General features: G+C 45.3%; 9 protein-coding genes and 2 non-coding genes across 25 annotated transcripts; 3 read left to right on the top strand and 8 right to left on the bottom strand.

The window, feature by feature from the left end:
• Nucleotides 1–7,231: 7,231 nt before the first annotated feature.
• trnac-gca (transfer RNA cysteine (anticodon GCA)) lies at nt 7,232–7,303 on the top strand. Its single transcript has one exon. It is a non-coding gene; the product is annotated as a tRNA-Cys (tRNA).
• Nucleotides 7,304–13,364: 6,061 nt separating this feature from the next.
• On the bottom strand, nt 13,365–13,436 carry trnac-gca (transfer RNA cysteine (anticodon GCA)). The gene has a single exon. It is a non-coding gene; the product is annotated as a tRNA-Cys (tRNA).
• Nucleotides 13,437–23,128: 9,692 nt separating this feature from the next.
• Nucleotides 23,129–29,368, top strand: LOC135555771 (transmembrane protein 98-like). 4 transcript variants are annotated; one of them, XM_064988493.1, is made up of 9 exons: nt 23,205–23,295; nt 23,662–23,709; nt 25,382–25,619; nt 26,011–26,082; nt 26,327–26,458; nt 26,667–26,700; nt 26,791–26,906; nt 27,004–27,063; nt 27,237–29,368. In XM_064988493.1, exons 3-9 carry the CDS (start codon nt 25,489–25,491, stop codon nt 27,436–27,438), a joined length of 747 nt encoding a protein of 248 aa, XP_064844565.1. In that variant the 5' UTR covers nt 23,205–23,295; nt 23,662–23,709; nt 25,382–25,488; the 3' UTR covers nt 27,439–29,368. The 4 variants fall into 4 exon arrangements, with proteins under 4 accessions (XP_064844568.1, XP_064844569.1, XP_064844565.1 ...); XM_064988496.1 differs by lacking the exon at nt 23,662–23,709 and having other exon boundaries at nt 23,129–23,295; XM_064988494.1 differs by lacking the exon at nt 26,011–26,082.
• LOC135555770 (supervillin-like) lies at nt 29,162–72,143 on the bottom strand. 3 transcript variants are annotated; one of them, XM_064988490.1, is made up of 31 exons: nt 58,047–58,584; nt 57,041–57,733; nt 55,163–55,197; nt 51,930–51,991; nt 50,441–50,589; nt 48,492–48,723; nt 47,445–47,992; nt 46,997–47,105; nt 44,376–44,426; nt 44,119–44,181; nt 43,858–43,932; nt 43,616–43,772; nt 43,381–43,476; nt 43,207–43,287; nt 42,852–43,053; nt 42,461–42,633; nt 42,141–42,260; nt 41,882–42,018; nt 41,484–41,631; nt 40,604–40,749; nt 39,923–40,098; nt 39,686–39,824; nt 38,863–39,315; nt 38,552–38,654; nt 38,229–38,436; nt 37,985–38,118; nt 34,060–34,215; nt 33,433–33,576; nt 30,655–30,767; nt 30,264–30,419; nt 29,162–29,845 (listed from the first exon to the last, which is right to left on the bottom strand). In XM_064988490.1, exons 2-31 carry the CDS (start codon nt 57,373–57,375, stop codon nt 29,750–29,752), a joined length of 4,797 nt encoding a protein of 1,598 aa, XP_064844562.1. In that variant the 5' UTR covers nt 57,376–57,733; nt 58,047–58,584; the 3' UTR covers nt 29,162–29,749. The 3 variants fall into 3 exon arrangements, with proteins under 3 accessions (XP_064844562.1, XP_064844563.1, XP_064844564.1); XM_064988491.1 differs by lacking the exons at nt 44,119–44,181; nt 58,047–58,584 and adding an exon at nt 72,026–72,143; XM_064988492.1 differs by lacking the exons at nt 44,119–44,181; nt 44,376–44,426; nt 58,047–58,584 and adding an exon at nt 72,026–72,143.
• A 2,759-nt stretch (nt 72,144–74,902) lies between these two features.
• On the bottom strand, nt 74,903–76,882 carry cdk21 (cyclin-dependent kinase 21). Its single transcript, XM_064987386.1, has 6 exons — nt 76,569–76,882; nt 76,249–76,381; nt 75,882–76,049; nt 75,536–75,696; nt 75,315–75,447; nt 74,903–75,200 (listed from the first exon to the last, which is right to left on the bottom strand). The coding sequence occupies exons 1-6, from the start codon at nt 76,799–76,801 to the stop codon at nt 75,123–75,125; spliced, it is 906 nt and encodes a 301-aa protein (XP_064843458.1). The 5' UTR covers nt 76,802–76,882; the 3' UTR covers nt 74,903–75,122.
• Nucleotides 76,883–77,660: 778 nt separating this feature from the next.
• On the bottom strand, nt 77,661–96,802 carry LOC135555769 (all-trans-retinol 13,14-reductase-like). Its single transcript, XM_064988489.1, has 11 exons — nt 96,509–96,802; nt 95,451–95,633; nt 94,803–95,044; nt 90,314–90,515; nt 89,911–90,108; nt 89,710–89,829; nt 85,398–85,536; nt 83,212–83,321; nt 82,449–82,618; nt 82,102–82,261; nt 77,661–81,920 (listed from the first exon to the last, which is right to left on the bottom strand). Exons 1-11 carry the CDS (start codon nt 96,663–96,665, stop codon nt 81,775–81,777), a joined length of 1,827 nt encoding a protein of 608 aa, XP_064844561.1. The 5' UTR covers nt 96,666–96,802; the 3' UTR covers nt 77,661–81,774.
• A 2,660-nt stretch (nt 96,803–99,462) lies between these two features.
• On the bottom strand, nt 99,463–106,121 carry LOC135555768 (uncharacterized). Its single transcript, XM_064988488.1, has 8 exons — nt 104,889–106,121; nt 104,439–104,635; nt 104,115–104,314; nt 103,887–103,986; nt 103,432–103,794; nt 101,249–101,405; nt 100,183–100,310; nt 99,463–99,999 (listed from the first exon to the last, which is right to left on the bottom strand). Exons 1-8 carry the CDS (start codon nt 105,439–105,441, stop codon nt 99,628–99,630), a joined length of 2,070 nt encoding a protein of 689 aa, XP_064844560.1. The 5' UTR covers nt 105,442–106,121; the 3' UTR covers nt 99,463–99,627.
• A 9,877-nt stretch (nt 106,122–115,998) lies between these two features.
• LOC135555767 (glycylpeptide N-tetradecanoyltransferase 1-like) lies at nt 115,999–130,067 on the bottom strand. 2 transcript variants are annotated; one of them, XM_064988485.1, is made up of 12 exons: nt 129,744–130,067; nt 127,447–127,561; nt 127,044–127,188; nt 119,829–119,947; nt 119,550–119,641; nt 119,239–119,355; nt 118,879–119,049; nt 118,660–118,768; nt 118,332–118,502; nt 117,908–118,075; nt 117,086–117,223; nt 115,999–116,710 (listed from the first exon to the last, which is right to left on the bottom strand). In XM_064988485.1, the coding sequence occupies exons 1-12, from the start codon at nt 129,959–129,961 to the stop codon at nt 116,690–116,692; spliced, it is 1,584 nt and encodes a 527-aa protein (XP_064844557.1). In that variant the 5' UTR covers nt 129,962–130,067; the 3' UTR covers nt 115,999–116,689. The 2 variants fall into 2 exon arrangements, with proteins under 2 accessions (XP_064844557.1, XP_064844559.1); XM_064988487.1 differs by having other exon boundaries at nt 127,453–127,561.
• A 3,420-nt stretch (nt 130,068–133,487) lies between these two features.
• LOC135555766 (1-phosphatidylinositol 4,5-bisphosphate phosphodiesterase delta-3-A-like) lies at nt 133,488–160,376 on the bottom strand. The gene is made up of 15 exons (XM_064988484.1): nt 159,875–160,376; nt 148,500–148,667; nt 141,727–141,955; nt 140,734–140,863; nt 139,636–139,861; nt 139,105–139,306; nt 138,856–139,000; nt 138,235–138,387; nt 137,401–137,541; nt 137,134–137,287; nt 136,782–136,898; nt 136,170–136,348; nt 135,811–135,946; nt 135,205–135,354; nt 133,488–135,111 (listed from the first exon to the last, which is right to left on the bottom strand). The coding sequence occupies exons 1-15, from the start codon at nt 159,969–159,971 to the stop codon at nt 134,963–134,965; spliced, it is 2,376 nt and encodes a 791-aa protein (XP_064844556.1). The 5' UTR covers nt 159,972–160,376; the 3' UTR covers nt 133,488–134,962.
• A 3,449-nt stretch (nt 160,377–163,825) lies between these two features.
• On the top strand, nt 163,826–166,132 carry LOC135555765 (protein HEXIM1-like). Its single transcript, XM_064988483.1, has one exon. The coding sequence runs from the start codon at nt 164,548–164,550 to the stop codon at nt 165,661–165,663; it is 1,116 nt and encodes a 371-aa protein (XP_064844555.1). The 5' UTR covers nt 163,826–164,547; the 3' UTR covers nt 165,664–166,132.
• Nucleotides 166,133–168,098: 1,966 nt separating this feature from the next.
• Nucleotides 168,099–285,563, bottom strand: LOC135555763 (rho GTPase-activating protein 23-like). Of its 9 annotated transcripts, none has more exons than XM_064988480.1 (25): nt 285,164–285,563; nt 205,922–206,119; nt 200,033–200,057; nt 199,438–199,524; nt 198,478–198,556; nt 193,908–193,962; nt 190,710–192,282; nt 181,424–181,579; nt 180,581–180,692; nt 180,423–180,462; nt 179,981–180,118; nt 178,136–178,444; nt 177,838–177,899; nt 177,603–177,721; nt 177,386–177,504; nt 177,009–177,161; nt 176,654–176,732; nt 176,439–176,512; nt 175,940–176,029; nt 175,567–175,692; nt 175,365–175,406; nt 174,938–175,031; nt 172,810–172,841; nt 171,133–172,574; nt 168,099–170,740 (listed from the first exon to the last, which is right to left on the bottom strand). In XM_064988480.1, the coding sequence occupies exons 1-25, from the start codon at nt 285,170–285,172 to the stop codon at nt 170,572–170,574; spliced, it is 5,382 nt and encodes a 1,793-aa protein (XP_064844552.1). In that variant the 5' UTR covers nt 285,173–285,563; the 3' UTR covers nt 168,099–170,571. The 9 variants fall into 9 exon arrangements, with proteins under 9 accessions (XP_064844552.1, XP_064844549.1, XP_064844551.1 ...); XM_064988477.1 differs by lacking the exon at nt 285,164–285,563 and adding an exon at nt 240,826–241,151; XM_064988479.1 differs by lacking the exon at nt 285,164–285,563 and adding an exon at nt 217,711–217,814.
• Nucleotides 285,564–288,358: the final 2,795 nt, after the last annotated feature.

The following is a 288,358-nucleotide window of genomic DNA, read 5'->3' as shown; positions in this document are numbered from 1 at the left end:
TTACCTATTGCAGATTCAGTCTTTCCAGCCTGGTGCAGGCTTACAATTTTGTTTCTGGTGTCCTGTGAGAGCTCTTTGGTCTTGGCCATAGTGGAGTTTGGAGTGTGACTGTTTGAGGTTGTGGACAGGTGTCTTTTATACTGATAAGTTCAAACAGGTGCCATTAATACAGGTAACGAGTGGAGGACAGAGGAGCCTCTTAAAGAAGAAGTTACAGGTCTGTGAGAGCCAGAAATCTTGCTTGTTTGTAGGTGACCAGATACTCATTTTCCACCATAATTTGCAAATAAATTCATTAAAAATCCTACAATGTGATTTTCTGGATTTTTTTCTAATTTTGTCTGTCATAGTTGAAGTGTACCTATGATGAAAATTACAGGCCTCTCTCATCTTTTTAAGTGGGAGAACTTGCACAATTGGTGGCTGACTAAATACTTTTTTGCCCCACTGTATATACTGTACTCTGTACCATCTATTGCATCTTGCCTATACCGTTCGGCCATCGCTCATTCATATATCTTTATGTACATATTCTTATTCATTCCTTTACACTTGTGTGCATAAGGTAGTTTTTGTGAAATTGTTAGATTACTTTTTAGATATTACTGCATGGTCAGAACTAGAAGCACAAGCATTTCGCTACAATCGCATTAACATCTGCTAACCATGTGTATGTGACAAAAAAATGATTTGATTTAGTAGCCGTGGACTTTAATGCGGGGAAACTTAAATCAGTTTTACCTATTTTCTATCAGCACGTTAAATGTGCAACCAGAGGGAAAAGAACTCTGGACAACCTACACTCCACGCACAAAGATGCATAGAAAACTCTCCCTTGCCCTCCATTTGGCAAATCTGACGATAATTCATCCTCCTGATTCCTGCTTACAAGCAAAAAATGATAGCCGGAAGCACCAGTGACTAGATCAATAAAAGAGTGGTCAGATGAAGCAGATGCTAAACTACAGGACTGTTTTGCTAGCACAGAGTGGGATATGTTCCGCGATTCCTCCAATGGCATTGAGGAGTACATTTGTTATTGGCTTCATCACTAAGTGCATCGATGACGTCAACCCCACAGTGACCGTACATACATAACACGACCTAAAGCAATGGATTACAGGCAGCATCCACACTGAGCTAAAGGCTAGAGCTGCCGCTTTCATGGAGCGGAACTCTAACCCGGAAGCTTATAAGAAATCCCGCTATGCCCTCCGACGAACCATCAAACAGGCAAAGCGTCAATACAGGACTAAGATCCAGTCGTACTACACCGGCTCTGACGCTCGTCGGATGTGGCAGGGCCTGCAAACCATTACAGACTACAAAGGGAAGCACAGCCGAGAGCTGCCCAGTGGCATAAGTCTACTGACGAGCTAAGCTACTTCTATGCTTGCTTCGAGGCAAATAACACTGAAACATACATGAGAGCACCAGCTGTACCAGAAGACTGTGTGATCAAAATCTCTGCAGCTGATGTGAGTAAGACCTTTAGACAGATCAACATTCACAAGGCCGCAGGGCCTGATGGATTATCAGGACGTGTACTGCAGGATGCGCTGACCAACTAGCAAGTGTCGACACTGACATTTTCAACCTCTCCCTGTACGAGTCTGTAATACCTACATGTTTCAAGCAGACCACCATAGTGCCTGTGCCCAAGAACACTAATTTAACCTGCCTAAATGACTACCGATCCATAGCACTCACGTCTGTAGTGATGAAGTGCTTTGAAAGGCTGGTCATGGCTCACATCAACACCATCATCCCAGAAACCCTAGACACACTCCAATTTGCATACCGCCCCAACAGATCCACAGATTATGCCGTCTCTATTGCACTCCACACTGCCCTTTCCACCTGGACAAAAGGAGCACCTATGTGAGAATGCCATTCACTGACAACAGCTCAGCGTTGAACTCCATAGTGACCTCAAAACTCATCAATCAGCTAAGGACCCTGGGACTAAACACCTCCCTCTGCAACTGGATCCTAGACATCCTGACGGGCCTCCCCCAGGTGGTAAGGGTAGGTAACAACACATCCGCCACGCTGATCCTCAACACAGGGGTCCCTCAGGGGTGCATGCTCAGCCCCCTCCTGTACTCCCTGTTCACTCAAGACTGCAGGGCCAAGTACTACTCCAACACCATTATTAAATTTGCAGATGACACAACAGCGGTAGGCCTGATCACCGACAACAATGAGACAGCCTATAGGGAGGAGGTCAGAGACCTGGCCATATGGTGCCAGGACAACAACCTCTCCCACAACGTGATCAAGATAAAGGAGAAGATTGTGGACGACAGGAAAAAGAGGACCGAGCACGCCCACATTCTAATCGACGGGACTGCAGTGGAGCAGGTTGAGATCTTCAAGTTCCTTGGTGTCCACATCACCAACAAACTATCATGGTCCAAGCACACCATGACAGTCATGAAGCAGGCACGACAAAACCTATTCCCCCTTAGAAGACTGAAAAGATTTGGCATGGGTCCTCAGATCCTCAAAAGTTTCTACAGCTGCACCACCGAGGCATCACTGCTTGGCATGGCAACTGCTCGGCCTCCGAACGCAAGGCACTACTGAGGGTAGTGCGAACAGCCCAGTACACTACTGGGGCCAAGCTTCCTGCCATCCAGGACCTCTATACCAGGCGGTGTCAAAGGCCCTAAAATTTGTAAAAGACTCCAGCCACACTAGTCATAGACTGTTCTCTCTGCTACCACGCGGAAAGCGGTGAGCGCCAAGTCTAGGTCCAAGATGCTTCTAAACAGATTCTACCCCCAAGCTATAAGACTCCTGAACTCTAGTCAAATGGCCCCCCCTCCCCTCTCCACACCACTGCCACTCTCTGTTGTCATCTATGCATAGTCACTTTAATTAACTCTATCTACATGTACATACAACCTCAACTAGCCATGTACATACAACCTCAACTTACTGCTGCTCTTTAATTACTTGTTACTTTTATCTCTTATTCTTATCCATATTTTTTAAACTGCAGTGTTGGGCTCGTAAGTAAGCATTTCACTGTAAGGTCTACACCTGTTGTATTCGGCACATGTGACTAATACGATTTGATCTTGATGAGAAAAATGCTAAGAACTGTTAAAACAACGAGATGCTGCCCATTGTGCCAATAGATGGAATGCATGAGATTTGCCGTGATGTTGACAGAGTGGCATGGGAGGTTTATTTCTTAGACTGGATTAAGATGTCAATTTTGGGACACATCCTCAGTAGTGTGCCTTCGAATCAGTGGGTGTTTTGGCCTTTAATCACTAAACACCCTCATCAAAGGTGGCCAGCTAAAGGGTGATCAAGCCCCAGCTTAAGTGTCCCATGGGACCCAATTAAGATGTCCCATGGGACTATGTGTTCTCAGGTGGGGGTGGGGGGATCAGGGGCGTCCTCTTCCCTGAGCCAGCCCTACAGCTGCTCGCCTCCCTATGACAGGTGGAACAAACTCTGTTATAACGACTCCTCACCGCATACCTCAAATGCCCTCTGGCCCCCCAATGTTGGGGGGATCAATCACCACCTTCCGGAACACCTGAAACCCCACCTGGGTTCCAGGTGATGGGTGGCTGTTCCACTGGGTCAGATCAGGAAGTTATAAGCCTGCAGCAAATGTAAATGTAATAGCCCAGCAAGGGTCCTTCCGTTTGATCCAGATCCACTGGCTGCCTCTTTCAGCTGCTTGAGAAACTGCTCTGATGGTCTGCCGCAGAGCCTGTCCATGGATTCCAAGTTCTTTCAGCAACCTGATGGTGGAAGAAGCCACGGGGAGCATCCCACTTCAACTGGCCAGACTTTTGCATTCCAGCCACGTTGAGTTGGTCTGCATCTGTGTAACGCCTTATGGGACTGTGAGCTCTATGATGTACACAGCCTTTCATGAAGGGGACCAATATCGACACGCATCTTCCAGTCATGGGCCATGGCTAGGTGTCCAGTTTCTGGCTTCGTAGGAGGATGCTTGGGCCTTTTCTGTCCTTCCCAGATGAATGTTGTTGTTTTGACGGGATTGCTTGTTTTTGGAAGTAATGAATTGGTTGCACTCCTCTTGGTCTCAAGTGTTGCAGCCAGGCTTTTGAGGACCTGATTGTGCCTCCAGGTGTTGCGGCCTTGTGAGAGGCTGGTCTTGCAACCTGAGAGTCCTGGAGCTGGGCAGAGGGGGCAGGTTGGGTCCTCGCCATACCATTTATGTAGGTTTTTTGGTGATGGAAGCACATCATAAACAGCTCTTATGATGAAGCTGATGTTGCTAGTCTCCATTTGCCAAAGCTCACTCCAGTTGATCTTTTATCCTCTCCAAGCCTTCCCACCACGTCCATTGCCCTTGTTTAGCAAGAGAGACAGCATTTGCACCTCTTGCAGTCTCCTCCAGTCTGCGCACCTCCTCGACCACCAGCTTCCTGCGTTCAGATGTTGTTGCCTAATGGAACGTTGGTTTGCTTGCTGCCAGGCCAAAGCCTCCTCTTTCATGGTGGATATTCCCAACAATGTGTTTTTTAACCTTTATTTAACCAGGCAAGTCAGTTAAGAACAAATTCCTATTTTCAATGACGCCTAGGAACAGTGGGTTAACTGCCTGTTCAGGGGCAGAACGACAGATTTTCATCCGTGCCCACTTGATGTTATCCTGCAGTTTTGCAAGTAGCCGCCTGGTGCATGCTGCAGTGGTGGTCAATGTAGTCATGCCATCCATGTATGCTCAGATAGGCGGGAGATGGAGACCTTCCTTAGTTCTCTCACCACCGACCACCCATCTCGATGCCCTGATGATGACTTCCATGGCCATAGTGAAGGCCAGAGGTGAAATTGTACAGCCTGCCATTATGCCTACTTCCAAGCACTGCCATGTTGTTGTGAAGTCAGGTGTTGTGAAACACAATTGCAGGTCTTGAAAATAGGTCTTTACCAGTGTAGTGATGGGTTCTGGTACGTGGAAAATGTTGAAGGATTTCCAGAGGAGTTCATGGGGAACTGAGCCAAAGGCATTGGCCAGGTCGAGGAAGATGACATAGAGGTCTCTCTTGGCCTTCTTGGCTGTTTTGATCTGGTGCCAAATCATACTACTATGTTCCAGGCAACCAGAGAAACCAGGAATGCCTGCTTTCTGTACAGATGTATGAATGTACTTGTTCCTTTCCAGATAAGTGGACAGCCTCTGTGCTATTATACTGAAAAAGATCTTCCCTTTGATGTTGAGAAGGGAGATTGGTCGGAATTGACTGATGTCTGTTGCATCCTTCTCTTTCAGGATTAGCACACCACCAGCCCTTCGCCATGTCTTTGGTATTATTTCCTTCTGCCACACTATCCCCATGAGCCTCCAAAGAAAGCGTAGAACATCCAGGGCGTTCTTGTAGAGCTTGTATGGTACTCCATCAGGCCCAGGAGCCGAGGCCGCTCTTGCTCTTCGGACAACGTTCTCTACTTCCTTCCATTTTGGAGGGTCAGTGTTCAGATTGACTTCTGGTGGTTGAATAGGTGGGATGTCATGTGGGATGATTATCTGCTCATGCCTTTTCATGTCCTGGTGGACCTTTTCCAGATGTTCTTCCAGTTCTGGCTTTGGAGTTTTTAGGATTCCACACTTTTCCTTTGCGAAGAGGTCTTTGACAAACAAAGTTTTTTTATAGAACTGTGTTCTTGAGTGTTCCTTCTTCCTACAAAGTTTCCTTAGGTTTCCTTATACATCGGTGTTTCATTAAATATATATTTTTAAAGAATTAACCAATGTTGTCAGAGCTAGATTCCACCACGCCTGGTCTCTGCTCCACTCTGTTGGTCAAGTTCATCATAAACATCCTTCACCATGGAGTGGAGTTTAGTCCGCTCGAGATGGGTACACACACACACACGCACACACACACACACACACACACACACACACACACAATTAACAAAACACACACCACACACACACACAACACCACACAAACATGTCCACTATACATTTTAAATTGATGGGGCATTATAACCACCACAAACTGTACATCGTTGACAATGATAACAAATGCTCCGCTTGTGATTGGGGTAGGGGTGGTTGGGATCAACGCTTCTGGCCCTGATGCCACTTCATGTGGCTGTGGAGGCTGTTGCGGGAGCCGCATAATCTGCTGCTGGTGGGACACGTATGTTGGAATTCCGATAGTCGTGATTCCAGCTCCGCGTTGGAGACTCTGGGTGCGTTTCTCACTTCTCTTCTATAGGATGGCACCTTCCAGGTGCGGAACCTCCCTGGCACAGGTGGACTGCCAGGTGGACCTGTCGAGTACAAGGGTTTCCAGGCTTGAGGGATCAATGTTGCAGCACTTCAGCGGGTCCATGCTGTGGCCTTTTAAAGTGCTTTTGTTTGACCTCCCACAGAGCGTTTGGCGGCACTCAGTTGGCCGTAGAGAACTCGGCGTGGGAGGCAGTGTTCAGGCATTCAGATTACGTGGCCAAGCCAACAGAGGTGTCGTTTAACCGTGCTTGCTTCGATACAGGTCGACGAAATCTCATTATGGAATAGTCTGTCCTCCCAGGTTATCCCAAAGATGCATTGGAGGCACCTGATGTCGAAGGCTTCCAATATGTTGATGTGGCGCCTATATGGGGTCCAGGTCTTTGAGACATAAAGCAGGGTGGAGAAAAAAACAGCATTTAGATTTTTTAAAGACCCTGGCACGATGGTGTCCGAAGGAAGCAGAGACTCTATTGACAGAGTGTGGACTTCGGGGAGAGAGAAGCACCTAGTGTGGTGAAATGGGGTACCACTTTGAGGGGAACACCACTGATGTTAAAGGTAGGGAGTGAGGGGGAAGGAGATGAAAGTTGTGCAGTTATTCCTGTCTTTTGCCACTTCATGTGTTTTTATATTGCTGCTTCTTGCTGTTTATTATCTATGCATAGTCACTTTATCCCTACCTACATGTACAAATGACCTAATCTGTATCCCCACACATTGTTATTTTGTGTTACTTTGTGTTTAGTTTTTTTCTTTAGTTTATTTATTTTGTCAATTTTGGCTTTCAGTCCATCACCTAAACCACTCAGCCACAACAACCTGATTGTTTTGTCTGTGAGAACTCTGTGTCCTGAGAAGCACACTGAAGTGACCTGAACCTGAAAGAATGAAAAGAGGGTGGTGCACTGGCCTGGTAGTTGTGATCACATGGCCCTGGCCTAAAACCAACAACGTAATGATAACACTTCTGTTTGCAGCACTATTTCAACAGGGGGTATAGCTCAGTGGTAGAGCAATTGACTGCAGATCAATAGGTCCCTGGTTCAAATCCGGGTGCCCCCTCATTTTCTCTTAGATTTTCATAATTACCTATCAAAAATACAAGACAACAGTACACTGTAAAAGGGTTACCGTAAGTTTGATTGTGATTTACGGGCAGCTTATGGCAAGTAAAGTTCTGTATTTAATATCTCAATACAGTTACTGTAATATAAATATGGTATCAAAGCAAGCACTGTCTAATGACACACAGTCCAATAGCGTAAAAAGCACTGTATTATACGGTAAAAAGGTCAATGCTACCGTAATCAGAACTAATTTAATTAGGGGAAGGGTTTGTATGTCACATATTTTACTTTAATTACAAGGGATTGGTTCAAGCAGGTTGGCTGCTCGGTAAAGTGTTTACACAGTACAGTGTATTAATAAATATGCAGTGTTTGATATCGCTTGCACTTCTAGAGGCCTTAACAAAGGCTTCCAAACTGGCAGAGTGCTCAGGTACAGTTATTTGGTTGTAAAAATGTAAGATCAAATTCAGTTAAACTTAAATTATAAACAATAAATTAATTGGTTAATTGGTACAGCAGTTAATTGGTACAGCATTCTCACTCACAGGTGCAAATGAATATGGCCTCCTACAAGGCACACCTCAAAATATGTTAATGAGCCAAAAACAACAATACCATGAAACCACTAGTGGTCAAGTTTTTTGCCCTCCAAAGATACGGTACAGTACTGTATTCTGTGGAGTGGAATTACAGTACCATTTGAAATACAGACATTTTTTCAGAATTCATCATCATTTACAGTATGCTGCAGTAAAACGTTTCAGAGGTTTTTTACTGTTTTCCATTACAGTCTCGGGGATGGATAAACATTTGGTGATTCACATGCACACACTGACCAGCCTGAAGAAAAGTCTAACACTTATGGTCCATCCAATAACTCAAAACAGATCATCAAAAAGTCTGGTTTTCTTTCAAAACTTTAAGCACATTTTCAATTGACTAAGTACAACACACAAAATCACACAGTAACTTTTTCACCACACCTCATCCGTGTTTCATCAAGAAATAGCTTTCATATAAAGTAATTGCCTTTCCCAATGCAATGCTCACAATACACATGACTCTCTTCTCATGTGTTGAAATACACTTAACCATCACTTAATCCAACTGCTCTTACTGGTTAATCACTTAACCGTTAAGTAAACCTATAGATTTTAAACTGGTTTGTCTACTATACTGTATATGGATTTTGAGAACTACAGAAAAAAAGTGTGTTTGTAAAGTATAAAAATCTAAATGACGGATAGATATTATGGAAACTATAGATTTTCTGTCAATTTTGCTAGGTAATGTAAGTGCATTACCTAATGTGAACTGTGTAATCTACTATAATTTACAGTACTGTAGCATATTACTTTCAGCACTTCGAAGGGCGATTTGAAACACGTATCTTGCATTGTTTGCTATGAGATTAACTGGTAGTTAAAACTACTAAATTAAGTTAAATCATTAAGTTGCATTTTATTGATTTTGTACTAAGAGTTGTGAAAATGTGCCACATACTTGTGAAAATAGTTCCAAAGCGATTAAAAAAAAAATCTAAGCTTCAGAACAATGGGGACTCATTATTCCATAAGGCTCTCACTGACTGGCTGGATGGCTTGCTGACTCACTGGCTGACGGACCTCTCCACAAACACACGCCATGCTTATCTCTTTGTTTATCTCTGCAGGTGAAAAAAACAGCAGTTTGAAAAGTTTCCTTTGGGAATATCTGGGATGTGACGCAAATTCCAAGGAAGGAAGAACTAATTATTTTGTCAGGTTTTCACGACTGTGTTATGTAACCTGCTACAAGCAACCAGAGGTGCCATTTTTCAATTGAACCCAGTAATGAAAATAATATGGTGATTAGAAAGCCAGGGGCCCATTTTTTATACACGTGCAATCTACTCTACGCATAAACCACTCGCTTCTTACACACACACACGTGTAAATGCACTCCCCCACACACAATCCAACTGGAGTCATGCACGCACACAAGCACCCCTTCAACAGAGCTACAAATGCCTTCCGGAGAACACTGCTGGACAATCATCCATCTTCAATGAAGGAGTCTCTCATACTAAACTCTAGTAGCTTCTTAGCTGTGTAAGAGCACACACACACAAACACTCAGAAAAAAAGGTTATTGTTATGGTTCCCAAAAAGGGTTCTTCGGCTTTCCACATAGGAGAACCCTTTGAAGAATCCCTTTTGATTTCAAGTAGAACCCTTCTGGGTTCCACATAGAACCCTTTCCACAAAGAGCTCCACATGGAACCCAAAAGAGTTCTACCTGAAACCAAAAAAGGGTTCTCTTATGGGGACAGCCGCAGAACCATTCCAGAACCCATTTTCTTTCTAAGAGCGTACGCACACAGAAGAAAGCAAGTTCTGTGCTGGAGTGGAGCGGTGTGTGTCTATGTGAACTCTTCCCACTCTGGCACAGCAGAGTGGGCGAGATCCAGGGCTGAGGCAGGAGCACAGCCGTACCCAAATTCTAATTTCCCTGCTTCAAACAGCCAACATCCAGGCAGGCAGAGTTTCATGTGCAAGTCAAGGCTTCCCTCTGCAGCATTCTTACTAGAGGCAAGTACTCTCTCTCCCTCCACAGCCGTGTAGTCCATTCTCTCCCTCTAACCCCGAGTAGAACATTAACCCCAGGCCCCTTCTCAATCCGTCCTTTAAGCACTACCCAGCTAATTGAAGCATGCGGTCTTAATTAACAGCGTGTCTTGATAGTAAACGGCACCCCTCATCAACCTGCTGTTTTCCCTATGAGGGGGGACTTGCTCTATTCTGATGATCATTAACTCCTTGTGTGCTGCCTGCTCCTCTGTGGCCTCACTCTAACATGTGGTCAGCATTCCAAATGGCAACCTACATAGTGCACTACTACTATTGACCCGGCGCTGTAGTATCTCCACGCGTTTAAATGGATGTAGGGCTTGATGGGAGCGAATCCCCGGGGTCGTCGTCCTGTAGTCGTCATGTGATTTATGGGTGCAGGTAGCAGCAGTGCAGAGCTCTGTCACACCGAGATGAGGGCATAGAGCAAGAGATGCACTTCAAAACTACAGGGATTTCAAATCACGTGTGTGTGTGTGTGTGTGTGTGGTACAGAGTAACAACAACACACAGACTCATTTGGCCTAGTGTCTTTTCCTGCTACTGAGTGAATGCTGGTGGCTTTGTAAACATAGACAAATGTGCCCTACAGGAGCACCCGCTGCCCTGCAGCTCCCCCATGCCTCAACCTAATGAATTTTTAAAGACAACATAAATCAAACTGCAGGCCAGATCAATAGACCACAGAGTGGATTTCATCAGTGTTGCAGTGTCGAGCAGAGCACGGCTGTTACACACATCGCTTCCAGCCGGGCGCCTTGTCATACGCCCACTCACCACCTCCATCAGGAAAATAACATGCCTGCCCGTGTAACATACCAATAGTCATATTCTTATCTCTCTCTCTCTCTCTCTTATGGTTCGATTCAATCGGAGACTCAAATTCAAGTTAATTCTGCTGCTCTCCCCAGCAGTACTGGATGAGCTGATGCAGGTCTGCTTTGTTAAATGCCACACAGAGGGTGTTCTACTCCACAGGGGTTCTCTGAATGTTGGGTCTGTTAATTCACTTTAATTCTCCCATCTGGATGATGAAGGCTGGCTCTCTCCTTTGACTACTCTTACTGCATGGCTTCACGACACCATTGAACACTTCCAATTACCAAGCTGGGCGAGTGATAAAAGTCCTCCCTTAACTATCACTGCTGTCTCTGTGTGTATCCCAAATGGCACTATATAAAGGAGTAGAATGCGATTTGGGATGCAAGCTCTCATACCCACACTTAGGCTCAGCGAGAGGAGAAATTGCTCAAAGATTGGATACAAGATCTGAGAGGGAACCATTTCTCTGAAAGATCTAAAGGTGGAGTGATAAAGAATTCAAAAGGGGAGTAATCGTGTTAATTTAAATTAAAAATGTAGGGGAGAATACTCAATAAGGACAATATCATGGATGGAAGCCGGGGGAGAGTAATTTCTCTGCAGTGAGCCTTGAAATACAGGGAGAAGAGTTTGAGAAATGAGACTTGTACAGACAGACTTTACGGTATGTTGCCTGTAAAAAATATCTGCCAATGGTTTTTTTATCGAATCCATACTGTCCCATTTTTACCAGTTTATTATCTCCAGTGCACATGCCGGCAACTTTAAGAGTGGCAGTACGTGGCCGATGTGGGTGTCTATCCAGCCTATTGGCTACGTAGTTGCGCCATGCACATGAAATCAATAGGTATCGTGTTCATTTAACAGACATGGCTACTCTGATCACAGTCAACACACATATTTTACAGTAGGCTACATAATGAAATATAACAGATTAAAATACAAATAATATTTTTACCACACAGCTTGCGTCAAGGCAACATGTGGAACTGCTTTCATATAAATATATATATATATATATAAATATATATATATATATATATATATATATATATATATATATATATATATATATATATATTCTGAAACAGAGCCCAAGGCAAGTCTATGCTTTTATGTTCCACGGTTTATGTCTTTCCTACCCTCACTCTGTTTTCTTAGGGACTAGGTGTAGGGTCTTACATTGAAAGTATCTTCATAATACTAATAGAAAATAATAGCAATCTATATTTTCAAGAGCATGTGTGTCTCGTGTTCATATTTCACAACCTCCGCAGGCTTTTGGAGTTGCCTATATGCGATCAAGCAAAAATAATAGGCCTACTTGATTTAGGCTACATTATAGCAGTAGCGACCCGTCATTCAGTTTTGCATGTTAAATGATTGTCCCACTAAAAAAGCATTCCAGGTGGTTGAGAGAATGCCAAGAGTGTGCAAAGCTGTCATCAAGGCAAAGCGTACTACTTTGAAGAATCTAAAGTATATTTTCCTTTGTTTAACACATTTTTGGTTACTACTTGATTCCATATGTGTTATTTCATAGTTATGCCTTCACTATTATTCTACAATGTAGAACATAGTAAAAATAAAGAAAAACCCTTGAATGAGTAAGTGTGTCCAAACTTTTTACTGGTACTGTATATTATTGAGTTAATAAAGCTGCATACAAACATGGTCTCTTTTTTGTTTTCTCATTGCACCCATACAGCTCGCGCATGTCAACGAGTGCCTGGATAGCCAAGCGCTCAAATAGAACTTGGTTCTATTTGTGACACTTGACTCGCTGCAAGTCTCGCATCTTAGTTTTTAGGAGCATTTACCCACGTGGGTGATTGAAAGATGAACTGAGGTCCAGTTGGTAGTGTTAATGCACCTTATAGTTGGTTGTCAACCGACATATAAAGTCCAAACAAGAAGAAGCCTGAAGGAGGAGAGATTACTAGAAACTAACTCGGCTTACCCTTTTATCTGTGGATTAATTGTCGGAGTAGAGGACCTTGTGCATTTCAGGTAAAATAACAACCAAATGTTTATATCCCAGGAAGAAATAGCTAGAAACAGCTAGCTAGCTATAATTGCCATACATGTTTAATGCTTTTCAACCTGTCCCCAAATGAATGTAGTTGGTTCAGAGTTTGTTTTGATATTTCAACCTGCATGACCTGATCTTGTCTGGTGTGGGTGGACAAAATCAACATGCACGCGATGGCACCTGCGGTCTTGTCAGCAAATAAGCCGCAAGCCGTAGGCAGAACTTTACCGCAATTATGACTAAGTCGGTTGGCGGAAATAAAAGTAGAGGCTTTGTCTCCGGCAATACCATTCACATATAAAAAAAGTTGCCGGGATGCTGGGCAGAAAACTTTGTTTTAAAACTCCTTGCTCCTGCAGATGGACAGGAAGAGGATGGAGCGATCCCTGACAGATGAGGACCCAGATAGAGGGGGAGAGCAATCATTTGTCAATCATCTCCGTTCTCACCGGTGCTGTTTGCTGACTGACTGATATCGCGGGGTTATCTGATCTAATAAGTGACTACAGACAGGGAAAACATCATCAAATTGCATGAGTGAAGCAATTGTATTGTGACGTTTGACTACTAAAGAAATCCAAGAGAAAATGAGGGGGCACCCGGATTTGAACCAGGGACCTATTGATCTGCAGTCAATTGCTCTACCACTGAGCTATACCCCCTGTTGCAATAAAATGCAAACAGAGGTGTTATCATTGTATTGTTGGTTTTAGGCCAGGGCCATGTGACTACTGCCAGGGCCATGTGATCAGACTGGGAAACCACCTCCTTTCTCTCATTGAGTATCAGTTATTGTGTGTGCATGTCAACAGCACCAGAGGACAGAGAGCCACTCAACTTCACACTGTAGCATGGGCCATGCACTGCTCTGCTGAGCAAACAATAGCAAACAAAGGAAGCTGCGTGGTGGTCACATACAAACTGGCACTCTGATACAGTCACACAAAACACACCTTTCCATTAGTCATTCTGAATAGGAACTGCTGAACCCTAACAATAACAGACACACACACTGAGACCCTGCATTGTGACCCCTTCATGCTGCTTCTGAAAAGTCAATAAGCATCAGGGCACTGTTTGTGTGTCAAGACTATCAGGTTGTCCTGGCTGAGTGGTTAAGCCAATGGACTAGACATCCATTGAGGTTCCTGTGCAGGTTTCAATACGGCTGACAACAAAACTTATGATACTGTCTCATGGATGTTTATAGTTCCTCAAGACTCTTCCCGGGTTGTCTCCAATGTTGTTGTTTTTTCATCTAAGAGATATATTGTCAATTGTTGTTATATTGTGGAGTGCCACATCAATAAACTTTTCTAAACTCTAAACGCTATGTTTTTTTTATATATATATAAAGTCTCAACTGAGCAGTATCCAATGTCTTTGTACTTATTTTGTAAATACTCTCTGCCAAGAAGCTGATTCTCAACAGTCCTGTATTTACAGAGTAGAGAGACAAAGAACGACAAAGAAAAGCTCTCTGACTAAAAGCATGCTGAATTGGTCTAATTTTCAAGGACGCTACAGTGTCCTCTACTCATTCTCATCGGCTCTGTCTCAGTGTCGGGGAAAGCTTGCCCTGCAATTCTCACTCAGCCGCTTATGGAACGTAGAGCCATGTAAGCCAGGAGGAGCTGTGGGAATTGCAAAAGCCAGAGGGCACAGCTAGGAAAGTTCACAGTAAATTCTCTCTTTTCCTCTTTTAATTCTAGCAGCATGGAGAAAGCACAGTTCTGAGAGCCAAAGTCCAGTGACTTTGAGGGTCGTGTTTCACAGAAAATGGGTTTTCTATAGATTTGACAGGCCAGAGAGACACATAATGATGCAAACACAACTTGAGGGAGATCAACAGACCAAACCATCATCAAAAGGAAAAATGATGCGCTGTCGCTCTTTTTCCTCTGTCTCTCAAACACATATTTGAATTATGATGCGTCTCCATAAAGCAAGATCCAGAACCTCATTAACTGTGACCCCAGCTCTTGACCCCTGGGAGTAGCAGAGTAACAACGAGAGGAGAGTAGGTCTTATTCTTCACATCAGCTCGGTAATCATCATCATCATATGGATTTCCTTCCTTTCATCATTCCTGCTCTTCACAAGTCCTTTCACCCACAGTCCCACATAGTCATAGTACCTTACATCAAGACAAGACTCCCTCTCCGCTCCATTGCCATGTCAACGGAACAACAGATTCCAATGGGCAGCATTCTCATGGACCATTAGGTGCATGTTATGGGCAGGGGGCTCAGATGGCGTTGTCATGGTTTCTCAGTTTTCTCAGACAAGAAAGTACCAATAGAAAAGGCAGGGAAGACAAAACCACTCTAGTACGGGAACCCTCTCAAGGGACAGGTATGGATAGACATATTTTATCATTGTAAAAATACCTAATTTGATGGCAATATGCAGAACACACACACACACACAAGATCAGCATATTTCACAGATACCAATAACACTGATCCACCATGGTGAGGCAATGATATTGATCAGTATTGATCCCAATATTGTATTGATGGATAAATCCTTCAACAGTCTCTCGTTTAACTGCTTGGATTATTAAAACCCATAACAGATCATCTCTGAAGTTAAGGGATGACACCATAGAACTTTCAAAATGTACAGATGAGATACGCTCTTCTGCACATACACATTTAGCAACACTTCAATCACAACCCTAGATAAGGAGGATCTACAGTACAATAACTCAGCATCCTCATCAATCACATAACAGGGGTTGGAACCTAAATTATTTCCCAGTCGTTTTGTTCTGAACATCATTTTTTTTATATATATATATTTTTCGTTCCACTGTTCCGACCAGCAAAATAAAGTTCTGAATCGGATCAAACCCCAAAAAAGTACTGGTTCATATCATTAGTTACTGTTACTTTTTTAACCTGTGAAATCAACCGTTTTTTACATTTAGCTCATTCATTTAGTCCACCAATCAGTGCGGCTAGAGCAGGCAAGTTAGTTGTTTACATGCGTCATGGACAGACAAGTGTAGCCTATGGCGCAAGATGCGACTGAAATTCTGCGGGTGGGGAGAGAGGAGAGAGGAGAGAGGGTTGAGGAGGAGGCTTGAAGTGCTGGGCATCTTATGACATGCATTATATGAATTAGTTCCACAGAATTATACCGAGAAGGAGCGGCTTCTATGAAGGAACTTTGAATGTCGTTTGAGCTAGCTAGCTAACATGCCTGTGTGTGCAATGTGGCACCAGAATTAAAAATCCATCTTACCTTTTTGTAGTTAATAAATCCAATGTGATTTAAATGCCTATAGTATCCTTAACTATCATTAAAAAAGTGAATCCATTCTTATATACAGTTGAAGTCTCAAGTTCACATACACCTTAGCCAAATACATTTAAACTCAGTTTTTCACAATTCCTGACATTTAATCCGAGTAAAAATTCCCTGTTTTAGGTCAGTTAGGATCACCGCTTTATTTTAAGAATGTGAAATAATAGTAGAGAATGATTTATTTCAGATTTCATTTCTTTCATCACATTCCCAGTGGGTCAGATGTTTACATACACCCAATTAGTATTTGGCAGAATTACCTTTAAATTGTTTAACTTGGTCAAATGTTTCGGGTAGCCTTCCACAAGCTTCCCACAATAGGTTTTTTGGCCCATTCCTCCTGACAGAGCTGGTGTAACTGAGTCAGGTTTGTAGGCCTCCTCGCTTGCACGCGCTTTTTCAGTTCTGCCCACAAATTGTCTATAGAATTGAGGTCAGGGCATTGTGATGGCCACTCCAATACCTTGACTTTGTTGTCCTTAAGCCATTTTGCCACAACTTTGGAAGTATGCTTGGGTCATTGTCCATTTGGAAGACCCATTTGTGACCAAGCTTTAACTTCCTGACCGATGTCTTGAGATGTTGCTGCAATATATCCACATAATTTTCCTCCCTCATGATGCCATCTATTTTGTGAAGTGCACCAGTCCCTCCTGCAGTAAAGTACCCCCACAACGTGATGCTGCCACCGCGCTTGACGGTTGGGATGTTCTTTGGCTTGCAAGCCTCCCCCTTTTTCCTCCAAACATAATGATAGTTGCTGGCCAAAATGATGTCATTATGGCCAAACAGTTCTATTTTTGCTTCATCAGACCAGAGGACATTTCTCCAAAAAGTACAATCTTTGTCCCCATGTGCAGTTGCAAACTGAAGTCTGGCTTTTTTATGGCAGTATTGGAGCAGTGGCTTCTTCCATGCTGTGCGGCCTTTCAGGTTATGTCGATATAGGACTTGGTTTACTGTGGATATTGATACCTGTTTCCTAGAGCATCTTCACAAGGTCCTTTGCTGTTGTTCTGGGATTGATTTGAACTTTTCACTCCAAAGTACGTTCATCTCTAGGAGACAGAATGCGCCACCTTCCTGAGCGGCATGATGAATATGTGGTCCCATGGTGTTTATACTTACGCACTATTGTTTGTACAGATGAACATGGTACCTTCAGGCGTTTGGAAATTGCTCCCAAGGATGAACCAGACTTGTGAAGATGTACAATTTTTTTCTGAGGTCTTGGCTGATTTCTTTTGATTTTCCCATGATTATTAATCAATATCGAAATGTCAAGCAAAGAGGCACTGAGTTTGAAGGTAGACCTTGAAATACATCCACAGGTACAACTCCAATAGACTCAAATTATGTCAATTAGCCTATCAGAAGCTTCTAAAGCCATTACATCATTTTCTGGCATTTCTCAAGCTGTTTAAAGGCACAGTCAACTTAGTGTATGTAAACTTCTGACCCACTGGAATTGTGATACAGTGAATTATAAGTGAAATAATCTGTCTGTATACAATTGATGGAAAAATTGCTTGTGTCATGCACAAAGTAGATGTCATAACCGACTTGCCAAAACTATAGTTTGTTAACAAGAAATTTGTTGGTTGAAAAACAAGTTTTAATGACTCCAACTTAAGTGCATGTAAACCTCCGACTTCAACTGTAGCTAATTAAAAAATCTCTCTCCCTATCTTCTGAATCAAGCTTGTAACATTAGTACAGTAGCCTATGCTTTGGAGGGGGAGGGGCAAGTAGCCTAAACACAGCAAAGGTTAAGATACCCAGCTTGCAGACAGACACTGCAATATGTTTCTGAGGGACAGATTGCTTTGTTTTGTTGTAGGACTAGAAAAACAATACCTGGAATATTATTAACCAGTTCCCATGCTTTTAAAATAACGGTTCTGTTTTCGAACAGTATGGATCACTTTCGTTCCAGGTTCCGTTTCTGTTTCTTGAAGAATTGTGTTAATTTCCGGTTTTCGGTTCTGTTCCCTGAACCGGTTCCAACCGCTGTTCAATAAACCAACAGATGGGATGATATCATTAGTCTCACAGCTCCCCACCACACCATCATACCAGTTGACTGACCAGAAGGTGTATCTCTACGATAATGGTCACTAACAAACCAAGACATGCACGTTGACACTACTGTGATAAATTGTCAGTGATGAATGCTGCCCACCATTTGTGATTATCTTTGAAAACAGCAATTGATTAATTATTAGAGTGCTTTTGTGGTACCACAGCTACCCCCCTCTTCAACCCCCCCACCCATACACAGGTTTTGTGTCCCAATGCAGGCAGACGCCGAGGACTACAGATGCCGGGAAAAGTACAATGAAGATATTCTCAGCAGCAAATAGAACCCAACTGATATATTAGTTCACCAATATTATCTGCACCGATAACCATTACTCAATAAATAGGATGGAAAAAGGGAATCTCATGTTTATCTGAACACTTGAGGTCATTCTCATGATGTAACATTATTGTCACAATGTACGAAAACAACATTTGAAGCATAATTATTGGACCATTTATCTTTTGGAAGACAATTTATGAAAATTCAGTGTGGAAAAATGACACTTTAATTTCCCTGCAGTACAACAGTATACTAGCAGATATATCGGTATCGGTAAGTTTTGCCCCCCAAAATAATCGGTATCGGACCCAAAAAAGCTTATCTGTCAGGCTTTAGCAGCAATGGCTGCTTTTCTAAGAACTAAAGGAAGACTAACTCAAAATAACTGTAACTAATCAATATCAAAATGTCTAAATAGTGTGAGATGGAGGCAAACCACACTGAGGCGATCTAACAAACAGCGCCCAGCATCCATTTCACACTGAGCCCAGTCCTGTGCCCTGATGTGGGTCTGATTTGTGTGATGCAGAGAGAGATGAGAGATCACAGGGCTTAAGGACCCTGGTCAAAAATAGTGCACCAGAGCCTCCCGAGTGGCACAGTTGTCTGAGACATTGTAGTGCTTGAGGCATCACTACAGACCCAGGTTCAATCCCAGGCTGTGTCACAGCTAGCTGCGACCGGGAGACCCATGAGAAGGCGCACAATTGGGCCAGTGTTGTTAGGGGAGGAGTTGCTGGCCTGGATTTCCATATCCAATTGAACTCTCGTAAGCTCAAAGCTAGTAAACTGACTTAGGTCGCCAGCTGGACGGTGTTTCCTCTGAAACATTGGTTCTTCTGGGTTAAGCGAGCAGTGTGTCAAGATGCCGTGTGGCTTGGCAGGGTTGTGTTTCGAAGGACGCATGGCTCTCGATCTTTGCCTCTCCCGAGTCCATAGGGGAGTTGCAGCAATGGGACAAGACTGTAACTACCAATTGGGGAGAAAGTAAAAAAAAAAGTTTAAATAGTACAGTACAACCAGTCACCAGTAAAAAGCAATGCCCTGTCCTGAGAGAGAGAAGGAGAGAGAGAGAGCGAGCCTTACAGGTTGGCATATCAAAAGCCCAGACAACAAGACCTGGCCATTTCTACTGCATCCTCTAGTCTCCAACAGGGTTAGCTACCACAGAGAGATAAGTTGCACTACTCTCAACTTCCTCTATGGTCTATGGTCACACTCTCCTTCAGCCTGACATTAGCTATATCTGCAGCTCTCAGTCATACTGGGCAGCAAGGCCAGCCAAGCAGGTTTAATAGACAGCAAATAGCTCAATTAAACAACAGTCAGAGCCAGGCTCTCTCTTAATTCAATTCAAGAGGCTTTATTAGAGTGGGAAACATTGCTAAAGCAAGTGAAATAGATAAAACATGAACAGTAATCATTATACTCAGAAAAGTTCCAAAAGAATAAAGACATTTCAAATGACATATTATGTTCATATACAGTGTTGTAACGATCTCTCTCTCTCAATTTCCTTTCAATTCTCTCTCCCTTTCTCTCTCACTCTGCCACTCCCTCTCCCTCCTTCTCGCTCTCTTTTTCCTTCTCTCCACCTCTGACTGTTAGCAGGAGATTGGATCTGCTGTTATGTTCACACAGCAGCAGCTGACTGACTACTCCTGCTATAATCACGACTATTGCTACACAGCTCTCTGGCTGAGGATTCTATTAACACTACGCACTCTGAGGTGAGAGGTGGCCCATCTCAAAGCCTGCTCAGAGTAGTAATGAACATGGGGTGATAAAGGGGAAACTTACTTTCCGGTTAGCGGAACTGTACAGGGAGGGTACACCTGTATGTAGTCTCTCATGACTCTCATTTTGAAATTGAGTAAATGGCCAACAGCACATGAGTTCTGGGTGCCGAGAGGAACCTGTATGTTACTGTTTGAGTGTACAGTGTAGATGCCCTTAATGTGAGGTAATGGGCTGTGGCCTGAGATGGATGTGTGTATTGCGGAGTGAACCATTTATATTCCCTACTACCATCAGGTGACAACTACACCCGACCATCATTCTGCGGGGCGATTCCACAGCAGAGGAAAATATTCTGGGTATCTGAGATTGTTTTGGTAATTCTCACATAGGAACTTCATTTTTATCACAAACCATGTTTAGAAAATCATGATGAAAGTGGCCATTTTAGGCCCCTTTCAGACCTACAGTAAACATGCCTCCTGGAAGACCCTATAATCTGTGAACCGTACAGAACACAGACAAAACATCTCTGTGTCATTATACTCCTTATAGTGTGCAGTAAAATATGGAGTATGTCGATATTCTGAAATAAAAATGTTCACATGAATTTATTCAACATGAAAAATATTAATATAAATATTTTTAAAAACAATGCTTTTTTATTTTGACAAAGAGGATAGTATAAGGAGTATAATAACACCAAGATTTTGTCTGTATCATGTACGGTTCACAGAGCATAGGGTCTTACTGGAGGCATGCATACTGTAGGTCTAAAAGGCACCTAAAATGGCCACTTTCATCATCATTTTCAAAACAAATTGTGATACAAATGTAAAAAGCATTTCAAACATAATTTCCCCCAATCAAGTTTTTTTGTGAGAATTGCCAGAACAATCTGATATCCAAAATATATTCCGCTCCTGCTGGCATGGAATCCCCCTGCTTCTGTTACACACAACTATGTTACATTCCCGCTGAAAACACAAGGTGCTTCTCTTGAACTAGTGTACCAGAACATGTTTTCATTGATTCTTTTTCCCTTTGTGCCAGGGTTATTCAAACTCAAACTACATATGATATGCTGGAATTGTAGGGTTTGCTTGCCTGCACACTCCTGCCTAGCTGCCACTCCACCATAACACATTATTCTGATAGGAACAGAGGAGTAAACACTCTAACCAGCCATAGTCTCTGCAAAGAGCACCTTACTTTATTGCAGGAAACAGACATAAGGGTAGCTAGCCTATTATTATCTCCATCACTGCTATCTTTTGCACAGGATACTGTCATTACACACTCGAGCTAGGAGTAGCACAGCAGCATTAGCCGAGAGACGACAAACAAAAGCAACCCATAGAGATCGATCACAAAGAGCTATGTGTCTCTAATCCTCAGTGCCTATTCTGTGAGATCAAGGGGCCAGACCCTTTCAGTGGGGTCGTAGCAGGGTTATAATATATAAATATATGCAAGATGGTTTTACACAATGCAAGTAACAGTCATGCGTGCATACTGTACATTTCACGTAAGGGTGGTCCCGGGAATCGAACCTACTATCCTGGCATTGCAAGAACCATGCTCTACCACAGGGTTCCCCAACTGGCAGCCTGCAGGCCAGTGTTTTACTTGCCCCCCCTCCCAAGTTTTCTGAAAAACAAAAAAGAATAAATGTTTTTTTGTTGTTTTGTTTTTTGTTGTTGGACATAAAAGACTGTAAAAACAGGAGCAAATCAGATCCAAGTGGTTTTAATTGAGGAAATCTGTTTCAAAGTATTCCCACACATTATAGAGAGATATATGTGATCATATACAAATGTAAGCAAGGTTTGAAATTCTATTTTAGCCAAATATTATATCTGTTTGGGCTTCTTGCGGTCAAAACAAATTATTTGTAATTATGTTCCGGCCACCTGACCATCCCCTCAAGTAAAAATCGGTTGATGATCCCTGCTCTACCAACTGAGCTACAGAGGGCTATCTGACTGTTCATTACACTATCTTTCTTGTCTCAATAGACTTTAGGTGTAGCCGCAGGAAGTAATTTGGGCCTGGGAGTGCTGTACATTTTTCCTCCAACGGGGTGGGGACTAATCTTTTTGCCATCGCTGGTGTTGCAGACGATACATCGTCCACTAATAGAGGACTATTAAAGGCCCAGTTAACTACTAAATAAAACTATTAATATATTATTTTTTTTATTAAGATTTTTCAGGAGGTGCTGCAGCACCCTCAGCACCCCTACTTGATACCTGACATGCTCCCCTCCATTTAGATAATGATTGTTCTTGTTTTGTTCAAAGCCTACCTATCAGTCCTCCAAAAGATGTAGGCTTCCGAGATCTGATGGACGGGCACGCCATCTAGCGGGTTTTTGAAGATCTGCTAAATGTTGCATTTTTTATTAATGGCCTATATTAATGGAAAACAAAAAAATGCATGCATTCTAGAGTTATCAAATATTTGACCAAAACACATGAATGTTATGATAATAATACTATACCTATCTGATGCTAATATGCTGTATATATTGGTCAATAACGTCAAAAAGGTAGGCTAACAATAAACTATAACCCTAATCATTTATCACCTCTGAAGGGCCCGTGGGTTCGATGAGAGTCTGGTTACAACGAAGTTAATTTCTATAGTTTAATCAGACTCCAAGTGGTTAGCCTGGCTGATGTCACATAATAAAGTATCCGATAAAAACCACATATCTCTGATTATAAACTTTTTTTTATTATTATTACAAAATGTATTTTTTACAGGTTAAATCTTGTGCATGTCTATAAACCCTGTATAAATAAACTAGGCCTATTTCTTAGCCGGTTACAAACAAAGTATTTCAGCCAGCGGACCATACATTCTTGTGCGCGCGTAACCGTAATCATTTGCTCATGCACTGCACTGCTAATTTGAGTTCACTCTTTCAAAGTTCGGCGAACTTCCATCACTACTCACTCAACGGCTGCCTGCTCAGTGCTCAGCCGTTCACGTATGGCCTGTGCGCGTTCCCGTTTTGGAGAGATCGGTGCCATCTCCGCTCGCCTTGAGGAAAAGGTGCTTTGTTTCTCAAAGCTATAATTCAAGAAAACGGACAAAATGTATAGGTAAGTCTATTATTCTCCAACACATTTATGATAGGTGTGTTTAGTTTACTTTCCGTATTCAGAATAGGATGATGCAAGTGTGAATTATATTAGGTTGGGGGGAATTAATTGAATTAATTGTATTACTCTATGAAATCTGAACTATTCCTTGAGGAACAATAATGATTTGGGGGGTTATTTGGGGTTCACTGACCTAACAATTCTGCAAATATTGCAAATGCAGTTCTGATATGTAGGAAGTTAACCACAACACAACTGGGAAACTGTAACTCTGACTAGTGAATAGAAATATATATTCATCATTATTTATGTATTATTTCAAAGATTGGAGATGATGAGATGAGGCGCTGTTGCTTCTTTTTGCAGAACATTGTTCCATGAATGATCTGTAGTTGGAAATTCAACTCGATTCAGGTAAATCTTTGTTTTTAAAGAGCTTGGTCTCACATTGCAGATATTCCTCAAATGACTGGATGCACCCCTTTCTCACTATTCCATCATCAACATTGTTGCTGTAGTGAATTTGGGGGTGTGGGAACTGCAATCTGAAACAGAATGTGGCCCTTCGTGAGGGAGCACAGAGATGTTTACATTAAGCCTACAAAATGTCTCCAGGCTCTAGTCTACTGTGTCTCACTACATAAGAATCAAAAGATGGTGACCACAGAATATTCTTTGGTCAGATGGTTGAAGGATGTATTAAATTGAAGTACTACAAATGTTACGCATGACACACTATAGGCTGGTAGGGCTGGTCGGGTTAATGAATAGTGGTCCAATGGATCTGGCCAAAATGACAGAATAAAACAGTCATCTGTCTATCAAATCATCTTTTTGCAGTGGAAACGTATGGAGAAACCAGTCAAAACTCCACCCTGAGTGAGGGCCTCTGAAACCAGAGGCCCTTGAACAGAAAAGGAGTCCAAAACGATTGATTGAAAGAGAGCGGCGAAAGAACTGTATGATACGGCCAGTGTGCTGCAAATTAATCTGCTTAAAGAATTACAACATTCCAAAGCAGAATCTCATATAATCATCTGGATCAAAATGCTGGTTGGGAATGTTGTAAGTCGGTAATTCCGTTGCCCATAGTGACTGCACAAAAAGCTGTGTTTCAATGGTGTCTCTCCACCGTATGAGTGCAAACTCACTACAAAGCTATTATGCTGTACCAGAAGTAAATTTGTCTTTCTGCTCATGGCCTCTTATGGTAGTAGTGAGACTCACACGCACACATTGGGCTCCCAGGTCGGGTAAGGCTAGGTTAATGAGTGACTACACCAGGCAGAGGACAGAGGACTGTATTTTGTGTAGTCTTTGTTTGACACATCCTGTGTGAAAACTACTCACTGTGGTAAGACCATCAGAAGTACATTCCAGATTCGCACAACTAGGACCCGAGAACCCCAAAAGGGTAAGAGGGTAGACAACGGATCTTGTTTCTTTTGAAAGGATATGGTTTGTTTTTGCTGTGGGTCAAATCTGGATCCTGAACAGCGAGTCATAAAGTACGTCCGATACCAAAAACACAACACTCACAGTACACCGTACACAGCTCACATGACTCTGATTAAAAGCTTTCGAGAAACTCTGGTTTTGGATCTGAAATAGATTATAAAGTATTCACGTCATTTTTATCGTGGGTTTCTTGTAGGATGTGGATGCACCGGGAAAAAAAAAATCTCTTCCTAGAATGTCTGATTATATTATTTTAGGTTGATATTCAGATGTTATGATCAACTAACTGTGTTGTATTAATGGATAGTATGTACTCTGCTACAGTAAACGAAGCAAACACAAAGGGCTTGTCCGCTGATAGCTTTCAATGAGTTCAGATAAATATCTGAGTCTTGTTTGTTTTGGAGGTGTTTCATATTTAGTAGCCACGTCACAGGGAATGTTCTCTGTGGTTTGTGAAGTAGGCTATATCTAACTACGTAGTTGCACATGGTCGAAATGGAAGTTGAAGTATGTCGTTTTTCGATGGCTTCTCAGCTAAAGTGTCTTTAAGATGTAACCATACGTCTAGAAATCAACTGTCTGTAACTACTAAACTACCAACCACTAATGACCAACTCCTCCACAGATGAGCGACCAGCCATAATCACCAAGCCCAGACAACCAGAACCCTGGTCAGAACACCTTTCTCTCCCCCTGTTGCCGACTGCCGACGCCCTGGGACCCGTCGTCGCCATGGAGACGGTGGTGATCGTGGCCATTGGGGTGCTGGCCACCATCTTCCTGGCCTCCTTCATTGCCCTGGTGGTGGTGTGTCGACACCGCTACTGCCACCCCCACCACCTGCTGCACCACTTCAACTCCAAGTCAGTGCCTAGTATACCTACTAGCTACATACAATACATCTGGGAGGGAGAGGGAGGGAACAGTGGCATTTTGGGTCATCAGGGTTAGGGCCTTACTCCTAGCCGTGCCTAGTATGCCTAGCTAGCTTCATCTGGGAGGGGTAGGGAGGGGACAGTGGCATATTGGGTCGTCAGGGTTAGGGCCTTACTTCTAGCTGTGCCTAGTATGCCTAGCAAGCTTCATCTGGGAGGGTGGCATTTTGGGTGGTTATGGGTAGTGCCCTGAGTTTGTCCAGACAAGGAAAACTCTTGGCCCTAGTGATGGAGTTTGTGGCCTAGGCCCTACAATGCATTAGGTGGTGGTAAGGGGTCCTGGATATAGCTGATTCAACTGTATCCCACTCTTACCCAGGCCCAATGGACTGACCTGCTGGTTTGAAGCTATAAGTCTATGGATTGAACAGAGCGACTTCACAGCACTAAGGTCAAAACGATACACGGGATTAATACTAAGTCAACATACAGGGGCAAAGTTCTAGAGCCAGTAATATTTCTCTGTCTCACTCACTCTCTCGCGTTCCCTCTCTTTCATACACACACACACACACGCTTCTATTCAGAATACATACCCTCCCTCTCACACACCTACTCAGTACACATTCCCTCCCTTTCCCTCTCACACACTCGCTCTCTCTTCCCTTCATCAGAACTTCTCTCCTTCCCCACAGACCCAGTGTTGACCTGATCGGTGCCATGGAGACCCAGAGTGAGCCGTCTGAGCTGGAGCTGGACGACGTGGTCATCACCAACCCTCACATCGAGGCCATCCTGGAGAACGAGGACTGGATCGAGGACGCCTCGTACGTCTGCCATGTGACACTGACACGTGCCAGGAGTAGATCAGGCCAGCTGTTGTAGCTATTCGTATATATAGCCTTCCGTGGTTACAAGAGTAATAACTTTAACATGAGCATAACATCATCAAGTTCAAATAAGTGATAGATCTCTGACATGATCATACAAAACAAATGAACCCTTATTTACAGCTTTTCTCTCTTTCTCTAACAGTGGATTGGTTTCACATTGTATCTCCATCTTAAAGGTAATGTCTATGTGCTGTACACCCTGCACGAATACATCGTTTTCATTACGATCTAACTCAATGATATTTACACACTCTCTCCATTGGCAGATCTGCCACACCCTGACTGAAAAGCTGGTTGCCATGACAATGGGCTCAGGCGCTAAGGTGAAAGCCCCAGCCAGCCTCAGTGACATCATCACTGTGGCTAAACGCATCAGTCCGAGGTAACTGCCAGGTTATACAGTGCTATCACATAACCCTTAAATTATCGGACCGTGCTTCGTCCTTCATCACCTCCCATCATCCCGTGTGTGTCTGTAGGGTGGATGACGTTGTGCGGTCAATGTACCCTCCCCTGGACCCCATACTTCTTGATGCCAGGTACCTAATGAAGTTTGCATTTGTTGGATGACATCATTTATAATGGTTTGAGGGGACAAAGATAGCTGGGCAAATAGACAATATAGACCATAGTTCTGCTGATGGAACTCATATGATTAAGAGGTCTCTGATGGAGAAATTCTAAATGTCCTTTGTCTATTTTGTCCCCTCAGGGCCACCGCCCTCCTCCTGTCAGTCAGTCACCTGGTGCTGGTGACGCGCAACGCCTGTCACATGTCTGGCAGCATGGACTGGATCGACCAATCACTGCACGCCGCTGAGGATCACATGGTGGTGCTGCGGGAGGCGGCGCTAGCGTCTGAACCGGAACGGAGTCTACCTGGAATAGACGTGCAGAGAGAGCAGGCTATCTAGAACACACAGACATGTACATACACACATGGACCCACCCATTCACATAGGCAAGCAGGCACATACACTCCTTCTCATATATATCAAATAGACACATTAATGCACATCTCGGGCACATTCTCACGCATACACAATGCTTGATAAATACACAATTTTAAAAACTCAACACATTCCCAAAACACACATTCCCAATGATCTTTCTCACTGTTGTTCTGTGGTGATTTACATACAGATGGGTTGCTAGATAATAGAAAAGAGCTGGTTTTAGAAAAGGATGGGTTGCCAGATCCTTGTGCTATTTTGCTCTTGATCCTTTCACTTTTACCATGTTTCTGGTTTTGTATATAGTTATGTATAACCATAATGTATGTTATGATTAGGATTTATATAGATTTTATGTTACACTCTCAGACTCAGATTGTATTGTAAGTGGAGAGCTCACTGAGACAGGCTTGTGTGTAGTTGTTGCCATGGATGACTGCCCCCTTGACATTCCTTCCTGGGCGTCTTCCATCTCCCAGCGGTGAGCTATAATCCACCCCGTTAGGAGTGCACAGTCACATGGAAGCTTACATTTAGTCAGACTAATCCATGTGGGGGGAAACCCTGGACACCCAATAGGACCAACGGCCTGGGAAATACATGCACACCTACTCAGAGCAATACACTCTTACTCAGAGCAATACACTCTTACTCAGAGCAATACACTCTTACTCAGAGCAATACACTCTTAGTCAGAGCAATACACTCTTAGTCAGAGCAATACACTCTTAGTCAGAGCAATACACTCTTAGTCAGAGCAATACACTCTTACTTAGAGCAATACACTCTTACTCAGAGCAATACACTCTTAGTCAGAGCAATACACACCTACTCAGAGCAATACACTCTTACTCAGAGCAATACACTCTTAGTCAGAGCAATACACTCTTAGTCAGAGCAATACACTCTTAGTCAGAGCAATACACTCTTACTCAGAGCAATACACTCTTACTCAGAGCAATACACTCTTACTCAGAGCAATACACTCTTACTCGGAGCAATACACTCTTACTCGGAGCAATACACTCTTAGTCAGAGCAATACACTCTTAGTCAGAGCAATACACTCTTACTCAGAGCAATACACTCTTACTCAGAGCAGTGCACTCTTACTCAGAGCAGTACACTCTTACTCAGAGCAGTACACTCTTACTCAGAGCAATACACTGCTTACTCAGATCAATACACTGCTACTCAGATCAATACACTGCTACTCAGATCAATACACTGCTACTCAAATCAATACACTGCTACTCATATCAATACACTACTACTCAGAGCAATACACTCTTACTTAGACAAATACACTCTTACTTAGAGCAATACACTGCTACTCAGAGAAATACACTGGTACTCAGAGAAATACACTGCTACTCAGAGCAATACACTGCTACTTAGAGCAATACACTGCTACTTAGAGCAATACACTGCTACTTAGAGCAATACACTGCTACTTAGAGCAATACACTGCTACTTAGAGCAATACACTGCTACTTAGAGCAATACACTCTTACTTAGAGAAATACACTGCTACTCAGAGCAATACACTGCTACTTAGAACCCGGAGTCAAATAATTCAAGCTCTGAAATTCAGTCTAAGAGAAGACTGCCAGTATAACTGCAGCCTACATCAGATAAGCAGAGCTCTGTGATGGAATGATATTGATTGAGATGAAACATGAAAAAAGTGGCCACTCCTTTATTTTCCTGGTTTCCGTGGTTTTATTACAATTGATTGCTTTTGTATGTATGTAAGCTCTCCTGTGTTTTCTCCTCCCCACCCACCGTTCGTTGGTGATGTTTCCTTATCTCCTGCCTTTTTCACCTTTCTCTTTTTTTCCCCCTACATTGATTTGTACAGGTAAATTAAAGTTTCATAGGAAAATGTGTAATGCTGTTTCTTCTTCTTTTTAGTTAACATTTCTGAGGGAATCCACAGTCCGTAAGAAAACCACACACTCATGTAAACTCTAGGAATAAGAAAACGGATCCAGTTGATTGATTGGGGATAAGGATGGTTGTCCTGCTGTTTGACGGTATAGGCAGTCTTGTCTCTCTGCAAGCGAGAGTGATTGGCTGAGAACGAATAAGGCCCTAAAGCACCATACTTAAAGAAGACACACAGATACAACTTAAATACAGCTACCAAGAAAACACTGTACACGATTTGTCATCACCTGACCGGAAAATATTCTCTTAAAAATAGAAAATACAAAAACATTTTCTCCTCGGGATATGTTGACATAAATAAAATGGGATCTTTTTGTGTTTGTTTAGGTTTTCAAATAGAGTCCTTTGCTTTTTTTCAGGCTGACTTGTTTCCAGTTTGGGAGGGAGTCATATTCAACTCTCTTCATCTTCAAAATAGTCTGAAACATATAAACAAACAGACATTACTTAAGATACTGTAGGATTACTGGAGAAAAGCAAGCACCCACTGGTCGTAGGGATGAACGTTTTGTGAAATATTTACATAGAAACCTACATACGTCACATTGTTTTTATCATCTTGAGACTACCAACATAAGATGTTTCAATTGGCCACATCATTAAGACGTTAGTGGTGCGCCCTAGTGGCTGTCAGGTGTAGCTGCACTCTGTTTTATATAACGTCATAATACTGTACAAAACATTCAGCAGACGAATGTATCCAAAGTGTGCATACATCGTCCGTGCATACACTTTCATATGAGTGGCCACAGTGGGAATCAAACCCATTATCGTGACGTTGCAAGGGTCATGCTCTACCAACTGAGCCACACAGGACAAGCGTGTTTGTGTGTCAACCTGGAAGTCGTGGTCGGAGAGGTATATCTCCAGGCGCTGGGGGTCCACTCCCTCGGGCAGAGGGGTCTGCAGCAGCTCCTCTAGGGGGTACTGGGTCTTACTGAGCTGGGCCAGGGCGTCCTGCACCAAGGTCAGCTTGACCCGCCCGGCCTCCCCCTGGACAACAGCATTCACAAGTCAGCATATCTAAATCTAAAACATACCTGACTTTGAAAAGACAAAGACTGTGGTGTTGCTATGACACAACAGTCTTTACCCAACCAGATAATACTGAACTATGCTTACTGCTGTTGAAGTTATCACCGATGATGCTACTGATGCGTACAGATGCTATTATTGATAATGAAAATTATTATGAGGAGGAGGACGAATTAGTCCTCTTTTCCTGTACCTGTGTGGTGGGTGTGGGTCTCTTCTCCCAGCGAGGGAAAACGTTGGTGAAGGTAAGGGGTTCTACTCCGTCCTGGATGAGGTAGGCCTGAAGGGGGCGCCTCGGGTTCCTCTCTGAAACACCGCCAACACACCCCAAACTGTCAGAGAACCACAGAGCAACTCAACCCCTAACTTCAGCATATCCCCGACACACTCCAACCATCTAAACTCAGATTAAAATCTGGACCTCAAAGTCAGTTCCACTGCTTTTTTAACTTGTTCTTCCCCTCTAATCAAGGACTGATTTGGACCTAGGACACCAGGTGGGTGTAATTACCAGCAGTACTCTGGACCTCATATGGTACCCCAGATCTAAACAATCAAGTTTTTTTTACATGATGTATCTAGCATTGAATGGAATAGATGTAATTAATCCCTGATGTTGAACTAGCCTTTTCTTACTTCCACAACGCATTCCAGGATGTATGCAATAGGCATGCCCTTTAAAAAAAAAATCAAGATTAAGGGCAGAGAGAACCCTTGGTTTACTAAAGAACTTGTAAAAATCATAAGGGAACTAAATGCTATGTGGGCTAAAGAAAAAAGGGACTGGTTTGGCAGATGATTGGATAGCTTTTAAACGTCTTCGAAATATGGGTGTGGCTATGATCCGTAAATTGAAAGCAGACCACTACCTGAAATCTACTTCACATAATTTAAATGATCCATCCAAATTCTGAAAAGTAGTGAAAGGTTTGGAGTGCAAAAAAAGATACACAGCTTCCCAAACAATTGTTGGTAGAGACACAGATTGTAACTGAGAGAACCTCCATTCTGAAAGCCTTGAATTGGCATTTTTTTAGATGCAGGCAGTTTATTTGAAAAGGTCAACGGTATAATTGAGCCCTATGAGTTTACCTGACACCTCTGTGCACTACTTCACCAGGTTCTCCTTTTCATCCTTCTCTGTTTCAGAAGTGTGTAAAACCCTGAAAGAAATTGATGGAAAAAATCCCCTGGCCCTGATGAACTAGACCCCCACTTCCTGCACCTATCTGCAGACATCATTGCTCAATGCTTAACATGTATTTTTAAGCTCACGCTCAACGTTAAGGAAATCTCCAAGTTATGGAAATCTGCTTTTGTAATGCCTCTCCTGAAAGGTGGAGATCCTTCGCGACTTGACAACTATCGACCCATATCAAAATTGTCTGTACTGTCTAAGGTACTGGACTCCTTAGTTAGTAGGCAGCTAAAGGCCCACTTCCAAGAAAACAACATTTTAAATGGAATGCAATCTGGTTTTAGGTCTGGCCACAGCACTGTTTCAGCAACATTGAAGTTTTTAAATGACATCCACTGTGCTCTTGATAAGAAGTTACATTGTGTGTCTGTCTTTATTGATTTGTCGAAGGCTTTTGACACCGTGGACCATGCTGTGTTAGTGCAAAGGTTAAAATGTTGTGGAATTACTGGTCATGCTCTAGACTGGTTTATAAATTACCTATCAAATCGTACACAATGTGCAATGACAGATGGTTGTAAATCTATAGAGGTGTGCCCAGGTGTTCTGCAAGGTACTATTTTGGGCCCACTGTTGTTCATTTTGTATATCAACAACATTGGGGATCTTATTAAAACAGCGGATGTTCATTTTTATGCAGATGACACTGATCTTCAAGTGGTAGTAGTTTATCTTTGGCTTTTGAAAATGCCCAAAGAGCATTTAACATCATACAACAGAATCTGTCTGATTTAAAGCTGGTTCTAAATCAGGTAAACAAAATGCATGCTATTTTCAAATGTCAGGCATGTTACTAATCATGTCATTGCTGCATTGGCAGAACATACTATAGAGCAAGTTAAAGTGTACAACTATTTGTGTGTGTGTGGGTTGATGATAAGCTGAGCTTCACTGTGCATGTAATGAACTTGATAAGGAAGCTCAAGCTGAGAATAGGTTTTTAATACCGGTATAAGACTTGTTTTTCTTTTGAGGCCAGGAAGGAGCTGGTACAATGTACATTACTGACGGTTTTAGATTTTAGTGATGTTGTATATGTATATATATATATATATATATATATATATATATATATATATATATATATATATATATATATATATATATGCAGGCCTCAAACACTACCCTGAGAGCACTAGTGTATCATGCAGCCCTCAGGTTCATTACAAATCAAAAACGTCTAACACATCATTGTGATCTCTACAGTGCTGTTGGCTGGTCGTCATTAACCTTGCGTAGGCTTAAACACTGGTATTCACTGATTTATAAGGCCATATTGGGTAAAATGCCATTTTCTCTCTGTTCTTTTTTTAGTCAGCTCTGTAAATAAATATCAATTACAGTCCCATTCTCATTTGCTTCTAACAGTACCAAAAATTAGAACAGGTCATGGTAGAAATAGTTTTAGTTACTTAGCTCCGTGGTCCTGGAACTCTCTCCTGAACATTTAAAAATGTGATGATCTTGTTTCGTTGGTGGAGTTAAAACACTTGATTGATGTATATATCATAGAAGAGTGTAATTGTCTTTAGGACAGCTGTTATTATTCAAGTAAAATGTTTTTGTTGTACTGTATGTGTGTTTATAGTTTTGTTTAATGTTGTGTTAGTGAATGTAAGTTGTTTTGTCTGAAACGTTGTTCCCCCTGCTGCTGTTGGACCAGGTCTCTCTTGGAAAAGAGATGTTATCTTAATGAGAAAAACCTGGATAAATAAAGGTCAAATAAAAAATCTATATTCTATTTGCTGCCTTGCTTTGTCTACATGCTCTCACCTTTGCAGTACTGGAGCACTGTCTGCATGGCACACCTCCTCTCATTAGCCCAGCGGATACAGGCTGAGCCAGTGGTCTGACTGTCCTCAGGCTCACCTGCCTGCCACAGATACAGCTCCATACAGTTATCCAGCAGGAACAGGGCTGGAGAGGGAGGAGAGAGGGATGAGAGAGAGAGATGAGAGAGAGAGAGAGAGATGAGAGAGAGAGAGAGAGAGAGAGAGAGAGAGAGAGAGAGAGTGAGTGAGTGAGTGAGTGAGTGAGTGAGTGAGTGAGTGAGTGAGTGAGTGAGTGAGTGGTGAGTGGAGGTGAGTGAGTGAGTGAGTGAGTGGTGGTGAGTGAGTGAGTGAGTGAGAGAGAGAGAGAGAGAGACAGAGAGAGAGTGAGTGAGAGGGAGAGAGAGAGAGAAACAGCGAGCGAGAGAGAGAGAGAGAGAGAGACAGGGAGATAGAGAGAGAGGGAGAGAGAGAGAGATAGAGGGAGAGAGAAACAGTGAGAAAGGGAAAGAAAAGGAGGGATATTAGGTGAGTGTTTTGTACCTCGAGTCCTCGTGATAACAATGGAAGTTGTGTTTATGAGTGCGTGCATGCATGCATGTGTGTGTTTGGGCTTTGAGCAGACACTCACCTGGCTGTGGCACAAAGTACAGGCTCTCCTGGACAAAGGGCATCGCCATGACAACCCCTGGCAACCGTGCAGGGCTCTGCAGCTCCTCCCCCTGGAAGGTTCCGGAACGGCCGCTCAGATGGAAGAGGCGTGGCGTGAAGTTATACTTCCCTGGATCTGAGCGATAACAACACACAGCATCTCATCACATCAACCTCTCAACCTTCCAGCACTCAGTCAGGTTCAGCTGGTGTAAACCTTCTTACATTAGTCATATGTGTGTTCATTTAAAAAGAAGACATTTGGGCTGGGATATCTGTTCAGGTTATTCTGAGCTTTCAGGTATTCTGTTAAATACAGTGCCGTGAAAAAGTACTTGCCCCCTTTGTAATTTTCTCTACTTTTGCATATTTTTAGTATTGAATGTTGTCAGATCTTCAATCAAAACCTAATATTATATAAAAGGAACCTGAGTTTACAAATAACAAAAAAAATGTATACTTATTGTATACATTTAATTAACAATGTCATGCAACATCCAATTCCCCTGTGTGAAAAAGTAATTTCCCCCTTAATGTCCCCCTTAATGTCCCCCTTACACACTATCATCCAGAAGGCGAGGTCAGTACAGGTGCATCAAAGCTGGGACCGAGAGACTGAAAAACAGCTTCTATCTCAAGGCCATCAGACTGTTTAACAGCAACCACTAACATTGAGTGGCTGCTACCAACACACTGACTCAACTCCAGCCACTTCAATAATGGGAATTGATGGGAAAGGATGTAAAATATATCACTAGCCACTTTAAACAATGCTAACTAACATAATGTTTACATACCCTACATTATTCATCGCATATGTATACGTATATACTGTACTCTATCATCTACTGCATCCTTATGTAATACATGTATCACTAGCCACTTTAACTATGCCACTTTGTTTACATACTCATCTCATATGTATATACTGTACTCGATACCATCTACTGTATCTTGCCTATGCTGCTCTGCACCATCACTCATTCATATCTTTATGTACATATTCTTTATCCCCTTACACTGTGTATAAGAAATTAGTTTTGGAATTGTTAGTTAGATTACTTGTTGGTTATTACTGCATTGTCAGAACTGGAAGCACAAGCATTTCGCTACACTCGCATTAACATCTGCTAACCATGTGTATGTGACAAATAAGATTTGATTTGATTTGACACTCAATAACTGGTTGTGCCACATTGACTGCAACCAAATGCTTCCTGTAGTTGTTGATCAGTCTCTCACATCGCTGTGGAGGAATTTTGGCCCACTCTTCCATGCAGAACTTCTTTAACTCAGCAACATTTGTGGGTTTTCAAGCATGGACTGCTCGTTTCAAGTCCTGCCACAACATATACAATTGGGATTAGGTCTGGACTTTGACCAGGCCATATCAAAACTTCAAATGTGTTGCTTTTTAGCCATTTTCGTGTAGACTCGATTGTGTGTTTTGGATCATTGTCTTGCTGCATGACCCAGCTGTGCTTCAGCTTCAGCTCACAGATAGATGGCCTGACCTCCTGTAGAAGTCTCTGATACATGTCTACATAGAGCCATGACTACATGGAACTCTATTCCACATCAGGTAACTGATGCAAGCAGTAGAATCCGATTTAAAAAGCAGGCACAGGTAAAAATACACAGTGGGGACTGTGCGGTACAGACACACGCATACATTGTGATATTGTTGTATGGTGGTAGTGAACATTTTGCGTTGTGGATATGTGGTGGTGTAGGGATGTTATATGATGTTCTGCTTTATCTTTAGCTCATTCAGTACAAACATAGTTCACTGTTTTATATGTAATGTGGGTGCTTTGGACCCCAGGAAGTGTAGCTGCTGCCTCGGGAGCAGGAAGCACCTGGAAGCACCTGGATGATCATTAATACTCTAGGAAGAATGTTTTATGGACAGATGATTCAAAAGTCTAACTTTTTGGACGACATGGGTTCCATTATGTCTGGCTAAAACCAAACACTGCCTTCCACAGTAAGAGCCTCATACCAAAGGTCATGCATTGTGGTAGTAGTGTGATGGTTTGGGGATACTTCGCTGACTCAGGTCCTGGAGGAATTCCGCCATCTGTCTGTGAGCTGAAGCGCAGATGAGTCATGCTGCACGACAATGATCCGAAACACATAAGCAAGTCTATTACGAAAATGGCTAAAAAGCAACACATTTTACGTTTTGCAATTGCCAAGTCCAGACCTAATCCCAATTGAGATGTTGTGGCAAGACATGAAATGAGCAGTTCATGCTTGAAAACCCACAAATATTGCTGAGTTTCAGCAGTTCTGCATGGAAGAGTGGGCCAAAGTTCCTCCACAGCGATGCGAGTGGCTGATCAAAAACTACAGGAAGCGTTTGCTTGGAGTCATTGTAGCTAAATGTGGCCAAACCAGTAATTGAGTGTAAGGGGGCAATGACTTTTTCACACAGGGGCATTGTGTGTTGCATAACTTGGTTTATTAAATAAATGAAATAAGTATGTCATTGTTGTGTTATTTGTTCACTCAGGTTCCCTTCATCTAATATTAGGTTTTGCTTGAAGATCTGATAACATTCAGCATCAAAAATATGCAAAAGAGAGAAAATTAGAAAGGGGGCAAATACTTTTTCACGGCACTGTATTTGAAGGTGTGTTTTGTTCAGGTATGAACAGGAGCTGAGAGGTGTGTTTGTTCAGGTATGAACAGGAGCTGAGAGGTGTGTTTTGTTCAGGTATGAACATGAGCTGGAGTGTGTTTTGTTCAGGTATGAGCAGGAGCTGAGAGGTGTGTTTTGTTCAGATATGAGCAGGAGCTGAGAGGTGTGTTTTGTTCAGGTATGAACAGGAGCTGAGAGGTGTGTTTTGTTCAGGTATGAACAGGAGCTGAGAGGTGTGTTTTGTTCAGATATGAGCAGGAGCTGAGAGGTGTGTTTTGTTCAGGTATGAACAGGAGCTGAGAGGTGTGTTTTGTTCAGGTATGAACAGGAGCTGAGAGGTGTGTTTTGTTCAGGTATGAACAGGAGCTGAGAGGTGTGTTTTGTTCAGGTATGAACAGGAGCTGAGAGGTGTGTTTTGTTCAGGTATGAACAGGAGCTGAGAGGTGTGTTTTGTTCAGGTATGAACAGGAGCTGAGAGGTGTGTTTTGTTCAGGTATGAACAGGAGCTGAGAGGTGTGTTTTGTTCAGGTATGAACAGGAGCTGAGAGGTGTGTTTTGTTCAGGTATGAACAGGAGCTGAGAGGTGTGTTTCGTTCAGATATGAGCAGGAGCTGAGAGGTGTGTTTTGTTCAGGTATGAACAGGAGCTGAGAGGTGTGTTTCGTTCAGATATGAGCAGGAGCTGAGAGGTGTGTTTTGTTCAGGTATGAACAGGAGCTGAGAGGTGTGTTTTGTTCAGGTATGAACAGGAGCTGAGAGGTGTGTTTTGTTCAGGTATGAACAGGAGCTGAGAGGTGTGTTTTGTTCAGGTATGAACAGGAGCTGAGAGGTGTGTTTTGTTCAGGTATGAACAGGAGCTGAGAGGTGTGTTTTGTTCAGATATGAACAGGAGCTGAGAGGTGTGTTTTGTTCAGATATGAACAGGAGTTGAGAGGTGTGTTTTGTTCAGGTATGAACAGGAGCTGAGAGGTGCATTTTGTTCAGGTATGAACAGGAGCTGAGAGGTGTGTTTTGTTCAGATATGAACAGGAGCTGAGAGGTGTGTTTTGTTCAGATATGAACAGGAGCTGAGAGGTGCGTTTTGTTCAGGTATGAACAGGAGCTGAGAGGTGTGTTTTGTTCAGATATGAACAGGAGCTGAGAGGTGTGTTTTGTTCAGGTATGAACAGGAGCTGAGAGGTGTGTTTTGTTCAGATATGAACAGGAGCTGAGAGGTGCGTTTTGTTTAGGTATGAACAGGAACTGAGAGGTGTGTTCAGTACCTTGCAGCATGCAGTCATAGGTCTTCCTGTCCTGCTGCCCAATAGCGTTCCAGAACTCCACAGGCTCCGCCCCTTCCTCCACTTCCTGCACCCTCGAAAGGCTATCACTGCTGAGGCCCAGTTCAGGAGGGCACCTAACACAGAGACAGCAGAAAGCACACATAACCACGTATTAATACTGTTTGCATTCCAACGAATGAATACATACAGAAGCACAATAACACATCCATGAAGGGAGACTTACATCTGAGTGAGTCGCTCCACAGCCCTCTTGCCCGCCTCCCGGGAGCTGGCGTGGACCTTACAGCCGTACCACAGGTAGAGCGCCCCCTGTTGACTGTTGAGCAGTATGAGAGAACCTCGGGAGCGCAGGCCGCCACAGCTACAGTCCACCTCCAACAGACTGGCCTCCTCAGGCAGCTCCCCACGCACACAGAACAGACGCCAGACCCCTGCAAGACACAGAGAGAGTGCAGTTAGGAACACACATCTATGCAGAACACAGACACACAACCAGACACACACACCACCTAAATCAGAGGAGGTCAAGCCAAGGTAATATCCCACCTGTGTTGTTGGTGGTGTCCGCTCGGCAGCCTTTGTGGATGACCAGACCTCCCTGGAAGAGCTGAAGGAAACACGGAGGCTCCTGCCCCTGAGGCACCATCACCTTCAACAGGACAACAACAACACAGGCAGAAACATCAGTCAGAGAGCCAACTGTACTCAACAGCAATAACACTGGTTCAACTCAGGCCTCTGAAATGCTAGGCAGGTTTAACCATAGACATCCTATCACTTGCATGTTCTATATGTGACTCTATGGTTTTAACTGAGGCTATGGGTGGTTTAAGAGTTTAATTGGAAGAACCACCCACCTGTGTTCCCTCGTGACTCCTGAGTGCAGACGCGCCTCGCCCATTGATACTGGAGTGCCGGCCCTGCCAGATGAAGACAGCAGAGCACTCCCTCCCAGGCTGCCCGCGTTCATCCGCTGGGCTGAGAGTATAGGTCCAGCGGATCAGGTACGTGTCTCCTTCATGCAGCTGCCCTGGGCTCTCCAGCTGGGCCTCGCTGTCCTCAAACTCCTGAATGTGCCAGGTATCCACGGCAACAGTGTTCAGCTCCACCTGCCGCCCGTCCTCCAGGGGTACGACCCCATGCCCCCTCTGAACGTCCACCCCCTCCAGGACTGTAGAGACCACCCCGTCCCCTGGCAGCGCCACCCCCCGCCCTGCCACCAGCGCCTTGGCATCGCACGCACACAGAGACACACACTCTATCTGCTGCTGGAACAGGGGACTCTGCTGGGGCCACACTGGCATGGCAGTCTGCACAGAGAGACACAGTAGAGAGAGGAAGGGAGAGGGGAAATACAGTCAAAGAAGACCAGGCATCTTTCTCACAGTCACTCTGAATCTGTACAGGATGGGTCCTATTTGGCTTTGAGTCATGTGTTTCGCACATTGACTCGGGACCAGTATCCCCTGTATATAGCCTCGTTATTAGTATTTTATTGCTGCTTTTTTTTAAACATTTTTTTTAACTTTAGTTTATTTAGTAAATATTTTTTTGACTCATATTTTTCTTCAAACGTTATGTTGGTTAAGGGCTTGTAAGTAAGCATTTCACGGTAAAGTCTACAGCTGTTGTATTTAGCACGTGACAAATACAATTTGATTTAATCTTTCTCTAACTAACCTGTGCCTCCTCTACCACCATTGCAGCCGTCTCCTCCTTATCTGCAGCCCAGTCCAGAAACTTCTCCCTGAAGAGGGCAGTCTCCTTGTGCTCAGAGACACAGCCAAACAGGGCCCAGTTGGGCCGTCTTTCACCTTGCCTGTACACAAATCACACACATAATGTATCAATGAATATAACAGTATGTATGTAAATGAGGTATTTTACTATGTAAGCGCCTGTGTGGTGTGTACCTACGGCTGTATGCTGGGGTTGCAGTGTGTGGGGTCCAGTGGGTTGACCCTACAGTTGCTATAGTCGTAGGGACCACCCCACACCTGCTGGGCCAGCTGTACAGCCACATTCCTGTCACCAGGGGCAACATCCTTCCCATGCCACAGGTACACCTCGCTGCCAAAGTCAAACACCAGGGCCTGGTAGAGAGACAAGGGAACAAACAGAGACAGAGGCAGAGACAGAGAGACCGAGACAGAGAGAGAGAGACAGAGGCAGAGAGAGAGAGAGAGAGAGACAGAGGCAGAGAGACAGAGGCAGAGAGACAGAGAGAGAGACAGAGAGAGAGAGACAGAGGCAGAGAGAGAGAGACAGAGAGACAGAGGCAGAGAGAGAGAGGCAGAGAGACAGAGGAGAGACCGAGAGACAGAGGCAGAGAGACAGAGGCAGAGAGACAGAGGCAGAGAGACAGAGGCAGAGACAGAGGCAGAGAGACAGAGGCAGAGAGACAGAGGCAGAGAGAGAGAACCATTCAGAGATCAGATTCTATCTGCAGTGTTGAAAATCACACACAAGAGATGACAGATGGCATTCCAGTTTATAATCTTTGTATTGAGTTAAAACCCATTGATTGATATGTAGCACCAAGGCAGCAATGGCTGAGAAGCCACAGAAACACACAGGGGGATCCAGGGAGGGACTGACCTCAGTGGATCCCAGTAGGGAGACAGTAGGGATGGCTGCCCAGGCCTGCTCATGGGGTACCAGTCTGTTCTCCACCAGCCTGTACAAACAGTTAGACTCCACCACCCCACTCTCATACAGCTCATCCTCTTCTGGGGCTCCCGCTCCTACAGGGAACACACACATATACGATCACACCTACAGTACACAAAGACAGATGCAAATGGTCACTTCCTTACTGGTTGCTTGCATACTTACGTTCTTGGTTTCTTACTTACTGACTGACTTACTTACTGAATGACTTACTTAATTACTTAGTTTACTGACTGTTTGACTAACTTTGTTTACTGACTGACTGACTGGACTGACTGACTGGACTGACTTACTGACTGACTGACTGAGTTTACTGACTGACTTAGTTTACTGACTGACTGACTGACTGACTTAGTTTACTGACTGACTGACTGACTTAGTTTACTGACTGACTGACTGAGTTTACTGACTGACTTAGTTTACTGACTGACTGACTGACTTAGCTTACTGACTGACTGACTGAGTTTACTGACTGACTTAGTTTACTGACTGACTGACTGACTTAGTTTACTGACTGACTGACTGACTTAGTTTACTGACTGACTGACTTAGTTTACTGACTGACTGACTGAGTTTACTGACTGACTGACTGAGTTTACTGACTGACTTAGTTTACTGACTGACTGACTGACTTAGTTTACTGACTGACTGACTGACTTAGTTTACTGACTGACTGACTGACTTAGTTTACTGACTGACTGACTGACTGACGTACCTAAAAGGGAGTTCTGGTTGTTTTAATAGGATTTTCACATAGTTTGTCTACTGAGTGTGTGACAGAGTGGTTGGTGACTGGTTCTAGTCCGACCTCTGTATTGTGTCTTTCCTCCCAGAAGGTTCCAGAAGTCAGAGGCCAGGCTGTTGTCAGTATTGACCCCCTCCTCTAGGTGGATGACCTCACAGGCCAGGCAGCCCAGGTCCCCCTGTGTCTTGATCAACGAGGCCAGCTCTGACGCCTGGACCGAGACAGCAGAAGACAGGCAAACATCATCACCAGTTATAACGGACATGAATCAGTGGCTTCACATTGTGTTAAACTGCAGAATGTTAAATGTCCTTCAATGGTATTATTCAAAAGTCATATATAGTTTGAATTACAGACGAATAAGACGCCCAACGGGAATCCTCATGAACAATACAAGACAGGGATCTAGAGAGTAGACCGTCAGTATGTGATACAATGTGTGTGTCGCGTGGAAGTCGGACCTTGGCTTTCTCTGTGGCGTTGGCAAACTCTCCACTCCAGAGGATGCAGTGAGTGGGTGTGACCAGCAGGAAGCAGTCTCCACTGTTCAGAGACCTGGCTGTGGGCTCCACCAGACGCACTTGCACATAATGCCAACCTGGCACCGTAGGAGACGCACACACATGTTGAATAGAGAGTTTGTATCCACACACGCACATGCACACGTACACACTCATAAATGCAATAATATGCACGCACGCACACACAATCTGTGCTGACCTTTGATGTGAATGAGCATGAGGTTGCTGATGGGCAGGTTGTTGCTGTTCCTCACTGATTCTGTGGAAGTGACATCATGCAGGTGGACGTTACTGAAGTCCTCTGTACTGACCAGACCTGCTAGAGTTCAGGACAGACATGGGACAGAGAGATCAGAGATGAGAAAGTCGTAAACAGTATATAAGAAGACTGATAAAAGAAAAGAGAGAGAAATAGAGAGAGAGAGAGAGAGAGAGAGAGAGAGAGAGAGAGAAAAAAAAATATATAGTGAAAGAGAGAAAGAGAGAGATATCTCTCTGGTATATGTTAACATCACTCACACTTCTCCACTTGTGTCCTGTTAGTGTTCACGGTAGTCATGGTGACTCTCTCTCCCATGAAGTCCTGTCTGATGTCATCGCGGGCCGCCAGAGCACGCAGAGGGTTCCGTGAGCCCTGGGTCCTACGGGACGGACGCACCGACCGCCTGTGCTGCGCTACTTCTGATGTCAGCCTGCACACACAGACACACACACACACGGACCCACCCACCCACACGCACGCACCCGCACGCACGCACCCACACGCACCCACACAACACAAAAGGGCATTAAGACACAAACACAGGCAATGAACACACTCATAAAATTAGATAGAAGTGTACATGTAAACACATACACACAGCCCCCCCCCCACACACACACACACGCACACACACACAAACAAACTCACATGGGTGTGTTGGTCTGGCAGAGGGCACTCAGGTCCTGTTCTGGGTCAGTTCCAGTGGCAGCTCCAGCCCCAGCAGGGAGGGCAGAGGGTGAGTGGGGAGGCACCTCCCTGTAGAAACCACCACATGTTTCCTGGTCATCAGGGGTCATGACCTCCTTCACCCCCACTGAGGTCACCTCCAGGGGCGTGTCCTGGGGAGCGGCTGGGGGAGACAACATGAGAGAAGTTACAGGTATACAGGTATTCTACTTCATTAGAAAAACACAGTAAGTGATACAATAGACACTAGTGGATAGACTTCCTCTCTTAATCTGAGGTTTGGACAAATCATCCTAGAATAGATAATAAGACGTACTATTCAACAAGTCCACAATGGAATCCAGATTGTCCAGCTTTGTGTCCTCTTCCACCTCCATCCCAGGGTGACTGGAGATCTCTGTTGAGAGGAGAACCAGAGGTCAGGGATAGGATCTACAATCACAAACCAGACACAAAAATCTTTTTTCTTTTGTGGATGGGGTATGTTTACCTTCACATGGGCATGCTGTTGCTGTGGCTCCTGTGGAGGGTCTCTTAGTGTGAGATGGAGGGGTCTCGTCTATGTCTGATACAGGGGTCACCAAGCCTGCAATGGGACAATCCCACACAGGTCTGAGTGAGGGAAAGAAAGAGAGAACGAGAGAAAGAAAGAGAGAACAAGAGAAAGAAAGAGAGAACGAGAGAAAGAGAGAGAGAGAGAGAAAGGAGAAAGAGGGAAACCTCACCTCTTTTCGCCATGCGTCCGGCCACAGTGTACTGGGCTGATTCGTTGGCGGCTCCTCTCCCTCTGGTCTTGCACTGCTCCTCGCTGTCCTGTAGGGTTATCATGCGCTCATCCACCGACGCCTGTGGCAGCTCCTCCGCTTCTACTGGTCTAGTCTGCTGCATGGGCAGAGAGAGCGGGATCAGATGCCATACAGTAACACCTACCAGTATGTGTGTGTGTTTTTTTGTGTGTATGTGTCACCTTCTGTCTCCATTGGGGCTGAGAGCAGACCTGGGTAGGAGAGGAGACCTCCTGGGCCTCATAGGAAGAGCTGGTCTGAGGAGGGAGAGAAAACAGGACATATGAAGGGGAACTACGTCAACATGTCTCACTGCAGTATCAACACAACTCACATCACAGCACTCAAACAAGTACATTTAAATGGACTATTGAGGGGCAATGGCGTGCAATGGACACACTTCACACTCACACACCTGAACGGGTGCTTGCACACACACTCACCTGATTGTAGCACATGACATATTGAGGTGTACTGTTAGAATAGACAGAGGAAAAGACAGGAACCTGGGAGGAGGATAAAGGAATAAGCCCAGGATTGGGTAGAACAGAATAGAATAGATGTGATATGACTTGGACGAGCAGCATAGTCAACAAACCAGGGTAATAAGTTTGGTTGAAATAACCAAACACAGAGGTTTGTAGGCAATGAGGTACACTATGTAGGGAATAGGGTGCCACAGAGCCTGCACTCCGCTTACCCAGCACTGAGGGTTGACGACTGGTGCATCATGGGAGATCTCATTGTCTTCCTACAGGAGCAGAGAGGGGGGTGTGGTCAGCAAAGCCAAGAAAAAAAAGAGTGTGAGAGGAGCGAGCAGGTGAAAAGAGATGGCAAACAGGAGAAAGAGAGGGTGAAGAGCGATGAGAAAATGTATGGAGGTCTCACACACACACACACACACACACACACACACACACACACACACACACACACACACACACACACACACACACACACACACACACACACAACCCAGAGAACTGTCAACACTGTCCAGCTAAGGGGGCCTAATTGGGTCAAGGGGGTGTTCATGGAAGAATCTCAGTCTATCTGTTAACATTCCATGTCATTCAGAGCCATTCAGCCCATTCCTGGGCATTAGCACCAGTAGAAACTGCACCCATATCTAAGTAAAGCAAGGTAGCTCTCAGTGATTGAATACATAGTAAGATATGGGGCTGGTGTAGAGGTGCTATGATATTAAACACATACCATAGTAAGATATAGATATTAAACACATACCATAGTAAGGTATAGGGCTGGTGTAGAGGTGCTGGTGTAGAGGTGCTATGATATTAAACACATACCATAGTAAGATATAGGGCTGGTGTAGAGGTGCTATGATATTAAACACATACATACCATAGGTACCATAGTATAAGTATAGGGCTGGTGTAGAGGTGCTAGATATTAAACACATACCATAGTAAGGTATAGGGCTGGTGTAGAGGTGCTATGATATTAAACACATACCATAGTAAGATATAGGGCTGGTGTAGAGGTGCTATGATATTAAACACATACCATAGTAAGATATGGGGCTGGTGTAGAGGTGCTATGATATTAAACACATACCATAGTAAGGTATAGGGCTGGTGTAGGGCTGGTGTATAGGGCTGGTGTAGGTGCTATGATATTAAACACATAAGATATGGGGCTGGTGTAGAGGTGCATAGTTAAACATATAGGGGCTGGTGTAGAGGTGCTATGATATTAAACACATACCATAGTAAGATATAGGGCTGGTGTAGAGGTGCTATGATATTAAACACATACCATAGTTAGATATGATATTAAACACATACCATAGGGCTGGTGTAGAGGTGCTATGATATTAAACACATACCATAGTTAGATATAGGGCTGGTGTAGAGGTGCTATGATATTAAACACATACCATAGTTAGATATGGGGCTGGTGTAGAGGTGCTATGATATTAAACACATACCATAGTTAGATATAGGGCTGGTGTAGAGGTGCTATGATATTAAACACATACCATAGTTAGATATAGGGCTGGTGTAGAGGTGATATGATATTAAACACATACCATAGTAAGATATGGGGCTGGTGTAGAGGTGCTATGATATTAAACACATACCATAGTAAGATATGGGGCTGGTGTGAGAGGTATTAAACACATACCATAGTTAGATATAGGGCTGGTGTAGAGGTTATATGATATTAAACACATACCATAGTAAGATATGGGGCTGGTGTAGAGGTGCTATGATATTAAACACATACCATAGTAAGATATGGGGCTGGTGTAGAGGTGCTATGATATTAAACACATACCATAGTAAGATATAGGGCTGGTGTAGAGGTGCTATGATATTAAACACATACCATAGTAAGATATAGGGCTATGATATTAAACACATACCATAGTAAGATATAGGGCTGGTGTAGAGGTGCTATGATATTAAACACATACCATAGTAAGATATAGGGCTGGTGTAGAGGTGCTATGATATTAAACACATACCATAGTAAGATATAGGGCTGGTGTAGAGGTGCTATGATATTATGATGCTCTTTTGGTTTCAGTAGAATGGCAAAACTTTAACAAACTCTCAAATTAAGCACTGCTTGCTGAACCAGCCCACACAACATATCTGTTCAACCTTCAAGAACAGATAGGACAGCGAACTAATTCCTCCTACCTGGCCATGCACAACGGAACCTTTTTACCTTTTTCACCTTTTTCTAAATAAACATCCTATTTCGATATCCTTTCTGGGCGGCGTGCGGACAGCATCCCCTCTTATCTCCCCTGTGATCGGTCCCCCTGGTGACCCACATCCTCCCCTCTTTCCCTGGCTGACAGGTTACACTAAACCCACTGGTTCCAGACAGCCACACAGAGGATTAGAGATTACAAGTGGAAGCCAGGGCCTTTTCTCTGGGCTGGGCTGGTGTGTTACAGTGGGGGCCAAGCCATAGTATCACAGACCCTGGGGACTAGGGATCGTCTGGGAGCCTCCTGTGGATCTATATATCTATATATGACTGAGAATGATGTGTCCACAGCTGTCCGCTGCTCTGCTTTCCAGTCTAAGACTGGATTTGCCCCACTGTAATTCTGAGCCAACATATTCAAGATGCTAAACACAAGTGCAGACCCAAATCAACTATAAACAGCCAACCAACTGGCTCCAAAACACATGAGCTCAGTCCGTGTGAGATTTCCAATGCAAAACAGTGATGTCAGCATCTCTCCACTGCCCACCATTCCCAGTAGCCGCCTGCTCTGACTGAGGTGTGTCTGTGTGTTTAGACTAAAGCGAGGTCCAGTAAGACGGCCGCTGGTCTTACCTTCCTCTGGTCCGCCAAGGTCACCTGGACGTGTTGTCTGGGAGGAGTGTCTCTTCTCACCCTGCCCCCCTTCTCCTCCTCTCCCTCCTCCCTGGAAGCATCTGACAGCCTGCACAGAAGCAGAGGGGAGGTCTAAAAAAAATAGCCATGCAAATCTCTCTCTCGCACACATGCTCGCAATCACACACACACACACACACACACACACACACACACACACACACACACACACACACACACACACACACACACACACACACACACACACACACACACACACACACACACCTAAAAACACAAAGACAAACCTTCCATGACACAGCAATAGAGATCCCTCTTGCAGCACACAAATGTCAATACACGCTCAGGGTCACAACGTTCCCTCAACGTTCACACACAAACACATAATTTAAAAGGCCCGTATGTTGGCTCTGTGTTAATTGTGTACCTGTCTCTCCCAGAGGTGTTCCCAGGGGGGTCCATCTGCTTTCTCTGTTCAGCCAGGGAAGGCCTCTCCTCCTGGGGGTGACCCTGCTCTGAGAAGGGCCTGGCTGGGCTACACACAGCCACCGTCTCCCTCCTGTTCCTGTTCCTCTGTCTCCAGGGGGCCGAGGAGGCTGGTCTCTCTCTACAAGGCACTGGTACGTTATCATGTCTTTCTGCCCTCTTCTCCCCCACCTCGTTCCCCCTCTCCCCTCCTCCGTCCTGGTCCTGCTGTCTGTCCTGCCACATAGTGTCTCTGTCTCGGTCCCGTACTGGTGCTCCAGAGGGGCTCTTCCTCAGGATGCCTCTGATCTCTCCTGGCTCAGAGTCCCTGCGCTGCTGCTGGCCCTGCTGGGACGGGTCAGGTCCTGTGGCAGGCTCCACATCGGCCCCGGGTCGAGGCTGGGCCTGACGCACCTCACTGGGCCTCAGATTGATGGACCGCTCCTGCTGCCTGTCGGACAGGGTGGGGGACAGGCGCAGCGGGGGCAGTCGGATGGGGCCTTTCTGGAGCTGAGGGAGGACAAAGCGAGGAGAATACTGTCAGAGACATGGAGATTATAGATTCTACTCATCACAATAGTGTAAATTAGTATGAAAACTATAAGAAGAAGAGGTTACTACATATTTCTGAGTCATCCATTTGGACCTGTCTAATTTTAGTGTGATTGAATTGGACGTGAGTGTAGTGTTCCCCTCTGGACAGTGTTATGGTCGATATTGGCTTGATACTGATCAAATAAAACTATTGATCAATCAGGTGCTCACAACAGTTAGAAGCACAGAGTGTGACATTTAATTTGGTGTACACATACACTTACTCACTCCCTCATGCTCACGTCAACATCCAGTATACACACACACACTCACCCACACTCGCACTCATACACACACTCACCTGTGTCACAATCCACATTTCTCAGTTAAAGAGTGACACACACGCAATTGCCAATCATCTCTAATATTCCCTCTTCCATTCCTCTGAGGATGTCTTGGTCCCACTCCCACTCACCAGGCTGACCTCCTCCACGGTGATGGGCTGTGTGCGGTAGCGTGCCCCCTTCTGCCTGCGTCTCTCTGGGGGGGCATAGGGAGTGGCATCCCCCTGGTTCCCTGGCAGGGACAGCTTGTTGAACAGAGCCAGCTTCTCGCTCATAGTCAGCTTATTGTTCTCATCGTCCTCCACTGCCTCTGCCTCGGCCTGCACAGCCTGGGCCTCGCCTGACTCTGCTGGCTGGGGGGTGCTGCAGGGACATGGGGTAGATAGGTAGGAGAAGGTGGTGAATGGAAGTCATGGATGAAGAGTTAATAGTTAAAACAGAGAAACAGCCATGTTAATTCAAGTGTGGATTGACAGGAACTGTGGAACACAATGTGAGATATTTTTAATGCATGGCAGTAAATCAGTGTTTTGGCCTCCTCTCTGACTGCCCCCTGTTCTAATTAGGGGTAGGAATCTCTCTGTCCAACTGAGTAAAGGTCTCATCATTTTTTATTTTTTTGATTGAACCTTTATTTAACTAGGCAAGTCAGTTAAGAACAAATTCTTATTTACAATGACAGCCTTCTGGGGAACAGTGTGTTAACTGCCATGTTCAGGGGCAGAATGATAGATTTTTAAATTGTCAGCTCGGGGATTTGATCCAGCAATCTTTCGGTTACTGGCACAACGCTCTAACCACTAGACTACATGTAGTTAGCCAGACAGGACGTCATTATGAGTGAACCAACCCTGCCAGCTCTAGGTTTCCAATAAAAAAACAGTGCCACATTAAACCTGCTCAATGTAATGGCAAAATGTAGATCTCTACCTAAATAGACATACGCTAAATTTATGTTTTATCATGAGAGGGCCATAAAAAATGTTTTTACTGTGAGAAATATTAAAATCTCACCTTTCTGGTAAAAATTGTTATAAATTCGTGAGGTGTAGTCACTTTTGAGGACACAAGCTCAAGAACACAGTACAAATATGATACAAATACAAAATGTTTTATATTATGTATTTCCTACTCAACAAAACTGTATGAATAAGACTTGAAATTACTTCATTGCTTTCTAAATATAGTAGAATCAAATTATAAAATGACTTAACTATACGATTTGCCTTATAACCTTCCTTATGTGACCTTATGACCTTCCTTATAACTGTAAAATAAATATTTGTATGCTTAGTGTTCGAAAAAATGTGGCATATTTTCTTAAGGTCTCTCTCGTTTAAAACATCTGCACCCTTCTGAACATCACACAGGGCTCTAGCTTGGCTTCCTGAACTCATTATGAAATGGCCTTTCATATCATATTAATCCTGTCCATCTATGACAAATATACATCGTTTTTTTGTTTAATATCTATTAATTATTTTAGGTTACTTTGATAAAGTTGGTGATAAATTGTTATCTGAATGTGCTAGAGTGACAAACCCACACTCTCCTGCTGCGCTAGAATCTAAAGAATTGCAGGCATGTGCTTTGTCAGCCAGGAGTTGATGGACAGTCAGAAGAGCGAATGAAATGGTAGGTGGGACATCCCAGCTTCAAGTGGTGTAAGATTTCACAGCCTGAGTCACACAGGCGGAAGAGAACTAGGGCTGTTGCTGAATGGAAGCCATTTCGATCTACGGTGTCCACACACTGTTTCATATGTGAAAATGTCGGTCGGAACCGGTACCAAACGCACGCTAGTCCCCTCTTTAGGGGAGTTTACACCTAAGAGGTACCATACCAAAATGCATTATCTAGAATGCTATACATAAACAAAATACCATAAACCGTATCACAACTATAATCAGTTATGATCTCATGACCATTCCATGTGGATTCCATAACCCACTGGGCAAGGAATGTTAATGTGTGAGAGGCTAATGTTTTTTTGCATACGGTATGCCATCACCTCATTGCCAACAGATACAATATATCCTTGTACATTGACCATCGAGGTGTGACCCTTGACCCTGCTCACCTGGTGGCCACCACCATCTCCTCACAGGTGATTGGCTGAGTGAGTGAGCGGTGCTCGTTGCCACGGCGTACTCTGCGTTCATACGCAACGCTGCCAGAGCGAGGCTTCAGAAAGGAGGAGGCCTTAGGGGCTGCTGACTTCTCTAGCTCCTGCAACAGAGAGAAAAATGGAGACGAGAGAAAGAAAGAGCGAGAGAAATAGTCATTCATAACATTTATGTTCATATTTGATAGGTAATACTACATCTTGAACAATAATGCCTTTGCCACAGGTGTATAATCAACATTTAGATCAAACAGAGCATAAAATAGTGACTGAGAAATGACAAAATGTCCCCTCCTTTTTTCATCTCTTTCAATGAAAGTGTCCCTCTTTCCTGGAATGTGAATGGAGGTGCAGTAGGCAGAGGAAGTGGGTGCGATAGCTGGTGGATAAACCAGGGACCTGTAAGGTGCTGTGGGTGGCCTATGTAAGAAGGTAGAGGAGAGGGATAGAATGCCGGGCCTGCAGGTCACAGTGTAACCAGAGCTCCCTTAGTAGTGTACCATTACCCCCCTGGCCCTCCCCTCAGCCCCCTCCCTCCTGGCCCTGCCTCCCTCCTCCACCAGCCAGCCTGACAGGAGCTAGCTGCGGGCTAATTATAACCACCTGTTAATGGCTGTTCATGGCTTGATAGTCCCTGGCTACTTTTCACCTATGTTTTGACAGATGCTACGTGACTAAAACCCACCAGGAAGTGAAATATTGGGGGGGGGGCAGTCTGTCTTGTTAACATAACAGACTACCAAAGGCTACTTAAACAATAAAACATTAACCAATGGGAGTAAACTAAGAACAGAAGGGTCCATCTGCATGCACTCTGTAGTCTGGCCTGGTCTTATTCCGGCACCATGTACTGATATATTAGTACAGTACTAATATACAAGGCCTTGTCTGGATCAGAGAGCAGCACCTGTTTGGCCATTCATATTCCTCAACATTCGTTCAGTGTATTCAGTTCTGCATGCTCAGCTCAGCCTGCTGGCTCATCATGTGTTGCTCCGTGACTGTAAGGTGAGCAGCCTTTCTCTCTCTCTCTCTCTCTCTCTCTCTCTCTCTCTCTCTCTCTCTCTCTCTCTCTCTCTCTCTCTCTCTCTCTCTCTCTCTCTCTCTCTCTCTCTCTCTCTCTCTCTCTCTCTCTCTCTCTCTCTCTCTCTCTCTCTCAATTCAATTCAAGGGGCTTTATTGGCATGGGAAACATATGTTAACATTGACAAAGCAAGTGAAGTAGATAATAAACAACTCTCTCTCTTCTCTCAACATGGGCTCTGTCGTGTCTGTTGATGTGCTGTTGTGAGACATAAGCCCAGTGTAGCCCCCCTGGTCTCCATGGTGATGACCTTTTGTGATCAGGCATGGAGACGGACAGCATGGTACAAGGGAACGGGAAGGGGGCCCTGGGAGGGGGTCCGGTTTCACAGCCAAGGTTGAGCTAGATGGTCGTGCTTACTTTAAACAGAGACATCTTGGCCGCCACACTCATCTTGGCTCTGTCGTCTGTCTTCACATCAGCTAGGGGGGGGGGGGATACATGACATTAAATATATACATCAAGTCAGGCACACAGAGGTAAATACATTAGAGGTAAGTGCATACACACTCAAAGACACACTAAATGCCTGTCAGCCCGTGTGTGTCATCAGCAGGGATATCCTTTTGGCATCACTGAGCCTGTCAAACACATTAAGCCGAACCCTCTAAATAAAAATAGGCAAACAAAAAAATGGAACAGCACCCCCACACAAATTGTGATCATATAGCAGTCCCTGTCATACAGAAAAACACAGTTAACCTGCTCATCCAGGGGAGAGATACAGTCCAGAGAGGCTCTGCCTGTTAGTCAAGCCGCCAGTCCACTGCGACACAATGAGATGGACAGATCTCTGTGACTGATCCCTTCATGTGAGACCATCGCTCTGCACCTGGCACTCACTAGACTGTCACATGGCACCACCACCACTATCTCTCAGCTGGCACCGCAAGCTGCCTGCTTCTCCTCTCACCTGGCCTGAACTTAATGACCACACAGTTCATCCTTTTGACCAGGCAGTTGGGTAGCTGGACAGCAACACTGATCGAGTGAGTGTCAACGGTCTCTGTTGTTTCTAACACTGCTCTCAATGGTCATTTAATCATGTGTTTTAGGTGGACAGTCAAATGAATGCATGAGAGAGAACTTATTGGACAGCTACTGCGTACAAGCGGGGACTATTTTTTATAGTGGCGGTGTGGTGCTCAGGCATGCTTTTATGGCTCATAAATCCATCGCCACCGAGGAACTTCAACATTCTACCGTCACCCTGTGCCCATCTGGGTCTGGTGGAGTGTTTAAAAATAAAAGCCCTTGATTTATTTGATGTTCTGTTTATTATAGATGTTCTGTAAAGGCAGCTACAAAGTGGGGTTGAGTGTAAGTAGAGGTCAGACTATATTCATCTGGCTTACTGTTATAAATGCACTGTTATACAGTAGCTATTAGTTGATATACAGTGGGGCAAAACAGTATTTAGTCAGCCACCAATTGTGGCTGACTAAAAAGATGAAAGAGGCCTGTCATCATAGGTACACTTCAACTATGACAGACAAAATGAGAAAAAAATCCAGAAAATCACATTGTAGGATTTTTAATGAATTTATTTGCAAATGATGGTGGAAAATAAGTATTTCGTCACCTACAAACAAGCAAGATTTCTGTAACTTCTTCTTTAAGAGGCTCCTCTGTCCCCCACTCGTTACCTGTATTAATGGCACCTGTTTGAACTTGTTATCAGTATAAAAGACACCTGTCCACAACCTCAAACAGTCACACTCCAAACTCCACTATGGCCAAGACCAAAGAGCTGTCAACGGACACCAGAAACAAAATTGTAAACCTGCACCAGGCTGGGAAGACTGAATCTGCAATAGGTAAGCAGCTTGGTTTGAAGAAATCAACTGTGGGAGCAATTATTAGGAAATGGAAGACATACAAGACCACTGATAATCTCCCTCGATCTGGGGCTCCACGCAAGATCTCACCCCGTGGGGTCAAAATGATCATATGAATGGTGAGCAAAAATCCCAATCCCAGAACCATACGGGGGACCTAGTGAATGACCTGCAGAGAGCTGGGACCAAAGTAACAAAGCCTACCATCAGTAACACACTACGCCGCCAGGGACTCAAATCCTGCAGTGCCAGACGTGTCCCCCTGCTTAAGCCAGTACATGTCCAGGCCCGTCTGAAGTTTGCTAGAGAGCATTTGGATGATCCAGAAGAAGATTGGGAGAATGTCATATGGTCAGATGAAACCAAAATAGAACTTTTTGGTAAAAACTCAACTTGTCGTGTTTGGAGGACAAAGAATGCTGAGTTGCATCCAAAGAACACCATACCTACTGTGAAGCAAGGGGTGGAAATATTATGCTTTGGGGCTGTTTTTCTGCAAAGGGACCAGGACGACTGATCAGTGTAAAGGAAAGAATAAATGGGGCCATGTATCGTGAGATTTTGAGTGAAAACCTCCTTCCATCAGCAAGGGCATTGAAGATGAAACGTGGCTGGGTATTTCAGCATGACAATGATCCCAAACACACCGCCCGGGCAACGAAGGAGTGGCTTCGTAAGAAGCATTTCAAGGTTCTGGAGTGGCCTAGCCAGTCTCCAGATCTCAACCCCATAGAAAATCTTTGGAGGTAGTTGAAAGTCCATGTTGCCCAGCAACAGCCCCAAAACATCCCTGCTCTAGAGCAGATCTGCATGGAGGAATGGGCCAAAATACTAGCAACAGTGTGTGAAAACCTTGTGAAGACTTACAGAAAACGTTTGACCTCTGTCATTGCCAACAAAGGGTATATAACAAAGTATTGAGATAAACTTTTGTTATTGACCAAATACTTATTTTCCACCATAATTTGCAAATAAATTCATTAAAAATCCTACAATGTGATTTTCTGGATTTTTTTTCTCATTTTATCTGTCATAGTTGAAGTGTACCTATGATGAACATTACAGGCCTCTCTCATCTTTTTAAGTGGGAGAACTTGCACAATTTGTGGCTGACTAAATACTTTTTTGCCCCACTGTAGGTTGGGTGTTAATATTAACGGTTGTTTATGAGTGAAAATAGAAAAAAACAGTTATTCCTTCTGACCCGATGTTGTCCTCCCCCCTTTTCTTTCTCTCTCTCTGTCTGTCTGTCTCTCTCTTTCAGCTACTGTGTGATGACAAACGCCTATTACAGTAGCTGGCTGAGCCATTTTATCACACGCTACTTGTAGAGTGCTAAGTGCTGATCAGAGAGCTTTGCCACCTCCTATCGCCTATGTCGGCATTTCTGTGATATAGAGAGAGTAGGGAGAGAGAGAGAGAGAGGAGAGAGAAGGAGAGCAAGAGAGAGCACATGCTCTTGTTTGTCACTGTGTTAAACATTAACACTGGCAAGCCACACAGCACTATGCCTGTGACCCCCCCCCCCCTCTCTCTGTCCCTCTCCGTTTCGCTCTCTCTCCGTGTCTCTCTCTGTGTTCCTCTCTCTCTGTGTTCCTCTCTCTCTCTCTGTCCCTCTCTCCCTCTGTCCCTCTCTCGCCCCACTCAGTTAACACAGAGGCAGTACAGAGGCTGTACAATAGGCAATGGATCAACCGTTTGTGTGTGGCAAAATAAAACAGGCCATGTGAGAGCCAGGTGGGTGGGGTTTGGTACCTTTAGCGTTCTCCTCTTCCTCTGCTTCCAGCAGCCTGTGGGACAGAGACAGAGAGAGAGACAGAGAGAGAGAGAAAGAGAGAGAGAGAGAGAGAGAGAGAGAGAGAGAGAGAGAGAGAGAGAGAGAGAGAGAGAGAAAATCAACACGAGGTCATTGGCAGAAACATGCACACAAGACAAAAGATGAGAGGAGTTTGACCATGCCCATTCCTGCCTGGTGTAATTCTCTCTTTTCACTCTCTCTCTGATGTCTGTGCGGGTTACTGTATCTCACACACAGGGTCATATCTGCATGCTCAACAAAGCAACACTGTTCATGTCATGGTTGCTATTAAGCGCCATGAACAGATGCAAACATACATGCAAATCATGCCTCTTGCCAGTGTACCAAGACCAAACTATTTCAATAAATAACCACGAGGACCACCAAAAGCGATGCTCCGATATGAGAGGACAGCGAATATCTGGGAAGCATTTACATGCACGCAAACCATTATCACACACTATCAAAACAATCAGCAAAGAAAAGAACCACGGCAATGGCACAAAACACTGCAAACCTCTCCACCTGAAGAGTAACCAAACTGGGGCCCCAGGCTTGACCTGCATGCTCTGATACGACATGGTTGATATGGCTGGCCTCAACACACAGTCCCTACCCGCCGCTCTCCTGCACCTCACAGGCTGTGATCGGCTGTGTCCTGAAGCGCTCGTTGGTTTTGCCGCCTGACACCCCAGGGACATAGCGACGGGTGCGCCGCCGTCCCCCCTCCGAGCCCGGCTTTACAGCCAGGTCAAGGGAAGAGGCCGCGCGGCCACTGTCAGGACTACTATCCCCAACCACAGAGGAACAGGGTGAGCATCGGGAGAGAAGGGGAGAGAGAGATGAGAAAAAAATCTCCAACCGGAAGCAGTGGGACAACTCCCACTGACACACACCGCAGAAGCATGCAAACAGAAAGAAATAGAAGACTGAAGCCCACACAGATTCAGAATAACAAAACACACACACACACACACACACACATAGGCCGTTTCATGCAGGAGACCCTACACTTTCTCAGGCTGTGTTCCAGTCCCAGTCTGCTGCAGCAGGGCACACCTCAACTGGCCCACCGACACCCGCGTTTGCAGCTGGGCCGCGTCGGGTCCAGGGGTGCCTGGGGGAGCTAGGGGCTCCACCCCACTCAACACGCCGGCAGAGTCAGAAGAACACTTCCTGGGGGCGGGGGAGGAGGGAGATGGGAGAGAGGTGGAGTACGGAAAGTGGCAAACTACCACAACTCCACCCATTCCTAAAGAGCACCCCTGACAAAGTATTTTACCTCTTAAAGGAAAGGGAGCCCAGGTCAGGAGGGTATAAAAGACACATGGAGGAATCAACAGGATCTCTGCTGTACTAGTACTGCAATGACGCAGGGAGTCGGGTTTAGCTCGCTCCATATGAATGAGAAACAAAGGCCATAGAGCACAGGTGAACCCTGACAACTGTTTTACGAGGCTGAAAGGTCACAGGATAGAGTTTTCACTGGAAACAGAGCTTGGCGACTGGAAGGGGATTGTTTTAAGAGGTGGTTACACATAATATGGTTGTTTCTATTCATCAATCTGTTGTTAGGGAACAGGGAAAAGAAACATGGCCTGATACTGTATAACACAGCAATTCACTGGCCAGCAGGCATACCTGCATACTTTCAACATAACTAGGTTCAGTGGTCTGAGTCAGCATGTGGAGTGACATCACAGACAGAAACAAAGAAAATTGTCAGTGTCTGCCACCTGTCTGCTGCATCACTCTTTGTTTACTTGTCTTCCTGATGCGGTTGAGACGGATCGTCACTACTGATTGGCTAATGGCTACACATGGAAGGGACTCACCTTTGGAGGTATGTTGGGTCTGCAGCGGTGTCTGCCTCAAAGCCGTTGGAGAATCTCCGAGGTTCTGACTCCAGAGGGGTGTTGCTCTCCATGTGGAGGTCCCTCCGGCCACCCTCCGGCCCCCCCGCTCTGCCGTTCAACCCCCCAGAGAGGGTCCTGTCTGTGGAGGGAGGTGCGCTGTCTGAGTTCATGAGAGTCCCATCCCTCCTCACCCACTTGGATGGGAGCTCCTCCATGTTGCCATAGAGTTCTTGCAGCTCCCGCCTCCTCTCGGCCTTGTAGCGGGCGATCCGCTCCGATCTGGGCTCCAAGTCGGGGTTCTCAATAGTGTCCATGCTGCCTGTTCCACTTCCTGTCTGTCCGTTAGTCAGAAGGTCTCAGTAGGTCTCCTTTAACAATGGCCTGGGCATTGATGACTCAAACCTCAAGAGACTCCCTCCCTACGTCACTTCTCACCTATCAGACACCAAATGATAAATGGATGTTCAAAAATCAATTCCTCCTCCAGTAAGTTAGTGTGTGCTCCAAACAACTGCAGGCACCAGTCAGATATCCTAATGTGCTTCACCAATCAAAAAGTCCAAAGTTGGCATGTGGAACCAATCAGCAACTCCGTCGTTGGCATTGGGAATGTCTTCTTCCAGTCAGCAGGCTGTCAGACAGATGAATCCTTCCTTTGAGCTCATCGCACTGCTGAGACAGAGGGAGCAATAGAAACATCAGCTAACTGCGCCATCCCACTTTCTCAATCAGTTAGCCACACATTCATTCCCTACCAGTTGAATAACTCATTCACCGTTTGTTTCACATCCGCATGTTCTTCATTAAGTCAACCACCGCGACATAAACAGAGCACCAGCCTACAAGTGCACTATTAAATCAAATAACATGTCGCTATGATGACAACAACAACAACAACAAAAAAAAAGCTAAAGAATTTACAGTCGCCAGAATTTACACAAGTCTCTCTCAATTCCACATCGCATCGGACCAAAACAAACCATACCTAGTTGAAATGTCCCTTATAAAATCAGCGTCTTGCTTCATCTCATTTTATAGCAGCTTGCCATCTGTAGGCAACCAGCTACATTATAGTTGCCCCCTCTTTTCCTTCCCATGCCCCTGTCGCCCGTCTCCCTTCTCTCCTCTTTCCTGCTGAAGCCCTGTAAGTTGACCTGTTGTAGGCTGCTCTGCAAAGCAGAAATCTCCCCTTGCACTGAAACCCTATACTGCCAGCCAGCCAGCCAGTCAGCTCCACTTCAGTCCTACAGTACATGGCTGATTGTCTGCAGGTTGGACAAGATCAGTCCCTCCTGCTTTCAACGTTAGTTAGTGCCTTCCTATCTTAGCGAGCTGAAAAGTTGGAGACACTGTCCGGCAAGCAGTAAGTTCACCAACAAAACTAAATATTGCATTTACAAAGTAAATAATATTTCAAAGAGGTATAGTTTGCTGGTTGTTCAAACCCAATCATGGTTCATGTAGGCTACAGCATTCTGATCCTCTACCAATAACATGGTACTAAACATGTCATTGGGAATGTATGTCCCTCGAAATATCCCTGAGCAGGAATGTCCATAATCACTCATCTGACAGTCTAATGTCTCTCTCAACAAGCAAATACATGCAAAACCTCCATCCTGGTTACTAGGTTGCCTGGCTGTTTGAACACAAACAAGGATCTGAACCACTAAACATACAGTTGAAGTCAGAAGTTTACATACACTTAGGTTGGAGTCATTAAAACTTGTTTTTCAACAACTCCATAAAATGACTTGTTAACAAACTATAGTTATGGCAAGTCGGATAGGACATCTACTTTGAGCATGACACGAGTAATCTACCCAACAATTGTTTACAGACATATTATTTCACTTATAATTCACTGTATCACAATTCCAGTGGGTCAGAAGTGTACATACACTAAGTTGACTGAGCCTTTAAACAGCTTGGAAAATTCCAGAAAATTATGTAATGGCTTTAGAAGCTTCTGATAGGCTAATTGACATCATTTGAGTCAATTGGAGGTGTACCTATGTATGTACAGTGCCTTGCGAATGTATTCGGTCCCCTTGAACTTTGCGACCTTTTGCCACATTTCAGGCTTCAAACAAAGATATAAAACTGTATTTTTTTGTGAAGAATCAACAACAAGTGGGACACAATCATGAAGTGGAACGACATTTATTGGATATTTCAAACGTTTTTAACAAATCAAAAACTGAAGAATTGGGCGTGCAAAATTATTCAGCCCCCTTAAGTTAATACTTTGTAGCGCCACCTTTTGCTGCGATTACAGCTGTAAGTCGCTTGGGGTATGTCTCTATCAGTTTTGCACATCGAGAGACTGAAATTGTTTCCCATTCCTCCTTGCAAAACAGCTCGAGCTCAGTGAGGTTGGATGGAGAGCATTTGTGAACAGCAGTTTTCAGTTTTTTCCACAGATTCTCGATTGGATTCAGGTCTGGACTTTGACTTGGCCATTCTAACACCTGGATATGTTTATTTTTGAACCATTCCATTGTAGATTTTGCTTTATGTTTTGGATCATTGTCTTGTTGGAAGACAAATCTCCGTCCCAGTCTCAGGTCTTTCGCAGACTCCATCAGGTTTTCTTCCAGAATGGTCCTGTATTTGGCTCCATCCATCTTCCCATCAATTTTAACCATCTTCCCTGTCCCTGCTGAAGAAAAACAGGCCCAAACCATGATGCTGCCACCACCATGTTTGACAGTGGGGATGGTGTGTTCAGTGTGATGAGCTGTGTTGCTTTTACGCCAAACATAACGTTTTGCATTGTTGCCAAAAGGTTCAATTTTGGTTTCATCTGACCAGAGCACCTTCTTCCACATGTTTGGTGTGTCTCCCAGGTGGCTTGTGGCAAACTTTAAATGACACTTTTTATGGATATCTTTAAGAAATGGCTTTCTTCTTGCCACTCTTCCATAAAGGCCAGATTTGTGCAAAATATGACTGATTGTTGTCCTATGGACAGAGTCTCCCACCTCAGCTGTAGATCTCTGCAGTTCATCCAGAGTGATCATGGGCCTCTTGGCTGCATCTCTGATCAGTCTTCTCCTTGTATGAGCTGAAAGTTTAGAGGGACGGCCAGGTCTTGGTAGATTTGCAGTGGTCTGATACTCCTTCCATTTCAATATTATCGCTTGCACAGTGCTCCTTGGGATGTTAAAAGCTTGGAAAATCTTTTTGTATCCAAATCCGGCTTTAAACTTCTTCACAACAGTATCTCGGACATGCCTGGTGTGTTCCTTGTTCTTCATGATGCTCTCTGCACTTTTAACGGACCTCTGAGACTATCACAGTGCAGGTACATTTATACGGAGACTTGATTACACACAGGTGGATTGTATTTATCATCATTAGTCATTTAGGTCAACATTGGATCATTCAGAGATCCTCACTGAACTTCTGGAGAGAGTTTGCTGCACTGAAAGTAAAGGGGCTGAATAATTTGGCACGCCCAATTTTTCAGTTTTTGATTTGTTAAAAAAGTTTGAAATATCCAATAAATGTCGTTCCACTTCATGATTGTGTCCCACTTGTTGTTGATTCTTCACAAAAAAATACAGTTTTATATCTTTATGTTTGAAGCCTGAAATGTGGCAAAAGGTCGCAAAGTTCAAGGGGGCCGAATACTTTCGCAAGGCACTGTATTTCAAGGCCTACCTTCAAACTCAGTGCCTCTTTGCTTGACATCATGGGAAAATCAAAAGAAATCAGCTAAGACCTCAGAAAAAAAAATTGTAGACCTCCTCAAGTCTGGTTCATCCTTGGGAGCAATTTCCAAACACCTGAAGGTACCACGTTCATCTGTACAAACAATAGTACACAAGTATAAACACCATGGGACCATGCAGCTGTCATGCCGCTCAGGAAGGAGACGCGTTCTGTCTCCTAGACATGAATGTACTTTGGAGCGAAAAGTGCAAATCAATCCCAGAAAAACAGCAAAGGACCTTGTGAAGATGCTGGAGAAAACAGGTACAAAAGTATCTATATCCACAGTAAAACGAGTCCGATATTGACATAACCTGAAAGGCCGCTCAGCAAGTAAGAAGCCACTGCACCAAAACCGCCATTAAAAATCCAGACTACGGTTTACCTGCACATGAGGACAAAGATCATACTTTTTGGAGAAATGTCCTCTGGTCTGATGAAACAAAAATAGAACTGTTTGGCCAAAATGACCATCGTTATGTTTGGAGGAAAAATGGGAAGGCTTGCAAGCCGAAGAACACCATCCCAACCGTGAAGCATGGGGTGGCAGCATCATCTTGTGGGGGTGCTTTGCTGCAGGAGGGACTTGTGCACTTCACAAAATAGATGGCATCATGAGGTAGGAAAATTGTGGATATATTGAAGCAACATCTCAAGACATTAGTCAGGAAGTTGAAGCTTGGTCGCAAATGGCTCTTCCAAATGGACAATGACCCCAAGCATACTTCCAAAGTTGTGGCAAAATGGCTTAAGGACAACAAAGTCAAGGAATTGGAGTGGCCATCACAAAGCCCTGATCTCAATCCTATAGACAATTTGTGGGCAGAACTGAAAAAGCGCGTGCAAGCGGGGAGGCCTACGAACCTGACTCAGTTACACCAGCTCTGTCAGGAGGAATGGGCCAAAATTCACCCCACTTATTGTGGGACGCTTGTGGAAGGCTACCCGAAACATTTGACCCAAGTTAAACAATTGAATTAAAGGCAATGCTACCAAATACTAATTGAGTGTATGTAAACTTCTGACCCACTTGGAATGTGATGAAAGAAATAAAAGCTGAAATAAATCATTTTCTCTACTATTATTTGGACATTTCACATTCTTAAAATAATGTGGTGATCCTAACTGACCTAAGACAGGGAATTTTTATAGGATTAAATGTCAGGAATTGTAAACTTCCGACTTCAACTGTATATAAATAATGACATCACCACATTTGTATTCTCAATCAGTAGGGACTTGAGCCATTTGCTTGGCTGCCAAAAATTGGTGTGAGTGGTGTTCTGAAATGGCTAAATGTTAGCGTCAGCATTCCTGTCCCTTTCCCACCACAGCTGACACACAATGGGGCCTATGGAACAATGAGCAGAGAGAGCTATGGGACTCATAGGACTTAGTACAGTAGAGCTACTGCAGGCCTAAAGGGCACCGTGTACTCTGTGGTGGTCTGTAACAGTCATGGTTTCACCATATACAGATAAACACAGACATCGGTTACACTATAGATACATCGCTTGCTCTGGGAGTATTGGGAATGGTGTGTGACAGAGTGTCTTCCAGATTTCAAGCGTGTATATGGAAGACATGATTGACTTAAATTGATTTGGATACACCCCTGACTTTGACTACAGCTCTCAGACAGTGTGAGCAAGCGACTAACATAGAGCCAGGTGGATCTCCAAATCTGACGTGTCGCAGACGACAGCAAAAGGCCACGCACCGAAAGCTGAGCTGTCAGTCGCATTGATCCCTACGGGACATCAAGATCAGAAGGGCAGCTGTGTTTGTGTGCTAAGTCTGTGTATGTGTGTGTGCTCACGTGTGTATGTTTGTGTATGTGAGGTCAAGTTCAGCGCAACCACAAAATTGACTACCACAAGAATAGAGACAGCTTGGTTGGTATAGCTCTACCTTCCCAAGAGTAACAGAGGGCAAGATGAGAAACATCCCAATACCATGTAATTGAGTGAGAGTAAGACAATGAAGACGGAGACAGAGTGTCCATCTTTTTGGCAGACTGGTGCAGAGGTCATGTCACGGGCTAGGCAGGGCTAGATTGGGTGAGAGAGATTGGTTGCCATTGGAGCTCAGCATGGATCATCAGTCCCTAATCCAGTAACACTAATAAACAAGCTTGTTCTAAAGCACCAGGAAGAACAGACTAGTTAGTACTCGCTAGGAATACACAGCGCAATGATACTGTTTTCACTATTTGCCAAGATAAAGTTGAATCAACTTGCAAAAGTAAGTTCACAGAGAGGTTTTAATGAGGTAAAACGGAAGGTATCATATCTCCCCGCATGTCATTGTAAACAGAGCTGAGGTGAAGTAGTCACGGACACCATCTTTTATGTCCCTCTTTCACCCCAGTCCCACGCTGACCCTGAGGACACACAGGGCATTGAACAAACAGCTTTAATGTACACTATATATGCAAAAGTACACTACAGTTCAAAAGTTTTGGGTCACTTAGAAATGTTCTTGTTTTTGAAAGAAAAGCAAAAATGTTTGTCCATTAAAATAACATCAAATTGATCAGAAATACAGTGTAGATATTGTTAATGTTGTAAATGACTATCGTAGCTGGACACTGCAGATTTTTTGTGGAATATCTACATAGGCGTACAGGCTAATTAATCATTAGAAAACCCTTTTGCAATTATGTTGTTCTGATTAAAGAAGCAATACAAATGGCCTTCTTGAGACTAGTTGAGTATCTGGAGCATCAGCATTTGGGTTCGATTACAGGTGCAAAATGGCCAGAAACAAAGACCTTTCTTCTGAAACTCGTCAGTCTATTCTTGTTCTGAGAAATGAAGGCTATTCCATGCAAGAAATTGCCATGAAACTGAAGATCTCGTACAACGCTGTGTACTACTCCCTTCACAGAACATGCTGGCCTTCTTGGCAGAGTTCCTCTGTCCAGTGTCTGTGTTATTTTGCCCATCTTAATATTTTCTTTTTATTGGCCAGTCTGAAATATGGCTTTTTCTTTGCAACTCTGCCTAGAAGGCCAGCCTCCCGGAGTCACCTCTTCACTGTTGACATTGAGACTGGTGTTTTGAGGGTAGTATTTAAGGAAGCTGCCAGTTGAGAACTTGTGAGGCATCTGCTTCTCAAACTAAACACTCTAATGTACTTGTCCTCTTGCTCAGTTGTGCACCGGGGCCTCCTACTCCTCTTTCTATTCATGTTAGAGCCAGTTTGCACTGTTCTGTGTTCTGTGCATGAATGCATAGTACAAACTGTAAAGTTTGGTGGATGAGGAATAATGGTCTGGGGCTGTTTTTCATGGTTCGGACTAGGCCCCTTAGTTCCAGTGAAGGGAAATCTTAACGCTACAGCATACAATGACATTCTAGATGATTCTGTGCTTCCAACTTTGTGGCAACAGTTTGGGGAAGGCCCTTTTCTGTTTCAGCATGACAATGCCCCTTGCACAAAGCGGGGTCCATACAAAAATGGTTTGTCGAGATCAGTGCGGAAGAACTTGACTGGCCTGCACAGAGCCCTGACCTCAACCCCATCGAACATCTTTGGGATGAATTGAACGCCGACTGCGAGCCAGGCCTAATCACCCAACATCAGTGCCCAACTTCCCTAATGCTCTCGTGGCTGAATGGAAGCAAGTTCCTGCAGCAATCTTTCAACATTTAGTGGAAAGGCTTCCCAGAAGAGTCAAGGCTGTTATAGCAGCAAAGGGGGGACCAACTCCATATTAATGCCCATGATTTTGGAATGAGATGGTCGATGAGCAGGTGTCCACATACTTTTGGTCTTGCAGTGCAGGACAGTGGCAGCTCCTGAATGGAGGACGGCACATATTAATGGCTGGAAAGGAGCAAATGGAATTGCATCAAACACGTAGAAGCCATGTGTTTGATACCATTCCACCTGTACAGCTCCAGCCATTACTGTGCTTGGCCCTACTGTGCTTGGCCCTCCTATGTTGAACATAATAAACGGCTCTCTATCCACCGGATGTGTACCAAACTCACTAAAAGTGGCAGTAATAAAGCCTCTCTTGAAAAAGCCAAACCTTGACCCAGAAAATATAAAAAACTATCGGCCTATATCGAATCTTCCATTCCTCTCAAAAATTTTAGAAAAGGCTGAAGACAAACAATGTATACGAATTGCTTCAGTCTGGTTTTAGACCCCATCATAGCACTGAGACGGCACTTGTGAAGGTGGTAAATTACATTTTAATGGCATCGGACCGAGGCTCTGCATCTGTCCTCGTGCTCCTAGACCTTAGTGCTGCTTTTGATACCATCGATCACCACATTCTTTTGGAGAGATTGGAAACCCAAATTGGTCTACACGGACAAGTTCTGGCCTGGTTTAGATCTTATCTGTCGGAAAGATATCAGTTTGTCTCTGTGAATGGTTTGTCCTCTGACAAATCAACTGTAAATTTTGGTGTTCCTCAAGGTTCCGTTTTAGGACCACTATTGTTTTCACTATATATACCTCTTGGGGATGTTATTCGAAAACATAATCACTGCTGTGCGTATGACACACAGTTGTACATTTCAATGAAACATGGTGAAGCCCCAAAATTGCCCTTGCTAGAAGCATGTGTTTCAGACATAAGGAAGTGGATGGCTGCAAACTTTCTACTTTTAAACTCGAACAAAACAGAGATGCTTGTTCTAGGTCCCAAGAAACAAAGAGATCTTCTGTTGAATCTGACAATTAATCTTAATGGTTGTACAGTCGTCTCAAATAAAACTGTGAAGGACCTCGGCGTTACTCTGGACCCTAATCTCTCTTTTGAAGAATATATCAAGACCATTTCAAGGACAGCTTTTTTCCATCTACGTAACATTGCAAAAATCAGAAACTTTCTGTCCAAAAATGATGCAGAAAAATTAATCCATGCTTTTGTCACTTCTAGGTTAGACTACTGCAATGCTCTACTTTCCGGCTACCCGGATAAAGCACTAAATAAACTTCAGTTAGTGCTAAATACGGCTGCTCGAATCCTGACTAGAACCAAAAAATTTGATCATATTACTCCAGTGCTAGCCCATCTACACTGGCTTCCTGTCAAAGTAAGGGCTGATTTCAAGGTTTTACTGCTAACCTACAAAGCATTACATGGGCTTGCTCCTACCTATCTCTCTGATTTGGTCCTGCCGTACATACCTACACGTACGCTACGGTCACAAGACGCAGGCCTCCTCATTGTCCCTAGAATTTCTAAGCAAACAGCTGGAGGCAGGGCTTTCTCCTATAGAGCTCCATTTTTATGGAATGGTCTGCCTACCCATGTCAGAGACGCAAACTCGGTCTCAACCTTTAAGTCTTTACTGAAGACTCATCTCTTCAGTGGGTCATATGATTGAATGTAGTCTGGCCCAGGAGTGGGAAGGTGAACGGAAAGGCTCTGGAGCAACGAACCGCCCTTGCTGTCTTTGCCTGGCCGGTTCCCCTCTTTCCACTGGGATTCTCTGCCTCTAACCCTATTACAGGGGCTGAGTCACTGGCTTACTGGGGCTCTCTCATGCCGTCCCTGGAAGGGGTGCGTCACCTGAGTGGGTTGATTCACTGATGTGGTCATCCTGTCTGGGTTGGCGCCCCCCCTTGGGTTGTGCCATGGCGGAGATCTTTGTGGGCTATACTCAGCCTGGTCTCAGGATGGTAAGTTGGTGGTTGAAGATATCCCTATAGTGGTGTGGGGGCTGTGCTTTGGCAAAGTGGGTGGGGTTATATCCTTCCTGTTTGGCCCTGTCCGGGGGTGTCCTCGGATGGGGCCACAGTGTCTCCTGACCCCTCCTGTCTCAGCCTCCAGTATTTATGCTGCAGAAGTTTATGTGTTGGGGGGCTAGGGTCAGTTTGTTATATCTGGAGTACTTCTCCTGTCCTATTCGGTGTCCTGTGTGAATCTAAGTGTGCGTTCTCTAATTCTCTCCTTCTCTCTTAATTTCTCTCTCTCGGACTACCTGAGCCCTAGGACCATGCCCCAGGACTACCTGACATGATGACTCCTTGCTGTCCCCAGTCCACCTGGCCGTGCTGCTGCTCCAGTTTCAACTGTTCTGCCTTATTATTATTCGACCATGCTGGTCATTTATGAACATTTGAACATCTTGGCCATGTTCTGTTATAATCTCCACCCGGCACAGCCAGAAGAGGACTGGCCACCCCACATATGCTCTCTCCAATTCTCTCTTTCTTTCTCTCTCTCGGAGGACCTGAGCCCTAGGACCATGCCCCAGGACTACCTGACATGATGACTCCTTGCTGTCCCCAGTCCACCTGACCGTGCTGCTGCTCCAGTTTCAACTGTTCTGCCTTATTATTATTTGACCATGCTAGTCATTAATGAACATTTGAACATCTTGGCCATGTTCTGTTATAATCTACACCCGGCACAGCCAGAAGAGGACTGGCCACCCCACATAGCCTGGTTCCTCTCTAGGTTTCTTCCTAGGTTTTGGCCTTTCTAGGGAGTTTTTCCTAGTCACCGTGCTTCTACACCTGCATTGCTTGCTGTTTGGGGTTTTAGGCTGGGTTTCTGTACAGCACTTTGAGATATCAGCTGATGTACGAAGGACTATATAAATAAATTTGAATTGATTACAACAAGCCCGTCCTCCCCAATTAAGTTGCCACCAACCTTCTGTGATGCAGGACATATTACCTCTCTGATTCAGAAGGGTTGGGTGAAATTGCAAAGACATTTCGGTTGAATGCATTCAGTTGTGCAACTGGCTAGGTATCCCCTTACCAGTGGCGACCCGTCATTCGGGGCAGAGTCCCAAAAATAAAAAGGGAGACTTGCCTGTTTTGCATGTTATTTTGTCACATATCAGTTTGAAAACATATATATATGAGTTAATAAAGCTGCATACAAACATGGTGTCTTTTTTTGTTTTCTTGAGTAAGGCAGCTCCAAAATGCAGGTGTTTCAGCCTAGCTCCGTGCTTTCTGTGGTGGTGGGGCAAGCCAGCAGAAAAATACAGAGTATTGTGTTGGGATTGGCTCAGTGTTTTGTCACTCATGGGGACACTACGTCACCGCCAAGTCTAAGGGTAGACCTCGAAAATTCAAGCCCCTTGGGTGCTGCCACAGAGTTCGATTAGAAGTGCCCATTGAAGAAAGCTACAGAAAAAATCTTAGCTAGCTGTCATCATCATGAATCAGGTCAACAATCTACTGGCAAATCCTTTTTAATCCTTGTCATATTTTAAAAATTTATTTAACCTTTATTTAACTAGGCAAGTCAGTTAAGAACACATTCTTATTTACAATGATGTCCTAGGAACAGTGGGTTAACAGCCTTGTTCAGGGGCAGAATGACAGATTTTTACCTTGTCAGCTCAGGGATTCGATCTAGCAACCTTTCAGTTACTGGCCCAATGCTCTAACCACTAGCCTTCGTGCTGCCCCAATATGAAGAGAAATAATGAACAGAAATTATAGATAAAACGTATCGATGCTCATCAGCCATTGGACATAAACATTACACGACAAGTTGGATATCTCAAAATCGACAATGAGTGGTTTGGAAGGAATCAGTGGCTAACTGCAAGCATTACAAAGCAATCATTAGCCTACTATTCAGTGGAGTGGCTGTGTTTTTTTTAAACCTTTATTTAACTAGGCAAGTCAGTTAAGAACAAATTCTTATTTTTAATGACAGCCTAGGAACAGTGGGTTAACTGCCTTGTTCAGGGGCAGAATGACAGATTTGTACTTTGTCAGCTCAGGGATTCAAACTTGCAACCTTTCAGTTACTAGCCCAACGCTCTAACCACTAGGCTACCCTGCCGTGTGGACCCAGGTCTAAGATTAAATATATTTTTTCCTAGTTTAAAATTATAAACATTCAACATTGGCCATGCTGCCAATTAAGCATGATTTTTGCCGCGCTCAAAACATCTGTTGACCCGGGAACTGCAAAATCTGACTTTAGTGAGTTCAAAATAACTGGGAACTCTGGAAAAATGAGCTACAACTGGGAAAATACTTTTTGAACTTTCATCCAACTCGGAATTGTAAATCCGGAACTCGGACCTCTTTCTCGAGCTACGACCTAAAGATCACTGGCATCATCATGATTCAAATTATTGTTATTTTAATTCCCAGTTGTCTTGAAAGCACCATAAATCCAGAGAACAACAGACTTTAATGACAAAATTTGATGACAAAATCAACTTCCTGTCCAAGTGATCACAGCACAACAAGGTGGGTCCAAAAATATATTGTGTGGCTGCATAAATTATGTAATATGCCAGGGAGATGTGTACTGTAGCTAAGAAAGTAATACTAAGTGTATGTTGTGTAGGAAGCCCATGTGCCTCAACCTAATCATTTGGTTTATTTTCACCTCTTAATTTCGCCTACTGTTCTGACTTGGTGGTGCACATGTCGCCTATAACCGGTTTTGAGAAATATAATCATTGAATATTGTAAGAGTTTTCATTTTCTGCTTATGCCCCCCTTAATTTATCCCACGGTTCTGACTTGTTGTACAGGGAGAACACTGTAAGAACGGCCCATGTTCTGAATTCTGTCGCTGTACATTTCAAAAGTGCTGAACATATAGTTATATTGACTACGTCCGTTCTAGCTCGCTCATTAATGTCTTAATCAAAATTACGGATTGCCTCATTCGTTTGTTGTCCCCTTATGCCATAGTTTGTACATCTCAATTGTCAGTAGAAACTATATTCTTTCAAGCAATTTAGCCATATCAGCTATGGTTTATTTTTTTTAAAGGCAGTAAATGAAGCTGAATGAACTGTCTCGCTGCCAGACAAGGCTCAGCTGATAGCCAGGTGTATCAGGGCTAAGGTGTTGGCACTGCTGTTGGGACAGCTCTATGTAGGTCCTAACAGTTTGTGGGTACCGTTTGTCACCATTATAGTATTGTTTAGTGTTGTGTATTGGCTTTGCTGGCATGCACCACACATTTTAAAGATTTTGCCCCACCAAGATTTACATGCTAAAATCACCACTGCCCCTTATCCTATTAGCATATATGTTTTTTTGTTTAACAGAACTCAAAATGCCCACACAGTAATCTATAATTATTAAAGGATTATTCATAGATAACGTCCATACTAAACCTGTCACGTTCTGACCTTAGTTCTGTTATTATATCTTTGTTTTAGTATGGTCAGGGCGTGAGTTGGGTGGGCAGTCTGTGTTTGTTTTTCTATGTTGGTTTTTGAGTTCGGCAGAGTATGGTTCTCAATCAAAGGCAGCTGTCAATTGTTGTCTCTCATTGAGAATCATACTTAGGTAGCCTGGGTTTCACTTTTGGGTTGTGGGTGTTTGGTCCACACAGTACTGTTTTCGGTTTTGTATATTCACATTATCGTTTGTTGTTTTGTTCCAGTGTTCTATTGTCTTTATTAAAAAACATTATGGACACTTACCACGCTGCGCATTGGTCCTCCGATCCTTCTCGCTACTCCTCCTCAGAAGAGGACCCTTACAAAACCTTAGAACTTTCAGTACAAGTGCAATGGATTTTTCCCAAAAATGGGGTCTCTGAACTCACATCTTCCCCCATTGAAGTTAAAGGAGTTACATCAGATGATGTCATTGGGTTCAGGAAAGGAACAGACTGTGAAGGCCAGATTAAAGAGAGGAATTACACGGGATTAGATCTGTAGCCCCCCACTGGGCAGCAGAGTAATTTAAGGGTAAATGAGCGGTGGCTTCCCATTCGCTCTTCCCATTCTAAAGGAGAAGTCTACGCCCCTTCTACGGTGATTGGTGAACAGTATGGATTCTTTAAATGAAGTGTTGTCATTCAATGAGAGACTAATCGTTTTCATGCAACATTTTTTTCACTTGAGAAATACTGCACCAAACATCTTAGTTGGATGTAAAAAGATCTCCTCGGCAGAAAATGTCAAAATGAATGACAGATTTCTTGAGTTATCTTAGATTACTTCTATTTTGAGGAAGTATACTGGCTATGGCGTCTCAAGATGGACAAACAGTACTATTGCCACATGTCTAAGGGAGTATGCGAGCACACTCGTTCAGTTCGGCTAGCATGCGGAAGGCATAAGGGGTGTTACCTCTCTCTGTACCCATGTTCTGGATAATCACTGGACACAATGGACATGTGATGCAGGTAAATTGGGGATAGATTTAACCAGAGCCTTGTATTTAAAATAAAATGCTCTGGGTTTAAATAGCTCAGAATGCTTCTATCACTGGGGCAGACTTCTGCAGAGCCTATACAAAGACACTAATTGAGTTTAGAAATGATAACAACTGCAGCTTCTAGGACTTGTCTACACTACGGAACATAATGCCTCTAGAGCAGCTGTAGCTCTCCTCCTCCTCCACCCTTCATACTGTAACCCACCCCTCAGCCCCTGGAATGATATGACACATTAATAGTTGTCTACTGTGTGACATCCAAGTGTGAACAATTGGGAAAATTTTGCTCCACCAATGCCAGATGGCATCCAAAAGATCTAGCCTAAATCACATGAATTACATGTGAGTATCATTGATGACATCACTGTTCCTTTCTGTACATATAGTTCAGTCCTTAGATGACATGCCAGTCCACTCTAACTTCCACCCTCTACATCAGCCACAACACAGTCAGTAGCTCACCACTTTAAGAAAACACCATGGCAATAAACGTCATTACCACCAAATATTTATCCAAAATAGGATCTCACAGTATAGTATGTAAGAACCCAAAGAAGAAAAAAAACACTGACAAAACAAGACATGAGTCATGGCACGAATGAGAGCAATTTTACTATGCAAACAAGTCTCAAGTCAAATGTTTGGTAAGATAATGACATTAGGCCGACCAAGTCTCTCCGCAGTTTGATATTACAGATCTGTTAACAGAGTATAATCACTATTTGATACCAAATGCCAACGAAAAAAAAACCTGGGGAAGACCTTCCAATCGGGACATAATTACTTGTCAGTAACTGACGCGTAATGGACACAATTCGAGGGTCTATTTTCCTTGCCACTCGTGCGCACTGAAGAGGTTTTTCTAACTGTGTACGATTACGATTAATAGATCAAATTAGTATTTAAATGCAAATCATTTAAATGAACTATGTCCTTAAATGTGTCAGTTTATTTGAGTCAAATCCACTGTTGTAATCTAGTTGTGCCAAAGCGCACTAAAACTCACGGTGTCATTTACAATGAACGAAAAGCTAAACAATTCCCATTGTAAGTTGGCTTTCAACATGTTTTGTTTTAGAAGCCTACATAAAGGAATTTTGCTAGGGTACTTACATGTACTCGAATCGTAGGGGACCGGCTATGGTCACTAACAACAGCAGGGACTGGGCATTTGTGCGCCGCAGCAACAGAGCGTGAAAGCCCATTTACGGCGAGCGCAGACTGTCCCGGTTAAAAATATAACCCCCTCCCCTTGCCCGAGCGCTGCCACATACAGGGGACAAGGCTGGGAGAGCTATAGACAGCAACTGACAGAACCAGTACAATGTCAGCACACTGTCAATAGAGCATGATCTTCTCTATCGTTTAAGCTATGACTGGATGTGTTCATTTTCTTTGCAACAGCATAGGCTACATCTACAATGTCAAGTCTGGCCATTTCATGGATCAAGATGCGCTTGAATAAAAGATAACTTGAAACCTAAAGACACTTGTATTTATCCAAATATGACTCAGGAATAAAAAAATCACCTGTTTGAAAGCTAACACAAAATACTGTAAGGGAAACTCATTTGAGAAGTACCCTACCACCTCAGTATAAAATACTGACTCGTGTCCAAACAGGCACTTTGCCATTTCACTTAAAGGTAGCGAAATGTCGTTGCATAAGCAGTAACGAAAATATTGTAATGAGTGAGATGCAAGACTTCGCTCTCAGTCTAACTAGGGCGGCAGGGTAGCCTAGTGGTTAGAGCGTTGGACTAGTAACCGAAAGGTTGCAAATACACGAGCTGACAAGGTACAAATCTGTTGTTCTGCCTCTGAACAGACAGTCATTGAAAATAACAATTTGTTCTTCACTGACTTACCTAGTTAAATAAAAACGGAAACTGCGCTTGCGCAAAGGTTCCCATCACACGCTTACAACGTGGAAGCCACGGGACCAAAACAGTGAAGTTTAGCATTGTGCTCCAATGCTCTTCGTTGTTGCGGAAATTGACCCACTATGCTGTTTACTTTGTGCATCCACGCCATATCGTTGACTCTGCCTTTAAATTAACAGAGTACAAGGCCCAGAATATATTGAAAGGGGGGAGGGGGATCAGATCAGAGAGCTGGGACAGAGGCCTGTGTACAAATTAGGCAACAAGGGAGAGGGCAGGATGCAGCACTGGCAGTCCCACATTTGAAGAGGCCAAAGATACAACTTCTAAAATAACACCAAGTCACAGATAACTACTTAGAATAACCTCTCCCTAAGTGCAGTATGCCAGAGGAAGTCTGATTCATACTCTAGCTTGGACCACTTCAGGCCTTGAACAATAAGAATATATCTGACCTTATAAACATCATTGCACTTGACCCTGTGTGGCCATACTAAGGTCAACGGTCATGAAAGGGTAAATAGCACTGTGTCTGTACCACATAAGGTCGTGGAGGTGTGATAACCTTATAGCCATGTTTCTTGTACAAAATAGTAAAACAGACATTTGGTAACATGATATTGTGAAAATATCTTCATTAAAATACTTGTAAGATGTGGGTGAAATCAAACCAAGTCCAATAACAGGTGCCGCTCAATTGAATGAATGAAAACAGTAACACTGTCGAGAAAGTACTAATAGTCAAATGAATTTACATTTGATCAAATAAAACAAGATCACAGAATGTTCTCTGTCCTGACAAAAAATGCCCCTAACATTAAAATTGCACCTCAAAACTGAAAAAAGTGTATGTTATGGCCAATAAAACAGATGCACAGGTATGACCTTTCCAAGTATCTAAACAGAGAATATATATGAAATAAAAAAAGGGCCATTAAGAACCAAAAGGTGCAGTTGGAACAATAATAAAAAATAATGCATTCACTTATATGCTCATACAGCAGTGTCATCCACATGCAGCAACTTCAGATGAATAATATCACTTGTAACAACAATATGCCTCAGTAATAAAGTAAAGCATACACATTCTGAATTATTAACATTTTGTTCTCCTGCAAAATGTTCTAGCAGCTCTTGTTACTGCATTCTTACTTCCTGGTGTCAAATACAGAGTGGAAAACAAATCAAGCAACAATGTATTTTTGTTTTGTTTTGTTGAAACAATAACAAAGTGGCCACCCCACCTCTGATTTGGTTCAAAGCTGAGGGATGGGCCTGGGGACATGTAACCACTCTCAAATTCAAAGACAGAGCTATGGATGCAAGGACTGACCATCAAGAATATGAAAATTAATCGGTTTAAACATGTTTTGAGGTTATACAGTGTGTGTTTACATTTACATCGTTCACAAACATTGGAATAAAACAAGCTTATATTTTGGTTTCTGATGGGGTACAACAGTTGAACTAAGCTCATGAGGCATTTCTAAGTTATATTCTTCAAGAAGGAATGGGTATGTATTATTCATTTATAAGTAACAAAAAAATGGATGTAGCAATTAAGGATTCTAGTTATAAACTAATTTGTTGTAGTAAAGCAATATATTTCTTGTAATTTAGATTACTGTCAACTTTACTTTTCCTTCCACTTTGGGTTTTCATGACATAAGAACTGCAGTTTCTACATCGCTTGATATGTGCTTTTTCATAATACGAAACTAGTCTTCAGAAATGCATTTCAGATAAAACCAGTCAAGATTTGGATATTCATGTTGAACAAATTACCTTTAAAAGGGCCGACGCTACATAAAGTTTTGACTTTTAAATTGATGATCTATACCCATTGATTGTTAAAGAATATAAGTTATAAATACCTAATTAGCTTAGATCAACTGTCGCACCCCATCATTGTCCAACAAATAAGCCTGTTTAACTTCATTGTTTGTATATAATGTAATTATAAACAAACACTATATAGCTTTAAACACAGTTAAATCTATAATTTTGATATCATGGATGGTCAGTCTTTGCATCCTCAGCTGTCTATGAAATTGAGATTAGTTCAATCCCCCCCCCCCCATCTCTCAACCTTTTACCAAAACAGTGGCATGGTGCCCACTTTATTGCTTAACCTGCAGATTTACCTTCTAAAAAAATTCACTTTTATTTCCATTCCAAAAAAATTCTACATTTCGATATAGGTACATTGGATCTTACGGCACGAGAACCCTCAGTGTTCTATAGGCTAGGTAAAAGGATTCCAAGGGAAATTAACCTCTGTCCCAGCTCTCCTCCATCCTCTCCACATCCTGCCAGGTTATGAGTCCTCAGGCGCACACCAGGAAAGGGTGGGAGAGGGCTCTGGAAGCTGAGATGCGATTGGTCGGGCTGAACTCTAGACATTGCTGCAGGCAGAGAGCAAGTGTGTGCTTTAAAAGTACAATAGAATTCAATGATTCATTAACTTGGAAAATGCCTTGTAACAGAAACATGACTCAAAATGTGTATATTGTACATACAAGGAGTAGGTTGTTCTCCTCCTGGCCCAGGTTGGATAAGAGCTGGGTGCAGGGGTCTCTGGGGCACCAGCTACGGGAGTATGAGATGGGGCTCTCCCTGGGCCAGTCCTCCTCGCTGGGCAAGCCAATCACCCTGTGGGACATGGGGAAGAGCACAGGCAGAACACACAACATACATTATTCAAATCACAACTTGGGCACGGTAGAAGAAAAAAACTCACTCAAAGATTTTCTGGAGCTGCTGAGCCTCAGTGTATCCACGGAACAACGGCCTCAAAAGGAACAGTTCGGCAAAAATGCAGCCAGCGCTCCACATGTCCACGGAGGACATGTAACCAGAGTGGAGCAGCACCTCGGGGGCCCTGTACCACAGTGTCACCACCTGAAGAGAGAGGAGGGAGGGAAAGGAAGGGAGAGGGTGTGAGACGTTGGATAGGACATAAAAGTAAAAAGTATCTTTCTCTCTAAGTATAGCTCCTTTACCTTAGCTAGGCTGGGGGACAATGGCACTGTGACAATTGAACAGATTGTGCATTGAAAGGAGGATGTTCTACTCTGTAGACTTACACAGGGTGTAAGGGCGATGTGATAGGTGTAGATGCGTGCCAGCCCAAAGTCAGCGATCTTCACCTCTCCACGGCTACTAACCAGTACATTCTCCGGCTTCAGGTCGCGGTGCACCAGCATGTTGGTGTGCAGGAAGTCCAGCCCCTGCAGCAGCTGCACCATCACATCCTGTACAGACAGGAAGCAGCATGACAGCATTGCTCAAACACTTTCTCTGACTGTGGCTTATTCTGAAAAGATATGAGGACATTTGTTATGAAAAGTTCAAAAGAGAGTACAGTAACATGTTATACTAATTCGTAATGGTGTGCTTTGGACTCATTGAGATTTTATTCAGCTGCATGTATATAAGGGGGAGAATTCACACCTTAATTTTGTCAAGACTCAGTCCAGTGCTGGGGACCGTGGTGAGGAAGGTAGACAGGTCTTGGTCGATGTACTCAAACACCAGCGTCAGGTCCAAACTCCTGTTCTTCAGACCAGCAGATACGTCCAACAACCTTTCAGTAAGATCAGCAATTAAGGTCAATCATTGTGAACCATTTCTGCTAATGAAATGGCATGACAACATGGTAAGCAATTATAAAACACCATCAAACTGATTTTAAACCTAAAGATAATTATGTATAATTCATAGGCTATGCAAACATTTTAAGATATAATTACATTCCAGAAAAATGTACTTACTTTACAATGTTGGGATGGTTGAAATACCCGATCTTACGCAAGAGCGCCACCTCTCGGATCATGAAAGCAGGAATCCCACTCTCCGTGTGTCCGGGTATGTTCAACTTCTTCACCGCTACGAGTCGCTGTTGATCGCGGACCTCTCTGGCCTTGTACACCTTGCCATATGCGCCTTCGCCTATCTCTGCAAGTATTTCATAATTCTGATGTTCATCGCACCCATTGACCTCCATGACCGGCCGATTTCGTAGTTGGTTGCAACTAGGATGGAATAGACCATGCGTAAATGCCTGTAAACACGCGGTCAAGTAATACACTGCTTCCACAAGCCTAGGCCTTTTACTGGTAACGTTAGTCAGAGGCCTGGGAGGTGAATAAGTTCCCGATACTTATTGACCTAGCTAAAATTAACTAGTTATGCAAGAGAGAAGTTCATTATTGAACAGTTTAGTACGCTTTACACGAAACAACGATGTTATGCATTGCCACGACATAGTTAACGTTCGCTAGCTAGCCAGCAATCTTCCTCCAGCTCCACCTAGCAACCACTTAGGAACCACTTGCTAGCTAATCAAAAAAGGGAATCTTAAAGATGCTTTGTGCAATGTGTGGTTAGCTACACTTAGCTAGCTAATATTTAATTACTTGTGATTAACTTACCTTCTCACACCATAAACTGCAGAGATATGATATACATTTTCAAGATGCTTATAAATGATGGGACCACATTCTGGTACGGCCCCTAATTCTCCTCAACTAATCAGATCTCTCATCACCATCCGATAGACATCTTGCAGAAGACCTCTGTGCGCGTGCCATCATGTCTTGCACATTATGAGCGTTTTCTTATTAATATATACACCACCGTTTATTCATGGGATATTTTGTTACTTTTATCATCATAATAATCCATCAATATTCCAGGCCAGCCAGTATCAATAGAATTCTAAGGGATAATAATGACAGAAAGGTTGGGGGGAAAAAAATCTATTCAATCTCTGAGTCCTTCATTATCACAGTTTGTGCTATTGTTACAAAGTCTCCCCATACATTTAGAGTGGAATAATTCATTTTTACAACGATCAGCGTGAATATGTTTTTGTATTCAATGTTTAATAATGAGCAATTAACTTTGTACATTTGAAGCAAAGCATGTTGATTCAAAACAATCCAGTCTGTACATTGTAAATGTCTAATGCCTCCGTTTGAACACAATGGTTAGTGTTACAGCGCTTTTAAATCTGGTTCACAATTTTGTTGTGTTATGGCTTTTTTGCACCAATAGAGAGAGTTACAGTTTCACCCTACATTACTGTATAGGAGCATTTAGCATAGCTGGTTGGAAGACTGTCTGAACACTTAAGACATAAGCCACTATTATCCACAGTATATTGAGTTATGACACATTATTAACATGTGTGCAGCAGTTGTATTGGTACTGGTATCAAAAGTATTGGTAACTATAATCTACTCCACCCAACACTTTTGTTCTCAATATGTTAAGAGTGAAAATATGAAATGTGCTAATCACATCTATCAGAACACTTGATTTCTGAAAATATATATATTTTTTAAAGTTATCTATCCCTGGGCAATAATTTCCAAATGTCGATTGAGTTTACAACCAATTTACAGATCTGATGCTGACAGCATCCACAGCCTGCAGGCCAGGCAGCAGGCTGTTAGTCAGCCTGCCAGCTTAGTGGAGTCTGCCACTAACTAGCACAGTCAGTGTAGTCAGCTCAGGTATCCCCATTGAGACCATGTCTGTGCCTCGATCTAGGTTGGTCAAAACGAAACATGGCGGTGTTTGCCTTAACAATCTCACTGGAATAAAGACCTGCTCCATTCCTGTCATTATTGAAAGAGATTGTGATATTTCACATCTCAAAATAGGGCTACTTAAATGTTGGATCCCTCACCTCAAAGGCAGTTATAGTCAATAAACTAATCACTGATCATAATCTTGATGTGATTGGCCTGACTGAAACATGGCTTGAGCCTGATGAATTTACTGTGTTAAATGAGGCCTCTCCTCCTGGTTACACTAGTGACCATATCCCCCGCGCATCCCGCAAAGGGAGACTGCACTTGTGAAGGTGGTAAATTGCCTTCTAAATGGCGTCAGACCTAGGCTCTGCATCTGCTCCTAGACCTTAGTGCTGCTTTTGATACCATCAATCACTACATTCTTTTGGAGAGATTGGAAACACAAATTGGCCTGCACGGACAAGTTCTGGTCTGGTTTAGATCTTACCTGTCAGAAAGATATCAGTTTGTCTCTGTAGATTTCAGTGTTCCTCAAGGCTCTGTTTTAGAACCACTATATATTTTCACTCTTGGTGGTGTCATTTTGATGAAACATGCTGAAGCCCCAAAATTGACCTTCCTGGACGTCTGTGTTTCAGACATAAGGAAGTGAATGGCAGCAAATGTTCTACTTTTAACCTCGGACAAAACAGAGATGCCAGTTCTAGGTCCCAAGAAACAAAGAGATCTTTTGAATCTGACAATTAATCTTGATGGTTGTACAGTCGTCTCAAATAAAACTGAAGGATCTCGGCGTTACTCTGGACCCTGATCTCGCTTTTGACGAACATATCAAGACTGTTTCAAGGACAGCTTTTTTCCATCTACGTAACATTGCAAAAATCAGAAACTTTCTGTCCAAAAATGATGCAAAAAAATTCAGCCATGCTTGTGTCACTTCAAGGTTTGACTACTGCAATGCTCTACCTTCCGGCTACCCAAATAAAGAACAAAATAAACCTAAGTTAGTACTAAACACGGCTGCTAGAATCTTGTTTAGACAAAATATGATCATATTACTCACGTGCTAGCCTCTCTACACTGGCTTCCTGTTAAGGCTAGGGCTGATTTCAAGGTTTTACTGCGAACCTACAAAGCATTACATGGGCTTGCTCCTACATATCTTTCCGATTTGGTCCTGCCGTACATACCTACACGTACGCTACGGTCACAAGACGCAGGCCTCCTTACTATCTCTAGAATTTCTAAGCAAACTTCTGGAGGCAGGGCTTTCTCCTACAGAGCTCCATTTGTATTGAATGGTCTGCCTATCCATGTGAGAGACGCAGACTCAGTCGACCTTTTAAGTCTTTATTGAGGACTCATCTCTTTAGTAGGTCCTATGATTGAGTGTAGTCTGGCCCAGGAGTGTGAAGTTAAACAGAAAGGCACTGGAGCAAAGAACTGCCCTTGCTGTCTCTGCCTGGCTGGTTCCCCTCTCTCCACTGGGATTCTATGCCTCAAACCCTATTACAGGGGCTGAGTTACTGGCTTACTGGTGCTCTTCCATGCCAACCCTAGGAGGGGTGCGTCACTTGAGTGGGTTGAGTCACTAACGTGATCTTCCTGTCCGGGTTGGCGCCTCACCTCGGGTTCATAGCGTGGGGGAGATCTTCATGGGCTATACTCAGCCTGGTCTCAGGATGGTAAGTTGGTGATTGAAGATATCCCTCTAGTGGTGCAGGGGTTGTGCTTTGGCAAAGCGGGTGGGGTTATATCCTGCCTGTTTGGCCCTCTCCGGGGGTATCGTCGGACGGGGCTACAGTGTCTCCAGACCCCTCCGGTCTCAGCCTCCAGTATTTATGCTGCAATAGTTTATGCGTTAGGGGGCTAGGGTCAGTCTTCTATCTGGAGTATTTATCCTGCCTTATCTGGTGTCCTGTGTGTATATCCTCTCTTTCGCTCACTCAACACTACCTGGCCTGATGACTCCTTGCTGTCCACCTGGTTGTGCTGCTGCTACAGTTTCAACTGTTCTGCCTGCGGCTATGGAACCTTGACCTGTTCACTGGACGTGCTACCTTGTCCCAGACCTGCTGTTTTCAACTCTCTAGAAACAGCAGGTGCGGTAGAGATACTCTGAATGATCGGCTATGAAAATCCAACTGACATTTACTCCTGAGGTATTCACCTGTTGCACCCTCTAAAACCACTGATTATTATCTGACCCTGCTGGTCATCAATGAACATCTTGGCAATGTTCTGTTATGATCTCTTCTGTGAGAATCTCCCATCTTACGTCAAAGACACTAGTCACATGATCTCATTGATAGAGGGCTTAGGAAGGATACTAGAGGGCACCCTGCTGGCCACTTTTGATGTGGAGAGCTTGTACACCAAGATCCCACACACTGGAGGCTTGCAGGTGCTGCAACACTTCCTCTAGCAGAGAGACTCTACCCTTGCTCCATCCAATGATTGCATCTTACAACTTACTGAACCGGTATTATCCAATAACTACTTTGTCTTTGAGTTAAGACTTTTTCCTTCAAATTCAGAGTGTAGCCATGGGCTCCCCTTCCCCCCCCATACACCTAATATGTTCCCCCTGTTGATGACGCTCATTATACATTAAGATTGAACCAAAAGATTACGTGTAACAAATATGAAATACAAAACAGTTATGTGAATTTGAATTCAACAATAATGTTGACTCTAATATGAATAATATTCAATTATGTTTCTATATGATAATAGCGTAATATATGTACTATGCCATAAACATGTTTTTTTTTTTTTTTTTTTTTACAGTTTCTGTGCCTTCCTACCCTGAGGAAGGCACAGTGATGCCGAAACGTTGGTAAATATCAATTAAATTGCTGGGAGTTTATATGCTGTTAGTCAGAACCTCCACACCAACATATTTTTTTATGGGTGTGCGCCAGCTCATGTTTTTTTAATAACTCTTTCTTCCTAGGTTCCGGCCTTTGTAGGGAGTTTTTCCTAGCCACCGTGCTTCAACACCTGCATTGCTTGCTGTTTGGCGTTTTAGGCTGGGTTTCTGTACAGCACTTTGAGATATCAGCTGATGTAAGAAGGGCTTTATAAAATACATTTGATTGAAAGATTCCTCGACTTTCAAATTTGTTTTCCCTTAACAGTGAGAGAGAGCAGAGTTCTCTACACTTATTGATAAGAATAGTTACACACTCAAACACACAGTAACCATTTTGAGGCATCTTTTCACTGTGTTGACTGTAGGACCAGAGATTGAAGCCTGTCCCTGCGCTTGTGTTATTGTAGCTTTGGTGATTTGGTGAAGTTGCCTCTAGACGCTGATCCTGGGTATTCTCCCCCACTAATGTGGATTCGGGGAGAGGAAGTTGATCCTAGATCTGTACTTAAGGGAAACTTCACCCGGAGCAACAACGGGTTGTGGGAGGTGGTCAGTAGCATGCTACTTCAACTTCTTAGTGTCGACACGTTTGGTCTTCTTGGCCAGAGAGATGGCATCCAGGTGCAGGTTACGGTTGAGGATGACAGAACCACAGGTCAGAGCCCCAGCCAGTGCACCAGCAAAGCCACACACAAACACATCCTGACCTGTACACAGAATACAAACATCAACGCGCAGTAGAAACCAGAGCCGATAGACCTTTAATACTGAAGTCAAACGTATGACTTATCCAAATGCTAAGCAATTAGTTCGCCTATCGAAAACAGACATATAGCTTGCTTCTCTATGATATATCCTTGGACCCTATCAGCCATATAAGTATCTGACCTGTGAGGTAGAGGTTCTTCAGGGGTGTCTGGGGCCTCACGGTGGCATTGCACTCAGCGCTGAAACGAGCTGTGCCATGGTCCGCTCCATAGATCTCCCCTTTTGGGGCTCCAATGTAATGTGTGTTTGTTATGGGTGTTCCAGCCTCGATGAACTCAACCTAAAGACAGACCGAGAGAGACAAGGGAGACGCATGTTTCCAGCGAGGTATTAAGTTACACCATTTGTCAAAATTGAAAGGAAGGGTGTCTATGTTACAACTTACTAGTGCATCCTCCATTGAGATGTTAGGTTTCCTGGAAAAAGCATTCTAGCAGAGTTTAGTACGAATGGGCGAAATGCTCTACCTTGTCCCTGGTAATCTTGGGGAAGACACTCATCACCACCTCCAGAATCGAGTCACAGAATATCTGCTTCAGCTCCTTGTAATCAGTCCCTCTGTTGGTCACCTTGTCATCCTTCCACTCCTCAAACCACTCATAGTTAGCAAAGCTCACCAGACTCAGGGTGGACTTGCCTGTGGAGAATGGGAAACGAAAAAGGGAGACCAGCAGGCTGGGTTTAGGAACACATTGCAACACTAATGCATAAACATTGGACAGTCAATAGAATGGAACTAATCAACTTAAGACTTTGAAAAGACTCTGAAAAGGCATTTGAAAAGAAAAGGCATTTGATAGCCTGGACAGAGCAACCATCTGGTACCTAATAGAAACAACAGGATTCTGTAGTTATGTTATCTTTAGTATTTTGTTCCAACTGTTGTCTGTGTTTCCATTCATAAACCATTTCACAAAAAAAGAACAAAAGACAGTTTCACATCAGGAATAAAACTAGAACAAACATCTAACATGGCAACGCTCAGGGGAAAATAAAGGGTCAACCTAGAAACACCTGGAGGAGAGATGTCCAGGCGAGAGCAGCCTCAACTGGCACAACCTGGAAAAACTTGCCTCCGAACCGAGTAAGATGTAGGACAGTAGTCAATGGATTATACTCTTTATTTGGAGCCAAATGTTTAAATAAGTAGTCAGTGGATGATTCATTTCCAAGGATAAAATAATTTATTATGGTGAATATCAGCGCAAACACTTAGTCTCGTTTCTGTACCTGGTGATCGTTCCTCCCAGGTGGGATCTTTGGCTGATGGAGAGGCAACAAAGAGGATGGGAACACTTTTCGCTGACTCCTCCCTGTTACCCTTCAGATAGGTCTCAACCCTGTAACATCCAGATAAACGGGTATAGTAAGATACTGTAGGCTCTTTAAAACTACAGTAAAGAACAAGTCACCCTTCTCAGATTCTGATGCACATATACAGTGCATTTGGAAAGTATTCAGATCACTTCTTCCACATTTTGTTACGTTACAGCCGTATCCTAAAATGTATTCAATTGTTTTTTCCCCCTCATCAATCTACACACAATACCCCATAATGACAAACCAAAAATGTTATTTTTGTTATGTTCGCAAATGTATTCATATAAAATATTACCTTTACATAGTATTCAGATCCATTAAATCAGTACTTTGTGGAAGCACCTTTGGATATGACACTACAAGCTTGGCACACCTGTATATGGAGAGTTTCTCCTATTGTTCTCTGTAGATCCTCTCAAGCTCAGTCAGGTTGGATGGGGAGCGTCGCTTCACAGCTATTTTCAGGTCTCTCCAGAAATGTTTGATCGGGTTCAAGGTTAGACTCTGGCTAGGCAACTCAAGGACATTCAGAGACTTGTCCCAAAGCCACGTCGTCTTGGCTGTGCGCTTAGGGTACTTGTCCTGTTGTAAGGTGAACCGTCGCCTCAGTCTGAGGTCCTGAGCAGGTATTTAATCAAGGACCTCTTTGTACTTCTCTGTTCATCTTTCCCTCGATCCAGACGAGTCTTCCAGTCCCTGCCGCTGAATAACGTCCCCACAGCATGATGCTGCCACCACCATGCTTCACCGTAGCGATGGTATTGGCCAGGTGACGAGCGGTGCCTGGTTCCCTCCAGATGTGACGCTTGGCATTCAGGCCAAAGAGTTCAATCTTGGTTTAATCAAACCAGAGAATCTTGTTTCTCATGGTCAGAGTCCTTTAGGTACCTTTTGGCAAACTCCAAGCGGGCTGTCATGTGCCTTTTACTGAGGAGTGGTTTCCGTCTGGCCACTCTACCCTAAAAAAAAAACTGATTGATGGAGTGCTGCAGAGATGATTGTGTTTCTGGAAGGTTCTCCAAATTCCACAGAGGAACTCTAGAGCTCTGTCAGAGTGACCATCAGGTTTTTGGTCACCTCCCTGACCAATGCCACCCCCCGATTGCTCAGTTTGGCCAGGCAGCCAACTCAACGAAGAGTCTTGGTGGTTCCAAACTTCTTCCATTTAAGAGTGATGGAGGCCACTGTTCTTGGGGACCTTCAATACTGCAGACATTTTTTGGTACCCTTCCCCAGAAGTGTGCCTCGACACCATAATACTGTCTTGGAGCTCTACAGACAATATCTTCGATCTCATGGCTTGGTTTTTGCTCTGTCATGCACTGTCAACTGTGGGACCTTATATAGACAGGTGTGTGCCTTTCCAAATCACGTCCAATCAATTGAATTTACCACAGGTGGACTCCAATCAAGTTGTAGAAACATCACGAGGATGATCAATGGAAACAGGATGCACCTGAGCTCAATTTCGAGTCTCATAGCAAAGGGACTGAATACTTATATAAAATAAGGTATTGTATTTTCTATACTTTTGCAAAAAATTCAAAAAACCTTTCTTTGCTTTATCATTATGGGGTATAGTGTGTAGATTGAGGATTTATTTCTCTTTTTTACTTTTTAGAGTAAGGCTGTAACAACAAAATGTGGAAGAAGTGAAGGGGTCTGAATACTTTCCGAATGTACTGTAGACCGTGCTTGTTAAACAGTGAATATCTATTGAGGTTCCAACATGCGAAATTAGTGTAGTGGTGATTGTGAACTGATACTATTTTGACAACACCACATTTTAGTTTATACCAAAACAGATTACTGTAACAGCAATCTTTGATGCACAGTAAAAGGTTGTGAAATACAGAATGTGACTACACAGACTCACTATCAGTCTCATGTACCGTAGGTTATGTAATGTCACTTCTCTCTCCCGAAGTCCACACCACGATACCTTACACAATATTTGCCTATGCAACACATCAGATATATGTTAATAAGGACAAATAAAAGGTGTAGATTAAAATAAAAGCGACAAGTCATTAAACAGTGGGGCCTACGGGGACACACCAAACATTTAGGGTTAAACAAAGAGAGGAAGAACCTACAGTTCATCCATGTTGTGCTCTGTGAAGATCCAGTAGTTATCTGCTTTGAGGCCCAGGTCCTCCTTGGTTCCAGTCAGGCCCAGGAAGATGCTCAGACCTCCCGCCCCGTTTTTCATCATACCAAGCTGCTTCTGGATGGCTGCAGGGCATCACAAGATCATACAACATTCATGATTAGTAGGGATGTGCATCTTTCCCTTTCAATAAGATTCTATATGTATCAAGATAAATGGGCTCCGACACACTAAGTTTTAGTTTGAAATGATTTGGTTTGATTAGGAGGAACAAATCAATGTGGTTCGATGCGCTAACATTTCTTGCATAAACACATTCATTTTAAATTAAAATCTGCAGCTGATGGAGCTGTGTGTGTAAGTGATGTATAGATCTATGGTGTATGATTAGGAATAGGCCTACCACTCATTGGTCAGCGCTATTGGTCAAACCTATGGACAGAATGCAGTTTAACTAGGCTACTGACATTGCCTGGGGTTGTTAAATATGACTTGAAAAATGACTTGAAGATCAATGACTGTCAACATAATTCCACACTTAGTTTGACACTGAAGTAGAGGAAACAAGTGTCACAAAATTAGGTATTTTCAGAAGGTAGAAAGTAATTTGAGTCCCAAAAAATTCCTGTACCTGCAATTTGTAACATTTGAATCGATTCTCTGACCGATGCATGCTACATTTGGATCCGTCTGGGGTCTCGATGCACAGATATCTTTTGAACCGGGGACCGATGCCCAGTGGTGAACTGTTACATCATTACTGATTAGGCATCACAAGAAACATTATCTAGACAAGTGTCAACTAACAATTCAGTCTTCTTAAACGCTGACATCTTGAACATACACCTTAAAATCAAATTTTATTTGTCACATACACATGGTTAGCAGATGTTAATGCGAGTGTAGCGAAATGCTTGTGCTTCTAGTTCCGACAATGCAGTAATAACCAACAAGTAATCAAACTAACAATTCCTAAACTACGGTCTTATACACAGTGTAAGGGGATAAAGAATATGCACATAAGGATATATGAATGAGTGATGGTACAGAGCAGCATAGGCAAGATACTCATCTCATATGTATATACTGTATGTAAACAAAGTGGCATAGTTAAAGTGGCTAGTGATACATGTATTACATAAGGATGCAGTCGATGATATAGAGTACAGTATATACGTATGCATATGAGATGAATAATGTAGGGTAAGTAACATTATATAAGGTAGCATTGTTTAAAGTGGCTAGTGATATATTTACATCATTTCCCATCAATTCCCATTCCTAAAGTGGCTGGAGTTGAGTCAGTGTCAGTGTGTTGGCAGCAGCCACTCAATGTTAGTGGTGGCTGTTTAACAGTCTGATGGCCTTGAGATAGAAGCTGTTTTTTAGTCTCTCGGTCCCAGCTTTGATGCACCTGTACTGACTTCGCCTTCTGGATGATAGTGGGGTGAACAGGCAGTGGCTCGGGTGGTTGATGTCCTTGATGATCTTTATGGCCTTCCTGTAACGTCGGGTGGTGTAGGTGTCCTGGAGGGCAGGTAGTTTGCCCCCGGTGATGCGTTGTGCAGACCTCACTACCCTCTTACGGTTGAGGGCGGAGCAGTTGCCGTACCAGGCGGTGATACAGCCCGCCAGGATGCTCTCGGTTGTGCATCTGTAGAAGTTTGTGAGTGCTTTTGGTGACAAGCCAAATTTCTTCAGACTCCTGAGGTTGAAGAGGCGCTGCTGCGCCTTCTTCACGATGCTGTCTGTGTGAGTGGACCAATTCAGTTTGTCTGTGATGTGTATGCCGAGGAACTTAAAACTTGCTACCCTCTACACTACTGTTCCATCGATGTGGATAGGGGGGTGTTCCCTCTGCTGTTTCCTGAAGTCCACAATCATCTCCTTAGTTTTGTTGACGTTGAGTGTGAGGTTATTTTCCTGACACCACACTCCGAGGGCCCTCACCTCCTCCCTGTAGGCCGTCTCGTCGTTGTTGGTAATCAAGCCTACCACTGTTGTGTCGTCCGCAAACTTGATGATTGAGTTGGAGGCGTGCGTGGCCACGCAGTCGTGGGTAAACAGGGAGTACAGGAGAGGGCTCAGAACGCACCCTTGAGGGGCCCCAGTGTTGAGGATCAGCGGGGAGGAGATGTTGTTACCTACCCTCACCACCTGGGGGCGGCCCTTCAGGAAGTCCAGTACCCAGTTGCACAGGGTGGGGTCGAGACCCAGGGTCTCGAGCTTGATGACGAGCTTGGAGGGTACTATGGTGTTGAATGCCGAGCTGTAGTCGATGAACAGCATTCTCACATAGGTATTCCTCTTGTCCAGATGGGTTAGGGCAGTGTGCAGTGTGGTTGAGATTGCATCGTCTGTGGACCTATTTGGGCGGTAAGCAAATTGGAGTGGGTCTAGGGTGTCAGGTAGGGTGGAGGTGATATGGTCCTTGACTAGTCTCTCAAAGCACTTCATGATGACGGAAGTGAGTGCCACGGGGCGGTAGTCGTTTAGCTCAGTTACCTTAGCTTTCTTGGGAACAGGAACAATGGTGGCCCTCTTGAAGCATGTGGGAACAGCAGACTGGTATAGGGATTGATTGAATATGTCCGTAAACACACCAGCCAGCTGGTCTGCGCATGCTCTGAGGGCGCGGCTGGGGATGTCGTCTGGGCCTGCAGCCTTGCGAGGGTTAACACGTTTAAATGTTTTACTCACCTCGGCTGCAGTGAAGGAGAGACCGCATGTTTCCGTTGCAGGCCGTGTCAGTGGCACTGTATTGTCCTCAAAGCGGGCAAAAAAGTTATTTAGTCTGCCTGGGAGCAAGACATCCTGGTCCGTGACTGGGCTGGATTTCTTCCTGTAGTCCGTGATTGACTGTAGACCCTGCCACATGCCTCTTGTGTCTGAGCCGTTGAATTGAGATTCTACTTTGTCTCTGTACTGACGCTTAGCTTGTTTGATAGCCTTACGGAGGGAATAGCTGCACTGTTTGTATTCAGTCATGTTACCAGACACCTTGCCCTGATTGAAAGCAGTGGTTCGCGCTTTCAGTTTCACGCGAATGCTGCCATCAATCCATGGTTTCTGGTTAGGGAATGTTTTAATCGTTGCTATGGGAATGACATCTTCAACGCACGTTCTAATGAACTCGCACACCGAATCAGCGTATTCGTCAATGTTGTCATCTGACGCAATACGAAACATGTCCCAGTCCACGTGATGGAAGCAGTCTTGGAGTGTGGAGTCAGCTTGGTCGGACCAGCGTTGGACAGACCTCAGCGTGGGAGATCTTGTTTTAGTTTTTGTCTGTAGGCAAGTATCAGCAAAATGGAGTCGTGGTCAGCTTTTCCGAAAGGGGGGCGGGGCAGGGCCTTATATGCGTCGCGAAAGTTAGAGTAACAGTGATCCAAGGTTTCCACCCCTGGTTGCGCAATCGATATGCTGATAAAATTTAGGGAGTCTTGTTTTCAGATTAGCCTTGTTAAAATCCCCAGCAACAATGAATGCAGCCTCCGGATAAATGGTTTCCAGTTTGCAAAGAGTTAAATAAAGTTCGTTCAGAGCCATCGATGTGTCTGCTTGGGGGGGATATATACGGCTGTGATTATAATCAAAGAGAATTCCCTTGGTAGATAATGCGGTCTACATTTGATTGTGAGGAATTCTAAATCAGGTGAACAGAAGGATTTGAGTTCCTGTATGTTTCTTTCATCGCACCATGTCTCGTTAGCCATAAGGCATACGCCCCCACCCCTCTTCTTACCAGAAAGGTGTTTGTTTGTCAGCGCGATGCGTGGAGAAACCCGTTGGCTGCACCGCTTCGGATAGCGTCTCTCCAGGGAGCCATGTTTCCGTGAAGCACAGAACGTTACAGTCTCTGATGTCCCTGGAATGCTACCCTTGCTCGGATTTCATCAACCTTGTTGTCAAGAGACTGGACATTGGCAAGAAGAATGCTAGGGAGTGGTGCACGGTGTGCCCGTCTCCGGAGTATGACCAGAAGACCGCCTCGTTTCCCTTATTTTCGGAGTCGTTTTTTTGGGTCGCTGCATGCGATCCATTCCGTTGTCCTGTTTGTAAGGCAGAACACAGGATCCGCGTCGCGAAAAACATATTCTTGGTCGTACTGATGGTGAGTTGACGCTGATCTTATATACAGTAGTTCTTCTCGACTGTATGTAATGAAACCTAAGATGACCTGGGGTACTAATGTAAGAAATAACACGTAACAAAAAACTGCATAGTTTCCTAGGAACGCGAAGCGAGGCGGCCATCTCTGTCGGCGCCGGAAGTGTTCTAATACCCTCACCCACCTGGCATGTCCTGGAGTTCCTTAGGCAGCAGCTGCTTGTAGGTGTTGAAGATGCCGGCGTTGGAGATGACCATTGGAACATGCACATGGATCTCCTCCTGACCCTTCATCACGCTCACACCTGAAATCATGGGAACCAGAGGTGGTCAAATCTGACCATCTGTGTGATCAATCAATTCATCTCTCAACCAGTCCTATTCACCAATAGCCTCCTTGTTGTCGTTGAACAGGATGCGGTTGACAGGGGCGCGGACGAGTACGGCCCCCCCGGCTTTCTCAACGATAGGGATCATGTGATAGGCAATCTCACTGGCTCCTCCTATTGGGTACCAGGCACCAGTCAGGTAGTGGCAGACCATCAGGCTGTGCATGGAGAAGCTGGCATCCTTGGGCATGTTACCTGCAGTTACACAACAAAATGGAGTCCTATAAAAACCAAACACACTACAAAATTGATGCAATTAATTTGTTCCAGGTGGATAGAATGTGTCTCCCTCAAAATGGCACAAATTAGTGAACTACATAGGGAATAGGGATACAGTCTATCATTTGAGATGGCTGTGGTTATGCTCTCCACTATCAGGAACTACAGCAGCCTACCCTACCGTAAGTGCCAAAAATGTAGCTGAAGATGACCCTGAGGTCATTGTTCTTAGTCAGCTCGTTGACCACCTCTGTCACGCTGCGAGACGCCATGCGGAAGAAGAATGACAGACGATTGGCCAGGCCTGTGTACACCAGGAACTTGGCCAGGGGGACAGGAATGAGCTTCAGCAGACCCAGGAACCAAATCTTGTGTCCTGCTTTCTGTAGATGGAATACATACAGTACCAGTCAAAAGTTTGGAAACACCTACTTATTCAAGGGTTTTTCTTTATTTTGACTATTTTCTACATTGTAGAATAGTGAAGACATCAAAACAAAATGGAATCATATAGAAAGCAAAAAAAAGTAAACAAATCAAATGTTATTTGACACATGCACCAAATACAGCCTTCACCTTACAGTGAAATGCTTACTTACAAGCCCTTTAACCAACAATGCAGTTAAGAAAATACCCCCCCCCCCAAAAAAAAGTATGATTACAAATTAAAGAGCCTCAGTAAATAACAATAGCAGGGCTATATACAGGAGGTTAATGTGCGGGGCACCGGTATCGAGGTAATACAGTGCAGAGTGATCATGGGCCTCTTAGCTGCATCTCTGATCAGTCTTCTCCTTGTATGAGCTGAAAGTTTAGAGGGACGGCCAGGTCTTGGTAGATTTGCAGTGGTCTGATACTCCTTCCATTTCAATATTATCGCTTGCACAGTGCTCCTTGGGATGTTTAAAGCTTGGGAAATCTTTTTGTATCCAAATCCGGCTTTAAACTTCTTCACAACAGTATCTCGGACCTGCCTGGTGTGTTCCTTGTTCTTCATGATGCTCTCTGCACTTTTAACGGACCTCTGAGACTATCACAGTGCAGGTACATTTATACGGAGACTTGATTACACACAGGTGGATTGTATTTATCATCATTAGTCATTTAGGTCAACATTGGATCATTCAGAGATCCTCACTGAACTTCTGGAGAGAGTTTGCTGCACTGAAAGTAAAGGGGCTGAATAATTTTGCACGCCCAATTTTTCAGTTTTTGATTTGTTAAAAAAGTTTGAAATATCCAATAAATGTCGTTCCACTTCATGATTGTGTACCACTTGTTGTTGATTCTTCACAAAAAATAAAATTGTATATCTTTATGTTTGAAGCCTGAAATGTGGCAAAAGGTCGCAAAGTTCAAGGGGGCCGAATACTTTCGCAAGGCACTGTATGTATGTAGGTAGAGCTAAAGTGATTATGCATAGATAATAAAAAGAATAGCAGCAGCGTTCTGGGGGGGCAATGCAAATAGTCTGAGAAGCCATTTGATTAGATGTACGGGAATGTTATTGCTTGGGGTTAGAAGCTGTTTAGGATCCTTTTGGACCTAGACCTGGTGCTCCGGTACCGCTTGCAATGCGGTAGCTGAGAGAACAGTCTGACTGGGGTGGGTGGAGTCTGACAATTTTTATGGCCTTCCTCTGACACCGCCGAGTATAAAGGTCATGGATGGCAGGAAGCTTGGCACCGGTGAAGTACTGGGCCGTACGCACTACCCCCTGTATGTAGTGCCTTGCGGTTGGATGCCGAGCAGTTGCCATACCAGGCAGTGATGCAACCCGTCAGGGTGCTCTCGATGGTGCAGCTGTAGAACCTTTTGAGGATCTGAGGACCCATGCCAAATCTTTTCAGTCTCCTGAGGGGGAATAGGTTTTGTCCTGCCCTCTTCACAACTGTCTTGGTTATTTTGTTATTTTGTTGGTGATGTGGACGCCAAGGAACCTGAAGCTCTCAATGTGCTCAACTACAGCCCCGTCGATGAGAATGTAGCCGTGCTCGGTCCTCCTTTTCCTGTAGTCCACAATCTCCTTTGTCTTGATCACGTTGAGGGAGAGGTTGTTGTCCTTGCACCACATGGTCAGGTCTCTGACCTCCCCCCTATAGGCTGTCTCATCGGAGTCAGTGATCAGGCCTACCACTGTTGCATCATCAGCAAACTTAATGATAGTGTTGGAGTCGTGCCTGGCCATGCAGTCATGAGTGAACAGGGAGTACAGGAGGGAACTGAACACGCACCCCTGAGGGGCCCCCGTGTTGAGGATCAGCATGGAGGATGTGTTGTTACCTACCCTTACCACCTGGGGGCAGCCCGCCAGGAAGTCCAGGATCCAGTTGCAGAAGGGGGTGTTTCGTCCCAGGGTCCTTATCTTAGTGATGCGCTTTGAGGGCACTATGGTGTTGAATGCTGATCTGTAGCCAATGAATAGCATTCTCACGTAGGTGTTCCTTCCAGGTGGGAAAGGGCAGTGTGGAGTGCAATAGAGATTGCATCATCTGTGGATCTGTTGGTGTAGTGTGCAAATTGGAGTGGGTCTAGGGTTTCTGGGATAATGATGTTGATGTGAGCCATGACCAGCCTTTCAAAGCATTTCATGGCTACAGACGTGAGTGCTACGGGTTCGGCAGGTTACCTTAGTGTTCTTGAATACAAGGACTATGGTGGTCTGCTTGAAACACGTAGCTATTACAGAGAGAGGGAGAGGTTGAAAATGTCAGTGAAGACACTTGCAAGTTGGTCAGCGCATGCTCGGAGTACATGTCCTTGTAATCCATCTGGCGCTGCGACCTTGTGAATGTTGACCTATTTAAAGGTCTTACATCGGCTACAGAGAGTGATCACACAGTTGTCCGGAACAGCTGATGCTCTCATGCATGTTTCAGTGTTACTTTCCTTGAAGTGAGCACAGAAGTTATTTAGTTAATCTGGTAGGCTCATGTCACTGGGTAGCTCTCGGCTGTGCTTCCCTATGTAGTCTAATAGTTTGCAGGCCCTGCCACATCCGACGGGCCGGTGTTGTATGAGTTGATCTTAGTCCTGTATTGACTCTTTGCCCGTTTGATGGTTTGTCGGAGGGCATAGCGTGATTCCCGATAAGCTTCCGGGTTAGAGTCCCGCTCCTTGAAAGCGGCAGGTCTACCCTTTAGTTCAGTCTGGATGTTGCCTGTATTCCAAGGCTTTTGGTTGGAGTATGTACGTACAGTCACTGTGTGGACGACGTCCTCTATGCACTTATTGATGAAGCCAGTGACAGATGTGGTGTACTCAATGCCATCGGAAGAATTCTGGAATATATTCCAGTCTGTGATAGCAAAATAGTCCTGTAGTTTAGCATCTGCTTCATCTGACCACTTTTTAAATAGACCGAGTCACTGGTGCTTCCTGCTTTAATTTTTGCTTGTAAGCAGGAATCAGGAGGATAGAATTATGGTCAGATTTGCCAAATGGATGGCGAGGAAGCGCTTTGTACGCGTCTCTGTGTGTGGAGTAAAGGTGGTCTAGAATTTGTTTCCCTCTAGTTGCACATTTAACATGCTTATAGAAATTAGGTAAAACTGATTTCAATTTCCCTGCATTAAAGGCCTCAGCCCCTAGGAGCGCCGCCACTGGATGAGTGTTTTCCTGTTTGATTATAGTGGTATACAGCCCATCGAGTGCGGTTTTAGTGTCAGCATCAGTCTGTGGTGGTATGTAGACAGCTACAAAAAATGCAGATGAACACTCTAGGTAGATAGTATGGTCTACAGCTCATCATGAGATACTCTACCTCAGGTGAGCAAAACCTTGAGACTTCCTTAGATATCGTGCACCAGCTGTTGTTCACATAAATGCGTAGGCCCAGGCTCTTACCAGAGGCTGCTGTTCTGTCCTGCCGAGAGTGTATAACCTGCCAGCTGTAGGTTCTTAATGTCGTCGTTCAGCCCGTTGGTAGGATAACCGTGCTTTCAGTTCGTCCCATTAATTTTCTAGCGATTGAACGTTAGCTAGCAGGATGGAAGGCAAGGGCAAATTAGCCACTCGCCCCCTGATGCTCACAAGGCACCCTGATCTCTTAATGCGAAGTCTGTTTCCTTCTCCAGCAAATAACGGAAATCTGGGCCTGGTGTCTGTATTATATCCCTCCCGTCTGACTCATTGAAGAACTCTTCATCCAGTTTGAGGTGAGCAATCGCAGTTCTGAAGCTCTTTTCGGGGATAAGAGACGGCAACCGTCACCTCCCGGCGCCATCAGTCAAATATATTTTATATGTTTGAGATTCTACAAAGTAGCCACCCTTTGCCATAATGACAGCTTTGCACACTCTTGACTCCACAACCCTTGCCCTCAACACAGATGACAAACAGACCAGTCCCAAGATGGTAGTTCTTCTTTGCCAAAGTACAATCTCACAATTCCTTGCATTTGGCATAGAGTCCAACCTATCCCTGAAATAAGTATGGAAAAGGCTCTGAGCTCATAACAGCACAAGGCAGTTAGCATAAACCACAATTTCCAATAACAGCAGCAACATTAGCACAAGCAGCAGCATAGCAGCCTATTCATCTTGCAAAGCTGATCACTTAATTGAGCTTAAACATCAAACAAACAATCACCATTACAGTTCCATTCAAACACTTGTCAACTGAGGTCTACGGTATGAAGTTATTGATGACATCATGTAACAGCACCATACCTTCACCAGCCTCATGTACTCATCGATGGCCGCCTCCTCCCCAGGAAAGAACTTCTTCAGCTCGTCAGGGAAACGGTTCCTGCCACTGTAGATGGGGTAGGTGCGCCTGTTTCCAGGAGGGCCCAACACCACCTGGTCAAAGGGGTTGTCCAGTGGCTCCCACTGCAGCTGACCATTGGTCAGCTGGTCAAGCATGCAGCGGAAGGGCTTATGTTCCAACAGGTCCCCGATGTAGTGGATACCTGAGGTGGAGGCATGATTGACAGATGTATTTTATTATTAGATCGTCTTATATATTTAGGATGTCTAGCTCACATCACATGGGCTTATAAGACACAGTATTATTGATACATAGTTTGCATTTACAGTGTTTCACACTTGGACACAAACTCACAATTTTTTGGTTGTTGAGACAAAACCAGGCTAGGGTCAGCCCAGGACATGCGTTCAATTTTTTTAGGAACTTATTCAGGGTCTCAACTAGACCAAATGGACTTGGTTCATCGCCACTACCACTTCTGAGTAAAGGAAGGTATCTACCACATTTAGTAAGGAAAGGTAAACTGATAGCTGCCTTCTAGGTAAGGAAAGGTAAACTGATAAGAGCCTTCTAGGTAAAGGAAGGTAAACTGATAAGAGCCTTCTCACCCACGTCAAACTCAAAGCCTTTCTCTGTGAAGGTGTGGCAGCAGCCTCCAGCCCGATCATGTTGCTCCAGAACCAGGACCCGCTTTCCAACCTTAGCCAGCAGCACCGCCACCCCAAGACCACCAATTCCACTGCCAATGACAATGGCATCTAGTTTCTCAGGTACTTTACTGGCCAAGAAACCTGGTAAGGAAGAGTAATACAAACATACACAATGAACACAGATATTGTCAGTTAAATCTTCTTACATGAAACAAATAACGATGTGTTCCAGCAATACTATCCCACGGACTGTGCAAAGACAGCCTAGAACCACGTTTCCATCTAACCATTTCATGTGGATGAATTACCTGACCCATGAAAAAAAGTTACGACCGCATTTCATGGAAACATTAAAATGCAGTACAATTATATAGGCATAAATGCAAATCTCATTTGTTCGTTCGACATGGTGGGATCTTTGTGTCGGTAAAATGAATTATGCGATAAATTAATTATGTGCACTACGTAATTACACACAGTGTTTTATCCACAAAAAAAGTCAGTGATGGAAACACATGTCTGGTGGTTTTATGCAGATTTTTGAATATTCGAATGAAAGTCTGTCCCAAATTGGATGAAAACCTAGCTAGCGGTACTGAAACAGGTGTTTGTGTAGCAGCTATAAACATGATATAGTGCGGGGTGAATTTCGTTTCAAGAATTTCGTTTAGTCACGAGTGCAATACAGCAGCTTTGGCCAGCTTGTGACCCAGTACCGCCGGTGACAATCAGTGTAGTCATAAGATATTGTAGAACCATTGACATGGTTTAACAGACGAAATATTTGCCTGACCTGCTTTCCTACTTCAAATGAATGCTAATACTCTTGCGATACATGCAAACTACAAAGCCATTTAATTATGCAACAAGATATCACTTTCGAAACACACACAGGACAAGGGTGACTGCCCAAAAAATATTTACAGAATGTAAATCCATTTGCGCACATATTCCTAGAAAACTATATTTCGTGCATGCATTGGTGATCGGTCATGCCTTGTGTCCACGAGACTCACCCTGCTTCAGAACTTTGTTTTTCTCCTTTTGAGTGACCAGTGGTTTAAGCGGCTCACGAGTGTCGATATCGAAAGGATTTGGTCCGAATGTACGGAACACATATTTGTATAGTAATGCAGCTAGAGCAGCACAAATTATTGCTACAATGATCCACATTTGACGAATTTTAATCGGGGCACCTCCTCACTTTTCGAAGTGGACACACACTTCCGCGTGCGAACAAGTGGTTCAAAGCCACTTTGAACCCTTCCACTGATGACAGACAGCACGTGTGTTTATGGTCGTATCTCCGTTAGTTTTCAGCCAAAGAATATCAGGATTACTCAATAGTGTAAAAACGACGCCCACAGCTGATTCGCCCAGACGGTATAATGAGGATTCTATTAAAGTGACCCAGGCTCAACGCGCGTAGTTTCCACCCGGTGAAAAGCAAGCTGCCTCCCAGGCATTAGCCGGCTGCATGTAAAACTCAGTTTTAGCCGAATTTTCGCAGCAGGTTAGGAGAATTCACGTAGCAGGTTATGATGATTAGGTTGAGGTTAGGAAAATAGTTATATACTGAACAAAAATATAAACACAACAATTTCAAAGATTTTACTGCGTTACAGTTCATATAGGGAAATTAGTCCATTTAAATAAATTCATTAGACCCTAATCTACGGATTTCACATGACTGGCCCCCACAAAAGGGCTTTATTACAGACACAAATACTCCTGTTTCATCAGTTGTCCAGGTGGCTGGTCTCAGACGACCCCGCAGGTGAAGAAGCCAGATGTTCACTAACAGGGATGTAAAACTAATTTAAGCTTTTTGTGCATATGAAAAAATTCAGCTCATGAAACCAACACTTTACATGTTGCGTTTATATTTCTGTTCAATATAAATAGTCTCAAAACAAAAGTGACGTAGATCAGCACGTGGAGTAATGAGTAGGAATCTGTTTTCAATTGCAAAAGTGTTTGCTTTTGACAACGTATCTGCCTTCCACATAAAACTAGTTTGAAAATTTGAACATATAACATAGGGAAAAGAGATGTTTCTGGACGATGGATCATGCTGCCTTATTGACGACATAATGGAGTGGCGCAGATTGTTGGGCACTCCTCCCTCACTGGCTTCACCTGGTGAAAGTGATGACCCATAGGCAGGTTCAACCGAGGCCATATTAGACCGCTGCCACCGATTGAACATAGACTATACAAAGAACATATCACTTAGTCATGCATTACTTAAATGTGTTGACAGGACAGAAAATGATACCATTACATACCTCACCGGTTTTTCACATATTCAAATCTTTTTTTTTTATTTAAAAAAGCAAACAACAACAGTATCATGAGCAAGTTAAATACTAAAGCAATTGAGCAAAAACTGAAAAGGTATCCTAAAGTACAACATACAGTATCATTTCCCCCCACAGAAAATTCATACAAGATGTTAGTTTTATGAAAGTACTTGCATTGTCAATGAGAAGCTCAGTGAATATACAGTACCAGTCAAATGTTTGGAAACACCTACTCACTCAAGGGTTTGACTTTAGTTTGACTATTTTCTACATTGTAGAATAATGGCAAAGACTTAAACTATGAAATAACACATATGGAATCATGTAGTAACCAAAAAAATTGTTAAAATATTTTTCTATTTGTTTATTTGACATTCTTCAAAGTACCCACCCTTTGCACACTCGGCATTCTCTCAACCAGCTTCATGAGGAAAGCTTTTCTAACAGTCTTGAAGGAGTTCCCACATATGCTGAGCACTTGTTGGCTGCTTTTCCTTCACTCTGTGGTCAAATTCATCCCAAATCATCTCAATTGGATTGAGGTCGGGTGATTGTGGAGGCCAGGTCATCTGATGCAGCACTACATCACTCCCCTTCTTGGTCAAATAACACTGGAGGTGTGTTGTGCCTGTTGAAAAACAAATGATAGTCCCACAAAGCGCAAACCAGATGGGATGGCGTATCGCTGCAGAATTCTGTGGTAGCCATGCTGGTGAAGTGTGCCTTGAATTCTAAATAAATCACTGACAGTGTCACCAGCAAAGCACCCCCACACCACCTCCACACATGCAGAGATCATCCTTTCACCTACTCTGCGTCTCACAAAGACACGGCAGTTGGAACGAAAAATCTCAACTTCGGAATTCCACCGGTCTAATGTCCTTTGCTCGTGTTTCTTGGCCCAAGCAAGTCTCTTCTCCTTATTGGTGTCCTTTAGTACTGGTTTCTTTGCAACAATTTGACCATGAAGGCCTGATTCACGCAGTCTCCCCTGAACAGTTGATGTTGAGATGTGTTTGTTACTTGAACTCTGAAGCATTTATTTGGGCTGCAATTTCTGAGGCTCGTAACTCTAATGAACTTATCCTCTGCAGCAGAGGTAACTCTGGGTCTTCCTTTCCTGTGGCGGTCCTCATGAGAGCCAGTTTCATCATAGCGCTTAATGGTTTTTGTGACTGCACTTGAAGTCATTTTCCAGATTGACCTACCTTCATGTCTTAAAGTAATGATGGACTGTCCCTTTGCTTATTTGAGTTATTCTTGCCATAATAAGGACTTGGTATTTTACCAAGTAGGTATATCTTCTGTATACCACCCCTACAACCCAACTGATTGGCTCAAATGAATTAAAGAAAGAAATTCCACAAATTAACAAGGCACACATGTTAATTGAAATGCATTCCAGGTGGCTACCTCATGAAGCTGGTTGAGAGAATGCCAAAAGTGTGCAAAGCTGTCAAGGCAAAGGGTGGCTACTTTGAAGAATCTAAAATATATTTTTTATGTTTTACACTTTTTTGGGTTACTACATAATGCCATATGTGTTATTTCATATTCACTATTATTCTACAATGTAGAAAATATTAAAAATAAAGAAAAACCCTTGAATGAGTAGGTGTGTCCAAACCTTTGACTGGTACTGTATAATGAAGGTATAACACCAGTGATCCATCAGCATTGCTCAGTTCAGTCTGACATACTTTAACTTTGGGGCAAATCCAGAACATAGTAAAGGAGGTGTTCTGTAAAGGACGGCTATAACAAAACATTTAAAAAATAAAAAGGTAAGTCTGTGGGGCGAGTTCAATTCTTGTATAGACCTATGCCTTCTGTCAGGAGGGCATGTGGAGCCGTGATAAAAGTTCAAGCACTTTTGACCCCTTGCCACTGGGGGAGTCATGGTTGTCTTGTGGGGTCATCTCCAGCCCATACAGGTGCTCAAGGAAGCCATACAGGGAGGCTAGCTGATCTGGGTACCCCAGTTCAAACACACGCAGAAGCTTGAAAAGCTTGTCCAGTGCATTGCTCAGGCCCTCCTGAGGCAGGGGGATTGCAATCCTATCAACAGGGAACACGATGCAAAGCTGCCGGCCAGGGGCCTCCAGGGGCCCCACGCTCAATATGTAGGGCTGAGCGTGGGACACAGACTCTGGGCCCTCCAAGGAGGTAAGGTCACAGAATAAGGAGGACACCATGGTGTCTATCTGTTGAGGAACAAAGGAGGAAAGGTCTTTCAAGGGGATTCTTCAATTACATTCCTTCAAATCATCATTGTTACCTTACCTTCTAAAATTCCACTAGTTCACAAACTTAATCTATATGGCAATGAGGAAATGTCTGGGTTTACTGCTCAGTCTGACCAGGAAGAAAACTACTGTGTTGCTTACCGGTACAATGTCCACCAGATACCGAATGGCCTGCCTGACACTGCTCCTGGAGGGTAAGGAGGCTCTACTGGTGTTTGTTGGTGGTAGTACATAGATCAGGACTTTCAGCATAGTCATGGTGTAGGAGTCTGCAGAGGAATCAGAGAGGAACAAATACGTTAAAAAAACTTAACCACAGCAATCTACTCTCCTATTACTCTAACCACTGAGTAAATCATACAGATCATGTTCAGTCAGTCTGTCAATGGCTGATTAGGAGGTTGACTGTAAAAGTGTCTATTCCGTGTATACTGGTGAAAAAAAAGAAAAGCAACATGCAACAATTTCAAACATTTTACTGAGTTACAGTTCATATAAAGAAATCAGTCAATTGAAAAACGTATTAGGCCCTAATCTATGTATTTCCGATGACTGGGCAGGGGTGCAGCCATGGATGGCAGCCAGGCCCACCCACTGGGGAGCCAGGCCCAGCCAAACAGAATTAGTTTCCCCCCATAAAACAGAAATACTCCTCAGCACCCCAACCAAATTATCCCACAGGTTAAAAAAATAAATAATAAATAAAATGTGGAGGTCCTGGGCTGGTGTGGTTACACATGGTCTGTGGTTGTAAGGCCGGTAGGACGTACTGCCAAATTCGCTAAAACGACGTTGGAAGCAGCTTATGGTAGAGAAATTAACATTAAATTCTCTGGCAACAGCTCTGGTGGACATTCCTGGGGTCAGCTTGGCTCCAACAAAACTTGAGACATATGTGGCATTGTGTTGTGTGACAAAACTGCACATTTTACAGTGGCCTTTTCTTGTCCCCAGCACAAGGTGTGCCTGTGTAATGATCATGCTGTTTAATCAGCTTCTTGATATGCCACACGTGTCAGGTGGATGGATTATCTTGGCAAAGGAGAAATGCTCACTAACAGGGATGTAAACAAATTTTTACATAAAGTTGAGAGAAATACACTGCGTATGGAACATTTCTGGGATTTCATTTTTCTGCTCCTGAAACATGGAGCCAACACTTTACATGTTGCGTTTATATTTTTGTTCAGTGTAGTTAACCTCTGACCTCCTTGCTGTGTGGCAGCCAGTTGGAGAAGTGCAGAGATGTCCGGGTGTTTTTCACACTCTGCAATCTGGTACAGCCTGGGCAACACGAACGACGACCACTGGGCCAGGAAGGAGTGGCCTTTACCTGGGAACATCCTCTCAAACTCCAGGTCAATCTGAACAAACAAACACCTTCAGATCCCAATAATACATTTAGTCAATTATCATTCCTGCAACATTATTTTGTTTAAATATAATTTGATCTCTGAGAAATTAAGGTAATTGTTCGCATCCAAATTGTCCATTTGAATTTGTAGGATTCATATAACATTCATTAAATAGACATGAAGAATCCAAAGGAATAGTCAAAAGCCACACACAGACCCACCACGACAATCCCACCCTAACAACTATTATATAGTATCAGTTCTCTGTGTTTGTCAAGTAGTATGGAGCTGCGGAACAGAGTATTGTTTCTTCATCCTATCTAATGTGTTCTCAGAGAATTTAGTGACGTTTTCTATCCCCCTGTTCAGAGAAATTTGTCATTGAAGTCCCATGTCCCATTCTATGTACTGATAGTACCATGTTAGTACCAGGTTGACCAATAGATGGTGCTGTTCCTGCTATTAGGTTTTTGAAACAATTTTGAAGCTCCCCACCCCCCAAACTCAATGTTTAAAGGAACCGTTCCCAAATTACAAAATTATATTGGTATCCTTACCCTGTAAGCAGTCAACAGAAAAGGTATGACAGCAACCCATCTTTGGTTGTTGGCCACTGTTTCAAATGCTAACTTTTAAGCATTTGTGGCAAAAATCCAATTCAAGTCAATGGTACCTATATTAGCATTTCATGTTCAAAATCAGCCTAAAGTATTTGAACATTTATTATGTAACTCAATGATGTTACTTATACCGGTAAGTGTCAAAATAATGGAAACACTTGAGTAAATGAGGGATACAAAGTCTATTGAAAGCAGGTACTTCCACATAGGTGTGGTTTTTGAGTTAAAGCAACCGACATCCCACCAGGTTTAGGGTCATATATAAAAATGCTGGGCAGACCATTATTTTGGCCACCATGGATAAGCCCCCAATAGGATGACAATGCCCCCATCCAAAGGGCACGAATGGTTTGATGAGCATGAAAACGATGTAAACCATATGCCATGGCAGTCACCAGATCTCAACCCAATTGAACACTTATGGGAGATTCTGGAGCGGCACCTGAGACAGCGTTTTCCACCACCATTTGGGACGGCAGGTAGCCAAGTGGTTAGAGCATTGGACTAGTAACCGAAAGGTGGCAAGATCGAATCCCCGAGCTGACAAGGTAACAATCTGTTGTTTTGCTCCTGGACAAGGCAGTTAACCCACTGTTCCTAGGCTGTCATTGAAAATAAGAATTTGTTCTTAACTGACTTGCCTAGTTAAATAAAGGTTTTAAAAATTATGGAATTTCTCATGGAAGAATGGTGTCGCATACCTCCAATAGAGTTCCAGAATCTATGCCAAGGAGCATTGAAGCTGTTCTGGTCACCCTATTAAGACACTTTAAGTTGGTATTTCCTTTATTTTGGCAGTTACCTGTAGATGATTTGGATAGGAAACGCAAAAATGCTAAAATTAGGTACCACTGACTTGCATTGGAATTGTGCCACCGATGCTGAAAAGTTTGCATTTTAAACATTTGCCAGGTAAACAAAACCAAACAATTGGCTGATGTCATACCTTGTCTATAGACTGCTTACAGGGTAATGAAACCAATGTGTAATTTTGTAATTTGGGTGAACTATCCCATTAACATTGAAGGGGGGGTTATAATCTAATAAAATGAACAGCAGCCTCTAGTGGTCAGTGGGTGGCTTTTGACCACTTCTTTGATTCCTCATAAAGTATCTTACCTCATTGTTAGAATGGAATATTGGAATATTATATAAATCCTATAAATAAAAAAAGGGCAATTTTGGGTGCAATCAATTAGCTTACTTTCTCAGAAATTGAATTATATTTCATCAAAATAATGTTGCAGGAATGCTGATCTTAACTGTTTCTAACTTCAGAAACAATTTCATATCAATTTGAGATGGTGGGTTTCATATCTGGCTAAAATGACATGGAATGACCCTAATACAAGTTTATCTGTGGCCTTTCTAGTCTTGTGAGCATCCGTAGCTTTCTCCATGAAGACTGGACTCACCGTGGTGGGAACGTCAAGAAAACGTGGGTACTCGGCCAACACAGCCCTCATACTAGGCCGTGTGTTGCTAATCCACCTCCTGCGTGCGTTGAATGTGAGGTCCATAGCACTGTGGATGGCAGGCAGATTCCTGGTCAGGGGCCTGGTTCTCTTCATCAGCTCCATCCACCTCTGGGTCTCCTCACTGGACTGTCTCTCCAGGAGCCCAGACCCCAATCTAGGTACAGGAGGGTCCGCCAAGCCTGGCTCTGGCCGACGCCTCTTCAGCACATACTTCTTCTTGTGGTCTTCAAGGGTGCGTCGAGAGTTGCGCAGGCGCGTCTCAATGTAACCCGTACGGGACAAAGGGTCGTACAAGTGTTCCTACACAGGGAGAAAAAAATGATAGGACAGTCGTCTACTCAGTAACTGAGAATTATGTGAATCTTACACTACTAATCAATTTACTAGCTCACTATGCCGTTGATGCCAGCAGAGGGTGCACAGAGCCTGAGTCCTGGGAAGAGCTCCACTATGTGCTCTGCCAGCATGGTCTTCTGAGCAGAGGTAGGGTAGCTGCAGAGGACAGGAGATTAAACGTCAGAAACACTCACAAAACATTGAGTTTAAATAGAAGAGCAAAATCTCTGCTCTCTCAGTCACGTCCCTTCTCAGCCCAAATACACATACAATCAGCTCCTCACAATCCAAACTCCTCCACGATGAAGGACACAGAGAACTTGATAAGCTTCCTGCGGGACAGCTCACACAGACAGCCCTCCCTCTCGTACTCCCGGACCACCTCAGGACACAGCTGCTCCAGCCACAGGCGCAGGCGATCTACAAAGTCCTGTGGACCAGCCTCCACCTGCTCCTGCCCAAACTCACCGGCCTCCACACCACTCTGAGAATGACAGGTTCAGATAAGGACTGAGGCGCACATTATGTCAGTGAATATTTAGTGCCTTATATTGTTTATGAGATTGCGAGGTCGGCGTTTGAGGACTGAGTAGATGTGCTTTACTCACATTAGCAGGATGAGCCAGAGGCAGAGCAAGGGCCTCCTCAGCCATGCAGCATCTCTCTATATCAGGTCGCTCTGTTTTGATGTTGGCTGGGCTGAAGCAGGGGTGCAATGCGTCCTGGGGCTTGGCAGCCATCTCTCCCTCCAGGGGCACAGCCACAGTCCTCTGGTCTCCTTCATGCAGCCTGTGGTCATCTGCAACTGAACATTTGCAGAGGGGAGACAATGGGGAAGCGCATGAGAGGTAGCCTAGCAAGCCGCCAGACCTCGCGAGCTTACATGAATGGTTCGCTGTACGGATATACCATTCATGTAAGCTTTAGATATCAGGCAGTTTGCGAGGCTACATGAAAATACTGCAAGTCAAGACATCAAGAGAGGCTCTCACTAAAGCTGCCTTTTCTCTGTGAAACTACATCACAACCATCTTTCACTACATTGAGTCAGGACTTACATTGAGTGGTACTGCCCGCATCAATAAGGGCCATGTCTTCATTGTGCTCCGTCTTGTACACTTTGTTCATCAGTTCCCACTCCTCTGGGATCCCCATGCCCTGACCCTCCTCATAGTCCACCATCACTGGCCCAGCCGACACAAGGTCAAACGGGTCAGGCAGTCCAGCACAGTCCTCCACCACCTCCTGGGGATGGGGCTCTACGGTGGTCCTTTGTGATGCTTGGGAGGTTGAGCAAGTGGTCTGACCCATTGGATTCTTAGTGTTGCAGCGCCCACCACTAACCCTCGGTCCTGTGTTACAGAATGCCCCTGAAGACCCAGCCTGCACCCTCCAGTCACCCCCGCTGGGGGCTTCAAACCTCTGCTTCAGTCCCAGGGTGTCCTGGTCCCTCAGGGTCACTGAGGAAAGTCCATGCTGCTGGTCCCCTTGGAGCCCGGTTAACAGACGCACAGTCTCACACAGCACAGACTCCACTGCTGTACGCACTGCCTCGTCAATGGCCCCGCCCAGTCTGTCCCTCAGGAAGCTGATGGACAACTGGACATCCATTTTGGCACAGCTCTACCTGGTTGTCTCGGTGACTTTAGACACCAACCACAGGTTAGCGCTCTATGGGATTGTATGTAGCTAGTCTATTAAAAAACACCAAAACTGGGTATTTTCAAAGATTTTCTAGTGTAAGTTATTGTTTAATTTCTTCCTCTCTGATAATTGATATGACCACAACATCTCGAAGCCTCTCTTGCTTGGAACGTCAACCAGAGATTCACACTGAGTGATATGAATTTTACTAAGAACAATCATATTAGCTAATTACCCTAAAACTACAGCTTTCTTGGCAACTCAAAAAACAATGTCAACATAGCTAGTAGATACTGGATCACTAACTAGTTACATTACTACCACATTATGCGGAAGACACAATTTCGGTTGAATACATTGTTGTGCAACTGGCTAGGTATCCCCTTTTCCCATTGTTGCTCACATTACTCTTGCTAGCAACAAAACAAGCTCGCTAGCTAATCATTTCCTACACGCTATCTCTGTAAATGATTCGATTAATTAAATTATTAACGTCACCAACATTTCACTGCAAATGATCGAAACAATACTTGAAGTCTACGCGGGATTGGGACTTTAAACCAAAGCTACAATGCGTAAAACATGAATATATACATTTTGAAACGTTGTAGCTAGCTATCGATTCTAGCTAACTGTCGTCCCCTAAATTAAACGTCATCAACAAGAGACCGCAAACGTCAAAAAAAGAGAACGGTGTGAGGCCTGTCAGTGTACAGAGATTTGACTGTAATTATTCAGCAGTAATGGTGCCAATTACACATAACATTTGCCTACAAACCGCAGAGAGGAAATGTAATTGTTTCCCAGAGACTCGACCCCTTTGCTTTTAATGGATAAATATAAAAATGTAATAGCTCTGACCAGCCCCCTGACAGGGTTGAAAGAACTGACAAAATACACTGAACAAAAATATGAACGCAACATGTAAAGTGTTGGTCCCATGAGCTGAAATAATTTTCCATCTGCACAAAATGCTTATTTCTCTCAAATGTTGTGATCAAATACATCCCTGTTCGTATTTTCCTTTGCCAAGATAATCCATCCACTTGACAGGTGTGGCACATCCATAAGCTGATTAAACATCATGATCATTACACAGGTGCACCTTGTGCTGGGGGACAATAAAAGGCCACTCTAAAATGTGTGGTTTTGGACACACAACACAATGCCACAGATGTCTCAATATGAGAGAACTTGCAATTGGCATGCTGGCTGCAGGAATGTCCACCAGATCTGTTGGCAGAGGCTTGAATGTTAATTTCTCTATCCTAAGCTGCCTCCAATGTCATTTTAGAGAACCTGGCAGTAAGGCCAACTGAGTCAAACCACAGACCACGTGCATGTCGTTGTGTGGGCAAGCGGTTTGCGGATTTCAACGTGGTGGCAGTGGGGTTATGGTATGGGCAGGCATAACCTATGGATAACAAACCTCTGGCAGTCTCTATGGGGGTGGCACAGGGTTCAATTCTCGGGGAGACTCTTTCCTCTGTATACATAAATGATGTCGCTCTTGCTGCTGGTGATTCTCTGATCCACCTCTACGCAGACGACACCATTCTGTATACTTCTGGCCCTTCTTTGGACACTGTGCTAACAAACCTACAGAAGAGCTTCAATGCCATACAACTCTCCTTCCGTGGACTCCAACTGCTCTTAAATGCAAGTAAAACTAAATGCATGCTCTTCAACCGATCTCTGCTCGCACCTGCCCGCCGTCCAGCATCACTACTCTGGACAGTTCTGACTTAGAACATGTGGACAACTACAAATGCCTATGTGTCTGGTAAGACTAAACTCTCCTTCCTGACTCACATCAAGCATCTCCAATCCAAAATTAAATCTAGAATCAGCTTCCTATTTCACAACAAAGAATCCTTCACTCATGCTGCCAAACATAACCTCGTAAAACTGACCATCCTACCGAACCTTGACTTTGGCGCTGTCATTTACAAAACAGCCTCCAACACTGTACTCAGCAAATAGGATGCACTCAATCACAGTGCCATCCATTTTGTCACCAAAGGCCCATATACTACCCACCATTGCGACCTGTATGCTCTCGTTGACTGGCCCTCGCTACACATTCATCGCCAAACCCACTGGTTCCAGGTCATCTATAAGTCTTTGCTAGGTAAAGCCCTGCCTTATCTCAGCTCACTGATCACCATAGCAGATGATACAGTGATATATGTGCATGCAAAGAGCAAACAACAAGCTGCACAAGAACTCACTACTGTAATGGTCCAGGTTACAAAGTGGCTCAGTGACTCGTGTTTGCATCTCAATGTGAAAAAAAGTGTTTGCATGTTCTTCACAAAGAGGGCAACAGATGCTACTGAGCCAGATGTCTATGTGTCAGGGGAGAAGCTCCAGGTGGTATCCGATTTTAAGTACCTTGGCATCATAATTGATTCCAACCTCTCTTTTAAAAAGCATGTGAAAAAGGTAATTCAAATAACTAAATTCAACCTAGCTAATTTCCGATTTATACGAAATTGTTTGACTACAGAGGTAGCAAAACTGTACTTCAACTCTATGATACTCCCCCACTTAACATACTGCTTGACTAGTTGGGCCCAAGCTTGCTGTACAACATTAAAACCTATTCAGTCTGTCTTCAAACAGGCTCTCAAAGTGCTTGATAGGAAGCCCAATAGCCATCATCATTGTCATATCCTTAGAAAGCATGAGCTCTTGAGTTGGGAAAATCTTGTGCAATACACCGACGCATGTCTTGTATTCAAGATCCTTAATGGCCTGGCTCCCCCTCCACTCAATATTTTTGTTAAACAGAAAACCCAGACATATGGCAGCAGATCCACAAGGTCTGCCATGAGAGGTGACTGTATAGTTCCCCTAAGGAAAAGCACCTTTAGTAAATCTGCATTCTCTGTGAGAGCTTCCCATGCCTGGAATACACTGCCATCAGACACACATAACTGCACCACATATCACACTTTCACAAAATGCTTGAAGACATGGCTAAAGGTCAATCAGATTTGTGAACATGGTCCCTAGCTGTGTGTTGCCGCTTTCCATGTTGTCTGTTGTCTGTAGCTTGTGAGTTGTGGAAACACTGTTGCTTTTATGAAATCTGTCTTGCTGCTTTTTGTTCTATGTTGCTCTGTCTGTATGCTACGTCTTGCTTGTCCTATGTTGCTCTGTCTGTATGCTATGTCTTGCTTGTCCTATGTTGCTATGTCTTGCTTGTTCTATGTTGCTATTGTCTATATTGTAATTGTTTTTAATAACCTGCCCAGGGACTGCGGTTGAAAATTAGCCGGCTGGCTAAAACCGGCACTTTTACTGAAACGTTGATTAATGTGCACTGTCCCTGTAAAAATAAAAAATAAACTCAACTCAACAGGTATATTACACTGGTCAACCCCAAAGCCAATTCCTACTTTGGCCGCCTTTCCTTCCAGTTCTCTGCTGCCAATGACTGGAACCAGTTGCAAAAACCACTGAAGCTGGAGACTCATATCTCCCTCACTAACTTTAAGCATGAGCTATCAGAGCAGCTTACATATCATTGCACATGTACATAGCCCATCTGAAAATAGCCCACCCAACTTCCTCATCCCCATATTATTATTTTTTGCTCCTTTGCACCCCATTATCTCTACTTGCACATTCATCTTCTGCTCATCTATCACCCCAGTGTTTAATTGCAAAATTGTCATTATTATTTCGCCACTATGGCCTATTTATTGCCTCACCTCCCTAATCTTACTTCATTTTCACACACTGTATATAGACTTTTCTATTGTGTTATTGGCTGTACATTTGTTTACTCCATGTGTAACTGTGTTGTTGTTTGTGTCGCACTGCTTTGCCTTATCTTGGCCAGGTCGCAGTTGTAAATGAGAACTTGTTCTCAACTGGCTTACCTTTTATTTTTATTATTTCACCTTTATTTAACCAGGTAGGCTAGTTGAGAACAAGTTCTCATTTGCAACTGCGACCTGGCCAAGATAAAGCATAGCAGTGTAAACAGACAACACAGAGTTACACATGGAGTAAACAATTAACAAGTCAATAACACAGTAGAAAAAAAGGGAGTCTATATACATTGTGTGCAAAAGGCATGAGGAGGTAGGCGTATAATTACAATTTTGCAGATTAACACTGGAGTGATAAATGATCAGATGGTGATGTACAGGTAGAGATATTGGTGTGCAAAATAGCAGAAAAGTAAATAAATAAAAACAGTATGGGGATGAGGTAGGTAAAATTGGGTGGGCTATTTACCGATAGGCTATGTAAAGCTGCAGCGATCGGTTAGCTGCTCAGATAGCAGATGTTTGAAGTTGGTGAGGGAGATAAAAGTCTCCAACTTCAGCGATTTTTGCAATTCGTTCCAGTCACAGGCAGCAGAGAACTGGAACGAAAGGCGGCCAAATGAGGTGCTGGCTTTAGGGATGATCAGTGAGATACACCTGCTGGAGCGAGTGCTACGGGTGGGTGTTGCCATCGTGACCAATGAACTGAGATAAGGCGGAGCTTTACCTAGCATGGACTTGTAGATGACCTGGAGCCAGTGGGTCTGGCGACGAATATGTAGCGAGGGCCAGCCGACGAGAGCATACAGGTCGCAGTGGTGGGTGGGATAAGGTGCTTTAGTGACAAAACGGATGGTAATGTGATAAACTGCATCCAGTTTGCTGAGTAGAGTGTTGGAATCAATTTTGTAGATGACGTCGCCGAAGTCGAGGATCGGTAGGATACTCAATTTTACTAGGGTAAGTTTGGCGGCGTGAGTGAAGGAGGCTTTGTTGCGGAATAGAAAGCCGACTCTAGATTTGATTTTCGATTGGAGATGTTTGATATGAGTCTGGAAGGAGAGTTTACAGTCTAGCCAGACACCTAGGTACTTATAGATGTCCACATATTCAAGGTCGGAACCATCCAAGGTGGTGATGCTAGTCAGGCGTGCGGGTGCAGGCAGCGAACGGTTGAAAAGCATGCATTTGGTTTTACTAGCGTTTAAGAGCAGTTGGAGGCCACGGAAGGAGTGTTGTATGGCATTGAAGCTTGTTTGGAGGTTAGATAGCACAGTGTCCAAGGACGGGCCGGAAGTATATAGAATGGTGTCGTCTGCATAGAGGTGGATCAGGGAATCGCCGGCAGCAAGAGCAACATCATTGATATATACAGAGAAAAGAGTCGGCCCGAGAATTGAACCCTGTGGCACCCCCATAGAGACTGCCAGAGGACGGGACAGCATGCCCTCCGATTTGACACACTGAACTCTGTCTGCAAAGTAGTTGGTGAACCAGGCAAGGCAGTCATCAGAAAAACCGAGGCTACTGAGTCTGCCGATAAGAATATGGTGATTGACAGAGTCGAAAGCCTTGGCAAGGTCGATGAAGACGGCTGCACAGTACTGTCTTTTATCGATGGCGGTTATGATATCGTTTAGTACCTTGAGCGTAGCTGAGGTGCACCCGTGACTGGCTCGGAAACCAGATTGCACAGCGGAGAAGGTACGGTGGGATTCGAGATGGTCAGTGACCTGTTTGTTGACTTGGCTTTCGAAGACCTTAGATAGGCAGGGCAGGATGGATATCGGTCTGTAGCAGTTTGGGTCCAGGGTGTCTCCCCCTTTGAAGAGGGGATGACTGCGGCAGCTTTCCAATCCTTGGGGATCTCAGACGATATGAAAGAGAGGTTGAACAGGCTGGTAATAGGGGTTGCGACAATGGCGGTGGATAGTTTCAGAAATAGAGGGTCCAGATTGTCAAGCCCAGCTGATTTGTACGGGTCCAGGTTTTGCAGCTCTTTCAGAACATCTGCTATCTGGATTTGGGTAAAGGAGAACCTGGAGAGGCTTGGGCGAGTAGCTGCGTGGGGGGCGGAGCTGTTGGCCGAGGTTGGAGTAGCCAGGCGGAAGGCATGGCCAGCCGTTGAGAAATGCTTGTTGAAGTTTTCGATAATCATGGATTTATCGGTGGTGACCTGGTTAAATAAAGGTGAAATAAAATTGTTGTGCCATTCATCTGCCGCCATCACCTTATGTTTCAACATGACAATGCACAGCCCCATGTAGCAAGGACCTGTACACAATTTCTGGAAGCCTGCATACTCAGTCATGTCACCCATTGAGCATGTTTGTTCAATGGACTGATTCCTTATATTAACTGTAACTCAGTCAAATATTTGATATTTTTTATTTCACCTTTATTTAACCAGGTAGGCAAGTTGAGAACAAGTTCTCATTTACAATTGCGACCTGGCCAACATAAAGCAAAGCAGTTCGACACATACGACACAGAGTTACACATGGAGTAAAACAAACATACAGTCAATAATACAGTATAAACAAGTCTATATACGATGTGAGCAAATGAGGTGAGATAAGAGAGGTAAAGGCAAAAAAAGGCCATGGTGGCGAAGTAAATACAATATAGCAAGTAAAACACTGGAATGGTAGAGTTGCAGTGGAAGAATGTGCAAAGTAGAAATAAAAATAATGGGGTGCAAAGGAGCAAAATAAATATATAAAATAAATACAGTAGGGAAAGAGGTAGTTGCTTGGGCTAAATTATAGGGGGGCTATGTACAGGTGCAGTAATCTGTGAGCTGCTCTGACAGTTGGTGCTTAAAGCTCGTGAGGGAGATAAGTGTTTCCAGTTTCAGAGATTTTTGTAGTTCGTTCCAGTCATTGGCAGCAGAGAACTGGAAGGAGAGGCGGCCAAAGGAAGAATTGGTTTTGGGAGTGACTAGAGAGATATACCTGCTGGAGCGTGTGCTACAGGTGGGAGATGCTATGGTGACCAGCGAGCTGAGGTACGGGGGAACTTTACCTAGCAGGGTCTTGTAGATGACATGGAGCCAGTGGGTTTGGCGACGAGTATGAAGCGAGGGCCAGCCAACAAGAGTGTACAGGTCGCAATGGTGGGTAGTATATGGGGCTTTGGTGACAAAACGGAGTGCACTGTGATAGACTGCATCCAATTTGTTGAGTAGGGTATTGGAGGCTATTTTGTAAATGACTTCGCCGAAGTCAAGGATTGGGTATGTTTGTCAGCATGAGTAAAGGATGCTTTGTTGTGAAATAGGAAGCCAATTCTAGATTTAACTTTGGATTGGAGATGTTTGATGTGGGTCTGGAAGGAGAGTTTGTAGTCTAACCAGACACCTAGGTATTTGTAGTTGTCCACGTATTCTAAGTCAGAGCCGTCCAGAGTAGTGATGTTGGACAGGCGGGCAGGTGCTGGCAGAGATCGGTTGAAGAGCATGCATTTAGTTTTACTTGTATTTAAGAGCAATTGGAGGCCACGGAAGGAGAGTTGTATGGCATTGAAGCTTGCCTGGAGGGTTGTTAACACAGTGTCCAAAGAAGGGCCAGAAGTATACAGAATGGTGTCGTCTGCGTAGAGGTGGATCAGAGACTCACCAGCAGCAAGAGCGACATCATTGATGTATACAGAGAAGAGAGTCGGTCCAAGAATTGAACCCTGTGGCACCCCCATAGAGACTGCCAGAGGTCCGGACAGCAGACCCTCCGATTTGACACACTGAACTCTATCAGAGAAGTAGTTGGTGAACCAGGCGAGGCAATCATTTGAGAAACCAACTCTGTCGAGTCTGCCGATGAGGATGTGGTGATTGACAGAGTTGAAAGCCTTGGCCCGCTCAATGAATACGGCTACACAGTAATGTTTCTTATCGATGGCGGTTATGATGTCGTTTAGAACCTTGAGCATGGCTGAGGTGCACCCATGACCAGCTCTGAAACCAGATTGCATAGCAGAGAAGGTATGGTGAGATTCGAAATGGTCGGTAATCTGTTGACTTGGCTTTCGAAGACCTTAGAAAGGCAGGGTAGGATAGATATAGGTCTGTAGCAGTTTGGGTCAAGAGTGTCCCCCCCTTTGAAGAGGGAGAGATTTTTGTTCAGTATATTTATTGCATTCATTCATTGGATGTTTTAGTACTTTGTGCCAATCATAAATATTGAATCTGATTCTAGATCTGTGGTGCCATTGTACTTCAATCTCTGACATGAGCATTGACAAATCATTACTCTTGACGTGTGCAGTTTACTCATTTCCAAATGAACAGAATACTAATTTAGAAAATGTGCCTGCTATACAAAGGTTTAGACTCCCACAACACTATTTGTAAAAACGTATCATTTTGCATATGCTCATTTCAGCAGAGGCAGGACAAATCTGCCAGTGGAAGACAGCCCTCTCCCTGTGGTTGTTTCAGACAGTCATCTGGAGGATACAGCCACAACCTTGAAGAGCTCCCCCAGCCACCGGAAAAAAATTAAAATAACAAGATTGAACAGTCAGCCTTTTATTGCAAACTCAGATACATATATTTATTTGAAATGTATGGCTTTGGCCAAATGGTTGTCTATAATAGTCAAGCATAAGCTATTATAGATTTTATTTTACCTTTATTTAACCAGGCAAGTCAGTTAAGAACAAATTCTTATTTTCAATGACGGCCTAGGAACAGTGGGTTAACTGCCTGTTCAGGGGCAGAACGACAGATTTGTACCTTGTCAGCTCAGGGGTTTGAACTTGCAACCTTCCGGTTACTAGTCCAACGCTCTAACTATTAGGCTACCCTGCCGATTGTGAGCCCTTAATCTAAGGGAGTGTGACCCACCCAGATCCACGTACCCTCCATGAATCAGTGAGACCAATCCGGTGAAGTGAAGAGCAACCGATGCTGCCAACCCTCTCTGCAAGAAAATCGTTGGAAAACAATAGTATGCTCAAGAGCTGAAGAGGTTTAAAGACAAAAATATTTCCTTACCACAGGACACTACACTCAGAGAAGGTGTCGAACCCAAGAACTCGACTCTGGACTTCGAAGCCAGTTCCACTGCATTTTTTAATTGTTGCCCTCTAATCAGGGACTGATTTAGACCTGTGGTGCACTTAATTATTCATAAGTATTATGGATACCCATTAGCTGCTGCCAAGGCAGCAGCTACTCTTCCTGGGGTCCAGCAAAATTAAGACAGTTGAAACAATTTATAAATATTACAATACATTCACATTTATTTTACCTTTATTTAACCAGGCAAGTCACTTAAGAACAAATTCTTATTTTCAATGACGGCCTGGGAACAGTGGGTTAACTGCCTGTTCAGGGGCAGAACGACAGATTTGTACCTTGTCAGCTCGGGGGTTTGAACTCGCAACCTTCCGGTTACTAGTCCAACGCTCTAACCACTAGGCTACCCTGCCTCCCCCAACACACCTTGTGCCCACAGGCCCCTACTCCACCACATATCTACAGTACTAAATCTATGTGTATGTATATGCATGTGTCTGTGCCTAGGTTTGTGTTGCTTCAAAGTCTCTGCTCCAGGTTGAACAGAAAACCAAACCTCGTAGGGGAAAGAGTTGAATACCCCTGGTGTAGAAGCTGCTGGGGGCCTTCACCTCCCTGTTGCTCCTCATTGGTCACCAAAGGCTTGGAGTAACCCTGGGTTGTAAACGGTCATGGTCAAAACATACAGTAGCTAAGATGGGGAGAAGGCTGTCCATATTAAAGTGTTGTTCTGCCTTCTTAACACCACTATCAACACGGCAGGTCCTGCAGGCCCTGGTTTTGTTGCACCCGGACTACTGTTCAGTCATGTGGTCAGATGCCACAAAGAGGGACTTAGGAAAATTATAATTGGCTTAGAACAGGGCAGCACAGAATCCAAATGAATTATTTGGACTGATTTTGGAGTCACACCTCTTAAGTCAAAGGGGTGATGGGTAAGGCAGAAGTAACTCAGTGAATATCTTCATGATAAACTAAAGGATAGAAATCACCTGAGAGCAACCATTACAAAACCTCACAGCAACTTCTATATTTTATTTTGCACATAAATTCCCCTGCATCTTCACATTTGTTTTCCTGCATCATAAAACCATGAGACCTGTTATTCATTTCGGTTTGCATCCCATCCAACACTCTACATAAAAACAAATAGGTTTACTTGGGGTGTTACCCAGCTCCCTCCCCGGCCCAGGTCCCCAAATCCTTGACAGTTTCAATTTTCAATTTCAGAGGTGTTCTACTCACAAACAGTATCCAGTCCTTTCCGTGCCCCGTCTCAGCAGCCCCCACCCAACCATTTCCCTACTCCAAATAACTGCTCTCCCAGCCGCAGCTTTCAAAAAAAAAAAAACTTTAAAAATAACAGTCCGAACTACTCCACTTTGTTAAGTTCTTGTTGAAAGCTGTTCCATTTATACGGTCATCATTGTATTTTCTTCTGAACAGGGCTTCTGAATGGGTCATGACAGTTAGTAAAGATGGGACAAAAAAAATAATATATATATATAAAAGTAAAAGATGAAGGAAAAAACCCCTCATTTTCCCCTCGGTCAGCTGTGTACAGTCTAGTCTAGAACGCGTACAGTGAAGAAAATGGAGGGGTTGATAAAGTAAATCTGCAGTTTCAAGCCTCAATAGCAAAAGAAGAAAAACATTGACAGAAGCCCTTGTCTTGTGTCCACTTTGGATATTAATTACATTTTTCTTGTTCTTCCTTTTTAAATGTTTTTGATTGTTTCAATTTTTTTCTCTCTAACACTGTACTTCGGGGATGATGAGAGATTTGTTTTGAAAAAGCGCATTGCACACATGAATGAATATAAAATGTTAGCGTCTAGTGCAGGGGTGGGCAATTCCAGTCGAGGGCCTACTTGGTGTCCCAGTTTTGCCCCAGCCACAGCTAACACACCTGACTCCAATAATCACGATTTTCAGTTTAGAATACAATTTGATTAAATCAGCTGTGTTTGCTAGTGATGAAGACAAAATGTGACACCAATCAGGCCCCGGAGGACTGGAGTTGCCTACCCCTGGGTCAGTATGCGTTAGTATAATTTTCCTGTCATGTCTGTCTTACTGTACATGTATGTTGTGTAGTTACACGTGTGTGTTATTTGGCGAATTGTGCAGTGTGTGTATAAGATATCTAGAACAATCATGACAGACTTCAGTTGGGATGGTAACTAAAATGGCTTAAGGTCCATGTGATGGGAGGGAGAGAGCATGGAGAAGGACCAACTCCCCCGACTCCCTGCCTGGCAGCGGTAGTGCAGGTCAAAGTTCAAAGGTCAAGAAGTAAAAATGGGCGGTGGGTTCTCTTTCCTGAAGCAGGAAGTCCATCGGTCCATCTGTCAGGTGGTCAGTGCGTTTTGTGGTCTCCTGGCCTAACTGTGACGGTCAGTGGGGGGGGTGGATGTCACTGTAGTACTAAGCCAACCTGTGAACCACAGAAAAAGGAAGCTTATGATAGTTGCACCAGAAGCTAAAATGAGAAGACACACGATGAGTTCTGTGAGGCCTGTATACTTCTCTGCCTGGCTTAACTGTGATAGCAAGATAATCAAGTCAATGGTTCCCTCCCCCTCTCATTACACTTCCTCCTTTTGTACTAGAAAAAATAACTATTTAGCTCTTAGTGGTGGATATCTCCATAGGCATATTCTAAAGACCCATTGGTTTACAGTACAGTCTAGGGAACACAAAACACTGTTTCAATATCATCATATTACCATGGATTATTTATATCAATGTGAAAAATAGTCATCTCTCTAGGAACTGACCGAACTATCAGTAAATATGAACCATGACGCACCTTCTCTGATCCCATGCTAGGACACTTCCAATTGTACAGATAATACTGTAGATTCCCATCTCCGATGCCAAACTTGAGCTTCTCAAGGAAAGTCTTATTCTCCATCAGGTCCAGTGCATTGAAAACGTCAAACCCTTTCTGGATATTGACGATAGGGAGGAAAGAGGGGGATACAGAGAGATGGGGGAGAGGGATTGAGTTGTGTATAATTCATTATCTGAGTATACAAAAAATTAAGAACACCTGCTCTTTCCATGACAGACTGACCAGGTGAATGCAGGTGAAAGCTATTATCCCTTATTGATGTCCTTTGTTAAATGCACTTCAAATTAGTGTATATCAATGGGAGGAGACCGAATAAAAGGATTTAAAGTTGAGACAACTAAAGATATGTGTGCCATTCAGAGGGTGAATGGGCAAGACAAAATATTTAAGTGCCTTTGAACAGGTTTGGTAGTACGTAACAGGCATAGCAGTTTGTGTCAAGAACTGCAATGCTGCTGGATTTTTCACCCAACATTTTCCTGTGTGTATCAAGCACGGTCTACCACTCAAAGGACATCAAGCCAACTTGACACAACTGTGGGAAGTATTGGAGTCAACATGGGACAGCATCCCTGTGGAACACTTGACACCTTGTACAGACCATAGCCCGACAAATTGAGCCTGTTCCGAGAGCAAATAAGTGGGGGTGCAACTCAATATTAGGAGGATTCCTAATGTTTGGTATACTCAGTTTACACAGTAAATATTTGACCTGGTACCCAAATCCAACTCCCATTTGACCGCCGACCCCCAGCCACCTGAAGAGGACTAACTCACCGACTTGGCCAGAATGAGTGCGTCAGACATCAGGTCCAGCAGGGTGGTGGTGGTGTGCACGTTGTAGAAGGAGTAGGCTGCCTTGAGGCTGCGGTGCACTGGATGGTTCATGATAGTAGAGGGGAGCGTGTAGAAGCTCAGGAAGTCCGTCACCTTTCCCCCAGAGGACTGCCACAGGGAGAAGACACACGTCCTCCAACTTTACATTCACTCTATTGTAGATGTGTGTGAAATGCATTTCCAGAGCTCTGACATAATGTGAACAATGTTGTCAAGAGGTAGAAGAGCAGAGGGTATCTGGGTAGCTGTCCATATATGGTCGTGTGTAATGGTCTACTTAGTGTGTACCATATATACTAAGCGTGTAAGGTGTTGTAATGTTATGGGTGTCTACGGTAGTGTACATTTTATCAATGGTACTGACTACGACCAGGTAGGTGTCAATGATGCTCTCCTGGGGCAGCAGCCAGTGTTCCACTTCCTCGGGGCTCATGACAGGGGCCAGGTGGAACTGGCTCAGGTACTCCAGGAGCAGGCGATGCACGGCTGGGACATCCTTCCTGGTCATCGGCCGCAAGCCAGACGTCTTTGGGGACTGGAGAGAAGGAGATAGAAGGTCATGGCACTCATTTTCAATGGAGAGTTTTATGTCAACACAATAGACATTTCAAATAGAGGCATCAGGTGATGGCTGAGCGGTCGGGCGTTGTGCAGAGGATAGCCTCCTAATGGCGCTTTGCTCACGGACTCACCTCATTCAGACGGTACAGCTTCATGGTGCGTTGCATAGTCATGTTCCGGCTCAGGTGAGAGAACTTCACCTCGATCAGCTTGCGTGGGTTCAGAGAGCGATGCCAGTACCTATACAGATAACAGATTTTATAATCACTTTGTTTTTGTGTTTAAGAGCATATGAATTTGGTTGGATGGGTATCTGTCTGGTGTGGTTGGTGTGTCTCTCAGTGACCCACCTGCAGGTGCCCACAGGTTTGGGCAGTACCACACCAGCGGTGTAGACAGCCTGGAAGATGCCCTTCAGGTTGACCCGTCTGGTGATCTCTCGGATCAGGACTGGCGCTACCCGCTTGGAGCGCAGCTTCTTGTGGACGCACAGGAAGTTGATCTCCACCATCTTCTTATCTCTAAATGACAAAAACAGTCTAAAGTGACTAAGGCCTCTTAATGTCTGCCTTCTTACAGCAACTGAACACAAGAGATGATATAGTCAAGGAGCAAATTAATATTACATCCCTATTGTTAGCTATATTAAAATACTACAGTGTATGGGAGCATGATGCATAAGAACAAGAGCATGATGCATATTCACTGACTGGTCATAGATGCGGATGTTGGCAGGGATGGCACTGATGAAGCCCACCAGCTTCTGGTTGGAGTTCACCCTCACCCCACAGTGCCACTGGGGCAGCCAGCCGGGGGGGCGCAGAGCCCTGAGGTAGAGAGACATTACAATTACAGGTCATTACCCAACTATGAAAGAAAACCCGAGGGCCAGGTTTTCCTGGTCAGAAAAAAAACTCCTGCCTTTAATAAAAGATAAAATAGCTGTCTATTGAAAGAGATTGTTACTCAGCTAGTCTCATTTATGTAACAAAGGTGACGTAGCTAAGTAATAAAGGGTTACCAGAGCAGGAACTCTGGGGAGTAGTCGAAGCGGAACATGTTGTCATCATCCTCCACGTAGTTCTCATTGAGCAGAGTGTACAGCTCCTTCAGCTAAGAGGAGGAAGAGTAACAGACTGAGCCATGGGAAAAAGGTCTAGGGTTAAATTGAGTAGGGTAAAGTGGGGTCAGCTGTTGGAATAACCACAAGTGAAGTATTTTGATCACTATATCCCTACTGCTATCACTATATTGTTTTGGGACACTCTGGGGTGGAGGGGATGTAGAGGAGCCTGCTCACCACAGCGGCGTTGCCCAGGTCCAAGGCGTCCCACGTGAAGCCTGGAGGAAGGCTGTAGGGCTCCTCCCGGATGTTGTCTTTGTCAGGCTCGATGGAACCATGTGATGTCACCATCTCCCCTAAGGTAAACAACAAAACGCAATGTAAGAGGATATTAGCAATCTGCATTATCAATGTAAAGATACAAAGCATACATTTTATTTAACTGACTTGCCTAGTTAAAGGTTATGAACAAATTCTTATTTTACAATGACCACCTACCCCGGCCAAACCCTACGACGGGATTGAACCAGGGTCTGTAGTGACGTCTTCAGCACTGAGATGCAATGCCTTAGACCGCTGCGCCACTCGGGAGCCATTATAGAAGGTTTAGTCCAAAAACAGAGTGCCCAATTGGACTGCTCATATCAAATCTCTTCAGGTCATTACCGCTTTTTAGAAGAAACAAAATAAAATCATTGGCCTATTTTAACAATGAAAAGCCTGTCTAAATGTAATTCATCTATACTGAACAAAAATATAAACGGCATGTAAAGTCTAGGTCAAATGTGTCATGAGCTGAAATAAAAAAGATCCCAGAATTGTTTCATATGCACAAAAAGCTTCCCTCTCTCAAATGTTATGCACAAATATGTTTCTCCTTTTCAATATGTTTCTCCTTTGTCAAGATAATCCATCCACCTGACAGGTGTGGCATATCAAGAAGCTGATAAAACAGCATGATCATTACACAGGTGCACCTTGTGCTGGGGACAATAAAAGGCCACTAAAATGTGCAGTTTTGTTACACAATGCCACAGATGTCTCAAGTTTTTAGGGAGTGTGCAATTGGCATGCTGACTGCAGGACTGTCCACCAGAGCTGTTGCCAGATAAATTAAATGTTAATTTCTCTACCATAAGCCTCAGTCATTTTAGAGAATTTGTCAGTACAGCAGACCACGTGTAACCACGTCAGCCCATATATATATCTATATCTCTAAAATATGAGAGAGATATATATATATATTTCAGTGTATGTGACTATTGGCACCTTTCAACACCCTGCATTATCGCATTCATGCATGCAAAACACTCACTTACACTACTGATTACTGATTACACACACTATTGTATATTTTCCTTAGTTGCTGTCTCCACGTTGTCTCCTTTGTTACGGGCTTTGAGCCGGTTCGTGACAAGTGGGGGCTCGTCCAGGATCTTTGAACTATTGGTTTGGGAGACCGTAGGTACGTGTTTGGTTTGCATATTGTGTTTGAGTTTGATAGGCCCAGTATTGGTTGCTTTGTTGCTTGGTTTGTGTGCTGCGTTGGAGAGAGATAATGGTTAGTTTCCAGGCCCTGCTACACACAAGGATCAGCAGAGGGGTTGAGCAAGATTATTTACTTATGACTATGGTGTCTCATGTACACAAGTTCATTCTTCCATCAGAGGACCTGTTAGAATTATATACTAAAGAACAGCTGTTGAAGATGGCTGTACACTACAAGGTTAAATGATTTGAAATTAGTGAAATTCTGAATCGTTGGGAGTGGACTATGAATCGTTGGGACCGTGACTGAAATTCTTAATTCAATAAAACAACCTTTAGAATGTAGTTTTTATGACGTGCGCCCCATAAAGACTGTAGCCTATACGGGTTACACGCTTTTGTTATTATGGTCAGCCAATTAACGTGGCACTAGCTCCATGTGTGGCAAGCAACCTGGGAGATCTTTAATCAATGAAAAATTGAATTAAAATTACAGAATTAAGTTAGCTAAACGAGAAGGTGAAAGTTACACCGAGCAATCATCAGGTAGCCTGTTGTTTATTCTGAATGGAGTTGTAGTAAACAAGGACAGGAAGAGCAGCAAAATAGCCTCAAATACCCTAGGTACAGTGCATTAGGAAAGTATTCAGCCCCCTTGACTTATTCCACATTACAGCCTTATTCTAAAATGTATTAAATTGGGGAGGGTTCTCATCAATCTACACACAATACCCATAAAGACAAAGCGAAAACAGGTTTTTAGAATTCTTTGCAAATATATAAAAATACTAAGTATTACATAACTATTCAGACCCTTTGCTATTAGACTCAAAATTGAGTTCAGGTGCATCCTGCTTCCATTGATCATCCTTGTGAAGTTTCTCCAACTTGATTGGAGTCCACCTGTGGTAAATTCAATTGATTGGACACAATTTGGAAAGGCACACACCTGTCTATATAAGGTCCCACAGTTGACAGTGCACTTCAGAGCAAAAACCAAGTCATGAGTTAGAAGGAATTGTTTGTAGAGCTCTGAGGCAGGATTGTGTCGAGGCACAGATCTGGGGAAGGGTACCAAAATATGTCTGCAGCAGGTCCCCAAGAACACAGTGGCATCCATCACTCTTAAATGGAATCACCGACTATTTCAAATCCCACCGTACCTTCTCCACCATGCAATCTGGTTTCCAAGCATGTTATGGGTGCACCTCAACCACACTCAAGGTTCTAAACGATATAACTGCCATTGAAAAAAATACAGTACTGTGCAGCAGTCTTCATTGACCTGGCCAAGGCTTTTGACTCTGACAAACACCTCATTCTTATCGGACGACTCAATAGCCTTGGTTTCTCAAATGACTACCTCTCCTGGTTCACCAATTACTTCTCAGACATTGTTCAGTGTGTCAAATCAGAGGGCCTGTTGTCCAGACCTCTGGCAGTCTCTATGGGGGTGCCACAGGGTTAAAATCTCTGGCCAACTCTCTTCTCTGTATACATCAATGATGTTGTTCTTGCTGCTGGTGATTCTCTGATCCACCTCTACGCAGACGACACCATTCTGTATACTTCTGGCCCTTCTTTGGACACTGCGTTAACAACCCTCCAGGCGAGCTTCAATGCCATACAACTCTTCTTCCGTGGCCTCCAACTACTCTTAAATGCAAGTAAAACGAAATGCATGCTCCTCAACCGATTGCTGCCCGCACACACCCGCCTGACTAGCATCACTACCCTGGACGGTTCTGACTTAGAATATGTGTACTACTACAAATACCTAGGTGTCTGGTTAAACTGTAAACTCTCCTTCCAGACTCACATCAAGCATCTCCAATCCAAAATTAAATCTAGAATCAGCTTCCTACTTCACAACAAAGCCTCATTCGCTCATGCTGCCAAACATACCCCCATAAAACTGACTATCCTACCGATCCTTGACTTTGGCGCTGTCATTTACAAAATAGCCTCCAACACAGTATTCAGCAAATTGGATGCAGTCTATCACAGTGCCATCCATTTTGTCACCAAAGCTCCATATACTACCCACCACTGCGACCAGTATGCTCTCGTTGGCTGGCCCTCGCTAGATATTCGTCGCAAAACCCACTGGTTCCAGGTCATCTATAAGTCTTTGCAAGGTAAAGCCCCGCCTTATCTCAGCTCACTGGTCACCATAGCAACACCCACCCGTAGCACACGCTCCAGCAGGTATATTTCACTGATCATCCCCAAAGCCAACACCTCCTTTGGCCACCTTTCCTTCCAGTTCTCTGCTGCCAATGACTGGAACAAATTGCAAAAATCACTGAAGCTGGAGACTTATATCTCCATAACTAACTTTAAGCATCAGCTGTCAGAGCAGCTTACCAATCACTGCACCTGTACACAGCCCATCTGTAAATAGCCCACCCAACTACCTCATCCCCATAGTTATTTTGCACCCCAGTATCTCTACTTGCACATCATCTGCACATGTATCGCTTTATCTTGGCCAGGTCGCAGTTGTAAATGAGAACTTGTTCTCAACTGGCCTACCAGGTTAAATAAGGGTGAAATAAAAACACAAATAAAAAAATAAAAAAAAAATCGAACAAGTTTGGAAACACCAAGATTCTTCCTAGAGCTGGATGCCCGGCCAAACTGAGCAATCGGGGGAGAAAGGCCTTGGTCAGGGAGGTGACCAAGAACCTGATGGTCACTGACAGAACTGCAGAGTTCCTCTGTGGAGATGGGAGAACCTTCCAGAAGGACAACCATCTCCGCAGTACTCCAAAATTCATGCCTTTATGGTAGAGTGGACAGACGGAAACCACTCCTCAGTAAAAAGCCTGCTTGGAATTTGCTCTCAGGACTCTCAGACCATGAGAAACAAGATTCTCTGGTCTGATGAAACCAAGATTGAATTCTTTGGCCTGAATGCCAAACATCACGTCTGGAGGAAACCTGGCATCATGCTGTGGGGATGTTTTTCAGCGGCAGGGACTTGGAGACTAGTCAGGAATGAGGGAAAGATGAACAGAGCAAAGTACAGAGAGATCCTTGATGAAAACCTGCTCCAGAGTGCTCAGGACCTCAGACTGGGTCAAAGGTTCACCTTCCAAAAGGACAATGACCCTCAGCGCACAGCCAAGACAATACAGGAGTGGCTTAGGGACAAGTGTCTGAATGTCCTTGAGTGTCCCAGCGAGAGCCTGAACTTGAACCCGATCGAACATCTCTGGAGAGACCTGAAAATAGCTGTGCTGCAACGCTCCCCATCCAACCTGACAGAGCTTGGGAGGATCTGCAGAGAAGAATGTGCCAAGATTGTAGTGTCATACCCAAGAAGCCTGGAGGCTGTAATCGCTGCCAAAGGTGCATCAACAAAGAACTAAGTAAAGCGTCTGAATACTTACGTAAATGATATATTTACATTTCTAAAAAACAGTTTTTGCTTTGTCGTTATGGATAATTGTATGTAGAATACAATCAATTTTAAAATAAGCCTGTAACATAACAAAATGTGGAAAAAGCCAAGAGGTCTGAATACTTTCCGAATGCACTGTAGCTAGCTAAAAATGAGCTGGCTAACAAAGCTAGCTTCTTTAAATCGAATTGATGCAGTCAAGACAGGCACTACCAGATGGGATGACAGACAAACTTGTAGAGGCCATAGGTTATCTAACTAGGACGAGTGTGTATGGGACTTTGATCGCCAATGACGTTGTTTTGAATTGCGAAACAGGCCCTCCATAAATATAGAGCGTTATTATGTTCCTCAACTAATTCAGCGCATGGTGTGTTCTCGCTCTGGACTTGTTCTAGGCCCAATGGCTGTTTCCTGGTCTCTTTTTACTCCGCCTCCGCTACTGTTTTCTAGAACTCTGTCTTTTTCCCCCCGGGTTCATTTGGAGCGAACCATTACCTCATACGAGAAGAAATGGCTGGGTGTCCCACGATGCCTGAGTAACATCGGCCTCTATGGCAAAGGGGTCCTTGAACTACCTCTTACAAGTCTAACGGAGGAGTACAAGTGCTCTAAAGTAAGACTTCAGATTACATTGAAGGACTCCAAAGACCAGACCATTAGCAAGGCTGCACCTCCCCTACAAACTGGACGGAAATGGACATCATCCAAGGCTGTGCAGCAAGCAACATCAGCCCTGAGACACCAAGACATTGTGGGGAATATCCAGCATGAAAGAGGAGGCTTTGGCCTGGCATCAAGCAAACCAACGTTCCATAAGGCAACAACATCTGAACGCAGGAAGCTGGTGGTCGAGGAGGTGCGCAGACAGGAGGAGACTGCAAGAGGTGCAAAGGCTGTCTCTCTTGTGAAACAAGGGCAATGGACACGGTGGGAAGGCCTGGAGAGGAGAAAGATCAACTGGAGTGAGCTTTGGCAAATGGAGGCAAGCAACATCAGCTTCATCATAAGAGCTGTTTATGATGTGCTTCCATAACCAAAAAACCTACATCAATGGTATGGCGAGGACCCGACCTGCCCCCTCTGCCCAGCTCCAGCGACTCTCAGGCATATAATGACAGGTTGCAAGACCAGCCTCTCACAAGGTCGCTACACCTGGAGGCACAATCAGATCCCCAAGAGCTTGGCTGCAGCACTTGAGACCAAGAGGAGTGCAACCAATTCATTACCTCCAAAAACAAGCAATCCCATCAAAAACAACATTCATCCGGGAGGGACAGAAAAGGCCCAAGCATCCTCCTACGAAGCCAGAAACTGGACACCTAGCCATGGCCCGTGACTGGAAGATGCTTGTCGATATTGGCCAGCAACTAATTTGTCCGCCTGAGATTGCTTCTACCAACCTTAGGCCAGACATGGTACTCTGGTCCCCTTCACGAAAGGCTGTGTACATCATAGAGCTCACAGTCCTGCGTTACAGAGTTGGCAGCAGACGCAACACAGTGTGGCTGGAATGCAAAAGCCTGGCCAGTTGAAGTGGGATGCAGAGGATTTGTGGCTTCTTTCACAATCAGGTTGCTGAAAGAACTTGGAATCCATGGACAGGCTCTGCGGCAGACCATCAGAGCAGTTTCTCAAGCAGCTGAAAGAGGCAGCCAGTGGATCTGGATCAAACGGAAGGACCCTTGCTGGGCTATAACTTCATGACCCCCCCACCCCCATCTGAGTACCCAATTCAGATCCCTCCAACTTGAGGGCATATGAGGTATGTGGTCAGCTGTAGGGCTGGCTCAGGGAAGAGGACGCCCCTGCCTTGCATAGTCCTGTGGGAAATCTTAATTGGGCATGGGATACAAGCTAAGGCTTGATCACCATTTAGCTGGTCACCTTTGATGAGGGTGTTTAGTGATTAAAGGCCGAAACACCCACTGATTCGAAGGCACACTACTGAGGATGTGTCCCAAAATGTACATCTTAATCCAGTCTAAGAAATAAACTTCCCATGCCACTCTGTCAACATCACGGCAAATCTCATGTGAGTGCATACCATCTATTGGCACAATGGACAGTTTTAACATCTCGTGCTGTGTTTTATGATTCTGATTCATTTCTGTGATGTTGGACCAGGGCTCAGGTTCAGCTCACCGAGCTTTGGTCAGACCAGAATCGAATTTTCAGTTCTGATAAGAAATCTAAACTGCATTCCGGTCTCGTCTGCAGTCCGGCAGTGTCAAGTACGCATGAACTTTGAATTTATGGCGACTTTGTGAAGTAAATACGCGATGTTCAAGGCTTCCATGAGACAACCTGCTTGGATATTGTGTTATTTTATTTTTGACAATCTGTTACTGCACATGTGTATTTTGTGGAATTGCATTAGTGTGACATTGGGGGAAAATTATGTAATTTCTTGCTTGGACCATGTCATTTTATTTTTTTCGGGAAATGTGAAGAGTGGTCCCGGTACAGTTCCGGGATCCCGGTTACCTGTGTTAATCCCTACTAGTCACTAGAGTGAGGTTGTGAAGACATTTCTGTACCCCTGCCAAATGTCATACCTAGCTTGGGGACGGGCTGTGTGTCCCAGAACTGGTAGCTGCGTCGGCTTGCCTCCTCCATGGTTTTGGCAGGGCCCTGGCCTACAGAGAAAAGTTCAATTGCCTTTTGGATCTCCTGCAGCTTATCAGCAGGCAGCGAGTTCACCTGTGGAGAGAGAGAGAGAAAGAAAGAGTAATGTAGGGTTGAAAAGGAAATAAATTGCCAAATGCAAAACAATGCCTGCACAGACAAACACACCCACTAATCTCCATTCAGTTTTCTGGCACCCCCATACGTTTTCAAAAGTTACAGAACAATAAGTCAATGTCGGTCTTTCTAGCACTACTCTCGCAAAAGGAACAAAGAGGGACACAAACACAAAGCAAAAACACTCACTCATGTGGCCTACACACATGTACATACATCTACCTTGCCTAGCGGATCCTCCTCTGCAGGTTCTTTATTTGCCCCAGACTTCTTCTTCTTCTTTTTGTTTTTCTTCTTCTTGGCACCGCTGTCATCTCCCTGGACCTTGTCACTACCATAGGACAACAACAACAAAAAAACATGTAACTATAAGACTTTCCATAGGCCAGGACAATGCCACAACTGGTTCAGTCCTCTTCACTACCAACCTAGAATACCCAGTTTTTTTTAAGATAGGTTGGCAACAAACATGGTGACCTTTTGTCTCAAATACACATAACTTACAGTTCATCCCTAAGCTAGTTTAAATTGGTTGGAGTTATTCCTCCATCCCCTGATCATCAATGACTCTAGAAGAGCCCCCCACCCCGAGGCCCATTTCCTGGGCAGGACAGGGAGACAGCAGTATACTTACAAGAACAGGGGATAATCCCATTAGCGTCCAAGAGGGGAGTGAGGCTAGGGACTGGCCTGTATTTGTAACACCAGGACAGATGGTGAATCACATGACCCCCGGGGGGAGTATGTGTGGCTATGCGTGTCTGTGTGTACGTGTGTATGAGGGAACAATAGACGACCAAGCATTCAATGGCTTATTCGACAGGCTTCCATTCTAGCAGTCGAGCCTAACTACCATCCAGAACCAATCACCCTTTCGTTTCATTTAGCTAACTAACATTAACATGAATATTTGATTTGATAACTTATTTATCTACCTAGCAGGGTTCCAGATGCTCGCATACACGCTGACATCGTCAAGCCACACAAGGGGTGTAATCCACACCCAGTTTAAATAGGTTGTTGTTGAAAGAACAAATATAGCTTCAATGCAAGCAAGAGAGTTTTAACAATGGTTGCATCCCAGCTAAACAAATAGCAAGCTAGCTACATGTCACTATATGGTTAGGCCAACCCTGCAATTTACAGAAGGAATGTTGAGCAGTTACTTTCATTTTCTCCTGGCAAAATAAGGGCGCTCTAGAGGTCAAACTCTGGCACTTTTTTTTTGGGGGGGGGGGGGGCATTTTCCAACTAACAGGGTGGAACCTAACTGGGTAGAAATTTCTACACAAATTAGCCATAGCTCTGTGAGTGAGTAAGAATGAGCTAGCATAGTGATCCCTTGAACAGGATTTTAACTTCTCTATCAAACATATGAAATGTGGTTAATTTTCTCTATAATTAAACCTAACAGGGTAGAAATGTATGAGTGGGCCAAACAGACTAACAACATGAAACATGGAAAAATAGATAACAAAAATGTGTGTTTATATTGTTGCACCGCCGTTTTCCCACCAAAGAAATTATGCAACTTCCTGAATGTGGTGTCATTTTAGAACGGGATTGTTTTCGTAAATGGAGAATTATAACAAACTATCAGGGACACAAAGAACATCTGAAATAATAAATACAATAACCATGAAAAAAACGTTATTGATAAGAGAATTTAACAATGACTATAAAATAATGTAGATTTAAAATATTATCAGGCTTATATTTCATGGAAGTTGATAAATAATGTTTTTTAAAAAGCATAACATTCCCTTTCAATGGCCATATTTATGTGTTATGGTAAAGTACACCTGACCATATATTTAATGCCTTTTGGAATCCACATTTTACACTAAATAAGAAGTGACATTTCCTGGGGACAGAACATGCAGCGCATGGTAGGAATGAACCAAATATACTAAATACATTAGCACCCATCGTGTTGCTGTGCTGAAAAGGAAAACAGACGATGCATCATTAGAGTAAATAATATGCTGATTGTTTTTGACAGACACTGTCACAAGTTCGGGAGTCAGCTAGCTAACAAGTCAACGTCGTAAAAAGTCATAGCTGGCTAGCTAGTTAGCTAACGTTATTGGTTTCGCATTTGAGTTAGGACGTGGTATTTAACATTTGTTCTCGATTCGAATGCCAGGTGTTCCAGTTTAATATTTTACTGCAATCTGATTTGTGTTGGTATTCACCGCATAACTGTATTTAATTTATCATAATAATGGGTTCAATTTCTTGTACAGTGACCAAAGGTAGTTAACTATGCCTCGCGATAAAAGCAAAAGGAGGAATGGGATGAAACCCCGCCCACAACAGGAAAATACCCTATTTAGATCCAATCAGAGCGAAAAGCAGGTAATTAGTAAACCGTTATCACCAATCGTTCAAAAGAAAGTGGGAGGGATTAGTTGAATTGGTATGCCCAACTTAGGTTGCATCGTATCTTTAAAACAAGCGTAAGAGCATAACACATTTTCTATAATGCTACAAAAATAAGTTTGCACCCTTACCCATCATCAAAGTGATGCTCTTCATTTTCGCAATCACTGCAATGTCCATGGTCTTCTTCTACCTCCTCTTCTTTCTCCGGCTTCGGTGCTGTCTCATTCTCATCCGCCATCTTTAAACCAGGAAGTGAAGAAACACCGCGTGCATTCAACTCCTCAACACAACCTGCGATACTATTGGCTGACTGTTGTGGTGCATTCTGGTTCCTGTAGTCATTCATGTGACAGGTTGTGAAATTGAAATCTTTTAATTTTAACAACACTTTCGATGCAGGCAAATGGATGCATAATAAGGCTTCATAAGGTACACGTCCCTAAACAGGGTTGAGCCTCAGTTGCCTATTAAGCAATGTCACGTAGTTGTGACTCACTCAATGATTTATAAATACACACTAGATGAACGCTCAGATGTGAACTAAAAATAAAAATTGAAACAATTTAATAAAACACATTTCCTTTAACTATTGTTTTTAGAAAGTACCTCTCTTACTGTCCCCACTACAACAAAAGTTACTTAAATACATGTAATTTGTAATACTGTAGACATTCATTTCTATGAAGGACGGCTCGTTCTGGGAAGTACAAATTATGGCATCAGCAATCCAGGGATTAGATACATCATTGCACTCACCTGTGTTGATATGTGCCATTCATAGACAGTATGGGGGTGCCAGCAAATCTTGTCACCTGACCTGGGTATAATCATATGATACCAGTGGTGTATAGTAGCTAAGTAAAAATACTCTAAAGTAGTACTTAAGAAGAGTTCTGGGGTATCCAAAATCAAATCAAATTAGTCACATGCACCGAATACAACAGTGAAATGCTTACTTACAAGGCCCTAACCAAACAATGCAGTTTAAAAAATATGAATAAGAAATAAAAGTAACAAGTAGTTAAAGAGCAGCAGTAAAATAACAATAGCGAGGCTATATACAGGGGGTATGTTGACAGAGTCAATGTGCGGGGGCACCAGTTTGTCGAGGTAATATGTACATGTAGGTAGAGTTATGAAGTGACTATGCATAGATAATAACAGAGTAGCAGCAGCAGCGTAAAAAGGGGGGGGGGGCACTGCAAATAGTCTGTGTAGCCATTTGATTAGATGTTCAGGAGTCTTATGGCTTGGGGGAAGAAGCTGTTTAGAAGCCTCTTGGACCTAGACTTGGCGCTCAGGTACCGCTTGCCATGCGGTAGCAGAGAGAATAGTCGATGACTAGGGTGGTTGGAGTCTTTGACAATTTTTAGGGCCTTCCTCTGACACCACCTGATATAGAGGTCCTGGATGGCAGGAAGCTTGGCCCCAGTGATGTACTGGGCTGTACGCACTACCCTCTGTAGTGCCCTGTGGTCGGAGGCCGAGAAGCTGCTATACCAGGCAGTGATACAACCAGTCAGGATGCTCTCGATGGTGCAGCTGTAGAACCTTTTGAGGATCTGAGGACCCATGCCAAATCTTTTCAGTCTCCTGAGGGGGAATAGGTTTTGTTGTGCCCTATTCACGACTGTCTTGGTGTGCTTGGACCATGTTAGTTTGTTGGTGATGTTGACACCAAGGAATTTGAAGCTCTCAACCTGCTCCACTACAGCCCCGTCGATGAGAATGGGGGTGTGCTCTGTCCTCCATTTCCTGTAGTCAACAATCATCTCCTTTGTCTTGACCATGTTGAGAGGTTGTTGTCCTGGCACCACATGGCCAGGTCTCTGACCTCCTCCCTATAAGCTGTCTCATCGTTGTCGGTGATCAGGCCTACGACTGTTCTGTCGTGCCTAGCTGTGCAGTCATGAGTGAACAGGGAGTACAGGAGGGGACTGAGCAGGGTGCGTGCTCAGGATCAGCGTGTTGAGGATCAGCATGGCGGATGTGTTGTTACCTACCCTTACCACCTGGGGGCAGCCCGTCAGGAAGTCCAGGATCCAGTTGCAGAGGGAGGTGTTTAGTCCTTAGCTTATTGATGAACTTTGAGGACACGATGGTGTTGAACACTGAGCTGTAGCCAATGAATAGCATTCTCACATACTGTAGGTGTTCCTTTTGTCCAGGTGGGAAAGGGCAGTGTGGAGTGCAATAAAGAATGCATCATCTGTGGATCTGTTAGGATGGTATGCATATTGGAGTGTGTCTAGGGTTTCTGGGATAATGGTGTTGATAAGAGCCATGACCAAACTTTTAAAGCACTGAATGGCTACAGACATGAGTGCTACGGGTCAGTAGTCATTTTGGCAGGTTTCCTTAGTGTTTCTGAGTTACACGGATGATGTTGGTTTGCTTAAAGCATGTTGGTATTACAGACTCGGACGGGGAGAGGTTGAAAATATCAGTGAAGACACTTGCCAGTTGGTCAGCGCATGCTCGCAGTTCCCGTCCTGGTAATCCATCTGGCCCTGCGGCCTTGTGAATGCTGACCTGTTTAAAGGTCTTACTCACATCGGCTCTGGAGAGTGTGATCACACTATTTTCCGGAACAGCTCGTGCTCTCATGCATGTTTCAGTGTTATTTGCCTCGAAGCGAGCATAGAAGTAGTTCAGCTCGTCTGGTAGGCTTGTGTTACTGGCCTTTACTATTTATATTTTTGACAAATTATACTTTTACTTCACTACATTCCCAAAGAAATATTGTACTTTTTACTCAATACATTTTCATTGACAACCCAAAGTACTCATTACATTTTGAATGTTTAGCAGAACAGGAAAATTGTGAAATTCATACACTTATCAAGAGAACACATGGTCATTCCTACTGCCTATGTTCTGGTTGACTCACTAATCACAAATGCATCTTTTGAAAATAATGTCTGAGTGTTGTAGTATGCCCTAGCTGTCCATACATTTAAAAAACAAGAAAATGGTGCCGCCTGCTTAAGGAATTTGAAATGATTTATACTTCTACTTTTGATACTTTAGCATATTTTGGCTATTACATGTACCTTTGATACTTAAATATATTTAAAACCAAATACTTTTAGACTTTACCTCAAGTAGTATTTTACTGGGTGACACTTTTACTTGAGCAACTTTCTACTAAGGTATCTATACCCTTACTCAAGTATGACAATTGGGTACATTTTCCACCGCTGTACGATGCACTGATTTCGGTCTTTTGATTTCACATTATTAGTACATCTTTACAACATCTGGATAGGTGTAATGAGTAAAACTTACAAATGGGGCTTTAATCATCTACACTGATACTAAATGAGTTGTGATAGTTTGATGTTCTCCAATGAATCCAGCACTACAGACGAACTAGACATTTATACGACTCATTTCTATGGCAGAAGGAGGCTCTGTGTGTGTTGTGTGTCAATATATTGTGAATACTATCTCCTACTTCACTTCCCTCAAAAATAAATCTGTTTTCTCACACAAACACCATTCAAGCACAAAAACATTGGAATAGCCTGCCAAATTTGAAAATAAAGGGCACAGTTGGGTTAAAATATTTTTTATAAAAACTGAACATGCTACTCTTGGCTTTCCCACAGACAAAGAAATACTGTACTAATGTCACTTACTATACTAATGTCAATGAGAATATTGCTCCTGAAGCTCAGGGAAATGATTTGTTTCTATAGTACTATAAAGACGTACCATCTTCAAAGTTTGGATTCAAGTGCTTTTTGTTGTTAAATAGACTGGGAGACCTTTCAGATTTGGTGGCTGGATTTAACACTGACCCATATGAATCTGATGCCCACAGAAATAAAAGTCACAACAAAGTACACAATGAAAGAGACACTAAGATAAACAGGTAAGAATATACTGTCTTAGCAACTACAAGAAAGAATACTAACAGCTGTTTCCATTGAAATAAGACAAATAAGGCATTTCAAACTGTCAAAACCATTTGCCGGTTTTCAAAATTAAAGTGACTTTGAATTTAAATTTAGATGACCAGAAGAAAGAACACAAATAATCAAGTCTAGTAACAATACATTCTACTAGTGCATTATGGATTATGAAAATTGACCTTGAAAATTCATGAAAGCTAATACTTCAATTATATGTATTCAACATAATCGTGGTCAATTGCATTAGTCTTGATTTGAACCTCTAACTTTGATGCTGTTTTTATTTAGCAAAAGGAAGTTAGTGTCAGAGAAGGTGCATGCAGTATGCAAATGAATTCATTTCACTGAGAGAATTAGAATACTGTAACGACATTAGAATATAACATTTTACAACAATGTTAAATATAATCTAAAAACTTCCATCAGCAATTTCACACAGAAAGTAGTGTGTTTCATCATTTGCAACAAACACAATTTGTTGCAAACACATTAAGTGTTGAAATGTATTAATTCTGTCACTAAGGTTAAGGCATTCATTCAGTATTTTGGATTATGTCATGTCAAGTGTGACAGACCAATACCACGACAACTAGACTTAATTTACAGATAAAATTGAGTCAATAAACACTATCATTGTCTTGGAAAAAGGAGCACAACTACAAGTCTTGCCCTGATAAAACACTTCTAGAAGTTTCAACCATAATATTCTGTAATAGTAAAAAAGTTTGAATAATTGATTGGATATATATATAGTGTTTTTCTACCAACCAAGGTACTCCGAGAGCTTTACATAGTAGAGGGAAACTCACCTCATCCACCAGCAATGTGCGGGACCCACCTGGGTGATGCCCGGTGACCATTTTTGTGCCAGAACGCTCACCACACATCAGCTAAAAGTAGCAAAAAAGTTAAATATTTCTTAACTTTAAATATGTAAAAAATGTTGGGAAACATCTTCATGATCTGCTCCAGGGACTCCAGGACACAAATCTGGCTTTGAATATAAAAACAAAAACTCTATATTGGCTTCATAGTAGGCAGACGACTGCCAGGTAGAGTTCTGGTGTAAAACAGGTCAGTGCCAAAGTCATGTCTCTATGGAAACAGACACAAACACTCAATGCACTGACGACAGAGTACAGAATACTCTCACAACAGCAACATGCCAGTGACTTTCTCTCCCAGCCAACACTATTCATCAACAGGCAAGACTATCATCCAGGTTTCACTGAGAAGGAATGATGTCTTCCTCTCTGTAGCCAGGGAACCATAGATGTCCTGACAATTCTAAATTGGGTGTATGAAAAGAGTACTGGAACATAGGCAGGTAGCAGCTTGTCCTTTTCACCCCAATTAGGGAGACTTTCCCCCCCAAAAGAGAAGCATGACGCTTATCAGATAAGTGTGGCACTAGTTCAGGTAGATATGGGTCATGCTTTGCCCTTGCTCTTAGCCAAGGCCATGCGCTCGGACACAGTCTTGATGGGGACCCCCTTACCGGACACCTTGACATGGATGAAAAGGGTTGAAGGAGAGAGGCTGGAGCCATCTGCCTTCAGCAAGTGGACATGGCGGTAACCTAGAGAAAAATAGACCCACTGGTGTCAGTGTCACCTCACAGACACACTAGCTACACAAACACCCCTACAATACAGAGACAGTATCCTAGTACCTGTACGGAGGCTGGTGAAGGGCAAGGTGTACTGGCCCACAAAGTCATTCTTGGCTTTGTGGTCATGGTCTTCCACTACAAAGCGTACCAGGGCCAGCTCAGGGACCTGCAGCTGGAAGCTCAAAGTGCTGTCCCAGCGTGGGTTAAAACCTGCAGGGGGCATAGGAGAGCTGTCAGACACTGCCATCCAACACCATTCACAGCCTGAAACTACTCAACAGACCGGGATAAATGGCACTCTACATGAGAAGTATCATTTTCTGGTCCTCGCATGTCTCAGAAAACCTGTACTGAGCAAAGATAATGGAGTAGCTGGGGTATCTATCATGTTTTATTATCATTATGGTAAAAATGAAATATAGGAGTACGGAATAACTTTCCTGATCAATTTCCTGTGTGGAATAGTGCCATAGGTGGTGGGAGTCATACAGGTGCCCTGGGATACTTATGTTAATTCATGGTAAAAAATTATTCCTAATACTATTATGTTCTTCCAATTCTATTTCTAATATCGTTCATATGTGAACTCAAGGGTGTATACAACCCTTGTGATCCATTTTTTGAATGGGAGTATAATAGATGTGCAATAGATGAGTGGAAGGTTACCATTGTTGTCGATTCGGTGGGTTTTGTCTCTGGAATTATCAATGGCCACCCCGTGAATTTCCACCCACACCTGCGGGTCCACAATGGAGTTGGGCTTGTCTGTGTTGATCTTAGGCAGCTGCTGTGCTGATATTATCTGAACACAAAATCACCCCAATGACTTTTTTTGCCTTTGTAAATAAAACTCTAATATGAAAATGATTCAAATGATTTTGCAAAATTACTAATAAGGTGAAGTAGTTTACTACCTTGGTCTGCTTCCATAACACTGCTAACTAAAATGTGCCCTACTATTCCAACAAGGCAGTTACCACATATAAACCACCACAACAGAATCGGATTCCCAGCAGGTTTCTCACCCGTATGGTGAGCTGTGTGGGGATGTGTCCTGGCCCACCTCCTGTGATCTCTGGGTTGAAGCTGGAGCTGGGGCTGCACAGGAAGCTGGGCTTGAGGACGTATCCACAGCGGCCGTTAGGCAGGAAGCGGCCCTGGTTCAGATCCATCTGCTCCCCTGGAGTCTGGAAATTCAGAGCCACTGCAGAGAGAGAGAGAGAGAGGACAGACAGGGGTGTGAAAAGAGACAACTACTCACAACTACTCATAATAACTAACCTCACACTTTGCTGCCTGGTAAAGTGTGTTCTGTTGTTCACCCCTGTGAGTAGAGAGCTGGGGACAGGGGTGAGTAGAGAGCCTGGGACAGGGGTGAGTAGAGAGCCGGGGACAGGGGTGAACAACAGAACACACTTTACCAGGCAGCAAAGTGTGAGGTTAGTTATTATGACTACTGAAGTGAGGAATAGGAGGCAAATACCTAACATTTGCAATGCTCTCAGAGGAGGCCCAATGTAAAATAGCTTTCTATCTCCAGGGACTTCCAGGCTAGATAATGTTAAATAAATGAGCCACCTGTACCAACTCCCTCCTCCATCCCACCTCCCACACCCCCTCCAGCCCAGAGTGCTGACCCATCGAGCAGCCGCCGTTCCACATATCCTGGGGGTCGTAGTTGGAGGATTGGAGGCGCTGCCCGGAGGGGTAGATCCGGCTCAGCTGCCTGCTATTGTGTCTGACAAACAGCTTTCCTGGAAGGTGATGAGAGGACAGGGTAAGAGATCCACTACAGTACCTCAAACGCATATAAAAAGACAGACGCACACAAATGTGCACGACAACATGATGCACAAATGCACCCATGTATACAAGGACTCTCTCTACAACTACAGTGCCAGTAAGAACTAGGAGTCATTATAGGATCTAATCAGGAACTGATTCACAGAAAACTGTTCAGTTCGAGTTATGTCTTCCTAAGCCCCTTGCCGGTGTCCTTGATGTGTTTGAGGGCGTCATTCTCATTGAAGGATGACAGCTCATCGGGTGGTTTCTGGGCAGAGTGTTGGAACCCGCGGAAGGGGACACTTCGACAGTACACCACCAGTTCAGACAGCTCTGGGCTCAGCTTAGATGAGACCGCCTGAGCCAGAAACACAGAGTACACATGAGAAAAGCTTGATATATTGTATGTTCCTGATCAATTTCTGTAGACTTAGTGCCGTCTCAGTCACATGGAAGGTAAATGTGTAGCACCTTGGCAGGGTCCTTTTTGTCCTTTTTGTTTCTGCTTGATGCCTCGTCGTCCGAGCTGGTATCAAAGCTGCTGGTTTTCCCCAGCTGGTTCAGGTGCTGAACATCCTTCTTCCCCTTCACCAGGATACGACCCCTAAGCTCCTGCAGAGGGAATAAAGAGATGCTTCAAAACATATGTAAATATTCCTGTTAGTATTCCACAATCGTTCCATAAACATGCGAGGGATGGGAGAAAAATACTACAAGTTTCTTATGCAGAAGGGGACAGGGGTGTGTGTCCTAGAGAGCCGGGGACAGGGGTGTGTGTCCTAGAGAGCCGGGGACAGGGGTGTGTGTCCTAGAGAGCCGGGGACAGGGGTGTGTGTCCTAGAGAGCAGGGGACAGGGGTGTGTGTCCTAGAGAGCCGGGGACAGGGGTGTGTGTCCTAGAGAGCCGGGGACAGGGGTGAGTAGTGAGCCGGGGACAGGGGTGAGTAGTAGCCGGGGACAGGGGTGAGTAGAGAGAGCCGGGACAGGGGTGAGTAGAGAGCCGGGGACAGGGGTGAGTAGTGAGCCGGGGACAGGGGTGAGTAGAGAGCCGGGGACAGGGGTGAGTAGAGAGCCGGGGACTGGGGTGAGTAGAGAGCCGGGGACAGGGGTGAGTAGAGAGCCGGGGACAGGGGTGTGTAGAGAGCCGGGGACAGGGGTGAGTAGAGAGCCGGGGGGGTGACAGGGCCTGGGGTGAGTATAGAGAGCCGGGGACAGGGGTGAGTATAGAGAGCCGGGGACAGGGGTGAGTATAGAGCGCCGGGGACAGGGGAGAGTAGAGAGCCGGGGACAGGGGTGTGTGTTGTACCTCAGGAGAGGGCAGGTCCTTCAGAGTGTGGTCTTTGAGGGGCTTGGTGAGCAGCCTCTTGCCCAGGATGGTGCGCAGGTGTCTGGCCATGACTGTCTGCTGCTCCACCGTACAGTGGTTCTCAAGGGACAGGATCAGGGGGTACGGGGAGGCCTAAAGGAAAAAACAAGGGTTGGTTCATAAGAGGCCACTCATTAAAATGTAAGAGAAACCATAAGCTCATTAGGAAATAAGCCAGGGTTTATTCTGGACTACACGGAGGCCAAGAAGCTGTTGGACAGTCTTATTAGACTCCGAGCCAAGACTATGACTGTATCTTGAACTGCATGTTGGCAGAGGCAGAAAGTCAACAGTCTAGATTGGTTTTCAGCCACTGGCCTGCTGCCATTTACTTGTTAACTCTATTTTGATGAGATGAGGAATACTTTGCTTTCCATAAAGAGTCACATACGGAAGACATATGGGCATGATGGTTAAGGAGAAACATTTGGCCTCCCTATAAACCACACACCCCTCTGTCCATCATCCCCCCCAACCCACTAAGAGGGTCTCACAGGTCAGGTGTGCTCCCTTTTTGTTGTACTTATTTTGTTGTTGTAATTTTTGTAATAAATTGCTCACCTTGAAGGCATACTGGGCGATGGTCTCGATTACCTCTTTGAAGGGCACCTTAGAAGTAAGGGTGTGTCCATGGTAGATGACAGGCTCTCCTTTGTCCCCGTCCCAACAATCCAGCTCCACACATCGACAGCCCTGGTTCAGAGCTCTGGTTCACACAGTACATGTTCTTAGTGTGCGCGTGCATGCGGGTTTATGCGTTTTGCGTCTACGCGCATGCATATGTATGTTTGTGTGTGCGCATTTCAATACCTGATGTATGGCTCGGCGCTGCTGGCGCTGGTGACCTGGTCCTTGGTGAGGTAGGTGTTGTGTGAGGATGAGATGAAGTAGTGGGCCAGAGGTCTGGTCATGTCCTGGTGCACCCTGGCGTGGTCAGGGTTAAACACATCGTTCTCCTGGGACAGCATGTACACGGTGAAACCATTCTGGGTCATGAACTGGTTGTTCTGGGCTGCAGGGAAGAGGAGCACATCAAACCATCAACCTTTTCTGAGGGTTATGAACAGGAAGAGACAGATACAGCTATGCTCATACGATTGTGGGAAAATAAAGTCAGGTGCGGAACTGGCCCGGAATTTGCAGCAATTAAATCATGTAAAACGTAAATGCATAAAACATTCAGATGAATGAAAGCACAGGGAATATAAGGAATGTAGTATAAAAAGATATGAAAATGTATGCACTCTGGATTAGTCGCTCTGGATAAGAGCGTCTGCTAAATGAATAAAATGTGAAATGTAAAGGTCAGAAAAATGATGTTCCCGTGTTTCTTCGGCCTACCCCAGTCGTTGAGCTCGTAGGTGCGGATGAGGCTCTGAGCGTGGATCAGTGACGCGTCCTCCCCCTGGTCTCCCAGGAAGTCTCTCAGCTCAGCGGTGGACAGAACACAGCCGTTACCAGAGTAGTGTCTGAACACCGCGTCCAGCTCCGGCCGCCTCATCAGGTCCCTGCAGAACTCCTCGATCTCTACGTGGTCCAGACGGCCGTCACACGACCGGTCAGCTTTCTGAGAGAGGGACGGAGGAGAGGGACGGACGGACGAATAGAGGAGAAGGAGGGAGGGAGGGACAAAGAGACAGATGGGCGAACGGACGGGCGGACAGACAGAGAGACCTTGGTTAAGGCTAATCTGATTAAATACACTAAACATTCACAACCCCTCCACGCATTTTCAAAGTAGTTCCCTAAAAACAGAGAGCTAGATCAAAGTTAACATCTTCAATTCTTATAGGTGAGCCATGTTTATATTATCAAATGCCCAGCAACCCCGTCCACTCCCATAATTCATACCATATAGACAAACATACACTCCACACATACTGCACTGCAGTTGCTTTGATACTCCGTCTCTGAGGAGAGGGCTGGGCAGGGTTGGAGAAGGAATCACATGGCGAATGGAGGAGCAGGAAAACAACTGGACATTAACGGAGAGAGGAGCTGAGAGACGTAGCTAGCGGGAATCCTCAACTATGGAGAAATGACTGGCTGCCTGATCATTTGAGAAGGGGATGGGGAGAAGGGGAGAAAGGAGAGGGGGAAGATGGAGGAAGAGGGAGGACAAGACCTTCAGGGGAGACAGAGAGACAGCAGTAGAGAGAAGAGGGTGGGAGAGAGAGAATGAGTGTGTGAGTGAGAGAGTGAGAAAGAGAGCGAGGGGCCTCCTGGTTGGCTTGCCACTGGGTTGGTAATTGAACACAGACTCCAGGCTGAGAGAGAAACGCAGCCCCAAACAGCACACTGGGTAAACAATGGCCTTCAACCAACAACAACATCTCGCTCACACACATAAGCACACACCCTTGAAGTCAAGGCCTATACATATTAAACATTAACGTACAAGCATACTGAATGCTGCACACACATACAGCATGTGCTCACCTTGAATAGCGAGCGTGCGTACTGTTCATTCAGGTCTATGTTGATCATCTGCAGCAGGCGTTTGACCTCGTCGTAACTCATCTTCCCATCATCGTTCTCATCAGCCCGTCTCAGGTAGCCACGGATCCAGGTGTGGGGGGTTAAGGAGAGCAACCAGGGGAGCATACTGAACCTCTAACCCGAAACACATCCTTAAAAGTACATATACTATGGTATATACACAAAATACATCTATACGTACAAGCAGAATTGATGCACATGCATTCTGTATATAGGCACATTACAGCCCACATCCAACTATGGGTAAGGGTCAATTGCATCATTTCTTAATTTACAGCAATCCAGGAATCAATTGTGTAACAAACCGTTCTGAGGAGGATAGGTGTCTAATTCAACTACCAGGAATTGAAATGGAATACACCCCAGTCTCTGATTCAGATGTGTGTTGGCTGTAGATACACATGTCCTGTTGTGCCAACATCCATCTGAAGTCAAAATACTAAAAGCCTCCTCCAAGGCCACTAGCGGAATAGAACACAGGGCTGACGTAGAGGAGCCTATGACACCACCCTCTTCCAGGACACACACAACAATAGGAGCTGTTGCAAACACTGCTGGGACCTGCCAGTGTAAAACCGCACTAGCCTGGACATGCCCCAGAGCCCCTACTGCTCTGTCTGTCCTCAAGATCTGGCTTTGCCTTTTACACAAGTGTGTCTGTCGTACCCACGTGTCGCTAACAACCCAGCGGCTATACCAGGGATCATGTTTGACAGGATATCCAGACTATATTTAGACGCTGCTTTTTTCTTGGCCATTGCTGCACATCTTAGGTATGCTGTGGATGCGGGATGGTGCATGTGACAGTGTTATGTTCAAAAGTCAGTCACCATAGCGATCCTGGCTGCCCAGCCTGCACTATATTTACCTTGAGTCGAAAGCTGGCAGCCTGGCACAGCGCAACAAAGGCCGACAGGTGGGGGTAAAGGATATTGGTCCAGTTTCTCCTTCTGGGTCATGTTGGCCACGCACTCCTTCAGTGTGCGTATCCCCTGGACCCAGCGCCTTGCCTCCTCCTCACAGGGGCAGAGGAGATCCAGACTCTTCCTGGCTCCTCTGAACACCACCGTGAAGCACTGATTCTCTGGTACCGACCCGGATAGCCTCCGCAGAGCCTCAGACTGGCAGCCCTCACGCACACACTCCACCTCTGTCACTGAGACTGGCACAGGGAGAGGTGGGGGAGGGGAGGTGGGAAAGGAGGACGGTGGGGGAAGCAGAGAGGGGGATTGCATTAAATCTAGGTGTACGAATAAACAGAATTACAAACGGCACCAAAACACGTGGAACTTGGGAGGGAGGCTCGGAGTTGAAAGGTCGTGAACTTCAGGGGAGTGTGGTAACACCCACATAGCAGTGTGACATGGCACCTTGGTGCTGGGGTCCTGATTTGCCAGTTAAATAATACGACCTGTACAGACACAGACCTGCGTCAGCTGCGGCTGCAGAATATGTTTACGACTCAGGCCTACATTCATCTGCATGACAAGGTCCAAATTTAACTAGCAACTCCACGACACTCAGGGCAGAGCAGTCAAACTGACACTCAAGTGTAGGCAGGACCTTTGGCCCAATACCATGACGTGTTTGTGTGTCTAAAGAGATAAAGGAAGAAAGAAGGATGCCGTCTCATTGATTTCTAGAGAGATTATCATGTACTTCAGCTCTCATTGATTTCTAGAGAGATTAGCATGTATTTAAGCTCTTGATTATAACAGTAACAACTGTGGGAGTGGGCAGGGCTTTACACGTGATGGCTGACCCTCTGCCCAGCAACACAACACCAGCCTACTACCACATTACCCTTCATGCACCACATCCAGAATAAGGCCCGGTGAAGATTTCAAACATAAGACTCCACTACAACGACAAACCCCATATCCCTTCATTAATTGAATAGCTGAAATTGTGGTTGGGTTGGTAGAGTAGCTTTCAAATCAGTCAGTTGATTTAAGTACATTTAGCAATGCCTTTCCATACTGGGATCAGCTTTCCAGGCAAATAGTGACACACAGATCAACGATGGCTCAGCCACAGGGCTGACAGTGCCAGAGGCAGGGGCAGCCACTAGACAACTGTCTCTTCTGACAACGGCCTCTTTCTGCTGAACAGCCCCCGCCTCTCCTCCTCCTCAAAATCGCTGACAAATTCCTGCCCCATCGCTCCATGACAAGAGTGACATTTCAATGCGGAGAGTAGGGGGGTGTGTGTGTGTGTGTGTGTGTGTACACGAGACTGGCACAGCCAAAGTGTTAAGTGTGGTGCATATTCTCTAAAGCCCATCTGAACAGAGGGGATTATGCTGAGCTGCAGGTGCCAGACCCAAAAGGCCCTTGAGACCACCTGTAGTCAGCGTGTGTGTGTGTGTGTGTGTGTGTGTGTGTGTGTGTGTGTGTGTGTGTGTGTGTGTGTGTGTGTGTGTGTGTGTGTGTGTGTGTGTGTGCGTGTTAATGAGCATGCACACGTCCTTCGACGCAGCCACGTTTGTGTTATCAGTAGCTGTCTGCTGAAGTGGTCAGCCTGCCTTTGTCCTGTGGCCTGTCGATGTTCTGTAGCGTTAGCCAAGGGTGACTGAAGTGATACCGCAACACCGCCACACTGGCTCTAATTGTGGCCTGATTGGGGGAAGACGACATCACAACCCCTGACCCCCCACATCAGCCACCTGGCCTCTCATCCTACTGTACATGAGGCCTTATCAGTATTCAGACCCCTAGACTTTTTCCAAATTTTGTTAGGTTACCGCCTTATTATAAAATGGATTAAATAGTTTTTTCCCCCTCATCAATCTACACACAATACCCCATTATGACTAAGCAAAAACAGGTTTTTATAAATCTATCCACATTTTGGAAACATCACATTTACTTAAGAATTCAGACCCTTTACTCCGTACTTTGTTGAAGCACCTTTGGCAGCGATTACAGCCTCACGTCTTCTTGGGTATGACGCTACAAGCTTGGCAGACCTGTATTTGGGGAGTTTCTCCCATTCTTCTCTGCAGATCCTCTCGAGCTCTGTCAGGTTGGATGGGGAGCGTTGCTGCACAGCTATTTTCAGGTCTCTCCAGAAAAGAGAGAACCCCTAACCCTAAACACATCCTTCAGTGGTGCTCTGGAACAGGTTTTCATCAAGGATCTCTCTGTACTTTGCTCCATTCATCTTTGCCTCAATCCTGACTAGTCTCCCAGTCCCTGCAGCTGAAAAACACCCCTACAGCATGATGCTGCCACCACCATGCTTCACCGTAGGGATGGTGGCAGGTTTCGTCTAGACATGACGCGTGGCATTCAGGCCAAAGAGTTCATGAGTTCATGGTTTCATCATCAGGCCAAAGAGTTATTGGTTTCATCAGACCAGAGAATCTTGTTTCTCATGGTCTGAGAGTCTTTAGGTGCCTTTTGAAAAACTCCAAGCGGGCTGTCATGTGCCTTTTACTGAGGAGTGGCTTCCGTCTAGCCACTATACCATAAAGGCCTGATGGGTAGAGTGCTGCAGAGATGGTTGTCCTTCTGGAAGGTTCTCCCATCTCCACAGAGGAACTCTGGAGCTGTCAGAGTGACCATCAGGTTCTTGGTCACCTCCCTGATCAAGGGCCTTCTACCCAGATTGCTCAGTTTGGCCAGGCTCTAGGAAGAGTCTTGTTGGTTCCAAACTTCTCCCATTTAAGAATTGATGAAGTCACTGTGTTCTTAGGGACCTTCAATTCTGCAGACATTTTTGGTACCCTCCCCAGATCTGTGCCTCAACACAATCCTGTCTTGGAGCTCTACGGACAATTCCTTCGACCTCATGGCTTGGTTTTTGCTCTGACATGCACTGTCAACTGTGGGACATCATATAGACAGGTGTGGGCCTTTCGAAATCATGTCCAATCACTTGAATTTACCACAGGTGGACTCCAATCAAGTTGCAGAAACATCTCAAGGATGATCAATGGAAACAGGATGCACCTGAGTTCAATTTTGGGTCTCATAGAAAAGGGTGTGAATTCTTATGTTAGTAAGGTATTTCTGTTTAAAAATGTTAATACATTTGGAAACATGCCTCAAAACCTGTTTTCGCTTTGTCATTATGGGGTCAAGTCAAGGGATCTGAATACTTTCTGAAGGCACTGTATATTTAGAGAGTTGGGACAACATTTAGAATTTTAAATATTGCTCGAATTCTAGACATTCAGTTACATATCATTGTTTACATATTCCCCATGTGATGTTAAATGGGGAGCTAATATGGCTGCCATTTAATGTTGAAGTGTCATGTAAATGCATCATAATGCAGAAACCGCATTGGCCCAACTCTCTAAACACATGGATCTGGCCGTATCCATTCCCCACAGCAGCGGGTGCTTCCTGGGTCCCTGAGGGACTGCGATGGGAGAGAACTGGGGACATAATCTGAATTACATGACCGAGGAATAGTCCTTAGTGAAGTGACATAGTGGGGGTGGATTGTGCAACAAGTGAAAGAGAGAAAGAGGAGAAAGAGAGAGCGATCAAGAGAGAAAAAAAAAGAGAGAGAGAGATGAAGGTAGAGCGAAAGAGAGCGTTAGAAGGAGGTCATGCAATTACAAGCTCCCATCTGCATTATCCCATTCTTAACCGCTGCTCCTCAGCTTGCCTCCCAGCCCAGGGTGTGTTAGGTTAGCAGCAGCAGCGCTATCAGACTCGGACTAGTGGGCGTGAGAAGGTATTAAGGAAGTGTTGTGTTCCACTTGAAGTGAACCAATGTGGCTGTATGCTGTCTGAGTCGACATGATGAATCTCTCCTGACCTTGGCATTTTTAACCCGGCACAAAACATCTCTTAAACCTTGTAATCATTACCTCGACTTTGGAACTGAGTGGACATAAACTTGTCTGTGATGTTTCCACTCTGTGTGTAGGTGGGTGTGTTTGCATGTGTGTTTCCACTCTGTGTGTAGGTGGGTGTGTTTACATGTGTGTTATCTAGATCACTAGTATAATATGGTTTGTACAGTATGACTCAAAAATTGAAAGGAAAAAAAAATCTGATTGACTTCGGCAACTCCAAAGCACCGCCAGCACTAATTCATAAAAGGATGTGTGTCAAAGACATGTTTAGACTCTTTAAATGACAATCTCAAAGATAGTAGTGTAGTGGTGGTCGGCAAGTCATGGCCAAACCCTGCAATTGGGAGGTCCAAGAGGTTTACCCATTTGATAGGGCTATAATCTGACACAAGCGTATACACACACACATCCTTCGTCATGCATGCTAACAACAATAATTAGCCTGTGCCATCAGATTCCTATGGGCAGGGCAGAGGAGCCCTATATTTGTCCTATAGAACATGGAGAGGGACCAGAGCCCTGGCCTCTCATTTACCGGAGGGATATTTCAAGAGCAATCTGAGAGGCAACCCTGTAGGTGTAGATGTCTTAAACTATACTGGGATCTACTACTGGTTTAGGAGACCTGAGGACTCTAAGCGCTTCACCGGCTGCCCACTTATCCCCCCTCCTTAAACCATTGAAATTTGTGTGTGTGTGTTTTTGGCTTTACTATCCTTGTGTGGACCATAACTCACAAGGATTTCAAAACAAGGAAAGTTAGCACAATTGGGGACATGTTGCCGGTCCCCACAAGGAAAAAAGCTATTTTAGGTTTAGGGGTTAGGTTAAGGGCTAAAATTAGGCTTATGGGTTAGGTTTAGGGTTAGAATTAGGCTTATGGTTTAGGTTTAGGGTTAGAATTAGGCTTATGGGTTAGGTTTAGGGTTATGTTTAGGTTTACAGGTTTATGGTTAAGTGTTCAGGAAAATAGGATTTTAAAATGGGAATAAATTGTTTGTTCCCCACAAGGACAGTAAAAAGTATGTGTGTTTTTCTGTTTAACTATCCTTGTGGTACCAGAAGTCCTCACAAGGATAGTAAAAAAAGGCAGAGTCAACATTTTGCCAGTCCCCATTTGAAAACAATGCAATTTTAGGCTTAGGTTTACAATTAGGGTTAGAATTGGGACAGGGTTACAGTTAGGTTTAGGAGTTAGGGTTAGGGATAGTTTTATGGTTAGGGTTAGGGGTTAAGGCTAGTCTTAGGGTTTAGGTTTATGTTAGTGTTAGATTTAGGGTTTGGGAAAATAGGATTTTGTAAGGAAATCAATTCTTTGGTCCCCAGAAATATGGCAATTCAAAACTGTGTGTGTGTTTGACAGTGTGCGCATGTGTGTGCATGTGAGGAAGGGGAAGCGATCAAAGGTTTATGATTAGAAATAGCTTTCCCACTGTTTAAATGGGCCAAAACATCTAGGATTACTGCCAACATTTCCTCTCTCTCTTTAAGGGTGTTGTGATCATAAGAGCACTAATATGAAGTCCCTGCTTCCCTTTCTGATTGGCTCATTGCCTGCAAAAGGTTAGCGTACTGAGGTAAACCAATATGTCGAGGCTAATGGATAACAAGTCTATGTTCACTGTTTCTAATGCAGCTTGTGTCCTTTTTACACCTCTTTGTAACAGTGGTTGACCGATGTGAACCTTCAGCAGGTATGTGTGTACTATATGGATGCATTATTACAGGTTACACTGCCAAAATAAAGGAAACACCAACATAACGTGTATTAATAGGACATTGGTCCACCACCAGCCAGAACAGCTTCAATGCACCTTGACATAGATTCTACATGTGTCTGGAACTCTATTGGAGGGATGACAACACAATTCTTCAAGGAGAAATTCCATCAGTTGATGTTTTGTTGATGGTGGTGGAAAACGCTGTCTCAGGTGCCGCTCTAGAATCTCCCATAAGTGTTCAATTAGGTTGAGATGTGGTGTCTGAGGCGGCCATATGGTTTACAATGTTTTCATGCTCATAAAACCTCGTTCCCTGTAGATGGGAGCATTGTCATCCTATGGGGACATGGTAGCCAAAATAATGGCATGCCGAGCCTTTATATACATGACCCTAAGCATGATGGGATGTTAATTGCTTAATAAACTCAGGAACCACACCTGTGTGGAAGCACCTGCTTTCAATATACTTTGTATCCCTTATTTACTCAAGTGGTTCCTTTATTTTGGCAGTTACCTGTATCATACAATTACACAGGTTATAGCATCTGACTTAAATCCTGGCTCACAGCATAGTATCCCTTTAAATAATAAAAGGCAAACGTAGACAACAGGGCATTATTGTTGGTCAACATGAAAAGCCTAAACGGCTTAGGACAAAGAGCTGGCTATATTAGTGTACTGAATCAGGTCGAAGAGAAGGGTTGAATGGACTAGAACAGGGAGTGTGCTTGTGGAAGTCCTGTTCGTTTGTTTATACATTATTATTTTCCTGTATATAGTCTTCCCTTCGTACAAGGCTACTTCTCCTAATCTGATATCGGTTAAGCTTCCTTTCCAACTATCGCGAAAGCCTCAGATCCTGAAAATCAAAATGACCAAAACATCCCCCTCTCGTGACCACTCCCCTTCTCCATCTACACCTACCCTCTACCCTCCCTTAATCCACATCCTTATCCTTTCTCCTTCTCCTCCCTTATGCCTCCTTTCTCTCCTAACCCACCCACACCTGCTCTTTTCCCCTCATCCATCCCTCTCTTGTCTCTCTCCCTCCCTCCCCATACCTACTCTTGTCTCCTCATCCAGCTCTCTCCTTTCTCTCCCCCTCCACATACCTCCCCTTTCCCCTCATCTGACCCCTCCCTCCACCCCGCCGTCCCCCATTGTATACTCACAGGTCTGTTGTGCCTTGGCCTTGCGGGAGCTCTTGGTGGACTCACACCACACAGTGACCCCGTCCTCCAGCAGACGCAGGCTGCGGCTCTTCTGCCACCTCTGGGAGCGTACCTTCACCATGTTGGAACCGTGCATCATCGCACGGACATTCTCATCATCCAGCACCCCTGGAAACACAAACACACACACACACACACAAATACACTGTTATACCCTTTTTGGTAACGTGTAGTATCACTGAATTTTCCAGTATGATGTAATATAGTATGTCACTGATACCATGTCATTGTTGAACACGCCCTTATATCATTCACTCAGGCCTATTTCAAAATGGTAGGCCATCCACACCAAAGCTCCACTGGCAGTTCATTGAGAGTTCAGTCTGTCTGATCTACTGTCATAAAATGTCAGCAGAAGTCTATGAGCCATATTCATTCTTGGCCTTCGCTCGTCATGCCGTTACAGTAAAATGACTGACGTTTATTTCACTGTAACAGGGACTCATAAACACTCAGTATCATGTGAGGATGAAAAGGACGGGCTAGGAGTCATTTATGAAAGAGAACAAGTATGCTAACAAACCAGTCAAGCACAATCCATTTCAATATCTCCACTGTGGTTGTATTGTGTGTTGAGGGCTTGGAAGCAGTGGGCGTTCCAGGGATGACTCACTCACCTTTATACATACAGCAGTCATCTTCCTTTGGAAGCACCGACGCCATGACTCACAAACACAGGCCATGATCTCATAATTAGGGCCTAAACATAGGACTTTGTTTCGTATACAAACCACTGAAAGGAGCAAGGCTGCTTTAAAAGTTGACATTCAGGTTACTGAAGCAGGAAATCACCACGGAATCTACTGTCTTGAGAGAAGACAAACTTTTCTACATGTGAGTCAGAACATGTTTATTTTCCATGGTTCGTTGCGGTTTGCGGTATAAGCCAAGCCAGACCTTGGAACGCTGCACAACAAAAGAAGAAGTAGAATGGTAGGATTTGGAACAAATGCCAATATTCCAAAGATTAATCTCCCTCACAGGCCAGAGGCAGTCCAACAGAGTACCGGAAAGGGGTTTACAGAGCTGCAGAAACAGTTTGTCACAAACAACCAGTCAGTCAGTCAGTCTGGAGTTGCAGCAGCTCATCTAGACAGGGAAACCTATCACTGCTAATGGTTATTTAATACTAATGTGATTCACAGATACAAGCCTGCTATCCCTGATGTGCATGTCACAAGTGACCTTTTATAGAAAAACAAACCACCAACATCAGAAATGTTGAGCAGCTTTATAATCTATGTTAAGAGCAGAGTTAACAGACAAATATGGAAAATTGAGGGGAAAAGATGGGAGAAGCTGTAACAAGACGTGCACCGTCATTGTCACGCCCTGACTGTAGATTGCTTTGTATGTTTCTATTTTTAGTTTGGTCAGGGTGTGATGTGGGTGGTTATTCTATGTCGTAGGTCTAGGTTCTCTTTTTCTATGTGTTTGGCCTGGTATGGTTCTCAATCAGAGGCAGCTGTCTATCGTTGTCTCTGATTGAGAGCCATACTTAGGTAACCTGTTTTCCCATTTTGAGTTGTGGGTGATTATTTTCCGTTTCAGTGTTGTCACCATACGGGACTGTTTCGGGTTTCCTTTATTCTTTTGTTCGTTTTTTATTCAGTGTTCAGTTTATTAAAGGCATCATGAGCACGTACCACGTTGCGCTTTGGTCTACTCCTTCTTCCACCAACGAAAATCATTACAGTCATGTTGTAAGTGTACACGGTATTGTGTACTTGGAACTGCATTCAGACACTACTGAAAACAAAGAGATAGTATTTTATCCATTTCTCCGTCTGACAGTTGGATGCCTCTTTGGTTCTCTGCAGTAGGTGAATTGGACCTCGTACACTGTTCAACTCTGTTTTCACCTGTAAAATAGGATTTCAAAGGAGTGCTCTGAAAGAAACTCTCCCATCCTCCCTCCTCTAAGTACATCCTCAAAGATTTACTTCAAAAACTGTGGCCATGGACGCCCTCATCTATTATTTCTCTTGAATCAGCTAAAATCCCTTTCAGAGTTCTTCATACTGCCAATACCATGCCAGTCTGTGACTGAGCTCTTCACAGGCTTCCAGAGCTGGCCTCTATTCACTAGAAGTGCACACATTTTGTCCAGGGCCCATAGTAGTCCCAAAAGTTGTGCACTATAGGGAACAGGGTGCCATTTGGAACGTAGATGTTGGCTATGAGAGACTGTATCCATGAGCAGCTCAGTGCTCTCACCCACTCCCCTCCCCCTCCTCTTCTCCCCCTAAGTAGAAAAGGGGGGAAGCAAACTGAGCCCAGCCATGTCTCTCTCTCTCCCAAGCCGTTGGTCAAACACAAAGAGAAGCCCCTTCCTCCTCCTCCCCAACCCCAGGCCTCCACCACAACAACCGTGTTTTTGACACAGTCAGTCACCAAGCTGTTACCACATGCAAGGAATTCCCACAGGCTGAGCATTGAGCACAAGGACCCTATTAACAGCAGGTCAGTGACCATGTAAGCTGTCCTAACTGAGTTTGTGTTCTCGCTCTGCCCATCCTCACACCACCAACCCTAACCCTTTTTGAGCCTGTTAAATTATTATTCCTGGACCTACTGTTGTCACCTCACTGACCTCAACTCCCTTATTTTCTCTCTCTCTCCCCATCCAGGAATACAGATGAACAATCTGTGCACATGGGTACATATGCAAATGTTCAGGGATGCAGGATACCCCCACTGCCAACCGAGCCAAGAAGGAGAGAGTTTTAGGATCAAGCACTCCATACGGTAACACTGCTGTAATGAAGCACATGTGGGTGTAAGGGGAGAAAGAAGGGGCTTTGAGGCCCATAAGCTGGGTACCCTGCTCATCACAGCTCCTACAGCAAGCCAAGGAGAATTTTGTTGACACGCACTTTGTCATTTGGGCCAGCATAACAACCTGGCTGGCTAGCAACGATAAAAAAAAACGGTATGTGAAACCAAGCACACAACAAGATGGGGGTTCTGAACAGAGAGAGAGCGAAAGAAGGAAAGAGAAGAGATAATTACTACAGCAGAAGAAGTGAATGACGAAATAAAAGGTTGGGAAATGGAGGAGTGAGACTTGGAGAGAGGAACAAGACAGGAAATAAGTAAGTGAAGATAGTGAAGATACAGAATGGATAGGGAGATTTCTGGGCATTGTTGGACCTAATACCCTGAGACACAGCCAAGTGTCTCAGGGTAAAACAGAGAACCAATTATAACATGGGATCATTCATTTGTAATAAATAAATAAATAAAATCTTAAATTTGTCACATGCGCCAAATACAACAAGTATAGACCTTACCGTGAAATGCTTACTTACAAGTCCTTAACCAACTGTGTAGTTCAAGAAGAGTTAAGAAAAATATTTACCAAATAAACTAAAGTAAAAAATAACAAAAAGTAACACAATAACGAGGCTATATACGGGGGATACCAGTACCGTGTCAGTATGCGGGGGTACAGGTTAGAGTTATTTGTACATAAGGGTCATTTGTAGGTAAGAATGAAGTCACTATGCATAGATAATAAACAGCGAGTAGCAGCAGCGTACAAAACAAATGGGGGGGGGGGGTCAATGTAATAGTCTGGTGGCCATTTGATTAATTGTTCAGCAGTCTTATGGCTTGTGGGTAGAAGCTGTTAAGGAGCCTTTTGGTCCTAGACTTGGCGCTCTGGTACCACTTGCCGTGCGGTAGCAGAGAAAACTGTCTTATGATTTGGGTGACTGGAGTCTGACAACTTTATGGGCTTTCCTCCGACACCGCCTATTATATAGGTCCTGGATTGCAGGAAGCTTGTCCCCAGTGATGTACTAGGCCATACGCATTACCCTCTGTAGTGCCCTGCGGTCAGATGTCGAGCAGTTGCCATACCAGGCGGTGATGCAACCGGTCAGGATGCTCTCTATGGTGCAGCTGTAGAACCTTGTGAGGATCTGGGGACCCCATGCCAATTATTTTCAGTCTCCTGAGGGGGAAAAGGTTTTGTCGTGCCCTCTTCACAACTGTCTTGGTCTAAACACACTATGATAGATCGTTGGTGATGTGGAAACCAAGGAACTTGAAATTCTCGACCCGCTCCACTACAGCCCCGTCGATTTTAAATGGAGGCCTGTTCGGCCTGCGTTTTTCCTGTAGTCCATGATCAGCTCCTTTGTCTTGCTCACATTGAGGGAAAGGTTGTTGTCCTGGCACCACATGGCCAGATCTCTGACCTCCTCCCTAAAGGCCGTCGGTGATCAGGCCTACCACTGTTGTGTCGTCAGCAAACTTAATGATGGTGATGGAGTTGTGTTTGGCCACGCAGTCGTGGGTGAACAGGGACTAAGTACGCACCCCTGAGGGGCCCAAGAGTTGAGGATCAGCGTGGCAGACGTGTTGTTGCCTACTCTTACCACCAGGGGGTGGCCCGTCAGGATATTCATGATCCAGTTGCAGAGGGAGGTGTTTAGTCCCAGGGTCCTTAGCTTAGTGATGAGCTTCGTGGGCACTAAGGTGTTGTACGCTGAGCTGTAGTCAATGAACAGCATTCTCACATAGGTGTTCCTTTTGTCCAGGTGGGAAAGGGCAGTGTGGAGTGCAATTGAGATTGTGTCATTTGTGTATCTGTTGGGGCGGTATGCGAATTGGAGTGGGTTTGGGCATCAGGGATGATGCTGTTGATGTGAGCCATGACCAGCCTTTCAAAGAACTTCATGGCTACCAACATGAGTGCTATGGGGTGGTAATCATTTAGGCAGGTTACCTCACTTCCTTGGGCACAGGGAGTATGGTGGTCTGCTTGAATTATGTAGGCATTACAGACTCTGTCAGGGAGAGGTTGAAAGTGTCAGTGAAGACACTTGACAGTTGGTCCGCGCAAGCTTTGATTACACGTCCTGGTAATCCATCTGGCCCCTGCGGCTTTGTGAATGTTGACCTGTTTAAAGGTTTGCTCACATTTGCTACTGAGAGCGTTTTCCCACAGTCATCCAGAACAGCTGGTGCTCTCGTGCATACTTCAGTGTTGCTTGCCTCGAAGCGAGCATAAAAGGCATTCATCTCATCTGATAGACTCACATCACTGGGCAGCTCGCATCTGCATTTCCCTTTGAAGTCCATAATAGTTTTCAAGCCTTGCCACAACCGACAAGCGTCAGAGCCGGTGTAGTAGGATATTGAATCCTGTATTGACGCTTTGCTTGTTTGAGGGCACAGCAGGATTTCTTACAGGCATCCGGATTAGTGTTGCTCACCTTGGAAGCGGCAGCTCTAGCCTTTAGCTCAATGCGGATGTTGCCTGTAATCCATTGCTTCTGGTTGGGTTACGTACGTACGTTTCACGGTGGGGACGACGTTGTCGATACATTTATTGATGAAGCCGATGACTTAGGTGGTATACTTCTCAATGCCATTGGATGAATCCCGGAACATATTCCAGTCTGTGCTAGCAAAACAGTCCTGTAGCGTAGCATCCGCGCAATCTGACCACTTCCGTATTGAGAGAGTCACTGGTACTTCCTGTTTAGTTTTGGCTTGTAAGCAGGAATCAGGAGGATAGAATTATGGTTGGATGTATCAGTCAACATGCAGTACATTTGATGTAGGAAACTTCATCTTTCTCAGTCTCCATGTCTGTCTGTGGAACTAAGTACTGGTCCCATGGGACCTGCTGTAAACATTGGTGTTGTATTAATACTAGGTAAGAAATGAGCCAACTGAGGTCAAAACAGCAGTGTTGAACTCAATCAAAACAATGCTCTCAGACACAGACTGGGACAGAAGCCAAGGAAAACATCGAACCCTGATAAGGAGAGGAGAGCACATCAAAGAACGGGACAACTAGGCTGAGAGGGTTGACATTAAGGCAAAGATTTTCTGAGATCACACCGATAAAGATATGAAGAGTTTTATTCCAAACCCCCATATATCCATTTTGAGAAATGTTGGCAAATTAGCTTTTGATGTTTAAAGAATTTATGAAAGAGATTGGTGTGCTTTGTTTTACTATCTAAATCATGGCATGCGATTGTCAATGACAGACATGTATTTGTTTAAAATATAGTGCATTCGGAAAGTATTCAGACCCCTTGATTGTTGTAACGTCACAATGTATAAATAATGCAAAACTGTTTAGAAATGTTCTAATACTGAAATATCACATTTACATAACTATTCAGACCCTTTACTCAGTACTTTGTTGAAGCACCTTTGGCAGTGATTACAGCATCAAGTATTCTTGGGTATGAGGCTACAAGCTTGGCACACCTGTATTTGGGGAGTTTCTCCCATTCTCTTCTGCAGATCCTCTCAAGCTCTGTCAGGCTGGATGGGGAGCATTGCTGCACAGCTATTTTCGGGTCTCTCCAGAGATGTTCAATTGGGTTCAAGTCCGGGCTCTGGCTGGGCCACTCAAGGACATTCAGAGACTCGGATATAGTGATTGGCAAAAAAACTAACATTTTCATACACATCTAAAATGTATGAATAAAATATCTAAGATCTATTTTACACACACATATGAAGATACCTATAAGCAATCATTTATGATGTAAAAACACAAAATGTGAAAAATTGGTAGGTATAGAGTTTTGGAAATACACTTTTCATATCTACCACAGCAAATCAAATCCCCAATACACAACCATAAATTGCAACTTCCCCACTGTAAAATTATCACAACTTCAATTGACATTGACGTTTTACCTCATAGTTATACCGCATAAAGTGAGTGATGTTTAACTTTGAGCGAAGGAAAAATGCCACAGACCACGCAAGACAACATTGATCCTATCAAATCACATTTTATTGGTCGCATACACATATTTAGCAGGTGTTACTGTGGGTGTAGCAGATAGCTTGTCAAAAAGCAGGTCACATCATATGATGTCACCCAAACCAAAACAGATCATTAAATTCTCATATGATCATGTTGGCTAGAGATCATCAACTAGATTAATCTGCGAGACAATTTTATCTTGAGCGGATGGTCAGGAACATAATTACAAATAATTTATAGACTGTAAACTGACCACAAGAAGCCTAAACAGATTTCCAAAATAAAAATCACTTGGAGCTAATTTGCCAGTCTTTTTACAGTATTTTATGTCCAACAATTTAAAAAACAATATATAGGCTATGTACTAACTAAAACACACCAAACTGCAACAATTGGCAAACACCAGCATCGATATGTGTTAATACATGTGTGGCTGATGTCATCGACCTGGCCAAGGCTTTCGACTCTGTCAATCACCACATCCTCATCGGCAGACTCAACAGCCTTGGTTTCTCAAATGACTGCCTCGCCTGGTTCACCAACGACTTCTGAGACAGAGTTCAGGGTGTCAAATCGGAGGGCCTGTTGTCCGGACCTCTGGCAGTCTATGGGGGTGCCACAGGGTTCAATTCTCGGGCCGACTCTCTTCTCTGTATACATCAATGATGTCGCTCTTACTGCTGGGGATTCTCTGATCCACCTCTACGCAGACGACACCATGCTGTATACTTCTGGCCCTTCTTTGGACACTGTTAACTAACCTCCATACGAGCTTCAATGCCATACAACTCTCCTTCCGTGGACTCCAACTGCTCTTAAATGCAAGTAAAACTAAATGCATGCTCTTCAACCGATCGCTGCCCGCACCTGCCCGCCCGTCCAGCATCACTACTCTGGACGGTTCTGACTTAGGTATTTGCAGTTGTCCACATATTCTAGGTGTCTGGTCTAACTGTAAACTCACCTTCCAGACTCACATTAAGCATCTCCAATCCAAAATTAAATCTAGAATCGGCTTCCTATTTCGTAACAAAGCCTCCTTCACTCATACTGCCAAACATACACTTGTAAAACTGACCGTCCTACCGATCCTTGACTTTGGCAATGTAATTTACAAAATAGCTTCCAACACTGTACTCAGCAAATTGGATGCAGTCTATCACAGTACCATCCGTTTTGTCACCAAAGCTCCCCATATACTACCCACCACTGCGATCTGTATGCTCTCGTTGGCTGGCCCTTGCTTCATATTTGTCGCCAAACCCATTGGCTCCAGGTTATCTATAAGTCTTTACTAGGTAAAGCCATGCCTTAGCTCACCGGTCACCATAGCAGCACCCACCCGTAGCACGCGCTCCAGCAGGTATATTTCACTGGTCACCCCCAAAGCCAATTCCTACTTTGGCCACCTTTCCTTCCAGTTCTCTGCTGCCAATGACTGGAACAAACTGCAAAAATCACTGAAAATCACTGAAGCTGGAGATTCCCATCTCCCTCACTAGCTTTAAGCACCAGCTGTCAGATCACTGCACCTGTACATAGCCCATTTGTAAATAGCCCATCCAACTACCTCCTCCCCATACTGTTATTTATTTATTTGGCTCCTTTGCACCCCAGAATCTTTACTTGCACATTCATCTTCTGCACATCTATCACTCCAGTGTTTAATTGCTAGATTATAATTATTTTGCCACTATGGCCTATTTATTGCCTTACCAGCCTTTTCTCACCTCATTTGCACACACTGTATATAGACTGTTTCTATTGTGTTATTGACTGGTCATCACATTATTATTTTTTTAAGTCAAAAATTATTTAACCTTTATTTAACCAGGTAGGCTAGTTGAGAACATGTTCTCATTTACAACTACAACCTGGCCAAGATAAAGCAAAGCAGTGCGACACAAACAACAACAGAGTTACACATGGAATAAACATATACATATACTCTACATATACTCTCCCACTCTGTCTGCCGAATGCTCTCGCTTTGCTCTTGTTTTCCTTAATAAGATGTCGGTGGGCGGAGCCGGGAGGGTCATCAGCAAAATGGGACACACCTGGGCTCGGGTGTTCCCCCCCATTTATTGAGCAGACTCTCTCAAGGCAGACAGTTATTTTTGATTGTGGCATTTTTGTGGCTTTTTTTGTTGTTCTGGCACATTTCAACACACCTCATTATCACATCTATGCACGAAACCACTCGCTTACACACACCATTGTTTACTCGTTTATAGTTTACTTCAGTTAATACAGATATTTGTTATTTCTTGATCTCCACGCTCTCTCCCTTATTTGTTACGGGTTACGAGCCGGTTCATGACACTGATATTTCAGTCTCTCTGCAGTCAGACAGTATTCACCTGCTGGGTTAATGACATTTGGAGACAACCTTTGACCCTTAACATTTGATAAACACAGGGCCACTGGGAACTAAGTCTATGGAGACTTTACTAAAAAAGCAAATCGTTTTTAAATGCAGGTTCTCCTTTGGAGTGACTTAGGTTCTCCTATTTGATGTGCCAAAACAGCTTGTGATAGGTCAGAACTGCAAGGCCAGCAGAACTACTGACCTCCTGCATTCCATCCAGTTAGACACACCCATCTGATACTGTTAGTTTGGTCTGTCATGACAAACAGGACCTTGTGCATGGAGAGTTTATGGGGCATGACACAGTTAATTAAATAATACGTTTTTCACCCACCCGTGTGTTGCATAAACAAATACTCACATGTACAGTACCCCACAAATCATTCCATGGCAAAGGTATATGCCCATCATGATGAACATTTAAATATTTCTACATTTAGCGTAGTCACATTCTGTGATAGCACAGGTCAGTGTGCTAATCTCAGAAGCTTTCAGAACAAAAGGTCATAGAACCAAGTCTCACGTGTGTCAATTGAAACAAGGGTCTCAACTTGATGTCTTACTGAATGATCGTGAAAACTCAAGTATATTTCTAAAGTTTATAAAAGTTGTTAGATCATATGCTAGTAGACAGACGTTACTAGATTGAAATGGGAACAAGATTTGCAGGGTGAAATAAGCAGAGAATGGTGTTAATCTGTTTGAAAGCACACACACACGTTCCTACAACCATTCAGTGTTTACTGTGCCAGACCAACTACACAAAATGAATGCTGAAATGTCTTTCCCTTGTTGGTGCGAGGAGAGGCAAAAGAGTACTTTTTATCACATGTTTTGGTTAGCAAGCACATTCAATCTTATTCCAATGTTTTGGGAATCAGCAATCAACACAATTTCAAAAGGTTTACAGATTTCGAGCCCTCATGCCGAGCTTGTCTGTTTGGGACTAATGAACTAGATCCACAGAACAATCAACAAATATATTGATCTGTCTGTGCTCGCGGCAAAGAAATCCATAACATTATTCTTAAATCCGGTCTTCCTCCTACTTTAACACACTAGCTACATTTTATATCTAGCTACATCCCTTTGGACAAGATTTTTTACAACCTTCCCACATCCCATCCATGGCAATAAGAGCAAATAAATAATGAGTGACATGTTTATTCATTTGTAAAAAAAAAAAAAAAAATGGTGTTGATATGCTTGTTTTTTGTTTGTCTGAATTGCTGTACCGTAAAATAGGTATTATTTAATTAACTATCATGTATTGTGGTGAAATTGTACTTACACATGCTAATAAACATATACAGCATATACACAAAAGAAGAAGAGGGAGCTTGTGTGTGACATAAATACACACACACACACACTCACATAGGATGACATGGTTCTGTCGTCTAGATTGAAGTATATCCAGAGGCTTTGACAGGTGCTCTGTCCATCCTCAGCAGTTCTCTATTTTAGTTGAGGTGTGACCGTGAGATGGGGGAGGGAGGATGAAGAAGGGGGGTGTGGTGGCCATGGTGAGTGGGTGGTGGGAGAGCTAGGCACTGGGTCAGAGTTGTTCGTTGGTGAGTGAGGATCTGTGGGAGTGGGGTGGAGAGCCTGGGGGTCAGTGAGCTGTTGGACACCGCACAAACACATGACCACTTGTCAGCTCCCCACGCACACTCTCCACTTGAGTTGAGATCTCTTTTCACACACACACACACACACACAAGAGAAAGGTAGCGTGTGTATGTTTACAAAGACCATTGCATAAGCGGATTTCAAGCAATAGTTTATTTCATTTAGCAAAACTGATTACCGCCAAGGCATATTGTTCTCCATTTACCTTCCTTGCATTATAAGTTGTCAATGAGAAGAAGTCTTAATGTCCATATGCAAACATTCAATGCCTCCTGAACTTAAATAACTTAAAATAAAAAACAATGCCAATGGATGTGGAACGCAATAGCCTAACTGTCATTAACCTTACCCTGCACTGATTTCTTTCCCCTTATGGACCAGAGCAACACATATATACACCGGACAATAATAGTTATAACTTGTCAAACAATCAACAGGCAAAACTGAACTATGTGCTCTTATATCTGTTGTAGCAAAATTAAACATGATTCAAGGAAACAAAAGAGAGTAATACTGACAGAAGAAAAAACGTTTTTAAACCGATGAGAGTCGCAATTCTCTTACCCAGTTTCCTAAGTGGGTCCTGCGTCTTGGGTTGGGATTCCACTGCCTTGGGTTCATGATGCACGGCGGTAGGAGGTTTCTTGCTCCTGCCTAACATGATGCAAGTTCCAATGCCGTCTTCGTTGTAGTTTTCTGTCTGTGGTTCTCTTGACTGATATGAAAAGGTCAGGGGTGTGTAATTGGGGGAAGCGCAAATTCCCAGTGCAGGTGCCGTTTTTTAACTCTTCAGCGAGTCTTGAGATGTGTGTTTCTCCGTTGCGTCACCAGGATAGCGCACTACAGTAATTAATTCCCTTTCCATGTGAAGTCCCTCCCATAGCAGTACGTAATCTGAGTCCAGCAAGGGGCACAGAAACTCTAGAAAACTATACCCACAGACGCAAATCAAATCACCTGTACCCACAGTCACACAGACATACGTTCATATAGCTTACTTTCTTTTAACATAGCAGCCTATCAGGGTACAGCCTACTTTCTTCTAACATAGCAGCCTATCAGGGGCATCGTGGTCATGGCCAAAAGAAAGTTTCACAATCTCACTGACCTATTTCATAGGTAGGGTCTATTATTATGGTATTTGAATCGATCTAATAGCGTGAGCCTACACTTCATGGTTCATGAAGAGTTGCAATGAATCATATAGAGCCTACAAGCTGCATTTATTTAGTGTTCTTGAGCGCAGTTCCTCCGTCCAAAATGACGGGTGGCATGAAGCAGAGTTTCGCACTCCAAACACAGGCTTCATTCACACTGCATTGTTTTGCATTACAACATTCACTGATACACACAGCGCCACCCACCTGCAACGCACGTTCAAAGTCTTATCATTTGGCGCCGCCTAGCGGGTGGGTGGGGTGTAGGCAGGAATTAAAGAAAGCCGCTGTCATGAGAATAATGGATCATCTGGCGATCGCTTTATTACAACCAAATTCATTTAAATCATTAAAGTAAAGTGCCAAAACGCATAAACTGTATACTTTGACTATGCCTCTAACACATTGACTAAACGGTTTCATAATATCGCAGAGGCTGCAAGTAGCCTGGCCTAATTCTGAAGATAAAGCTATTTCTATAGCCTATCCTGCTGTTCTGTTCAAAGCCAGGCTGCAGTGGTGATGAACATGATCAAATAGCTCTGAGCCCAAGTTCTGATGTATTACTACTTCTACATCCATATATTATTAACATACAAAGTCAATTTGTGCAAAGAGAAATGCTTTTGAAGGGCACATGGGTTAATATGTGCTATATGTCATTGTAAGTAAGCCGGGGGGAACACTAACTGTGGATTAGATGAATAGGTCCTGGTCTGCGACACTGCAGTGGCAAACCCGTGGGGTCGGGACTTAATTAGGTTTCAATAAGGGTATAAAGAGGATAATTAGGAGAAGGAGCGAGCTCAGCTGTAGGTTCCAGGCCTAGGGGAGAGAGGCATGTTTCACAGACCATCTACAGACCTATCCCTACAGCATAGATGCAAGCTTCTTCACTCTCTCTCTCTCACAGAACGGCACTGGGTCCCCTAATAACTAATGACACCTGATCCAAAGGCATCCATTTTAGAACAACCATTCAGGCTCTGTAAGCTTTGATGTGTAATATCAAAACAGAGAAAAAGGTTAGAACAATATAATGCACATCCATATATTTATCTAAATACAGTATATGGCTCTGATATGTTATGGGAAAATCCCAAATAGCTATAGAATAGATCTTTTGACCCATTCTCAATTGTACCCAGCCGTGTTGCAGTATATATAGGGTGAGAGATTAACTCATGTACAATAATCCTCTCAGAGGCTCTGTTCCAGGAGCTGCTGTGCTCCTGCCCAGGCATCTAGAGCTTCCACTGAACGCCACTGCCTCTGTAAACACCCACTACCCCATTTGACAAACCCTACCCTCCCTCCTGGTCCCCCCAGCAATCACTCCATTTTCAGTAAACAATAGGTTATATGACAGCTGATAGATACACAAGTTTGGCTGGTATCTGTCAATTGCCAAAAGTTTGCCTTGGACTGACTAATGTCTGGTCAGCCTACATTTTTGTATTTGTGAGCTTGCTACATATGTAGAAATGTATTTAGCACAACTTACAAGGGCATATGTACTATATATTAGTCTCTTTAATTCTGAGAGTTATAGCTAGCAAGCACCTCACACCAAACTAGTTAACCCTTATTTAACCAGGTTGACTGAGAGAACACATTACAGGAATAGCGCCTCATAGCGAAAGTTCCTCCTAGTTTGGGCCTATACATTCGGGTATAGCCTACTCTTGCGTCAACTGCTCCAAGAAAAATGATGATGAAAGGACCAAGAAAAAAAAAGATGACAGAAGGGAGAGATGCTCAATAAGAGAAAGCAATGGAGCAAAAATAATAGATGAAAGAGAGGACAAAATAATGAAAGAGAGAGCAAGGGGTTGTGAGTGGGGGAATGATTGAAGATGACAATTTAGGAGAAAATCAGGATAAGAGTGAATGTGATTGAGAGAAAGGTCTATGGTATGAGGGGGAGGGGATGCCTACCCACCGAAAAGTAGACCTACATGCATATAGCCTACAGCAGCCATCACACACAAAGTGGGAACCATGTAAAATGCCACTGAGATGTGCCCTCTCCATGTAGGAGGAATCTTTAGCCTGCAGAGAATAAGGACATTGCATATCAGTCAAAATATACAGACACTGTCATTTCTGTCTTGTGTATACCTTCAGTGAGATTTTCAAATAATGCATTCAACTGTGTATTTGTTATGCAAACATATGCCGTGTTTGAAGAGGTAATTACTCAATTGTGACAGTTTGAAATGATATATGCTGCTTACATTAATGCAGATATAATTAGGTAATTTAAAAGACTAGATATTTCAACCACAGTAGAGACCTAACTACCAGCTATCCTAGCTAGTAGCTGTATGCTACTAACAAACTAGCAAATCAGTGCTAGCTCAACATTTAGTTTGATTGCATGTTTTGAACGTTGTTAGCCAGCTAGCTATATTACAATACTGTGTCCATCGATACTCCCACTTTAGTGCAGGATGTTTGCTTAGTTAGAACTTGGTTATGGTAACATCCATAAAAATAAGGAATTGGCTAGCTAACTAGTTATTATTGGTCCTGGTACCTAGCGACTGGTCGAGCAAGCTCACATGCTAATTAATGATTTCAACGAGCTTGCAATAGGCTTACATTTTACAATATGCTAATATATACGAGTATGAAAGCGTTTGCCAAGACAATACAATATTTGGATCTAAAGTTGTATATTTCACTGCACATGCATGTGACACTAGTTAGCATATTAGCTAGCCAGCTAACCTCAGTCGGCAAGCCTTTATAGAAATAGAAACGGGGTCAAAGAGAGGCACGTTTAATCAACTGATAACTAATCGTTGACAATAAGCTTAAACGTAACTCTAAAAAGTGGGCAATTGTGTTATTTTAACATTTCACCATTGTTGTTCTGAAAAATTGAGTGGGACTCGCTACTGGCTAGCTCGGTCTCGATAAATAAAATGTCGCTTCTTTACGCGTCGTTCCACACTCTTATCCTTGCGCATTAGTGGGAGGCGAGGGAAATATCGCTCCGCACCAGAAAGAATAATACAAAAAACGAATAAAGTTAAACCCTACACTATTTAAAACCACATAAAATAATTGTGTAATTGTTTAAATATTAACAAAATGAACATAGTGCATAGCCGTTAGTTAATCGTTTTTCTACACGGTCTGTAAAAAAGGACTAGTTTGTTCAGGATGACGGGTTCATTACCTTTAGAAAGAAAGGATTGTCTCAATGTTTGTGGGAGTGATACAAAGCAAAACAATCATTAATAGATAAAAGACACGACATACTCCTATGTCATAATTTATTTGTGGTATACAGTATAAGTGGAATATCGATTAATGAAGATTAATTCGAAGACTCTTCAAAACGTGAACTAATTCCCCCCTCCATTTATACATGGTAGCGTCTGAAAGAATGCCCCGGACTACTTTCCTCTTGGACCCAATGTGCACTTGATTGACTCTCGGGATAACCAATAATAATATGATTTAAGCTTAGCAACAGTGAATATGCAATTTTGTCCAATAGCAGCAATGAGAGGGTGGTCCTATATCCTAAATCTTGATTGGCTTAAACTTTCGATAAATGCCCTAGAATTGTGGGTCAGGTAGTTGGTCATGGGCGGTCTCGCTAGTAATTTACCTACATTGGAACTACATATCCCACAAAACAAGTAGAGTCAAGAAAGGCAGCATGCGCACTGGCGGTCGTAGAGTTTATATAAAACCGCGAACTCATTCTGTGGTAGCATACTGGACAGTCACTGTTGTGGAGATGAAATACGAACCTGAGAAGGATTACTAGCGGCACCGAAATAGTTAACCTTAGTTCGCTAGCTAGCTACAGTAGCTCTGACGAATCATTCGAGAAGTAACAAGTGTTACCATTCATAACTTTTTTTTTAAAGAGTAGCGATAGTGACCGTTTCGAAAGTTAGCTAAACATTTCTTGTCAAGTAAATGTTGCTCATATTAAGACACAGAAAGTGTACTTAGCAAAAGTTTGCAAAATATATTTTAATTAACATTTAGTTTAATTCGCACAGAGACAACGGTTGACATGTGGTAAGGCGAACAGCCCAAACAGTATACATCAGGATGACAGAACCGAGCATTGAGAAGACCCATCACCTGAAAACTTCAGATACCCCATCAAGTGGGAGAGGAAGAGTTGTGGAGCATCCCCAAACCAATGAGAGCCGTGGACTTGAGACTGGCGGTAGGGGGCGATATGGAGATAAACAGCAGCAAGCAGAGAGTGACGGCGGGGTTATCCCTGCAGACAAGTTGTGGCAAATGCAAGGCGGGCAGAGGGAGGTGTGCCCAAGATTCGTTGCCGGAAATGCACTTCCTAAGTGCCCAGCAGCAACACAGCCCTGCCAGGAACCCGGAGCAGATGCAGCCGGAGAGGGTGGCCTCGTAGCCCACGGAAATAGTGGAGATGGACCGCACGAGGAGACCCTGAGTCAAGTGCAAGGCGAGTGTGGGAAGAGAACCGACTCTGGCTCTCCAGGCGCCGGGGCAGCTGTAGATGCGCGTCAGGGCAAGAAGAAACACAGGCGTCGACCATCCAAAAAGAAGCGTCAATGGAAGCCTTATTTTAAACTTTCTTGGGAAGAAAAGAAAAAGCTTGACGAGCGAGAGACCGAACGAGCGTCCCGAGTGAGAGCAGAGATGTTCGCGAAGGGGTTGCCCGTTGCCCCCTACAATACAACGCAGTTCCTTATGGATGAACACGACCGAGAGGAACCGGATCTGAATACCGAAAGTGGTCCCCGACGTCAGTTGGGGACTGGTGCTCGCCCAGAGGACACCGCAAGTGAGGACGAGCTTTTCGATGTGGAGGAGGAGGAGGACTATGGCAGCGGTGGTGGCAGCGACGGCATCGGGAGGCCTGGAAACGCAGGTGGGGAGTTTCTTCAGAGAGACTTTTCCGAGACCTACGAGAAATACCACATCGAGAGTCTTCAAAACATGTCCAAGCAAGAGCTGGTTCAAGAATACCTGGAGCTGGAGAAGTGCATGTCCCGTCTGGAGGAAGAGAACACCCGCTTGCGGCGCGTAACCAACCCGGACACCACAGATGATAGCCAGGTGCCCCCGTCGAATTCGGCGCGGATCAGAGAATTGGAGGGTGAATTGGAGAGACTGAGGGCGCAGAACAGTGAGCAACGTCCGCAGAGCAAGGAGCAGATTGTCACATTAGGTGACTAGAAATGGATAGAACCAGGTAAAATATGGAAACGAGGGGACAAAACGGGACTTTAAAAAAGTGTCACCAGTTTTATGAAATCGGTTTGTTAACTCTGGAATGTTCAGTGACGGTCCGTAAAATTGCGTTGCAAAATTTGAGCATTCTTTTCTATTTGGACTGTAAGGCGCCTGTTTAAAGTTTTTCAATAAGTAATGTATATATTTAATTATTTTCTTTTTTATAAAGAGAATGTATTTGGAAATACGTTGTTTTTGTTTCCCTGGTATGCATGCATTAAAATACTATCCCACAATTTGTTAAATCAGCAGGACTGTTTGTCCAAATGTAACATTTGTTTAAAAAAAAAAATGCTTATTTTGAGAGTTTCAAATAACTTTCCCAAAATTAAATGTGCAAATTAACATGTACACAAACAATTGTTTTTTTTCCGTAGGGGGTAAATAAAGATTTTGCCTGATACCAACAAAGTATTTGGCTATTATCTGCAAGCCATTTTACAGCTATTGATTTACATCAATTTCTTTTCACTATTTAGGCAGATGCAAAGTGATGGAATATGCCTAGTTTTTCAGATTCATTCAGATGTGTCCTTAATATCCTTAGATGAACCACTACCAAATCAGGTAAGTTGTGACTGCATCACTCATTACCACTATAGAAATGATATGCAGGTTGCATAATGCAACCATTGGTAAACAACTGCCAAGAATCTACAGCCATATATTTGGATATGCAGGGTTGGGGAGTAACTGATTAGGAAGTAATCTGATTAAGTTAGTTTGGGTAATCCAAAAGTTACGTTGATTACAATGTTGGACAGGTAACTAGTAAAGGATGACATTTAGAAAGTATTTTTTATTTTAACTAGGCAAGTCAGTTAAGAACAAATTTGTATTTACAATGACTGCCTACCCCGGCCAAACCCTGACGATACTGGGCCAATTGTGTGCTGCCCTAAGGGACTCCCAATCACAGCTGGTTGTGATATGGCCTGGAATCGAATCCAGGGTTGGGTACAGACCCTGATATGTCTGTAGCTGTTGGTTTTGTGAGGTCTCACAACATATCCTTACAAAAGCTATTTTGTACTCCAACTCTCAATAGGTCACCTCTTGACCTGTCTCAGTGGTATGCGAAATGGACCTAATGTTGCAGGCTAAAGCTCATCGAGCAGATGACTCCGACTTGCTAAAATAGTCTTTCTAAACAAGGCAAGGGTCCTATTGGAGTTGCATTGCCCTACTTCCATGGTATAATTTGGGATATGAAACTTATTGGGCCAAGGGTAATCAACGCATGTCAGGGAAGAACGTCACTTTTTCATTACATTTTGCTATTACTCATAAAATGAGATTGGTAGGCTTAACATTCACATTGAATTCATTCAAAAACAAATCCAATGCAGGTCAATGAAATTAGTAATTTTTGTTCTTCAGGTCCAAATCATTCTAAAGTATCCAACATTGAGTGTTGCTCAATTAAGTTACTTATGTATGAAACTGGCCAGGTAAAACAAACCAATGCATGGATTGCTGTCATACCTTGTCCATAGACTTACAGGGTAAGGAAACCAATATATAATTTGGGTGAACTATCCCTTTAAAGAGAGGAAAGCTAATAATAAAAAATAGATAAGTAACGCTGACCCATTTAGCCTGGTTTCAGACTCAAGAGATAAAATGTTGTCAAGAACATTGACACAAAGTTGGAAATACACTTCTGTGTCAATATATTCCCAAATGGTACATTTTATGTACAACGTGGGCTGTGGGCAGAGCAAATGAAATCGCTTACCAACTAGAGTTGTTTATACTTAGATTGCTAGCTAATTGTTAACATACCTCTGTCTAAAACGCAGGTTTGGTAACTAGCTATATGGCTGGTCAAAATATGCATATATTTACCATGCTAGGCCAGCTAACGACTTCCTTGTTATTAGCAGGACTTTGCTAACTTGTTAGCTAGCTAGGTTTTACGCATATTTACACACTTAAATTCTCCCAATCAAACGAGGTTTACCGACATACAATACACTGAAACAAATGTATACAAAACTTCAGGAATCTGATATTATTTGCACCGATTTCGAGTTGTCAGGTCCTCTCTGGATGCATTCAGGGTAGTGTGGTGCAAGACTGACTGCTCTACAGCATAATTATGGGTAATGTAGTTCCAAGATTCATCCGTGATGGAAAAAAAATGTACAGCATTTTTTATTGTGGTGCAGGATGCATTGGGTGGATGCCAATCAGTGGTGTCACAAACCTGGTTCCACTTTTTTTGTTTGTGAATTCATTTTGTTCATGTGGACTGACATCCTTCCCAATTTCAATGAAATATCTGAAACTGTTGCCTGGAATGACACATGTCAGCAATGATCACAGAATACTATTGACATTAAACATTTCCAAAATTATCAAGCAACTGCAAAACATTTTTAAAACCTAATTCTGTTTATTTACATCATATAACCTTGCTTTGAAGCAAAAGCATTTTCTTATAAGATTGTTTACTCAAAGCAATTCAAAATGTACTTTACACAATACAATATGTTACATATCAATGCAATATGTACAACATATTATCAGACATAATAACAAACATTAAGGTATATCACAATTCAAGAAACGGACAGCTAAACACACATTGAGTGTTGTCGGAATTTTCTAAAAATGTTATGTATTTATCTTTTTGATGAAGGCATGAGCAGTTTGGTTCAGCTCTGTTAAGCTCAGCTGTATGTCTCCTATTGGCTGACAGTTTAAATGTATACAGTTAGTTCATCAAACAAAATCTAATGCAAATGAGTTGGTACCATATTACCCTGTTCTAGGTATTGATTACCCTTACTTAGGACTTGTTATGTGAACCATACAAAACACTGTCCACATGAAAGAACCTCTGTGTGTGAGAAAAGCAGGTGAGAGCACCATACCTTCCCTCCCCTTGCAGCATCAGGTGTTCTGCTGTTTGTTAGTGCTTGTTAACCGACTGCATAGACAAGTCCTTGGCCAGACACAGTGTGCTTTTAATGGCCTCCCAGAGAGGCTGCTTGTATGTATGATACAGGTCTTTGGGTCAGCGGATAAGATGTCAGCACAGCAACGAGAAGAGAATGGATTCAGTCTGGCTTATAACTAGATGTGAAGGTTGAGGCTTCTGGCGTTGAGAGTCTGGAATAATGAGGGTTAATGGGGAGGTGAGGACTGGCCATGGCACTGCAGAACAAAAACACTCTAGAAATCAGGCACTTGTAGGGCAACTCTTGAGGTAAGACAAGACTAATTAAAAGTCAATGACATTTTACGATGACAAAATTCCTGTCAGGCAAAGGGGGAAACCAAATAATAATTCCCATATGACATTGGTCGAGGGACAGTTATTAAAGAGTATTTGGGAAATGGAAACTCATCTTGGACCATGGCCAAGAGAATGGCATGCAAGTCTAGAAACACAGCAGACCCAAAAATGGATACTTATGGTAACCACATTTCTGCAATCAGTCATTTGTATCCAGGATTTCTGAAGCACCCCACTCACAGTGGTTATTCAATTGAGTCTAACCTTATGGAAATGTAATATATGACATGAAGATGGCTTAATACTTGAAATATTCCTGATAATATAACAAATAAAATATACTTGACAGACTTTACAAAATGTAACTTTGTGTATACATGCAGGTTGCATTTATAATCCTTGACGTTTAACAGGGCATGTTGTCAATATTTCGCGCTTTCTCGGTCACTCATAAAATGATAACAAATGTTTCCTCTGGTACACGTAGGCAGGTTTGGTCAAGCAAATTATTACCAACTAATACTTCATCCAATTGAGAAGACAGTTATGATAGAGTTGATGCAAGGACAGTATGTGATCGTTCTTTGATAAGGGAGCTGAGAAGCATACACACATTATTCTGACTTAAATTAGGTTATGGTAGATAAAGCCCTGTTTGCTGCCAAATAAGATAAGCATTGTCAGCATAAGGTAGATAGTAGTGTCAGCAAGGGGAATGCGGAAATGGATGCTAATCCAGCCATGAAACGGAGAGGCATTTCAACTGCCACAATTTTGACTGGAGAATGTTAATGTTGGATGAGTTATTCTATCTTTGCTAAATGAGAGAAAGTATCTCTGCATAGTACTGTGAGTCACAGAGAAAGGCCGTCTACGAGGAAACAAGGAACAGGCTTTAAGTCAGGTTCAGGATTTTTTTGTTTGTTTTAAAAACAGGTACATCCGAGAAGTCAAAACACAATAAAAATTACTTATTCTTTTCATACAAAAAAAAAAATATATATATAATATTTACTGTATATAAAACAAAAAAAAATTATATATTAAGGGAAACATTTCAAGTAACATCTTGAAGGAAATTATGGTGCACCTGTGTGCACTTATGTAAACCATGAAACAATAAAAAAAAATAAAGATAATGTAATATATATATTTACAAGGTTAACTTAACAAGGCTTTTTACAAATGTTACAAAATAGTTCAACACACAAACACCTGCACACTCAAACATACTCACGAGTATTGTCAGGCAAACACACATATGTACAGACAGACAAACATTAACGAAGACAGTGTGTGTGTGTGTGCGTGTGTGTGTGTGTGTGTGTGTGAGAGAGAGAGAGAGAGTTATGTTATTTCTCTGTGTTGGCAACTAGTTGAGTGTTAGAGCCAGTTGTTCTGTGGTCATCATTGTAACAGAATATTAAGGAAGACTGATATAGAAGTCAGTGCTGGGGCCAAAGGTTAGAGTTCTCCCTTAAAACTCACATTCCAATACTGCTTGTACTCTTCTTATAGTATATGTGCTGATCTCTCAGCTAGTGTGTGTGTGTTTGTGTCTGTATGTGTGTGTGTGTGAGTGAGTGTGAAAGACAGAGAGAGAGAGCTCACAGTCCTGTTGAAAGTTTCACTCTGTGAGGAACCCTGGGTAGGCTTGGTTTGGCATGCTCTTCCCTGTGCATTGGGAGAGGACAACCCACTTCCTGTGTTAGACAGGAAGCAACCGAGAGGACAGGAAGGATCCTATTATTCAGTAACACACCGTCTGTCTGCTGCCTGCATGAGGGAGAGTTCTTGGCTTTAATATCAACTGTGATGAGGTCTGTCTGTCTGTGCTTCTGCAGCCCCATTGCAATTTTGCATTATTTTATTTCATTTTTAAAACACACAAAAGACATAAGCTTTGGCAAATACTGGAATGCCCCTTGCCATGCAAACGGAGTAGACTGCAGGCTGGAAACTGTTCTCAGACCTGTCACAAGACCCCTTGTGTCTGTCTGTGGCTCTGCTGTCCACTACCCACTGCCATCATGCAACTGACTCAGGGTCAGCACTATCTGACCCTCGAACACAGCAGCCCTGGCTCAGCAGCTCAGGGGAGGGAGAATTTGAGAGGGAGGCCAGGGGCCTTGTAACTTACAGGCCTATGAGTCTTTGTCCATACTTACAGGTACTGATGGAACCTGGAGGCGGGTGCTCGGCGTGTGATGGGGGGATTCTGGCCCAGGGGAAGAGGGTGTCTTGGGTCAAGCTCCTGGTGGTCGAGGGGTGATCTCTGTGGTTTGCCCTGGTTGGAAGTGGCCAGCGACATGGGGAACTTGTTGGTGGCTAGCGCAGGCCTCTTGTCGCCCGACTCGGTAGGTGAGACCACCACAGTGTGTCTTCTCCAGGCCCGTCTCTTCCTCCTCGTCTCCGGGGAGAGTGGCTTTCTCAGCCCCACAATGCGCAGGTCATCAGCCGAGCCCAGCAGGCGCGCACGCACCTGGTCAGCCAGAGACCCTCGCCCCTGACCCTGCCCTGTCCCGCTGGGGGTGAAAGAGGCAGCCTCGCTGGGGGGCAGGGCTTCTTTTGGCCGGGGTGGACGTAGGCTCTCCTGGCTGCTCCCTGAGGAAGGGTTGGTCCTGGATCGGTTCCTCTGGGCCCCAGCTCCCTCCTCTCCTGAAGGCCCAGGGAGGTCCAGAGAATGAGCCTTGGTCTTCCCTCTGTCCTTTAGCTTCTTCCTAGCCAGCGTGTCACACTGGATCAGCTTGTGGGAGTTGAAGGAGGGCCGGGGGTGTAGTCTGTGGGTGGTGGCGGAGGAGGAGGAGGAGGGGGTGGTGGATCGCGCCCCACCCTCGCTCCTCTCCCCAGGGTCCTGAGTATGTGTGGAGGGGGTTGGGGTGGTGTGCTGGGTCGTAGGGGAGACAAGGTGGGGTTTGTATTGTGTGTAGAGGAAGCTTCGTTGTGCTGCTGTGGGGGGCTGTGTGGGGGTTGGGGGTGTGAGGGTGGGTGTAATAGATGCAGGGGGGTGTTTCTCAGGTCTCTCCTGGGTAAGGGAGCGTGAGGCGAATCCACTCTCATTGTCCGTCTCGCTCACCAGCTCGCTGCGCTCGTCGTCAGCTTCATCGCACCGGCCCTCAGACGCCAGGCTCCGCCCCAGTGTGGAAAGGGTGGAGTAACCGGAGACGATAGAGCGAGCATCCTCTGGCCCCCGCCACACCCTGCCCTTCACCTCCGCTGTCACCGCCTCTTCCTCAGAGAGCAGCATCACCGTCTGCCCTGCTTTCTCTTTCTCACTACCGCATGGCATGCTGGGAACTATCACCTCCTCTACCTTCTCTCTCACTCTTTCTACTACAGACTCTTCTTCTTCCTCCTCATCTTCCTCCTCCTCCTCTCCCCCTGCTCGTGGGGCGGTGTCTGTTCCTGCCACCACCAGCCCCGTCTCTTCTCCCTCCTCCGCCCCCAGGTGGCTGGCTTTGATTGGCTCGTGCTCCGAGTCGTCGTCTGTGCTGCTGCCCACGAGGCGGCCGTTGTGGCGATTCCTGCGCTTGCGTCCGGTGACGGCGGACATGATGGACAGGGTCAGAAAGTCCTTGGCAGTGAGGTCTCGCTTTGACCCCCACGAACCCTGAGGCAAAACAAAGTCACATAGGTCAAAGGTCGGAGGATTTACACAACCTCAACCATAACTAGGTGGTGTGAAGAAAAATGTTGTTACTTGATTCAGCTCTTTGAATGTTTTTTTTTTGTGATAGTGAAGAAGATTGTTTTGTGTCTGTGAAGCTGCCCTGTGTGATATGAGTGGCCAGAAGTTGTTTTTTTTAAAGGTGTAAAACAGCATAGTTGGCTATCTGAGGCCTTACCTTAGATTTAGCTGAGTCACTGTTGGTTGAGTCTAAGAGAGGACAAAGAGAGAGGGTCAGAGGGGAAGGTACACTGTAAAGCTGGTCTGTGTTACATGGGAGGAGAGGAGGAGCGTGAATGGCTGTGATGGGGGGGGGCACAGAGCTGCTGCTCAGAAAACAAACCTTTCTGCTATCTAGCTAGCTAGAGTTTTAAAAACACACCATTTTGACACTGTTATAACACAGGAAATGTTAGGGACTGCTCTAATGCAACACAAATCCAATTAGGAGAGAGTTGTGAATCCTCTGTGCCCCACCCTCTACCCGTCACCTTCCCCTGGGGAACAGAACCATACAGACACTGGTCACACACCATTAACACACAGAACAACGTGTCATCACTAACCACTGATTGTCATGGAGTTGATCAAACTGACTGGTATGTGACAAGGGTTGTTGGAGAGAGGGGCGAGGGTGGGGAAAAACAACAGCATGAAGGAATCACAGCACACACTGATGACATCACGGCAAACACTGATGACATCAACTGGTGAAGGAGGAGTCGGGAGGAGGGAAGGCAGAAAACAAGGTTGAGTAAAGGGTTTTTCAATCACCACACACTCACGCCCTTGCTCTCACTCACTACCGCTCACTCACTAGCTCTCACTCACTAGTTCTCACTCCCACTCACTAGCTCTCACTCACACTCACTAGATCTCACTCACACTCACTAGCTCTCACTCACACTCACTAGCTCTCACCAGCTCTCACTCACTTTTCTCACTCACTAGCTCTCACTCGCTCTCACGCACTAGCTCACTCACTCACACTCACAAGCTCGCACTCTCAGCTCACATGGTCTCTCTCACACGGTCGCGATCACACGGTCTCGCTCACTCACTCACACTCACTCACAAGCTCTCACTTTCATTCACTCACACTCACTAGCTCTCACTCACTAGTTCTCACTAGTTCTCACTAGTTCTCACTAGCTCTCACTCACTAGTTCTCACTCACAAGATCTCACTCACTAGCTCTCACTCACTCACAATAATTCACGCTCACTAGCTCTCGCTCTCACTTACACATGCTCACTCACACGCTCTCACTAAAATGGTCTCACTCATACATGCTCTCACTCAAAATACACACACAGTCTTGTATAACTAACCTTGTGGGGAGACAATTCAGTCCCATTCGAAATCCTATTTTCCATAACCCTAACCTTAACCCTAGCTCCTAAACTTAACCCTAAACCCCATTTGACCTTGTGGGGACCAACAAAATGTCCCAGTTGGCCAAATATTTTGTTTGTTTACTATTTACTATTCTTTGTTTGTTTACCCCACACACACACACACACACACACACACACACACACACACACACACACACACACACACACACACACACACACACACACACACACACACACACACACACACACAGAGTAGCACACGAGAGGGCCTATACAGAACGAGTGGAGCAGGTGAGGTAGACAGGACAGACAGATGGAGAGATCACTATAGAGGGGCTTTCTCTCTCAGTGACAGAGAACACAAAGTCATTAATCCATTAGTCAGACTGGGTGACAGTACAGGGTCATCCTCACACACAACTCCTGCCTTAGTCAGACGGACACTGAGAGGGAGCCGAGAGCAACTTCCTCTGAAGACCAAACACACCCACCCACTTTTTTACTAACAAAACACCATCACACCCAAACTCACTATTTCTCACGCACACAAACACAAACACACACAGGAATTGGCAGGGGAAATCCCATCCTACCGCAGTGGCTGCTCCACAGGCTCAGCTAAGAGAGGGATGCAGCGATGTAGAAGAGACAGTGAAGGATGAGTAATAAAGAAGAAAAGAAAACCAGGTGAGAGGAAAGAAGCACACAGTCTAGTGATCAAATCAGGAAGGAGAGAAACTCGGCAAGGGCAAATCATTTCAAATGTATGTCATGCCTATTTCCTGATTGTATGGGATTGGTTCAACTGTGTGGCTGTCAATGATTGTTGACAGTCACTGATTGGCCAGTTCGGCCACAGTGTGAACCGTGATTGGTCTGCACAGGTTGTCAGTAGCTCAGTGCAGGTTGTGATTGGATGCATTTAGGCAGTGGTGGGCGGGCCCTTACCTGACGCCTCCCCTAGCAGAGCGGTCCTGCCGATGTTGGAGAGCAAGTGGTCGATATTGGGGGCAGGCACCAGGTCCTTCGTGTCTACTGGAGTCTGAAGGGGAGAAAGGCATCGAGTCATAAACATCACATGAACACTGGATTTAAGTCCTGCATCAGAATCAGTGACTGTGTCCCAAATGGCACCCTATTCTCCATATAATGCGCTATTTTTTCACGGCCCCATAGGGCTCTGGTAAAAAAAAAGTAGTGCACTACAAAGGGAATAGGGTGCAATATGGGACGCAGGCAATGAAGCATAGGTAAGATGTACGGTATCATAGCACATCCCCAGGATTCTACTTGGGCTGTTTACTGGAGCAGATTACACTGTGAGCTCCAACATGACCGTGTGAACTGAACAGCCGTCCCCACAGTCCCACTGTACCTTCTCATCCTTGTCCAGGTCCTCACTGAAAAACCAGAGATACTGTGGGAGGAAACAGAGAGAGAGAGAGAGAGAGGAGGCAGAGAGAAAGAAAAGATCTGTGAGATGATATTCCGACAGGGTAGCGCCAGCTCATTGGAGGAGAGCTAACATGAAGCCAGTAAACCGGTTTGTCATTGGTTGGGATTAGAGGCTCACTCACGTGCTGGATGAGCGTCTCGACTATCTTGTAGCGGTCAGGCATGTGAGTCACCATGTCTGTCATGTTGTCTTCAGACGTCCGAACCAGCGTGGGCCCGAACACCAGGGCCAAGTTACGAGGTTCCATCTACACGCACAGAAACAATACACCTCCTTATAAATCAGTCTCCCTTAATCATCTGTTACTGTGGCGACCTTGCGTTTAACACATCTGAACTGTGACTCTGTAAAAGGTAGGGCACTTTACATAGGGAATGAGGTGCCATTGGGTCCGGGACAAACGTTGGGCACTACATAGGGAATAGGGTGCCATTTAGGACGCACACCTATAATAATATGTTCACGTTAAAACACTACGATAACAGTATCCAGACCTTGTTTTTCTCACAGTGGTCAGCTACCGTCTTCAGATGGCCAACCAGGAACTTGAGAGTGTGGTAGTAATGGTCTGGTAAGTCACAGATCTAACACACACACACACACACAGAGAGAGAGAAAAAGAGAGAGAGAAAAAGAGAGAGAGAGAGAGAGAGAGAGAGAGAGGGAGAAAGAGAGAAAGAGAGAGAGGGAGAAAGAGAGAAAGAGAGAGAGAGAGAAAAAAAAAGAGAGAGAGAGAGAGAGAGAAAGAGAGAGAGAGAGAGAGAGAGAAAAAGAGAAAGAGGGAGAGAGGGAGAAAGAGAGAAAGAGAGAGAGAGAGAGAGAGAGAGAAAGAGAGAGAGAGAGAGAGAGGGAGAGAGAGAAAGAGAGAGAGATATATGTCAACACTTCTGAGTATCCTGTGTAATCTGTTAGCCCTTGAACATATCATTCTTCCAGGGAAAGACTATACCGGATATGCAAATAGAAGAACATGTTCAGACAACATTCACATACCAGTTTTTTCATGGTCTTTAGCCGGTCCCCGGCATTCTCCATCCGGTTAGCGTCGATGAAGTCATTGTACTTATCTGTGAGGATGAGAGTAATATGAATAGTTACAATACATTGACATAAAAACATAACATTCAACTGTAACTGTTAAAAGGAGGATGAAGGAGAGTTTATTCCTGCCTTCTACTGACGGCTCATCTAACGAAACGGGGACTCACCATCAGTGAAGAGGGGCTCCGGAAGTTTCCTGAAGAAAGACTTGAGCAAGCTGCTGATCACGTTCAGATCCTGCCATTTCTGTGAAGCGGTAAGAACAGGGAGAGAGAGAGGTCAAAGGCAATACTAAAGGGCCAACCGTCAGAGACGCGGTTGGATAGAATAGTTGGTCATGTCACCCTTTGCTGAACACTTGTATACCCCACTGATGCTGTTTAACACCATCCCACAGATGACTACATATACTGTGTCTATCTAATCCAGTCATGGATTACTGTGCCTATTGCTTACTGTACGCTAGGTTGTGTGTGTGTGTGTGTGTGCCTGTGCGTGCGACTGGGGTCCTGCTCTGCTCACCTCCTCTGCAGGGTTGATGTCCGACCCCTTGTTGAGCTGGTCCTGAAGGCTGGACACCACTGCGTTGTTCCCTGGGACCCTGTAGATGCCGGTGTACTCCAGACCCATGTCCTCCACCAGCCCACAGCATATCTCCACGATCATAGGGATGAACTGGGAGGGCAGACAGAGGGAGGGAGGGAGGGTCGGACAGGAGTGGACACAGATAACCTTACCAGCACACAAATACATCATAGTAAACAGTGGACACACACTGACCCATACATGTCCATACGCCATGCATTTTCAGTAAATACTTTCACAGGGCATATAAACACGCACAGAATGATACATTTACAGAATATGATCAGATTAGAGGACGGGAGGCTCTGGCTGACCTTGTTGTTGGCGGCTGGCTGGCAGTCTTCTAGCCGCACTCCAAAAGCCTTGGGCCCTGACTTCTTGGACTTCTTCATGATGTTGATCCCCCATGGCGACTTTGGGGGGTTGCTCTCATCTGGGGACAGACAGAGGGACAGCGAGTCAGACAGACAGACAGAGTCAGAACAAACATCCATCGGGAATGACCACTGCTGGTTGGTTCCTGCCTCTGACCTTTGCCCTCAGGTTTGGGTGAGCGCGGCGCCCCGGCAGCGTTCTCCATCTTGGCCAGCAGGAAGGAAGGCTTGGCACGGGACACCCTGGGAGAGGAGTCCGGCTTGTTGCCTGTTGGACTGGAGGCAGGGGGAGACAGAGAGAAGACTGTTACAAACTGACTCTGCCAGGCAGGACAAGGAAGATGGATGTACCAATTACTACTGCTGTATAGTGACAGGCATGTGTCCTTCACCTCTGTTTCCTGTAGTCATTGAGCTTCTTACTGATCAGAGCCTGTCTTGAGAATCCCAGCTCCTGAGACAGACAAACACACGGTCCACTCCCTCATCAATACACCCTTACACTGTAGCAACACCAGTGAAGAAAGGTGACATGTACAACAATGTTACAGGAGATCTAGAAATAGAATGCAGTGTGTGTCATAAGATATGAGGGTTGTAGGGTTCGAGTTGAGAGGTCAGAGGGTTCTAGGTTCAGAGTTGAGAGGGGAAAGGTCAGTTGAGAGGTGAGAGTGGTGCCCTCTGACCCACCTCATTGTCGGTCTTGCTGTTCTCGCTGATGACCTTGATCCAGTCCAGCATGTCCTCTCTGTCCTCGGCCTGCAGCAGGTACTCACAAAAGTCCTGAGTGGTCAGACGCAGTGCGTGCTTGCGCTTGGTCTCGCTGTACGCTATGTCCACCAGGCAGCCCCGGATGCTGATTGGCTGCTCCTCGTCGGCATCGCCTCCCAGAGTGGCGCCCCGCAGGACCGCCTCCCTCTTGTCCTTGTAAAGGAAGAGCGAATGGGAGCGCAACACTGAGAAGACCCGCCTCCATGGACGCATGCCGCTGCCCACCTTCTGTAACACACAACGGAACGGAGAGAGTGAGAGACAGAGAGGACAGAGAGAGAAGAAATGGAGTGAGAGACAGAGAGGACAGAGAGAGAAGAAATGGAGTGAGAGACAGAGAGGACAGAGAGAGAAGAAATGGAGTGAGAGACAGAGAGGACAGAGAGAGAAGAAATGGAGTGAGAGACAGAGAGGACAGAGAGAGAAGAAATGGAGTGAGAGACAGAGAGAGAAGAAATGGAGTGAGACAGAGAGGACAGAGAGAGAAGAAATGGAGTGAGAGACAGGACAGAGAGAAGAAATGAAGTGAGAGACAGAGACAGTGAGAGAAGAAATGGAGTGAGACAGAGAGGACAGAGAGAGAAGAAATGGAGTGAGAGACAGAGAGAGAAGAAATGGAGTGAGAGACAGAGGGACAGAGAGAGAAGAAATGGAGTGAGAGACAGAAAGGACAGTGAGAGAAGAAATGGAGTGAGAGACAGAAAGGACAGTGAGAGAAGAAATGGAGTGAGAGACAGAAAGGACAGAGAGAGAAGAAATGGAGTGAGAGACAGAAAGGACAGAGAGAGAAGAAATGGAGTGAGAGACAGAGAGAAGAAATGGAGTGAGAGAGGAAAGAGAGAGAAGAAATGGAGTGAGAGACAGAGAGGACAGAGAGAGAAGAAATGGAGTGAGAGACAGAGAGAGAAGAAATGGAGTGAGAGACAGAGAGAGAAGAAATGGAGTGAGAGACAGAGAGGACAGAGACAGGACAGAGAGAAGAAATGGAGTGAGAGACAGAAAGGACAGAGAGAGAAATGAAATGGAGGACAGAGAGAAGAAATGAAGACAGAGAGAGAAGAAATGGAGTGAGAGACAGAGAGGACAGAGAGAGAAGAAATGGAGTGAGAGACAGAGAGAGAAGAAATGGAGTGAGACAGAGAGGACACAGAGAGAAGAAATGGAGTGAGAGACAGAGAGAGAAGAAATGAAATGGAGTGAGACAGAGAGGACAGAGAAGGAGTGAGAGAAATGGACAGTGAGAGACAGAGAGACAGAAATGAGATGGAGTGGGACAGAAAGACAGAGAGAGACAGAAATGGAGTGAGAGACAGAGAGAGAAGAAATGGAGTGAGAGACAGACAGAAGAAGAGAGACAGAGGACAGAAGAAATGGAGTGAGAGACAGAAAGGACAGTGAGAGAAGAAATGGAGTGAGAGACAGGAAATGGAGTGAGAGACAGAGAGAGAAGAAATGGAGTGAGACACAGAGAGAAGAAATGGAGTGAGAGACAAATGACAGAGAGAGAAGAAATGGAGTGAGAGACAAAGGACAGAGAGAGAAGAAATGGAGTGAGACAGAAAGGACAGAGAGAGAAGAAATGGAGTGAGAGAAGAAATGGAGTGTGAGACAGAGGACAGAGAGAGAAGAAATGGAGTGAGAGACAGAAAGGACAGAGAGAGAAGAAATGGAGTGAGAGACAGAGAGGACAGAAGAAATGGCTCATTAAACTGCAGTAGGTCCTATTCCTCTACTCGTTCTTTCTTCTCTCTCTCCCCCTCTCACCTTGCCCTTCTCCGTGAGGATCTGTTTGTAGTGCAGCCATCCCTCTCTCCATATGTCACTGTAGCTGATACTGCCCAGCTCCGAGGTGGAGTGGCGTTTGGAGCGCACCTCCTCCGCTGCCCCCAGACTGTCCAGAGACTAACACACACACACGCACACACACACACACACACACACACACACACACACACACACACACACACACACACACACACACACACACACACACACACACACACACACACACACACACACACACACACACACACACAGGGTCAAAAGTTACACACCACGCGACAGGTTTTTAGGATAAACACACCTAAAAACGAATGGTTTCAGACACACTCTCCTAGCTGCCGTAAATGGAAGGTCCTCTGCAATCTGCAGTGTGGTCACGTGTAGGATACAGCCAACTATTATTGTGAAACAGGGAAAAACTCACCCCATCAGTGAAGAAACTCTTCACTCTCTTTGGCAGCCTCCTATGGAGAATAAAAATGACTACTGTAAGATTTACTACGAAATGAATTGATCATATGATTCAGATGAATCCCTCCTAATCGATTCCCACGTCTCCCCCCCCGACGATCCATTACTCACGAGAAGACGCGGCCCTCCTCTCTGAAGGTGTTGAGTCCCTCGTCACATGACTTGGAGCGCTCCGTGGTGATGGCTAGAAGATAGGAGGAACGGCGACTGGATTTAATACTGCCTGCTCAGTGGGAGACGGAGCGAGTGAGACAGAGAGGGAAAGAAAGAGAAGAAAGTAGATGTAATGGTAGTCAGAGGATGTTAATAAAGGAGTGTGGGGTTAGCAGACGTGGGCGAGTGGTTGACAGAGAGGTGGAGGGTGGTTGGGTGCGGTGGCTGGGGTGAGGTAGCGGGTGAAGAGGTGGGCTGGCAGGATGAAGTCAGGTCAGGTTAGATCTTCTCAGGTCACTTCGCTCACTACTGTCATGCAAAGGGAGTCTGTCTGTCTGTCAGGCTGGACAGACTGGACTAAAGCTGGGTGTACGAGGACCACTGGACTTCATGCTCTAGTCTATACAGAGGAAATGTGGACCCTATTGGTACAAAACACACTTTCTCCAAAAGGTAGAGAGTAACCCCATTCACTTCAATGACGCACATGCATCTGCCTAGGCACCCGAGGAGTGACTACATTTGCTTTAGGGCGCGCATGCATCTTACCAGGCACAAAGAAGTACACAAGACCTACTTACTGGAGGCCATTATACTTCCTCGCCATGGAAAAATGATTCATCAACTCATGCAGAGAAACAAAGGAGCATCCTGTGTACAGTAAGCCATTCTCTCCATAGATGTGGAGGTGGCATGTCTGCTAGCATGGTACCAGACACTGCAGAGAGGTGTGCTGGGTTCTGGTATGGCTGCATGCAGGGGGGTCGGTCCGGGGTAGTCCGGCACAAGGGGGGCACTCACTGCAGTCGTGTGAGAAGAGCCTGGTTAGAGGGAAGGCGAAGGTGGGGGAAGCGGGGCTGGTGATGATGGCGGGAGCTGAGCTCATGCCGCTGGACACCACAGAGGAGGCGGGCACGTGGCGGGCACGGAGGTCAGCGCTGGGGCTCGTCGGCTCATCTGTATGGAGGGGAGGGGGGGTTAGGGAAGGATAGAGGGAGGAGGAGAGGGAAGGATGGAGGAGAGGGAAGGGAAAGGGCAGAGGGCAGAATCAAGGGTGAGAGGATGAGAGGGAGGAGGAGAGGGAAGGATGGAGGAGAGGGAAGGGAAAGGGTAGAGGTCAGAATCAAGGGTGAGAGGACGAGAGGGAGGAGAAGAGGGAAGGATAGAGGGAAGGATGGAGGAGAGGGAAGGGAAAGGGCAGAATCAAGGGTGAGAGGACAAGAGGGAGGAGAAGAGGGAAGGATAGAGGGAGGAGGAGAGGGAAGGATGGAGGAGAGGGAAGGGAAAGGGCAGAATCAAGGGTGAGAGGACGAGAGGGAGGAGAAGAGGGAAGGATAGAGGGAGGAGGAGAGGGAAGGATGGAGGAGGGGAAGGAAAGGGCAGAATCAAGGGTGAGAGGACGAGAGGGAGGAGAAGAGGGAAGGATAGAGGGAGGAGGAGAGGGAAGGATAGAGGGAGGATGGGAGAGCGGTGAGGTACCACCACAGGGTTACTTCACTTTCCTCCTATAACACGTAAATACAATGCACACAGATTATAACATGTGTTCTATGAAGCATCCTAAAGACTAAGACTGAACTGCAATGTAGAACTTCAATAACGTAACTGTAAACGAGCAATACCACAGCTCTATTGCGTAAAACACACACACACACACACACAAAATAATAAAGTGGAAAGTAAAACGGCATAAAGAGAGATTAAACCAACGCCCTAAGGGTGTACCTGTGTCTGCTGCCTCCATGAGAAGAGTTCTTCAAATAGAAACGGAAGAGGCTTTGGTACCATGTAATAACGCTCGGTTTCAGTTCTTTATCAACTAGGGTGTTGGGAAGTATGTGTAAGGGTGTGTGTGATTCCTTGTGCTGGTTTGTATGAGTGCACTACACACACAAAAAAAAGGAAACTATGTCTTGCTTGCAGTGATAATGTCTTAGTTAGCTGTCATTTCAAGGTTGAATGGCAGAAATACACAAAACAACCATAAGTAATATATCCAAGATCAGGGTTGGGGAGTAATGGATTACATATAACGTGTTACATATAACTGATTACAACAACAAAAAACTAACTGTAATCCGTTACATTACCAGCAAAAATATTGTAATCGGATTACAGAGTCCTTTGAAAAACTAGATGATTACTTATAGGATTACTTTTAAATTCAGAAAGGATGTTACCAAAAAAAATCTTTGACACATTTCTGTTCTCAAAGACATTGAAATCAGCGTTAAAAAAAGGAGCAGATTTAAGTTTGTTCCACCTGAGCGAGTCTGACCACAAGTCAGAGACCACTATGATGACCACGCCAAATGCGCTTGATGGATCGCGGGTAAAGAGCAGGAATAGGCCTCGGTAGGTTACAGTCCAAGCTATGTCTTCCAATGGTGCGACTGCTGTCAGCATCCAAAGATTCTACATCCTACTTGAATAAAGGCTTGGAGGCGAGGACGACAGCAGTGGTGTAGCCTGCGGGGCGACACGGATATCACTTCGAACTGATATCTACATAGATAACGCTTTGATGTGACACATTGTCGTCGTTGTAGTGGACTGTGTATTTTGACCCAATAATGGTTGAATTTAAGAGGTTCAAGCTGCCTATCACGTATCGTTTTTGCTACTGGTGGACAGCCAATTGCCCTTGCAACAGCTGCATGGTGCAGATCCCAGCATTTGGAATAACAGTTTGAGAGACTTCCTCCCTTCTAAAGTCCCCCGTGGTATTGTGCTCCACATACTGTCAAAAACAAGCTTCATTTAAGAAGACCACGAGTGGGGCTTTTATGGCTCAATCTAATTCGTCCTGATAAAAATAAAACAAATCCACGGGCCTAACGGACACATGCTCAAACTTGCAGACTTTTGATAGACTTAACACAGCTACAAATTCTTCTTCTCTCTCTGTCCTCAAATGATTGTAAACAGAGTAGTCTAATAAGTCCTTTGTTTTTGCGTCATGCTCAGGTAAAACTGTTTGGCTAATCTATATTTCCAAGTCCAATTCTTGAAGATCAAGGGGTATTGAATGAATTGGAATGACTGGAAATCTGACAGACTTTTTATATAGTTTTTAAATGTCACGATATAGCTTTATCGTATTACAGGGGTGTGTGCTTAGTCCCCTCCTGTACTCCCTGTACACCCACCACGGCCAGTCCACGCACCCCTCCAACAACATCATCCAGTTTGCTGATGACACGACGGTGGTAAGCCTGATCATCGGTGAGGACGAGACAGCCTACAGGGCGGAGGTCAGTAACCTGACAGTGTGGTGCCGGGATAACAACCTCTCCCTCAACGTCACTGAGACCAAGGAGCTGATCGTGGACTACAGGAAATGGGGGTCTGAGTAGGCCCCCATCCACATCGACGGGGCTGCAGTGGAGCGGGATCAGAGGTTAAAGTTCCTCGGGATCCAAATCACTAAGGACTTAAAATTATCCACACACATCCCCCTCAGGAGGCTGAAAAAAGGTTGGCATGGGGCCCTGAAATTCAAGTTCTACAGCTTCTTGACGGGCTGCGTCATTGCTTGGTATGCCAACAGCATAGAGCTAAAGAGGGTGGTGCGGACAGCCCTGTACATCCCTGGGCCTGAGTTCCCTACCATCCAGGACCTCTATATCAGGCGGTGTGAAAGGAAGGCCCGGGAAATCTTTAAAGACTCCAGCCACCCATGTCACAGACTGTTCTCTCTGCTTCCGCACGGCAAGAGGTACCGTTGCATCAAGTCTGACACTAACAGGCTCCTGAACAGCTAATTTTCAAAGACTGCTAAATAGACCCTTGTATATATGTTTTTGCACTCTCTATGCACACTCATAGAACTCTACACAATCACACACACTGACACTCCACAACACACATACCATGCACACACATTTATACTGACTTTACACACACACACAATCTTCATTTACGCTGCTGCTACTGTTTATCATATATCCTGATGCCAACTCACCTTACCCATGATTTTTTTTTCTTGTGTGTTTTTGTTCTACCTTGTTATCTTTTGCACTAATTATTGATTACTGCATTATTGGGTTTATAGCTCGCAAGAAAGGCATTTCACTGTTGTGCGCGTGACATCAAAACTTGAAACTTATCTGTATTAAAGTACAAAGCAATGGGTTAAAAGAGGCCTACATACACCATAAAGCAAAACGCAACATCCATGTATGGCCAGCTATGTAAACTCTAAAGTTGGTTTATCCTGCACTAGATGTCGTTCAATTGGTAATATTCATTTTTGTCTTCTTCTAATGCATCTAAGTAGTCTAAAAGCAACTGAAAGTAATCAGATTGTTACAGAGTTTGCGTGATCCAGAAGTTACATTACTGATTACAATTGTGGACAGATAACGAGTAACTAACGCATGTCATTTAGAAAAGAAATCGAATCAAATGTATTTGTCACATACACATGGTTAGCAGATGTCAATGCGAGTGCAGCAATATAATATCCTAACAATTTCACAACTACCTTATACACACAAGTGTAAAGGAATGAATACGAATATGTACATAAAAATATATGAATGAGTGATTCCCGAACAGCATAGGCAAGATGCAGTAGATGATATAGAGTACATTATATACATATGATATGAGTATTGGAGGGTATGAAAACATTATATAAACTGGCATTGTTTAAAGTGGCTAGTGATACATTACATCAAAATGGCAAGATGCAGTAGATGGTATAGAGTACAGTATATATATATATGAGATGAGTAATGTAGGGTATGAAAACATTATATGAAGTATATGAAGTATATGAAGTAACCTACCCAACCTTGTCCAAGATAACCATGCAACGTTCATCTCAACCAGTCTAAAACACACACAAGGGGATGTGAAACCAGCCAGCCACAACACACTTTCTGACTGACACAAAGGATTATGGACCAGACTAGTGTTTGCATGTAGAGAGGGACGGGTAAGGTTTTGCCCATGTTTAACTCGTGTAGCTTCAGGTCCTAATGCTGGCCTCACTAATAACCTTGGCTGCTGCGCCTGTCTGAATACCTTCACTAAACAGCAGAGGGCAGCAGATCTTCAGTCTCAAATGGAAGCAATGGCACAAAACCGACTTGGCTCTCAACTCGAAACCAGCCCCTATAGGCTTAACATGAACTTTTGAAACTTAATGGTGTGCTTTCTTGTATTGTTATACATGGTGCTCAGAACATAACTTGTCAAGCAAGACTCGTCCCTCTCTCCCCCATGTTTCTTCTCTGACCATACTTCTCCACAGACATCATTTATCTCCCCTTTATTCCTATCTGCTTCCACGTTCACTGTCTTCCACCTGCTCCCCTCTGACATCTCCCTCACCCCTCCTCTTCGCTCGGTATCAGTCCGTTTCTCGTCTCGGTGCTAGGGCCAGCCCAACAGAGGCAATAGGAGAAGGGGCAGAGGCGGAAACATTCCCAATCTGGGATGTGGAATCTGCCAGTTTACAGCCGAGCCCAGAAATAGCCGCTCTCGCTGCCTGTGGGTTTAACAAAGGCCATCATTAACAGAACCAGAACAGCAGAGCCAGTCGAGAGAGGAGCCCTGGGTGGGAGCCACCACAATACTGGCCTTAGAATGGAGCAGGGCTCTATACTACCACAGCACACTCCTACAGCCTTCTACCACTTCTCTATAGGAGACGCCATGACCTCACCCGCTCACACAGAGACACAGACAGAGGGTGAAAGAGAGATTTCTTCTTTGAGAGCATAGGCCATGTTTTGGCCAGCTCAGTGTGTGTGTGTGTGTGTGTGTGTGTGTGTGTGTGTGTGTGTGTGTGTGTGTGTGTGTGTTGTGTGGAGGGTAGTGGCTCTGTGTGTCTGTTGCGGGGAGGGTATAGTGGTACACAAAGGCAGCATTGAGGGCGGTGGGCACAGAGTGCAATGCCTGAGGCTGGCAGTGTGACAGAGACAGTCTGGACCCCTACTGTACTGTGCCTCACAGGGGGTTCCACTACCACCAGGCCTCCTGTCCTATCATTTACAATACTGGGTTCCCCAAAAAAGGAGGCTCTGGGGGTACAGTATAACCTGCCATCCTAATGAGACCCAGTCTTAGGATTTACAGTAAAAATGCTCCAATATGTAATTCATTTCATTGGTTTTGTTACCGCAAGCTACCAACACTCTTCAAAAGGAGACTACAGTGAGTGAAAGCACCATATAGAGAACGCTAAGTCAAACTACCAATACTAGAGGGCAAGAGAATTCAACCACCGTCCTGGACAGCACAGACTCTGTGCTTTTGTGTGTCTGCCTACTACACAGCCTCTTCATCTACGGTCAACAGAACAGCAGCCTATTAAATCATGCTCCCAAACAACCAGATCACAGATCCAGCAAGAGAGAAGTTTTAAGTTTCAGTCTTTGGTCTTGAAACGTGCCTCAGCTTGCCGCCCTGACTGCCTAGTTTCGGTACATTTTTGCTCTGAGCAGGAGGGAAGAGAAGGAGCAAGAAGTTTCTCCGTTTTCTGGTTCTCTTCCCTATTAAATCATTTCATTCATAGGTCTCCCTCTCTCTCTCTCTAAGTTCCGTCACAGCTTGGCCCCACATTGAGGCCATCTATCGATCTCCCCATTTCAAACGTAGGTACAAGTTTCTGACACAGCTCATTTGAATATGCTTTGCACTTTGCTGACCTAGGTTGTTGTCCTGACCATTTGAGGGAGTAGCCTACCTCGCCTAGAGAAAGTCTACACGCCCCCTTGGATTTTGTCACATTCTATTGTGTTACAAAGTGGGATTAAAATGGATTTCATTGTCATTTTTTGTCAACTATCGACACAAAATACTCTAAAGTCAAAGATGAATGAATAATAAAACACTAGTATGACTTGATTAGTTAAGTATTCATGCCCGAGTCAATACATGTCAGAAGCACATTTGGCAGGCGATTACAGCTGTCTTGTAAGAGCTTTGCACACCTGGATTGTGCGACATTTGCCCATTATCCTTTTTTAAATTTTTTTACATCTTCAAGATCTGCCAAGGTGTTGGGGATCATGGTTAGACAGCAATTTTCAAGTCTTGCCATAGATTTTAAAGCAGATTTAAGTCAAAACTGCAATATTTTCATTCTGTATGTTTGTATTCTTCTTTTCACTCTGTCATTTAGGTCAGTAATTGTGGAGTCACTACAATGTTGTTGACCCATCTTCAGTTTTCTCCCATCAATGCCATTGAACTCTGTAACGGTTTTAAAATCACCATCGGCCTCATGGTAACATCCCTGAGCAGTTTCACTCCTGTCCTGTAGCTCAGTTCAGAAGGACGACTGTATCTTTGATGTGTCTGGGTGGTTTAATACATCACCCAGAGCATAATTATTAACTTGACCATGCTTAAAGATATATTCAATGTCTGATTTGTTATTGTTACACATCCACCAATCACTGCCCATCTTTATGAGGCTTTCAAAAAGTTCCCTGGTCTTTGTAGTTCAATATGTGCTTGAAATTCAATACTTGACTGAGGGATAATACATACATATGTGGTATGTATGGGGGACAGAGGAAGGGTTGGTCACTCAATCATGTCAACCCCTATTATTTCACACAGTGAGTCCATGTAGTTTATGTGATTTGTTAAGAGACATTTTACTCCTGAACTCATTTAGGCTTGCTTAAACAAAGGGGTTGAATACTTATGCAACAAGTATATTTGAGTTATTCCATTTTTATTAATTAGTTAAAATTGGCTAAATGTTCTTTTCACTTTGACAATATAGTATTTTGTGTAGATCAATGACAAAAAAAACAACACAATTAAATCTATTTCAATCCCATTGTGTAAACGCAACAAAATGTGAAAAAGATTCAAGGGGGTGTAGACTTCCTATAGGTACTGCATCTGGCCCTGGCCTGGTCCTGCCTTAGCTGTGGTTGGTTGGTTTGCCTGTGGTTTGACCGTAGGGCTAGAGGCTTATGGTCTGTTCATTAGTACTGTACATGTTGGAGTAGTTGGCTATTTAGTGAGGCTCTGATATGTTCATCATGTGTTCTTTCAGCAGTAGAGCAGAGGCAACAAGCTGAGACACGACCAGATACCTCCTGTTCTGTTCTCACAAACACATACCCACACACGGTACATACATACATACATACGCACATACAAATGTGTGATGACAGTAGAACACACACGTAGTACGCAAATACACAAACGTTCAAACAGTTACAAAGCCCAGAGGGTCACCTCAGTAGATCCAGGCATAATGCCAAAAGTTATGGTTATTATTAGATTTTCAACCAATTCATATATACTATTATTCAATGTTTTTGTCATTTAGCAGACGCACTTATCCGGAGCAATTAGGGTTACGTGCCTTGCTCAAGGGCACATCGGCAGATTTTTTACCTAGTCGGCTGGGGGACTCAAACCAGCAACCTTTTGGTTACTGGCCCAACGCTCTTAACCGCTAGGCTACCTGTTACCAAACTTGGCTGGAACTAAAAGGGAATTCATGGCAGTGACGTAGAGAGAGAAAGATAGTCTCCCTGTTGTGAAAGCAGACAGACTGACAGATAGGTGGACAGACAGACGTACTCTGTGATCACAGACACACGCTAGTGAGACATAGGGTCAGCTTCCACCTCATCTCGATCTGAGAGACTGGGTGAGGAGGAGGAGGAGGAGGGGGGGGGGGGTTAGTGAAGTCCCGTAAATTATGATTCAATCAAACACTACTAATACCGTCTGCATGTCTGCGGGAAGTGCCAGTATTGCCCAACACAAACAAAGACACAGACTGGAGACAGAGTAAGGAGAAGCCCGGAGCCTGGCCACACAGGCAGAGACCGACAGAGGAAATGAAGGGCACAGAGAGAAGGGTTCTATTCTCTAAATACTGGCCAAGTCATAGTCTATGTCCTCCCATCTTTCTGGTCAATCTTTCTGGTAATGCTTCTTGTTTGTTTTTACAAACAGTTCGTTTCCAGTAAGTTCCAGTAAGATCAATCAGGAGGAATATGTTTGTGTCATAAACAGAAGTGGGAGTGATGAGGTCTGCAAGTCACATGGAGGGGTAGGGAGAGGAAGAGGAGTGTGGGGTGGTGGAGGTGCTTACCTATAAAGGGAATGGAGGGGTAGGGAGAGGAAGAGGAGGAGGAGTGTGGGGTGGTGGAGGTGCTTACCTATAAAGGGAATGGAGGGGTAGGGAGAGGAAGAGGAGGAGGAGTGTGGGGTGGTGGAGGTGCTTACCTATAAAGGGAATGGAGGGGTAGGGAGAGGAAGAGGAGGAGGAGTGTGGGTGGTGGAGGTGCTTACCTATAAAGGGAATGGAGGGGTAGGGAGAGGAAGAGGAGGAGGAGTGTGGGGTGGTGGAGGTGCTTACCTATAAAGGGAATGGAGGGGTAGGGAGAGGAAGAGGAGTGTGGGGTGGTGGAGGTGCTTACCTATAAAGGGAATGGAGGGGTAGGGAGAGGAAGAGGAGGAGGTGTGTGGGGTGGTGGAGGTGCTTACCTATAAAGGGAATGGAGGGGTAGGGAGAGGAAGAGGAAGAGGAGTGTGGGGTGGTGGAGGTGCTTACCTATAAATGGAATGGAGGGGTAGGGAGAGGAAGAGGAGGAGGAGTGTGGGGTGGTGGAGGTGCTTACCTATAAAGGGAATGGAGGGGTAGGGAGAGGAAGAGGAGGAGGAGGAGTGGGGGGGTGGTGGAGGTGCTTACCTATAAAGGGAATGGAGGGGTAGGGAGAGGAAGAGGAGGAGGTGTGTGGGGTGGTGGAGGTGCTTACCTATAAAGGGAATGGAGGGGTAGGGAGAGGAAGAGGAGGAGGTGTGTGGGGTGGTGGAGGTGCTTACCTATAAAGGGAATGGAGGGGTAGGGAGAGGAAGAGGTGGAGGAGGTGTGTGTGGTGGTGGAGGTGCTTACCTATAAAGGGAATGGAGGGGTAGGGAGAGGAAGAGGAGGAGTTGTGTGGGGTGGTGGAGGTGCTTACCTATAAAGGGAATGGAGGGGTAGGGAGAGGAAGAGGAGGAGGTGTGTGGGGTGGTGGAGGTGCTTACCTATAAAGGGAATGGAGGGGTAGGGAGAGGAAGAGGAGGAGGTGTGTGGGGTGGTGGAGGTGCTTACCTATAAAGGGAATGGAGGCCATTGCATCATCCTCTACAGACAGGGGGGCCAGGTTGCCATTGGTACGGTGCGGGGCACCATCTCCTGAGGGGCGAGGGGCGGGGGCAGCATTGTGGGGGTCAGGGGGAAACACAGGGGGTTCCGTGCCATCTGCAGGCAGGGTGTAGTGGGGGTGGCGCATGGCGTGGGCGCTCCTTCGCCCCGTGGGGGGTTTCTGTCTCAGTTTGACCTCCTGGGTCTGAGCTACCACCTCCACCTGGCCTTCCACTGCCCCTCTCTCATGGTTGGTGGGGCGGTAGGCCTTGTCAAGGGGCTCAGGGGTGGTGGAGGCCAGGGGGGATGGAACTGAGGGGACAACACCCTCAGGGGGGCTGGTTTTGGGGGTGGGGGCCCAGCTGAGGTGGGGGCCAAGGTAGGAGGGGTCCCTGAAGGAGGGTTGCTGCATGATACGGCCTGTCTTGCGGTTGAAGGAGGGGCTGTAGCTGCGGTAACCTACTGGCTGGTCGTCCAGGCTCTGTCCGGTGGGCAGACGTCTGCTCTGGGGGGCTGGCTGTTGGGCCTGGGGCTGGGTATGTGGGTGGGACTGTGATTGGGTTTTGTGGTGCGGCTGTGCAAGACGGCCCAAAGAGGGGGCCGGCGCAACACCGTAATGGTTCCCCTGCCTCTGATAGGCCTCAGTTCTGGGTGCTTGCTGTGAGGCCTGCTGCAGCCAGGCGGGCCTCTCGATATGGGGTGACCCCAGCATCTCCAGCGAGTGACCATTGCGGTCGTACTGTACCAGCAGGTTCTCCGACCGGGCTCTGCTGCCGTAGGAGGAGTGGTGACTCTGGTCCCGGGCCCCCTCCCAGTCTCTGTAGGTCCAAGAAGGGTCCCCGTGGGGGCCGGGGCCTGACTGTTGCAGAAGCATCAGGGTGTCCTGGGAGGCGCTGTGGGGCCAACCGCCCGGAGCCCGTCGGTGGCGCCCGGGGCCTGTCTCACACAGCCTGTCCTGAGAATAGCTGCGGTGGCGTTGGTGCATGCTGCCACTGCGGCCCTGGCGCTGCTCAGCAGCTTGGCTGTAGTACCACTCAGACAGGGCTTGTTGGCAGTGATGGCTGCGGCTGGGGCTGGGCTGGAGAGGGCTGGCCCAGGCCTGGCTGCCCTTCCGGGGCTGAGAGGAGGCGGTGGTATTGTGGTTGACATAGTGGACACGCAGAGGGCTGCTGAGGGGCCCTCCTGAGGAGGAAGATGAGGAGTAGGAGCGGCCCCTGGTCTGTCCAGTAGGCTGCTGCCCGGTCACACCACACTGGATCTCCTCCGCCCTGTGGGGGGGGCTACTGTGTCCGCCCCACCCCTCCTGCCAGCTGGCCGGGCTGCCCACGGTGGAGCGGTTGTCCAGGGGGGACAAAGGGCTGGCAGAGCCTGCCCAGCGGCTCCAGTTGTCCAGCTGGTTCTGGCCCATGAGGGCCGGGGCCCCAGAGGGAGGCTGGGACTTGGCGCGGGGAGCGTAGCAGAGGGGCGGGGGTACCGGAAGGTTCCGGGCTCCCCCTGTGTAAGGCTCGTTGCCCCTCAGGTAGGCATCCTGGGAGTATGCCTGTAAGTGGGAGACAGAGAGGGAGAGAGGTGAGACACAAACAGGAGGAGTTCAGGTGACGAACAGAGGTCAGAGGGGAAGGAAGGAGCGATACAATTGCTTTGACAGTCACAGGTTTGACCGGCACAGCATTCAAAGCTCCTTGTTAACTATGATGTTACAGAGCAAGTGACGTCTAGAATTATCTGTGTTCCTCCTTCTACCACAGTCTGCTCAGCCATGGTGACTGTTAGGGGCCCCAACTCAGCCTCCAACACAAACACAGCTACTAGTTAGCTGCAGGCACTAGCACGCGCCTTGAGCAAGAGCCACAACACAACAACCGTCTGCAGCCACACAGACACAGAGCAATGTTCCAAATATACCGCTACAACAAAACACTGACTTAAAACAACAACAAATCTGGATCTATCAAAACAAGCACAAAATCTCACTGTTACGGCGAGCTTGATCCAATACGCCCGCAACAACACCACACGTCTAAAGTATCGCTCAGCGTTTAGCCCCTCAAGCTACAGCCGCAACACTGATTATGAAACTACAAAGCTACAGACTTGAAACCACTTTGCCCAAAATTAATTTATATCAAAAGGCAACACTTAAAGATGAAGTGTTCAGGCTTTACCTCAGAGAGCAGGGCAGGCCCACACTCAGTCTGGCAGTGTCTCTCAGGCTCAATACTGGCTTCAAGTCACTCACAGAGGAAGAGGAGAGGAGGGGAACTCTGTTTGCTTCCCACAGACACCAACACTCCCGTTGCTACGATTCACCGCGCTCTCCCTCTCTCTCCTTCTTTCTCGAGGTTATGTCTCGACTTCTTCTTTAGACTCCTTTTTTTGTCTCTCTCGCTGTTCTTCCTTGCCATCTGTCGAACTTTCTTCTTCGTTCAGTATGCTGTCCTCAGACAAGCCCTTCCAAACTCTCTCTCACACACTCTCTCTCTCTCTCCCCTGTGGGAGGGTGGAAGGGGGCATGGCTAGAGCTGGTGATGTCACCACTGGAATGCAACCGATGCCCGTGGTGTGTTGAGGGGCGGAGTGAGAGGAGAGAAGGGTGGAGGCGTGGAGGGGTGGGGGAGTGGTAGTGGGGTTGAAGGAGGGCAGTATTTGGAAGGGGAAAGACATGGTGCTTGGTGGGTAGGGGGTTGTGTGTGTGAGAGAGAAGCCCAGGTCGGGCGCCCAGGTCTGGGAGGTTGTGTTAGCGTTGTGCCCCTGGGTTGCTCCTCCTGGTCCAGAGGAGAGGCGGGGACATGCTCTGCATGTCTGGTCATGTGAGTAAGTGGTGGAGCAATTTATGGGCCGAGGCAAAATGTGTGCGTGTGCGTGTGTAGGTAGCCGCTTTTCATGTGCCGCTTCCACAGAACTTTGGATAATCGCTTGAATGAATGTGTGTTGTAATCTAAGGACAGACTAGAAAGCATCTGTGTCACAGCCTAGCTAGTTCCTGAGAGCTGAGAATGTCAACTCAAAGCAATGGAATGACAAGCATGACGATATCCAAGATGTTCTCTCTCTGTAGTATTAGTATTCTTAAATCAACGAACTTATCAATGAATTTGTCAGGTATTAATTTCTGAGTATTTCTATTAGGGTGTAGTGTGGTTGAAATATCATACTCTTACTTACCAGCTGCAGCACGTCTTCACCTTTTGGCATTATAGAGACCTCCAACACACTCTCACTGTGGAGGGAACGAGAAGAAAGGAGAGAGGAACAAGGAAGAGAGGGCAAAGAGAGGGGGAACCGAAGAGAGGGGAGAGAAGGAGGGAGGAAGGGGAGAAGGGAAAAAGGAACACAGATGGAAGGGTAGGAAAAACAATATAATTCCACATTTATTCCAAACTCTATCATGTTACAGTAAGAGAAGACTTTCCCCCTGTTGTGACGAAGGGTTTTGTTTTGCTGTGAGAGGGGTTGATCAGCAACCATGTCACAGGAGACCCTGTTGACGATGACCCTGGTGACTCTACTGCTCTCAGTGGATGTGTTCTGGACACTCAATGCTCCAGGCTATTCTCTTCAGGAGGAAGTGCTCACACAAGTCAAGGACGACTTACACAACTGAACATGTTCCACATTCCAGAATCATGCTATACATACATGAAAAATGCAAAGTAAACGACACAAGACATGTCTCGTACATAAACGACACATACAGTGCATTTGGAAAGCATTCAGACCCCTTGACTTTTTCCACATTATGTTAGGTTACAGCCTTATTCTAAAAACAATTAAATAAATAATTTCCCTCGTCAATCTACACACAATACCCCATAAAGACAAAGCAAAATCAGGTTTTTCGAAGTTTTTGCAAATGTATATATTTTTTTCCTACAGAAATCCCTGATTTACATAAGTATTCAGACTGTTTGCTATGAGACTTGAAATTGAGCTCAGGTGCATCCTGTTTCCATTGAGCTCTGGTGCATCCTGTTTCCATTGAGCTCTGGTGCATCCTGTTTCCATTGAGCTCAGGTGCATCCTGTTTCCATTGAGCTCAGGTGCATCCTGTTTCCATTGAGCTCAGGTGCATCCTGTTTCCATTGAGCTCAGGTGCATCCTGTTTCCATTGAGCTCAGGTGCATCCTGTTTCCATTGAGCTCAGGTGCATCCTGTTTCCATTGAGCTCAGGTGCATCCTGTTTCCATTGAACTCTGGTACATCCTGTTTCCATTGAGCTCAGGTGCATCCTGTTTCTATAACTTGATTGGAGTCCACCTGTGGTGAATTCTGTTGATTGGACATGATTTGGAAAGGGACACACCTGTCAATATAAAGGTCCTACAGTCGACAGTGCATGTCAGAGCAAATACCAAGCCAGGAGGTGGAAGGAATTGTCCGTAGAGCTCCGAGACAGGATTGTGTCGAGGCACAGACCTGGTGAAGGGTACCAAAAAATGTCTGCCGTATTGAAGTTCTTCAAGAACAGTGGCCACCACCAAGACTCTTCTTAGAGCTGGCCGTCCAGCCAAACTGAGCAATCCGGGAAAAAGGGCCTTGCAAGGTCAGAAGGGTCTTGGTCTGACAGAACTCCAGAGTTCCTCTGTGGAGATGGGAGAACCATCCAGAAGGACAACCATCTCTGTAGCACTCCACCAATCAGGCATATAGGGTAGAGTGGCCAGACGGAAGACACTCCTCAATAAAAGGCTCATGGCAGTCCACTTGGAGTTTGCCAAAAGGCACCTAAAGGACTGTCAGACCATGAGAAACAAGATTCTCTGGTCTGATGAACCAAGATGAAAAACTCTTTGGTCTGAATGCCAAGCATCACGTCTGGAGGAAACCTGGCACCATCCCCACGGTGAAGCATGGTGGTGGTAGCATCAAGCTGTGGGGGTGTTTTTCAGCTGCAGGGACTGGGAGACTAGTCAGGATCGAGGGAAAGATGAACAGAGGAAAGTACAGTAATTTCCAGACTATAAGCCGCTACTTTATTCCCACACTTTGAACCTCGTGGTTTATACAATGACGCGGCTAATTTATGGATTTTTCCCGCTTTCACAAGATTCATGCCGCCAAAAAACTGAGCACAGTCACATAATGTGACGTAAATCGAGCGCGGTCAAACTTCCCATCATTCTGATTACGGTAGTAATTTTGGCAGCTTTCAAGTTGAAGGCGATCGATTTGGGTGTTGGAAAAGGAAATAGAGCTGTGCATGGGAGCTTGGCCTTAATGAGTCAATGATAAGACGTTGGAAACAGCAGCGTGAGGAACTGACTCAGTGCAAAAAGACAACAAAAGCTTTCAGAGGGAAGAAAAGCAGATGGCCCAAAGTATTTGCAGCCACTCGACATCAGTGTAAATCGTGCATTTAAGGTGGCGCTCCTTGTTCAGTGGGAGGCTTGGATGACAAGTGGGGAGAAATCCTTCACTAAAATGGGCCGCAGGCGAATAGCATCTTATGGTCAAGTCTGCCAGTGGGTCCTGACAGCGTGGAGCATTGTCAAAAAATCCACTATCAACGGGTTTCGAAAGGCTGGACCTGCTGCGTGTTGAAGGGGCAGCATGAGCTCAGCGGGGAATTTGCCTCCGGATGGAAGTGACGAGAGCGACAATGAAAACGATTCAACATCGGATGAAGCAATTCTGAGGCTATTCAACGCCGACACCGAAGGAGATGACTTCAGTGGTTTTAGTGCACAGGAGGAGGAAGATAGTGACCAATGACATTCTTGGTAGGCTACGGTTTTAATTTTTGTTACAAGCCGTGTTTCGTTAAAGCCTATTTATTTTTGTTACAAGCCGTGTTTTGTTAACTTCTTCGATATAGGGGGCGCTCTTTTAATTTTTGGATAAAAAAACATTCCTGTTTTAAACAAGATATTTTGTCACGAAAAGATGCTCGACTATGCATATAATTGACAGCTTTGGAAAGAAAACACTCTGACGTTTCCAAAACTGCAAAGATATTGTCTGTGAGTGCCACAGAACTAATGCTACAGGCGAAACCAAGATGAAATTTCATACAGGAAATGCCCCAGATTTTGAATGCGCTGTGTTCCAATGTCTCATTATATGGCTGTGAATGCGCCAGGAATGAGCCTACACTTTCTGTCGTTTCCCCAAGGTGTCTGCAGCATTGTGACGTATTTGTAGGCATATCATTGGAAGATTGACCATAAGAGACTACATTTACCAGGTGTCTGCTTGGTGTCCTCCGTCGAAATTATTGCGCAATCTCCAGCTGCGTCCACTTTTCCATTTGGTTCAGAGGAGAAAGGCAACTGCCACGAATGATTTATCATCGAATAGATATGTGAAAAACACCTTGAGGATTGATTCTAAACAACGTTTGCCATGTTTCTGTCGATATTATGGAGTTAATTTGGAAAAAAGTTTGGCGTTGTAATGACTGAATTTTTCATATTTTTTTCTTAGCCAAACGTGATGAACAAAACGGAGCGATTTCTCCTACACAAATAATCTTTTGGGAAAAACTGAACATTTGCTATCTAACTGAGAGTCTCCTCATTAAAAACATCCGAAGTTCTTCAAAGGTAAATGATTTTATTTGAATGCTTTTCTTGTTTTTGTGAAAATGTTGCCTGCTGAATGCTAGGCTTAATGCTATGCTAGCTATCAATACTCTTACACAAATGCTTGTGTAGCTATGGTTGAAAAGCATATTTTGAAAATCTGAGATGACAGTATTGTTAACAAAAGGCTAAGCTTGTGAGCCAATATATTTATTTAATTTCATTTGCGATTTTCATGAATAGTTAACGTTGCGTTATGCTAATGAGCTTGAGGCTATGATTACGCTCCCGGATACGGGATTGCTCGACGTTAGAGGTTAAAGCCTATTTATTTTTGTTACAAGCCGTGTTTCATTTAAAGGCTGTGTAAAGTTCATTTGTTTCAATGTACCGGTAGGCACCTGCGGCTTATAGACATGTGCGGCTTATTTATGTACAAAATACATATTTTTTAATAATTCAGTGGGTGCGGTTTATATTCAGGTATGCTTAATAGTCCAGCAATTACGGTACAGAGAGATCCTTGATGAAAACCTGCTCCAGAGAGCTCAGGACCTCAGACTGCGGCGAAGGTTCACCTTCCAACAGGACCACAACCCTAAGCACACAGCCAAGACAACACAGGAGTGGCTTCGGGACAAGTCTCTGAATGTCCTTGAGTGACCCAGCCAGAGCCCGGACTTGAACCCGATCGAACATCTCTGGAGAGACCTGAAAATAGCTGTGCAGTGACGCCCCCCCCGATCCAACCTGACAGAGCTTGAGAGGATCTGCAGAAAATAATGGGAGAAACTCCCCAAATACAGGTGTGCCAAGCTTGTAGCGTTATACCCAAGAATACTCAACACTGTAATCGCTGCCAAAGGTGCTTCAACAAAATACTGAGTCTGAATACTTATGTAAATGTGACATTTCAGTTTATTTTTAATTCACCCTCTGAATAGCACACATACACAATCCCTTAAAAATCCTTCTTTAACCGGTCTCCTCCCCTTCATCTACACTGATTGAAGTGGATTTAACAAAAAATTTTAAAACCTGTTTTTACTTTGTCGTTATGGGGTACTGTGTGTAGATTGATGAGGTGGGGAAAAAAACTATTTCATCCATTTTAGAATAAGGCCGTAAAAAAGTAAAGGGGTCTGAATACTTTACGAATGCGCTGTACATACTGTGGGTACACACATACGCACACGCAGTACAGTGGCTCTTACCTGTTCTGTATGAGGGCGATCACCTGGGAGTAGGTTTTCCCCAGAACACTCTCTCCATTCACCTTCACCAGCCGATCCCCTGCAACACACATACGAACATACATATTTAAATCCCAGTATGACCAAACACAGCACAGATATTCAGTGATACACTCTCAATAAAAAAAAGAAGAAGAAGAGCAACCCCTCCACCCCCACCCCTCACTGACCCCAGTCACACCCCCCCCAGACACAGGACTCCTGCAGAGGAATATCCTGGTGGGAAGGTCAGGGAGACCCCAGACCCAGACTTCCTGCTGAGGGATGTGTGGGGGGGGGTGGGTTAAGATAGGGACTGAGGATTTGTGTATGGAAATATAGAACTATGTGCTTGCAGTAGTTGCTGTGAAGTCAGGAAGGACACAGTGTCGCCTCGGGGTTTGTTGTGTGTTGATATACCGGAGCATAAGCCTGAGGCAAAAAGCCTGGATCTGTTTGTGTTTGGCAGGAGAAGGGATGAGTCATTTGTTATGTGTTAGTGTGTGGATGTGTTTTGGTGGTGTGTGTGTGTGTATATTTATATAGGAGTAATGGTTTAGCTTGGCTGGGCTGCAGGGAGAGGAATGCTGCCCAGCTTAGCTTGCAAGACACAACAGGAAAACGCCTCTAATTAGCTCCAACTTACACTGCTGGGTATTTGTCAGCCTGTGTCAGTCTGTTCTCATCAGTATCATTACTAATTTCCTAAGACAATAATGCAACTTTAATGTGTGTGTGTGTGTGTGTGTTTTTGCTGGTCTGGTGGGTATCCTTGTTGAATCATTGGGAGCACCTGACTCCTTCCTATCATCCTATCATCCATGTGTGATCATGTCGGATGCTCCTAAGGTTATTTCCATTGCAAATCAGGCTGTTCCTGCACACACACTATCTCCCGTCCCTCTCTTTCTCGTTCGCTTTCAAAACAGACATTTTCCTTACCTGTACACAAGCCAGCCTGGTGAGCGGGACCTCGCTCTTTCACATTCTTGACAAATATGGTGTCCATTGGCTCCAACCTACTTCTCCCTACATGGCACAATGCAGTATGTTACTGTCACTTCATTCTTCAATTGATTAAATAGGACCTGATGATAACTATTAAATATATCATTGCCCACTGGGCACAGACAATTCAACGCCTATTCAATGTTGGTTCAACGTAATGTCTTTGAAATGATGTGCAAACAACAGTGAACCAGTGTGAGCCTAGTGGAATTATACTATAAGCGTCAATATCATGACATGAGCATAAATACCGCCAATAATCCAATTGAGACTCAATAAAAGGACAACTCTATGCACAGGTCCAAGTTCAGGTTCACTCCCCCATTTCTTAACAGTGGGCATTACAAGCTAAAGAATCAAACTGTTCTAGGAACAGTGTTTTGGTGCCACAAGGTCATCGGCAGCAGTGGGACTCTCTCCTGCAGGGGAAGCAGTGTAGCTAGAGGGGGACCCTGGCTAGGAGTGGCGGTGACATCACCGAGACACCAGAGTCTAGTGGCGATGGTGTTGACTGAGGGAGACAACTTACCCTTTCCATTCCCATTCTCCTCGTCCTGTGAAGACAATGAAAAAAACAACATCAACACTGATATCCAGGCCCATACAGACAATGTCACCCAGGGAACAACGCTCCATGGCAGCCTAAACACCAGTTCACAGAACATCCACCTCTTTCCAGGAAACCAGAATGACACAGGTGTTAAGGAAGGGTGGTGTTGGGTGAGGAAACATGAGCTCATTGTAATGGCTGAAATGGAATAAATGCGAGTCGAACATGTGGTGTCCGTATGTATGATGCATTTGATACCGCTCCATTTATACCATCCCAGCCATTACAATGAGCCAGTCCTCCTTTAGCTCCTCCCACCAGCCTCCCCTGGTGTGCACGTGTGGTTGTTTGTGTGAATGGAAGCTGCCAAACGCTCAAAGTGTCCCCTAAGCTCTTGTTCGTGCAGTGTCTGTCTCTGTGCAAAACATATCAAATCAAACTTTATTTGTCACATGCGCCGAATACAACAAGTGTAGACTTTACCGTGAAATGCTTACTTACAAGCCCTCAACCAACAGTGCAGTTCAAGAAGGAGAAAATATTTACCAAGTAGACTAAGATAGAAAGTAGCAATAAAAAGTAACACAATAAGAATAACGAGGCTATATACAGGGGACACCGGTACCGAGTCAGTGTGCAGGGGTACAGGTTAGTTGAGGTAATCTGTACATGTAGGTGTGGGCTAAGTGGCTATGCATAGGTAACAAACAAACAGCGAGTAGCAGCAGTGTACAAAAGGGAGGGGGGGTGTCAATGTAAATTGTCTGGTGCGGTAGCAGAGAAAACAGTCTATAACTTGGGTGACTGGAGTCTCTGACAATTTTATGGGCTTTCCTCTGACACAACCTATTATATAGGTCCTGGATGGCAGGAAGCTTAGGTCCTGGATGGCACTACCTCTGTAGTGCCTTACGGTCAGATGCCGAGCAATTGCCATAACAGGCGGTGATGCAACCGGTCAGGATTCTCTCGATGGTGCAGCTGTATAAATCCTTTTGAGGATCTGGGGACCCATGCCAAATCTTTTCGGGAGGAAAAGGTTTTGTCGTGCCCTCTTCATGACTGTCTTGGTATGTTTGGACCAGGATAGTTCGTTGGTGATGTGGACACCAAGGAACTTGAAACTCGACCTGCTCCACTTCAGAGGTAGGTGTTTAGGCCCAGGGTCTTTAGCTTAGTGATGAGCTTTGTGGGCACTATGGTGTTGAACGCTGAGCTGTAGTCAATGAACAGCATTCTCACATTGGTGTTCCTTTTGTCCAGGTGAGAGAGGGCAGTGTGGAGTGTTATTGAGATTGCGTCATCTGTGGATCTGTTGGGGCGGTATGCAAATCGGATTGGGTCTAGGGTGTCCGGGAGGATGCTGTTGATGTGAGCCATGACCAGCCTTTCAAAGCACTACATGGCTACCGACGTGTGTACCACGGGGCGGTAATCATTTAAGCAGGTTACCTTCACTTCCTTGGGCACAGGGACTATGGTGGTCTGCTTGAAACATGTCGGTATTACAGACTCGGTCAGGGAGACTATGGTGGTCTGCTTGAAAATGTCAGTGAAGACACTTGCCAGTTGGTCTGCACATGCTTTGTGTACACGTCCTAGTAATCCGTATGGCCCAGCGGCCTTGTGAATGTTGACCTGTTTAAAGGTTTTGCTCACATTGGCTACCGAGAGCGTTATTACACAGTCATCCAGAACAGCTGGTGCTCTCATGCATGCTTCAGTGTTGCTTGCCTCGAAGTGAGCATAAAAGGAATTTAGCTCATCTGGTAGGCTCACGTCACTGGGCAGCTGGCGTCTTGGTTTCCCTTTGTAGTCCGTAATAGTTTTCAAGCCCTGCCACAAGTGACGAGCGTCAGAGCCGGTGTAGTGGGATTCAATCTTAATCCTGTATTGAAGCTTTGCTTGTTTGATGGTAAAGTCCGCATTAGTCTCCCGCTCCTTGAAAGCGGCAGCTCTAGCCTTTAGCTCAGTGCGAATGTTGCCTGTAATCCATTGCTTTTGGTTGGGATATGTACGTACGTTCACTGTGGGGACGACGTCATCGATGCACTTATTGAGTAAGCCGATGACAGGTGGTGTATTCCTCAATGCCATTGGATGAATCCCAGAACATATTCCAGTATGTGCTAGCAAAATAGTCCTGTAGTGTAGCATCTGCGTCGTCTGACCACTTCCGTATTGAGCGAGTCACTGGTACTTCCTGCTTCAGTTTTTGCTTGTTAGCAGGATTCAGGAGGATAGAATTATGGTCAGATTTACCAAATGGAGGGCGGGGGAGAGCTTTGTATGCATCTCTGTGTGTGGAGTAAAGGTGGTCTAGGATTTTTTTTCCCCTGGTTGCACATGTGACATGCTGGTGAAAAATTGGTAAAGCGGATTTAAGTTTACCTGCATTAAAGTCCCCAGCCACTAGGAGCGCCGCTTCTGGGTGAGCATTTTCTTCTTTGCTTATGGCCTTATAGAGTGGGTTGAGAGCTGTCTTAGTGCCAGCTTCGCTTTGTGGTGGTAAATAGATGGCTACGAATAATACAGATGAGAACTCTCTTGGTAGATAGAGTGGTCTACAGCTTATCATAAGGTACTCTACCTCAGGTGAGCAATACCTTGAGACTTCTTTAATATTAGACACACCCGCTGTTATTGACAAAAAGACACACACTCCCACCCCTCGTCTTACCAGAGGTAGCGCCTCTGTTCTGCCGGTGCATGGAAAATCCTGCTAGATTGATATTTTCCGTTTCTTCATTCAGCACGTCTCGGTGAAACATAAGATGTTACAGTTTTTAATGTCCCGTTGGTAGGATAATCTTAATCGTAGGTCATCAATTTTATTTTCCAATGTTTGTCTTCCATTCTTCTTGCTAACATGCAATGGGAGTTTACTCGCTCGCCTCCGGATTCTCAGAAGGTGATTAGCATGTGAAGCTACATGGCACGTGAACCATCTTATTTAACAAGCTGATTAGCATGTGACGTGTGACTTCGGTGGTATCCCAGCCAGTTCTCTAAAACAAACACACCTGTTCTGGTTTACGAGCTCCTAATGTTCAGCACACACACAGCAGAGACACTCAGACAGGTTTGACTGTCTGCAGGTGGTGATGTCATACACAGAGCCAAACACGTGTAGTTGTCTGCATCAGACAGATGAGGGCAGCACTGAGCACACAGTGTCTGTCATAGGTGCTGTTTGATAGGGTGATAGACTGATGTAGGCGCACACACGTGCGCACACACACACACACACACACACACACACACACTGAGCTGAGTGGACAGTTTGGGGTGACTGGCTCCTGCCTGGCTTTAGGCAGAGCTGAGTGGGCTCATTCCTGCCTCCACAGACAATAGTGGGGGTTTATGGCCAGAGAAAGGAGGGCTGCCGCCCCAGAATAGACCCTGGAGCCAGGGGGCTCCCCAGCTGAGCTGACCACCCGGCTGGACACACGCGGGCCTGTGGTGGGGCTGAGGACCGAGAGATGGAGATGCACTATCCTCATCTCTACATCTCTCTCTGATTCTCTCTCTCGCTCTGTGGATATAGATGTGGGGTTAGGGACAGCTGTCATGCATGCACTGATCAATCCGTTAGGACAATCATCAGGCATGTGTCCATGATGAAGGGAGTCACATCATACAGGTCTTTGATGTGGCCATAATGATGGGCAGTCACCTCTAAGGCCCCTTCAGATGGGTAGGGACAGAGGGCTGCGTTCTCTGTGCCACTCGCTGCTCCTCACAGCAGCATGTGACCCTGGGGACAGGACAGGCAGCAGTGGGCCCATTGTCCGTGGTGGTTCTGGTAGCGGGCATGGTACTGCCGGGTTCAGGCTGGGGGTAATATGAAAGTGGTACCAGGCAGGCCAGGACAACAGAGCCGATTGACACTTTTGTGTCCCAAATGGCACCCTATTCACTTTATAGTGCACTACTTTTAACCAGGGCCCATGGGGCTGTAGTATACTATATAGGGAATAGGGTGCCATTTTTGGGACACACAGACCGTGTCCTGTCCTTACTGCAGCTGCTGTGCTGGGGGTTGAAGGGGGAGGGGGTTCATCATAATAGGGCCCTTGTTTTGGCTGTAACCCCCCCCCCCCCTCTTCGTCGCTCTATTTCACATCTGTAGCGCTGTCTGCCCGACAACTCAGAGAACAAAACAAAACACCCACCGGGATGATGCTTTTTCTGATGAGATTGTTATCTATGAAGCTGAATGGCTGTATAGGTAAGACAGGACATGTCTTTCAGTAAAACACCGTTGTTGTCCCTGTACTGTTTCTTACAGCAGTGTCCTCCTTTTGGAAAAAGGTATTCGCGAGCCAAAAGGTACACTGGCTGTGGTACAATTGTCTGTCCATAGACAGTAAAACAGACTTAATGGAATTCTCTCTCTCTCTCTCTCTCTCTCTCTCTCTCTCTCTCTCCGTAAATCAGTCCTACAGGAGTATGGAGGTTGTGTATCACCCTTCCCCTTCTGGCCTTCGCTTGCTTATCCATTTCTACTCTAATGACAGGGCTCTTCTTATGACATCCATCTGTCTATGTCCCTAATCTGATTAACTCATATGAGTCTACCCCAACACTTTAATTGGCTACGCTGGTTCAATCCCTGCATTTAATTGGCTATGCTTGGCTTGTCCCCCATTGTGTCCTGATTCTCTAGACCTTACTGCTCCTGTGTTCGGATTGATCTACGACCTTCCTGTCCTGTGATCTGATTGGTCCCGTCTTAATGCCCCAGCGATATGATTGGCGCAGTCTTAAAGGGATAATCCGCCCTAGAAATGAAATGTGACGAGATACTTCATCATGATACGGTTCTCGTACCTGGAAATAGGGATAACAAACTATCACATTTCATGACGCTCTTAAAACAATTACCTGAACACTCCATATCGCCCAATAAGCCAATAGGGGCATACTTGTAGAACACATCCACCTGTCTATATCGTCACAACAAAGTCTAGATTTTGTTGAAATGTCCTTAAAGTTCACAGTGCACCTTCAAATTAATAACCTTTCTTCTTTCAACGACCATGACACAAACCTGTTTTTTCCTCGAGTTGCTATAGCAACCGGACTTACACAGCTTTGCCCTAGAAATGCGATCGCTACCATGTCGAACATGGTGATACCTCGCGGCACAACGCTTCTCTCCTATTTGACCTAGATAATTTGTGTGTATGTATTTTTTTTTAACCTTTATTAACTAGGCAAGTCAGTTAAGAACAAATTCTTATTTTCAATGACGGCCTGGGAACAGTGGGTTAACTGCCTGTTCAGGGGCAGAACGACAGATTTGTACCTTGTCAGCTCGGGGGTTTGAACTTGCAACCTTTTGATATGTAGGCTACGTGCGCCTTTTTGAAATTAATGTAGTTCTGTCCTTGAGCTGGTCTTGTCCATTAATGTTCTGTATTATGTCATGTTTCATGTTTTGTGTGGACCCCAGGAAGAGTAGCTGCTGCTTTCGCAAAGGATAATGGGGATCCTAATAAAATGCCAAAATTGATAGTGCAATTTGTTTCAGGGATTTTACAACTAGCTACTGTAACTACTTCACATGCTGATATTGACTTTGGTACTACTGTGTGTAGCAATTAGCTAGCCAGACAGCCTTTCTAGAGAGAGCATTGCATTATGGGGTTTGTAGTCGACTTGAGCTCTGCAGATTTCTACAAGTATGTTTTTTGCTTCCTAATTTATTCTAAATGCCGAAATGCAATTTTTCTCCACAACATCTGTTGCTCTCACATATTAGCGTTATTTAACAATGTAAATCATAGGACTCTGTAGATTTGAGTGGATTATTCTTTAAAAGCCCCAGTTGTCACTGTCTGGTGTCTTGTTCAGTGGTGGCACCTTGAGGCTGGTGTGCAGGGCAGACTCTGGTGGGTAGACGATGAAGTGGCGCAGCGTGAAGCCGAAGCCCTGCGAGTTCTTCTGGAGTAGTAGCGTCCGGGGACCCTGCCAGCCAACGCCGACCCCCTCTCCTCCCGCCCCCATCGCAGGCCGAGGGTTGTCACCGGCCGAGGAGAGCCCATCTCTCCAACCCTTTGCCTGTGGAACAGAGAGAGAATAAAACCATGTGAGACTCAGGTCATATCCCCAAAACAATCACTTATGTCACTCCAACGGTCAACACACCATCAGTACTTAACCAGTTCCTCCTTCCACCAAGTATTCCCAGGGAAAACGTTCATAACTTTATGGAACTGGAACAAAGGTCAAACGACATCCATGCTACAAGAGCCAGGCCTCAGAGTGACATCACCACTTAATGGGCTGCTGGTTACTTCATTAGTGACTTCCCCTGCAGGCAAGAATAGGAATGTGTCTGTTTCTGTCCTGGGAGACTGGCGGACAATGAGTGTGGGTGTGTATCCATGTGTTTTAATGCTAGTAGGTGAGAGTTGAGCACGGCTGGCCCATAGGGTCAGGCAGCCCCCACATGGCACCCAGCACCACAACAATGTCCCATAAACCACTAAGGGGTCCTGGGGGGTGCGGCCGCTGTCAGGAAGAGCCCAGGTCTAGACGGAGGGGAGCGGGGGGTGTTCCGTCCTGAGCTCACCCAGGAATGCTCAGGACGGAACTCTAGACAATTAAGGAATGTCTGTAATCAATCAGGACTGACCTTGGTCACCTTGCACCAGCGTGGTGTGAAAGGGTCAGGGTGAGCCTGAGTAGAGTTCCACTCATTTTCCCCAAAGAAGGCAAATAACAAACATGACAGATACACGTGAGATCTAACACCCTGATGCTGCTGCTCCAACCCACATATGCTATTCAAACACAACCACCTGACCAAACAGGGATAACCTTCCTAAGCGTAAATGAGCCTACACCTATGGACTCTTCTCTATGGAAGTACAGTTACTTAACAGTACCGGTGTCTCTCCTCCTGACTCTCCACTCTGAGTGTGTGGTGTGTGTGTGTGTGTGTGTGTGTGTGTGTGTGTGTGTGTGTGTGTGCCATTGGTTTTAATGCTAGTAGGTGAGTGGTGAGCACGGCTGGCCCCCAGCTGGCTGTAGCCCTTCATACTCGTACCAGTATGCGTGTTGAAAATGGCAGATTTGGACACTGACAAGTGCCTAAATTGGAACGCAGTGGCTGCACCATAACATGCAATAGATGACATCAGAGCTCAGGGTCTCCACTTCGACAGCACTTTAAGGGTTTTGACTGACATCCGTTCTGAACCTGAGCACCTGGTGATGAAGTTGGCCCCATCTCTCCCACTAATTGGGCAACTCTGGCGCAAATGTGTCGTTGTCGGAATGAGGGAAGTGCTGTAAATGAAGAGGACTCAACGTATTTTGAAAGATGAGAAGTTGAAAGTTATAATAAATACTGCTTTGACGTCATACAAGTGGGGATTTATAAATGGACCGTTTTTGGATTGCGTAAACAACAACGGTAATTGTGTGATGGCGGGGATGCAGGGTTGTGTTCCAACCAAAACAACTACAAGTGTGCTCTAGTTCCTCAACGGCACAGCTAGGAGAGCTCGAAAAAGCACCTTATAGTTGAAGACTCTTCTTTGAGTCATAAAGTGCATTGAAACGACTTAGGAACTGTGCACACTTTGGAGAGGTGTTTGGCCACTTGGAGACACCAGTCAGTCCTCTCACTCTTTTTATGTCTTATGTTGCATCTACCCCACATTTTCCAGGAAATGTTCTTATCATGTTCCTGAATGTATTCAGAGTATTTTCAGATTTTGTTGTAAACAAATGCGTCAAAAAGTATAGTAAAAGCAAAACGTACATAATATCAATAGTGTAATGTTTGGATTCAGTTTTGTGTCAGATGAACTGTCCTCACCTCTGGTCTAATCATTTCCCCATAATCTCCAAATGGTTCCCTTTGAATTGCTACCATGGTTATGGATATGCTTTCCATATTTCTTCTGTAAAAAAAACATTTAAATTCAGCCCTATCCATATAGGTGTCACACCCTGACCATAGTTTGCTTTGTATGTTTCTATGTTTTGTTTGTGATCTGAGTGGGCATTCTATGTTACATGTCTAGTTTGTCTATTTCTATGTTTGGCCTGATATGGTTCTCAATCAGAGGCAGGTGTTAGCCATTGTCTCTGATTGGGAACCATATTTAGGTAGCCTGTTTGGTGTTGGGTTTTTGTGGGTGATTGTTCCTGTCTCTGTGTTTGTTGCACCAGATAGGGCTGTTTCGGTTTTCCACGTTTGTTGTTTTGTATTATGTTCATGTTTAGTTGTCTTATTAAAAAACATGAACTTCAACCACGCTGCATTTTGGTCCGCCTCTCCTTCAACAGAAGAAAACCGTTACAATAGGTTAGTTCCCACGTGTGTAAGGGGTTAACCCCCAACACAAACCCTATATTTCACTTCCTGTGCCCCTTCCCCCCTCCACACTACTCTGACCTCGCAGGGCCAATCACCCGGTCCGCTCAACAACAGGAAGTGGAAGTCTGGGGACAGGAAGTGTGGTACCGTAGAGGAGGGATAACCAGGCATACAGAGCACCTATAAATACAAAACCCCAGGGGGTTGGGGGTTTGTGCTCCCTCCCATTCTACCGCTCTCCCCTCTCCTCCCTTCCACCATCCCCACATATACATTCTTGCCATATGATCCAGCTGGAGTGACCATTACAACACATCCTCTCTTTGTCCTCCTCTCCTCTTTCCTGCTCGATGCACAGCTCTCCATACAGGTGATGATGTAACCTTGTTCTCACCGTTTCACAATGCCCAGGCAACTCTCCCACATGTCATAAACAGATGAGAGATGAGAGGCATGAGAATCATAAGGGAGAAAGTTTAAATGAGAGATGCATGATAGTGAGGGGGAGGGAAGAGAAGGGAGGAAAATAAAGAGAGTGAAAATGAAAGAGTAGGCTTAAGATATGAAGAGAGAAAGAAAGAGACAGAGGGAATTCCAGAGGGAGCGGTTGGTTTGAGGCATGTTGAAACACACACTGACGGGGACTGGCAAGGAGGGGGTGAGGAGAGCGATGGAAGGAGAGAATGATAGAGAGAGGGAAGGAGCAAGTGGAGAGGGCAGGAGCGAGAGCAGGCTGGGCCAAGTGCGAGACAGGTTCCAGCACGCTGGTTTCGACCGCACAGCCCCTCCCGGCGCTGAGAATACCAAACCCTGTGATTACCCCAAACACACAGAGACTGGAGCTCTGGGCCAGAGACGATTCCCACTGCATGTCAGCCTGCCTGCCTGACCCTGAGTGTGTGGGTGACGTCTGTGACTGCCTGACTATTCTCCACTAAACACCCCCACAACAAGTCTCCATCTAACTACAGTAGGTTACACTCCAGCCTCTAGGTTACACTCCAGACATGAGGTCTAGCATCATTGATTAAACTTACATCTGTCTGTCAGCTTATGTAAAACCTGACTGTATTCAGGCTATATCTAATAGTCTTTCCATGGCCACTCTCTCACCAGCCTCCTAGATGAGGAAACCTTTCTCTAGTCTAGCCAATCCAAAAGGGGAACATTTGGCACTTCTCTGACATCTGCCTAGATCTCTCAAATCAAATCAAAGTGTATTGCTCGCGTACACAGATAGGCAGGTGCAGCGAACACGCTTGTGTTTCTAGCAACGACAGTGCAATAATACAACAATATACACATAATCCAGAAAAATAAAAGAAAGAAATTAAGATATATCAGAACGAGCAATGTCAGAGACCGGCATATAAATATATACGTATGTATATAAATATACTGTACATACATATAGTGGTATGTAAAGACAGTATGGACAGTATATGAATAGAAATGGTGTGTACAGCCGTAGTTACATAGCAGTGATTCTAGGACAAGCTCACATGAATAGGCTAATCATGATACACAAATGACACAATACGGAGCCCTGCCACATGCCATTAATTAGGATAATAAGCGCATCTACAGGCACCATAATGAGAACAACTATTAAAATGCCATGTGGGGCCACCAGGAAACCATACACAATATTTCCCATCATTCCTATTCGTCTATATTAGAGGTCGACCGATTAATCGGAATGGCCGATTAATTAGGGCCGATTTCAAGTTTTCATGACAATCGAAAATCGGTATATTTGGACACCGATTTGGCCGATTATTATTATTTTTTTTACACCTTTATTTCATCTTTATTTAACTAGGCAAGTCAGTTAAGAACACATTCTTATTTTCAATGACAGCCTGGGAACGGTGGGTTAACTGCCTCGTTCAGGGGCAGAACGACTTACCTTGTCAGCTCGGGGGATTCAATCTTACAACCTTACAGTTAACTAGTCCAACGCTCTAACCACCTGAATACATTGCACTCCACGAGGAGCCTGCCTGTTACGCGAATGCAGTAAGCCAAGGTAAGTTGCTAGCTAGCATTAAACTTATCTTATAAAAAACATTCAATCAATCATAATCACTAGTTAACTACACATGATTGATGATATTACTAGTTTATCTAGCGTGTCCTGCGTTGCATATAATCGATGCAGTGTGTATCATTGCTCCAATGTGTACCTAACCATAAACATCAATGCCTTTCTTAAAATCAATACACAGAAGTATATATTTTTAAACCTGCATATTTAGCTAAATGAAATCCAGGTTAGCAGTCAATATTAACCAGGTGAAATTGTGTTCATTGCACGCAGAGTCAGTGTATATGCAACAGTTTGGGCCGCCTAATTTGCCAGAATTTTACGTAATTATGACATAACATTGAAGGTTGTGCAATGTAACAGGAATATTTACACTTATGGATGCCACCCGTTAGATAAAATACGGAACGGTTCCGTATTTCACTGAAAGAAAAAACGTATTGTTTTTGAGATGATAGTTTCCGGATTCGACCATATTAATGACCTAAGGCTCGTATTTCTGTGTGTTATTATGTTATAACTAAGTCTATGATTTGAATTAGCAGGCTGACTGAGCGGTGGTAGGCAGCAGCAGGCTCGTAAGCATTCATTGAAACAGCACTTTCGTGCATTTTGCCAGCAGCTCTGCTGTTTATGACTTCAAGCATATCAACTCCCGAGATTATGTTGGTGTAACCGATGTGAAATGGCTAGCTAGTTAGCGGGGTGCGCGCTAATAGCATTTCAAACGTCACTCGCTCTGAGACTTGGAGTAGTTATTCCCCTTGCTCTGCATGGGTAATGCTGCTTCGAGGGTGGCTGTTGTCGTTGTGTTGCTGGTTCGAGCCCAGGTAGGAGCGAGGAGAGGGACGGAAGCTATACTGTTTCACTGGCAATACTAAAGTGCCTATAAGAACATCCAATAGTCAAAGGTTAATGAAATACAAATTGTATAGAGACAAATAGTCCTATAATTCCAAAAATAACTACAACCTAAAACTTCTTACCTGGGAATATTGAAGACTCATTTTAAAAGGAACCACCAGCTTTCATATGTTCTCATGTTCTGAGCAAGGAACTTAAACGTAAGCTTTCTTACATGGCACATATTGCACTTTTACTTTCTTCTCCAACACTTTGTTTTTGTATTATTTAAACCAAATTGAACATGTTTCATTATTTATTTGAGGCTAATTTGATTTTATTGATGTATTATATTAAGTTAAAATAAGTGTTCATTCAGTATTGTTGTAATTGACATTATTACAAATACATATATTTTTTTTAATTGGCCGATTAATCGGTATTGGCTTTTTTTGGTCCTCCAATAAACGGTATCGGCGTTGAAAAAATCATAAATCGGTCGACCTCTAGACTATATGCTATTGGGGTGGGCAGCAGACAGGTGTCCATCTCACCACTACTCTAACATTCATATCAGGCAGTACATCTCCAGTCTAACGATGATAGTTAGGAAGTGATTGTTAAGCTATATTAGTTCAGTGGTTGCAAATGATGGTGAAGAAAAGGAATGCCTGAAAGACACACACACACACACACACACACACACAAACTGGGGGAACAATGGTCTTTCAAACAGTTGAGAGCTGCATCCCGTTTGAAAAGTTGGGCTTTACAGAGGTTTACAAACGCTGACACGCTTTTAATCCAGAGACCCACTGTCTCTCCGTAGCACTGGTCTGAGAGCTGGATGGATGGGTGGATGGGGGACAGATGGGTGGATGGGGGACGGATGGGTGGATGGGGGACGGATGGGGGATGGATGGGGACGGATGGGTGGATGGGGGACAGATGGGTGGATGGGGGACGGATGGGTGGATGGGGGACAGATGGATGGGGATGGATGGGGGACAGATGGGTGGATGGGGGATGGGTGGATGGGGGACGGATGGGTGGATGGGGGACGGATGGGGATGGATGGGTGACGGATGGGTGGATGGGGGACGGATGGGTGGATGGGGACGGATGGGGGATGGATGGGGACGGATGGGTGGATGGGGGACGGATGATGGGGGACGGATGGGTGGATGGGGGACGGATGGGGGACAGATGGATGGGGATGGATGGGGGACAGATGGGTGGGTGGATGGGGGACGGATGGGTGGATGGGGGACGGATGGGTGGATGGGGGACGGATGGGGGACGGATGGGTGGATGGGGGATGGATGGGGGACGGATGGGGGACGGATGGGTGGATGGGGACGGATGGGTGGATGGGGGACGGATGGGTGGATGGGGGACGGGAGAAGAGAAAGGGATACAAACTGAAGAAGTGACAAGCACTGCTACTTTACGGTTCAATAGTTCTTCCTGGTCAGATCAGGAAAAACCCAGGGCCCTAGCTACTGTGTATCAAAGGCCCTCCCACCTGTATCATTGTCTCTACTCCGGCTCCTCTCCAAGCCGGAATACATCCTAGTTCAAACTAGCATGACAGCCGACATCTGACTGTGTGTCGGTACAGTTGAAAAGGCCAGCCGCACCATGGCAGCCTTTTAAACACATACAGTATTTCACAATCGAGTATAAACAGTCATTCAGCAAACCTGATGCACAGCTTCAACAATAACGTCTCTGTCTTTTACACAACCGCCTGAATTCCGCTGTCTTTCTCTCTGTGTGTGTGTGTGTGTGTGTGTGTGTGTGTGTGTGTTTGCTCAAGAACCTGTCTGAGCCCTCTGTCAGATCAAGTCAGTTGATGTCACATCAGTTAAACAGGGTTTTCTCCTCGAGCAACTCTGCTGAATATGAATCTCCAGTAACACATACCCCCTCACCCACCCTCCCCAAAACGGTCTCTAACCTACACCCCATGGGGGAAATAGGTAGTACTGGAGTGCCGAGGCTAGCACTACATTACTATCTGCATAATTATCCTCTTATTGTTTGTCTAACCAATGAAATTGTCGAACCTGAGCTTTTAATCTACATGTCCGTAATAAAGCCATTTTGTGGGGGAAAACGTATTCTGATTGGCTGGGCCTGGCTTCCAAGTGAACTGTAAATTGTTGCATGCTGCATTTATATTTTTGTTCAGTATACATCCACAGATCCTTGCCATAATAACCCAAACTCTCCTTAAAACCTACACTCAGTGCCATACAGGCAACAGTAAAGTCTATCAGGCTACTGGATGGATCAAAATGTGTCTAGTCCCATCAGAGAGAGATACTGAGAGATTCCAGGACTGATGCTGTACACATTACTGGTGTTACTATCCTGGTCAACACAATTACACAGGGAGCAGGCTGAGATTCCAGGACTGATGCTGTACACATTACTGGTGTTACTATCCTGGTCAACACAATTACAGAGGGAGCAGGCTGAGATTCCAGGACTGATGCTGTACACATTACTGGTGTTACTATCCTGGTCAACACAATTACAGAGGGAGCAGGCTGAGATTCCAGGACTGATGCTGTACACATTACTGGTGTTACTATCCTGGTCAACAACATTACAGAGGGAGCAGGCTGAGATTCCAGGACTGATGCTGTACACATTACTGGTGTTACTATCCTGGTCAACACAATTACAGAGGGAGCAGGCTGAGATTCCAGGACTGATGCTGTACACATTACTGGTGTTACTATCCTGGTCAACACAATTACAGAGGGAGCAGGCTGAGATTCCAGGACTGATGCTGTACACATTACTGGTGTTACTATCCTGGTCAACACAATTACAGAGGGAGCAGGCTGAGATTCCAGATTCCAGGACTGATGCACATTACTGGCATTACTGGTGTTACTATCCTGGTCAACACAATTACAGAGGGAGCAGGCTGAGATTCCAGGACTGATGCTGTACACATTACTGGTGTTACTATCCTGGTCAACACAATTACAGAGGGAGCAGGCTGAGATTCCAGGACTGATGCTGTACACATTACTGGTGTTACTATCCTGGTCAACACAATTACAGAGGGAGCAGGCTGAGATTCCAGGACTGATGCTGTACACATTACTGGTGTTACAGAGGGAGCAGGCTGATCCTGGTCAACACAATTACAGAGGGAGCAGGCTGAGATTCCAGGACTGATGCTGTACACATTACTGGTGTTACTATCCTGGTCAACACAATTACAGAGGGAGCAGGCTGAGATTCCAGGACTGATGCTGTACACATTACTGGTGTTACTATCCTGGTGTTACAACACAATTACAGAGGGAGCAGGCTGAGATTCCAGGACTGATGCTGTACACATTACTGGTGTTACTATCCTGGTCAACACAATTACAGAGGGAGCAGGCTGAGATTCCAGGACTGATGCTGTACACATTACTGGTGTTACTATCCTGGTCAACACAATTACAGAGGGAGCAGGCTGAGATTCCAGGACTGATGCTGATGCTGTACACATTACTGGTGTTACTATCCTGGTCAACACAATTACAGAGGGTTAGGTCAGGCTGAGATTCCAGGACTGATGCTGTACACATTACTGGTGTTACTATCCTGGTCAACACAATTACAGAGGGAGCAGGCTGAGATTCCAGGACTGATGCTGTACACATTACTGCGAGAGGCCAATACTGTACACAGACAGTGTGTTTACTCCAGCTGTGTCTGTATACTATAGTCTGTATACTATAGCCTGTATACTATAGCCTGTATACTATAGCCTGTATACTATAGCCTGTATACTATAGCCTGTATACTATAGCCTGTATACTATAGCCTGTATACTATAGCCTGTATACTATAGTCTGTATACTATAGCCTGTATACTATAGCCTGTATACTATAGCCTGTATACTATAGTCTGTATACTATAGCCTGTATACTATAGCCTGTATACTATAGCCTGTATACTATAGCCTGTATACTATAGCCTGTATACTATAGCCTGTATACTATAGCCTGTATACTATAGCCTGTATACTATAGCCTGTATACTATAGCCTGTATACTATAGCCTGTATACTATAGCCTGTATACTATAGCCAGGCCCTGGCTGCTCTTTCCCCTGCCTGCCCACATCCCCCAAGCCGCCATTTCTCAACTGCATGTCTGAGAGAGAGACAGAGAGAGAAAGCAAACACACACTGCGCTTCAACACACACACACACACACACACACTGAGTGCACATGGATGAGAGATGCCCTGATTTCTGCAGGCCTGGAGGGCGCATTGACCGTCCAACCCCCCCCCCCCAAACTGCCACATAACAAGCCCCTTCATCTGCCTTAACTCACTAATTAGTAACGCCCCTCCAGGGGGAAACAGTCAATATGGCACAACCCCCTCTAAAGAGGACAACACAGCTATAGCTGATGCTTAATGATTACTGCATTATTGTCGCTCACATTCAGCATCACACTGCCACATACAAACCAGTGGAGGCTGCTGAGGGGAGGGCGGAGCGAATGGAATGGCATCAAACACATGGAAACCACTCATTGCGTTCCAGCCATTACCCCGAGCCCGTCCTCCCCAATTACGGTGCCACCAACCTCCTGTGACCGACAGAGAAAAACACGTGAGGAGAAGCTCTATCGCGCTAACACACAAACTAGCATACACACTGCACAATTTGCAAAACACCAGTTCCACATAACTATATGGATACCTCAACTGAGATTCTGAGGTAGACCCACAAACCTCAACCTTGCAGGGGTGTGGTGGGCACTGGGCACAGTCCTTACCCTGGGCTGGTGAGAATGTTGCTGGGCACGGCTGCCGACCGGGACTGGCCTCATGGTGGGGGGCGAGGGCAAGGGGGCACCACGCAGCACTGCCAACCAGATACAGCGAGGCTCGGCGGCACTACAGTCCACTCCTATGGGATTCTGGAAGCACCACTCTGACCTAGTTGGTAGAGCAGGGTAAGGGGGCATAGCCGCAGGCATGGGGGCACAGAGATTACCCAACACGGGCCGACCCGATGCCAACATGGGCCACACACAGGAGGAGGCAAAGTCTTGACACTATCGCACAAACACGCTATTTTCCAGTAAATTACGCAGGTGTCACTGTAACACCCTACATCCTCTCTGGCCAAGTCATACTTCCATTGAGATGAACCAATCAGTGAAAGCAGAAGCCAAGAGGGCTGAGTAGCTCTTCAGATGGACCAAGATCATCCCTGAAAAGAAAAAGAAAATCCCAATAGTTCCAACCAACTCAGTTCAGTCTAGACCCCTGTTCTCCTCGGTGTTCCTCTCCATCCTGATGCTGGCACGTCCCCAGATACATGCCTTTAGTTCCACATCACAGTCTCAAACTCCTGACCTCCAAGGACGTGAAGGAGCTTTCCAAGGCACACACACGCACGCTGGGGGGGTGCGCGCATGCCGTGGTGAGGCGTCCTAGGCCCTGAAATTATATTAAAGACGTCCTGGAGAGCAGATGTACGCCAGAGTGGTAGCAGAGAGGACTAGTTTCCCTACAGACAGAAAGACTGACTGACTGACAGAGCGACTGACAGACTAACTGACAGTGCCTCTCCTCTCCCAGCACAGCAGTGTCCTGTCCAGTGGTGTTCAGCAGGACAGAAAGCCAGTGTCTGTCAACCCAACCTAACACACAAACTGTCACAGCTAGAGGGCTGGCTCCTCTGTCTCCTCTGTCCTCCCTTCTCCTCTCGCTCTCTCTCTTTCCCGCCCTCCCTGTCTCTCTCTTCCCGAATCTCTTTTTTTCCCCCTCCTTCTGTCAGCCTCCAGCTCGCTGTCCGGCTTCACTTCTACCAATTCATCCTTCGCTCCGTCTCTGTCCCTCGTTCACGCTCTCCCTCCTCTGGTCCCTCCTGTCTGCACTCTGCTCCATGTGATCCCTCACTCCACGGTCATTCCAATCTGTCACGCAAATTCCACTTTGAGAGAGCCAAAAACAGACACACACACACACACATCCAACATGTACACTGTGAACACTGAGGGCCGGGCCCCGACACTGTGCTCCACTCTTGAAGTCCGGATGGAGTTTAACTGTAGGCTGGTGATGTGGTCTGCCTAAATCCAACAGCAGGTCCCTGTGGCTCTGTCCTGCCCTGTGTGTGTACAGGGAGTTTAGTGGCGCTTGTGTATGTGTGAAAGAGACACAGACACAGTGACACAGCTATGATGCCAGCACTCAACTTCCACCCCTCCTCCACTCAGGGGCCCCCTCAAAAAAAAGTCAGATTTCAAACACAAAGAAAAGAGACAGAGCGCAACAGAATAAAACAGCTGCAATTGGACATCAATTTGACACTGCCCCCCCCCACACTAAGTCATGAATTCACACACAAACACTAAAACAAACAGTGACACACACAGCAGAGTTCTCACCAAACCTCCAGGGGTCCTGAGTTGCAGGCAGGTGACCATGGTGAGTCTGACAAAGCTACAGCTTCATGCCCTGATCCTCTCTGTAGAAACTCACTACATAGACCTGTTACAGGTGAGGTTAGACTGGTTTCACCTGCTGCCATACAGTAGGGCAAGCATCAACACGACCACAACAACGGAACACACACATGGTACACACACTCTCTAAAACACACACACACACACACCGTGCTCTCCAGACACACACAGAAAATACACTTTGCAGGCTCACCTAGTGTATGTTGAAATACAATAAACATCAGTGGAGGCTGGTGAGGGGGAGGACGGCTCATAATGACGGCTGGAACGGAGTGAATGGAATGGTATCAAACGCATGGAAACCATGTTTGATGTATTTGATACCATTACCACCTGTCCTCCCCAATTAAGGTGCCACCAACCTCCTGTGATAAACACCCACACAATACAACATGTGCAGACGTACAAACTGTACACAAACACACTACACAAAAGGGAATGCTCCTTCCACACACAGACACACACGTGGTCCATAGAGTCACACACGTGTATAAATACACTGCTGGGGTGTAATTATGCTCTCATGAAGACTCAAATCTTATAGGCTGTGGGCTGTGCTGTGACTGTGGGCTGTGACCGTGAGGGGTTGTGTTCAGCCTGTGGTCAGACCGGAGGTTTGGGTTCTGACAGACCTTCAAGCAGAACCCGCCCAGGACCGGACGGAGAGACACCAGGACCGGACGGAGAGACACCAGGACCGGACGGAGAGACACCAGGACCGGACGGAGAGAGACACCAGGACCGGACGGAGAGAGACACCAGGACCGGACGGAGAGAGACACCAGGACCGGACGGACAGAGACACCAGGACCGGACGGACAGAGACACCAGGACCGGACGGACAGAGACGGAGAGAGACACCAGGACCGGACGGAGAGAGACACCGGACCGGACGGAGAGACACCAGGACCGGACGGAGAGAGACACCAGGACCGGACGGAGAGAGACACCAGGACCGGACGGAGAGAGACACCAGGACCGGACGGAGAGAGACACCAGGACCGGACGGAGAGAGACACCAGGACCGGACGGAGAGACACCAGGACCGGACGGAGAAACACCAGGAGCAGATCACTCAGGGGGGACGTCCCATTCAGAAAAAGACCACAGCCAGATGGAAGCTTCAGAAGGGGACTGGCCTTGACAGGGGATACTGTGTGTATGACATCATAAGCTGGCACCCCCCTACGATGAGCCTACCTAGTTCAATCAATGAAAACGATCTGCTTATCACAAGTGCAGCATTGTGAGAGATTCATAATTTTGCCGTAGAGTTTTGCCAACAACAGACAAGCCCAATTGGGAACAAAAGATCACTGTCTCTCCCTCTCTCTAGTGACCTGTGACGATATTTACAAAAACAGGAGAAGGAGAAGCAGAAGCAAGCAACAGAAGAGCAGAGAGAAAAGGTGTTGAGTTACAGTTCACACGGAGGACAAAGTAGTCACACACCGTGCGCTGTCACAATACCACCGTTGCCACCAGTGACCCATGCTGGCCGCTGATTGGCGCACAGGTACACATTCCTGCTACGTTATGGTTGGATGAGGCCTAAACACCACCAGCGCATGAACATCCCGGGAGAAAGGGAACACCTGTATGCCTGTGGCTCGTCGTCTTCATTTCTTTCTTCATCGTAACCTCGCATTCGCCCCTAAAGCCCTTGAAGTCCTGAAATCAAAGAGTGTGAGATTCAAACGGCACACGCCGCTAATCTTTGGAGAGACGCCACACTGCTCGCCTCTTGCCCCCACCCTACAGCCGCCCCGGACCTTCGCCCTCCCTGCCATGGGCGCCAGAGAGAGAGAGAGAGAGCGAGAGAGAGAGAGAGAGAGAGCGAGAGAGAGCGAGAGAGAGAGCGAGAGAGAGAGAGCGAGAGAGAGAGAGAGAGAGAGAGAGTGAGAGTGAGAGAAAGAAAGCGGAGGGAGAGCCTGCTCACAGACAGATTAGTTGGTAGATAATATCCTTCATAGTGACGCCGACACCACCGGCCAGTAGATTAACTAACACAGCCCGATGGGGACACAGCCCGATGGGGAAACAGCCCGATGGGGACACAGCCCGATGGGGACACAGCCCGATGGGGACACAGCCCGATGGGGACACAGCCCGATGGGGACACAGCCCGATGGGGAAACAGCCCGATGGGGACACAGCCCGATGGGGACACAGCCCGATGGGGAAACAGCCCGATGGGGACAGCCCGATGGAGACACAGCCCGATGGAGACACAGCCCGATGGAGACACAGCCCGATGGAGACACAGCCCGATGGGGACACAGCCCGATGGGGACACAGCCCGATGGGGAAACAGCCCGATGGGGAAACAGCCCGATGGGGAAACAGCAGAGCAGGCCCACTCCCATTCTTCACTGACTGAGAACCACCAGCCAAAACAACCCTCATACACACAGCTAGCTGAGCAAGACATCAGGCAGGATCTATATCAGAGAGATGCAGGGGTATAAAGTACTTAAGTAAAAATACTTTACATTTTTGACAACTTTTACTTCACTACATTCCTAAAGAAATATTGCACTTTTTACTCCATACATTTCCCCTGACAACCCAAAGTACTTGTTACATTTTGAATGCTTAGCAGGACAGTAAAATTTTGAAATTCCCCCACTTATCAAGAGAACACGTGGTCATCCCTACTGCCTCTGTTCTGGAGGACTGACGAAACACAAATCGTGTGCCCCTGGCTACCCGTACATTTTAAAAACAAGAACATGGTGCCATCCGCTTTGCTTAATATAAGGAATTTGTATATAAGTATATTTAAAACAAATACTTTTAGTAGTATTTTACTGAGTGACTTTCACTATTAAAGAATCTATACTTTTACTCAAATATGACAATTGGGTACTTTTTCCACCACTGGAGAGATACATAAGGGACTCCAACTGTGTGTGTGTGTTTAATAAAAACTAGGCAAGTCAGTTAAGAACAAGTTCTTATTTACAATGATGGCCTTCTGAACAGTGGGTTCAGGGGCAGAACGACCTTGTCAGCTCGGGGATTTGATCTTGCAACCTTTCGGTAACTAGTCCAAAGCTCTAACCACTAACCTCCCTGCCGCCCCAACCATTGAGCTGTGTTAGAGAGAGAGTGAGTCGTTCAGTGTCAGTGAAAGAGATCAAACAAATGACTATGCGGGCAAAACAGGGGGATGTTTTCAGTAAACACAGACACCGAGACAAGAGTTTAACAAGAAGAAACTCGGGTCACTGAGGACAAGGTGGCTATGAAGGTGTGTGTGTGTGTGTGTGTTGAGAGGTTTTCCTCTAGGTCTATGTTTCCAGGTCAGAGTCATGGCCAAGCCCAGAGGAATCCACCACTCTACACAGCCTTCCACTGTCACTATAACTCCCTGTGTGTAGCTAGAGACACATACAGTAAGCACAGTGAAAACGAGAGAACGAGAGAGGCTGGGTAACTGGTGGACTCCGCCCATCAGTCCAGGAAACATTAGATAGCAGAACAGTCTAGACAGAGGACCATTACTCCCAGCAGTGGATCCTATGAAAAGCAGTGGATGGATAAAAAAGGACCGGTCTCTTTTAAGCAGGTTAATTTGAACTCTAATCTCCTGCAAATCCACGACACACAGAGGCCCAAAGACTGAGAGTTCACAGGGCGCAGTTACAGCTCTCTGGCCACTAGAGGGCAGACATAACATGCAGCTCAACAGCAGATGTGAGAACAGAGTGGAAACCCACACACAGTTAGTTTTACTGTAGTAGGATGGCTGTGTCATCACAGGGCTTTCAGTGCAGGGGATGGATGTGCTTGGAAAATATGGTGTTAGTCTGAAGGTGTGAGGTAATGTAAGCACTGGTCTACAGTCAGTTTTAGGTTCCCTTTCTAATGGTTATGGCTAGGGCTGGGACAGGGTACTCTGACGGGAGATCAGGGGTGAGGTCACACCTGTTGTGAGAAGGAAATAGTGGTACGAGGCCAGTGGCAGGTGGAGTTGGGGAAACAAGACTCTTACGTCTTCGTCCTCCTCACCTCTAACCCATCGACACAGCTGAGAGGAGCAGGGTGGTCCCTCCCTGCCTGGCCCTGTCTGACTGCATGACTGTCTGACTGACACAACACGCCCCATCTCTCCAACAGACGGGTAACAAACCAATTAGACCCACCTGACCCTCGACTTTTCCCACAGGAACGCAGACAGCACGTTATGGATGCATTCTACGTGTGTGTGTGTGTGTGTGTGTGTGTGTGTGTGTGTGTGTGTGTGTGTGGTGACCTCATGCTGTTCTAGTTGAACCATGTGAGATCATGTGAGTTCTAACCTGGGCCAACCCAGACTGATCCACACTCTCACAGACACATCCATCCGACCCGGATTCAAGCAATGACACATTCAGGCGCACACCACCACACGCACGCATTGGTGCATACAGTGATTACAGGGAACATGGCACTACTGGGGTGAGACACATAGCGGAAGATGATTGGCTGAGTGGAGAACTCAGAGAGAGCTGATTGGCTGAATGTGGATATCAGTGGGATACAAGGAGGTGGGTGTGTCCAATATATCCTTCAGTGAACATCCATGACCCCACTAATGCCCAAGGGGAACATGGGATACATGCGTCAGGCAGACAGCCTGAAACCTAGCAGGCCAGAGAGCGAGAGAGGGAGAGAAAGAGAGTTGATAGAGATTATAAATACGACTCATATTTATGTTGATTTCATTTCCCTACTCGCACATTGTTACAACACTGTACACATAGCCATAATATAACATTTGAAATGTCTCTATCGTTTTGAAACTTTTGTGAGTGTAATGTTTGCTGTTCAGTTCTGATATTTTTTTCACTTTGGTTTATTACCTATTCCACTTGCTTTGGCAATGTAAACATGTTTCCCAAGCCTATAAAGCCCTTTGAATGGAAGAGAGAGACCGATCGAGAGATCGAGAGAGAGATGTAAAGCAGAAACAAAAGATGGAGAAGTAGCAGGCAGATGGAGAGCAGAATGAGACAGATATCACACACACACACACACACACACATATCCCTAAATATGGATTTATCCTGTGGCTGGGTTTGTTAAGTATAGTCTTCAGTGTGGTCAGAATTCCTCCACTGGCTGTACTATACTGGAAAATGCCTGCATGAGGACTAGGGGTTGGAAGAGCTTGGAGGATGTGTGCTTTGATTGGGAAGACACACATCCACCCTATGGCAGGGGTTTTCAAACTGTTCTAGCCCAGGGCCCCCACCCAGCCAAACCAGTGACCCTGGGCCCCCGCCCAGCCAAACCAGTGACCCAGGGCCCCCCATCATATGTTAGCAAAAAAATAAATCACATATTTTCTTATCATCAGGTGAATGCTATTGGCAAGTAGAAGTAATCAACATTTAAAAAATGAATAGATTTGGTAGACAGTTTTATAAAGGAAGTGTAAACTCTAAACTAGCTAGAGAGGCATCTTGACAGTGTAGAGAAAATGTTGCTGTAGTAAAGCCATTTCGAAAACAAATTCAATTGAGATAAGAACATTCAGCAGTTCTGAAGCAAATTTCAAGCAATTCTACACTGTTTGGCATGGAGCTGAGAGACAATTTTACAGTTTTTAAAGCTAATTTCCTGCAATTCTATGCATTTTGCCATGGCTAATGCTGTGTTCCTCTGTTCAAACATTATAACAACATCTATGGCCATGCGCCCTGAATTTTAAATTCTCCCTGACTGTCTCGATTTAATTTGATTGTTTGGTCTCTAAGATGGTATTCTATCTGTTTTTCCATCCAGAAAATGACCACTTAGACTACCTGCCTAAGAATGTTTTATATAGAAAAAAAACCCCATGTAATTAGCTCCGATGACTGTACTTTCCTCCATATTTCATGGAGAGTTTGAAATTTTGCAATGAAGTCATTTGTCTACGTCCCCAGAGTCGGATAGCTTGCTAACGGTTCCTGTAGACTTCCGGTCATTGCGCTAACGCTAGCTAGCATTGGCACGTGAAGCTACCTCTAACTTCTCTTATACCGGACATAAAAATGGCACGATGGTATTCTGTTGCAGCAAGCATTCAAAAAAATACCCATAGGGTGCCACAGACCCCAGTTAGAAAACCCCTGCTTTAAGACACACCCACTGCACTTAAACGTGGTGTGCAGGTCTCACCCCCATGGAGCATTATCATTAGGTTTATGAATAATTAACTAGTATGAGCTGTTGGTACATGAAGGAGGATGGAGGTGGGGGGGTGGAAGACTGAGGTGAGAGACCCAGCCACATCAAACTTCTCCCTGGCTGTGCAGCACTTCAATGCCACCAAGGGAGTTCTGGTGCTCGTATAATCTGACTCCATGTTCTCATTAGTCATATACGCAGGCAGGCAGGCAGGCAGGCAGGCAGGCAGGCAGACAGACAGAGACAGGACACACACGCAGACAGACAGAGAGACAGACAGAAAGACAGACAGAGAGAGAGACAGAGAGAGAGACAGAGAGACAGGACACACATGCAGACAGACAGAGAGAGAAAGAAGAGAGAGACAGAGAGAGACAAAGAGAGGGGAGATGATATGAGAATTTCATTCTCCCTTTACAACCCTCCTGGGCTTTCCTGTCTCATTCTTCCTTTTCTCCCTCCCTCCCTCCCTCTCTCCCTCCCTCCGTCTCTCTCTCTCTGTCCATCTCCCCAACAACTACCACACACTAAGTGGAGAGAGACTGATACACTTCAGCCTACTGGTTCCTCATTTGAAGCCTTTGGTTATGAGGAGAGTTTGGTCATGTTCACTGAGACAATCGCATCTAAGAGATGAAGGGGTAACTGGAAAGGCACGAGACGGGACGTGTCCAAATTGACCTGTTTTTACTCAACTGTGAAATTATTCTGCTCTAAAAATACACCCATGTTCTGAGCATATATTTTTTTTCTCGTTCTGTTCCTCTCGGTGCTCTTGTTGTTCCACTTGAGTACAGCAGCTGCTCTTCTTGTGGTCGCCGTCGACAACGTTGCAAACCCCTGCCCATCACCGCTGTGCCCATCTCGCCTGACGACCATCCACATCACTTCTTGCTACTACACCTCTGGAGGACATCAATCTCGGGAGTGTGCAACGGTGACAGGCACAATGACAATTCTCCACCCCACCACCATCAATAACATTACATCTACCAACTGACTCTCCCATCAATAAGTCTACAGGTCATTCTCTTCCAGAACCCTTCCACCACTAGAGTCTACATCTAGTAGTGTCTGTCAGAAGGTTGCTGTGAAAGGCAGCGGCTGGGTCTCGTCAGGTACAGAACCTCGTCTTGATTATGTCCCAACATTATCATCCATCTCCCTGTGTGTATTCCATGTAGCATGTAACTTAGGAACGACAACATCTGGCAGAGAGCTACTCCCCCCCCCCCAACCACAACCACTGGGAGCAATCAGAGCATCACGATTGGCCTCCGCTGCAATCACAGCCCCCCACCCCCTCCTTTTCCCCCCCTTTCTTTCTTTCTCTCTCTCTCACTCTTTTTTCCAGTGTGTTTTCAGAAGTAGAGTGAAGCTCTGGAAGCCACAGGGTTTCAGCTGGCCGTGCCCCCTCCAACCCCCTCTGTGCCCCCTCCAACCCCCCTCTGTGCCCCCTCCAACCCCCTCTGTGCCCCCTCCAACCCCCTCTGTGCCCCCTCCAACCCCCTCTGTGCCCCCTCCAACCCCTCTGTGCCCCTCCAACCCCCTCTGTGCCCCCTCCAACCCCCTCTGTGCCCCCTCCAACCCCCTCTGTGCCCCTCCCTCAGGCCCCGGCTGTCAGTATATTCAGCCGATCTGAGCCTCTATGTAATTAACAGATGAAAATGATAACTTTGGGCCGGGGATGATGTTTCTGTTTCCCTCCGGGGCATGGGCAGAGACTGAAACTGGACCCGCCTGGCTCAGCACGGAGCCACACCGGGCAGTGGGCCAAAGGCATGGTGCGTGATGGAGCCAGCATTGAGCCAAGATGGAGGAGGACTCGCACCGATGGATGGAGTGTATAATACTCGGAGCCAGGCAGGGTCTGAATGTTAATAATACAGTCAAGTTAGATGGTCAATCACACCACACTGGAGTTTCCATTTGAAGTCAGATGGCTTTTACATTCCTACCACGATCCAAAGACTGGAGGAGAATGATGGAGGAGAAAGATGGAGGAGAGGAGTTCATTGTCATTACTGTACACACAGGAAGACATATATCCAACACACACACACACTCATACACACAGTGTGAGCAGAGTGTGAGTGTGAGCACCGTTTCTAGGTGGGAAAAAGGCCTATGTTCACATTTGTTACCTCTCACTCTCCTTTCTCTCACTCTCTCATTAACATATACAGTTGACGTTTATATACACCTTAGCCAAATACATTTAAACTCAGTTTTTCACAATTCCTGACATTTAATCCTAGTAAAAATTCTCCGTCTTAGGTCAGTTAGGATCACCACTTTATTTTAAGAATGTGAAATATCAGAGATAATTATTTATTTCAGCTTTAATTTCTTTCATCATATTCCCAGTGGGTCAGAAGTTTACATACACTCAATTAGTATTTGGTAGCATTGCCTTTCAATTGTTTAACTTGGGTCAAACGTTTTGAGTAGCATTCCGCAAGCTTCCAACAATAAGTTTTGTGAATTTTGGCCCATTCCTCCTGACAGAGCTGGTGTAACTGAGTCGGGTTTGTAGGCCTCCTTGCTCGCACACGCTTTTTCGGTTCTGCCCAAAAATGTTCTAGAAGTTTGAGGTCAGGGCTTTGTGATGGCCACTCCAATACCTTGACTTTGTTGTCTTTAAGCCATTTTGCCACAACTTTGGAAGTATGCTTGGGGTCATTGTCCATTTTGAAGACCCATTTGCAACCAAGTTTTAACTTCCTGACTGATGTCTTGAGATGTTGCTTCAATATATCCACATGATTTTCCTCCCTCATGACGCCATCTATTTTGTGAAGTGCACAAGTCCCTCCTGCAGCAAAGCACCCCCATGCTTCACGGTTGGGATGGTGTTCTTCGGCTTGCAAGCCTCCCCCTTTTCCTCCAAATATAACGATGGTCACAATGGGCAAACAGTTCTATTTTTGTTTCTTGAGACCAATAGACATTTCCCCCCAAAACTACGATCTTTGTCCCCATGTGCAGTTGCAAACCGTAGTCTGGCTTTTTTATATGGCGGTTTTGGAGCAGTGGCTTCTTCCTTTCTGAGCGGCCTTTCAGGTCATGTCGATATAGGACTCTGTTTACTGTGGATATAGATACTTTTGTACCGGTTTCCTCCAGCATCTTCACAAGGTCCTTTGCTGTTGTTCTGGGATTGATTTGCACTTTTCATCTCTAGGAGACAAAACGCGTCTCGTTCCTGAGCGGTATGACAGCTGCGTGGTCCCGTGGTGTTTATACTTACGTACTATTGTTTGTACAGATGATCGTATTACCTGCAGGCATTTGAAAATGCTCCCAAGGATGAACCAGACTTGTGGTCTTGGCTGATTTCTTTTGATTTCCCCATGATGTCAAGCAAAGAGGCACTGAGTTTGAAGGAAGGCCTTGAAATACATCCACATGTACACCTCCAATTGACTCAAATGATGTTAATTAGTCTATCAGAAGCTTCTAAAGCCATGATATCATTTTCTGGAATTTTCCAAGCTGTTTAAAGGCACAGTCAACTTAGTGTATGTAAACTTCTGACCCACTGGAATTGTGATACAGTGAATTACAAATGAAATAATCTGTCTGTAAACAATTGTTGGAAAAATTGCTTGTGTCATGCTCAAAGTAGATGTTAACAAACTATAGTTTTGGTAAGTCGGTTAGGACAAGAAATTTGTGGAGTGGTTGAAAAACGAGTTTTAATGACTCCAACCTAAGTGTATGTAAACTTCCGACTTCAACTGTATCTCTCTGTCTCTTTTTACCATACCCAATCCTCCCATCTCTCCCAGTCTCTTTCTACCATACCCAATCCTCCCATCTCTCCCAGTCTCTTTCTACCATACCCAATCCTCCCATCTCTCCCAGTCTCTTTCTACCATACCCAATCCTCCCATCTCTCCCAGTTCTGTTTTTCATTCACTGCTCCAGTCTCTTTCTACCATATCCAATCCTCCCATCTCTCCCAGTCTCTTTCTACCATATCCAATCCTCCCATCTCTCCCAGTTCTGTTTTTCATTCACTGCTCCAGTCCACACATTCTCTCTATCAGCGCTTAAGAGTCAGTGAACTCTCTCTCTGCTGGAGTGGAGGACAACCTCCTAGGGAGTGTGGGACAGCAACAACAGCACAGCACCCAGCCAACGAACAGAACAGAACACACCACTAAACTTGAACAACTCGCTGCCCTTTTCTCTTCACAAGGCTTTTCCCCATTCAACATTCTGTTCCCTCGCTCTCTAATTAAGTGACCCGTCAACATATCTGCCAAAACTCAGAGCTGGAGTTTCATTGTCGTTCACAAGAGACCCCACAGCAGACCAAGGGAGAAGAAAGCAGAGACCAGGGCAACCAGAACTACAAGGAACGTGGTCGTGCTACGCTGTGCTAGTCTGGACTTGAGCTGCTGCTGCTCCCACTACCCACACTGTACACTGGGATAAGGCGATGCAGAGATGACACAGAGGATTCGGGGCTCTGCCCCCCTGATCCAGCGTCTGATCCAGCCGTGCCCTATCCTCCACTGGCACAGAGATGACACCCAGATAGGTCCTTCTCCCTGAGTATGTTTTGAAAAATGGCAGGATAACCTCTCCTCGTCCTCACTATCGTCTCATCTTCAGTAGAGCGGCACACTCCTTCCTGTTGATAGAAGGAACGCTGTACAGCCCAGCCAGCCGTGCATGCGTGTGTGCGTGTGTGTTCTAGACCAGTACACACACCCCCTGCTGGTTCTATATGCCACAGGCTCTGCCTTATATTTCCATTTGTAATTTGATGAGATACATATGCCAGGCCTGATGGCCATTCTGTGTCTTTAGCCTCTGTCACTGTGTGTTAGTGGCCTTTCCTGCATGCCATAGAAGAGCTTAGCTGTGGGTAGAAGATGGAGGCTGGCATAGACTCAGAGAGACGGGTGCCTCGAGCAGTATGCCCCTCCATACCATGAGAGTCTATGTTCTACACAGCAGACAAAGGTCAGATACAAGACACTCAAGTCAATTCAATTCAAGGGGCTTTATTGGCATGGGAAACATATGTTTACATTGCAAAAGCAAGTGAAATAGATAATAAACAAAAGTGAAATAAACAAAGCAGAATTAACAGTTGACATTACACCAAAAGAATAAAGACATTTAAAATGTTTTATTATGGCTATATACAGTGTTGTAACAATGTGCAAATAGTTCAAATAAATAAACATAAATATGGGTTGTATTTACAATGGTGTTTGTCTTCACTGGTTGCCCTTTTCTTGTGGCAACAGGTCACAAATCTTGCTGCTGTGATGGCACACTGTGGTATTTCACCCAGTAGATATGGGAGTTTATCTGTGGTCTGTGTAATCTGAGGGAAATATGTCTCTCGAATAGAGGTCGACCGATAAATCGGAATGGCTGATTAATTAGGGCCGATTTAAAGTTTTCATAACAATCGGAAATCTGTTTGTGGGCGCCGATTTGCCGATTTTATATATATATATCTTTATTTAACTAGGCAAATCAGTTAAGAACACATTCTTATTTTCAATGACGCGCCCTAGGAACGGTGGGTTAACTGTCTCGTTCAGGGGCAGAATGACCGATTTTCATCTTGTCAGCTCGGGGGATCCAATCTTGCAACCTTACAGTTAACTAGTCCAATGCAATAATGACCTGCCTCTCTCTCGTTGCACTCCACAAGGAGACTGCCTGTTACGCAAATGCAGTAAGCCAAGGTAAGTTGCTAGATAGCATTAAACTTATCTTATAAAAAACAATCAATCATAATCACTAGTTAACTACACATGGTTGATGATATTACTAGATATTATCTAGCGTGTCCTGTGTTGCATATTATCTGACTGAGCATACAAGTATCTAAGTATCTGACTGAGCGGTGGTAGGCAGAATCAGGCGCGTAAACATTCATTCAAACAGCACTTTTGTGCGTTTTTCCAGCAGCTCTTCGTTGTGCGTCAAGCATTGCGCTGTTTATGACTTCAAGCCTATCAACTCCCTAGATGAGGCTGGTGTAACCGAAGTAAAATGGCTAGCTAGTTAGCGCGCGCTAATAGCGTTTCAAACGTCACTCACTCTGAGCCTTGGGGTGGTTGTTCCCCTTGCTCTGCATGGGTAACGCTGCTTCGATGGTGGCTGTTGTCATTGTGTTGCTGGTTCGAGCCCAGGGAGGAGCGAGGAGAGGGACGGAAGCTATACTGTTACACTGGCAATACTGAAGGGCCTATAAGAACATCCAATAGTCAAAGGTTAATGATATACAAATGGTATAGAGGGAAATAGTCCTATAATTCCTATAATAACTACAACCTAAAACTTCTTACCTTGGAATATTGAAGAATCATGTTAAAGGAACCACCAGCTTTCATATGTTTTCATGTTCTGAGCAAGGAACTTAAACGTTAGCTTTCTTACATGGCACATATTGCACTTTTACTTTCTTCTCCAACACTTTGTTTTTGCATTATTTAAACCAAATTGAACATGTTTCATTATTTACTTGATGCTAAATTGATTTTATTGATGTATTATATTTTAATTTAATAAGTGTTCATTCAGTATTGTTGTAATTGACATTATTACAAATACATTTTTTTTTTAAATTGGCCGATTAATCGGTATTGGCTTTTTTTTGGTCCTCCAATTATCGGTATCGGTGTTGAAAAATCATAATCGGTCGACCTCTATTCTCTAACATGTTCATCTATTGGGCAGGAGGTTAGGGAGTGCAGCTCAGTTTCCACCTCATTTTGTGGGCAGTGTGCACATAGCCTGCCTTCTCGAGAGCCATGTCTGTCTACGGCGGCCTTTCTCAATAGCAAGGCTATGCTCACTGAGTCTGTACATAGTCAAAGCTTTCCTTAAGTTTGGGTCAGTCACAGTGGTCAGGTATTCTGCCACTGTGTACTCTCTGTTTAGGGCCAAATAGCATGCTAGTTTGCAATGTGTAAAGTAATTATCTTTTTGTTTTCTCATGATTTGGTTGGGTGTAATTGTGTTGCTGTCCTGGGGCTCTGTGGGGTCTGTTTGTGTATGTGAACAGAGCCCCAAGACCAGCTTGCTTCGGGGACACTTCTCCAGGTTCATCTCTCTGTAGGTGATGGCTTTGTTATGGAAGGTTTGGGAATCGCTTCCTTTTAGGTGGTTGTAGAAATTAACGTCTCTTTTCTGGATTTTGATAATTAGCGGGTATCGGCCTAATTCTGCTCTGCGTGCATTATTTGGTGTCTCAATTTGGTCTCTCACACTTTCACTCACTCACTCACAGTAACCTTAGCTCTGACACCATCTCAAATGTAATAATTGAAGACCATGTGTGTGCGACACACAGTTCTAACAGAGCATGAGAGAGAGAGAGAGAGAGAGAGAGAGAGAGTCCGATGCATAGCATTCAGTCTGTTTTAGAAGAGCTCTGTCTGCCAAACAGACAGAATACTGTACAGCTCCAAAATTCAAGCTAAGTTACATCTCAACACTGAGAATAGAAGAGAAAGATGGAATACAGTCGACAACATCCACCGAAAAGACCATTTAGAATGTGACAACTGAGCCCTTTAGAAGAGACTTGCCAGGGCTACACAAACACAGACATCAAGTTGAAAAATGTGGGCATTTAGAGATGACCAAATAAGGCAGTACAGAGGAGATCAAAGTCGACGGTTTGAGTGTGGCTCTGTAAGTCCAATCATAGAGAAAGAGAGAGAGACAGAGAGAGAGGAGGAGAGAGAAGAGAGCGAGAGCGAGAGGAGAGGAGAGAGAGAAATGAGAGAGAGAGAGAGAGAGAGGAGAGAGAAGAGCGAGAGAAGGGAGAGGAGAGAGAAAAGAGAGGAGAGAGGATAGAAAGGAGAGAGAAAGGAGAGAGAAAGGAGAGAGAGGGAGAGAGAGGGAGAGAGAAAGGAGAGAGAGAGGAGAGAAAAGAGAGAAGAGAGAAAAGAGGAGAGAGAGGGAAGAGAGAGGAGTGGGAAAAGAGAGGGAGAAGAGAGAGACGAGAGAGAGGAGAGGGAGAGAAGAGGAGAGAGAGAGAGAGAGAGAGAGAAAGGAGAAGGGAGAGAGAAAGGAGAGAGAGAGAGAGAGAGAGAGAGGAGAGAGGGAAAGAGAGAGGGAGAGAGAGAGAGAGAGAAAAGAGAGAGAGAGAAAAGAGAGGAGAGAGAGAGGGAGAAGAGAGAGACGAGAGAGAGGAGAGGGAGAGAAGAGAGAGAAAGGAGAGAAAGAGGAGAGAGAAGAGAGCGAGAGGAGACAGAGAGAGAGAGAGGAGACAGAAGAGAGAGAGGGGAGAGCGAGAGAAGGGAGAAGAGAGAGGAGAGAGAGGAGAGAGAAGAGAGAGAGGAGAGAAAGAGAAGAGGAGAGAAAGAGAAGAGAGAGAGGAGAGGAGAGAAAGTGAGAAGAGAGAGAGAGAGGAGTACATTGCCTGCCTTCCTGGAAGGCTCTCCTATCCTCCCTAACACAGGCAACCAGCCCAGCTCAGTACGCTATCTCTGCCCAGCCTCCTTATCACCTCATCAGCCTGCCTGCCTTGTTATTGTTTATTTCACTTTTGTATATTATCTACTTCACTTGCTTTGGCAACGTTAACAGATGTTTCCCATGCCAATAAAGCCCCTTGAATTGAAAGAGAGACAGAGAGAAAGTGTATGAGCATGTTCTGTGTTTGCACACGCACAGTATGTAAGTATGTCCTGCAGCAGTGCTGTGTGTGTGTGTGTGTGTGTGTTAGAGCCTGACCAATGGATGAAATGCTGATTGGGGTCAGTGGGTCCACTAGCCGTGAGGAAATCAGTCCCACGGACAGAGAGTAATTCACTGCCTACTGCTTATCACTGCCTACTGCTCATCCAGGAGGATCCTCCCTGATCCGTGTGGTACACAAACTTCCCATTCAGAAAACTACTACCGGAAGGTCTTCTACCTGACAGTTATGGGACACACTGGGAGGGTTGTTTCTGGTCACTGAAAATGTGGGACTAACAAGACCTCTGGGTCACGACATTATAGAATATATGCCATTTAGCAGAAACTTAAGAGTTTTCCGTATGGTTGGCCCCAGGAAAACCGAACCCACAATGCTGGTGTTGCAAGCGCAACGCTCTACCAACTAAGCCATTCCAGGACCCACCACACTTTGAGCCGTGTGTGTGTTTTATTTCCAGTAGGTGTAGCAGGGAAAGAGGTGGTAAGGTGCATGCTATGCTACTGGGTAATAGAGGGGCTGCAGCTCTCATTTTCCTTCTCAATTTGTTGAGATGAATCGGTCTGTCACTCACCTATCATTCTCTTTCTCTCTGACTCACCAAGTCTCCCTCTCCTCCCTCCCTCTGTTCTTCTCTCCCTGTCTGTGTTCCACACATTCCTGAGAATACCCTGCTGTTCACAAAAGGATGAGTAGGCAATGTGCTCCCACATCTGACAGGAGCATGGAGACAGAGCACCACTCAGCCACACACACACACACACACACACACACACACACGAATTCCCGGAGTATATACCCATCGTATGCACATAATTAAAACAACAAATACACAACGGTCTCGCTCTCATCTCACTCACAAACGGTATTCTGTTATCACATTTGCACCACCAAACAAAATCTGGATTTTTTTTTGATTCATAGATCATGGATATGAATATGCATATGGACACACCCAAAACATCTGTATACATAATCTGACTGGGAGGGGGGTACTCAAAGGCCTCCCTTACTTAACACCCTGGCCTCTGCTGGACCCAGTGACAGGGGTCTCCTCCTGCCTCCTTACCCTCTCTTTATTGGGGGCCAAGTGTGTGACGAGGGGACTCTAGCCTCTGAACCCTGTGTGGGCCCCGCCCCCTCAAACAGATAGTTTGAGGGGGCGGGGCCCGTTATCTAGTCAGAAAGACAGAGTCAAGGCTGCATAGCAGAACAAGACGTGACCGGGCCCCAATTCCTTATTTGAGAGCCCTCCACAACAACAGTCAGAGAGACACACTCACATGTTTTCTTGTACAAGAAGATCACACTTGAAACACACACACACACACACACACACAAGGGGACACTAAAAGGCCAGACTATCAAATTAGCCCTGCTCCGCTACTGAGAGAGAGCCTTTGTTTTGCCACTAAACCACTACACGCCTGACCATCAGATGCCACATAAAATAGAGACAGAGGTTCTGTCCCTTGCTGCCCAACTTATCTGGCCCTCCACCCAGCATAGGGGAAGGAGAATCCACTGTGGAACTGTCACTATTTTGGGCAGGAAATCATTAAGGACAGCTAAGATAACAGGACCCCCATTTCTCCCAGAGGGTTTCCCTGAAAGTGCTCCTTACGGGAAGAGTGTGTGTGTGTGTGTGAGTTTGTGTGTGTGTGAGAGAGAGAAAGGAGAGAATCTATACACAACCATTAGCAGTGGGAGTACAGTATGCCAGTCTGAGCTGCGCTGCATAGCTGCATTAAAAGGTGCCACACCCCTTGTTGCCATGGAAAACAAGGTCAACGATAGCAGGTTCTTTTTTCAGCTTGAAATCTTGTTTTGGAGGCAGCTCTGCAGAGTAGTCACTAGCTAGCACAGCAGCAAAGTCATAAAATCTGATATTAAACTGAACCATAACTTTAACCACACTGCTAACCATAATTCCTAACACTAAATTAAGACCAAAAAGCTACATTTATGTTTTAATACATTTTTACAAAATAGCCAATTTTGAGGTGTCCATCTAAGGGGAAATCGCTCAGTTCTGCCTCCAGGTCAACATTCATGACAATAAACATCAACCTACTCAATGATGATGACTTCTCTCATTCTAGATGTTTACACAGGCTATATACTGAAGATATGCACAAGTTCGACAGGAGAACTCAAGAAGCAAAATGGCAGTTGAGAAGACATTTCAGAAGTCAGGCTACGAAAAGTAGAGTAAATGGTGTGTGTGTGTGTGTGTGTGTGTGTGTGTGTGACCAGTGAGGGCAGTATCCATAATGCTCCAGCAGTGTCAACCAGTGTGTACTAAGTTCATACTGTACTGTGAGGTTTGATCAGTGGGGCAAAACATTCAAAGCATTGCAGATTGAGATGTACTGGACGACAACAGTCAGGCTTCCTGGACGACAACAGACAGACGTGCTGGACGACAACAGACAGACGTGCTGGACGACAACAGACAGACGTGCTGGACGACAACAGACAGACGTGCTGGACGACAACAGACAGACGTGCTGGACGACAACAGACAGGCGTGCTGGACGACAACAGACAGACGTGCTGGACGACAACAGACAGACGTGCTGGACGACAACAGACAGACGTGCTGGACGACAACAGACAGACGTGCTGGACGACAACAGTGACGTGCTGGATGACAACAGACAGACGTGCTGGACGACAACAGACAGACGTGCTGGACGACAACAGACAGACGTGCTGGACGACAACAGACAGGCGTGCTGGACGACAACAGACACGCAAATGTGAAAGTTGCACGGATGCCTGGACTGGAACGCTACATTGAAACATGGAGCGGATCTCATTTCTAACTTCAGACTTTAGCTGTGTGGCATGAGACCTGTGATAGGAATGCTTAGCGACATTTTAGCCATGGATAGCGTAAAAGACGTAGCTAGACGCTAGTGAAGCATTCAAAACAACAGCATCTCTCTCTCCCATGCTCTTCAATTCAGGTTCCCCCCTATCACTGTCACCACATCAGGCGTAGAAACAATACCTCCCACAGAGCCTAGGCCTGCAGCAGTACACATACATCTGTGTTTTGGAGAACGTGCCGAAGGAACGACTAGGAGTCTGTGTGTGGATGTACACATGCTAGAGTGAGTCTATAGTTTTAGTACACCGTGTGCACCTGTGGTTCAGTACGTGTCTGGGTGATTAAAGTATCTACATACCCTCACCCACTCTCCCAGGGAAGGTTAATGATTGTAGAGGTGAGGTGTGAGTGTGTGCAGTGCAGTGCCGTGGTACGCAGCTGCTGTCTGCCGTAGAGGCCTTGAGGAATGCCCGAGGGGCGGTGTGCTGGTGTTAAGGTGTGAGGAGTCGTCGTAGCCGCGTTAATGGACTCACACAAGCCACTCTGGAACACTGAGTTTATTCTCTCTCTCTCTCTCTCTCTCTCTCTCTCTCTCTCTCTCTCTCTCTCTCTCTCTCTCTCTCTCTCTCTCTCTCTCTCTCTCTCTCTCTCTCTCTCTCTCTCTCTCTCTCTCTCTCTCTCTCTCTCTCTCTCTCTCTCTCTCTCTCTCTCTCTCTCTCTCTCTCTCTCTCTCTCTCTCTCTCTCTCTCTCTCTCTCTCTCTCTCTCTCTCTCTCTCTCTCTCTCTCTCTCTCTCTCCTTAAAGTACATATTTTCTGGGTTGGATTTAACTGGACCTTTTGAATGGTACCCACAAGAACACATGCATAACCCATACACTGTGTTCATAAGCAATACATAATGCTTATGTCTACAACCTGTATGTCTTGATGTAACATTTTCCTAGGTGGTGAAGGCATCTGCTAAGAATCACGCAGGACAGTGGTTTTTCCTCTGCAGCCTCACGCACAACACTTTTGATCCTGAGAAACTGCCCTGGCCAGGAAATGATCCCGGAACAGCTGAAACGCGACTGATCTAGGATCAGCTGAATCGCATGCCTCTGGGGTCTGAGGTCTGGGACCTGACTGATCTAGGATCAGCTGAATCGGCAGGCCCATTTGAGCACCGTAGTTTGATGCTCTACCCGTGTGCAAAAGAGAGAGGGGCTTTTAAAGAAGATTTTTTACAGATACTTCAGTAACACTTTACTTTATACATCTTTAATAAACAGTGAGAACATAGTGGTTAAAAGATTGTTACGTCGATGGTTATCAAATAGTGAGCGTACACACACCATAATGGAAAGTGATCCTCAGATACATATAAGAAAGGAAGAAAGCATATGCCTGACTGACAGGCACAGAACCCAATGGGAACTACATGCTCCTGTAACACAAGGGCAGCTGCATCATTGATTGGCTTAGCAGCAGAGATGATTTTCAGAACTCTCATATTTCCTATCGATAAAATGTATGCATCACATGACGCAACACGCTCTGGATCTTACTGGGCCAGCCTCCGCCCCACCCAGCCATCCATCCCCCCTGTACTGTACAGTCATCCCTATTGATTACAGCTACAGCAGTGATGCAACACCCAACCCTCCAGCCCTGCAAACAACATGCAGTCCCCCCTGGACGTTAAAACGGTCCTCCTCCAACTGCCACTCCCAGCAGTCTCCCATCAGACTCCACGCTGAGCCAACTGACAACAGACTCCCATCAGACTCCACACTGAGCCAACTGACAACAGACTCCCATCAGACTCCACACTGAGCCAACTGACAACAGACTCCCATCAGACTCCACGCTGAGCCAACTGACAACAGACTCCCATCAGACTCCACACTGAGCCAACTGACAACAGACTCCACACTGAGCCAACTGACAACAGACTCCCGTCAGACTCCACACTGAGCCAACTGACAACAGACTCCACACTGAGCCAACTGACAACAGACTCCACACTGAGCCAACTGACAACAGACTCCCGTCAGACTCCACGCTGAGCCAACTGACAGACTCCCATCAGACTCCACACTGAGCCAACTCACAACAGACTCCCGTCAGACTCCACACTGAGCCAACTGACAACAGACTCCCATCAGACTCCACACTGAGCCAACTGACAACAGACTCCCATCAGACTCCACACTGAGCCAACTGACAGACTCCCATCAGACTCCACACTGAGCCAACTGACAACAGACTCCCGTCAGACTCCACACTGAGCCAACTGACAACAGACTCCCATCAGACTCCACACTGAGCCAACTGACAACAGACTCCCATCAGACTCCACACTGAGCCAACTGACAACAGACTCCCATCAGACTCCACACTGAGCCAACTGACAACAGACTCCCATCAGACTCCACACTGAGCCAACTGACAGACTCCCATCAGACTCCACACTGAGCCAACTGACAACAGACTCCACACTGAGCCAACTGACAGACTCCACGACTGAGCCAACTGACAACAGACTCCCGTCAGACTCCACACTGAGCCAACTGACAACAGACTCCCATCAGACTCCACACTGAGCCAACTGACAACAGACTCCCGTCAGACTCCACACTGAGCCAACTGACAACAGACTCCCATCAGACTCCACACTGAGCCAACTGACAACAGACTCCCATCAGACTCCACACTGAGCCAACTGACAACAGACTCCCATCAGACTCCACACTGAGCCAACTGACAACAGACTCCCGTCAGACTCCACACTGAGCTGACAACTGACAACAGACTCTCGTCAGACTCAGACTCCACACTGAGCCAACTGACAACAGACTCCCATCAGACTCCACACTGAGCCAACTGACAACAGACTCCCATCAGACTCCACGCTGAGCCAACTGACAACAGACTCCCATCAGACTCCACACTGAGCCAACTGACAACAGACTCCCGTCAGACTCCACACTGAGCCAACTGACAACAGACTCCCATCAGACTCCACACTGAGCCAACTGACAACAGACTCCCATCAGACTCCACACTGAGCCAACTGACAACAGACTCCCATCAGACTCCACACTGAGCCAACTGACAACAGACTCCCATCAGACTCCACACTGAGCCAACTGACAGACTCCCATCAGACTCCACACTGAGCCAACTGACAACAGACTCCCATCAGACTCCACGCTGAGCCAACTGACAACAGACTCCCGTCAGACTCCACACTGAGCCAACTGACAACAGACTCCCATCAGACTCCACACTGAGCCAACTGACAACAGACTCCCATCAGACTCCACACTGAGCCAACTGACAACAGACTCCCATCAGACTCCACACTGAGCCAACTGACAACAGACTCCCATCAGACTCCACACTGAGCCAACTGACAACAGACTCCCATCAGACTCCACACTGAGCCAACTGACAACAGACTCCCATCAGACTCCACACTGAGCCAACTGACAACAGACTCCCATCAGACTCCACACTGAGCCAACTGACAACAGACTCCCATCAGACTCCACACTGAGCCAACTGACAACAGACTCCCATCAGACTCCACACTGAGCCAACTGACAACAGACTCCCATCAGACTCCACACTGAGCCAACTGACAACAGACTCCCATCAGACTCCACACTGAGCCAACTGACAACAGACTCCTCAGACTATGGCCTATATTTTCTCATTCAAACGGCTAGCGAAAACAAATGTAATATTAGATGTCCTCCCTCTCTCCCTGTTTTCTCTCTTTCTGCTGGCCGGTTTGCTCTTAATTGAATCAGTGTTCAATCAGGCCAGGCTGCCTGACCAGGGGAGGGGGAGGAGGAGGAGAGGGGAAGCACGCAGGGCCACTTCTCCCCTCCTTAGACCCAGGCAGACACCAAGCTCTGTGGTAACAGGATCCTTGTTGGTCTTCAGAAGAGTCTCTAAAAACACTAGTGTCAGGGTTAGAGATGGGATGAGGTCTGAGTTGAGAGTGGGGGCAGGGCAGGGCTCAGGTCTGAAGTTGGGTCTGGAGGCTGTGACCAGGGTCTTGCGCTGACTGTTAGGACCTTTAAATGGAGGACATCATCACTGTTGATACGGGGGGGTTAGAACATCATGGTGTTCACAAGACGCTTATTAATTTAACCTTTTATTTTCTTATTTTTCATCCATCTTTGTCCAAATGTAATCAAACTAGTCTCGTTAACAAAATAATTGTCTTGTTTTGAGGAAAACGGATTAGGGAAAATTAACTTTGCAGGAGAAGCAAGTAGTGCTTCAGAGAAGTTGCCTATGGCACAGAAAAGTAGGGAGACGTAGGGAATAAGTTGATTCCACGTTTGTAAGCAGAAGTTGATAAGACGCAGGTGATGTTGTGAAACACTGTGTCACAAACACATGAGATAGACACCACACACAGAGAGACAGAGAGGCGCCAGACAGTGTCAAAGCCCTAACCCTAACCCAAACATTGGCAAACAGTTTGTGTCTGTGGTCATAAAAAGTCATTTAGAAGGCAAGTCTCTAATTCAATGTGTTCAGTCGACCATTGCAGGGATACTATGTTGCAACATGTGAAGTTCAAAGTAACCATATATCTAGAAACCGTTACATTCTACAGAGCTTTGTCAGCTTTATCAAGTGGCTACAGAAACATTTAGGAGAGGGAACACGTGTCCTTGAATACCCAAAGTAGATAGGGAAAGATTTGCAGGAAAACTAACCGGAAAGACAAGGGAAGAGAGTCATAAGATTAAAGCTCAATAATTATGTTTAACACGTTTGTGAGTTACTTTTATTAGCCATTCACGTCGATTACTTGAAATGGAAACAAACTGCAACAAACCGAGAAACTTCTAATAAAAAGGCTTGATTAAATTGCCAATTAAAACCGTTATCTGGGTATGGCGGGTATCGTTGGATAATGACCTGAGTTCAATCCCTGTGCCGGACGTCCCGTCCCGAGTATGACAGCTCCACTCAATAGTCAGACAAAATTGCATTCTAACGTCCAAGCGTCAGTGTGGCTTTGAAATCGCAATTCGCAAGGGATCCGTTTCAAATTGTCTCTCGAACACTGGCCACGGCGTTCTGGCAAAAATAAACAACACCAGCGGAAAACACACTCAAATGTTGGGGTGAGGACAAAGTTGCAAGAGGACTCGTTTAAATTGCGGGGTTTTTCTGTATCATATGTCTGTGTACACAGTAGCGACGTGAACTAATCCTCTTACGAAATCATGCTCTCTGACGAACCCGACAGCCCAATGCAAGAGCTTCTGAAGGTAAACCTTGAAGAGAAAACGCAGGAGACGAGGATACATCGATGACAACACAGTGGGGTCGATCACTTACTTCGTTCTCTGGGAAGGGTGGGATTCCAACGAGGCAGAAAGCAACTCCATTCATTGGACAGCTGGGATTGTTCAGCAGTAAAATGAGAGTGAGATTCGCTGCTACAAGGAGTTGTAAAATAAGATATAAACATCTGACAATACAGAATATGGCCTCGCCAATTATAGCTTAGTCTGGTGGCGATGCTCTGTGGCATTCACCTATCCAGTTTCCTTCCTTTCCAACCCCCCTCTTTTCCGTTGTTTGGGCTGTTTGGTTGGTGTTGCTCCCCCTCCTCCGCCAGACTGGCTCAGCGTAAATCCTTCTCTTGCTCAGCCTGCCTGTTAAACTGAGACAAACAGGCCGAGGGCGCGTTGGGAGAATCTGCGCGTCGATTGACCAAAGCGCCTGCCTTCCATTACGGCGCACTCGGCTTGCCGTATTGGAGCGTACGGGCTCCCTCTGGCTGTGCCAAAAAGTTCGGGTCTGAATGTTTACACAACTATTCGTGTCTCTTCGGAAACCGTGACGTGTGGGGGGCGCCCTTGCCACGGCGTTCTCAATGTCATTTAAACAAAGCCCTTTTGTACCCAGATACAGAGATAGACTTGGGCAAAAATACAAGAGGGGAAATGAAGGTGAGGAAGCATGGAGCTGTTGCCTAGTGAGGCATGGCTTGAGAGAAACAAAATCGTTTCTAGGAAATGCCTAATAAGTTTGTAGGTGTAACTAAACTAGAAACTCATAGTCACAGGAAGTTATTGCATTGACAGCAACCCCTGTCACATCTGACCAGAGATGACTGAGAAATGACAAAGAACTAAATCAGTCCCAATCTAAACCACAACCACATACAATGACTCAGGTAGTATTATTATTCTACAGTTCTCTAGGCGATGCTTTCAATTCCTGAAGCGAAAAACAATGTTATTACATGTGTTTTGGACTGGCATTGACCACAAAGAGGAGTAAAGAACAGAATGGGTAGAAAATAAAGAAACAAAGAGAGACAACTGAAGCAGAGAATGATTGAGAACAAATAGGGGAGCGGGGGAAAGGGAGGAGGATGCAGAGGAGAGAGGGAACGAGTGCAGTGAGTTTGGTGTAAGGAGAAATATAGTGTGGTTGAGGCGTGGCTGGGGGCCCATGTGGCTGCAATTACATTGGAGGGTGCAGTGGAGAGGGGTGTAGGGGGCAGGCTAGGGAGAGCCACTTCAAAGCCGCCTGCCTGCCTGGGGAAACGGAGTCGAGTCACAGGGAGAAAGATACTGCCCACGCACAGAGCCACACACGGCCGCCCTCCCTGCCTTCCTCTCCTCCTGTTCTCCACACGGCCGCACTCCCTGCCTTCCTCTCCTCCTCCTGTTCTCCACACGGCCGCACTCCATGCCTTCCTCTCCTCCCTGCCTCCTCCTGCCTTCCTCCTCCTGTTCTCCACACAGCCGCCCTCCCTGCCTTCCTCTCCTCCTGTTCTCCACACGGCCGCCCTCCCTGCCTTCCTCCTCCTGTCTCCACACGGCCGCCCTCCTGTTCTCCTGTTCTCCACACGGCCGCCCTCCCTGCCTTCCTCTCCTCCTCCTGTTCTCCACACGGCCGCCCTCCCTGCCTTCCTCTCCTCCTCCTGTTCTCCCTCACACGGCCGCCCTCCCTGCCTTCCTCTCCTCCTCTCCACACGGCCGCCCTCCCTGCCTTCCTCTCCTCCTCCTGTTCTCCACACGGCCGCCCTCCTGCCTTCCTCTCCTCCTCCTGTTCTCCACACGGCCGCCCTCCCTGCCTTCCTCTCCTCCTCCTGTTCTCCACACGGCCGCCCTCCCTGCCTTCCTCTCCTCCTCCTGTTCTCCACACGGCCGCCCTCCCTGCCTTCCTCTCCTCCTCCTGTTCTCCACACGGCCGCCTTCCTCCCTCCTGTTCTCCACACGGCCGCCCTCCCTGCCTTCCTCCCCCTCCGTCCTCCTCTCCTCCCTGTTCTCCACACGGCCGCCCTCCCTGCCTTCCTCTCCTCCTCCTGTTCTCCACACGGCCGCCCCTCCCTGCCTTCCTCTCCTCCTCCTCCTGTTCTCCACACGGCCGCCCTCCCTGCCTTCCTCTCCTCCTCCTGTTCTCCACACGGCCGCCCTCCCTGCCTTCCTCTCCTCCTCCTGTTCTCCACACAGCCGCCCTCCCTGCCTTCCTCTCCTCCTGTTCTCCACACGGCCGCCCTCCCTGCCTTCCTCTCCTCCTCCTGTTCTCCACACCGCCCTCCCTGGCCGCCCCTCCCTGCCTCTCCTCCTCCTGTTCTCTTCCCTGCCTTCCTCCTCCTCTGTTCTCCACACGGCCGCCCTCCCTGCCTTCCTCTCCCTCCTGTTCCCACACGGCCGCCCTCCCTGCCTTCCTCTCCTCCTCCTGTTCTCCACGGCCGCCCTCCCCCCTTCCCTCCTCCTTCTCCACACGGCCGCCCTCCCTGCCTTCCTCCTCCTCCTGTTCTCCACACGCCGCCGCCTTCCTCTCCTCCTGTTCCTTCCCCCCTCCTGTTCTGGCCGCCCTCCTGCCTCCCACGGCCGCCCTCCCTGCCTTCCTCTCCTCCTGTTCTCCACACGGCCGCCCTCCCTGCCTTCCTCTCCTCCTCCTGTCTCCACACCCGCCCTCTGCCTTCTCCTCCTCCTGTTCTTCACACGGCCCCTCCCTGCCTTCCTCCCCTGTTCTCCACACGGCCTTCCTCCCTCCTCCTGTTCTCCACACGGCCGCCCTCCCTGCCTTCCTCCTCCTCCTGCTCCACACGGCCGCCCTCCCCTCCTTCCTCCCTCCTCCTGTTCTCCACACGGCCGCCCTCCCTGCCTTCCTCTCCTCCTGTCCTCCTCCTTCCTTCTCCTCCTGTTCTCACACGGCCCCTCCCTGCCCTCTCTCCCCTGCCTTCCTGCCTCCTCCTCCTGTTCTCCACACGGCCGCCCTCCCTGCCTTCCTCTCCTCCTCCTGTTCTCCACACGGCCGCCCTCCCTGCCTTCCTCTCCTCCTCCTGTTCTCCACGGCCGCCCTCCCCTGCCTTCCTCTCCTCCTCCTGTTCTCCACACGGCCGCCCTCCTCCTGTTCTCCACACGGCCGCCCCTCCCTGCCTTCCTTCCTCCCTCCTCCTGTTCTCCACACGGCCGCCCTCCCCTCCCTGCCTCCTCCTCCCTGCCTTCCTCTCCTCCTGTTCTCCACACGGCCGCCCTCCCTGCCTTCCTCTCCTCCTCCTGTTCTCCACACGGCCGCCCTCCCTGCCTTCCTCTCCTCCTCCTGTTCTCCACACGGCCGCCCTCCCTGCCTTCCTCTCCTCCTCCTGTTCTCCACACGGCCGCCCTCCTCCTGCCTTCCTCCTCCTCCTCCTGTTCTCCACACGGCCTCCCTGCCTTCCTCTCCTCCTCCTGTTCTCCACACGGCCGCCCTCCCTGCCTTCCTCTGCCTTCCCTGCCTTCCTCCTCCTGTTCTCCACACGGCCGCCCTCCCTGCCTTCCTCCCTGCCTTCCTCCCTCCTCCTCCTCCTTCTCCACACGGCCCCTCCTCCCTGTTCTCCACACGGCCGCCCTCCCTGCCTTCCTCTCCTCCTGTTCTTCACACGGCCGCCCCCTCCCTTCCTTCCTCCTCCTGTTCTCCTCCCTGCCTCCTGTTCTCCACACGGCCGCCCTCCCTGCCTTCCTCTCCTCCTCCTGTTCTCCACACGGCCGCCCTCCCTGCCTTCCCTCCTCCTCCTCCTGTTCTCCACACGGCCGCCCTCCCTGCCTTCCTCTCCTCCTCCTGTTCTCCACACGGCCGCCCTCCCTGCCTTCCTCTCCTCCTCCTGTTCTCCACACGGCCGCCCTCCCTGCCTTCCTCTCCTCCTCCTGTTCTCCACACGGCCGCCCTCCCTGCCTTCCTCTCCTCCTCCTGTTCTCCACACGGCCGCCCTCCCTGCCTTCCTCTCCTCCTCCTGTTCCCCACACGGCCGCCCTCCCTGCCTTCCTCTCCTTTCTCCTGTTCCCTCCTTCCTGTCCTCCTCACGGCTGCCCTCCCTGCCTTCCTCTCCTCCTCCTGTTCTCCACACGGCCGCCCTCCCTGCCTTCCTCTCCTCCTCCTGTTCTCACACGGCCGCCCTCCCTGCCTTCCTCTCCTCCTCCTGTTCTCCACACGGCCCTCCCTGCCTTCCTCCCTCCCTGTTCTTCACACGGCCGCCCTCCCCTTCCTCTCCTCCCTGTCTCCACACGGCCGCCCTCCCTCCTCCTCCTGTTCTCCACACGGCCGCCCTCCCTGCCTTCCTCTCCTCCTCCTGTTCTCCACACACGCCGCCCTCCCTGCCTTCCTCTCCTCCTCCTGTTCTCCACACGGCCGCCCTCCCTGCCTTCCTTCCTCCTGTTCTCCACACGGCCGCCCTCCCTGCCTTCCTCCTCCTCCTGTTCCTCTCCTCCTCCTGTTCTCCACACGGCCGCCCTCCCTGCCTTCCTCTCCTCCTCCTGTTCTCCACACGGCCGCCCTCCCTGCCTTCCTCTCCTCCTCCTGTTCTCCACACGGCCGCCCTCCCTGCCTTCCTCTTCCTCCTGTTCTCACACGGCCGCCCTCCCTGCCTTCCTCTCCTCCTCCTGTTCTCCACACGGCCTGCCCCTCCCTCCTGCCTTCCTGTCCTCCTCCTCCTTCTCCACACGGCCGCCCTCCCTGCCTTCCTCTCCTCCTCCTGTTCTCCACACGGCCGCCCTCCCTGCCTTCCTGTCCTCCTCCTGTTCTCCACACGGCCGCCCTCCCTGCCTTCCTGTCCTCCTCCTGTTCTCCACACGGCCGCCCTCCCTGCCTTCCTGTCCTCCTCCTGTTCTCCACACGGCCGCCCTCCCCTGCCTTCCTCCCTGCCTCCTCCTCCTCCTGTTCTCCACACGGCCGCCCTCCCTGCCTTCCTGTCCTCCTCCTGTTCTCCACACGGCCGCCCTCCCTGCCTTCCTCTCCTCCTCCTGTTCTCCACACGGCCGCCCTCCCTGCCTTCCTCTCCTTCTCCTGTTCTCCACACGGCCGCCCTCCCTGCCTTCCTCTCCTCCTCCTGTTCTCCACACGGCCGCCCTCCCTGCCTTCCTCTCCTCCTCCTGTTCTCTCCCTGCCTTCCTCTCCTCCTCCTGTTCTCTTCACACGGCCGCCCTCCCTGCCTTCCTCTCCTCCTGTTCTCCACACGGCCGCCCTCCCTGCCTTCCTCTCCTCCTCCTGTTCTCCACACGGCCGCCCTCCCTGCCTTCCTCTCCTCCTCCTGTTCTCCACACGGCCGCCTCCCCTTCCTCTCCTCCTGCCTTCCACGGCCGCCCTCCCTCCTCCTCCCTGCCTTCTCTCCTCCTCCTGTTCTCCACACGGCCGCCCTCCCTGCCTTCCTCTCCTCCTCCTGTTCTCCACACGGCCGCCCTCCCTGCCTTCCTCTCCTCCTCCTGTTCTCCACACGGCCGCCCTCCCTGCCTTCCTCTCCTCCTCCTGTTCTCCACACGGCCGCCCTCCCTGCCTTCCTCTCCTCCTCCTGTTCTCCACACGGCCGCCCTCCCTGCCTTCCTCTCCTCCTCCCCTGTTCTCCACTCCACACGGCCGCCCTCCCTGCCTTCCTCTCCTCCTCCTCCACACGGCCGCCCTTCTCCACACGGCCGCCCTCCCTGCCTTCCTCTCCTTCCTGTCCTCCACACGGCCGCCCCTCCTGCCTTCCTCCCTCCTCCTGTTCTCCACACGGCCGCCCTCCCTGCCTTCCCTCCTCCTGTTCTCCACACGGCCGCCCTCCCTGCCTTCCTGCCTCCTCCTCCCTCCTTCCTCCTGTTCTCCACACGGCCGCCCTCCCTGCCTTCCTCTCCTCCTGCCGCCCTCCCTGCCTCCCTCCTCCTGTTCTCCACGGCCGCCCTCCTGCCTTCCTCCTCTTCACACGGCCTCCTGTTCTCCACACGGCCGCCCTCCCTGCCTTCCTCTCCTCCTCCTGTTCTCTCACACACGGCCGCCCTCCCTGCCTTCCTCTCCTCCTCCCTGTTCTCCACACGGCCGCCCTCCCTGCCTTCCTCTCCTCCTCCTGTTCTCCACACGGCCGCCCTCCCTGCCTTCCTGTCCTCCTCCTGTTCTCCTCACGGCCGCCCTCCCTGCCTTCCTCTCCTCCTCCTCCTGTTCTCCTCCTGTTCTCCACACGGCCGCCCTCCCTGCCTTCCTCTCCTCCTCCTGTTCCCACACGGCCGCCCTCCCTGTTCCCTCCTCCTGTTCTCCACACAGCCGCCCCTCCCTGCCTTCCTCTCCTCCTGTTCTTCACACAGCCGCCCTCCTGCCTTCCTCCCTCCGTTCTTCACCGCCCTCCCTGCCTTCCTCCTCCTCCTGTTCTCCACACGGCCGCCCTCCCTGCCTTCCTCTCCTCCTGTTCTCCACACGGCCGCCCTCCCTGCCTTCCTCTCCTCCTGTTCTCCACACGGCCGCCTCCCTGCCTGCCTCCTCCTGTTCTCCACTCCTCCTCCTGTTCTCCACACGGCCGCCCTCCCTGCCTTCCTCTCCTCCTGTTCTCCACACGGCCGCCCTCCCTGCCTTCCTCTCCTCCTCCTGTTCTCCACACGGCCGCCCTCCCTGCCTTTCTCTCCCGCCCTCCCTGCCTTCTCCACACGGCCGCCCTCCCTGCCTTCCTCTCCTCCTCCTGTTCTCCACATGGCTGCAGACCCCTCTCGCCCACCTGGTGTTGATACACCAGCCTTGTCAAGGGCAGCTCAGCACCTGAACACACACCTTGAATTCACCACCACCTTCAACTACTTCCACCTCAGCCGACTTCCAAAGGTATCTTTGAGAGTCTGTGAGGTTTTGGTGAGACCCTATCAGTGAACATTATAGACATAGCTCCATACCGCTGCCAGAGGGTCAGTCTATAACTGGTCAGTCGGGGTCCTCCATGGGAGAGGGAGAGACCAGGGTCTTATCTTGGAGGTTGTGTTCATAAGGTGGGAGAGCAGAGCAGGGTAGGCAGATGGTGCTGTCTGGAAGGGGTCACGTGGTCCCTGAGTGAGGGGATATGAGGAGGGGGTAAGGAGGGGGAGATGGGACTAGGGGAGGTTGCAGCATTAAGGTCAGTGGTGGGAGTCAGACAGCGTGAGGGCCATAGCAGCTGGTGAGCTGAACTGTTCCGTGTCCCCTGTGACCATTGAGCACTATAGTCTGTAGGCTCTCTGTCTCTCAAGTGGCACCCTATGTCCTATGGGGTGCACTACTTTTGACCGTGACCCATAGGGAACAGGGTGTGATTTGGGATGCAGCCCCCGATCTCTGCCTCAGGCTGACCCTACAGTAGGCTACGTGTGTTTTCTGTTCAACCAGACACAGGAGTACATCACTTGTATCTGCTCTGAGTCGGGTGACACAGTGCTACAGCACTCCACTCTTCGGGTTTCTCCAGGAGAAGTCAACTGGCCTGTCAGCCCGGCAAAATGGCCCCTCTAATATTGATGAGGGTGAGACTGAGTCAGAGCGAGAATACGCCCAGCCAAGGAGCCACTGTGAGCCTTCTGTGAGGAAATCTGTCTATCAGGTGTTTTGAGTGGGCAGATTGAGATTTTGCATACTACTACATTGTTACTCCGAAGACTGAAGTAGCTTATTTACTATTGTACTGTGGTGTGTGAGTAGTGTATTTACTATACTGTTGTAGGTCTGAGCTGCTGTACCGTATGTGTATCTGTCTGGAGTAAAACCATCCCTCCTTCCTCTCTCTCTCGCTCTCTGGGTCTGTTGGACAACCTTAGTCATTGGCACACAGCCCAGAGAGGGTCCCTGTGTCTGACTGAGCGAGACAGAGTTTGACCCTGATGGGTGCTGACAGCCCTTTCTCTCTCCTCAAGGGGGGTGTATAGGGGGAGAGCACCAAAAGACCATCAGCCGTCCCCGGCGGTCATTACATAACAACGCACAGCAGAGGGAGCACTTTGGACGGTAACCCACAAACAATCAACGTTCATCACGTTTACTCGCTCCACTGCGCCCCATCTCAAACCCCCCTGGGCTGGGCCCCACCGCTGCTGCTGCCCGCTCGCGGAACCAGCCAACCTACCCGGAACCAACCAACCGGCGCGTTAACGAGATGCCAACTGTGCCAAACTTGATAAGATGAGGAAAGAGAAAAAAAAACGACCATGCTAGATATCACTGTGGTTCACAGTCCCATGCCTCTGCACTGTGTTACAATCAATTCCGGTCACTCCATTTAGCTGGATATCTACAGTCACACTGCTCGTCTCACGGCCTGTCCCATCGCTGTCCTCTACCCCTCTTTCTCCTCTTTTCATATCACTTCTTTCCCCCTCCAGTTCCCTCTAGTCCTGAGATTGAAGCCCTCCTTTCTGTATGAGTAGATGTATGACACACACACTTTTGTTGGTTCTAAGCTTTGTTGCCATACCCTTTCAACATCATTCACAGTGGGCCTCCTCAGTATGGAGTGGCGTATTGGCACACTGCTACTCTGTCAAGCCTGTCAGAGCTCTCTCTCTCTCTCTCCCTCTCCCTCTCTTCTCTCTCTCTCTCTCCTCTCTCTCTCTCTCTCTCTCTCTCTCTCTCTCTCTCTCTCTCTCTCTCTCTCTCTCTCTCTCCTCTCTCTCTCTCTCTCTCTCTCTCTCTCTCTCTCTCTCTCTCTCTCTCTCTCTCTCTCTCTCTCTCTCTCTCTCTCTCTCTCCCAGCCCTCCATCTGACACAATTACATTTAGTGCTGATGCCTGGACTGTATATGTAGCACTGCTAAGAGCTGAATGGACACAATGTTCGAGTCCAGCCAAGTCGTCTCTCCCTCTTTCTCGCTCTCCGCCTCTCTCTCTTCCGCTCTCTGTTTATCTAACACACACAGTGACCTTCACTGACCCCCAACTCAAATGTAATAATTGAAGACCACACAATGGTCACACAATTGGTCACACAGCACAAAATGTGTTCTGTCAGAGTGGAGTGGGGGAGACGGGTCTCTGATCAATGTGGATTAGTTCCAAGTATGTGTGTATGTGGGGCAAATGTTACTGAGTGGAGTATCCTGGCTAAATAAATGACATGATCATGTGTGTGTTTGAGATAGGAGGATCTCTCAGACAGTGTCTGTGTGACCATACTGTCGGTCATCTTCGTAACATAGACACTTGTGTGTCTGTCTAAGTGCCACGTCCTATAGAGTGTTTGAGATAGACTGCAGTGAGTTTGGCATCCTGGTCTGTCGTGGCTGGGCTGCCTGTTGACACAGAGGATCCTGGGGCACTCTGTTGATGTGGGTAAGGCTGTGGGGCTGTGGGAAGAGGTGCAGTGTGGTGACCCCTCCATGTCCAGATTCCACTGTGAGCCTTAAATTCCCCACTCGCAGTATGGAGGAGTAGGGGCGTGGGACTGGGGACGGGGGTCCTCTCTTTGCCTGGACAACTGGAATGGAAAGGGGGAGACAGCTGACCAGTCAGAACACAGGTTGACGTTCATTGGGATGAGTCTTGTCCTGGAGGCAAACCTGAGGGATTTCTGTCAAGGGTTTGAACCGGTTCAGGGAGCAGGAAATAAAACCAGAAAATAACTACATTATCAGAAGAAAAGAACCCGAACAAAATGACCTATACTGTTCCGGGACAGAACCTTTACTTTAAAAGCATGGGAACCTGTTAATAACATGCAACAAAGCACCTATGCAAGTGTGTGTGTGTGTGTAGGCTATCTGCCCCTCCCCTTTGAAGCATAGGCTACTGTAGCGTACTGATTACGTTACAAACATGATTCAGAAGGATACTATAGTCATCACGTTTCACATTGGTGTATTAACTACAAAAATACGTGTTTTTAATTATAGTGCTGCTCTGCACACACAAGCTTGTTAGCTAGCTAACGTTTGCTCGGGTCCAACGTTAAAAAATTCAGACATTCAAAGTTTCTCCATAGAAGCAGCTCTTCTGTAGGTATAATTCTGTGGGCCTAATTCAGAAAGTGCATGTCATGACAAGATGGCCAGCACTTCCCCGCAGCTTCCTCCGTCCTCTCTCCCTTCCCGCAAATATTTCAGTTGCGTTCTCACACGCTACAATGTGACTGGCAGCGGTGTGTGTGTGTGTGTGTGTTTGTCTTTCATTATGATTAAACCATTCTGTTACGGCAAAATACAATTTCTCTTAACCACTTTCCTAAACCGATTAAATTGCTTACCCACTCCACAGCAAGTTTAAAAAGGAACAGAAAGGAACGATATAAACCAGTACTTTTTTTTTGTTCCAAACGCTTCAGAACTGTATTTTGCTGCTCGGAACCAACAAATATGGTTCTGTTCAGAATTAAAAGATTAGAAAATAATTTCGGTTCCAACCCATGATTTCCACTAGATAGGCCAGTTACAAAGTCAACATGCTCTATATTGTAAAAATGCATGAAAAAGAACATAGCTTTTTGGTCTTAATTTAAGGTTTGTGCCAGCTAGTGACCACTCTGCAGAGCTCCCTCCAGAACAAGATTCATGACAAAAAAAGCTAACCTGCAGTCAAGACTGGCACAGACACACACAGGCAGGCAAGGTGTAGTTTTGTTACATAACCTTGTCTGGACTTCATAAATGTATGTGGACACTGTAAATAAACCATGTAGTAAAATACACAAAAACATCAGACATGGTGGTGTCCTTTTCTGGTGAAACCACTATGATGGTATTGTGTAGGTTTCATTGGTTAGAGTATTTAGGCTGGTCTGTTATTGCAGGTGACACAGGGCTCTCTCCACTCCTCTGCTAAAATTCCTCCCAGCTGCCCTCTCCCTCTCCCCCAGCCCCTACTAGGTCACTTCTACTGACAATTTCCTCAAACTCCTGTGCCCTTCCACCCATCCCCCAAACATCCTCATCCCTTTGCCCTTTTCCCTGGTCTACTGCCCAATCTCTTTCCTCGCCCCTGCCATTCCCTTTTCCTCTAGCTGTCTGTCTTCATTCTCCTCTCTTCCACCCTTCCTCTAGCTTCCCCCTGCCCCCTCGCTCCCTCTCTCCTTACTCCATATCATTAGAATCCCTCTCTTCTCTGCAGCTGCCCATCTCACTCCTTCCTCTCCCAGCTTGTTCAGCCAGATAGAGAATGGATGAGAAACTCCCTGTCAGACATATATAATAACTGTATGTGTCTGTAAAGACGGATTAGACTCAGAGCTGGGGCTGGGACTGAGACTGTGTCTGGGGCTGAGGCTAAGGCCAAGGTTGAGGCTGTGGAGGGCGTTTGGCCGGCTGCGCTGTGACTCTAGAGAGTGATTCACTGGAGTCATGGTTCAGGGCCTCCAGCAGTGTCACCAGCTTGTGTACCCTACACTGGGCGCGGTGGACAGGCACAACCCTGCCAAGGTACGTCACATTGGCATTAGTCCCAAAAAATGTACACACACACACACACACACACACACACAGCACAATCTGAGGTTGTATAAATGCACAATGTACCCTACATATCTATTCCCTATTATCTGAGCTACATGAATATGGCCTTCACACACTGGCTGCTGATTAGAGGGGTGTCAAGTGTCATAATCGGTAATCAATTCACAGTCATATCCACTCTATTTTCAGTCTGACTCCTACCTCTTTACCCCCCACCCCCCACCCCCCCATACTGAGCTGGAACACATGCATCACATCCAGGTATTTCAACTGTTGCTATAGTGGTACACATTCCTCAGCAAGAAGACATACCCGCTGTGCTTCACCCTCCACCCTGTCTCCACCCCAACTCTTCCCAGCACTACCCCCAATCTGGGAGATAGACAGAAAATGGGGGGGGGGGGGTACGGTTCCAGTAGGTCCTCTGTTTCCTTCCTCTGCCGGTCACTTCACAGGCACATACGTATCTGCTGCTCCCTTTACCTTCACTGCTCTGCTTCCTGCCTCTGATGTCACTTCCTGGAGCTGGAGACAATAGGAAACCTACTCAAACTGCTGACCCTTAGACCTGTATGTAAGTACATACATGTCGGCGTCATGAGTAAAATGTAGGTTATAGAAATAACACTACAAAGGACCCAGAGATGAATGGCCCATATACGGTATACCGTTTCTGTCGCTTCTGCCTATCCTGTTTTATTCACTCTGGTTGTCAGATTATAGATTCTATTTCCGATTCTATTTCTGTGCGCCAGGCTGATCAATGACATCCGTTAGGTAGCTGTGGATCTACAATTAAATATCACAGTCATGATTTGACCGTAGTATAAATATAGTCTGTTCACATCACCAATCATAAAGGCCTTCCACTGACCCTGATCCTGCAATCCATTAAGATGGACCAGATATGATTTTAGAAATTCAGAATATCAAGGATTAAATACATCTTGGTTAGAGCCCCCCTAAGGATTTGTTTGACAGCAGAAGAAGGATTATACTGTACAAACAATGTAATATTTGTGTTAAATACTGTATCTCCGTCAATGGGTCATATTCTAATCCTGGCATTTCCCCATTGTACCCTGTCCTAATAACAGAGGGGGACAGCTTGTCTAGACCGGGCCTCAGAAGAGGGAGTCATTCCTTTGGTTTGAGGACAGGAGAAGGGGGGTATGAGGGGGACTGGTGTAGGGAGCCTTATCTCATGGAGATATCTCCCCCATTCCAAACACACACACACACACACACACACACACACACACACACACACACACACACACACACACACACACACACACACACACACACACACACACACACAGTTATATGAATGAAACAAGGGGCCATAAAACAGCTTCATCCTAGACCCCCTGCATGTTTAACCAGGCAATGTTTAACATTCAGTTCAGTAACAACAGTTAATTCATTTGTGATGAACTTTACCCTAGACACCCACTAGCTGTGATCAACACTGAAACAAATAACCAGCCCCACTGGGACAGATTAGAAATGATATTGGATTTAACAAAAATGGGCAATAAATTGGAAAAAATCCACATAAATAAACATCTGCCTTGCGTTGGCATGGAGATGAACAAAGAGGAAGGCCATCTGTTCCTGTACAGCACAGTAGAGAATTCCCCTAAATATATCATCCATAATCCCTTCAACATGGAAATGAATTGAGTTTCAGTTTCACTATATGGCCACCGGAGGGCGCAGGCAGTGCTGGTGAAGCACAGAAAGACAGGGAAACTAGTGGGCACTTACCATAAAGACGAAAAAAGTTGGATAAAGTTGCCCCTAAACACTGATATCGGGTCAGTTTAGCATTTCCCCCTAATGGTTAAAGTTAGCATTTGGGGAAGGTAAACTGATCCTGGGCAGTTCCAACCCAGAAGTGTAAAGACACAGTAGATATATTTTACCTTTATTTAACCAGGCAAGTCAGTTAAGAACTAATTCTAGGAACAGTGGGTTAACTGCCTTGTTCAGGGGCAGAACAACAGAGTTTTACCTTGTCAGCTCAGGGCTTCAATCTTGCAACCTTTTGGTTACTGGCCCAACACTCTAACCACTATGCTACCTGCCACCCTATATGTCCAGAGCATATGAACCAGAGCACAGAGCAGACAGAGCTGGAGCCATGCTTAAAGGACCAGCTTAACAATCAGCCTAATGATCAGCCTATTGAGTCATTATAGTGATGTATGGAGGGAGAGGAGACATACTGGAGAAGAGTGATGAGTGCAAGTGGACACTCATCCATCTCCAAAGCAGCCCAGAGTTACACACACACACACACACACACACACACACACACACACACACACACACACACACACACACACACACACACACACACACACACACACACACACACACACTACTCAAGATAACGTCAAGAAAACTACAGCACACAATGGTTGTCTGACATATCTCCATTTCCTTGGTAATGAGAGGATCAGTAGCCTTCAGCAGGCTCAGTAATTGGGCCAGTAGGTTAGTGGTATGTACACCTAGGATAGGATGCAGCTGTGGTGCCTCTGTCTGGCCCTCAGAGAAGACAGGACTGCTACTTGGTCTCAATAATGATCACAGTAATGAAGCAGCAGCTGCTCATTGCAGACTGACATCCTTCACACAGCGCACTGTTCACTGACAACACTAGGCGAATATACAAGAGTGTACAAAACATTAAGAACACCTGCTCTTTCCAAGTTATAGACTGACCAGGTGAATCCAGGTGAAAGCTATGATCCCTTATTGATGTTTAAATCCACTTCAATCAGTGAAGATGAAGAGGAGGAGACAGGATAAGCTTGGAGACAATTGAGACAATTGAGACATGGATTGTGTATGTGTGCCACTCAGAGGGTGAATGGGCAAGACAAAATATTTAAGTGCCTTTGAACGGGGTATGGTAGTAGGTGCCAGGGGCACAGGTTTGTGTCAAGAACTGCACCACAGCTGGGTTTTTAATGCTCAACAGTTTCCTGTGTGTATCAAGAATGGTCCACCACCCAAAGGACATCCAGCCAACTTGACACTACCGTGGGAAGCAGTGGAGTCAATATAGGCCAACATCGCTGTTGAACTCTTGACACCTTGTAGAGTCCATGCCCTGACAAATTGAGGCTCAAAAAACTCAATTAGGAAGGTGTTCCTAATGTTTGGTGTACGCAGTGTACATCACTACCAATCGATGGGCAACCCTGATCACACAATCTCACTCTGCATGAGGGCAACAATGTAGCTCACAGACACTGGCTTACAGAAATATACAGTGAGACAGAGGTAATTGGTCGATGACAAATTAATGATGACCCATTCACGAGCCCCATGCCAAGCGTAGGACCATTATTTTGTATTGGACGAACTGGACAGACAGCTCCGCCCAGCAACCTCAACTCTGAGCCTTCTAATTGGACGGCTGCTTGCCCTGCCTCATGCACCTGATAAAGCGGCCATCCCTCAATTTATTAGATTTATCCCTGATCAGTCTCTCTCTCTCAATTTAAGGGGCTTTATTGGCATGGGAAACATATGTTAATATTGCCAAAGTAAGTTAAGTAGATCATATACAAAAGTGAAATAAACAATAAAAATGAACAGTAAACATTACACTCACAGAAGTTCCAAAAGAATAAAGACATTACAAATGTCATATTATGTATATATACACAGTGTTGTAACAATGTGCAAATGGTTAAGGTACAAAAGTGAAAATAAATAAACATAAACATGGGTTGTATTTACAATGGTGTTTGTTCTTCACTGGTTGCCCTTTACTGGTGGCAACAGGTCACAAATCTTGCTGCCGTGATGGCACACTGTGATATTTCATGTAGTAGACATGGGAGTTTATCAAAATCGGGTTTGGTTTCAAATTCTTTGTGGATCTGTGTAATCTGAGGAAAATATGTGTCCCTAATATGGTCATACATTGGGCAGGAGGACAGGAAGTGCCGCTCAGTTTCCACCTCATTTTGTGGGCAATGTGCACATAGCCTGTCTTCTCTTGAAAGCCATGTCTGCCTACGGCGGCCTTTCTCAATAGCAAGGCTATGCTCACTGAGTCTGTATTTAGTCAAAGCTTTCCTTAAGTTTGGGTCAGCCACAGCGGTCAGGTATTCTGCCACTGTGTACTCTCTGTTTAGAAGTGGCATTCTAGTTTTTTTGTGTTTTTTTGTTAATTCTTTCTAAGGTGTCAAGTAATTATCTTTTTGTTTTCTCATGATTTGGTTGGGTCTAATTGTGTTTGCTGTCCTTTGGCTCTGTGGGGTCAGTTTGTGTTTGTGAACAGAGCCCCAGGTCCAGCATGCTAAGGGGACTCTTCTCCAGGTTCATCCGTTATGGAAGGTTTGGGAATCGCTTCCTTTTAGGTGGTTGTAGAATTTAACAGCTCTTTTCTGGATTTTGATAATTAGCGGGTATCAGCCAAATTCTGCTCTGCATGCATTATTTGGTGTTTTACGTTGTACACGGAGGATATTTTTGCAGAATTCTGCATGCAGAGTCTCAATTTGGTGTTCGTCCCATTTTGAGAATTCTTGGTTGGTGAGCGGACCCAGACCTCACAACCATAAAGGTTAATGGATTCGAAACAGATTCAAGTATTTTTAGCTAGATCCTAATTGGTATGTCAAATTTTATGATGCTTTTGATGGCATAGAAGGCCCTTCTTGCCTTGTCTCTCAGATCGTTCACAGCTGTGTGGAAGTTACCTGTGGCGCTGATGTTTAGGCCAAGGTATTTATTGTTTGTGCTCTAGGGCAACGGTGTCTAGATGGAATTTGTATTTGTGATCCTGGCAACTGGACTTTTTTTGGAACACCATTATTTTGGTCTTACTGAGGTTTACCTTCAGGACCCAGGTCTGGCTGAATCTATGCAGAGGATCTAGGTGCTGCTGTAGGCCCTCCTTGATTGGTGACAGAAGCACCAGATCATCAGCAAACAGTAGACATTTGACTTCAGATTCTAGTAGGGTGAGGCCGGGTGCTGCAGACTGTTCTAGTGCCCTCGCCAATTCATTGATATATATGTTGAAGAGGGTGGGGCTTAAGCTGCATCCCTGTCTCACCCAACAGCCCTGTGGGAAGAAATATGTGTTTTTTTGCGAGGGAGATGCCCGTGTGCATTGCGGTTCACCTGATCTTTTTTCTGCAGTCTTCTTAAAGATCACTCCGCGATACACGATGCAGCGCTGTCGTTCAGCAGCAGATGATGCCCTGTCAGCCACTGACTTGTCATTCCCACTCGCCATCACTCACCGCTATCATCAAACGAACTCATGCTAGCCACAAGTTCTGACTGAGCTCAATTGTCACAAAACTCAAATACAGGGATGAGCTTCTCTCGCTTTCATACAAACTTGGAGAAATAACGAGGACAATGTGTTTTGTGCGGGGAAGTGCTTAATGTTAGTAATGAGTCTCTCAAAATGAACAAATAAATAAAACGACACGTCCTGTCCAAACACACAGCATGACGGTAAACCCAGGGAGTTCTTTCATAACAGGGCAAAATGCTTCAGGAAACAGTGCTTTGACAGTGGTAAAGTAAGTCAGCTAGCAAGGTATTGTTGTCATTTTATAACAGGCGATGATAAGCAGAAATAAGGGAGTACTAACTCTCATAGTAGTAGATGTGAGTTTCTCTTTCAAACAATCCCCTAGCTAATAGCTCACATTCACCAAAGCAAGCTAGTTACTGATGGTGTAACCCTTAGTAACAGTACAGAGTCTAGATTGGAACTGTTGCTGTTAAAATACAAGTCATAATAGTTATTCTTAACTGGAATAAACTGATTGAAGCAAGATGCTTTTTGAGGCAAACACTCACACAGTTCTGGGTTGCTCATCTACAGCAGGAAGTGGTCTCCGGGCTGAATGGGAAAGAAGCAGATGTTCTGATCCAGTTTGGCACCACATACCTATGCGAGTCAGGGTTCTCAATTCTGGCCTACTTAAAAAACAAGTACAGAAACGGTCTCATTGCTGAGTATGACCTCAGTGTTGTACTGTCAAAAGCAGAGCCCAGAATAGACCTGCTTGTTGAACTTCAACCAGCCACTCACCTCCGCCATCTTCAACCAGGATCTCAGCGATCACTGCCTCATTGCCTGTATCCGCTACGGAGCCGCAGTCAAACGACCACCCCTCATCACTGTCAAATGCTCCCTAAAACACTTCTGTGAGCAGGCCTTTCTAATCGACCTGGCCCAGGTATCCTGGAAGGACATTGACCTCATCCCGTCAGTTGAGGATGCCTGGTCATTCTTTAAAAGTAACTTCCTCACCATTTTAGATAAGCATGCTCCGTTCAAAAAATGCAGAACTAAGAACAGATATAGCCCTTGGTTCACTCCAGACCTGACTGCCCTCGACCAGCACAAAAACATCCTGTGGCGGACTGCAATAGCATCGAATAGTCCCCGCGATATGCAACTGTTCAGGGAAGTCAGGAACCAATACACGCAATCAGTCAGGAAAGCTAAGGCCAGCTTCCTTCAGGCAGAAATTTGCATCCTGTAGCTCCAACTCCAAAAAGTTCTGGGACACTGTGAAGTCCATGGAGAACAAGAGCACCTCCTCCCAGCTGCCCACTGCACTGAGGCTAGGTAACACGGTCACCACCGATAAATCCATGATTATCGAAAACTTCAACAAGCATTTCTCAACGGCTGGCCATGCCTTCCGCCTGGCTACTCCAACCTCGGCCAACAGCTCCGCCTCCCCGCAGCTCCTCGCCCAAGCCTCTCCAGGTTCTCCTTTACCCAAATCCAGATAGCAGATGTTCTGAAAGAGCTGCAAAAACTGGACCCGTACAAATCAGCTGGGCTTGACAATCTGGACCCTCTATTTCTGAAACTATCCGTCACCATTGTCACAACCCCTATTACCAGCCTGTTCAACCTCTCTTTCATATCGTCTGAGATCCACAAGGATTGGAAAGCTGCCGCAGTCATCCCCCTCTCCAAAGGGGGAGACACCCTGGACCCAAACTGTTACAGACCTATATCCATCCTGCCCTGCCTATCTAAGGTCTTCGAAAGCCAAGTCAACAAAAAGGTCACTGACCATCTCGAATCACACCGTACCTTCTCCGCTGTGCAATCTGGTTTCCGAGCCGGTCACGGGTGCACCTCAGCCACGCTCAAGGTACTAAACGATATCATAACGGCCATCGATAAAAGACAGTACTGTGCAGTCGTCTTCATCGACCTTGCCAAGGCTTTCGACTCTGTCAATCACCATATTCTTATCGGCAGACTCAGTAGCCTCGGTTTTTCTGATGACTGCCTTGCCTGGTTCACCAACTACTTTGCAGACAGAGTTCAGTGTGTCAAATCGGAGAGCATGCTGTCCGGTCCTCTGGCAGTCTCTATGGGGGTGCCACAGGGTTCAATTCTTGGGCCGACTCTTTTCTCTGTATATATCAATGATGTTGCTCTTGCTGCGGGTGATTCCCTGATCCACCTCTACGCAGACGACACCATTCTATATACAGTGCCTTGCGAAAGTATTCGGCCCCCTTGAACTTTGCGACCTTTTGCCACATTTCAGGCTTCAAACATAAAGATATAAAACTGTATTTTTTTTGTGAAGAATCAACAACAAGTGGGACACAATCATGAAGTGGAACGACATTTATTGGATATTTCAAACTTTTTTAACAAATCAAAAACTGAAAAATTGGGTGTGCAAAATTATTCAGCCCCTTTACTTTCAGTGCAGCAAACTCTCTCCAGAAGTTCAGTGAGGATCTCTGAATGATCCAATGTTGACCTAAATGACTAATGATGATAAATACAATCCACCTGTGTGTAATCAAGTCTCCGTATAAATTGTATTTTACCAGGCAAGTCAGTTAAGAACAAATTCTTATTTTCAATGACGGCCTGGGAACAGTGGGTTAACTGCCTGTTCAGGGGCAGAACGACAGATTTGTACCTTGTCAGCTCGGGGGTTTGAACTCACAACCTTCTGGTTACTAGTCCAACGCTCTAACCACTAGGCTAACCTGCCACTAGGCTAAATGCACCTGCACTGTGATAGACTCAGAGGTCCGTTAAAAGCGCAGAGAGCATCATGAAGAACAAGGAACACACCAGGCAGGTCCGAGATACTGTTGTGAAGAAGTTTAAAGCTGGATTTGGATACAAAAAGATTTCCCAAGTTTTAAACATCCCAAGGAGCACTGTGCAAGCGATAATATTGAAATGGAAGGAGTATCAGACCACTGCAAATCTACCAAGACCTGGCCGTCCCTCTAAACTTTCAGCTCATACAAGGAGAAGACTGATCTGAGATGCAGCCAAGAGGCCCATGATCACTCTGGATGAACTGCAGAGATCTACAGCTGAGGTGGGAGACTCTGTCCATAGGATAACAATCAGTCGTATATTGCACAAATCTGGCCTTTATGGAAGAGTGGCAAGAAGAAAGCCATTTCTTAAAGATATCCATAAAAAGTGTCGTTTAAAGTTTGCCACAAGCCACCTGGGAGACACACCAAACAGGTGGAAGAAGGTGCTCTGGTCAGATGAAACCAAAATTGAACTTTTTGGCAACAATGCAAAACGTTGTGTTTGGCGTAAACGCAACACAGCTCATCACCCTGACCACACCATCCCCACTGTCAAACATGGTGGTGGCAGCATCATGGTTTGGGCCTGCTATTCTTCAGCAGGGACAGGGAAGATGGTTAAAATTGATGGGAAGATGGATGGAGCCAAATACAGAACCATTCTGGAAGAAAACCTGATGGAGTCTGCAAAAGACCTGAGACTGGGACGGAGATTTGTCTTCCAACAAGACAATGATCAAAACATAAAGCAAAATCTACAATGGAATGGTTCAAAAATAAACATATCCAGGTGTTAGAATGCCCAAGTCAAAGTCCAGACCTGAATCCAATCGAGAATCTGTGGAAAGAACTGAAAACTGCTGTTCACAAATGCTCTCCATCCAACCTCACTGAGCTCGAGCTGTTTTGCAAGGAGGAATGGGAAAAATGTCAGTCTCTCGATGTGCAAAACTGATAGAGACATACCCCAAGCGACTTACAGCTGTAATCGCAGCAAAAGGTGGCGCTACAAAGTATTAACTTAAGGGGGCTGAATAATTTTGCATGCCCAATTATTCAGTTTTGATTTGTTAAAAAAGTTTGAAATATCCAATAAATGTCGTTCCACTTCATGATTGTGTCCCACTTGTTGTTTATTCTTCACAAAAAAATTCAGTTTTATATCTTTATGTTTGAAGCCTGAAATGTGGCAAAAGGTTGCAAAGTTCAAGGGGGCCGAATACTTTCACACGGCACTGTACTTCCGGCCCGTCCTTGGACACTGTGCTATCTAACCTCCAAACGGGCTTCAATGCCATACAACACTCCTTCCGTGGCCTCCAACTGCTCTTAAACGCTAGTAAAACCAAATGCATGCTTTTCAACCGTTCGCTGCCTGTACCCGCACGCCTGACTAGTATCACCACCCTGGATGGTTCCGACCTTGAATATGTGGACATCTATAAGTACCTAGGCGTCTGGCTAGACTGTAAACTCTCCTTCCAGACTCATATCAAACATCTCCAATCAAAAATCAAATCTAGAGTTGGCTTTCTATTCCGCAACAAAGCCTCCTTCACTCATGCCGCCAAACTTACCCTAGTAAAACTGACTATCCTACCGATACTCGACTTTGGCGACGTCATCTACAAAATAGCTTCCAACAATACTCAGCAAACTGGATGCAGTTTATCACAGTGCCATCCGTTTTGTCACTAAAGCACCTTATACCACCCACCACTGCGACCTGTATGCTCTAGTCGGCTGGCCCTCGCTACATATTCGTCGCCAGACCCACTGGTTCCAGGTCATCTTCAAGTCCATGTTAGGTAAAGCTCCGCCTTATCTCAGTTCACTGGTCACGATGGCAACACCCACCCGTAGCACGCGCTCCAGCAGTTGTATCTCACTGATCATCCCTAAAGCCAACACCTCATTTGGTCGCCTTTCATTCCAGTACTCTGCTGCCTGTAACTGGAACAAATTGCAAAAGTCGCTGAAGTTGGAGACTTTTAACTCCCTCACCAACTTCAAACATCTGCTATCTGAGCAGCTAACCGATCGCTGCAGCTGTACATAGTCTATTGGTAAATAGCCCACCCAATTTTACCCACCTCATCCCCATACTGTTTATATTTATTTACTTTTCTGCTCTTTTGCACACCAATATCTCTACCTGTACATGGCCATCTGATCATTTATCACTCCAGTGTTAATCTGCAAAATTGTAATTATTCGCCTACCTCCTCATGCCTTTTGCACACAATGTATATAGACTCTCTTTTTTCTACTATGTTATTGACTTGTTAATTGTTTACTCCATGTGTAACTCTGTGTTGTCTGTTCACACTGCTATGCTTTATCTTAGTAATATAATAATAATAATAATAATAATAATAATAATAATCTTAGCCAGGTCGCAGTTGCAAATGAGAACTTGTTCTCAACTAGCCTACCTGGTTAAATAAAGGGGGAAAAAAATAATAATAATTTAGGACTGTGTGTGTTTTCTGGTCTACATCTGTGTTATGTGATAAATCAGTTTATTCTAGTTCAGAATAACAAATATGTATTGTATTTTAAACAGCAACAGTTCTAACCTAGACAGATATGTAAGAGTATTTTTAATGGTGGAAAATAAACGTATATATTTATATGAATATTACATTTCATTGTTATTTGTTTTTGTCTATATTGCATTTGTTTTAGGCATAAGGGCAATGAAATGTACCTATATTTACATATAGTTGCATATTTTCCTAAGCTTGGGTCCCAGGAAAACACAACATTTCAAATTTGGGTGCCAGGCTGAAAAAGTTAAAGGGATTTACAATGTTACCTGGATTTTATAATGTCATATGTTTTTCCCCCAACACCACTTTCCATCAATTGGTATAAGACCATACCAAATTGAGTCTAAGGCTTTTTTTAAATCAACAAAGCATGAGAAGACTTTGCCTTTGTTTTGGTTTGTTTGTTTGTCAATTAGGGTGTGCAGGGTGAATATGTGGTCTGTCGTACGATAATTTGGTAAAAAGCCAATTTGACATTTGCTCAGTACATTGTTTTAAATTCGGAAATGTACAAGTCTGCTGTTAATGATAATGCAGAGGATTTCCCCAAGGTTGCTGTTGACGCATATCCCACGGTAGTTACTGGGGTCAAATGTGTCTGCACTTTTGTGGATTGGCGTGATCAGTCCTTGGTTCCAAATATTGGGGGAAATGCCAGAGCTAAGGATGATGTTAAATAGTTTTAGTATGGCCAATTGGAATTTGTTTGTATATTTTATCATTTCATTGAGGATATCATCAACACCACAGGCCTTTTTGGTTTTGAGGGGTTTTATTTTGTCCTGTAGTTCATTCAAGGTAATTGGAGAATCCAGTGGGTTCTGGTAATCTTTAATAGTTGGTTCTAAGATTTGATCATGTTATAGAGCCAAAAACATTGGAGAAGTGGTTTACTCATACATCTCTATTTTGGATAGATAATTATTTGTGTTGTTGTTTGTTTAGTGTTTTCTAATTTTCCCAGAAGTGGTTAGTCTATGGATTCGTCAATTACATTGAGCTGATTTCTGATGTGCTGTTCCTTCTTTTCCCGTAGTGTATTTCTGTATTGTTTTAGTGATTCACCATAGTGAAGGCATAGACTCAGGTTTTCTGGGTCTCTATGTTTTTGGTTGGACAGGTTTCTCAATTTCTTTCTTAGATTTTTGCATTCTTCATCGAAACCATTTGACATTGTTGTTCATTTACTACGGTTATCTATTTGAAATTTTTAGATCTGATAGGGAAGCCGAGAGGTCAAATATACTGTTAAGATTTTCTGCTGCCAAGTTTACACCTTCACTATTACAGTGGAATGTTTTGTCCAGGAAGTTGTCTAAAAGCGATTGAGTACAGTAAGTACAGATAGTAGTATATATCCCCTCGCACGGTCCCCGCAGCCGGACAATTTTCTCATGGCTTCTGGAAGGAAATGCTGTAGGAATGCTCAACCGATGTTGCACATTCACCCTAAAGAAACTTTCAACCGGTTCTCCCCATTAAGCAACGAGTCGAAGTCAGAGGCCAAACCTTCTCTGGTCTCTCCTCCTCTCGTTACGGGGTCGGAGACACCGAAGCCTCCCACCATTAGCTCTGACAAATTGAAAACCCTAGTCATTGGCAACTCCATTACTCCATTATTATTAGATTTAAAAATAATACTCCAGAGATCATACACTGTTTACCAGGGGACAGAGCTACCGACGTTAAGGCTAATCAGAAGATGGGGCTGTCTAAAGCTAAAACTGACGAGTGTAGAGAGTATAGGGATATTGTTATCCACGTCAGCTCCAACAATGTTAGGATGAAAAAGTCAGAGGTCACCAAGCGCAACAGAGCTTTAGCGTGTAAATCAGCTAGAAAGATGTGTCGGCATCGAGTAATTGTCTCTGGCCCCCTCCCAGTTAGGGGGAGCGATGAGCTCTACAGCAGAGTCTCACAACTCAATCGCTGGTTGAAAACTGTTTTCTGCCCCTCCCAAAAGATAGAATTTGTAGATAATTGGCCCTTTTTCTGGGACTCACCCACAAACAGGACCAAGCCTGGCCTGCTGAGTAGTGACGGACTCCATCCTAGCTGGAGGGGTGCTCTTATCTTATCTATGAACATAGACAGGGCTCTAACTCCTCTAGCTCCACATTGAGATAGCCAGCCTGCCAGCTTAGTGGAGTCTGCCACTAACTAGCACTGTCAGTGTAGTCAGCTCAGGTATCCCCATTGAGACCATGTCTGTGCCTCGATCTAGGTTGGGCAAAACTAAACATGGGGGGGGGGTTCGCCTTAACAATCTCACTGGAATAAAGAACTCCTCCATTTTTGTCATTATTGTAAGAGATTGTGATATTTCACATCTCAAAATAGGGCTACTTAAATGTTAGATCCCTCACCTCAAAGGCAGTTATAGTCAATTAACTAATCACAGATCATAATCTTGATGCGATTTACAAAAAAAAAGATGACTGTGTTTTCATCTTTTGAGCTTCTAGTTATGACATCGATGCAGCCTACTCAATCACTTTTTATAGCTACTGTTTACAGGTCTCCTGGGCAATATGCATCATTCCTCACTGAGTTCCCTGAATTCCTATCGGACCTTGTAGTCATGGCAGATAACATTCAAAGTTTTGGTGGCTTTAATATTCACATGGAAAAGTCCACAGACCCACTCCAAAAGGCTTTCGGAGCCATCATCTCCGGACCTACTCACTGCCACAGTCATACTCTGGACCTAGTATTGTCCCGTGGAATAAATCTTGTGGACCTGAATGTTTTTCCTCATAATCCTGGACTATCGGACCCCCATTTTATTATGTTTGCAATCGCAACAAATAATCTGCTCAGACCCCAACCAAGGATTCATGAAAAGATCATGATCATTAGAAAGCAAATGACTTTAAATCTTTGTATTTTTTATTTTATTTATCTTTGTATTTTTAAGACACATTTTTTAATACTATAACTCTTGATACATTGATGAAAATAGTCATGGCCTCGAAACCTTCAAGCTGCATACTGGACCCTATTCTAACTAAACTACTGAAAGAGCTGCTTCCTGTGCTTGGCCCTCCTATGTTGAACATAATAAACGGCTCTCTATCCACCAGATGTGTACCAAACTCACTAAAAGTGTCAGTAATAAAGCCTCTCTTGAAAAACCCAAACCTTGACCAAGAAAATATAAAAAACTATCAGCCTATATCGAATCTCCCATTCCTCTCAAAAAAATGGAAAAAGCTGTTGCACAGCAACTCACTGCCTTCCTGAAGACAAACAATGTATACGAAACACTTCAGTATGGTTTTAGACCCCATCAAAGCACTGAGACTGCACTTGTGAAGGTGTTAAAATACCTTTTAATGGCGTCAGACCAAGGCTCTGCATCTGTTTTCGTGCTCCTAGACCTTAGTGCTGCTTTTGATACCATCGATCACCACATTATTTTTGGAGAGATTAGAAACCCAAATTGGTCTACACAGACAATTTCTAGCCTGGTTAAGATCTTATCTGTCAGGAAAGATATCAGTTTGTCTCTGTAGATGGTTTGTTCTCTGACAAATCAACTGTACATTTCGGTGTTCCTCGAGGTTCGTTTCAGGTCCACTATTGTTTTCACTATATATTTTACCTCTTGGTGATGTCATTCGGAAACATAATGTTAACTTTCACTGCTATGCGGATGACACACAGCTGTACATTTTGATAAAACATGGTGAAGCGCGAAAATTGTCCTATCTGGAAGCCTGTGTTTCAGACATAAGGAAGTGGATGGCGGAAAATGTTTTACTTTTAAACTCAAACAAAACAGAGATGCTTGTTCTAGGTCCCAAGAAACAAAGATATCATCTGTTGGATCTGACAATTAATCTTGATGGTTGTACAGTTGTCTCACATAAAACTAAAGGACCTCGGCGTTGCTCTGGACCCTGATCTTTCTTTTGACGAACATATTAAGACTGTTTCAAGGACAACTTTTTTGCATCTACGTAACATTGCAAAAATCTGATATTTTCTGTCCAAAAATGATGCAGAAAAATATATTAATGTTTTTGTCACTTCTAGATTAGACTACTGCAATGCTCTACTTTTCGGCTACCCAGATAAAGCACGAAATAAACTCCAGTTAGCACTAAACACGGCTGCTAGAATCTTGACTAGAACCCCAAAATTTGATCACATTACTCCAGTGCTAGCCTCTCTACACTGGCTTCCTGTTAAGGCTAGGGCTGATTTCAAGGTTTTACTGCTAACCTACAAAGCATTACATTGGCTTGCTCCTACCAATCTTTCTGATTTTGTTCCTGTCATACATACCTATACGTACGCTACGGTCACAAGACGCAGGCCTCCTAATTGTCCCTAGAATTTCTAAGCAAACAGCTAGGGGCAGGGCTTTCTCCTATTGAGCTCCATTTTTATGGAATGGTCTGCCGCAGACTTGCAGACTCGGTCTCGACCTTTAAGTCTTTATTGAAGACTAATCTCTTCAGTAGGTCCTATGATTGAGTGTAATCTTGCCCAGGGGTGTGAAGGTGAACGGCACTGGAGCAACGAACTGCCCTTGCTGTCTCTGCCTGGCTGGTTCCCCTCTCTCCACTGGGATTCTTTGCCTCTAACCCTATTACTGGGGCTGAATCATTGGCTTACTGGTGCTATTCCATGCCGTCCCTAGGAGGGGTGCGTCACTTGAGTGGGTTGAGTCACTGACGTGATCTTCCTGTCTGAGTTGACAGATCTTTGTGGGCTTCACCTCGGATTAGACAAAGATTTTTCTACAACAAAGACGACGCACAAGACATTCTCCAAACACCCCACAGGACCGACATCCCCGTCATTTGCAAGAGGAAGCAACACAGGTACAGAGGACAAAGAGCCGGATGCCTGGTCAGGACCCGGAGAAGGCGACTGGGAAAGCTGCCGTTACCGTCAATACTACTACGCTGCACCGGCAAGATAGAACAGCACACAAGACGGGAGGGTTGGTCTGTGCATATTTGTAAACAACAGCTGGTGCACGAAATCTAAGGAAGTATCTAGATTTTGCTCGCCTGAAGTAGAGTATATTGTGATAAATTGCAGGCCACACTACTTGCCTAGAGAGCTTTCAGCTATACTTTTCGTGGCTGTTTATTTACCACCACAGACAGATACTGGCACTAAGACCGCACTCAGTCAGCTGTATAAGGAAATAAGCAAACAGGAAACCACTCACCCAGAGGCGGCACTCCTAGTGGCCGGAGACTTTAATGCAGGGAAATTTAAATCAGTTCTACCAAATGTCTATCAACATGTTAAATGTGCAACCAAAGGGGAAAAAAGTCTAGATCACCTGTACTCCATACACAGAGATGTGTACAAAGCTCTCCCTCGCCCTCCATTTGGTAAATCCGACCACATATCTATCCTCCTGATTCCTGCTTTAAAGCAAAAATTAAATCAGGAAGCACCAGTGACTCGGGCTATAAAAAAAGTGGTCAGATGAAGCAGATGCTAAACTACAGGGCTGTTTTGCTAGCACAGACTGGAACATGTTCCAGGATTCTTCTGGTGGCATTGAGGAGTACACCACATCAGTCACTGGCTTTATCAATAAGTGCATCGAGGACGTCGTCCCCACAGTGACTGTATGTACATCCCCCAACCAGAAGCCATGGATTACAGGCAACATTCGAACTGAGCTAAAGGGCAGAGCTGCCGCTTTCAAGGTGCGGGACCCGGAAGCTTACAAGAAATCCTGCTATGCCCTGCGTCAAACCATCAAACAGGCAAAGCGTCAATACAGGGCTACGATTGAATCATAGTACACAAACTCCGACGCTTGTTGGATGTGGCAGGGCTTGTAAACTATTACACACTACAAAGGGAAGCACAGCTGCGAGCTGCCCAGTGACACAAGCCTACCAGACGAGCTAAATCACATCTATGCTCGCTTCGAGGCAAGCAACACTGAGGCTTGCATGAGAGCATCAGCTGTTCCGGACAACTGTATGATCACGCTTTCCGTAGCCGACATGAGTAAGACCTTTAAACAGGTCAACATACACAAGGCTGCGGGGCCAGACGGATTACCAGGACGTGTGCTCCGGGCATGTGCTGACCAACTGGCAGGTGTTTTCACTGATATTTTCAATATGTCCATGATTGAGTCTGTAATACTAACATGTTTCAAGCAGACCACCATAGTCCCTGTGCCCAAGAACACAAAGGCAATCTGCCTAAATGACTACAGACCCGTAGCACTCACATCCGTAGCCATGAAGTGCTTTGAAAGGTTGGTAATGGCTCACACCAACACCATTATCCCAGAAACCCTACACCCAGTCCAATTTGCATACCGCCCAAACAGATCCACAGATGATGCAATCTCTATTGCACTCCACACTGCCCTTTCCCACCTGGACAAAAGGAACACTTATGTAAGAATGCTATTCATTGACTACAGCTCAGCGTTCAACACCATAGTACCCTCAAAGCTCATCACTAAGCTAAGGATCCTGGGACTAAACACCTTCCTCTGCAACTGGATCCTGGACTTCCTGACGGGCCGCCTCCAGGTGGTGAGGGTAAGTAGCAACACATCTGCCACACTGATCCTCAACACTGGAGCTCCACAGGGTTGCGTGCTCAGTCCCCTCCTGTACCCCCTGTTCACCCACGACTGCATGGCCAGGCACGACTCCAACACCATCATTAAGTTTGCAGACAACACAACAGTGGTAGGCCTGATCACAGACAATGACGAGACAGCCTATAGGGAGGAGGTCAGAGACCTAGCCGTGTGGTGCCAGAATAACAACCTATCTCTCAACGTAACCAAGACTAAGGAAATTATTGTGGACTACAGGAAAAGGAGGACCGAGCACGCCCCCATTCTCATCGACGGGGCTGTAGTGGAGCAGGTTGAGAGCTTAAAATTCCTTGGTGTCAACATCAACAACAAACTAGAATGGTCCAAACACACCAAGACAGTCATGAAGAAGGCACGACAAAGCCTATTCCACCTCAGGAAACAAAAAGGATTTGGCATGGGCCCTGAAATCCTCAAAAGGTTCTACAGCTGCAACATTGCAATTGCTCGGCCTCTGACCGCAAGGCACCACAGAAGGTAGAATGTAAGCTGTGTCAGAGGAAGGACCTAAAAATTGTCATAGACCTCAGCCACCCCAGTTATAGACTGTTCTCTCTACTACTGTATGGCAAGCGGTACCGGAGTGCCAAGTCTAGGACACAAAGGCTTCTCAACCGTTTTTACCCCCAAGCCATAAGACCCCTGAACAGGTAATCAAATGGCTACCTGGACTATTTGCATTGTGTGCCCAACCTCAAACCCCACAAACCCTCTTTTTACTTTGCTGCTACTCTCTGTTTATCATATATGCATAGTCACTTTAACTATACATTCACGTACATACTACCTCAATTGGGCCGACCAACCAGTGCTCCCGCACATTGGCTAACAGGTCTGCATTGTGGTTCAACCTTGGGAGTAATTCTCAAGCGCCTGAAGGTACCACGTTCATCTGTACAAACAATAGTACACAAGTATGAACACCATGGGACCACCCAGCCGTCATACCGCTCAGGAAGGAGACGAGTTCTGTCTCCTAGAGATGAACGTACTTTGGTGCAAAAAGTGCAAATCAATCCCAGAACAACATCAAAGGACCTTGTGAAGATGCTGGAGGAAATAGGTACAAAAGTATCTATATCCATAGTAAAACAAGTCCTATATCGACATAACCAGAAAAGCCGCGTAGCAAGGAAGAAGCCACTGCTCAGAAACCACCAATAAAAAGCCAGACTATGGTTTGCAACTGCACATGGGGACAAAGATCGTACTTTTTGGAGAAATGTCCTCTGGTCTGATGAAACAAAAATAGAACTGTTTGGTCATAATGACCATGGTTATGTTTGGAGGAAAAGGGGGAGGCTTGCAAGCCGAAGAACACCATCCCAACTGTTAAGAACCAGGGTTGGCAGCATCATGTTGTGTGGGTGCATTGCTGCAGAAGGGACTGGTGCACTTCACAAAATAGATGGCATCATAACGATGGAAATGTATGTGGATATATTGAAGCAACATCTCAAGACATCAGCCAGGAAGTTAAAGCTTGGTCACAAATGGGTCTTCCAAATGGACAATGACCCCAAGCATACTTCCAAAGTTGTGGCAAAATGGCTTAAGGAAACAAAGTCAAGGTATTGGAGTGGCCATCACAAAGCCCTGACCTCAATCCAATATAGCATTTGTGGGCAGAACTGAAAAAGAGTGTGCGAGCAAGGAGGCTTACAAACCTGATTCAGTTACACCAGCTCTGTCAGGAGGAATGGGCCAAAATTAACCCAACTTATTGTGGGAAGCTTGTGGAAGGCTACCCGTAACGTTTGACCCAAGTTAAACAATTGAAAGGCAATGCTACCAAATACTAATTGAGTGTATGTAAACTTGGGAATGTGGATGAAATAATGTGATGGGAATGTGATGAAATAAATAAAAGCTGAAATAAAACATTCTCTCTACTATTATTCTGACCTTTCACATTCTTAAAATAAAGTGGTGATCCTAACTGACCTAAGACAGGGAATGTTTACTTGGATTAAAGGTCAGGAATTGTGAAAAACCAAGTTTAAATGTATTTGGCTACGGTGTATGTAAACGTCCGACTTCAACTGAACTTCATCTGCATTGTTTGCTGTTTGGGGTTTTAGGCTGGGTTTCTGTATAGCACTTTGGCATCGGCCGATGTATAAAGGGCTTTATAAATCACATTTTATTGATTGATTGTGCTGATGGTGTCAGGTTCTTGTCCGGTTCTGGCATTTAGATCGCCAAAGACTAGTACATGTCTCTGGGCCTGGAAATGATTGATTTCCCCCTCCAGGATGGAGAAGCTGTCTTCATTAAAGCATGGGCATTCTAGTGGGGAGATATAGGTAGCACACAGGAGGACATCTTCTCCGTTAAGATCATTTCCTTTTGAATTTCAAGCCAAATGTACAATGTTCCAGTTTTGATTAATAGAGTAAGTTAGGTCTGCTATATACCAAATTAGCATACCCCCTGAGTCCCTTCCATGTTTCACACCTGGTAGTTTGGTGGATGGGACTACCAGCTCTCTGTAACCTAGAGGGCAACCAGTGGGTCCGTCTCCTCTATAACATATCTCTTATAGGATGACAATGTCTGTATTTCTGATTTATTTGATAAAGTCCAGGTTCCTGCTCTTTAGGTCAAAGGCAGATGACCTCAGACCTTGGATATTTCAGGATGAGATAGAAGGCTTTGTGTTCCATAAAGTGTCCAATGTTGTTGGTCGTGTGGTTTCTCTCTCTCTCAGCCCAGCCCCTTTATGACGGGTGAAAAGCGTCACCTGACAGCTCACCTTTCACCCCCCCAACAGCCACCTGGCATCAGTACAGACATCCCTGTGAGCATGTTACATACGTGTTCCATGAGGACTTAGTCTTAGTGTGATCTGGAGAGCCAGGCAGGTTACACTCCAGAACAGCTGTGTGTGTCCACCTTTTATGTTTCTCATCTCTCTCCCCACGACAAGACAGGCAAATGCAGTTGTATCTCAGAATAGTCTTCTCTATGTGGATGAGTACATTTGTTTGTTTGTTTGTTTGTTTGTTTGTTTGTTTGTTTGTGTGCGTGCGTGCGTGTGGGGGGTGCTTGCAGATGTTGTTTAGTCAATAGTTCAAATGTTTGCAAGTGAGGGAGAACTTTTAGATGCTAATACAGTGTGGTGTACGTGAGGGTGACTTGAGGACATGGTTAAGACACAAATAACAATGTCCTTGCCTAATGCCTATACAAATAGGCATTAGGCCTATACACAATGTATATCTCCGTTATAAAAACACACACTCCAGAACAGTAACAGCGCTTATCTCTCTCTATGGCCCAAAAGGAGAAGTGAGAAATTATTAAAACTGCAGAGATTGGAGGGTGGGTGAGGAGGGACAGGGGGTGCCTGGTAGAGCTGTCTGTAGATTAGACCACCTGTTCCACCGTGGAACACACACACTCATTCCCTCCCTTTATCTTGCTCTCTCTCCCTTTCATTCTTTCGCTCTCTCTTATTATCTTTTTATAACTACCCACTCTTGTCTTCTCTCCCTCAATCTCACCCCTTTCACTCCGAACGCCGAGGTCCAAGCTGACTGCATTCCATCTATGGGAAACAGACAAAACAATCTGCCAGATAACTTTGGCAGAGAGCCACAGCACACATAAAGACAGGCACGCACGCACACGCACGGACGGACACAGACACACACACACACACACACACACACACACACACACACACACACACACACACACACACACACACACACACACACACACACACACACACACACACACAGGGACACACACACACACAGGGACACACACACACACAGGGACACACACACACAGGGACGGACACACACACACAGAGACACACACACACACACACACACACAGGGACACACACACACACACACACACACACACACACACACGCATGTCACCTTGTGTCTAAGAGCAGGCCTCCAGGGAGTGGTGTACAGACAGAGGAGTAAACACAGAGCCAAGTGCATCCCAAATGGCACCCTATTTCCTATATAGGGCACTACTTTTGACCAGAGCCTGAAGGACCCTGGTCAAAAGTATTCCACTATGTAGAGAATAGGGTGGCATTTGGGACGCCGCCTTAGTATATCCACAGTGGCACAGCAATAACAGTACAGGGGCCAGGATAGAACACCCTAGCCCCATTCTCTATCTCTGTACTTACATGGAATGTAATGTATGAAGACCCACACCATCTTATAAACAAGACTGAGGCTCTATATAGGACATACAGTATGTACAGGACATATTAGGAGTGTCTGCAACTGGCTCATGCATACATACATACATACACACACACACACACACACACACACACACACACACACACACACACACACACACACACACACACACACACACACACACACACACACACACACACACACACACACACGCACACATACATACATACAGTAGGGCAAAAACTATTTAGTCAGCCACCAATTGTGCAAGTTCTCATACTTAAAAAGATGAGAGAGGCCTGTAATGTCCATCATAGGTACACTTCAACTATGACAGACAAAATGAGAGAAAAAAAATCCAGAAAATCACATTGTAGGATTTTTAATGAATTTATTTGCAAATTATGGTGGAAAATAAGTATTTGGTCAATAACAAAAGTTTATCTCTTTGTTATACTTTGTTTATACTTTGTTATATACCCTTTGTTGGCAATGACAGAGGTAAAACATTTTCTGTAAGTTTTCACAAGATTTTCACACACTGTTGCTGGTATTTTGGCCCATTCCTCCATGCAGATCTCCTCTAAAGCAGTGATGTTTTGGGGCTGTTGCTGGGCAACACAGACTTTCAACTCCCTCCAAAGATTTTCTATGGGGTTGAGATCTGGAGACTGGCTAGGCCACTCCAGGACCTTGAAATGCTTCTTATGAAGCCCCTCCTTCGTTGCCCGGGCGGTGTGTTTGGGATCATTGTCATGCTGAAAGACCCAGCCACGTTTCATCTTCAATGCCCTTGCTGATGGAAGGAGGTTTTCACTCAAAATCTCACGATACATGGCCCCATTCATTCTTTCCTTTACACGGGTCAGTCGTTCTGGTCCCTTTGCAAAAAAACAGCCCTAAAGCATGATGTTTCCACCCCCATGCTTCACAGTAGGTATGGTGTTCTTTGGATGCAACTCAGCATTCTTTGTCCTCCAAACACGACAAGTTGAGTTTTAACCAAAAAGTTCTCTTTTGGTTTCATCTGACCATATGACATTCTCCCAATCTTCTTCTGGATCATCCAAATGCTCTCTAGCAAACTTCAGACGGGCCTGGACATGTACTGGCTTAAGCAGGGGGACAAGTCTGGCACTGCAGGATTTGAGTCCCTGGCAGCGTAGTGTGTTACTGATGGTAGGCTTTGTTACTTTGGTCCCAGCTCTCTACAGGTCATTCACTAGGTCCCCCCGTATGGTTCTGGGATTTCTGCTCACCATTCATATGATCATTTTGACCCCACGGGGTGAGATCTTGCGTGGAGCCCCAGATCAAGGGAGATTATCAGTGGTCTTGTATGTCTTCCATTTCCTAGTAATTGCTCCCACAGTTGATTTCTTCAAACCAAGCTGCTTACCTATTGCAAATTCAGTCTTCCCAGCATGGTGAAGGTCTACAATTTTGATTCTGGTGTCCTTTGACAGCTCTTTGGTCTTGGCCATAGTGGAGTTTGGAGTGTGACTGTTTGAGGTTGTGAACAGGTGTCTTTTATACAGATAACAAGTTCAAACAGGTGCCATTAATACAGGTAACAAGTGGAGGACAGAGGAGCCTCTTAAAGAAGAAGTTACAGGTTTGTGCGGGCCAGAAATCTTGCTTGTTTTTAGGTGACCAAATACTTATTTTCCACCATAATTTGCAATTAAATTCATTAAAAATCCTACAATGTGATTTTCTGTATTTTTTTTCTCATTCTGTCTGTCATAGTTGAAGTGTACCTATGATGAAAATTACAAGCAACGCTCATCTTTTTAAGTGGGAGAACTTGCACAATTGGTGGCTGACTAAATACCTTTTTGCCCCACTGTACATACATACATACATACATACAGTTGAAGTCGGACATTTACATACACCTTAGCCAAATATATTTAAACTCAGTTTTTCACAATTCCTGACATTTAATCCTAGTAAAAATTCCCTGTCTTAGGTCAGTTAGGATCACCACTTTATTTTAAGACTATGAAATGCCAGAATAATAGTTATTATAATAATATAATTATTTATTTCAGCCTTTATTTCTTTCATCACATTCCCAGTGGTTCAGAAGTTTACATACTCTCAATTAGTATTTGGTAGCATTGCCTTTCAATTGTTTAACTTGGGTCAAATGTTTTGGGTTGCCTTCCACACGCTTCCCACAATAAGTTGGGTGAATTTTGGCCCATTCCTCCTAACAGAGCTGGTGAAACTGAGTCAGGTTTGTAGGCCTCCTTGCTCGCACACGCTCTTTCAGTTCTGCCCACAAATTTTCTATGGGATTGAGGTCAGGGCTTTGTGATGGCCACTCCAATACCTTGACTTTGTTGTCCTTAAGCCATTTTGCCACAACTTTGGAAGTATGCTTGAGGTCATTGTCCATTTGGAAGACCCATTTGCGACCAAGCTTTAACTTCCTGACCGATGTCTTGAGATGTTGCTGCAATATATCCACATAATTTTCCTCCCTCATGATGCCATCTATTTTGTGAAGTGCACCAGTCCCTCCTGCAGCAAAGCACCCCCACAACATGATGCTGCCACCCCCATGCTTCACGGTTGGGATGGTGTTCTTTGGCTTGCAAGCCTCCCTCTTTTGCTCCAAACATAACGATGGTCATTATGGCCAAACAGTTCTATTTTTGCTTAATCAGACCAGAGGACATTTCTCCAAAAACTATGATCTTTGTCCCCATGTGCAGTTGCAAACCATAGTCTGGCTAGTTTTGTGGCGGTTTTGCAGTGGCTTCTTCCTTGCTGAGCGGCCTTTCAGGTTATGTCGATATAGGACTTGTTTTACTATGGATATAGATACTTTTGTACCTGTTTCCTCCATCATCTTCACAAGGTCCTTTGATGTTGTTCTGGGATTGATTTGCACTTTTCACACCAAAGTACGTTCATCCCTAGGAGACAGAACGCGTCTCCTTCCTGAGCGGTATGATACTTGCGTGCTATTGTTTGTACAGATGAATGTGGTACCTTCAGGTGTTTGGAAATTGCTCCCAAGGATGAACCAGACTTGTGGAGGTCTAGAAATGTTTTTCTGGGGTCTTGGCTGATTACTTTTGATCTTCCCATGATGTCAAGCAAAGAGGCACTGAGTTTGAAGGTAGGCCTTGAAATACATCCACAGGTACACCTCCAATTGACTCAAATGATCAGAAGCTACTGAAGCCATGACATAATTTTCTGGAATTTTCCAAGCTGTTAAAAGGCACAGTCAACTTAGTGTATGTAAACTTCTGACCCACTGGAATTGTGATACAGTGAATTATAAGTGAAATAATCTGTCTGTAAACGATTGTTGGAAAAATTACTTGTGTCATACACAAAGTAGATGTCCTAACCGTCTTGCCAAAACTATAGTTTGTTAACAAGAATTTTGTTGAGTGGTTGAAAAACGAGTATTAATGACTCCAACCTAAGTATATGTAAACTTCTGACTTCAACTGTACAGACATACTTTTGACCAGGTCGTGTGTGTGTGTATGTGGACACCCCTTCAAATGAGTGGATTCGGCTATTTCAGCCACACCCGTGTATAAAAAATGTATATAATCGAGCACACCGCCATGCAATCTCCATAGACAAACATTGGCAGTAAAAAGGCCTTACTGAAGAGTTCACTGACATAGGATGCCACCTTTCCAACAAGTCAGTTCATCGTCTGTCCTCGGTTGCAACACTCACCACACTGCCTCGGGAGCTTCATGAAATGGGTTTCCATGGCCGAGCAGCCGCACACAAGCCTAAGATCAACATGCACAATACCAAGCGTCGGCTGGAGGGGTGTAAAGCTCGCCACCATTGGAGCAGTGGAAACGCATTCTCTAGAGTGGTGAATCACGCCCCACCATCTGGCTGTCTGATGGACAAATCTAGGTTTGGCAGATGCCAGGAGAACGCTACCTGCTCCAATGCATAGTGTCAACTGTAAAGTTTGGTGGAGGCGGAATAATGATCTGGGCTGTTTTCCATGGTTCGGGCTAGGCCCCTTAGTTCCAGTGAAGGGAAATCTTAACGCTACAGCATACAATGACATTCTAGATGATTCTGTGCTTCCAACTTTGAGGAACGCCCTTTCCTGTTTCAGCATGACAATACCCCCATGCACAAAGCGAGGTACATGCAGAAATGTTTTTTCAAGATTGGTGTAGAAGAACTTGACTGGCCTACACAGAGCCCTGACCTCAACCCCATAGAACACTTTTGGGATGAATTAGAACACCAACTACGGGCAACGCCTAATTGCCCAACATCAGTCCCCGAACTCACTAATGGTCTTGTGAGTGAATGGATGCAACTCCCGCCGCAATATTCCAACATCTAATGGAAAGCCTTCGCATAAAAGTGGAGGCTGTTATAGCAGCAAAGGGGGCGGGAGGGAATGTAGTGTACCTACGCAGACATAATCACATACTTTTGGCCATGTAGTGTACCTACGCAGACATATATTTCGCATTATTCGTTCTATAGGCGCACTACACAGAAACCCTTGGTCTTTTGCCCATGCTCTCCCCATTTCCCCCAGACCCAGTGTAACCTTTCCCCTTTGACCTCTCCCCCCAGCCTGACCCAGCCTGCGAGCAGCATGAACCAGCTCCAGCTCTGAGGGCAGGTTGAGCTGGAATTGACATGCACAGCCACAGCCCTGATCAGACCGGAGCGGAGCTGATCAGAGCCCACAGGGTTCACTAAGTTCTCCCTAAATGACTATTGATTGGCCTGCCTGCTTGGTTCTCCCTACCCATGGTGCATTGCAGTGGGTCTGGCTGTGCGGCCATGTGCCCCCAGGCAGGGTTCTCATTCTCAGTGCAGAGCGTGCAGAGTAAAGAGAGTACACTTTAGACACATGCATACAACCTTGAATTAAAATAGATGTTTTTTTTGGGGGGGGGGAGTTGTATCATTTGATTTACACAACATGCCTACCACTTTGAAGATGCAAAATATTTATTTTGTGAAACAAACAAGAAATAAGACAAAAAAAACAGAAAACTTGAGCGTGCATAACTATTCACCACCCCAAAGTCAATACTTTGTAGAGCCACCTTTTGCAGAAATTACAGCTGCAAGTCTCTTGGGGCATGTCTCTATAAGCTTGGCACATCTAACCACTGTGATTTTTGCCCATTATTCAAGGCAAAACTGCTCCAGCTCCTTCAAGGTGGATGGGTTCCACTGGTGTACAGCAATCTTTAAATCATACCACATATTCTCAATTGGATTGAGGTCTGGGCTTTGACTAGGCCATTCCAATACATTTAAATGTTTCCCCTTATTAAACCACTCGAGTGTTGCTTAGGGTCATTGTCCTGCTGGAAGGTGAACCTCCGTCTCAGTCTCAAATCTCTGAAACAGGTTTCCCTCAAGAATTTCCCTGTATTTAGCGCCATCCATCATTCCTTCAATTCTGACCAGTTTCTCAGTTCCCGTCAATGAAAAACATCCCCACAGCATGATGGTGTTCTTGGGGTAATGAGAGGTGTTGGGTTTGCGCCAGACTCAGCGTTTTCCTTGATGACCAAAAATATAAATTTTAGTCTCATCTGACCAGAGTACCTTCTTCCATATGTTTGGGGAGTCTCCCACATGCCTTTTGGCGAACACCAAATGTGTTTGCTCATTTATTTCTTTAAGCAATGTTTTTTTTCTGGCCACTCTTCCGTAAAGCCCAGCTTTGTGGAGTGTACAGCTTAAAGTGGTCCAATGGACAGATATTCCAATCTCTGCTGTGGAGCTTTGCAGTTCCTTCAGGGTTATCTTTGGTCTCTTTGTTGCCTTTGTGATTAATGTCCTCCTTGCCTGGTCCATGAGTTTTGGTGGGGGGCCCTTTAATAATGGATTTAATGGTGCTCCGTGGGATGTTCAAAGTTTCTGATCTTTTTCTTATAACCCAAGCCTGATCTGTACCTCTCCTCTCCACAACTTAGTGATGTTGCAGACTCTGTGGCCTTTCAGAACAGGTGTATTTTACTGAGATCATGTGACACATATTACACACAGGTGGACTTTATTTAACTAATTATGTGACTTCTGAAGGTAATTGGTTGCACCAGATCTTATTTAGGGCTTCATAGCAAAGGGGGTGAATACATATGCACACACCACTTTTCCTTTTTTAATTATTATTATTATTTTTTGTATTTTGTGTATATGTCCATTACATGAAATCCAAATTAAAATCAATTTAAATTACAGGTTGTAATGCAACAAAGTAGGAAAAACACCAAGGGGGATGGGGGAATACTTTTGCAAGGCACTGTACATACAGACACACCCACTTACCGAGGAGATATGCATATGCGCTAAAGTGCCTGTGTGGCCTCTGCTCTCCGGTAAAAACAAACACAGATAGGTCTCCTCCTGCGGGGAGGGAGGAGTGTTGCACTAGCTCTTCACCGCTGCCTGTCCTTGCTCTGTTCTCACACACTCCTTATATAACCAGCCTCTTCCTGTCCCTCTATGGGCCACCACCCTCCTTATAACTCACTCATAGAAATGTGTGTGTGTGTGTGTGTGTGTGTGTGTGTGTGTGTGTGTGTGTGTGTGTGTGTGTGTGTGTGTGTGTGTGTGTGTGTGTGTGTGTGTGTGTGTGTGTGTGTGTGTGTGTGTGTGTACATGTGTGTGTGTGAGAGAAACAGAGAGACCACAGTAATGTGACTTTGCATACATGTCATTCCACTAAATCTCTATAGTAAACACATGTTGATGTTTGTTTACATTGCCATAATGCTGCTGTTTATACTGACAAACAGCGTCTCAGATGTTCCTCCTCTCTTAAGGGTCCAATGTCATCAGGAGACGTGTTCCCCAACTTTGAAGCAGAAACAACCATCGGCGAGATCAAATGACTCCTCTGGAAACTCTAATGTCCAATGTCACCTCAAGGAGTCCACACCCATGCAACTGAAGAGAAAGCCCATCACAAAGTACAAATAGAATGTAGAAATAAAATTGACATAATTTCCATAGAATTGAATAACATAAAAAAAACAGACTATCCATGACAATGACATCAGAGCCGAGCTCTGCACCAAAGCCATGTCATGTCAGCATTTCTCAGATCAGACTCTTATAAATAGTATTGTTTCCTGTTTGCTGCACTGTGGTAGTGTAACCTACCCCCAGCCACTGATGCAAACACTGTAGTAGTAAGCTCTGTTGTTGAACATGTACAGTGGTATGACCCCAAAACGAGAAGCTCCCTCTGCTGCGTGGGACACAGTACAGAAGCACACTGTGTGATTGCCCCAGGCCAATCTCTGAAATGAGAAACTAGGCTAACAAATGGAACACGCAGACACACACACAATTAAATCAGATTCTTGCACGCACACACATACGTGCGTGTGCACACACACGGATGCTGGCTGGCAGTGATGATGTCACCTCTACTAGAGTGGGGGCTAGCGTCACCTTGGCAGACTTACAGGATGGGCATGGAAAGTACACCATGGTTGCATCCCAAATGGCACCCTATTCCCTTTATAGTGCACTACTTTTAACCAGGGCCCAACGGGTTTGGGTCAAAAGTTGTGCACTATATAGGGACTAGGGTGCCATTTGAAATGCAGAGCAGTTGTCCCCCCGTGGTCCTTATGAATCATTCACCCTGACCTGAGGAGGGTGTGAGGAGTAGCCCCCTAAAACGTGTTGTTTACAACTACACACACACACCACCTCGGGAGAGGAGGGTAGAATGGGGTATGAGGTAATCAATGACCAGGGGATACACTGTCTGGGGGAGAGAAGAGAAGGGACTCGTGCCTGTGCTCCTTGCCGTCTCCCAGACAGCTCTCCTCTCTTCCTACTCATTCATCACTCTTTCAGGTCATAGTCTTGCTGCATCCCTGGGCTGCCTCCAGCCAGACAACACATATAACAGAGACAGAGTTCAGTCTAACATCAGATACAACCAGACTACAGAGTCCAGCCTAACATCAGATACAACCAGACTACAGAGTCCAGCCTAACATCAGATACAACCAGACTACAGAGTCCAGCCTAACATGAGATACAACCAGACTAAAGAGTCCAGACTACAAAGTCCAGCCTAACATCAGATACAACCAGACTACAGAGTCCAGCCTAACATCAGCTGCTCATGGTATATCGGTTATACAAAACCCAGTGTATGTTGGTCATACAAAACCCTGTGGGAATAGCAAAGCTCCCATTATTGACGAATTCTAAAAATTTTAGAACATCAATCAAAGAACTCAAATCCCCCCAGAATCGGGAATATAGGCTACTAACCTTGCCGCCGACTGGGAAAAGCATTGTTCGTTGGATCTAGTCACCGTACCTGCCGTCTGGGGTGTATACCGGCCTGTTTTTTAACCTCAATTCAGGGGCCAGGTCTTAAATAACGGGACCAGACCCGCTCGTGCACGATTTTTCCGGCGTACGACCTCCAGATGGCAGAGAGGGATATTTTAGATCCCGGTTCGAAGGACCAATTGTTACAGGAATTTAATTCCTCTGTTTTAATTCCCAATTAAAATTAAACACTGTCAATTCATAAGAATTTGTATGACCCTTATTTTATAGAAATGGACATAGCCCGGTCTTAAAGTCAAATAGCAGCCTTTATTCACGAGAGTACTGAATACGATACAGTTTACCACAGGTTATAAACTGAAAATGACATCATTAGTTTCAGCACCAACCCGTGCAATCTCCGTTCCAGTACAAAGGCTGTATCTCAAGCCTTCCCACATCCGTCTCACTACCAATTTAATATAATTTACGAGCCAAGGTCTTCTCGTGTAGATAAGTATTCTAGCCAGTCTGAAGATATCGTTCATTCATTCCTACCCAGGAACAGACCGTCATTGTTCTAATCCTTGATTCATTCACACACATTATATTCAGTACAGGGATCAAGAATTAAAACTCATACATATACAGCAACATAATAGTATTCTGATTAGTACATATACAGTAACATAATAGTATTCGGATTGGTACATATACAGTAACATAATAGTATTCTGATTAGTCAGTCCTGATTGTAATGTATACATAATTAGTTATCATTGATAAAACATTACCTTAACAATCAGATACAACCAGACTAAAGAGTCCAGTCTAACATCAGATACAACCAGACTACAGAGTCCAGTCTAACATCAGTCTCATCAACCTCAGCCAAGCACAGGCCCCAAGTGGACAGGGACAGAGACAGGGCCAGAGAAGTGTATGAGGTGACTATACTGTAAGCCCTAATGCGGTGATGGAGGCTACCTGATGGCAAGGTAAAGGTGGGGTCATAGATGGCCCTTTCCCTGATCTCTACTGCTCCATCCACTCTCAGGTCATTAAGGCGTGGATAAAAACTGTTGACAGCTAATGTAAATGCCACAAAATGTGTGAATGCCAGCAGAAAAGATAGTATCATAGATCTAGCCTAGATAAATACTGAGTGTACCAAACATTAAGAACACCTTCCTAATATTGAGTTGCACCCCTCCCCCCGTTCGTCCTCAGAACAGCCTCAATTCGTCGGGGCATGGACTCTACAAGGCGTTGAAAGGCGTCGCACAGGGATGCTGGGTCGTGTGGACTCCAATGCTTCCCAGCAGCGTTGCAGTTCTTGACACAAACCGGTGAGCCTGGCACCTACTACCATACCCTGTTCAAAGGCACTTAAATATTTTGTCTTGCCCATTTACCCTCTGAATGGCACACATACACAATCCATGTCTCAATTGTCTCAAGGCTTAAAAATCCTCTTTAACCTGTCTCCTCCCATTCATCTACACTGATTGAAATGGATTTAACAAGTGGACATCAAAAAGGGTTCATAGCGTTCACCTGGTCTAGGTCATGGAAAGAGCAAGTGTTGATAATGTTTTGTACACTCAGTGTATATGACATGTACCCTACAAACATGTATTTATGAACTTTTATAAACTGGGAGGTTTGAGCCCTGAATGCTGATTGGCTGAAAGCCGTGGTATATCAGACCGTATACCACAGGTATGACAAAACATGTATTTTTACTGCTCTGATTACGTTGGTAACCAGTTTATAATAGCAACAAGGCACCTCTGAGGTTTGTGGTATATGGCCAATATAACACGGCTAAGGACTGTATCCAGGCACTCCTCATTGCGTCGTGCTTAAGAACAGCTCTTCGCCGTGGTATATTGGCCATATACAACACCCCCCCCGGCCTTATTTCTTAAATATATGTTTGCACACACATCTAGACATTTGCAACATTGAAATGGAGACATTGGACACCAATAATTACACAGCCACACATTGTATTATGCTCTCCTATAGAATACTGTAGTGGTTTCTCCTTACGTCTCATTCTCACAACATCCGCTTGGAGTAGAACAGGTGATGCACAGACACGTATAAGGCTGATGGCATACAAACTGTCATAGGGCCGCTGACACAGATAGAAACACACCGTCACAGAGCATGACTGTACCATGACGACCCCATAGAAAGAATTACTAGAATTGTTTTTCTATGAATGACCCACTCTCATGATCCACACACACAGCTTTTGTTTTCGTGAAATTGTAGGATTTTTTTGGTGTGTCAAAATGTGTGACCATTACAAATCATATTTTCCCTAACCCCTAAACGTAACCCTTAAGCTTTAAATAGCATTTGAGCAAATTCAGGACCTGAAAAAAGTCCTGACTTTTCAAAAAAGTGATTGTTTTCCTACCTTTTTAGGACATTTGGGTGAATTGTTCGGACTTGGGGGTCCTGATAACATAGGAAAACAAGTACAAACCGGTGAATTCACTTTTTGTGAGGGAACTTGTGGTCCTGGTTGGAAAGCTCAGACAGAGCGTTTGCTCATATCTATCCTTCTACTCTGAACGCCTCTCTGTCTGAGCATCCTCGTCGGAGAGCCCTGTTGCATGGCGTCCTCACCGTGACACCCTTCTTAAAGTCAATGGGTTAGGGTTACACACACAGTGAAGCACACAACCATAGTAAAGCCCTGATTAGCGTTGCAATCCCCTCCATTCTAACTAATAATGTGACCCGGTGCAAATTACAGAGGGATCTGGTTAAGAGGGTTCATCATCAAATATGCCTGCTAAACCACACCCCTGTCTCTCTCCCTCCAATTCAGTCCAAAGGGCTTTATTGGCATGGGAAACATATGTTTACATTGCCAAAGCAAGTCATCTCTCATTGTTGATCACAGTACAAATCTGGAAGAAAATACATAGTATTGAATGGTATTGTCAACCCTCCAGAGGCCTGGTTGCTGGTGGTGGCTGTTTGACGACAGGCACACCCGATGGCTCCCTCCCCCAGGTACGGCACCACACTGCCCCTCAGCCTGACCGGGACAGGCAGCAGTAGCAGGGGGGGATCAGATACGTTAGTAGCGGTGGAGGAGAAGAAGCATGCTGTGCTGTTTATTTTTGCCCGGGGGCCGGGAGTGCTGGGAGGGAAATAGGTGGGGTGGTGGATGTTATGAATGGATCAGAGCGTCTACTGTGTGTTTAGTGTGTGTAAGGTATGTTTGTGGTGTGCGTAGATACCACGCGGCATTTCCCTGTCCCTCTACTCCTCCTTTCTCCTCTCTTCCTCTCCTCACCTGGTCCATGTTTTCAGCGAGCCTCCTCCCTCCTCCTGTTCCCGCTCATGGTACAGAATCACCGGCGTTTCCTTGGCTCCCTTCGGCGTTCTTGGCTCAGTATTCCCAACTGGGATCCTCCTCTCCTCAAATAGGCAAGGCAGCCAAGCAGCGGGCGGCTGCGACACTCTGGAGAGGCATGATTCTCCCTGTCTATACCTCGCTCCTTCTCCCTCCTCTCTGTAGCTCTGACAGCCTGTGTTTATACCGCCAGTCGCTCCTCTCTTGTTCTTCCTGTCCTCTGTCGTTCTCCTGCTTGTTTCCGTGGAGCTGCGGGGGGAAACTGGGCGTGTGTGGAATCTTCACCTCTCTCACGGATAGCAGAATTACACAGAGAGAGATGACTCCCGCTCTCTCTCTCTCTCTCTCTCTCTCTCTCTTCTCTCTTCACTTGACTCGACTCCCCCTCTGTTGCTGCCCCCTCCTCCTCTTTCCTCCCTCCTCCTCTTTACTCCCTCCTCTTTCTCTCCACTTCCCACCTTCCCATCTCCCCTCTTGCTGTAGCAACACAGAGCCAGAATGAGCAAATGAGAGAGTAGGAAGGAGGGGGTGAGAGAGGAGTGAGGAAAGGGGTTGGTCGGGCCAGACCATGTGACCCCCGGTAGAGGTCTGAGGGACTCTCTGCCAGCTGTCCAGCTAATGCCTCTCTGAAAACCTCAGTTGCCATAGAATACACCAACCAGAGGTCTCCTGGTACAAAACCATTGGCAGGATTTATGACCCCCTGCAAGGGTGGAGCATGTTGGAACATATAGTCCTGGTAATGTGATTGGGGGAAAGGGGAGAGCAGGGGAGGGCTATAGGGATCCCTGTGCCCCTTTAAGGAATGCATGTTTTTCATGGTGCTTCCCTCACTTGAAGAAATATTTAGTGCCACACACAGACAGGGAAAGTGAGAGGGAGTATGGGTCAATTGTTTATATCTACCTACAGTACATGTGAATATACACAAGCATGTAAATACAGAGACACACACGGAAACACACACACGAGGCCCGGGCATTCTTAGTCAGTCAGGACAAACACATCTTCTATAGTTTCCCTCCTCTCTCAGCCTGTACTGAGGGAAACTCCCTCCCCTCCACTACAGGAACTGGACAACTCACTGAAGGCTATGGCTAAACTTAAACACAACTCTCTCTCTCTCCTTTCTTCTCCACTTCTTTTTCTTTCTCCGCTCTCTCTATCTCCCCCCCTTCCCTCTCCTCTATTCTATTATTACTTCCTCCTCCTCTACCCCTTGCTGCTATATCCCTCTGTCTCCCCCACCCCTCACCCATCACCCTTCTCTCCCCCTCTCTCTCTCAAAGAGTTATGAGAGGTTACAGGTGCCATAGTGGAGAAATGCCATGGGGGCCATTGTGATCATACCATGCATACATACCATCATTCAATCAGTTTGTATGGAAAAACGCTCCATGTTGTATATTAGCCACAACACTGCATAAAACACATGTATGGCCTACTCAATCATCCTACACATCAAAACACCATGGGCTAATCTGGTAAGCAGGGGTCTGTCCACGTCTGAAAAACAAAACAGCACCTGTTTTGGCTTATTCTGATTCAACAGACACATAACATAGCTGTGACATGCTGCCTGGGTTACCGTGTGATAGATACTACTTTTTATTGGTCTTGGTTATTTGTCTTTGTATGGAAGGCTGGATTGTCAGTAATGCATCTCTTGTAATTCCAATATTCCTGTTTGAACTGAGAAGTGTGTGTGTGTGTGTGTGTGTGTGTGTGTGTGTGTGTGTGTGTGTGTGTGTGTGTGTGTGTGTGTGTGTGTGTGTGTGTGTGTGTGTGTGAGTGAGTGAACCACAGCCTTTCTATGATAGAACAGCAGGGGTATTGTTGCAGTGAGAGTAGTAGATTATATTATCAGCGGTGGAATGCAGAATATTTGACAGAGAGGGACTGGCTAGGCATGGACATGTCAGGGAGAAACTTTAGTACTGGCTGAAGGAGGTAGAGGGAGGCACCAGGGGGAAAAAGTGTATTTATTGGGCTTAAAGCTGATAATGTAGTTTGGGAGGAAGACAAGGGTGCTGCAGGCAGGGGGTCAAACCATCCAGAAAAAAATCTCATAAAAAGTCAAGATTGTAATCAAATGGAAATGTATTATACTCCCTCAATATGCAATAATCCAGTCATTAAACTAATTGACCTAGTATAAAAGTAGGGATGAAGATTCCAGAGACTCAGGTGCTCTCAGTCCTGTTGGGTGATGGTCATCATCTGTTGATTAGATGGATACAATTAGGGCTACAACAACCAAGATAATATTGCCTATATTCAACAAGAGTTATAATAATGTTATGATTGTGTTCAAATTGTGAAACAGAAGCACCAATGCCATTAAGCCATAATGTTACCACTAATCAATAGATGGAATACAGTAGAAACATATGGCATCAGAGCAGATGAATTTTGGTCTTCCTAGACCTCTTTGACATACTCAGTTTTTAATTGGCTCTAACAGACGCCGTATTATTATGGAATAATACAGTACATTGACTTTGATGTAAGGTTATGTATTATCTGAGTAGAGCGTGACACCTACTGGATACTTCGGATATTGCATTAGGCCTGTCTAGGTGGTGAAGGTTGAACTCAATTGTTTTTATATGGGCCTATAATTCGGGCTATTTACATAAAACGCTGATCTACCGAATTTCTGCACTATTTGAATATACATTCTGGTTGAATATTGCATTTTAAATGTATCAAAATGTGGTATTATCTTGGGTGCCATTGTCATGCTAGGCCTATACCTGAATTTGAACTCTACTTGACTTTTTCCACATTTTGTTACATTACAGACTTTTAAAATTATGAAATCGTTTTCCCCCCTCATCAATCTACACACAAGACCCCATAATGACAAATCAAAAACAGGTTTTTAGAAATTTGTCCACATTTATTTAAAAAATGAATGTGGTATAAATGTTTTGTCATACCCGTGGTATACGGTCACATATACCAAGGCTTTCACATTTACATATCACATTTACATATCACGTTTACATATCACATTTACATACAGCACCAGTCAAAAGTTTGGACACACCTACTCATTCAAGGGTTTTTCTTTATTTTTACTATTTAGTGAAGACATCAAAACTATGAAATAACACATATGGAATCATGTCG

This window comes from Oncorhynchus masou, chromosome 15, assembly GCF_036934945.1.
Source record: "Oncorhynchus masou masou isolate Uvic2021 chromosome 15, UVic_Omas_1.1, whole genome shotgun sequence".
NCBI classification, from domain to species: domain Eukaryota; kingdom Metazoa; phylum Chordata; class Actinopteri; order Salmoniformes; family Salmonidae; genus Oncorhynchus; species Oncorhynchus masou.
This window is presented reverse-complemented; position numbering and strand designations above follow the sequence as displayed.

Excerpts from the sequence above, each read along its gene's own strand:
- LOC135555766 (XM_064988484.1), bottom strand. The coding sequence starts at position 159,971 with ATGTTAGGCAGGAGCAAGAAACCTCCTACCGCCGTGCATCATGAACCC. Across the intron at positions 139,862-140,733 it reads ACGCACGCTCGCTATTCAAG|AAAGCTGACCGGTCGTGTGA; the intron begins GTGAGCACATGC and ends TCCCTCTCTCAG. Across the intron at positions 136,349-136,781 it reads GAACGGCGGCTGCTCGATGG|TGGCTCTGAATTTCCAGACT; the intron begins GTCAGCACTCTG and ends CTCTCTCTGCAG.
- LOC135555768 (XM_064988488.1), bottom strand. The coding sequence starts at position 105,441 with ATGGATGTCCAGTTGTCCATCAGCTTCCTGAGGGACAGACTGGGCGGG. Across the intron at positions 101,406-103,431 it reads TTCTTGACGTTCCCACCACG|ATTGACCTGGAGTTTGAGAG; the intron begins GTGAGTCCAGTC and ends TTGTTTGTTCAG. Across the intron at positions 100,000-100,182 it reads ATCTGGTGGACATTGTACCG|ATAGACACCATGGTGTCCTC; the intron begins GTAAGCAACACA and ends GTTCCTCAACAG.
- LOC135555771 (XM_064988496.1), top strand. The coding sequence starts at position 25,489 with ATGGAGACGGTGGTGATCGTGGCCATTGGGGTGCTGGCCACCATCTTC. Across the intron at positions 26,083-26,326 it reads AGCGACTTCACAGCACTAAG|ACCCAGTGTTGACCTGATCG; the intron begins GTCAAAACGATA and ends CCTTCCCCACAG. Across the intron at positions 26,701-26,790 it reads ATTGTATCTCCATCTTAAAG|ATCTGCCACACCCTGACTGA; the intron begins GTAATGTCTATG and ends CTCCATTGGCAG.
- LOC135555767 (XM_064988485.1), bottom strand. The coding sequence starts at position 129,961 with ATGAATGACTACAGGAACCAGAATGCACCACAACAGTCAGCCAATAGT. Across the intron at positions 117,224-117,907 it reads CACTCATTCTGGCCAAGTCG|AAAGGGTTTGACGTTTTCAA; the intron begins GTGAGTTAGTCC and ends GTCAATATCCAG. Across the intron at positions 116,711-117,085 it reads CTAGCATGGGATCAGAGAAG|GTTGGCTTAGTACTACAGTG; the intron begins GTGCGTCATGGT and ends TGTGGTTCACAG.
- LOC135555770 (XM_064988490.1), bottom strand. The coding sequence starts at position 57,375 with ATGGACACTATTGAGAACCCCGACTTGGAGCCCAGATCGGAGCGGATC. Across the intron at positions 48,724-50,440 it reads GAGATGGTGGTGGCCACCAG|CACCCCCCAGCCAGCAGAGT; the intron begins GTGAGCAGGGTC and ends ATGTCCCTGCAG. Across the intron at positions 44,182-44,375 it reads TCGTCAACCCTCAGTGCTGG|GTTCCTGTCTTTTCCTCTGT; the intron begins GTAAGCGGAGTG and ends TCCTCCTCCCAG.
- cdk21 (XM_064987386.1), bottom strand. The coding sequence starts at position 76,801 with ATGGAGGTCAATGGGTGCGATGAACATCAGAATTATGAAATACTTGCA. Across the intron at positions 75,697-75,881 it reads ACATCGCCCTTACACCCTGT|GTGGTGACACTGTGGTACAG; the intron begins GTAAGTCTACAG and ends CTCTCTCTTCAG. Across the intron at positions 75,201-75,314 it reads AGGAGAACAACCTACTCCTT|CAATGTCTAGAGTTCAGCCC; the intron begins GTATGTACAATA and ends CTCTGCCTGCAG.
- LOC135555763 (XM_064988474.1), bottom strand. The coding sequence starts at position 216,336 with ATGTTGGCATCGGGTCGGCCCGTGTTGGGTAATCTCTGTGCCCCCATG. Across the intron at positions 181,580-190,709 it reads GGCCTCCATTCCCTTTATAG|ATGAGCCGACGAGCCCCAGC; the intron begins GTAAGCACCTCC and ends CCCTCCATACAG. Across the intron at positions 177,505-177,602 it reads ACCCAAACCTGAGGGCAAAG|ATGAGAGCAACCCCCCAAAG; the intron begins GTCAGAGGCAGG and ends GTCTGTCCCCAG.
- LOC135555765 (XM_064988483.1), top strand. The coding sequence starts at position 164,548 with ATGACAGAACCGAGCATTGAGAAGACCCATCACCTGAAAACTTCAGAT.
- LOC135555769 (XM_064988489.1), bottom strand. The coding sequence starts at position 96,665 with ATGTGGATCATTGTAGCAATAATTTGTGCTGCTCTAGCTGCATTACTA. Across the intron at positions 95,045-95,450 it reads AGGCTTTGAGTTTGACGTGG|GTATCCACTACATCGGGGAC; the intron begins GTGAGAAGGCTC and ends CCTCCACCTCAG. Across the intron at positions 83,322-85,397 it reads GAGCACAACATGGATGAACT|GGTTGAGACCTATCTGAAGG; the intron begins GTAGGTTCTTCC and ends TGGATGTTACAG.